The following is a 288358-nucleotide window of genomic DNA, read 5'->3' as shown; positions in this document are numbered from 1 at the left end:
TGACACTGGAGCATAGAACAGATGGTAGATGCAGGGATGAAAGACTGTCATGGGAGCACTGTGACATCAAGAAACAGTATGTGACATTTTGGGACTTTGCTTCACCTATTATGTAATGTTGATGTGTGTTGATATTTTTTCCTTCTAAAAAAGCTCCCTTTTGAACCACTGAAGCCAATACTGGAAGAGGAGCTTGGGCCAGCCTACTCAGCTGTCTGGTGGCAAAATTCCCCAGGCTTCTGGGTGATTGGCCCATAGAAGTCTGACTCCACTAAATAGTAACACAGAATCTTCTGTGCTATAAGAAATTCCTGGCACAAGAGTCCTATTTTTTTGCTGCTATTACAGATATACCTGAAGAGGATAAAACTATTCTCTACCTCACTATGTTATAGTGAATCAACAACAAATTACATACCAATAATTATAGCCCCCCATCCTTGAATTAAGAGAAAGTTTCTAAACACATAACCTGGATTCAAAGAAAACAGAAGCCTCCTTCTCACATGCATCCCTAAACCATAACGCAAGCAGCTTCCCTAGCCAGCAGCTAGCAAACTTTGTCATACCACGAATGGTACAACAAAACTGTTATCCCATGTGATTCTGCATAAATCACAGTACTGTCCCTCCTGAATTTTTACCTGTGTTCCTGCTGCCAATGTAATACTTTGTATGTGCATAAAAGAGTACTTTTCCCAAACAGTTAACGAGCATAACAAGGTAACAGGATGTTGCGTGGGGATTTCACTTGTTGCCGTGGAGTTGACACCCATGAACCAAAGGATGGCAAAGAGGTGTCATGCGTCCCTCTTTCTGAAGAGCACCTTGGACAACTCAGGTCCACACCCCTCTCTCAGGTTTTGCAAGAGGTGACTACAATAGCTTTGCTACCCACTACCTTCAGTCCAGCTCCCAGCTGACACTATATTCATATGGTGGGCTGAGGAGGAATGAGTGATAAGCCTGACATCCTTCCCATTGTAGAAAGTGAAAATACCCACACACACACCCCCCTGCCCGCCTCATCGCAAGCCAAGTGAAAGGTGGTGAATCCAAAGGAACTTCTCAGAGACATAGACAGACTTGCTGGTCAAAGCTCATTGTGGATACTTGAGTTGGAAGGAGAGAGAGAGACTGTGTGTGTGTATATGAGAGAGGGGGGAAAGGAAAGAGAGAGATTCAGATTCAGATTTCGTTGCAGCAGCAACGTAGAGGGAGATTCCCACGGTTGAGATGAATATGGTGGTAGGTTACTTTGAGGGAGCTATTTGGTGTCCATGAAGAGAGGCCATAAAGTGAAGGGACTGCAGCCCCCGGGGCTGTGGGGTCTAGAATCTGAGGTGGGAACGGATCTGGTTTCAGAAGCGTTTGAGCAGGAGGAGTCAAAAGTGACCAAGTCAGGCTGCTCTCCCAGAAGAAAATATAGTGCACTGGAAAGCCCCCCACACCACTCCCACCAACATCGCCCCTGGAAAACTCACATACGTGTCCCAGGAGAGACTCAGCATTTAGCTGGGAGCTACTCAGCAGGCCTCAGAGATAGATGGATCTTGAACTGAGAAAGAATGACAGGCAAGGGAGTTCTGATGTCTGATACTTGCAGTTTTTCTCCACCTTTGATCCCAATTCTTTGGAGGAGAAGGGGTCCCAAAGGAAAGAGAGATGAGGAAGTAAGACAGCTGATCCCATTCCCTTCTCAGTCTAAATTACTTAAATGCAAGCTTCACTAGAATGGGGAGGTTGGGAGCCAATGAGATTTCAAACATATGTGTAAGGTGAAATTTTAAACTGGAATAAGTTGAACTACACTGATATTTTAATAGCTGAATGATCAGAAAGCTATATAGAGTCTGACTTAGCTGTCTTGAAGGGATGGGAGAAGAAAACTCAATGTTCCATAGTTGAAAGCAATAATTGGAGAAAAATGGAATGATTTCATATTTCTATACTGACCTAAGCACTGATTGTTGAAGAAACCAGTTATTTAATACTAATAATAGTAATATTCTACTGACTCTTCTGATGTTTCCAACAACACTGTGGAGAGTAAAGCCGAGGTTTTTTACCACTTTTTAACAGCTGAGAAAATCTGAGGTTGGATAACTTGAACACTTTGATAACAGTCAGATGTCAGGATGTCTGAGTGCTTCTGTTAAGCCAGTGATATTCAGATGCCCTGAAAAATGAAAACTGAAAGTGATAGTCACTCAGTCGTGTCCGATCTTTGTGATCCCATGGACTATAAACCACCCAGCTCCTCCGTCCATGGAATTCTCCAGGCAAGAATACTGGAGTGGGTTGCCATGCCCTCCCTCCAGGGGATCTTCCCATCCCAGAGATCGAACCTGGGTCTCCCACATTGCAGGCAGATTCTTTACTATAGGAGTCACCAGGGGAGCCCCCAACCAGGGTATACATATGACCTGAGAACTTGGATCATTGCTGGGACCCTGGGGTAGAAATGTCTTTACAACACTATGGATGGGGCAACAATGTTAATAGGTGGTAAGAAATTAAAACACTTTTTATATGAAAATGAGCACAAAACTGTATGGATACAAGAAATATTTTGCATGATTTTCAAAGACAGAGCATAACACTTCAAAAAAATTTGCTTTGGAGGACACTTTCAGCCTCCAGGGACTTCCCTGGTAGCTCAATGATAAAGAATCTGCCTGCAATTTGGGAATCAGGTTCAACATATGGGTTGGGATGATCCCCTGGAGAAGGAAATGGCAACCCAATCCAGTGTTCTTGCCTGGAGAATTCCATGGACAGGGGAGCCTTCTGGGCTACGGTCCAGAGGGTCACAGTCAGACACAACTAAGCGACTAACACACTTCCAGCCTCTAACACCCCCGCCCCAGCCCACCAACTCCGTTCATGTCAGCCCTCCTCTCCAGCTGGTTATTTACTAGACCCTTAGAAAAGGCCCTCACTTATATTCTTGAGCTAGATTCATATCTTAAAAGCTATTTGCAATAGTGAAAGGAGGAAATATAAAATGTCTTTTTGTTGTTGTTCAGTTGCTAAGTTGTGTCCAACTCTTTGCAACCCATGGACTGCAGCGTGCCAGGCTTCCCTGTCCTTCATTAATTTCTGGAGCTTGCTCAACTCATATCCACTGAGTCTGTGATGCTATCCAACCACCGCTTTCTGCCATTAGAGTTGTTTTATCTGTATATGTGAGGTTGAATATTATGTCTAAATGGAAGTAATATCATACTGCCACATAGCACTCTATGAGGTTGAAATGTGAAAGTGAAAGCCACTCAGTAGTGTCCAACTCTTTGTGATCCCATGGACTATACAGTCCATGGTATTCTCCAGACCAGAATACTGGAGTAGGTAGCCTTTCCTTTTTTCAGATCTTCCCAACCCAGGGATCGAACCCAGGTCTCCCGCATCACAGGTGGATTTTATACCAGCTTAGCCACAAAGTTAGCCCAAGAATACTGGAGTGGGTAGCCTATCCCTTCTCCAGCGGAAGTTAGAGAAAATTAAAGACTAATTATATATTGAAATCATTATTATTTCAATGTAGTAAATGAAATTCTGAGGATGGTTGACTTTGATATTCTAGTCATGCTAGATTTAAATGATTGGACATTTAGCTGAGAGGTACTCTTAGGACTGCTGAGTGTGATAACATAATGTTAGTGTACTCTGCAAATTTTATCATAAAAATGACTAATGTCCCAGATAAGAGTTGAATACAAGGTAAAAATCAGTGGTTTTCTTGTTTTTTTTTTTTTTAGTTTGTGGCTAAAAACTGCAATGTCAACATTGACTAACTTATCCTAACATTAACCAGAAATATATAATCTTCCAAATATCAGTGAATGTAAATCCCAGTAAGTTAGAAAGCATGTCTATTTTGTTCATTATCCTATTGCTAGTGCTTGGAAGAGTGTCAAGTCAATTTGTAATAGAAGCTCAATAGATTCTTTCTAAATAAATAAAGCCAAATTTATAGCAATCATAGAATTATATCTACACCAGTGATAGTAATGGAGATGTAATTCATCCAAGTGTAGAGTACTAAAGTGAATACATAATTTGGTACAACTCAAGAAATGGAGCCTCGAAATTTTCCTGATCAGATTGCAACAGCCATTCTCCAATACATTAAAAACACTTTGTAATCCACTTGGTCTCAGGAACTTTTAACAGTATGAAAAGAAATAATTTATTGAACTGTGTGTGTGTGTGTGTGTGTGTGTTTGTGCGCACACACATGCCCACTCAGTCATATCAGACTCTTCAACCCCATGGACTATAGCTCACCGGGCTCCTCTGTCCATGGAATTTTCCAGGCAGGAATACTGGAGTGGGTTGCCATTTCCTTCTTCCAGGGGATCTTCCCAACCCAAGGGTCAAGCCCACATCTCTTGTGTCTCCTGCATTTGCAGGCGAATCCTTTACCACAGGGCCACCTGGGAAGCACTTAACTGTAGTACTTTGGGAAAGTCTCCAAGGTTAAGATGACAATAAAGAAATGATTTTGCAAGGATGTCAGAGATGAGAGCAAGTGAATTACCCTTGAAAAGGATAATTATTCTACATGTGTTAAAAGGAGAAAAAAAGAAAAATTGAAGAAAAGGAAAAGGAAAACACATTAAACTAATGTGTTTCATTAGTGTCCTCACTGGCAGTGCCGTAAGAAGTCCGAGAAGGAAAAAGGAATACTCCATCAGGGAGTGAGAAGGATAGTTAAAATAAGAAAAAAGAAATATTTTAAAATCTAAACTTCTGAGAATTCTTCTTTATAGTTTTGTCCACCATCCAGCAGTATTTATTAAGAAACTGGTTTCCGTCATCTCTATTAACCAATACGAACACACCAAAATGATGTCTATCCAGCAGGATGAAGTTAAAAGGACATTTTATAACTCATTTGTTACTGTTTTCTTATTGGAAATGTTAACAGCTTTGATACAGTTCATTCCAAATCTTTAAGTTAACAAGTCATTATATTAGTGGAACAAGTGCCAATAAAAGACAATCTATAAATTAAGTTCCATGGGACAGGATCTTATTTACTTTCTATCTCCAGGGTCTAGAATAGTGGTTGGCACACAATAGGCATTTAATAAATATCTGTTGAATGACCTGACAAAACTAGAATGGATTTTAGCCAGCAGATGGACTCTAAACCTAACATGATATGACATGTTTGACTAATATCCTCCATTATAAAGTAAATTTATCAAAATATTAAACATTTTCTTGGGATATTTACTTCTTCAAAATAAAATGCTATAATACTATTTTGTTATATTTGGCTAGTAGCTAACTTTTGTCAAACTTTTACACTTCATTTTTTTTTTTAATGTAGAAATTAAGTTTTCAAGGGCTTTCTCTTATTCCTTAAGTGGACCAAATTAGAACTGTAAGATTCCCAGGAGTTTCTTCAGATTTCAAATACCCAACTTCACACTGCTATCTATCCTGGAAAATTTACCTCTGAACTTAATCAGGGCAATTATATAAATTTATCATATATCTCTGTTCCATCAAGTTCACTGTTTTTTTTTTTTTTTTTAATTAATGTAAGCTTCTAAGTTTTAGGAAAACTGAGCAGACATTCCAGAGCTTGAATTGGTTTCCATTTAAAAAGTATTAAGTGGTATAACAAATGCATTGCAATGGAACCCAACTATCAGTCCATCCAAATAGTTAATTTACTACTTCTCAGAACAGAGCTGAGGGAGCGCTCATTTTACACACGGGGCCAGGTTTCTTTTCTTCTTGTCCTTTCCCCTGAAAGATTTCTGCCTAGATCAATCAACTTTCTCCCCACCTAGCCTGGTTCTCATGAGTATGGGTGCCTAATGTTATCATTTTGATAAGAAAAGGTGGAACTTCATAGCAGTTCCCTGTATTCATTAACTTTACATCCATTTAAATCAAACAATTTAATCTGATATCCAATAATGAGGCAACTATTCCATGCATTTTTTTTCCCTCTCCTCCCTAAATCAACCATGGTTATATTAAAAGATAGTAACATATCCAGATACGTTATTTATGTTAGTTGAAACTTCACTCATTGGGATATTTTGTTTATAAATCTTTGCCCTAAAACAAAGTCTCATTGTATTAAAATTTTGGAAACAGAACCTATAAATCAGCTTATATTAGTTATTTGAACTTTATCAGCTACAATTTTCTCTTTAAAAATCTCATATGTGAATCAAACACACAAAAAATAGAGTTAATTTAATACATTTCCCCTAATTAAAGAACTTTCTCTTTCAGTGAAGCTCTTTCTTTTTCCTACTTTCTTATGTCAGCAAAATAGAAATCAGTTTAAATCCAGATGATAAATATTCAGCCAGCTTGTATACTTTGTTTCTTCTGTGGCTACATGCTATTATAATATGTAGGAATTCTGAATCTAGCAGATTAAATGCAAGTAATAATGAAGGATGGATGCCAAAGTACTTATGGATCTGTAGTCTGCAGAATAATTACTGCTGAGTTTGATGGAAAATGGAAACACCCAAAATAAGCATCTTTGAAGGACAGAAGATTTTCTATCAAAATATAACACAAGCTTTCCTCAATTATTTTGGCATCTAAGTAATTTTCAAAACATATACTTTTAGTGCACTTACCTTTCTGCTAGAAAACAATCATAAAGATCACCTTGCATTTGTTTTTCATCACCTCCTCCCCTTCTCATGCCCCTAAAAGGTACTGATTTCTTAGACATACAAGCTATGGAACAAAATATGAAATTTCACCAAAGAAAGAAAAAGTTGAGTTCATTTTTTAAAATTACCTGCTTCTATTTTTTTGTTCTTAATGTTATTTTTAAACATTTCAATAAATTTAAAGGAATGAATGATTTGAAAAAGGACCCCTAAAAAAAATGTAAGGATTATTTTTATAAATAGTTATTGAATGCTCTCCAGTGTAATTCTTCAACTTGATGACGTGATACATAAATTATTCAGGAAGAAATGTATCTTAATCACTATCAGCACTCATTTTAAGATTAGATCTCAAGGACATTACAGGTAAAACATAGTTTAAGCACAAATCCTATTATTGAGATTTGCTTTAAGATCTTTGGCATTTTGTGATTGCTAAAAGACTCTTATAACCAACCATATTTTATGCTGTATTTAATGGAAACTTTTAGAATGAATATTTAAGATGCTGTTTAAAGTGATTAACTTAAATCAATAATCACAGAGAGTCAAGCAGCTTCTCTTTCCCTAATATTCCAGCCTGGGAAGTGAAACTCACTTCACACTAAAATTATAAAACTATATTTTGAGGAATTCTTTAATATTACATGTGTTGTATCAGTATGCTTTCAGCTTCAAGAGGTGGAAAACTTGACCCCAACTGGCTTACAGCTTAAGATAATGTTTGTACCTGGTACTCTGGAGGCAGGGAGAGCTTCAGGGTTCATGCAGTCCCTTCTGGTCTGTTGTTTGTGCCCTTTTGTTTTGAGTTATTTCATTCTCAGTCAGGATCACTCAGTGGGAAGAGACTGTAATAACCCAGAATGAGTTCCAGAGAAACAGCATCTGTCAGAGGGGCTTTCTCCTAACACTGAGGACCTTCCTTTTTAAGCAACTGGAGTCCCATTGGCTCACATTGTCCCTCAGGCTCATTTCTGAACAATCCTATGGCCAGGGGAATGTCACAGCTGACTTGCCTAAACCAGACACTGTTGCAAGAGTTTCAGATTCACTTTAAACCAGCCAGGCCTAACCCTGAGGCTGGAGATGAAGTCACATGTCCCCGAAGCACATGAACTGTGCAGAAAGGACAGCAAGATAGGATACAGTTAGGAAAGGAGAAGGGAGGATGGACTAGCATTAACAAAGGTCGTGGGCTTCCCTGGTAGCTTAGAGGTAAAGGATCTGCCTGCCGATGCAGGAGATGTGGTTCGATCCCTCAGTAGGAAGGATCTCCTGGAGAAAGAAATGGCAGCCCACTCCAGTATTCTTGCCTGGGAAACCCCATGCACAGAGGAGCCTTGTGGGCTACGGTCCATGGGGTCATAAAAAAGTTGGATTTAGTGACTAAACAACAATAAAACCAACAAAGTTTAGCAGAATAAAGCTTTTTTTTTCTTAAACAGGTAGTTGCATGTGATGTTGAACTAAATATTCAATAAAAGATAACAAAATAACATAAAGCAGTAATTACCCAAGTGGGGGATATCAGAAGCATCGAAAAATTTTTTTTTTTATCAAAGTTACATTCCCCTCCCTATTCTGATCTATACCTGTATGAGGCTCTTTTACTTGTCACACTGAAAATTAGTTACTATTGGGACCCTTGTTGGATCTGAAGGATGAACACATCAAAATTACTGAGAAACATGGCTGCAGATAAAGCTTTTTAATGTGAGGGGCCAAAAATAAATGTTTGCAAAGGAATAAAATAATGTAGCTGGTTTATTCATATTTCATCCTGACATCAGCCTCTTTTCACTTGCTGTTTTGGTTTCACAAGTCCACAAGTCCTGTGATAAAGGCTATTGTTGTTGTTTTTTAAAAACAGATTTCACCTAGCCTAGTGATAATGAGGAAAGCAGCCTAACTTGTATTGTTTCATTGACCCTGTATCTCATCTAAGACCATGTCTCTTTGGAAGAGGGTCAAGACTAAGCACTGCCATCCTTTTCTCATTTTCTCAAAAAAAAAAAAAAAAAAAAATGCAGACATGATTTCTTAAAAAATCCTGGCCAGCAGCAGTCACCTTTTTACATGGTATCGACTTCACCTTTGAAACATTTGAATAAAAGAATTTTTTTTACATAAGCTAATTTAGTGGTTTCTTCTTCAAATTTTAAATAAAATAAAAATTCAGTGCAGAAAATTAAGATACCTTCATACACTTGGTGGGAATGGAAATTGGTATAGCAATTGCATAAAACATTATGGAGTTTTCTCAAAAAACTAAAAACAGAACTATCATATAATCCAACAATCCTACTTCTGGGTATATATCTGAAAAAAATGAAAACACTAACTTGAAAAGATACAGGTATCACAATGTTTATAGCAGCATTATTTACAATTGCCAAGTGTCCATCAACAGATGGATGGATCAATACATACTGATATAGATATACACACACACACACAATGGATTACTACGCAGTCATAAAAAAGAATACAATTTTACTATTTGCTACAACAAGGATGGACGTGGAGTGTATTAAGCTAAGTGAAATAAGTCAGACAGAGAAAGACAAATACTGTATAGGATCACTTACATGTGGAATCCAAAAAATAAAAACAGTGATTATAACAAAAAAGAAACAGACTCATAGATTCAGAGAACAAACTAGTGGTTACCAGCAGGGAGAAGGAAGAAGGGAGGGGCAAGACAAGGGCAGGGGATTAAGAGTCCAAACTACTATGTGCAAAATAAATAAGCTATGAGGATAGCTTGTATAACATGGGGAACATAGCTGATATTTTATAAAAACTACAAATGGAGTATAACCTTTAAAAACTGTGGATCACTGTTACACACCTAAAACTTGCATAATTTTATCAACTCTTCCTCAATTTTTAAAACTGCAAATAAAAGGTATAGTCCAAAAAAAAAAAAAAAAGAACCTAGAGAAAAGTAAAAATAACAAATTTAAAATCCTCATACTCCCTCTAGATAAATAACCATTAATAACATTACAGCATACTCTTTCAATTACATATTAATAAACTGTAATATATGTATATGTATGTGTGAATATATATATGTATATATAATGCTTTTCAAAGTAGTGCTTTACCAAAAATGCTGTTTTGTAACCTGTTTTATTATACCATAAGCACTTCTTCCATGTATTAATAACTCTTTTGAAACTATCAGAGACTTACATAATAGATTATTAAGCCAATCTCTAGTTAGCAGATAGCTTATTCTTGCAAATAAAACATTTTACAAGTGTTTACAAAGCTCAGATGTCCAACACAAACATAAGCCTAGCCTCCTCTTTGAACTACCTGACTTTTTTTTTTTTTGGCAGAAAAACATCTATATATGCTTTATTTATTTTTTTTATTAGTTGGAGGCTAATTACTTTACAATATTGTAGTGGCTTTTGTCATACATTGACAAGAATCAGCCATGGTTTTACATGTATTCCCCATCCCGATCCCCCGTCCCACCTCCCTCTCCGCCCGATCCCTCTGGGTCTTCCCAGTACCTGACTCTTAAAGTTGGTATTAAACCAGAAATCAAGAAAGGAAGCTGGGAATGAAACTCCAAATTGTAAAACAAAAGTGTGACAGAGGAAACAAGCATAGGAAAGCATTGTGAATCAGATACATACTGGAATTTCCTGGAAGTTTTCAGGTTCAAGTCAAAAATACTTTGTCTACATGTGTAACTGAAAGTGAAGTCGCTCAGTCGTGTCCGACTCTTTGTGACCATGTAGACTGTAGCCTATCAGGCTCCTCCAACCATGGGATTCTCCAGGCAAAAATACTGGAGTGTGTTGCAGTTTCCTTCTCCAGGGGATCTTCCTGACCCAGGGATCGAACCCATGGATTGAACCCAGGTCTCCTGCATTGGAGGCAGATGTTTTAACCTTTGAGCCACCAGATGAGGGCCTTGCCAACATCAAGGTTGGAACTAAAGTAAAAGAGGGAGGATCTAGAGAGTACACCTCTATCCTGGGGATAGAGACTGTTTAGATACTAGATGTGGCAGTTGTCAACATAAAAGAAGGGATGGGCATCTCTGCCCCGCTCTGTCTCTTCTTGGGTGCTGGTGGAGAAGACACATCACTCTGGGAAGAGAACCAGGCCCTTGGCACCAAGGTTGACCACAATACTGGCAGTGGAGGCTCAGGGTGGAGCCAGAAGTGCCATTTTCCTAAGGAGTGTCCCTTGGTGAACAACCCAACGGTCAGTAAGACCGCTTATCTTACACGTTGTTGTTGTTCACTTCCTAAGTTCTGTCTCTTTGTGACTCCATGGACTGTAGCATGCCAGACTTCCCTGTCTTTCACTACCTCCCAGAGCTTGCTCAAACTCATGTCCATTGAGTCAGTGATGCCGTCCAACCATCTCATCCTCTGTCACCCCCTTCTCCTCCTGCCCTCAATCTTTCCCAGCATCAGTCCTTCCAATGAATATTCAGGCTTGACTTCCTTTAGGATTGACTGGTTTGATCTCCTTGCTGTCCAAGGGACTCTCAAGAGTCTTCTCCAGCACCACAGTTCTAAAGCATCAATATTTTGGTGCTTAGCCTTCTTCATGGTTCAACTTTATGGTCCAATTTACATGTTATAGCTGTATTTCTAAGACTTCAAATCTCTTGTAGATCACCTTCCTGATTTTTTTCATATCTTCCTACTATCTGTGCCATCATGAATATTTTATTTGAATTGATTCACTTTTTTAACTTACATACTTTGTGTTAAATAAAACACATATCACAATTTGAGATGGAAAACAGAATCACTTGCCGCCAGTGCAAATGTGGGTGACCTCATGAATTCAAGGAAAACAAATAGGCAAGATGCCTAGGGCTGGATGCTGGTGCTTGCCAAAGGCTCTTGAGCTTGAGCCCTGATTTCTGTTTGTTTAAGAAAAAAAATGTAGGGAGGGGGTACGGAGGAATTAACAAGTATTCAAAAAAAAAAAAAAGGCCAACATACCCAGACTGCCCATGGATTTCTTCAGAAGAACTGCAAGGGAATGGCATCACTTTCATGAAATGATTCAGCCTCCTGGTGGCTCAGACGGTAAAGAATCTGCCTGCAATGCAGGAGACCTGGGTTCAATCCCTGGGTTGGGAAGATCACCTGGAGGAGGGCATGGCAACACTCTCCAGTATTATTGCCTGCAGAATCCATGGACAGAGGAGCCTGGAGGGCTAGAGTTCATGGGGTTGCAAAGAGTCAGACATAACTGAGCGACTAACACTACACACACTAGCTTCCTGCCCGGGGGCGCACACACCTCTCTAGTGAGCACTGTGACAGGGGAAGCCGCCCTCTGTAAAGGGGTGGGGGGAGACCCCCGTGTCACCCTTAGGCCATATTTAGGAGCGATCAGGAATTGAGGAGTTACCATAAAGCCCTATACTCTGTAAGTGAAGAACAACCTTGCTGGGCACCTCTCGTTTCTCATAAACTCTCCTGTTACAAGCTCTATTGTGCACCTCTCCACCCTCAAGCTCACATGTTGAAATCCTAACTCCCAGTAACTCAGAATGTGCCTATATTCGGAAACAGGGCCTTTAAAGAGGCAGTTAAATTACCATGAGGTCATTAGGGTGGCCCCTAATCCACTATAACTGGTGTTTTTATAAGAAGAGGAGATTGGGACACACACAAACAGCATCACGGACTCAATGGACATGAGTTTGAGAAAACTGGGATAGAGCGGAGGACAGAGGCGCCTGGTGTGCTGCAGTCCATGGGGTCTCAAAGAGGCAGACAAGACTTAGTGCCTGGACAATAACACACACACATACATACATACATGGAAAACCGTGGGAAGACGGAGGCATTACAGCCAGCACCAAGCCAGGAACCAGGCCTCAGACGAAACCAACACCTTCGTCTCAGATTTCTAGCCTACAGAACTGTGAGGAAACAAATTTCTGTCATACCTGGTCTAGGGAACTTTGCTATGGCAGCCCTAGAAAATTAATACACCTTCCTAGCAGTACGATATTCACAAGAAATGAATGGTGTACAATTGCTTTGTTTCCTGAAATATCACGAAGGTACTAAGGTCCAGACCTCCTGTGGAAGCTGTTTGGATTTGCTTCCTTGGGTGATAATGGGTATTTTTAAGGTTATTGATAAAACAGACATATAAGCAGACTTCCACTAATATACATATACACACAAGGGACTTGTTCAAGTCACAAGATTAAAAGCAAGCCTGTGTACTGTTATATCATTAGGTGTGTGCCTCAAATGAGGAAACAGTCTTAGGTAACAATGGAGCCATGAGTCTGAATGACAGTATTCTTTGAGGGGCAACCCTTGCCTCAAGATGCAACTGAGATTTATTGAAATGTAAGGTCCCCATAAAATCATGTGTGTGCGCGCACTTGGCTGTGTCCAATACTCTGTGACCCCATGGACTGTAGCCTGCCATGCGTCTGTCAGTGGGATTTTCTAGGCAAGAATCCCGGAGTGTGTCGTCATTTCCTTACTCCAAGGATCTTCCTGACCTGCATCTCTTATGTCTCCTGCATTGGCTTTACCACTAGTGCCATGTGGGAAGCCCATAAAATCATAAAATAAGCCATAAGTGGGATGATAATTGGGTTGTCTCCATTGGGTGAGAGCCATCTGTTCTGGTCAGACATTTTAAAAGTCTGACCCTGTCTACCAGGTGGATCTGAGACCCAGTCTGGCCACTTTGAGGAGTGGCATGGCTCCAGATGCTGGCATCAAGCTTCCAGTATGGAATGTGGATCATCCATCCAGGCATGTAGCTCTCTAGTTTCCCTTATGGTTGGAGGATCAGTCCCACGGATTTTTCAGCGTGCCTGCGTTCTAAGTCACTTCCATTGTGTTTGACTCTCTGCGACCTCATGAACTGTAGCACGCCAGGCTCCTCTGTCCTTGGGATTTTCCAGACAAGAATATTGGAGTGGGTTGCCATGCCCTCCTCCAGGGAATCCTCCCGACCCAGGGATCAAACCCACATCTCCTGCGTCTCCTGCACTGGCAGGCAGATTATTTACCACTGAGTCACCAGAGAAGCCCAGACTTGTCAGTAATACATATCTCAGACTTTTCTGCTATTTAAACTTCCTTCAGAATGAAAACAGTGCAGGACAAGAGAATATCAAACAGATGTTACTGCATAAACTAGATGACCCAGTTACGTCAGGGAGAACTGTCTAACTCCGCAATGTCCTATTCCCAGGAGATGTATGTTTGTGCTACACTGCTTCTCACAACTGTAATTATTTTAGTCATTTGTCTTTTAGATTTTTTTCTTTGTCTCTCCTGCTTAGCTTCATTGAGATCAGGAATTTCCTGGTTGATTACGTTATCCTCATTATATAGTAGGGTGTCTGACACATACTGTACGCCCAAGAAGTATTTTTTTGAAGTGATAAATAAGAGCTAAGGGCATAGGCTTCATACTTGTGAGAGCAACTAGATTTGCATCTTAGGTGTCCCCTTGTGACCTTGGGAAAGTAATTTAACTTTCCTAAGCCTTAATTTCTTCTTTATAAGGTGGTTATAGTAATACCTATGTCATATGTTATTTTAAGTCTTCAGTGAGCTAGCATAAGGGCTTCCAAGGTTGCTCAGTGTAAAGAACCTGCCTGCCAACGCAGGAGAGGCAGGAGACTCGGGTTTGATCCCTGGGTCAGGAAGATCCCCTGGAAGAGAGATGGCAGCCCACTCCAGTATTCTTGCCTGGAAAACCCCATGGACAGAGGAGGAAGGCTACAATTCATAGGATCACAAAGAGTTGGACATGACTAAGCAACTAAGCTTATACAGAGCTATCATAGTACCTGGCATGTAAGTGCCAAGTAAATATTATAGCATTATAATTATTATAAGATAACAGAAAAATGGAATCTGTGTAATTGACAAAGATTGGGTTGTTTAGGCAAAAGTAGATCATGGAAATCATTGATTTCGTTGCTACATTTTTTTCCTGTGTGCCTTGTAAACTTCAATTTAAAAAAATCCTAATCACCAAAACATATGTTTGGAAATACTCATGATATTATACTGTGGTAGTTATAAGAGTTAGAGTCTATTAATTTTATTTTAGAATGTTGGTGTTCAAATCTACTTAACCTATTTTAAGCAAAACTAACTATTAATTTATTATGTAGGGTAATGAAGACATTTGCTAAAAATAGTCTATTACATGATAAAATGCATTAAAATACTTTAAAATTATGTTTTTAATAGAGCATTCCACATCTTTGTTCATTATTAATTGTCTATATAGGATACTGACATTAATGCAAATCATTATGAAAACTCCAGATTATTACTGACTTATCATTTCAGTTCAGTTGCTCAGTCATGTCCAACTGTTTGTGACCCCATGGACTGTATGTAGCATGCCAGGCTTCCCTGTACATCACCAACTCCGGGAGTTTATTCAAGCTCATGTCCATTGAGTTGGTGATGCCATCCAACCATCTCATCCTCTGTCGTCCCCTTCTCCTCCTGCCTTCAATCTTTCCCAGCATCAGGGTCTTTTCCAATAAGTCAGTTCTTCGCATCAGGTGGCCAAAGTATTGGTGTTTCAGCTTCAACATCAGACCTTCCAATGAATATTTAGGACTGATTTCCTTTAGGATGGACTGGTTGGATCTCCCTTCAGTCCAAGGGACTCTCAAGAGTCTTCTCCAACACCACAGTTCAAAAGCATCAATTCTTTAGCGCTCAACTTTCTTTACAGTCCAACTCTCACATCCATACATGACAACTGGAAAAACCATAGCCTTGACTAGACAGACCTTTGTTGGCAAAGTAATGTCTCTGCTTTTCTTTTTTTGACTGATTTATAGAAGCATCTAAATGAAACTCTTCTATTTTCAAAAATACATGTAGTAAGACATCATTTAATCACCTGTTATCTAGAAGCAAGTGTGGGTATGTATTTTAGGAACATAAATGCTCTTTGCTCCTCTGAATATAGAGGGTGTAGTTAAAGAGAAAGGCTAATGAAAGCTGAAGTTCCAGTTTAGCTTTAGAGATACGTCTAATGACAGTCTTTCACGTAAGAACAAATAGCCAGTGGTCAGTTTTCTATTTGATTGCTATTTTTGCATAAAATAAAAGCTTTTAATAATGTATTTTTACCTAGGAATCAAGCTTATAAAATGCTGTGTGCTTCTATCCTTAATTATTTATCATATCTTGGATTAAAATTGATTTTACACCATGGTAGAGAACGCATGCAGACATATACACACACACACAAAATATATAGTAAGGGCCTGTTTTTAGAAGAGATTCACCATAGTCCATGAAAATTATTAAATATGTCTTTTTAAATTATTTTGAGAGACACCCTGTTTTGCAGAATTCTTTGAGTTATTCATATCGTCTTCAAGGCACTATTTTATTATAAATAAATTGTGTCACATAATTGTAGATATGTTTAGCTCGTTTTTCCAAAGTCATGCAAAGCAATCTATTATATAAGCAAATACTCACTGCATATGCTATGAGAGAATACAAGAAAATTATTAGTCTTCAATCTAATTAGGAAATAAGATATTCTCGTAAAACCAATAGAGAACATATGAATAAAACAGGCTTTTACATGAACACAAAAATCACTTTTTCTGATTTTATACAAACATGGGACACTTCTCCCACATATCCTTTCTCTAAAAGACAGTTAGAGGAAGAAGAAACTCGCACTTTTATTTCTCATCTTGTATTACTTATGGCTTGAACGAGATGAATCATCCTATGCTTTTCAAGACTTGCACACCGAGGAAAGAGCTCATGCTTTCCACAGAAAGGGATGAAAGAGAGAACCAGGTTAAATATGATGCTCTCTGTCTCTTTGAGAAGTGTTCTTTTACAGTTAAGAAAGGCTAAGAGATTTTGTTGTAGATCAATTTCTTGATGACCTAGATTATAAGCCTAAATCTCTACTCAACACTTCTATACAGGAAATCCACATATATTGTAATATATCCTGATGGGTTGAAAAACTAACTCCCCCCATCCCAAAAAAATACAGTGGCAACAAAATCCACACGTTACAATTCTGCTGTCTGTTTCTGACCCTTCTCTAGAGACCTCAGAGGATGACATCCATTTATTTTCTAGGCTCAGAGATAAAAAGAAAAGCTTTTATCTGCCAGTAAATCACATTCTTTAGGGACCCTGGAATAAGGCAGAACCTGGAGACTTAGTTGAGTAAATGTCTGAATTTACCATGTTCATCACGAAACAATGTAGAAGCATTAATTTAGGGTAGCTTGCTCTCTGGGGTGACATGGAGTACGTAACTAAAAGCAATTGGGGACGCACGTGGCTCTGATTTTCACAATGGGGGCATGCTTTTATGCCAATTTACTTGCTGAGTTCAGGTTTTTTTCTGCAAGCAATACAATGTGTAGACCTTACATACTATCATTTTAGAGTGCAAAAAAGAATTCATAAGGACCATCCACTAAAAGTGGTGTACATGCATACACAAATTAGTTCTCTGTTCTTTGGTTTGCCTTGATTTTAATTGCTAGTGAATAACTGACTAGCAGAAAGTGACTATTAGAAATTATTTTCTTACAACTGTCATTTGGACTCTCTTTAGACAGTAGAAAAGAAAGTCATTTAAATCATTTATCCTAGCAATATGCATTTTTTCCTTAGAAGAATTTAAGTAATTTTCCTGTACAGTTACAGATAAGATCTAAAATTTAAGGCTTCCAATCCAAAATGTAAGAAAAGCAGCTCCTCTAAAAATTCAGTAAACTCATTTTGCTTAGTTTAATATAGAGTGAGATCTTCAGCCAACCAGAAAAATATTATCTAATAAAAGAAATATGGGCAAAGGACAAAATTAAGACAAATAATCAACAGGCAAATGAAAATATGTTCAACTTCAAATTTAAATAACTATAAGTAGGCATATCATTGAAATATAATTTTTTTACCTATAAGTACTTTTTTAATTTATCAAATGCCCATGGTTGGTAAGTTGGTGAGAAAATGCCAACTCTTTCATGTTGGTAAGAGTTCAGTTCAGTTCAGTCGCTCAGTCGTGTCCAACTCTTTGAGACCCCATGAGCTGCAACACACCAGGCCTCCCTGTCCAACACCAACTCCCAGAGTCCACCCAAACGCATGTCCATCAAGTCGGTGATGCCATCCAACCATCTCATCCTCTGTTGTCCCCTTCTCCTCCTGCCCTCAATCTTTCCCAGCATCAGGGTATTTTCAAATGAGTCAGTTCTTCACATCAAGTGGCCAAAGTATTGGCGTTTCAGCTTCAACATCAGACCTTGCAATGAACACCCAGGACTGATCTCCTTTAGGATGGACTGGTAGGATCTCCTTGCTGTCCAAGGGCTCTCAAGAGCCTTCTTCTACACCATAGTTCAAAAGCATCAATTCTTCTGTGCTCAGCTTTCTTTACCATCCAACTCTCACATCCATACATGACTACTGGAAAAACCATAGCCTTGACTAGATGGACTTTTGTTGGCAAAATAATGTCTCTGCTTTCTAATATGCTGTCTAGGTTGGTCATAACTTTACTTCCAATGAGTGTCTTTTAATTTCATGGCTGCAATCACCATCTGCAGTGATTTTGGAGCCCCTTAAAATAAAGTCTCTTACTGTTTCCACTGTTTCCCCATCTGTTTGCCATGATGTGATGGGACCAGATGCCATGATCTTAGTTTTCTGAACGTTGAGTTTTAAGCCAACTTTTTCACTCTCCTCTTTCACTTTCATCAAGAGGCTCTTTAGTTCTTTTTGCTTTCTGCCATAAGGGTGGTGTCATCTGCATATCTGAGGTTATTGATATTTCTCCTGGCAATCTTGATTCCAGGTTGTGCTTCATCCAGCCCAACATTTCTCATGATGTACTCTGCATATAAGTTAAATAAACAGGAGACAATATACAGCCTTGACGTACTCCTTTTCCTATTTGGAACCAGTCTGTTGTTCCATATCCAGGTCTAAGTGTTGCTTCCTGACCTGCATACAGGTTTCTCAAGAGGCAGGTCAGGTGGTCTGGTATCCCCATCTCTTTCAGAATTTTCCACAGTTTGTTGTGATCCACACAGTCAAAGGCTTTGGCATAGTCAATAAAGCAGAAGTAGATGTTTTTCTGGAACTCTCTTGCTTTTTTGATGATCCAGCAGATGTTGGCAATTTGATTTCTGGTTCCTCTGCCTTTTCTAAAACCATCTTGAACATCTGGAAGTTCACGGTTCATGTATTGCTGAAGCCTGGCTTGGGGAATTTTGAGTATTACATTACTAGTGTGTGAGATGAGTGCAATTGTGCAGTAGTGTGAGCATTCTTTGGCATTTCCTTTCCTTGGGATTGGTAAGAGTTAGGTGGGTACAAATCTTTTGGAGGGAAGTTTGGCCAAATATAGTAACTGCAAAACACTATACAAGTTTAGAGGATTTCCCTGGTGGTTCTGTGGTTAAGAATTCGCAAAAAAAAAAAAAAAAAAAGAATTAGCTTGCTAGTGTAAGGGACATGGGTTCAACACCTAGTCTAGGAAGATTGCACGTGCTGTGGAGCAAGCAAGCCCAGACACAACCACTACTGAAACCCATGCCCCCAGAGCCTGTGGTCAACAAGAGAAGCCATCACAATGAGCAGCCTGCACACAGCTAAACAGTAGCCTCTGCTCGCTGCAACTAGAGAAGGTCTGTGCTCAGGAATGAAGATCTAGCACAGCCAAAATTAATTAATCAATTTAAAAACATACAAACAAGTTTAACCTGATAATTATAGTGCTAATAATTTGTTGGAAGAAGATAATAAATCCTCAAAAATATTTTATAGGTATATAATATTTGCACACAAAAACAAGAGACTAGAATAAGCTAATTGTTAGTCAATGAGAGAGCTATAAAATAAACAATATAACCATGTGATGGAATACTATGTGGCCATCAAAAACAACAATGATTAATTACATTTGTATCTATCCTGGAAAGAAGTACAGAAAATAATACAGATTTTTAAAAATAGATTATTAAGCATAATATATAATGTTATCCTTACTTTATAAGCCTATATGTTGAAAGATACCTGAAAGTATGTTACCCAAAATATTAATAGTGATTATTTCCAGGTGTTGAAATCTGCAGTGGTTTTTATCACATTCTTATTATTTTTCCACATTGTTAAAATTATTATACTGAATACACTTTACTTACAGTTTGAAGAAAAACCAACTGATATTTCCTCAGTTTTAAGGTAAAATCTCCTTTCATCGATGACAATGATACTTTAAAATAAAACTAGAAAACACCTCAGTTTCTTCACACTCTGTAGAGGAACATGCATATTATAATTATGCAGTATTTTTAGTAAATCGGTGTGAGTCTTTTGTGTTTGAAGCTTTGTCTGACTAAGAGTAACCAGTAAAACAGGTGTGCTAGGCGGGGTAGACCATCTGCTTCTCTTTACAGAGATTTTTTTTAAGAGGATGGAAAAGGATTTAAAATCCATCCTCACTGACTGAAATCCTAGGAGAAGAAAATTAATACCTTTCCTACAATGCAGCATTACCTTCTGCTGTTATTTTCAGTGAATGTATATTTAAAACTACCAACAATACTGTTCATGAGGTTTTGGAAATACAAGCTTTGACCAAGGCCAGAATCTCAAAGTTTACTTGCCAAAAGGATGTTAATTAATAGCCGAGCTGAAGATGGAAACAACCATAACACTAAGTTCTTTCCAGAAATTCCCAATTACGATTAAAGCTCTGTGTTGTGAAACAAAGGCTTGGGCGGGGGAGGGGGGGGTGTCTCTTGAGCAGAGAACATTTCTACCTTTCCTTCCTGCTTTATTATTTCCTTCTGCTACCTGAAGACAGAATCACATTTGTGTCCCTAAGAGAGAAGCGGATAAGATTTCACAAAGGTATTATGTTTGTTTTTTAAAGAGGCCACACAATACTCCCCTGTAAAAAAAACCCATTAATGTGGTACAGCCACTTTGGAAGACACTTTGGCAGTTTCATACAAACATACTCTTACTGTGTGGCCCAGCAGCCACAGTTCTTGGTATGTATCCAATAAGTTAAAAACTGAAACTGAATGGTATTTTCCCAAATGAGTTAAAAACTGAGATATGAATGTTTACAGTAGCTTTTTTCAGAACCACCCAAACTTGGAAGCAACTAGATGTTCTCCAGTAGATGAGTGGATAAACTAACCATGATACATCCACACAGTGATGAAAAGACATGAATCTTAAGATACGGAGAACTAGAGAACCTTAAATGCATAACTGAAAAGATGAAGGGAGCTTGAACACTTTTTGCTAAGTGAAAGAAGCCAATCTGAAAAAGTTACCTAGTGTATAATTTCAATTATGGGATATTTTGGAAAAAAGCAAAACTATGGAGACAATAAAAAGTTCAGTGGTTGCCAGGGGTTTGCAGGGGAGGAGGGGAGCCAGAGATGAATAGGCGGAGCACAGGGTATTTTTATGACAGTGAAACCATTCTGTATGATACAATAATGGTATTATAGATATGTCTCATTATACAAAGGTCACAGAATGAGCAAGACAAGGAGTTACACCCGAATGTAAACTATGGACATTTAATAATATATCAATATTGCTTCATTAAATGCACAACAGATTGAATTTGAGCAAACTCCAGGAGGTAGTAAAGGATAGGGGAGCCTGGTGTGCTGCAGTCCCTGGAGTCAACAAAAAGTCGGACGTGACTTAGTGACCGAACAACAAATACGCTGCACTAAATTCAGATATTAATACTGGGGGAAATTATGGGGGTAGGAACAGGGAGAAGAGTACTTGTGAATTCCTGGTACTTTCCACTGAATTTTTCTGCAAAGCTAAACTGCTGTAAAACATAAAATCTATTAATTAAAAACAAACAACCAGGTCATGAATGGCTGCTAGGAGAACACTGGGATCCATCGTAGAGTTCTGAAAGTCACCGGTAGCTTTGCTTTTGGAGGCGCTGCCAGACCTGGCCTGCAGCTTTGGGTCCGGCAGGGCACAGTACACCACATGAATGGGAGAAACATTAAGAATTACACTGAATGCATACATACAAGCTGTTGCATTAATTTTTATCACGTGATGCCTTAGAATATTCTATGCATAATTTGAGGTCATATTTTTAAAACTTTGACACTAAATTCCTTTAAAAATATCTTAGTTGCTATTTGTTGTATTCATGTCAGAGATTTTCAAGTATGAGAAACATGATTTGGAAGATCTGAAGTATGACACCACTGTGTCTTGATACCTATGGAGTTAGAACAGGCAGGCGTGTGTGCATGCGTGCTCAGTTGTGTCTGACTCTTTGCAACCCCATGGACTGTAGCTGTCCAGGCTCCTCTGTCCATGGGATTTTCCAGGCAAGAGTACTGGAGTGGGTTGCCATGGCCTTCTCTGAGCATATACTACCTTCATTATTATGACTTTCATGTTTTTGAAATCACTTGGATGAAAACCCCAGCAGTCACAAAAATGCACCACCCAGGTCTCCTGCTACAGGGGGCTTTGTTGATGGACAGCGATCTGAATTTACCTCAGTGTCTGGGCTGAGGACATACTTTCCCAGTGGCTAAGCAGAGAGTACAGAGAATTGCTAGTGCAGGCCTACTCTGCCAGAAGATGGACTCATCTCCAAGGACTCACCCTGGGAATGAAAAGCTTGCTTAGGTCCCTACAGTCTGAGACCTCTTTCCAAACCTCTTTGCCTTCCCCTCACCTTTCACTACACTGTGAAGACCTACACTGTGGTCTGATGGCTCTCCCTGAAACTCCTACGTCCACACCTTTATCCCTCAGAAGCATCTCCCCTGTAAATTGCTTGCTTGTCTGATCCTACCTTGGCATCTGCTTTGGAGAAGACCTGAACTAATACAAAGACCAATCCCTAACACATGGTCATTTTTATCCTTAGAAACATAATCATGTCAGTGAAACTCTATAAAGCTCACACATCTACTTTTCTGATTTAAACTCTAATAGGGGCTTCCCTGGTAGCTCAGCTGGTAAAGAATCTGCCTGCAGTGCAGGAGACCCCGGTTTGATTCCTGGGTCGGGAAGATGCCCTGGAGAAGGGATAGGCTACCCACTCTAGTATTCACGGGATTCCCTGGTGGCTCAGAGAGTAAAGAATCCATCTGCAACAAGGGAGATCTGGATCTGATCCCTAGTTTGGGAAGATCCTCTGGAGGAGGGCATGGAAACCGACTCAAATATTCTTGTCTGGAGAATCCCCGTGGACAGAGGACCCTGGTAGGCTACAGTCCATGGGGTCACAAAGAGTTGGACACAACAGAGCGACTAAGAACAGCATAGGACAGCCACAAAGCGGGGGCTTCCCTGGTGGTTCAGTGGTAAAGAGTCCCCTCGCCAAGGCAGGAGACGTGGGCTCGATCCCTGGATCAGGAAGGTCCCCTGGAGGAGGAAGTGACAACCCACCCCAGTATTCTTGCCTGGGAAATCTCGTGGACAGAGGAGCCTGGCAGGCTGCAGCCCATGGGGTCGTAAAGAGTTGGAGCGAATGGCCACACAAACTCTTTTTGTTAAGATAATCACATACCCTGTGTAATTCCCAATTTTAAAGAAAACCAATTTCATTGATTATGGCTTGTCATGTAGTTCCCAAGTCGATACCGTACCTTTGGAACTCATGCGTTTCTCTCTCTCTCCACTAGTATGAAGAGCAAAAGTAAGAGAGAGGCTTCGATATAACCCAGGCTGCTTAGTAAGCATCACTGTTTCCTCATGTAAGTGCCACTAGACTATCTTATCTTTTCCATGTAAATACAACTCACAAACTACTCCTCTTATTATCTGTAAATGTGTGACAGAGAAGATGTGGAAACAATGAAATCTGGCCAAGGCACAAAGTCATATCTTCAATGAGATTAAATTACTACAAAGCGATTGTGACACAGAGGTGAAACCCAATCAGCTGAACTGCAATCTGTTGAAAGAAAAGTTATTCACAGAGAAGGAGTGGTTTGTATAGATTCTGGAAGAGGAAATCCTTCAAGGTAGAGAAAAAAAATTTGGCATTATCCAGAAGAGAGCAATGTGACTAATTGATATGAATATTCAACAACCTATAGCCATGCACAAATCAGACTGGATGACTCTAACCACTGAGAACACAAAATTATCTCTTGGATTATTACAGCTGACCTGCATATGAAAGAGAGATGATTTGCCTTTCTTTTCTGGCAAACTTCTGATCTACTTAGAAATGATTTTTTTAAATATAAATGAATAAATCACCACTATGGACAATGTCTCAGGCTCACCTGAGCTGTATCAACTCTCAATTCAGCTCAGTTCAGTCCCTCAGTCGTGTCTGACTCTTTGTGACCCCATGGACATACCAGACCTCCCTGTCCATCACCAACTCCCAGAGTTTACTCAAACTCATGTCCATTGAGTTGGTGATGCCATCCAACCATCTCATCCTCTGTCTTCCCCTTCTCCTACTGCCTTCAATCTTTCCCAGCATCAGGGTCTTTTCAAATGTGTCAGTTATTCCCATGAGGTGGCCAAAGTATTGGCGTTTCAGCTTCAACATCAGTCCTTCCAATGAATATTCAGGACTGATTTCCTAGAGGATGGACTGGTTGGATCTCCTTGCAGTCCAAGGGACTCTCAAGAGTCTTCTCCAACACCACAGTTCAAAAGCATCAATTCTTCAGTGCTCAGCTTTCTTTATAGTCCAACTCTCACATCCATACATGACTCCTGGAAAAACCATAGCCTTGACTAGACAGACCTTTGTTGGCAAAGAAATGTCTCTGCTTTTTAATATGTTGTCTAGGTTGGTCATAACTTTTCTTCCAAGGAGTAAGCGTCTTTTCATTTTGTGGCTGTAGTCACCATCTGCAGTGATTTTGGAACCTCAAAAATTAAAGTCTGTCACTGTTTCTACTGTTTCCCCATCTATTTGCCATGAAGTGATGGAACCAGATGCCATGTTCTTAGTTTTCTGAACGTTGAGTTTTAAGCCAACTTTTTCACTCTCCTCTTTCACTTTCATCAAGAGGCTCTTTAGTTCTTCTTCGCCTTCTGCCATAAGTGTGGTGTCATCTGTATATCTGATGTCATTGATATTTCTCCTGGCAATCTTGATTCCAGGTTGTGCTTCATCCAGGCCAATGTTTCTCATGATGTACTCTGTACATAATTTAAATAAGCAGGGTGACAATATACAGCCTTGATGTACTCTTTTCCCGATTTGGAACCAGTCTGTTGTTCCATGTCTGGTTCTAACTGTTGCTTTCTGACCTGCATACAGATTTCTCAAGAGGCAGGTCAGGTAGTCTAGTATCCCCATCTCTCTAAGAATTTTCACAACAGTTTGTTGTGATCCATACAGTCAAAGGCTTTGGTATAGTCAACTCTAAGAATATCCAGCAATATAGAATTTCTGGATGAACAAGTACTGCTACCCATATGGGCTTATTAGTCAGTCAGACTCTATACACACATTCATCTCTCTATTGTACACATCCTGAAAAATCATTTCAAATACAAAAAGCTTTTTCACTGCTTACCAAGACTCCAAAGAGAAGAGACCAACCACTATGTTTGCAATGTAAGCATTTGTATAAATGTAAGCACTTATTGTCATGACCTATGGAGGTTCTTACTCTACCTGTGAGCTCACAAGTTAGCCGGGCATCATGTCATGGATGCTGATAGAAAACACAAGATCCCCAGAACAGAGCTGAAGAACACAATAGCAACAGCCAAAGTGTCGGCGTATTTGTGCTGGTTACCTTAACCCCACTTCCCACAGGACAACAGGAAGAGGGCCAGGGGACCGCTGTAACTCACAGTTGGTTATGTTAAAGTAAAAGGAACCCTGAATCGAGAGAGCCAGAATCTTTTCTTATGGGCAGTGACCATGTCTGGGCTTTGCTCTGGAGACTGATACTGTCCCTTTCTTTCAAGCCTGCAAGTAAACCTGTCCTTTGCTCCAAAGAGCAACACTTTCTCTATTTTTCAGGTGTCCTCATTATATAGACATCCTTGAGATTGTCCAGAAATGAAGGGCAGTGCCTCGCTTACAATAGGTACAGAAATATGAAAGACCCCTAAAGAATTATCTCCAAATAAGTACATATTGCAAAAATTCTCAGTTCTGAAAACATGAACCGATAGACTAATGGTTTGCTTCTAGAAATCTTGTCTTTCCCAGTCCTCTTAATATAAATTAGAGGTGAAAAGTTATTACCCAGTCTAGTCTAGTTTAAGATAAAAGCAGATTTGCTATAATAAAAATTAAAAATGGCATACAGATATAAAACGCCATATCCTTCCAAAAATGGACCCTTGGGCTTCCCTGGTAGCTCAGGGGCCAATGCAAGAGAAACGGCTTGATCCCTGTTTCAGGAAGATCCCACATCTCATGCAGCAGCTAAACCCGAGGACCACAGCTTCCAAGCCTGTGCTCTGAAGCCCAGGAGCACAACTCCTGAGCCTGCGCACCACAACTGCTGAAGCCCGAGTGCCCTAGAGCCTGTGCTCCCAACAGGAGAAGCTCCCACAACGAGAAGCCTGTGGGCTGCAGCTAGAGAGCAGACACCATTCGCCACAACTAGAGAAAAGCCTGCCCAGCCACGAAGACCCAGCACCGCTAAAAATACGCAAAAATAAAGAAATCGATTTTCAAATACTCTTTTCCCCCTTAATATTTCTATATTTCCAGCACTATGAGTTTTCTTAAAGATTATTTGGTTTCTGTTCTTTTCACCTTCAGAATTTGCTAGAAAATGCTCTGATTTTTATCCTGCAAAACAACTCTAGTTTGGAGTCACTCCTGAGTCTTGGCTATTTTGAAAGTTTAGCAAACTGCTATGTTGTTTCATTATTACTATAGTGGTTACAGTTTTCTTCTCCCTTCTGCTTTCAGAGCTTTTGTTTATGTCAAGCTGCAAAATACTTTTAATCCTTCCTTGATAATTTGTACCAGACATAGTGTCTCCCATCAGAGATCTGAGACTGCAGTAGAAAGGAAAATCTCTATTGTCTGTTTATGCTAACTGAAACACACTGTCTTGCTCTCTTTTTCTCAATGAGAAGTAGAAATGGTAATTTTATATTGTTTAATTTTTTAAAAAAGCATTTAGCATTTTATACAGAATAGAAAAGTGGTTGTCTTTAAAATACAAGTGGGTAATCTTGAAAACACTCCCTGTCATAAATGGTTAAACTCGAAGGGAACATCATTTCTAATTTTGCAATAATTGTCTATGGCAGCTTCATTTGATGTGGATATTAGATTTGTAGGCAATGGAACACTCTCAACTTGGAGTCTGCTTTCCTTTATTATATGCAAGCTGCTCTCTGAAAGAAGAAAAACAGTTTTGGCCTCTTCAATAGCTCGTTATTTGGAGGAGCAGGCTTCAGCTTGGTAGCTGGAATCAGTTCTGGCTCTTGGCCAGCTTTGTCTCCTTTCACACACACACACATGCAGCAGCTGACTAGAATCACAGACCCGTGGAATGATCTGGTTTCATGGATTCTCAACGCTTCCTGTGGTATAAATCCACAAGCTCCAGGGCCCACCATAATAGGAATAACAAAACCCAAAGCCCCAAATGCAAAATTTTCTCGAAAAGTTTTGTCCTTTCTACCGTTATGGTAATATCTTAGAATTGATTCTCAAGACTTAGGCATGTCTTCTATGCATCTATGCTTGTCTTAGTTGAAATCCACTGCTGGTTTCAATGAGGAGACAGGCTTGATTGGCCGAGGTCACAGAGCTGGCTGGTGGCCGAGTCAGAACCAAGGTCTGCATCTCTTTCCTCTCAGACATGTTTTTCAATATCTTGCCTCCTGGGGCACTGGGCAGGTACCTACCTGCCCATTCAGCAACCTAACTCGGTTTCTCTTTATGCTCTGTTCTCTGGGCAGGGCTTCACTTGATGAGTGAGTTAGCCTTGGGCGTAAATCAGGCGGTTTTCATTAAAGCTTAAAGGTCATTAGGGTACCATTAGCAAATGAGAGTTTTAGTTTAACTCAAAGGCACCCTAGTAGCCTGAAAGAATGTTTGTACTCCTGTATATATTAAGCCAGAATTGAGGACCTTTAATTTAGTAATTTAACAAATAATCCAAAACATTGTCTTCTCAAAACTTATTTAAGAATCTACACTTTTCCACTTGATGAAAGTTCTGTATTTCCTTCACTTGTTCATTTTTGTGACTATTAATGAATCATTGATTGGTTGCATATTCATTCACTGGCATCACATATTTTATTGAGTGACAGGAATTTCAGAATAAAGATAAATCTAATGCTCCCTGAACTCAAGTCACTGAAAATCTAGGAAAGAATAAAAAGTATATAAACAAAAGTCATTTGGCTTGAGTAAGAGTGCAGCCATGTTGGAAGACATTTTTTCCTAAAATATACTGTAAAATCCCTGCTTTTGCTACTAATATAGAACCCTATTAAGATAATCAAAGCTATTAAAGAAAAATGGTAAGAAATATAAAATTGTACATTTCAATAACTGCTTATTAAAAGCAAGATTTTCATAGTTTTCTAATAATTCACGTATATATCACCTTATTTAACCTTCCAAAAAACTCTAAGTAGAATATATACTAATAATATGTAATCTATCACTATTTTATAGGTGAGGCACTGAGACTCAAAAGTTTGGTGTCTCGCATGTGGTAACCAACGGGGTTATGGTGGTCTGTCCCTCTTCTGATCTCTGCCCTTACCTAAGGCCCTATGAGCTGGGACTGAAGCTTAAGGTAGCTTTTTAGACCCAGGCAATGTTTTTGGAGGGGGGGGGTGCTGAATTCTTTCCTTTTTGCCTATCATGGGAATCCAGAAAGAAAAGTAAATTCACTTTTGCCTCTGTCTCTCAAGCCTAGAATAAAATTTAAACAGAATGTAGCCCAATGTGTGTTCTTGGGACCCTTGTCAAGGATCAGCTGACCGTATAAGTGTAAGTATATTTCTGGGCTCTCTCTTCTGTTCCATTGGTCTGTATGTCTGTTTTTATGCCTGTACCATACCTTTTTCTAACAGATAAATAAATAAAGATAATGTGATCTGTACACACAATGGGATATGTTTCAGCCTTTAAAAAAAGGGGAGGGGGAGGAAATCTTGCCATTTGTGACAATGTGGATGAACCTGGAGGACATTAAGTGAAATATAAGGCAGTCACAGAAGGACAAATACTGCCCAATTCCACCTACTTCCTACTTTAGATTACATAACTAAAGTAGTCAAACTGATGAAAGAGGAAATTATAATAGTGGCTGTAGGGCTAGGGAAATGAGGAGCCATTATTTAATAGGTATAACGCATCAGTTATACTAGATTAACAAATTCTAGAGATCTGTTGTACAATATAGTTCCTACAGTTAGTAATATGGTACTGTGCAGTTCAAAATTTGTTGAGAGTGGATCTCTTGTTAAGTGTTCTTAACACCCACACACACAAACACAGAAGTGGCCCAGTTAAGGTTTACTTTAAAAAACAAAAGCCTTAACCCCCAGTCTAAACTATCAAAGATGAGAACTTAAAAAAATAAAACACTACATCAAAAAAAAAATTTCTAGCATTTTTAATGATCAAGCAGAACTTTCTCTTATCAGATGCAAATACCATTGTCAAGTTGTGACATATCTACTTTCCAAAGGTAGAATAATCAAATGAGAGAAAAGCTGCCCTTTCTTTTCCCCAGAGTGAGGTATTTTCTACTTTCTTGCTGTCATTCTCTAACTAGCTTACTGCTAGAAAATACTGTTTGCATATTTCTGGGTTTTTTTTTTTGTTGTTGTTATTGGAGTATAGTTGATTTAAAGTGTTATGTTAGTTTCAGGTGTAAAGCAAAGTGAATCAGTTATATAATACATATAGCCACTCTTTTTTAGATTCTTTTCCCATATAGGCCATGACAGAAAATTGAGTAGTTTCCTTTGCTGTGAGTTGACATTTCTGGTGGGTTTTGAAGTTCTTCCCTTTCTTGTCATTTACCAGAACCTTTCACATAGGAAATTCAAGTGATTAAGGTAAAAAATATAGCCAAAAGAATCAGTATGGCTGTATTTAGTTACAAATATATATAACTGCCATGGAATTCTCCAGGCCAGAATACTGGAGTGGGTAGCCGTTTCCTTCTCCAGGGGATTTTCCCAAACCAGGGATTAAACCCAGGTCCAGAATATTGGAGTGGGTAGACGTTTCCTTCTCCAGCAGATCTTCCTGACCCAGGAATTGAACCAGGGTCTCCTGCATTGCAGGTGGATTCTTTACCAGCTGATCTACCAGGGAAGCCTATATATGTGTGTGAGTGTGTGTGTGAGTGTGTGTTGTGTGTGTGTATTTGTAACTAAATATATATGTGTGTGTACACATATATACACACATTCTTTTTAAATATTATTTTGAGAACTTGTTTTTTCTCCATTCTTATTCCATACATCAAGCTACCTCAACTAACCTCTTTATTTTTAATTTTGCTTCACTGATTTGATAGTTATTGAGTATTTAGCTATAGGGCTCAAATTAAGAAATAAACAATTCCAGTGTTTTTACATACTGTTTAGTAACCCTTAAAGAACCATTTATCTTTCAGCCTATTCTTAGAAATCTTCCATCATTATCAATTTATAGTAATGTAAGCGGTCTCTAATTTTGACTTGGGTTTACAAGGGATAGATGATTTTCCTAAAATAAAATAGATCATCACATAGGTAACCTGATTGTTGTTAGACTCAGGGGATGCCTACGATGGGACACTGTAGGAAAGGGATAAAGAATGGGTTCCAGAGTCAAATTGCGTCGGTGAGTCTGATCTGGGGCTCTATCATTGATTCACTGTGTGATCTTCAGCAAATTATTTAATTTCTTGGTGCCTTGGTTTTCTCATGTTAAAAAAAAATGGGGGTAATAATAGATTGATGATTTAGGATGTGTAGACTGCTGAAAAGAAATGCTATCTATGGTCATTCTTACGTGGGAGAACGCTGGTTCATTCCTCTCCCTCTTATTGCAGGAATTCAGCCCTCTATTTAAATTCTCACCAATTTGCTTCTGGGATTTTCCAATTATGATTCTCAGGAATTCACAAAAAATTCACATTCTTCTGCTTTGGTTTACACCACTCAAGGGCATCTTTGGACTTCTCTGCTTCTGGCCCTATAACAAGGCTAATATCCAGCTGTACCGAAGGTGCTGTTTCTAGACGCCTCCAACATCTGTTCCACCTGGAAAGGAAAGGAATACATCTCCTCCCATCTCCTGATGTCAGGATTTAGCCTCGTGTGCCTCAGGAAACTGGCTTCTATGCCTCATGCCTTCTGCCTTTTTCCATGAGCTCCATACTTGAAGTCCTAGCTGGGGGAAACAGTGATGTCTGAGGCTCAAACCCCCTTATCCTCACTACTCCCTTCCTCCTCCTCCATGAGAAATTCTCTTGAAAATGAGTTTGGGAAAGTCCTGCCCAGGAGCTCCTCAGACATGCTTCCTACTGCTGTGCTTACTTACTCAGTTGTGTTTGACTCTCTGCGACCCCATGGACTGTAGCCCGCAGGCTCTTCTGTCCATGAGGATTCTTCAGGCAGGAATACTGTAGTGAGTAGCCATGCCCTCCTCCAGGGGAACTTCCCGACCCAGGAATCAAATTGATGTCTCCTGCATTGCAGGTAGATTCATTACCAGCTAAGCTACCAGGGAAGCCCCAGACGTGCTTTGGTGGGTTCAAATCTGAACCCCAGATTCAATCAGGACTCAGATTCTCCCTATTTGGTTATGCAAAGATGCTAGTAAAATCCTGACATGCTCTTTGAGCAACCAGTGGAGAAAAACTTCTTCCAGTGCTCCCTCTTGGGTAATTACACATTCCTATACTATCTCCAGTAAATATATTTTCTAAACACATTAAAGCTTTCCATATGCTTTTGAGATTTTCGGCATGCCACTGTGCATGTACTATAAAAGCCTGAAATATTTGCTGCTGGTAAGATAGCACCACATCCATCTATTTCCTTACCCATCTTTCCATCAGGAGTACAATATTTCTCCATAATAGCATCTATTAACAAAGTTATCAGTTCAATGTTATATCAGTTGAGGCAAACAACTGATTTAATTTACCTAGAAGGTTTTTTCTTTGAAGTTCAGAATAGCAGACAAAGAAGGAAATTAATATGCATATAGATCTCCAGAAAACATGAAGTTTTCATGAGAGTGGAGAGTCGCAAACTATTATTTTCTGCAGGCTTTTCCTGATGAAAAATGTTTATATGCACAAGTATATTTACCCACTGTTTCTGTAAGCTTAGCAGAGGTACAGTTGGCTGCAATTTGTACACAATAACCTGAAGCCCAACTTAAGCCCCACTCCTCATCTCCCACTAATGTGTCATATATTAGCAATTAGGAATCCCTGGTTCCACGATTAATCCTTTCTATGATGAACAGGGTAGCAGAGGATGAGATCGTTATAGCATCACTGACTCAATGGACATGAACTTTAACAAACTCTGGAAGATGGTGGAGGATCGGGAAGCCTGGTGCGCGGCAGCCCATGAGGCTGAAAAAAGTCAGACACAACTTAGCAACTCAACAACAACACCTATGTAAATATTGCAGTTGCTAATGTATCTTGAGGTATATCTAAAACCTTCAGCTGATGTTCCACACGGTGGAGCTTCCCTTGTAGCTCAGTCGGTAAAGAATCTGCCTGCAATGCAGGAGACCCGGGTTGAATTACTGTTTGGAAAGATCCCCTGGAGAATGAAATGGCAACCCACTCCAGTATTCTTGCCTGGAGAATCCCCATCAACAGAGAAGACTGGCAGGCTACAGTCCACAGGGTTGCAAGAGTTGGACACAATTTAGCGACTAAACTACCACCACCTGGTATGGTGTTTCCAATTTTGTGAATTTTATCTCTGAATCAACTAACAGAAAATGCCAGTGTCTTGAACTACTACTAATAACTTGGTTCTAGAACCCTATTTATCTCTATATTTCAAGAATGTGCCTTTTCACTTGACTCTAGTGAGCTTGGAATGTTAAAAATGCCTTACACAGAGATTCTCTAATATCTGGCAATGGTGCCATTCAAGTGTACCATAAAACAAGGAGCTAGATTAGTCTGCTGTGGAGAAATTGAAGACAAGGCAGCTTCCATGAAACAAAGACTAAGGCAAGAGAGTAAGAGAAGACACAGCTGCTTACCATCAAGACCAAGCTCCACAAGCAGCAGTGGAAGCCTGAAATGAAACACTGATACACATAAGCAGGAAGAACTATTGTTCATGCACAAACTCTTCAAAACCTTGATGCCTGCACCATCATCACTGTCACTAATATCACCTTGCAAGCATTTATTTCTTTAAAATAATCTGCAAAGAAAAATCAAGATGCTTGCTTTAACATCAAAGTAGAGTTTATGATGTAGTAAAGCATATATTCGGAGAAGGCAACGGCACCCCACTCCAGTACTCTTGCCTGGAAAATCCCATGGACGGGGGAGCCTGGTAGGCTGCAGTCCATGGGGTCGCAAAGAGTGGGACAAGACTGAGCGACTTCACTTTCACTTTTCACTTTCCTGCATTGGAGAAGGAAGTGGCAACCCACTCCAGTGTTCTTGCCTGGAGAATCCCAGGGATGGCAGAGCCTGGTGGGCTGCCGTCTATGGGGTCCCAGAGAGTCGGACACGACTGAAGCGACTTAGCAGCAGCAGCAAAGCATACATTATTTACGTTTTAAAAGGAAGGATAAAGCCCATAAAGGAACTACCTCAGTCATTCAGAGAATGCAAATATTCCTGTTTTGGTCACCCATCCTCTCTAATATAGTTCACAGGGACTGTTGAAAGCTTCAACTAGAGTTTCTATCGCTAGGGCATAAACCAACATTCATTCAGCCGCCTGTAAATGACAGAGCTAACAAACAGCTGGAAGTTTCACACTTTTAGAAGAAATGGTCATCACCCTAGAATACCCTTCTGCATCTGAATATAGGCAAAGGATGAAGATATAATCATTTTTCAATCTTGTGCAGCTAGAAAGAGAGATGCTGAACCAGACATGCTAATTTTGTTAAGGTGCCACTAGGCTCTTCACCATGGTTAAAGTCCTGTTGGTGTTTCCATAAAAGAGAGAGAAGGGGAGGGAAGGAAAAGGGAAATTAAAGGAGGACAAAAACTTAACCTTTAAAAGTAGGCTCATTTATCTACACTTATTGCTATCAATGTTTTCATGATTTGACAGGGGCAGTGAAAGGGACGAATGTCCAACTTTGTTCAGCATTTTTTCAACTTATCTTTATCCCTAGACACAAGCTCAGCTGAAAGCACCCAGCAAATCACTCTATAATGTAAGCACCTTAAATCAAATGGGTTATTTTGTATATGAAGATGTCCCACCAAATGAATAATTTATAACTTATGGAGGTTTTTCCCCCCTCTAAAGGAATAATGAATATTCACCTAACCATCTATATATGCTCATTCAGTTCTTGCTGATGACAAAGTCCAACCTTTTACCAGGTGATTACCTAGAGCGTGGAGTACAGTGTATGATCACATGGACAGAGTTTATTCCCCATGGAGTGGGAGGAGACCCATATAGATAGTGAAGGCTTGACCTAGGACTCATAAATACAATGCAACTGCCAACTGAACTCATTGACCAAGGAAAAAGAAAGTATTTCCAGTTAGGGAACAAACCTGGATACCCAGTATTTTCTATTGAATATTTAGGTCATCCTCAGCACTTTTTTTCCAGGTTAAATAATTCTACCACTTTTATTCTTCACTCAAAAAGCTCTCATTTCAGATACCTAACAACCAATCACATCTGTGAAACTTGATTGGATCCTGATTTGAAAAATATATACAAAAGACATTTTGGGATAATTGGAGAATTTTGAAAATGACTATATTAGGGAATTACTATTCATTTTCTTAGGGGCAATGGTGATATTATAGTTTTACATGAAACTATCCTTAGTCTCCTCTTCGTGGATCACAGACCTGTTGGGGCAAAAGGGCTTGCATAATTCAATGAAGTTATGAGCCATACAGTGCAGGCCCACCCAAGATGGAAGGGTCATAGTGGAGAGTTCAGACAAAATGTGGTCCATTGGAGGAGGCAAAGGCAAACTACTCCCTTCCACAAGAACCTCATGAACAGTATGAAAATGCAAAAAGAAATGATCAGAAGATGAACCCCTCAAAAGTTAGAAGGTGTCTAACGTGCTACTGGGGAAGAGCAGGGGGCAATTACTAATAGTTCCAGAAAGAATGAAGTGGCTGGGCGGAAACGGAAATGATGCCCAGTTGTAGATATGTCTGGTGGTGAAAGTAAAGTTGGGTGCTGTAAAACAACAATATTGCATAGGAACCTGGAATTTTAGGTCCATGAATCAAGGTAAATTGCATGTGCCCAAGCAGGAGATGGCAAGAGTGAACATCAACATCTTAGGAATTAGTGAGCTGAAATAGAATGGGAAAGGGCAAGTATAATTCAGATGACCATTATATCTACTACTGTGGGCAAAAATTCCTTAGAAGAAATGGGGTAGCCCTCAGAGTAAACAAAAGAGTCTGAAAAGCAAGAAATACTTGGGAGAAATTTTAAAAATGACAGAATGATCTCGGTTCATTTCAAAGGCAAACCATTCAACATCACAATAAACCAAGTCTTTGCCCCACTGATGCCGAAGAAGCTAAAGTTGACCAGTTCTATGGATACCTATAAGACTTTCTAGAACTAACACCGAAAAAAAGACATCCTTTTCATAATAGGGACTGGAATGCGAAAGTGGGAAGTTAAGAGATATCTGGAGTAACAGGCAAGTTTGACCTTGGAGTACAAACTGAAGCTGGGAAAGGGCAACAGGGTTTTGTCAAGAGAACACACTGGTCATAGCAAACACCCTTTTCCAACAACACCAGAGATGGCTATATACATGGACATCATCAGATGGTCATCACTGAAATCAGATTGATTACATTCTTTGCAGCCAAAGTTGGAGAAGCTCTTATACAGTTAGCTGTATATACAAGCTCTTATACAAGACCTGGAGCTGACTGTGGCTCAGATCATCAACATCTTATTGCAAAATTCAGACTTAAACTGAAGAAAGAAGGGAAAACCACTAGGCCATTCAGATATGACCTAATTCAAACCCCTTATTATTATACAGTGGAGGTGACAAATAGATTCAAGGGATTAAATCTGTAGACAGAGTGTCTGAAGAACTATGGACAGAGGTTTGTAACATTGTAAAGGAGGCAGTGACCAAAGCCATCCCTATGAAAAAGAAATGCAAAAAGGCAAAGTAGTTGTCTAAGGAGGCTTTGCAAATAACTGAGGAAAGAAGAGAAGCAAAAATCAAGAGAGAAAAGGAAAGATTTATCCAACTGAATGCAGAGTTCCAAAAAATTGAAAGGAGAGATAAAAAGGCTTTCTTCAAAGAACAATGCAAAGAAGTAGAGGAAAACAATAAAATGGGAAAGACTAGAAAACTCTTCAAGAAAACTGGAGATGCCAAGGGAACATTTCATGCAAGCATGGGCACAATAAAGGACAGAAAGAGCAAGGAACTAACAGAGGCAGAAGATATTAAGAAGTGGCAAGAATACACAGAAGAACTATACAAATAAAGGTCTTTATGACTGGGATAACCACAACAGTGTGGTCATTCACCCAGAGCCAGACATCCTGGAGTGTGAAGTCAAGTGGGCCTTAGGACTACAAATTAAGCTAGAGGAGTTGGTGGAATTCCAGCTGAGCTATTTAAAATCCTAAAAGATGATGCTCTGAAAGTAGTGCACTCAATATGCCAGCAAATTTGGAAAACACAGCAGTGGCCACAGGACTGGAAAATGTCAGTTTTCATTCCAATCCCAAAGAAGAGCAGTGCCAAAGAATGCTCAAACTACCAGACAATTGTGGTCATCTCTCATGCTGGTAAGGTATGCTCAGAAATTCTTCAAGCTAGGCTTCAGCAGTAATGTGAACTGAGAATTTCTAGATGGTACATGCTGGGTTTAGAAAAGGCAGAGGAGCCAGAGATCAAATTGCCAACGTTCAGTGGATTATAGAGAGAGCAAGGGAATTCCAGAAAAAGCATCTACTTCTGCTTTACTGACTACACAAAAGCCTTTGCGTGGATCACAACAAACTGTGGAAAATTTTTAAAGAAATGGGAATACCAGACCACTTACCTGTCTCCTGAGAAACCTGGATTCAGATCAAGAAGCAACAATTAGAACCCTACATGGAACAACAGACTGGTTCAAAATTGGGAAAGGAATACAGCAAGGTTATATATTGGCACCCTGTTTATTTAATTTCTATGCAGAGGGCATCACATGACATTCCAAGCTGGATGAATCACAAGGTGGAATCAAGATTATCAGGAGAAATATCAACAACCTCAGATATGCAGATGGTATATAATGGCACTATAATGGCAGAAAGTAAAGAGGAACTAAGTAGTCACTTGATGAGGGTGAAAGAGGAGAGTAAGAAAGCTGGCTTAAAACTCAACATTCAAAAAACCAAAATCATGGCAACTTGTCCCATTACATCATGGCAAATAAAGGGGGAAAAATTAGAAGTAGTGACAGATTTTATTTTCTTGGGCTTCAAAATCACTGCAGAGGAAATTAAAAGACATTCGCTCCTCGAAAGGAGAGCTATGACAAACCTAGACAGCATATTATAAAGCAAAGACATCACTCTGCCAATAAAGGTCTGTATAGTCAAAGCTATGGTTTTTCCAATAGTCATGCACGAATGTGAGAGTTGGACCATAAAGAAAGCTGAGCACTGAAGAAATGATGCTTTCAAACTATGGTGCTGGAGAAGACTCTTGAAGAGTCCCTTCGACTGCACAGAGATCAAACCAATCAATCCTAAGGGAAACCAACCGTAGGCATTCATTGGAAGGACTGATGCTGAAGCTGAAGCTCCAATACTTTGGCCACCTGATGCAAAGAGCTGATTCATTGGAAAAGCCCCTGACGCTGGGAAAGATTGAGAGCAGGAGGAGAAGAGGGCAGCAGAAGATGAGATGGTTAGACAGCATCACTGACTCAATGGACTTGAATTTGAGCAAACACCAGGAGATAGTGAAGGATAGGGAAGCCTGCCTTAGTTGGACACAACTTAGCAACTGAACAGTAACAACCACCCTTGTTCTTAGAAGTTGCACCTGAATTACTTTGAGGTGAGGTGTGATGTCTAACTTTAAAGTGATATACACACATATAAGTACAATAGTGCAAATTATTAACAAAATGGTAAGCATTTGGTTATTCACTGTATTATTTCAACTTTTCTATATTTTTGAAAATTATCATAATGAAAATTTGAGAAAATAATTTATCTTTCACAGTTAGGGCAACCTGAAGAAAACAAACACTCCAGGCAGTGTCAAGGTTAAAAATGGTGGGAAGATCCAGTTTTCTACACCCGTGGGAGTCAAGTAAAATATAGTAAGCAAAGATAGATATCTGAGAGGAAAAATCCCATATAATAAACAGAGGTGAGAACTCCTCTCCCAAGTTAGGTTGAACAGGAAAATAAATTTGACTGAATTTGTTTCCTTCATTCATTTATTCCACAAATATTTATTGAATATTTACTTTGTGGACCTAATGTGGGATCAAATAATAGGAAACTCCTCTAGGAATTTGTAATTTGAGAAAAATCAATATTAAATATTGTCAGTTCTTCCTCACCCAACTTTACATCCCTTTTAACAACTCCATTGAACCATCACTTGATACAACGACAGCTCCTTCTCAAGTTCACCATCATTCTATGCTGGATCATTAGAGTTGCTCCAGACTTGATAATGCCATTCCCCTGCTGAAACTCTCCAGTCTGTCCACTGGCCTCAGATCTCTATGATTAATTAGATCTCTGATTATCTCTCCAGGCTTACCTGTCACCACTTTATATCTATCTCAGAAATACCTCAAAATCTGAGCAAAGTAAGTCAGACAGAGAAGGAAAAATATCATATGACATCCTTTATATGTGGAATCTAAAAAGAAATGATACATATGAACTTATTTACAGAACACAAACAGACTTCCAGACTTAGAGAATGAACTTATGGTCGTGATGGGGGGTGGTGATGGGGGAGGGATAGTCAGGGAGTTTGGGATGGACATGTCCACACTGCTACATTTAAAATGGATAACCAACAAGGACCTACTGTATAGCACATGGAACTCTGTTCAGTGTTATGTGGCAGCCTGATGGAAGAGGGGTTTGGGGGAGAACAGATACATGTTCATGTATGGCTGAGTCCCTTCACAGTTCACCTCAAACCATCACAACATTGTTCAGGCTATACCCCATACAAAAGAAAAAGTTAAAAATATACCTCAAAATCTACACTCAATATAGATTAAATTGCCCTCCGTTTTCCAGATTGCCATGTTCCCTCTCACTTTTCCAATCTGCACATGACATTCCCTCTATTTGGATCATGTTCTCCAGCCAGCTCCTCCTCTATCTTTGCTTGTCTACATCTTATGAAGTCTTTAGGTCTCATGGTATATGTCACTGCCTGCAGGAAGCTTTCCTTGTCTTCCAAAGTTGCAACCTATTTGAAAATACCACCATCTACTTTCCCTATCAGTCCATTTACCACAACATATTGTAATTGCCGCTTAATAGCTTAGTCAGTCAGAGAAGGCAACGGCAACCCACTCCAGTACTCTTACCTGGAAAATCCCATGGACAGAGGAGCCTGGTAGGCTACAGGCCATGGGGTCGAGAAGAGTCAGACACGACTGAGCGACTTCACTTTCACTTTTCACTTTCACGCATTAGAGAAGAAAATGGCAACCCACTCCAGTGTTCTTGCCTGGAGAATCCCAGGGACAGGGGAGCCTGGTGGGCTGCCGTCTATGGGGTCACACAGAGTTGGACACTACTGAAGTGACTTAGCAGCTTCAGTTCAGTCCAGTTGCTCAGTCATGTCTGACTCTTTGCGACCCCATGAATCGCAGCACGCCAGGCCTCCCTGTCCATCACAAACTCCCGGAGTTTACTCAAACTCATGCCCATCGAGTCGGTGATGCCATCCAGCCATCTCATCCTCTGTCGTCCCCTTCTCCTCCTGACCCCAATCCCTCCCAGCATCAGGGTCTTTTCCAATGAGTCAACTCTTCGCATGAGGTGGCCAAAGTATTGGAGTTTCAGCTTCAGCATCAGTCCTTCCAATGAACACCCAGGACTGATCTCCTTTAGGATGGACTGGTAGGATCTCCTTGCAGTCCAAGGGACTCTCAAGAGTCTTCTCCAACAACACAGTTCAAAAGCATCAATTTTTTGGTGCTCAGCTTTCTTCACAGTCCAACTCTCACATCCATACATGGCCACTGGGAAAACCATAGCCTTGACCAGATGGACCTTTGTTGGCAAAGAAATGTCTCTGCTTTTTAATATACTATCTAGGTTGGTCATAACTTTCCTTCCAAGGAATAAGCATCTTTTAATTTCATGGCTGCAGTCACAATCTGCAGTGATTTTGGAGCCCCAAAAAATAAAGTCTGACACTGTTTCCACTGTCTCCCCGTCTATTTGAGGTGATGGGACCAGATGCCATGATCTTAGTTTTCTGAATGTTAAGCTTTAAGCCAACTTTTTCACTCTCCTCTTTCACTTTCATCAAGAGGCTCTTTAGTTCTTCTCTTTCTGCCATAAGGGTGGTGTCATCTGCATATCTGAGGTTATTGATATTTCTCCCGGCAATCTTGATTCTACCTTGTGCTTCTTCCAGCCCAGTGTTTCTCATGATGTACTCTGCATATAAGTTAAATAAGCAGGGTAACAATATACAGCCTTGACATACTCCTTTTCCTATTTGCAACCAGTCTGTTGTTCCATGTCCAGTTCTAACTGTTGCTTCCTGACCTGCATACAGGTTTCTCAAGAGGCAGCTTAGTCAGTATTTAAAAATTACAATGGTGCACTTTTCACAATGAACTCTGGCAACATTGATAAGATAACACTGACTGGAAATATTAAATAGCTACTAGAAGATTTTTCGATTTTTTATATACCTGAAACCTGAAAGCCATGTTATTGTTGCACATTGCCATGGGGGAAACTGTCTAGTTAGGATATTCCAACAGAGACTAGCTAGCAATGTATTAGCTCTTTTCTGTGTGGAATTATTATATCCTTTGGAACAGGTAAGAAGTCAAAACTTAATCCTACATGTCTGTTGTCCAGTCACGAATTCATGTCCCACTCTGTGACCCTCATGGACTGCAGCACACCAGGCTTCCCTCTCCTTCACCATCTCCTGGAGCTTGCTCAAACTCCTGTGCATTGAGTCAGTGATGCCATCCAACCATCTCATCCTCTGTCACCCCCTTCTCCCCCTGCCTTCAATCTTTCCCAACATCAGGGTCTTTTCCAATGAGTCGGTTCTTCCCATCAGGTGGCCAAAGTATTGGAGCTTCAGCTTCAGCATCAGTTCTTCCATTGATTTTTCAGTGTTACTTCCTACTATCTCTACCTGGTATGATACCATGGGCCCTTAAAGGCACACACACATATACAACTGAAAGAAGTGAAATCTCATACTCTGATTATATGCTTACCAACCCCACTGATTATTCATTGAACTATTCACGAGACAGCCTTTCCTGCAACCTCTGCCAATGTAACCTATTTTAATTGCAACAGTAGGCTTTACCACATTACTGAGCCCACTTCTTTGCCTTTCTCTTGTGCTTTCTTTCTCTTTACCCTTCTGTCATGGATTATTGATGATGGTTGTCTGTGATTTATTAGCCTTCTTGCACAGGGTTTCTTAAGAGTGTCATTGACATTAGCTAACAGCCAGTGTCATAAACCTGCCATAGGCCCTGTCACACTGTTTCCACTTAAACACCTGCTATTTTGCCCCACCTTCATTCATCACTGATATCCTCCTAGGAAGACCAAATAAGTACAACTTCATTATGCTCTATTCATAGTAGTATCTTAATAGCATATTTAAAGCTTGAAGTTCAGCTCAAAGGCAGTTCAAACATAACATCGTATGTTGCTATGCATATATATTTAAATATTCCCTTTCTCACTTTTAAAAGCAACTAGTTCACATAATAAAGCAGTTGACAAGCTAAAGTGATAATTTACTCTTATTTGAAAAATGAGGAGTCAGCTAGATTTATAGTTTGCATCATGTGTTTATTGTATATGTATCACAAAACATGTCTACCCAACGTTATATCTTCTGATACTTTAAATATCCACAGTAAATGATATCCCTAATGATGAAGAGCTTACAAGATCCCAAATATTACATTATTGTCAGTGTATTTTTAGTGTTTAGTGCATGTAATTTCAAATTCTTTCTGAAATGTAATGCATGTGTTTATAGGTGCTGTAGTCTATATTTTCAACTTTTAAGAGTCATTAGTCTCTTTTTAGAATGTCTGTCCTGCATGCACCAATTATCTGCTCTAGGTATTTTCCCTGTTCTCATCTAAATTTTACTTTTTATTTGAGAACATTAAGTTATTTCGGGATACAGGTAAAAACCTTATGTGTATGTACTGTGTGCTCAGTTGCCCAGTTGTATATGACGACTCTTTGCAACCCCCTGGACTGTAGCTCCCCAGGTTCCTCTGTCCATGGAATTTTCCCAGCAAGAATAGTGGAGTGGGTAGTCATTTCTTCCTCCAGGGGATCTTCCCCACCCAGGGATCAAACCTGCATCTCCTGCATTGGCAGGTGGATCCTTTACCACTGAGCTACCTGGGAAGCCAAAAAACCTTATCGTACACAGTTATAAAAGTTATGATCACCAGAGACTGTCTAATACTGAATTTTCTACCAACTAACCTTTAGTTGTGTCACTTAATGGTAATAAATGTGATCATAGTTTGCAGTGCCTTAAACAAGAATTCCAACTTTCTTCCATGCCCTGGGGGTCAGTTCCAGTCTCTGCCTTCATCCTTTGGAGGAACCGAGGCACAAAGATTTCATGATTCTGTATGAGCAGAGCATGAATCTTGGCCTTGAATCTTTGGGTTTCTTAATTAGTGCTTATTTTACTAGATCGGCCACAAATCTATTCTTAAACCCAAATGCTATTAGGATGTCCAAGATTAAATAAAAATCAACAACTCGAGCTGACTAATTCAGGAAAAGAACATGTAATGTGTCTTACTTTACATTTTAGTGTGCTTTAAAATAACCTTTAAATTTCTGAAGTTGTTGATTAGAATTGTAAGAAAAGATGCAGAGCGAAATGCTTTGACTTTTTTCACTCAGTGAACGTTATGTCTTTCCTAGTAGTGAACGTTTTATCCTCAACAGAAAATTTGGAAAATAGAAAAGAACAAGGGACAAACAAAACATCACTTGCAAATCTGATTTTCAGAAATAACCTCTACTAGTAATAACATTTGGGATTGTCTTTCCCATCTCCTGTTAGATATGCCCATAGCACCAGGTATTCCCTCCTTTATGTTGGTCATGTTTGTTTTTCTCTAAAGACTGCAGCCTTCTGGAAGCAGGACTGTCTCTGCCTTAGGCATGGTCATAACCAGAGTTCCTAGTGCAGAGTGTGACTCATAGCAGGCATTCAACAGATACTGACAATGGAAAGGTAAGTGTGCTCTGTGCATTTTGTAGATATATTTCTTGCTTCCAAAAAAACAGTACTATACAGTGCATATGGCTGGTTCTTGTTGTTGTTTGGCGAAAACCAACAAAATTCTGTAAAGCAATTATCCTTCAATTAAAAAATATTTTTTTAAAAAATCCTTACTATACACAATTTAAAACATGATCTCATTGTGAATGGACCTAGAGTCTGTCATACAGAGTGAAGTAAGTCTGAACCAGTGAACCAGTGAAGTTGCTCAGTCGTGTCCGACTCTTTGCAACCCCATGGACTATAGCCTCCCAGGCTCCTCCATCCATGGAACTTTCCAGGTGAGAGCACTGGAGTGGGTTGCCATTTCCTTCTCCAGGGGATCTTCCCAACCTGGGGACTGAACCCAGGTCTCCCGAGTTGCAGGAAGATGCTTCACTGTCTGAGCCCCCAGGAAGCCAGAGAAAAACAAATATCATATAAGAAGGCATGTATGTGGAACCTAGAAAAATGGTACAATGAACTTAGCTCCAGAGCAGGAATAAAGGTGTCGATGTAGCGAATGGACATGTGGGGGAAGGGGAGGGTAGGTTGAATTGGGAGATTAGGTTTGACATAAAGACACTACCATGTGTGAAATAGCTAGCTAGTGGGAACTTGCTCTCAGTGAGCTCAGCTCAGGGCTCTGTGATGACCTAGATGGGTGATGGGGAGGTGGGTGGAAGGGAGATCTGATAGGAAGGGGATATATGCGTACGTATTGCTGATCCACTTCCTTGTGCAGTAGAAACTAACACAGCCTTGTAAAGCAATTATACTCCAATAAAAAAATATTATCTCAGGTGATAAATGATTTACACTTTGTTTCACTTCTAGTTTGAAATAATGTATATACTTCATAAAAAAATATCATTAGAGTGAAGCATGGGTATCCAGCCAAAGACATGTATCTAAATGTTGATAATGCTGTAGTGGACTTCCCAAATTTATAGTACCCTATATTTTTAATTTGTCACAATTTCTCAAGGAAAACTGCTGAACTGCCATGTTTTCGTAAGAATAACCTGAGCTTGAAAAAGCGGTGGTGGTGACTATGACAGAACAATCACTAGCCTATAAGGATGAATGGAGTCTTTCTAAGGCATTTTAAAACCAATGCATAATGATGATGATGGCAGATGCTTTAACGTGAAAAACATGATAGATGTCTCTTCCAATGCCTTATGGCTGAATAATTCTCAGAAGACCTGAAACAAGGGTAAAATTTAAATACTAAACGCCATGCCTTATATTTACAACTACCTACAAGCATGAAGAACTTATATTTACTAATCCCCATTATGATCATCTCCTTTCAACTTTCTTCTTCACTGACCTCTTTTTATTCTTCACTTTTAATATATGCAAGGCTCTGATCCAGGCACACGCCAATTGTCACCTTTTTTATTTTCAATACTTTGCAGTGGTTTTTCCTCTTCCCTATGTGGCCGTGATTTCCCAGCCATTTAACATAACTGGTTTTCTTTCCATACCCTGTTAATATTGATGACTTTTCATTTTCTTGTGCTATAAGCCCTCCTTTGGGCAATCTTACATACTTTCATAGTTTTAACTATTGCATCTTTCAGAACCATATTTCCTACATCCTGATTGCTTCTCCTCCCATTCTCTGAAATTTTGGCACCTCACTCATCTTCTCCACACCAAGTTAGGCTTTCATTCTGGGTGATTCAATTTCCTGGTGGCTCAATACCTGCCTCACACATTTTTCAAGACCTCTGTCATCCCACTTCAGCCACACACTCCCATGGCTGTTCCTTGGAAGTTATGATCAACTGAATATATTCCACTGTCAGAATGACTAGTTCAGGTATTCTATGCTTCCCAGGTGGCACTAGTGGTAAAGAACTCATCTATCTAATGCAGAAGACAGAAAAGTGAAAGTGAAGTCGCTCAGTCGTGTCCAACTCTTTGTGACCCCATGGACTGTAGCCTACCAGACTCCTCCATCCATGGGATTCTCCAGGCAAGCATACTGGAGTGGGTTGCCATTTCCTTCTCCAGGAGATCTTCCCAACCCAGGGATCAAACCTGGGTCTCCCGCATTGCAGGCAAACGCTTTACCATCTGAGATGCCAATTTGATCCCTGGATCAGGGAAGATCCCCTGGAGGAGGGCATGGCAACCCAGTCCAGCATTCTTGCCTGGAGAATTCCCTTGGACAGAGGAGCCTGGTGGGCTACAGGCCATAGGGTCACAAAGAGTAAGACATGTGACTTAGCACGCATGCACGCATGCTCTGACAAAGCTTCTCTTTTTCCAGTTTCTTCCTGAACTATATTCTCACTACAATTTTTCAAAAGCCTCAGTAGATCTGCAGTTCACTGACCTTTTATCTTTCTCTTGACAATCAAGTTTGCCTTTATTTTTTTCTTATAAACCTTATCTATTTTAATCCAGAACTTCAATAGTTTCTTCCCAACATCCTAAACTCCTTTTCCCAGCTGTTCTTCTATCCCACTTCCTCATCAAGCTCACTTCAGTTCCAACATTCCCCTGGAGAAATATCCTACACTAGGCAGGTTAATGTTGCCACATATTCATGACTCTTAACCTTAATCCTCACACTTCTGAAAAATGTGTTTATGTTATGTAGGCAAGTCTCCAATTCTTCATCATGATTACTCCAAAATGTTTCTAATTACCCTCAAAGCTCTGATACCCTCTCTACCACCTCCAGATTGTTAGTCACTCCCAGATTTTCTCATCTCCTACTTTACTGAGAAGAGCATAACCACAAAAGAGAATTTTCCTCAACTTGTCACATTAAGCTTACCTACAGCTGCATCCACTCTTTCCTTCCTCTGTCTTAGCAAACATTTATTGTCTACTGTGTGTCAGACACTTCACTGGGAATACAAAGAGTAAGACAGATACAGTCTTTTACTCGTGAAGCTCATAGTTTGGTAGAGAAGAGATCCATTAAAGAATTATACCAATAGTTAATTAATTTGTGATCAGTGCTATGATGAAAACAGGATGCTACAAGATCCAAGGACAGTGGGGCCTGACCTATATTTAAAGGAAGAATTAAAGATAAATAGGGGTTGTTCAGGCAAATACATAGGAGTTCCAGTCAAGAACACAGATAAGAGCATGTCACATCCAAGCACATAAGAAATGGCTGATGTGTGAGGAGCTCAGAGAAATCAGTATGAGATGAGAGTGAGGGCAGACAGATTCCTGTTAACCATGCTAAGGATTTCAGCATTTTTCTAACAACAGAGGGACATTTAAGCAGGGCAATATGATTGGGTTTGTTTTTTTTTTTTTTTTTAAATCACCTAAATCTGCCATTAAGAAAAGATTGTTCAGACTTGGGTTGGGGGGTCAGTGGAAGTAGGAAAAGCAGAGGCCTGATAGAACTGTACTGACTGAAAATTTATCTTTCTAATTTGGTTACAAAGGAAAAGCTGGTTACTGCAAGAGGATGTGAAATCATAGGGAGGTTTGCTTTTGTTTGTAACACACTCGAGTACAGACATTAGGGAGAGGACAAGAGTGAAGGTTGCAAAGATCCAGAGAAACCTAAAAAGCAAACTTCTTCAGGGAGCTTTCACTAAAATTAGGCACATGTATGCTTGAAAAGCCTGGAGGAGGACATGGCAACCCACTCCAGGATTCTTGCCTGGAGAATCCCCATGGACAGAGGACCCTGGCAGGCTACAATCCACGGGGTCACAAAGAGTCAGACATGACTAAGCAACCAAGCACAGCATAGCATCTTGAAAAGGGGGCCTCCCTGGTAGCTCAGCGGTTAAGAATCTGCTTGCGATGCAGGAGATCCAGGTTTGATCCCTGGGTTGGGAATCCCCTCGAGGAGGGCATGGCAACCCACTCCAGGATTCTTGCCTGGCGAATCCCCATGGACCGAGGAGCCTGTTGTAAGCTGCAGGCCATAGGGTCACACAGAATCAGACATGACCTAAGCGATTAAGCATGCTTGAAAAGATCCCTCCTTATCCTGGGAAGGACACTGCACAGTGCGGCACGTGTAATAAGTTATACAGTTTAGTGTGAGGGAGCGACTGGGTGGGGAAACTAGCAAAGAGGTGGTACATAAACTGACCCTTGAAAAGCAGATAGACTGAAGATGTCCTGAACTGCGGTGATGGCGAGTTAGATACAAGAGGCGTTTGAAGATAAGAGTTCTATTTCCTTTTGCGATTAGGCCAATGTAGACAGCTAAACCTAAAGGGAACTACAAGTTTGAAACCTAGGCGTGTGTGAGTTGGTGATATTAATTTTTAACATGAAAGAGCTCATGCCCTGCTTCAGTTTCAGAGATAATTTTCTCCCTCCCTCTAATGAAGCAGGGAATGAGGATCAAGAGATGGAGGGAAGAGGTGAGAAGGAGAAGCTGACCAATATCCAGAGGTTGCCAAGCTCAGTCTCTATTTTGTGGCTTATTTCCTCTTAAAATCTCCCCAAATGGCGATCTACACACATTCAAGCATAAGCTCAAGTTATCATCCGTTTTGGTCTGTGAGTTGGCAGAAACAAAGGCGGGTAATAAGGCCTCATAATGATAAGGGTCTGGGCAAGCTCTTTGTTTTGCAGTCAGAGAGGGAACCAGCACAAACTTTGCAGAGTCTGGCAATAAGCAGTGAAATTATCTCTAGAAATTTATCTCAAAGAAAGAATTGCAAAAAGCATAGGTATGAGGATGCTCATGAGAGTTATTTATAGAATGAAAAATTTGGAAACAACCCATGTGCCCATTTTTGAGTAATAACTAAAGTATGGTATATCCGTACAAGGCAATACCATGGAGATGTTTTTTAAAAGAAACAAATCCAGAAATATCTAAATATATCAATAGAAATATGTTCACAAGGCAGGCAAAAAATGTTATTGAGAATATCTGGCAATACAGTTGATCACATTTATGAAAAATTATTTACTTTCAAAAAAATCTTAAAAGATACACAACCAGAGGCAAACATTATTTTGGGAAAATATGCAACTAGGTTTTAAAAGTGATTGAGATTGGGATTATAGTTCCTATCAGGTTCATTTTTGCTTGCTTTTATTCTCTTCTGTTTTCTAATTATTTGGCGATTGATAAAGATGGTTCTTAGAAGCAAAATGTTTTTTTAGCTTAAAATCCAAATATAAATAATTTGGGGTGATACATACTTATCAACATCTCAATCCATCTGTGTGCTTATTGGCCTATCCATAATAAAAGGGAAAGTAAACAAAATTTAAAGCTCGAATAAGTAAAAGCCATTTCATGTTTATGACACCACAGACTTTCTTCTTAATGTGATGCTATACTAAAAGGTTTTCTAGAGACTTTAAAGCATTAAGTCACCTCTCTACTCAACAAAAAGTAAGATGCAGCAAGTAAAAATGGCCTTTCAAAATTGGATGGATGCCCTAGAAAAATCCAATTAGTGGCAGCTTTCTTGAGACTAAGAATCATTTCCATTAGAGTGGTCCTTGGTCAGAGACCATTCTTTAAGAAATTCTAGTCTCTCGACGATGAACACAGCTTAGTTTAGGACTCTTGAGCCCTTAATGTATAATTTACCTGTAGAAGCGCCCTTCACTTAGAAGACTCTCTGAAATGAATCAATTAATAAAAGAATAATTAAATACATAGTTATATGGCCAACAGGACAGAATGTGCATCAGAAATTTTGAGAAGCTGAACATGACAATAATATACATAAAAACATTAGTAATATTAAAAAGTAATAGCTGCTATAAGGGAAGGCAAATTCGTCACTGCTAAAAGTGACACTAATATCAGAAAGTGCTGTCTCAGTCGCTTTCAACAGTCACAAGAAATACCACTGACCAAACAATAAACGTTTATTTTTCACAGTTCTGGAGGCCAACAAGTCTGAAATCAGGGTGCTAGCATGATCAAGTCCTAGGTGAGGGCCCTCGTTTTGGTTAAGTCTTCCCCTGGCCTTTCCTAGGTACATGCATGCAGACAGAGGGAGATGGGGTATTTTTCCTCCTTCTCTAAGGCCATGAGTCACATCATGGGAGCGCCACCCTCATGATCTCATCTAGACCTAATTACTATGTCTCTCAAAGGCCCCACCTCCCAATACCATCACAATGGGAATTAGAACTGCAACATACAGATTTGCAGGGGGTGGGGGGGGACCCAAACATTCCGTCCATGGCAAATGCTAGCATGTCTTACAGAGGCAGAATGTCTCCTTAATCATATTACCCATCAATTGATGCCATTATTTTTATAGGAAAAAAAAAAACCAACAACAATGGAAGTTGGGTGGTCGGCATGACTGCCTAGTAAAAAGGAGAGGCCAGAGAGAAAACTTGACAACACCCACTCAGTGTCTCCAGTGGAGGGTGGATGCTTTAGTTTACAAGCCCTCTACCTAGTTCTCATGGCAGGTGACCCTAGTTTAAAGGCTGATAAATCAGGTCATTACAGGGTGATGTCATTAGGTATTTAAGCATCACAATTGTCCCTGTTCCCCCCGCTCAGCCACTGCCACTCTCTCTGATTCCGCGCTCACTACATAGCTTCTGATTGTAATGTGCTTTCCCACACAGATTTCCTACTAGGAAGGAATGTGCTGCTCTTGCAGACTTGAAAAGTCCATGAGATAGTTACATTTCTCTTCTCAGCTATCTGTCAGTCTCATTTACAAACCATCGTCGATGAGCTCATCTGCTCTATGCTGGAGAGCTTGGGGTTCAGTACAGTTCAGGGAAGCTGATCAACTACGATGGAATCACCTAACCCTTTTACTCATTCACAGAATTTGACCCTTGTTCACAATCTTCCTCTTTATTTCAGACTCTGGCATCCCCATGGGTGATTTCAATGTCTACATGGATGTCCCACCTAACATCCAGGCCTCCAGGTTCTTTCACACACACATATTCTACTAGCTTTTCCTTTGCTCTGCCTCAGGCACCTGCTCCCACGGCCATATCCTAGATCTTGCCAGCATCATCTGAAACTGTTCTACATTTCAAATCATTAACTCATATTTCTTGTTCTCTGACCACAAGTTCTCCTTTCCCAGCTCACAGTTCCCTCCTCTCCTGTCAACTGCTTCCATAAAGGAATCAGAGCAATTCAGAATTTTCTCACAGAATTTTGTAGTCATTTCCCAAAGACTTTTAGCTATCTTTTTTATGTTGTATGGCATAAAATCGACCTTGTTCATCACTTTGAAATGTACGGTTCCCTGGCATTATGTACATCACATTGCTGTGGAACCATCCAAAGCTCCAGAACTTTTTTTATCTTGTAGAACTGCAACTCTGTACCCATAAAACACTAACTCCCTGTTCCTTCCACCTCCAGCCCCTGGCAACCACCATTCTACTTTCTGCCTCTGAATTTCACTTCTCCAGGTACTTCCTGTAAGTAGAACCACACAGTCCTTGTCTTTTTGTGACTGGCTAATTTCACTTAGCATAATGTCCTCAAGGTCCATCTATGTTACAGGATGTGTCAGAATTTCCTTTTCCTTTATAAGGCTGAATAATATCCCATTGTATGTACAGGCCATATCCTGTTTGTCCATTCATCTGCTGCTAGACACTTAGGTTGCTTTCACCCTGTGGCTACAGTGAATGATGCTGCTAGAAATGTGGGTGTATTTATTCACCTTTTTTGTAGCTGTCGGCCTTTGAAAAGCTTTATTAATTACTCCTTTACAAACCAAGCCAGTACTAAAATATTCCTCAGATATTTGCCCTCTATCTTCCATCTTTGCTTTGTCTAAAAATGGTAATGATAACTCAGAAACCCCAGGAGATAGTGAAGGACAGGGTAGCCTGGCGTGTTGCATCCACGGTATTGCAGAGTCAGACACGATTGAGCAACTGAACAACTCAGATTCACCTTTGTGATGGTGCTTTTTGGCTAAGGTATTTAACCTTGTTAAAGGCTATTCATTGACCCTGCTTATCAATGGATATACATACTCCATATTTCTAGCTAGCTAATGAATGTAGATTAAACAGGCAAAGCTATGCAGGGGACTTCCCTAAGAGGGTTCAGACTAACAGTATGGCTTTCAAATATAGTTTTTTGAGGGATTTCTCATTAATTCCATAGCCAGCTCTCCTATCCTTCAGGCACACGGGACAATTTTACTTCCTTGCCGTTAGGAGAGGTTAAGAGACTAGTTCTGGCAAATGGCTGCAAGGTGAATGTGTATCTCATACTGAAGCATTGCAGGTTTACTTCTGGACAAATGCTCTCTCTTCTGCTGCTGCATCAACTAAGGAGACCACTTGTTCCAGATGCTACAGCTTTAGGATGGTGGCACTGTCAACGAATGATCACTGAATGGCCATATGGAAGGCATTTTCCCTGGACGGCTGCCCAGAACCTCAACAGACATTCTGTAAGCAAGAAATAAACCACTGAGATTTGTGGGATTATTTGTTTATGTAACATAACCTGGTCTATCCTGACTAATACAGTAGGGAGCTATGTAATCACATAATGGGTCGTGATATACCCATTAATCACACAGCTATTTTTTTTTTAATGAGGCTAATATATGTTGGTATAGAAAAATCTTCCAAATACATTTACTTTAGAAAGCAATGGGACTTCCCTGGTGGCTCAGTGGCTAAGATTCCACAGTCCTAATACAGGGGGCCTGGGGTCGATCCCTAGTCAGGGCACTAGATCCTACATTCCACACTGAAGAGTTCGCGTGCTGTAACTAAGACCCGGCACAGCCAGACATATAAATAACAAATATATACATTTTTCAATTTAAAAAATAAAATAAAAAACAGGACACAGAATGCAGTATATAGCATGCTATCATTTGTATAAAATACAAATAAGCACTTACATAGACACTGAATACCTGCCCAGGTATTTTTTTGAATACAAAAAAAAAACCTGATAAGAGTGGTTGCCTCTGAGAAGAGGATAGGAGGACAAACAGGTGTGGGAGAGAGAGATTTTTTACTGTTGGAATATTTTTAATGTATTTAGTATTTAATAATATTTTAAAATAATAAATGTGCGTGGATTACCTGGTCACAGTAAATAAGCTTTAAAAGCTATAACAAAAGTCTAAATTGTCTAGTTGTTAGGGGATCAGAAAGAAAAAAATAAGTTTGAGTAATCATGCAGAAAGCAGATTGACAAGATTTGACAGCTTGTAAATATTAAGCATATTGCTTAGTCATCCAACCATGTCCAACTCTTTTGCGACCCAATGGACTGCACCCCACCAGGCTCCTCTGTCCATGGGGTTTTCCAGGCAAGAATACTGGAGTGGGTAGCCGTTCCCTTCTTCAGGGGATCTTCACAAACCAGTGATAAAACCGTGGCCTCCTGCATTGCAGGTGGATTCTTTACAGTCTGAGCCCCCAGAGAAGCCCAAATATTAAGCATAAGGGGAAGGTAGAAGTCAGAGATGGCTGTAACATGAGTTCCTTGAGGACAAGAACTCACATTGGCTTCTTTAATTTCATTGATAGTAGGTATGGGACTGATTAACTATGTATCAATAATGGTTATGTGGAAAAAATAATTTCATCCTTTGCAATTTATATTACATTCTGAAATAGGAAATGTTCTTCATTTTGTACATAATAAAACTTCAGTAAGTGATTCCTTTACTTTTATTTTGGCCTATTTGTTACCTTCAATTCCATATAGCTATTTAAAAAGAATATGTTAACAAAAAGATAAAATCAGACCATGGAAATATGGAGTCAAACATAATGCCTTCACATTGATCAAATATTAAATGGTTGAGATTCAAAGGTCTAGAAGAATTGAAGCTGTTTGAGAATTCAGTCATCATTTTATAGAAAATAACTTGGCTTAAAGTATGATAGCGTTTATATAAATCTACTTCTGTATTTTGTTTAACTTCCAAACAATAGTACTCATTTGTTTCAAGTTTTGCATAACAGATATAATGTTTGGTTTACTTTTCTTCTCTTCTGAGTTGCTGGAATTTTGTATGATACACTATAAATAGCATTGCTCACAAGAACAATTACATTTCTTTTCCTTGAGATTTTTAAAGATATTTTAACTGTATAAAGCATATAGTAGTCTACCATGTGTCATAGAGTGATTTCTAATCTCTCAAACGTGGGGAAGAGGACAACAAGCTGCTTGGTTTTGAAGGAACCCCTTTACATGTAAGGAGACCAGTATTTGCTCCAAATAAAAGTGGAAGGGGTGCAGAGAGTTCTCTCGTAATTGGATGAGGCAGAGCAGATCACCTTTCTTTTTCACAGGTAAAGGTAGCCCAATGACCCAGAAAGAGATATGGGGGGCATTGCCCAGTTGCAGAACTCTGCCTGCCGGCAATGATGCTATGAGTGTAGGTGCAGGCAAAAGCCTATCTGATTCTAGGCATGACTAGGTTCAATAACCAACGATGCAGAAATCAAGAGGTTTTCACATGCTGAGCATCTACCTGTAACTCAGCCTCCTTCCTCTGACCCAGAAGATTTCTGACTGGTGCTCGGTCCTGCAAAGCTTCAGCATGTTCTAGGCTGTTCACATACCACACAGCTGGCACTTCAGTTTTCACCCTGACCCTTCCACTTTTACATTTATTCCTGCTTTCCCAACATCTGACCTTATTCATAACTTTTTCCTTGCTGTTGGCACCCCTACCCCATCATGATTTGCACTCACTCCTTGATGCTGCTGCTTCTGGCTGTTTAGGGAATCACTTCACCTGACCTTTACCTGCTTGCAGGAGCCTGCAGGCAACACCTTGCAGTGTACCCCAATCCTTCCAATAGAACCTAGACAAATAAGCAGGAGACCTTACGAGACTGTACCCAAAAGATTCTATCATTAGTCACCTCCAGTATCACAAGAAACTATGACAGTCAAATTGTCACCGCATTTGTCAGCATCATATGATATTCTGTCCCCAAAAGGAAAATCTCATGTCACTAAATTGCAAGGGGGTATCAAAAGTCTTTTGTAACCCTGAAACTGTGTTGTTTTTAATCAACGCTTTCAAATAATTGTTTCCAACAATTGAATTCCTAGAAATTACAGATTTTTAAAAAAGATTTTTCTGTTTATATATTGACTTATTTTTATAAATATACCACATACTAATTATAGTGATATAAGACAGTTGACATTTTTATTGCCTTTTCATGAGGTGAGAGAAGGGTCCCACCATCTCCAACCTCTTTTTATTTGTGCAGAATCCCCAATTTGCAATATCATCTGTTATAGAAGCCACAGTAGTCAAATGTTTCATCTTCATGTTCCTGGAGGCTTACACTCAGGCATGTGACCAAGAGTATTTATCAGAAATTATTCTTGAGAAATGTGGGGACATCTGAAAGTCATTCACATGACTTTTCTGGGGGGTTTATCTTAAAAGAGGAAGACAATTTTCCTCATGTATCATGTGCAGGAGTGTGTGCTAGGTCATGTCCGACTCTTTGCAATCACATGGACTGTAGCCAGCCAGGTTTGTCTGTCCATGGGATTTCCCAGGCAAGAATACTGGAGTGGGTTGCCATGCCCTCCTCCAGAGGATCTTCTTGACTCAGGGATTGAATCTGGGTCTCTTTCTTCTCCATGTGCTATCCTCCTTTACTCATTTCTCCATACTTGTAAAAAGAGTCAAGTTTTAGAATGCTTTAGAGGGATTATAAGGGTGTACACAGAAGAAAAAGCCCAACACAACAAAAGATTTGCATGACTAGAAAGCATCCCAGCTGTATCCTCCGTGTATCTAAATATCTCTTTACCCTTTTGCAAGGTAGTAACTACATTTATTTTTGATAGATTCAACTCTGCTAAACATCGCTGTGACTTAGGACATCACTGTAACCATCACCAAAAATGTGGTTCTTTTGTGGAAACTAGGAAGAAACACTCCTTCTTCAAGACACTTTACTGACATGTAACAGAAAATTGTTATATTTACTGATGTTATTAGAACAAGAGACTTTAATACATTAAGCCCCGCAAACTAATTTCTATACAAGATTCCATAACGTAAACAGTATACCTTATATGTCATGGACATGACTATAGTCCCATTCTTGGCTTGTTTTCCAGTGGCATGTGCTGTGCTTAGTCGCTCAGTCATGTCCAATTCTTTGCTACCTGCCCAGCTGGGAGGAGCCTGCCCAGCTCCTCCATCCATGGGGATGCTCCAGGCAAGAATACTGAAGTGGGTTGCCATGCCCTTCTCGAGGGGATCTTCCCAACCCAGGGATCGAACCGGGGTCTCCTGCATTGCAGGCAGATTCTTTACCACTGAGCTACCAGGAAAGCCCTTCCAATTTCATGAGAACCCCCAAATGGCTAGATCAAGGTTGTTGCTTCCGATTCAGTGAGACCATAATTGTTTATCTGCTGAAAGAAATCTTTGAGCACTAAGAATGCTAAATCAGCAAAGCCCCAAGAAGGACAAGTAGGTCATTAGGTTTAATAGTGAGAGGCGCCACTCCCAATACCATCCACTGATTCTTGGACCCATATATTATTGCTGTAGTGGAAAAGCACCAAGTATCTGTCTCTGGTTCAGAGTACAAAGGCATCTACAGAATAGCATCCAGAGGAGTTCCCTAAGCTACATAACTGAATATTCAATAGGCATTCTCTTCCTCTATAAGGCAAGCTATCAAGTGATGTCACATAGTGCCCTGTAACCCTAAAGGTATCGGTATATTGCATTATTTCACTAAAAAGTAAACTTATTAAAAGTAACATTTTGTGGATAACCAACTAGGACCTGCTGCAGAGAACAGGGAGCTCTTGCTCAATATTATGTAGCAATCTAAATGGGGAAAGAATTTTAAAAAGAATTAGATACACCTATATGTATAACTGAATCACTTCCCTGTACAGCTCAAACCATCACAACACTGTTACTAAACTATACTGTAATATAGAAGTTTAAAAGGTAACATTTTGAAAGAGAAGTTGCTAACCAACAAAGTGTTCATTAAATCCATAGATTGTGTTGCTTGCAGATGTACAATAGCCAGGAAAGGCAAATCCAGATCCAAAATAAATATCCTTCCAATGAAAACAAAAACTACCCCTTCCTGAAACAGCATACTCTGCCTGACACCAATTGCTTGTCTGGTCCCCTTGGAGCTGGGGACCACATCAGAGGCTCAAATTTAGTTAACACAAAGGTCAAGTTGGACATTCAGTGCTGGGAGTAGGCAGGCCAGCCTTGGTGATGGCAAGTCCATGAAGTTAAGCCCATGCCTAGGTTCTCCTTGTCTCAATGTGACCACTTTATGTGCTCGCCAAGCAAGCACAAAGTGTCTCAGGGCACATCCGATCCTATTGCAAATATTTCATTTATGACAGTAAGTTCATGAGTTGAATCCTAAGGACAGGTGCTCAATCTCTGCTAGGACCTACTAGTTGTTTCTCAAAAGGAGAATTATTAACTCGGCCAAGAGAATGTGCTTATGTGCCAGCACCCTACAGGCCTCTGTTATGATGTATGTATTAAAATTTTCACAGAATTTAGAGAGAATTCCAATCTGCTACAGAAACTTTGAACCCTGTTGGATTCACCAGGTCATAAAGGAGCAGAGCTGCCTGCAGGACAGCTTGAACTGTCTGCCTTCACAGCTTCTGAGCCCCACTCGAATTTGACAGCTTTGAATCAAACCTCTACCTTATGTTGCTTCCAAACTCCAGTGAGGTCTTTCAAGTGTCATGACTCTCTCTTCAGGGGCAAAGTTGTCCTTCATAGTGACAACGATATTCCTCTGTGCTTCAGATAAGTGGGAAGCCAATCTAAGGTCAATGATACCTCTTTGACTGGGTGTTTACAGCATGGGGTAATAATGTATTAGACTAGCATGAGAATGGTGAGACCTTCAGGTTCAAATTGTACAGAGTGCAAGAGCAGTTATAATCCTGAGACAAGGTAAGTATACTACTGCAGGAAAGGAAGATAAATTTCCGAGATTTTCTGTTTATTGAGAATGCATTTGTTAGATCAACAGATGCAAACCAAAAACTGCTTTTATTTGCTCCAGTAAAAAAACTACATCTGGATTGGCCACTCTGTTGTTTAGTTGCTGAGTCATGTCTGACTCTTTGCAACCCCATGGACTATAACCTGTCAGATTCCTCTGTCCATAGTATTTCCCAGGTGAGAATAGTGGAGAGGATTGCCATTTCCTTCTCCAGGAGATCTTCCCAAACTGTGGATCAAACCTGCGTCTCCTACATTGGCAGGTGGATTCTTCACCACTGAGCCATCAGGCCAGCCCCTGAAAAACCGATTCAGTTTACAATAATCAACTAGATGTGAATGTTTATGAAATATTTTGGAGTCCTAGGGTATTTCAGCCTAGGCCAAACAAACTACTTTGGAATCTTTTAAGTCTTTGAAGGTAACATTTAACTTTGTATCTCCACCCCCACCTCTCCCAGCCTTCTCCCACAGATATGATACAGCTCTTGATCTACTTTCTGATGGGGATGGGGAGCTCTAAGAGTTTCTTCTCTGAACCTTCCTACCATAATAGCTAGAGTGACCATATAATTTATCATCAAAACCAGTTTACTTTTGATAGTGAAAAGTGAAGTGAAAGTGCTCAGTTGTGTTCGACTCTTTGTGACACCATGGACTATCCAATCCATGGAATTCTCCAGGCCAGAATACTGGAGAATATTCCCTTCTCCAGGGGATCTTCCCAACCCAGGAATCAACCCAGGGTCTCCTGCATTGCAGGCAAATTCTTTACCAGCTGAGCCATGAGGGAAGCCCCTTGAAAAGAAGTATTATTAATAATTATGCCAGAAAAAGAGATACAGACTGATCTTTAAGGAACCAGGAATCCAGTGTGGGGATTTGGCAATTTGCTGAGGTTATCTGTACTGGTATTACATTTACAAACCAGGAAAACAACTATCAGATAGGTTCAGGAACATACTAGGCCTTGATGAACTGGATTTGGTTCACAATTTTATTCAAAACCTGAATGCTTTCAGTCTCCATTCTAACTAGTGAACCACACTGAGAATCAACTCCATTTCTTGGAATTAGTGTTAGCTCAAAGCAATGTCCAAATATCCCTGAAAGTTCTGGGTAGTTCTATTTTCCCAGTGCACAGTTACTCTGATAAATGAAAATTTTCCTTTGTGGAAAGCTAGAAAGAAAATCATAGAACATACTTATGAAGTATTACAATGTCCCCTTAAATGCATCCTTGTGTTGTTGGTCAGTTGCTAAGTTGTGTCTGACTCTTTGCAACCCCATGGACTGCAGCATGCCAGGCTTCCTTGTCCTTGCCTATCTCCCAGAGTTTGCTCAAACTCATGTCCGTTAAGTCGGTAATGCTATCTAAACATCTCATCCTCTGTTGGCCCCTTCTCCTCCTGCCCTTAACCTTTCCCAGCATCGGGGTCTTTTCCAATGAACCAGATCTTTGCACCAGGTGGCCAAAATATTGGAGCTTCAGCATCAGTCCTTCAATGAATAAATTCAGAACTGATTTCCTTTAGGATAGACTGGTTGGATCTCCTTGCAGTCCAAGGGATTCTCAAGAGTTTTCTTCAACACCAGAATTCAAAAGCATCAATTCTTCAGTGTTCAGCCTTCTTTATAGTCCAACTCTCACATCCATACATGACTACTGGAAAAGACTATGTGGACCTTTATTAGCAAAGTGATGAGCTTTCCTTGTCATAGCTTTCCTTCCAAGGAGCAAGTGTCTTTTAATTTCATGGATGTAGTCACCATCCACAATAGGGAATGGCAAACCACTCCAGTATTCTTGCCTCAAGAACCCCATAAACAATATGATAAGGCAAAAATGCATCCTGCATCACCTCAAAGTTTTAGGGATGGTTCTGTAGGGACTCAGGTCTGAGCATTGAGTGAAGAACTGCGACTCTGTTATGCTAGCTGAACACAGGCCTCTCCCAATTGAGAAAGGTGCTGTGTTGCCACAAAAATCAAATAGGGCCTGGGTGGCTCTTCTCTAGGGATTCTAATTATAGGCCTGGAGACAGTCAAGGTCAGTGGAGGTCAGGCACATGACTAGGATTTTCCTTGTTTGATAACTTCCTCAGGTAAGAACATTACAGAGTCTTCAAGCAAGGCAGTTACAGATTCATCCCCAGAGGGAGAAGATACTACCTTTGAGACATTCTATTCCTTCCAAATATCCCTATTCCTATTCTTACCAATCAACTCTTTTTCAATAACTGCTCTAGGTTGAACATAGGATTTATTGACCGCACCAGGACAGTCTGGAGTGGGAAAGGTGATGATATGCTAATGAAAATTATCCTGAGACTAATAGCCAAGACATGGAAACAACCGAAATGTTCATCAACAGATGGAACAGATAAAGAGAATGCGGTACCTGTATATGATGAAATACTACTCAGCCATAAAAAAGAGCAAAATAATGCCAGGTGCAGCAGCATGAATGGACCTGAAGATTGTCACAGTAAGTGAAAAAGAGTCAGAAAAGTGAAAGACAAAGTTGAAAAGGTAAAGATAAATACTGTGTGGTGTCACTTATGTCTGGAATCTAAATTATGACACAAATGAATTTATCTATGAGACAGAATCACAGACATGGAGGGCAGACTTGTGGTTGCCAAAGGGGACCAGGGGTAGGGGAGGGATGGATTGGGAGTCTGGGATTCAAAGATGAAACTATTACAGATAGAATGCATAAACAACAAGGTTCTACTGTGTAGCACAGGGAATTATAGTTGTTCAGTATTCTGTGATAATCCATAATGGTAAAGAATATGGAAAAATGTGTATATATATACAACTAAATCACTTTGATGTACAGTAGAAATTAACATTATAAATCAACTATACATCAATAAAATAAATTAAAAAAAAAAGAAAACTATGCTGGGACAAGAGACATCAAATATCCAGAAGAAACTAGACGTATAATCACTTCAGCCATGTTCATTAGATTATTTTATGACATTAGCCATGAGGTTGCTCAAAGTCCTTTCTTCAATAGATATTTCATTCTAGATAATAATTTGGTTAAATCTGAATGAATAAGCTGACAGACTACCATGCCTTGATATTAGCTAAATATTGTCTTTATGCCCAAACATGCCAGATAAACAATCCAGATTCATTGCATTCCATCAAAGTTTCCCTAACCCACTCATCTTACCAACTTGTTATCAGTCAGCGTTCTTAGTATCAATTGATTCCTAACAGCGAGTGCTGGGCCATCTGGATTCCCGCTAGGTATCTGTTTATTTCCTAAGATGGCTTATTTTGGAACATCTAGGAGAAAGCAATGGCACCCCACTCCAGTACTCTTGCCTGGAAAATCCCATGGATGGAGGAGCCTGGTAGGCTGCAGTCCATGGGGTCGTGAAGAGTTGGACATAACTGAGCGACTTCACTTTCACTTTTCACTTTCATGCATTGGAGAAGGAAATGGCAACCCACTCCAGTGTCCTCGCCTGGAGAATCCCAGGGACGGGGGAGCCTGGTGGGCTGCCGTCTATGGGGTCGCACAGAGTCAGACACGACTGGAGTGACTTAGCAGCAGCAGCAGCAGCAGATCTGATGGATGCTCAGTAGAATCTGATACCAATGTCAGATCACCACAAAGACAGCATAAAAGCTCTCCCCAGGTACATTTTGGACATCTAATTAATCATGTGTTCTAATGAGCTATAGCCTATACAAAAAATTTACAGTAAGCATTTGATTTCTGCATTAATGAGCACATACTACTTGGTCCTTCAAATGACTATTCTAGTCAAAGCAGAGCACTGTGTATTTTGCAGAGCTAATGTATTTAAGTCTTTCATCACTCAGAATAAATTAGTGATTCCAAGCTGTGGAACAAGAGAATACAAAACAATTCCAACAGAATGGTAAATGTGACCAAAAAGTATCATTTTCATGCTTTGGAGACAGGGATTAGGACCAATCTGGCTCTAGAACAGAATTTGGTCTCATCAATAAATGAAGAGTTGGATTGGGTGAACTATATAGCAGCTTCTAGCTCCAGTAGTCTATGAATTTGTAAAACATTAGCTTGGAAAAACACCTGAATAATTAAATATCCCTCAATGTTAGAGAAGGATAGGTGCTTACCAAGTTTAGGGTGTATGGTTTCTGTTTTTGTTTTTCCTGCTCACAAGAGTGGTGAAGCTGAAGGGAAAAGAACTGCGCAATGCTCGTTCCATGCTTTGGCAGAAAGAAATCAGTGTAGGTATAGTTCAGGAGACCCCCTCGGCCCCCAGTCTGGAAGATCCTGAGAAGATTGACAGGAGTGTGAGCATGCTGAGATTAAGAGAACCACCCACACGGACACTGCAAGTTTTTAGTTTGGGTGTGATGCTGTTGACTTTCTTCTTTTTGCCACAGATTACACCCCTTACACGCCAACATGGATTTCACACCTGCCCCACTGTGGACTCTACCATTTGCAACCAGGTACACATTTCCTACAGGGCTACAAGACGTTTGTGAAAATAAATGTGACTCATGTCCCACACATTGCAGTCCTAAAAATTAAATGATGCTTTGTATTATTATTTTGAAAAATCTTTTAACAGTTATTTATATGACCTATCTTTGTACCTTTGATGCCAAATAATGGTGGCCTTCTTTTGGATGTAAGTTTTATTAGACAGTAAATGTTCTCCAAAAATGTAATTTTAAAAAGAAGCTGAAAGAAAATAAATATTTAGAAGCAAATGTCTTATAACTACAAATGTCTTGTAACTACAAAGCAAATGTCTTGTAATTTAGAGGCACAGTTCATCTTCTACCATGCTTGCTGGTTTTCTGTATGTGACTCAGATTTGATTAATGATGATGAAAAACAACACTGTGAGATCAGGAAGGTGGCGCTAGTGGTAAAAAGAACCCGCCTGCCAATGCAGGAGACATAAAAGATGGAGAGTTTTTAATCCCTGGGTTGGAAAGATCCCCTGGAGGAGAGCATGGCAACCCACTCCAGCGGTCTTGCCTGGAGAATCCCATGGACAGAGAAGCCTGGTGGGTTACAGTCCTTGTGTCACTAAGAGTTGGACAGAACTGAAGCCACTTAACAAGCAGGCAAGGTCAGGAAAGCATAATTTATCCTTTGAAAGCTATTTTTATTGAATCCCTCAAAACTACTGAAATTACACTTAAAGTAAAATTCTGTGATTTGATGTGCCTTTATTTTGAATCCAGTTGAAACTTTGGGCTTTGATCTGTAACTGTGAATTACTCAATGTAGGCCTCAGCATGTTCTGTTTTGTAAGAAATTATTGTGCTCCACTCTGGAATGAATATCCCCAGGGCTGCTTTAATGGTCTCGGCTTTAATGCATGATAGTTTAAAATTTTTCCAATTTGATCAATTCCTTTAAATTTGAATGAAATTCTGCTTCTCCTTGTGTACTCAAATAATGCTATTGACTGGCAATCAGTAGGGCATACACTTTGAGTAGATTTTGGAGCTGTGGAGACTCTCAGTCACTTCTCCTTTGACTAAAGACGCTCCAGACTGGTGATGGTACTGGTTAATCTCTAGCTGTAGAACAGAGTGAAACCCAGAAGTCCACACGGGCCCACTCTCAGCCTGGGGCATCTTGGCACCATCTTCTAACCAGCAGAATTAACTGTCAGCTGACAGTTATTTTCATCTCTGAAGTGTATCCAGGCTTCTGCTGTCTTGTTTTCTCTTTCAATTTCCTTAAGTTGGAATTGTTTTATTTGCTACTACTTCCTAGCTTAGGTTGAATTTCAAGCCAAGGACATTACTGCAAGAGTTGCAAGAAGAGAAAATCAATACCATATGGATTGCCAGTGAAAATGATTGTGAATAACTTCTCATACCTCTTTGTATTTAAGGTTCGTTGTTTTATCTTCTCCATTTATGGGCTTTAGGAGTTTTTATAGTGAAATTGTTGTGATTGAAATCAAGACTTAGAAAGAAAATTGTCATGTCTACACAAGTTTGTAAATTCTTAAATGGTATGCTTTTTTTAAAATATGCTTTTCTTTTTTAATCTTTCATCATGGACATAAAAAGGATGATGTTCCTCCTAGGCTTTTCAATAAGAAAAAATTTGACCATTCTCTTGTTCAAATTTATAATAAAATGGTCATGTTCAGCCTGATGTAAGTTAAAGATATTTGCTGTCCACTAAAATTTTCACTCAATTTCAGCACATTGAAAAATAATTTTTTTGTATAGTATGATGTATTTATTTTAGATCTGATATTTCTTTCAAACTTTGACCATGAAAGAAAAGATTTAGCACACCCATGAGAAATGTTCTAAATTTTAGGAAAATCACAGAGATCCAGGTCAAGCTTTGAGCATTTTGGGGCTTAAGAAAATGTATTTCACTCTCTGACAAAAAGTGGGGTGGAAGAAGGTTGAGATGCAAGAGTCTGCAGGGCTTGGTAGTTTCCTGGAGAAATATGACTCTGAGGCTCTCCAGATTCAGGGACACTGATCCTGACTTTACCTTTGGGAAGGTTGATTCAGAAAAGAGCCAGAATCTTGCTGTCATCTTCAATAAAGAATCACTTATGATACTTTGGTTGTGGGCAATAGAAGTGACTTTATTTACTGAAATGAAAAAAAGTAATTCACTAGAGGGATCACTGGTATTTCCAAGATCCAGGAAATACCAAGACACAGACTTCAGAAAGGACAGGAACCAGAACTGCTTTGGTGATCTGAGTGCTCACTGAAATCCAGACCAAGGAATGAAATAGCACCAGTTATTTTCCTTCTCTTCATTTATTCTTTTGAGATTCAAGTTTGGGTTAGAGAGAGGACAATTTATCTAGCTAGGGTCCTAGATCTGGGTGGGCAAGACTCTTTGATGGACAAACTGCTATGTTTTTATTCATGGGGGATGTGGAGAGATCGGAAAAGGAAACTAGGAGGCTATTACCAAAAGAAAGCAAGGAAAAACCAACAGATAAACCTTACAGGCAGTATTTTTCTCGTAACCATTGTCCCAATACCCTCCTTTCTCCATAACCCCATGCTGTTGACACTGTCTTCAGCCCTCCCCTCCACTTCTTATTCTTGAGAAAGAACTGAAAAACTAGCTCAGCTTTGAGAGCATTAAGTGCATTAAAGAGCTCTTTGTTGGTTAGGCTTGGCCTTGTGGTTTGATTCCAGAATAGGCTCTGCCTTGTTCTTGAGGACTTCTTGTTAATGAGATTCCAGTTCTAGGGACCGGACCTTATCTTATTTCCTGGATCTGGGTTGAACCAGGATCCTGCTATGCTTCTTGTTATGCCCTCATCCCCACAATAGGCTTAGCTGCTTTGCTTCCTTTCCAGTGGATGCCTGGTACCCTGTTCCCTGATACCAGCCTCCTCTGGGGCTCCCTATTTGATTGCTTTTGGATTTCCAAGCACCATACTTCTTCCATCAGAATAATTTTGAAGTTCTTGGTGGGATCCTAATGATGCCAATTGACTGTCTGCCACATTTTCTCTCTTTTTCAATTAAGAATCATCTCTTCATAGAGTTCTGGCTCATCCAGTATTCCCTTTTAATTCTTCCTTTGAAGTTTATTTTAGTAAATATTGAATAGATCCAAAACACTAATGATAATATATGTAAGGTTTTAAAAAATACCAAATAATTTCCAATGTACTCCCCACCCAGTTTAAGAGACAGGATGCAGTGTCATTCTCTCTTAAAGTAAATCTTTGCTCAGCTGTTAGCATGAGTCCATTTCCCCTCTAAAGTCAGGGAAATTGTTAGAAATTCAGCTCTAATAGTGCCTGTGTAACCTTAGACTGGAGCTTTAATTTACCACTCAATAGATAGAAATGTATGTCCTTCATTCAAATGCTCTGAGTATCTAGCACTCCGACCCCCTTCTTAAACCTGCTCCACATAGCTGTAACCAACCTGCATAAGCCCACTTGTCCTGCGGCAGGATGCTCACTGATAGTTTAATCAGAGATCATTAAATCCTTTTCAGTTGAATACAAGATGTGCCTGAGAAGAGGCCAACAGAGACCAGGGCTCTATGACCGTGGGAAAGAAGGCTGCACAGAGGCCACACTATTTGAGAATTCATTACCAATACCCCTAAGTTACAAGATTACATGAGAAACTAAAGGTATCATGAGCTGATGTTGTTTAGTCACTAAGTCATGTCCAACTCTTTGCGACCCCATGGACTGCAGCACACCAGGCTTCCCTGTCCTTCACTATCTCCCAGGGTTTGCTCAAACTCAAGTCCAATAAGTTGATGGTGCCACCCAACCATCTCATCCTTTGTCACCCCCTTCTCCTCTTGCCCTCAATCTTTCCCAGCATCAGGATCTTTTCAAATGAGTCCATTCTTTGCATTAGGTGGCCAAAGTATTGGAGCTTCAGCTTCAGCATCAGTCCTTCCAATGAATATTCAGGGTTGATTTCCTTCAGGATTGACTGATTTGATGCCCTTGCTATCCAAGGGACTCTCAAGAGTCTGAGTGAGTGAAAGTCACTCAGTTGTGTCCAACTTTTTGTGACCCCATGGACTGTATAGTCCCCAGAATTCTTCCCCAGGTCAGAATACTGGAATGGGTAGCCTATCCCTTCTTCAGGGATCTTCCCAACCCAGGAATCAAACCAGGGTCTCTTGCATTGCAGGCAGATTCTCTACCAACTGAGCTATAAGGGAAGCCCAAGAGTCAAGAGTCTCCTCCAATACAATTGGAAAGCATCAATTCTTTAGTGCTCTGCCTTCTTTTTGGTCCAACTCTTACATCTGTATATGACTACTGGAAAAACCATAGCTTTGACTATACAAACCTTTGTCAGCAAAGTGATGTCTGTGCCTTTTAATATGCTTTTTACATTTGTCAAAGGTTTTCTTCCAAAGAGCAAATGTCTTTTAATTTCATAGCTGCAGTCACTGTCTATAGTGATTTTGGAGCCCAAGAAAAGAAAATCTATCACTGTTTCCATTGTTTCTCCATCTATTTGCCATGAAGTGATGGGACCAGATACCATGTCAGTTTTTTGAATGTTGAGTTTTAAGCCAGCTTTTTCACTCATATAGGAAATTATTCTTCCCTAACTTGACCACTTAGACATCCATCCCATTTAAATAGCCCTCCTGTTTAACACCAGTGTTTATTCCAGCCTTCCAAATCATTTCCCCTGTGATTCAGTGTTTCCTTGAGTATATGTCTCAGTTATAGAATTAATTATGCTAGATGGTTATTATTTGTTTAAATGTATCCCTTCACATTAGACAGAGCTCCTCAAATGCAGGGCTCTTCCTTGCTTTTCTTATCTTTTTCTCTCTCTGTATCCAGCACCATGATCACTTAGTAGGTACTTAATAAATGTGTGTTTCATGAAAGTTGTAGAGGCAGAGTTCAGCTTTGCTAGTCTTTCTTAACATAACTCTGATATAAAGATAACATTTAAGTAGTATGCCTGCAAAGAATGTAGGTCTAAGATTGCTGCTCTGATACTTGAAAAGAACCAACAATCAAATTTGCACACACAATTCATGGAAACATACAATGGTGCCAAATTGTCTCTTTATATATAAATTTTAAGGCCCTCAGCCTACATTCCAAACTTCTACTTTACTAATATTCTACCTTAACTACTCAATTCAGATTCTCTGCTTTAGGCTGGCCTTGTCTGTTATTGAGTGGGCAGGGAGAATTTTTTTATATACAGCCTGGAGCAGTGACCAGAACTCTTAATGGGAACACTGACTCTACCCCTCAACTCACACCCCATACTCCCCATCCCTAGGGTGCTAAGTATCACATTAAGAGTGTAGGAAAGCTCTACAAATGTTGACAGACAGAATCACACCCATAACTTAGTTAATTTCAGCTTAAATGGATATGTCCAAGTCAATTGCCACCCACATCTGAAATTCCCTGATTTTTCTAGTACTAGGTGTTTTTTCTTTTCTTAAAAGAAACTCCATTCTGCTGGCCATAGAAATTATTCAAAATTTCAACAATTGTGACATTGTCTTGCAAAGATCATTAGGGATCTTTTAAAATTCATCTTAGGAAAAAGTCTGTAAATATGTAAAATGTTGTATCTGATTAGGGAAAACAACAGAATTTAACAAATCAGATTCTAAGGAGGACATAATAAGCACTTTAACGGTTACTGTGTGTGGGTTGATTCTGCAGTGGCTGAACAACTCAGACTATTGAAAGCGCAGTGTTTCTGTGCGTGGGTAGTGGGCGGGAAGGGATGTCCTATATGCAGGCAGCTAAGCGGCAAACATTTGTGATTGCAACGCAGAGGAAAACATCGGTAAAGCTTATGAGCGTAAAACAAGTACACAGAGACTCTCTTGTCAGCCTGCATGCATTACAGCAAGGGTCAGTAACCTAGAATGCATGGTCTAATTCTGGCTCACTTAAGAGTTTTAAAAATCCTTGGTGGAGCTTTCACCAGCTCAAACCAGATCTGACCGGACATATGTGGGCAGTTTGAATTAATGTAACTTTCCTTTTTCCTAACCAACACTGTACCACTCAATTTCATCCCAGTTTCCTGAATTTAGAATTCAGTTGGGGTTGGCTTTATATGGCTATGAAGTAGCTGACATTTTGATGAATAAATTCCCAAATTTATCATTCTTAAAATGTGAATTTCTAGACTTTCTAAGGCATATTGTTTTTTGTTTTTTTCTTTTTTCTATTATAAGTTCTTGGGAGTTTAAAGGACTTAAGAAAGTGAAACTTTCTTTTTTGGGAGGTGGGAAGGATAAAATCTCATTCAAAAGCAAATTGAAATCTGGGAGTCATTTTTATTTTGAGGGGGAGTAATGCTTAAATGAGAATAATTATAAATTAAGTGTAGCAGACAAAAGAACAATCTGAAAATGTGGTGGCTACCACAAAAGCAATATCAATCAAATAGCAACTTTTAAATATAAAATGGGCCTGAAAATGTATGGTGGGGGTGGGAAAGAAGAGCATTTGCCAGTTGGAATACTCGGGGGAAAAAACAGGGGAAAAAACAATACAGTTGACCCTTGAAAAAAGGGAAGAGGTTGGTTCAGGGCACCAACCCTCAGTGCAGTTATATGCAGTCAAGAATCCACATGTAATTTATAGTCAGCCCTCCACATAGGTGGTTTCCACATCCAAGCCTCCACATCTGTGGATTCAACCAACTTTGGTTCCTACAGGATTTACTGTTGAAAAAAAAATTTCATACAAGTGGACCTGAGCAGTTCAAATTTGTGTTGTTCGAGAATCAACTGTTAGGAAAAGGACTCTCTGGCATGCCATTCAACTCATTCACAGAAGCAACAGGAACCATCACTTTCAGAATCTGAACTCAGGAGTTCTGGAAAGGTTTGTCTGCAACCAGATCCTCACCCACCCTTGGTATTCCCATCCCTTAAAATGCCTTCTAGAGAGATCTTGGGGGCAAGAGTGTTAGACTGTGTCCAAAAAGTTCTCTGATATAAACTACAAATATTCCTGACATGCTAAAGCAGTATATTATTAATGCTGAGTCGTTTCGTCAAAGGAATGGAAATTCCGCAAGAACGAAGAGGAGGGAGACAGTTTTGGAATAGATCCCACTGACCTGTGAATATGAGAGCACAAGACTGGCACTGAAACAATGGGAAGGACTCTGAACTTGGAACGGGGAAATAAGGATGGTGGGAGTTAGAGAAGTGTGAGAAGACATTTAAATTTCATTTTTTCGTAGGATAAGACTATTTTAGTTCTAGCTTTCTAAAGTTAGCGCAAGGATGACTCTTTGTAGTATCTGGTAGTTTCTTTAAACACCTGATAAAATTTAAGGTGCAAAGAACACAAACTTTAGAATTCTAATCTAGGTTTAAACCATTCTCTGCTTCAGGCAAGTTAAACTCTCTGAAGCTCACTGGGGCTAGCGATATGCCTAGTGGACATATGTGGATGACCTTCCTGGCATTCAGTTCTCTTTTCCCTTTTCCTAAGAAAATTCCCCTATTTCCCAGCCAGTGGCAGTTTGGGAAGGATTAAACATAATTCTAACTCTAATAGTTGGCTTTGATGAGGACAAACTAATCATTTCATCAATGTAGGCTAAGGCTGCCGAGACAGACCTTAGGGGGTGGAGATGAGGCTTCTGGGATACATGCTAACTCTTCTCAGACGTCTGCAACAGTAAGAGACTCTCACTACTCTTACATGTGGTGTGATGTGCTGATGTGAGTCGTGGAATGACTGCAGCCATTTTGCTACCACAAAGGAAGCCAGCTGAAATGGATTTGATGCACAAGATAAATATTTTGTTAAATTTTTAAATGCTCAAATAATCCCAAATATATTGTGGGATTGAATATCTCAGGGTAGGTAAACAGTTACTGAATTTTTTTCTCTCAAAGCCAGTAGCTTTCTTCAATATCTGTTAATAAATGTTAATGTCTTTGAAATTGACTTCCAAAATCTCATTGGAATATAATAAAGAGCATGTACAATCAAGCTTACGGCTCAAGTGAAAGATGCTGTTTTCATGTATACTTTCATGTAGACCTTTGATTTCTTTTAAAAATAAAGCTATTTTTCCTTAAAAAAAAAAAAAAAAGAGGGCAAAGCTGAGAGAACTGAAGAGAAATTCAGCCAGAGCAATGTTGAAATTGTACCTGAAGACTCACCTACTACTGGACCTTTCAGTTATACAAGCCAATACTTTCCTTTTATTACTTGAGCTAGATTTCGATTACATGTTCTATTATTTGCCACCAAAAGATAGCTAAACAATACATGGATCTGATAGGATTTTTGTGAGGACTGTGGCCTAGCATAGTGCTTGGTATACAAATATTAGTTAAACTAACACCTCTCTACTAGTTTATCTTTTAAAATTAGCAAATATATGGTGAACATCAGAATGTCATATATTACATGACACAACGTTCTAGGATCACGAAGGTAAATAAGACTGGATCCCTGCTCTTGAGGAGTTTATGAACAACTAAGTGGTGGGCTTCCCTTGTAGCTCAGTCGGTAAAGAATCTGCCTGCAGTGCAGGAGACCCGGGTTCGATCCCTGGGTTGGGAAGATCCCCTGGAGAAGGAAATGGCAACCCACTCCAGTATCCTTGTCTGGAAAATCTCATGGACAGAGGAGCCTGGTAGGCTGCAGTCCATGGGGTTGCAAAGAGTCAGGCACCACTGAGCAACTAACAAGTGGTATATACTAGTCTTTCAATAATATTTGGATATCACTAGAAAAGTGTAAGTAATCAGAAACTGTGTCCTTTCATCTAGGATACAAAGTTAGGTTACCTAGAACTTAATTTGTGAATACAGAAATACTGACCAAAAAGTTGGGTTATCTGAATATATCAACTATAGTAAGGTAATCTAATCATTTCTTTAGAAAGAGATAAATAGCATATAATCAATGTTAACTAGGTTTTAGCTATGTTTTTCACTTCTTTACAAATATCAATAACTCTTAGGGTTCCTTTTGCTATCATTTAAAAATATAAATATTCTTCTGTGACTCAAAAAGTAATCAAGTACAGCAGAATTTCTAGTATGTCTCATTCAAGTATAAATTTGTTATAGTTCAGAAGAACTTGTAGATCTTTCATAAATGCAGAAGCATTTTTTCCCTAGGATTTCCAGCTGGACTTCTGTTGCTCCTGCTGCTAGTATTTTCTGAGTGGGAGAGTGCTATTTTTAGAGCCAGAGTACAGTTGCTATTATAAGCTTTCTTAGGAGTAGTAATACTTACCAGTGACCATTACTTAAAATTTGGTTGGCTTCTGAAGTGATGCAAACTTGCTTCTTGACAGTTTGGGGAACAATACATGGTATATGATTATGATTCTACTCAAAGTTATTCTTACAGTAGCATTACATTGAATTGGGTATTATAATAATTATTTATGCAGTATAACTTTGCAAAGTTGATCATAGTAATTTTCCTTTGTTATATCACTCTTTGCAAAGGGGAGCACCTACTCTAAGTGGGCAGATTATTCTCAAAAATGAGTTAAAATGTACCAATGTTTAAAATTGATTAATGATATAGCAACTGGACTGGTTTCAAAAATAACAAATGTTGGACACAAGCTATGTCTAAAATCATTTTCCCTATTATTTCAAGGCAATCCATTTCAGCCAAAGAATGTACTACTCTCTTTAGCAATCTCAAATATTGGCCTATTTAATTGAAATTTCAATGAGGAGTTTCAATGAGTAGTATCTGATTTCACTTTCACAGGCAGAAGCCAATCAATAAGGAGTGCAAGCACTCAAAATAGTTTCTCTAGGTAGGAAATAAATTCATGTAATGCTCCCTAAGGAAGCAATATATATTTTCTACAAATGATGATTAAAAGAAAAGAAGGAAGATAAGGCAGCAAGTTAAGTAACAAACATGTTATTACCACCTGATGTGTCATTCAATCTATCGCTGATGAATGATAAAGTGTTGTTTGCTTGTCCAGCAGTTTGAGCTAAACTTCCTTTTGAATCTGCTGATTGACTGACTGACAGTACAGTTGCTCTCCAAGTTTCACTGATTTTTCATAATCCATAATTAAATGTTGGATATTTTAAAACTTTGTTTTATATTAAAAGTATGAAGCAGAGAGGTAAATACCAAGAAAAGACAAGCTGGCCAGCACCTATTACAAAGGAAAGACCTGTGTTCCCTGTTTCAACGTTGGTTTGTTTTTGTCTCTTTTCTCATTGGCACTGTAACAGCTTGAAGTCAATTCCAAAGATGAATGGTTCTTTCTCCTCCTCTTCCTCATTGTCATATTAAATCCTTGTTTGCTTATGCAGAATTCAAGTAATTCTTCAGGAATTCAAGGACTTCTGGGACTGAGTCCATCCTTGTGCATCTATGATTAAAAGTGAAGGTCATGTCCAGACAGGATAAGATGGTGTAGACCTGTTTTTCTCACTCCCCACTGCTAAGTACAAATATAGACCCTGGAAATGGGGCATGAGACAACTGAAAGAGAAATGTGAAATGTGTTTAGAAGAAAGCAAGGTGTTTTGTGACCCTAAGATTGTAGGATCAATATAACTGTAGGAACAATAGAATCCCCTACCCAACAAAGGAAGGCCATCCAGACCCAGGATACCTTGATTTTCAACCTAGCAATAGTAGGCAGCTCATTCCTTTCCCAGACTCCCTCTGACAACACCACATGAACCTGACTCCACCAGCAAGTGAGATGTATTGGGAACACTGCTAGGAATAGGTGACCAGAGGAGGTAGCCTCCTCCTTTGTTGGGCTTGAGAGTCACATTTTCCATTGAAAGATATTAAGGCAGGCAGGCAGAGCTAGCAGGAGAGACCCAGGACAGTAGCATGGTCTGGGAAACCTCTTTGTCCTTAGAGGCCTTTGTCCTCTCCTTCCTCCCCTCTGCAGGGGAGCAGGTGGGGGTGGGAAAGGGCAGGAGTGACACTTCTCTTCCAGATAATAGATGAAAGAAGAAAGAAAGACAACAAATTTTGTGAGGGCCATATTATCCTGATGCTAAAACCAGACAAAGGTAGCACCAAAAAGCAAGCAAACAACAAAGGTACTGACCCATTTCTCAGGAACCTAAACCCTCAACAAAAATCAACAAAATATGGGAAACCAACAATCTGTTAAAAAAAATTGTACCATGATCAAGTGGCTCTTATTCCAGGTATGCAAGCCTAGTTAAATATGCAAAGCTCGATCAATGCAATCTACTATTTATCACCAACATTCATAATGGCATTTCAATTAATGCAGAAAAGCATTTGGTTACAAAATCTAATACCCTGCTTATGATTAAAACTCTCAGCAAATTAGGAGTAGAAGATAATTAACACAACCTGATAAAGAGCATCTACAAAAACCCTACAACTCATATCATACTTAATGGTAGAAGACTAAGATCAAGGTTGGGGCTTCCCTGCCGGCACAGTGGTAAAGAATCTCCCTGCTGATGCAAGAGACGTGAGTTCCGTTTCTAGGTGGGGAAGATCCCCTGAAGGAGGAAATGGCAATTCACTCTAGTATTCTTTCCTGGAAAAGTCCCATGGACAGAACAGCCTTGTGGGCTGCAGGCCATGGGGTTGCACAGAGTCAGTACAACTGAGCACAGCACTCTCTAAGATCAAGGTAAGGAGCTTCGCTCTCACCATTTTAATCAACATATTGCTGGAAGTTTGTTTGTTTTTTTTTTTAAGTTATTGCCACTGTGGTAGGCAAAAAAATATAGTATGTAAAAGAAAACAATCTGTAATGTCAGGTGACATGATTGTCTACACAGAAAATACCAAGAAGTCTACAAAATATAACCACACAAATTCCTAGCACTAGAAAAAGAGTTGAACGAAATTGTTCAAGATCAATACATAAAAACCAATCACATTTCTATATACAAAAATGAACATGCAGGAAGTCATAATTTAGAACACAATACCATTTATAATTTCTCCAAAGAAAATACTTAGATGTATACTTAAAGACATATCTAGACTTTATATGCTGAAAATTATAAAACACTGATGCCGGGAGATCAAAGCAAAACCAACTGAAAGGAGGCAAATACCATATTTATAGATTGTAAAACTCAACTGAGTAAAGATGTCAATTCTCCTCAAATTCATCTATAGGCTAAATGCAATTTGTAGCAAAATTCCAGCAAGAATTTTTGTAGTCATAGACAAGCTTATTTAAAAATTCATACGGAAAATCATAGGCCCTAGAATAGCTTAAAATCACTACAAAAAATAATCAAGTGGGAAGAATTACTCGGTAATAAATCTTTTTACATAGTCACAGTAATTAAGAATATGGTATTGGCAGAGGGATACACAATAAGTAATAAGTACTTTTTGAATAAGTAAAGCAAAACAAAAATGCTCAAACTTAATACCTATACAAAAACTAACTCAAAAAGAATCATGGCTTACATGTAAAATGTGACACTGCACAACATCAATCAATTTTTGGCTGTGTCCTGCAGCTTGTGGGACCTTAGTTCCCTGACCAGGGCCTGAACCCTGGGCCACAGCAATGAAATTGTGGAGTCCTAACCACTGGACCTGGTAGCTTAGTTGGCAAAGAGACCGCCTGCTGTGCAGGAGACCCAGGTTTGATCCCTGGGTTGGGAAGATCCTCTGGAGTAGGAAATGGCAACCCACTCCAGTATTCTTGCCTGGAGAATTCCATGGACAGAGGCGCCCAGCAAGCTACAGCCCATGGCATCACAAAGAGTCAGACATTACTGAGCCATTAACAATCACTGGACCACCAAGGAATCTTCTAAATCCCAATCTGCTTATAGAAGAAAACAGCAAAAAAAAAAAAAAAAACACGTTAGGATCTCAAGGCAGGAAAACACTTCTCCGACATGATACCAAAGCATTTTCCATATAAGGAAAACTTGATAAATTGAACTTCATCAAAATTTTAAAATTTTCTCAGAGAAGAAAATGAGAAGACAAGGGAGAGACCGGAGAAAATGTCTGCAAAATGCTTATTTGACAGAAGACTGGTATCTTTAATGTATAAAGAACTCTCAAAATTCAATACTGAGACCTCCCTGGTCGTCCTGTGGCTAAGACTCCATGCTTTCAGTGCTGGGGGCCTGGGTTCAATCCCTGATCAGGGAACTGGATCCCACATGTTGCAACTAAGAGTTCATATGCTCCAACTAAAACATCCTTTATGCCACAGTGAAGATTGAAGATCCTGTATGCAACTAAGACCTAGTGCAGCCACACAAATACTTCTAAAAAACCCTCAATTGTAAAATACTAAACAACCCAGTTAGAAAGTAGACAAAAGACACAAACAGTTATGTGACCAAACAAGTAAATAGATGGTAAGTAGTCACATGAAGAGATATTTAACATCATTAGCCTTGGGGAAAACGCATATTAAAACAATAAAAAGCTACCACTACACACCTCTCAGAAGGGCTAAAATTTAAAAAACTAGTAAGAGTACCAAATGTGGGTGAGAATTAGAGCGTGAATCACTCATACTGATGGAAATGTAAAATATTCCAGCCACTCTGGGAAATAGCTTGGCAGTTTCTTAAAAAAACTAAACATCTAATTATTGATATTATACGATCTTACAATTGTATTCCCGGGCATTTATACCAGAAACACGAAGACTCACAATCATACAAAAACCTGTACTTAATGTTCACAGTAGCTTTATCCATAATAGCTACAAACTGGAATCAAACCAAATGTCCTTCAGTAGATAAGTAAATATTGGTAAATATTATTATATAGTACATAATACTACTTAGCAACAAAAAGAAATGGACTATTCAGTTAAAGTTGAAGAAGTAGTAGTAGAAGGAGTACAAGTAGTGGAAAAACAGGAGACATCTGCGAAGTAGAAGAAAAAGGATGGAAAAAAAGAAAGCATTAACTAAAAACAACTTTCTGAGGAAGAACCACGCAACAGCACAGCAATTGCTGGCCCAGAGAAGAAAAAGGAAATAAAAAAGGGTTAACGATGGCTCCTGGAAGGAGGCATTTTTTCAAAGACCTCATAATCGAATCACCTGGATATATCATGCATAAGATTCAGTCAGAAATATACCAGAGATGCTCTCTAAAATAATCAGTGGGAGGTTGGATGAAACAAAACGATTAATCATCAATAGCATTTCATATCTACTTGTGCCCTGATGTCAACTGTTAATTTTATTATGTCATCATTTCTTAGAATATCTGCCACACAAATAAAAATATTTTCTTTGTATTAAAAAAAAGAAATGGACTATTGACAGATGCAACAACTTGAATGAAACACCAAGAAATTAGGCTGAGCAAAAAAGACCGTCCTGGTGGACCCTTCCCTGCAGTGAGAGGAGGACATGGTGGCTCCCTTTCCTGAGATCTCAAAAGTGACCTGTGATGGAAAAGTCCAGTACTGGTCAGTCCACAGGCCTGTGAAGAGGAAAGAGGGGCCCCGGAACCAGCTGTCCTGACCAGCTAGAGAATAGCAGGCAGCAGCAGGGTGGACTGGACGGGCCTGTTGAAAATAAGCCTCAAGAATGCGAGCGACTGTGCCGCTCAGATACCTTTTCACCCTCCAGAGTATGACACCCTGGGTCTGAAGGGCCAGCAAGTTACCTCAGAAGTCACTCGAGCGTCTCCTTGGAAACCACACGTCTTTAATCCTGTTGTGACGCAAGAGGCAGTTCAGGACCCCAGGCTTTTCCTTGCTGAGAGCCTGGGAGCGAGAGACGTCCTGCTCTGGTCCGCTCAGACTCCTTTCTGTGGACTGCGGCTGCTGGGCGCTCCCACCTGGGGGGACTTTGCAGGGCGTGAACCCCGTGCAGGCCAGAGGGGGCCTGTTAACTGGCGATACTAGAAAGATCTCCGTCCTTCCCTATATAAATCACCTCTTTTCTTCAGGTGAAGACCTTTGAAAGGGGAGGAGAAAAGTGTTAAAGAGAAACATATGCTACTCTATTATCAAATATTCTCGAAGAGACTTCTAGCCTTTAGTTTCAATAAATAATGCCAGGTCCTCTACTTTTCTAGGGGGACAAGTTTCAATCAGAAGTTGGCTTCATAGAACCTGAAGTTCACTCACTCAAGTTCAAATGGCACTTAAAAAAAAATTAGAAATTACAGTGAGTAGCCTTTTCCCAAGCTCACTGACAACTCATACTTGTGGGGTGTATCCCTGCAATGCGTTAAACTACCTTAAATCCTTGGAAGATGGAGGTCATTGTTAATTTCTCATCCAGTGAAAAAACTGAAATATATTATACTTATAGTACTTGGAGAAGGAAATGGCAACCCACTGCAGCGTTCTTGCACGGAGAATCCCATGGACAGAGGAACCTGGAGGGCTACAGTCTACGGGGTCACAAAGTGTCGGACACGATTTAGCAAGTAGATAACATGGTATCTAGAAAAACCCTTATCCTAACCTATGTTCCTTCATCACAGGACAAGATAAGGAGCAAGCCTGGCTCATTTGCTAATCAAAACAGCTGTGAACCTTAGTGATGGCTGTGGCACCTCATCCCCTTTCCACACACATGTGTGCTGGTTGCCCGTCGAAGTAGTCTTGAGTTTCTTTATTGGAGGGGGCTGTAGGGAAGGTCTCTGTGAATTGTTTAGTGGGTAATTCTGCAGTTCTGCTGTTGTTGTTTTTTTAATCACGTATTTGTTTTTGACTCTTTGCCTGCCAGGCTCCTCCTGTCCATGGGATTTCCCAGGCAAGACTACTGGAGTGAATTGCCATTCCCTTCTCCAGGGGAATCTTCCCAACTCAGGAAATGAACCCGCGTCCCCTGCTTAACAGGAGAATTCTTTACCACTGAGTCACCTGAGAAGCCCAATTCTGCTGAGTATTGCTATTTTAGGAAGCAGGCACAAGATTGAGCATTCCCAAAGGGTGTTTTTCTAATCAGTGGCAGTCTCAAGAATTGGGACCTTTGAGCAAAGAGAAGGAGACACCACTCAGTAAGTCAGAAGGTTCCTAGCTCCTTGGTGCTTTCCCAGATATTCATTCCTGGGCCTGCCTTTTCACTTAGCCTCCTGAGTCATCTAGTTGATGAGTGTTTTCTCTCTGGTGGGAATAGTAATATCCTATAAATTCTTGGTGTGAAGTTTTCCATGTCAAACTCATGTTTGCCTTAAAAAAACTTCTGAAATAACACAATTTTAGAAGTAGGGAACAGATTACTGGTTGCCAGGGATTAGAGTGAGGAGGAGAATAGTTTTGAGGAGAAGGTGGGAGAGAAATGAGTATGTTATAAAATGGTACATTTTATTTAAAAAGGGGGGGGGTCCTTGTGCTAGTTGGTATTATAACTGGTCATTATATGAACCCACACAAGTGACAATGTCACATAAAACTTCACACAAACACACACACACACAGAGGCACAGACCACAAATGAGTACAAGTAATACTGGGAAAATTTGAATAGAGTAGGTGGATTTGATTAATGTCAATATCTTTGTTATGATATTAAGCTGTAATTTAGCAAAATGTTATCACTGGAATAAACTGAATGCAATGTACTGGGATTTCTATTATTTCTTATAATTGTGTATGACTCTATCATTATTTGAATAAACACTTCAATTAAAAGAAGTGAAGTCAGATTTATACCTTGAAGCTTAAAGTTGGTAAATGTGGGACAATCAGTAGAAGTTGATTGCAGATTTACAGATTTTGTTGGTCTAATTTTAGATGCTGAAAAACATGAACAGAATAATTTGAGATAGTTTTACATAGATATTCTATCCATAAGGGATTCCATAAGGTAATTAGGGTATTCATCATTACTCCTAAGCTTTGACTTCCCTGGTGGCTCAGAGGGTAAAGCGTCTGCTTGCAATGCAGAAGACCCGGGTTCGACCCCTGGGTTGGGAAGATCCCCTGGAGAAGGAAATGGCAATCCACTCCAGTACTCTTGCCTGGAAAATCCCATGGACAGAGGAGCCTGGTAGGCTACAGTCCATGGGGTTGCAAAGAGCTGGACATGACTGAACGACTTCACTTTTCTTTCCTAAGCTTTAGTGGATTTCATACTCTTCCAAAAATGTTCTTTGATGCCTCTGAAATTTAATGTATTCAATAGTACTTGGAAATTGGTTGATATAATTTTTAATGTCAGTGACTGGCAATTTTTTCAGGTGATTCTGAAGGGAAAATTTCTGTATAAATTTAATTTCCTCCAAATATTTTTCATTTGCAAGGAGTAATCTCTCCTTGTATTCAAGTTTTGTGTTCTTCTCCAGAAAATATAATTTTTAGTTAAAGTATAAATTATAAGGAAAGCATAGCCTATACTCCAGCTATTTTCCATTTTTGTCCTGAACCAAGTCATGATGTAGTCCTCTGAGACATTAAGCTCAATACACTGCCAAATTTATCCTTTTATAATAATTAAGGTCATTGTAAAGAATGTATAATATAAATCACTCCAAGATATACAAAACATCACCTGTTCAAAGCTCTTTTCAGCACATTTTCAAGAGGCTTCCCATAAAGCAACTTTCAAATATGAATTTTTGGAGTGATGCTTTATAAGATACCTTATCTTCCCTTGTCTCCCTTAGTATGGATTTGAAGAAAGCTCAAAGTGGATAAGATTAAAATATCAACTTGTGCTAACATTCTCTTTTTTCTCCAGAAGATGAATACATAGAACTGCTCAGACCACAAACAGATAAACTTATGCCTGATAGGGGGAATCCCAGGTGGCACAGTGGCAAAAATAGTCTGCCTGCCAATGTGGGAGATACAAGAGATGCAGGTTCAATCCCTGGGTTGGGAAGATCCCGTGGAGTAGGAGATGACCACCCACTCCAATATTCTTGCCTGCCAATGTGGTTTTCACCACTATGTGGTAACAATTTTCACTTGGGCTTATTCCTGAGATTTTGGCCCCATTCATCCATCGTGTATAGAAACTTATTTAAGGGTTTGAGTCTAACCTGGGGTAGGTTTGTGGTGGCAATAAGGATCCTAAAACCACCATTACAGCAAGATTAAATTAATGTATAAGAATGCAGTGGAGTTAATTCAGATCTGTGTGTGTGTGTTAATTGCTCAGTCGTAGGCAGACCAGAAATTACACACCTAAGAGTCCTTCAGTTTAGTAATGGTCTGAGTCAGCAAGAATTCCCTGGGCACTCCCACCTCCAAGAGTCAGTGGAAACCAAATCAATTCTCTGAAGCATGTGTGCAACTAGAGGGGTGGGCATGTTGCCAATGCAGTCTCTCCATAGAGATCCTCTTGTTATGACATCAACCATAAGAGAACTGTCAGCCCATGAAAGACAAAGCAAATACAAAGGGATCTTTTAATACATAAAATGCATAGAGCTTGGTTAATGTTTTGAAAATACATATGCATATTAGATACTTTGTAGTTGGTGTTAATTTTATAGATTTTATAATTTCTATTGCTATAGAACTTATAACTTTTAACATAATTCTGTTGGACTTTTAACAGTCCTTGTTTTACCTTTTAATCTTTCAAAAATATACCCCATAGCCTTTAAACTCTTGAGTTAATTAAATTACAATTAAATGGTATACTCAGCAGCAGAGAACATTCATCAGTTAGGAAAGCAAAAGTAGGGCTTTATTTTCAGGGTTTTCATTATAAAAAGGATATCATTAAAGGAAGGATGATTTTGTGATTCCTAATTGATAAAGTGTAAATGGAAAAAAAAACTGATCTTGACCAATATCAATATCCAGAATTATTTTCTATAACCTATATTAACACTAAGGATTACTCTTATTATGGTAATGAGGCAGACTAAAACAGTAGTGTGGTAGACAGTCAATTGTTAAATAATGAAGAATTTTTGTAAGACAGCTGATGTCACATTGATAACTTGGAATTGGCCATGGTGGGACTATTTAAGTTACGAAAATCAGCAAATTCTACAGACCACCAGCTCCCCTTTCCTCCCCAGAGAGCCAGTTGTTAACCACTTACCAGCGTACCACTGGTGTTTACTCATACTGGTAGAGAAAGTGACATTCATTTGTGATTTTGAGGAGGAACTGAAGGAGGTCCTATCCATCTTAAAGTAACTTCTTAACTAGTTTGCCATGATAAGCATTAGACCATTGTTAGATAGAGAATTATATCCAGAGATTCAGTCTGATAGTGAATTACAACCTAGAAAACTATAATAAATGTCTATGTTGTCTTGTACAATTTACAGAGCTCTCAACATAGATGATGTCATTTGATCTTTACAACCATCCTAGTGAGCGGGTTTCATTACTATTCTCATTTTATATGTGTGGTGGCTAAGGCTCAAATTTAGTATCTTTAGTATACTAGATATAGTATACTAAATCTTTAGGATTTAGTATCTTTTTTGAAGGTTACCCACCAGTGATGGAACTGATGAACTATACCTTGTATTCCTAACTTTAGAATACCTTCCACTATGTCCTGTTTTGGGCTTCCCTGGTGCCTCAGTTTAACCCCAGGGTTTTGCTTTCATCTCAAGTGCTGCTTTAGACATATATCTGTCAGTAGCAGTCAGGGAATTAGAAACCACTCTAGGTATTTCAGGGCTTCCCTGGTAGTTCGGATAGTAAAGAATCTGTCTGCAGTATGGGAGACCCAGATTTGATCCTTGAGTTGGGAAGATCCCTTGGAGAAGGGAATGGCAACCCACTCCAGTGTTCTTGTCAGGAGAATTCCATGAACAGAGGAACCTGGCGGGCTACAGTTTGTGGGGTCCCAAAGAGTTGGACATGACGGGGCAACTAACACTTTAACTTTCTAGGTATTTCTAGGTATTTATGAAGGCTTTTTTATTTTTTAATGAAAATGTTATAAGGAAGGTGATAGCTAGAAATCAGTAATTGTAGGAAGTTGCTCTCACTCTCAATCTTGAAGATATTTGGAAAGCTAGCTTTGTTCAAGAATTACCTTAACAACTCATGTTTTTATAGTTAATTAGTGGTTTGTACACTTTAGGGTGGGTCAGGTTGGAGAATGGAAAAGGTACTAAAGAGGTCAGGGAGAAGTTATCCTACCAACTTTGTTCTATTATAGGCAAAAAGATCCACAGTGAGATTGATTAGGACCAAAGAATGATTTTAGAATTAGCTCAAGGTCTAGAAGTGGGATTAAAGTAGAACTAGTTTCAACACATTTAGATCTGATTTATTTTCCAAAGACAAAGGTGCCCTTGCTTCCTGTCTGAGAACACATGATATTCTTCAGGATCGGTTTCCAAGTGATCTGGGAGGTTGGATGCATGAGACAAGTGCTCAGGGCTGGTGCACTGGGAAGACCCAGAGGGATGGGATGGAGAGGGAGGCGAGAGGGGGGATCGGGATGGGGAACACATGTAAATCCATGGCTGATTCATGTCAATGTATGGCAAAAACCACTACAATATTGTAAAGTAATTAGCCTCCAACTAATAAAAATAAATGGAAAAAAAAAGTCAAACTGGAAGTTATGCACTCTTCAAAAAAACAAACAACAACAAAAAAAACCCAAAGTGATCTGGGAGTCTACAGTTTGTATAAAGAGATATAATTAAAGGTGAAAAAGAGCCATTTACTACACCAGGGATCAACAAAACTTGGTCTAGAAGTCTTTTACAGTTCAACGTGGTTGAATTTATTTGCTCACATGAGGCAATGCAGAGTCAATGCCACGGAAGTGTGGATGGATAAGATACAAAGCAAAACTGCTTCACAACAAAACAACTACTTATTTTTCTGTTGTATATCATATGCATAAACATTTACATATTATATGCATGTATATTACATATTATATGCATGCATATTATATGCATGATGTGACATTTGTTGATTATATATTATCCAAAGGCGTATGATATTATACACATACACACACATTTAGAATGTAGATAGCTACAAACTCACAGTGACACCCTTTATGATTGCCCACCCCACCCTCGATCTTGTCCAGGCTCAGCCAATGGCCTGGCGGCAGTCTCATGCCACAATAGAGAATCCATAAAACATATAATCTACTTGCAGACAGTAGAGAGACATATGGGAAACTCACATTAGTGAGACCACAATGCAGAGATCATAAAGGGAGAAATTATGCTTGAGGTAAAAGAGGGTAAGAATTAGCCCTTTGGTGGGACTGGAATATCAACATCATCATGCTAGGTCATCTGAAACTCATTTTGTTTTTCAGGAGCTGAAAATTTGGTAACTCACAATAGATTCATTTTAGTCACATTTCTTAGGTTTGAGACCTGATAAAGATTTAAGTTGATTCTCACATTTTTTTATGTTAGACTTTCCAGGCTGTTAGAATCCTGGTTGCTTCATTTACTTTACATGTGGAAACTCTGTATTAAGTAGAGGACAATTTTAGACAGTTTTAGATCTTCTAAGTTTCTGGCTCCCTAACATCTGTTCCCTCATGTTTCTCAACACAGGGGTTTGATGTCTTTTTAAAGGATAACTGATGTGGCATTCACTAAAAGGAAACATGATGAAGAAGGTGGCAGTGTTCTCCACCTCTCCCCACAACGAAATCATACCCTTTTGTTGGAAGGCAGTCTCTCTGAGTGGTATCAAATCACCAGAAAAAAGCTCTGGCTTTACCCTCAGCATCGGCTGGAAAGACAGGGGGACTTTATTTTCTGATCATTTGACATTTGATAACTTTCATTTAGGGGCTTCCCAAGGGGCACTAACTGGCCTGCTATCAGGAAGATCCCCTGGAGGAGGGCATGGCAGCCCACTTCAGTGTTCTTGGAGAAGAGCCTGGCAGGCTACATCCACAGGGAGCAAAGAGTCGGACATGACTGAAGCAACTTAGCATGCAAGCACAGCCTTCATTTAGTAGTTATCCATTTATTATTTTGGCTGCATTGGGCCTTAGGAGCAGCATGCAGGATCTTTTGTTTTGGCTCACGGGCTTAGTTGCCCCTTGGCATGTTAGATCTTAGTTCCCTGACCAGGGATCCAACCTGTGTCCCCTGCATTGAAAGGGGGACTCTTAACCTCTGGAGCACCAGGGAAGTCATGACAACCTTCATTTAGCCTACTGAAAGCTACTGTCTTTGAGAAAGGAAACTTGTGTGCCATAACATAAACACACCTAAATTATTAAACTATATTCTGAATATCACAGCTCTCAGCACCTTCATTACTTCTCTGCTCCTAGTCATCATGTTGTGTGGGCACTGTTACAATAACTTCCTTAATGGTCACCCTTTTAACCTAATTCCTTCAGAGCAGGCAGAGAGACCTTCTTCAGATGTAAACTGAATTATGCCAAGTGAAAAGTGAAAGTGTTAGCCACTCAGTTGTGTCCAACTTTTTGCCACCCAATGGATACTGGAGTGGGTAGCATCCACTTCTCCAGGGCATCTTCCCAACCTAGGGATTGAGCCCAGGTCTCCTGCATTGGAGACAGATTCATTACTGTCTGAGCCTACAGAGAAGCCTGAATTATGCCAAGCTCCTTGATAAATTCCCCAGTGGCTTTCCTTTACATTTCTCATTTGTAAAAATGGATTTAGCAAAAATGCCTGCTCACTGAGGTTCTGAAAATTAAATAAGTATGTGGTATATAGTAGGTACTCAATAAATGTTCAGTGGTATCATTGCTAATATTATTGTATTTGTTCAATGTGTAATGAGTTGATAGTGATTTGCTACTTAAAACATTTTTTGAATTACTTGTGATGTTTCAGTTGATAATTTTTTGGAAGAATCATTAACCATTGCTAAATAAATTAGTCCTGGCTACTACACACTTTGGAATGCTTTATATACAGAATGCATATGTGAAAACCAGCTTCATATGCAAATGACTGCCTGATCCTGCTTATTTGTTTGGGTTTGTATTTGAAGACGGTGCTTCCCAGGCGGCTCTAGTAGTAGAGAACCTGCCTGCCAATGCAGGAGATGTAAGAGACTTGGGTTTAATCCCTGGGTTGGGAAGATCCCCTGGAGAAGGAAATGGTAACCCATTCCAGTGTTCTTGCCTGGAGAATCCCATGGACAGAGGAGCCTGGCGGGCTACAGTCCACAGGGTCGTAAAGAGTTGGACACAACTGAAGAGACTTATCATGCACACATATTGGAAGATACTATTTTTTCTCTTGTAAAACACTTTAAGAGCGCATTACTCCTCATTTACGGTCATCTGAGTCTAGCTGTACCTCAGTTTCGTCTGCTCCAGAAGATGAATACATTTCTCTTCCAGGTGCCTCTCAGGAACCCCTAGTGTGAAATTCAGGAGAGCCACATTCAGGTCAGAATGACCCACTCTTGCCTGGAGAAGCCTATGGACACAGGATCCTGGTAGGCTACAGTCCAAAGGGTTGCACAGTCAGACACAACTGAAGTGATTGAGCACATGCACACATACACCTCTCACATATACTCTCCAAATTTTGGAAAAAGCGAATAATTTTCATGGAATGTGCAAAATAAATAAACAGGCAGTATCATAATTCTTTTTCACATATTTTCTGTATTCTGTTTCATTATCAAAGGAACCAAGGCAGTTTACAAAAATACTTACAGTATAACAAGACAAAAATAAAAGGGAGATATCATATGATAACATACACGATATAAGATTATTCCAGAGCTGGTTCACCAACATGCTTGTCAAAATGTACATGGACTGCCTAGAAATAGGCTAAAAAGTTGGTTCTAGACTTCCTAGAAATCAGTGCTGGAAGTAAATATAAGAGTTAAATGATTTATGACATCTGTAAGATGAAAACAAATCAGCTCTCTAAAAGAAGTATGGCTCTTCCTGGTATTGTAACATAAAAGGAATTTGTTTCTGGGGTTCTCTTATAAATGAAATCAAATGGTATAGTAAATATCATCCTTAAAATATTCTGATAGTAACTACTCTAATGAGTTTCATAGGGCTGTTTCTTATAATATCCCTCAATATCAAAACAGAAAGAAAGAGTTTGGTAATTAAAACATCTTGAAGGTGTTTTTGAGGGGGCAGTGGAAGAGACACAAAATAGTATAGGCCAGATACATCTGACTAAATCCAGTGATAAATTTGAGAGTATCTGTAGAAATTGAACTGGTATATTTTTTAGAAAAGCCTCCAAAAAGTAATTTTTAAGATGAATTTTTGGTGTCATGCAAACAAGAGGCTTAAAGTTGTACTATCAAATGTATGTCTCTCTTGCTAATTAATGGCAGACATATTAATTAGATGGACATCCTCTTATCAAAGCTAAGGCTAATCAGTATATGTTAGAACAAACACTAATTTCAAACAATGTAACTTCCTATTGAATCCCCAAGGATAAACTACTTGAAAAGAATGCCTGGAATATAGAATTGTTAACAGTTAACAGCTGGAGAATGTTTACTAAAAATAATTATTAATAACTATTTGTGTACTTACATGGCTGAAAAGACCAGCATATATAAGAAAGCCAATTGTACACAAGTAAATAGTAGTTTTGTTGGTTTAAAGATCCTCTCATTCATTGGGACTTGACATTTGGAATAAGAATGGATTAAGAAGTATTTAACTACAGACCATAGTCATTCTCCGACTGGTGCTATGTCTGTGAGTGTTAAAATCCACAAAGTTGTGCTTAGAAATAGTTCTTGATTTTCTCTCAACCCTTTTCTATCCATCCTTCATATGTATAGAGTTAGTCTAGTTCAACTTGATATAAATCACTAATTTAGGATCCCACTTTCCCTACCTGCTTTCTCCCTTCCTCTTTTCTTTCTTCATTCCCTCCTTCTTTCTTTCTTTGCCTAGACAGTTTGAATCTGGAGGAGCAGCAGTAGTGGTAGTAAGTAACCTCTCAGTTGGACAATTTGTGCCAGGATCTCCTTGTCTACTTCTTGTTACATCATGAAAAGCGGCATAAATTCATGGACTTTGGAGTCAGACATGTGTATTGAAATTTTAGCTCTGCCATTCACTAGTTGAGTGATCAGAGCATTGCCTAGACTGTCTTCTCTTCGAGTCTGACTTTTCTCATCTATGAAAAGGAGAAAGTGATACTTACCTACAATAAAAGACATGGTTTCTAGAAAGTGCCTGACTCTTTGTTCAGGCACTCAGTAGGTGTTAGTTCCACTCTCTCCCATTTATTATTATGCTTCCCTTGTTGCTCAGTTGGTAAAGAATCTGCCTACCATACTGGAGACCTGGGTTCAATTCCTTGGCTGGGAAGATCTCCTGGAGAAGGAAATGGCAACCCACTCCAGTATTCTTGCCTTGAGAATCCTATGGACAGAGGAACCTGGCAGGCTATAGTCCATGGGGTTGCAAGAGTTGGACACGACTTAGCGACTAAACTACCAAAGCTTATAGGCAATATTGATAAAATTATACTAAAAGTGACAGTTACAAGTGGATCCTTATCTCAGCAACTGGGGTTAGGCTTTACTTCTGTTAAAAAAAAACTCACATCCTTCTATTTGACTTGGTACCTGTGGCAGGCAGAATAATTGTCCTCCCAAAGATGTCCACATCCTGATCCTTAGAACCAATAAGTGTTTTATCTCACACAGCCAAACAGGCTTCACATTAAGTGAAGGATTTTGAGACAGGGATTATCTTGGATTATCCCAGAGAACTCAGTGCAATCACTGGAGTTCTTACAAGTGAGAGAGGAAGGCAGGAGAGAATCTGAGAAGATGTCAAGATGGAAGTAGAATTTAGTGTTACGTGATGCTGGCTTTAAAGATGGAAAGTGGCCAAGAAACTGGGCATAGAGGAAGCCTCTGGAATCTGGAAAACACAAGGAAAGGAATTTGCCCCTCAACACTCCACAGTCTTGCCAACGATGAGATTTCAGCTCAGTGATAACAATTGTGGACTTCTAACATCCAGACCTGTAAGATAGTAAATTTGTGTTGATTTTACACCACTGAGTTTGTGGTAGTTTGTTATACAGCAGTAGGAAATTAATATTGTGCTGTTTTCTGCTTGGTGTTCTTCCCAAGGCTCTGTTACTTGTAGGGTGTGCAGGACAAAGGTACTCACTGCAACTAAATTGGGCTCATTTGGAGACTTTTCTGTGGATGGAGTTAAGAAATATTTACACAAAATTCCTCTGAGTTCATGCCGATATTTCTCATCTAAATTCAGGATTATTGGCTGTTTAGGTGGTCTCTTTTTTCATCTGTATCAATATCAGAGATGGTAGAATAAGATATCATCATTACTCGTTTTGCTTTATCCCACATTACACATATAACAGTCTCAGAAAAATAGCAAGACTATTACCAACAACATGATTATTGGAAAGTTGAAAAAGAAAAAAGAAACCTTGTTGCATTTTTTTGTCCTTAGGATAAAATTTATGAGGGATGCATAGTCAGATTACTTTATTTTAAAATCACTTGGGATTACAAGCTTTAAAAAAATCAGTTTACATGTATAGAATGAAAATCATCATTCTTTTCCTCTGTTTACCAATCATGACCCCAAAATCTACCAGATAATTATTTTAATTTCTTTGGATAATGTTTTAGTCTACTGAGTTTATTAATAATTAGCCTTTATTAAACAATTGTATATAATTAGGTTTTTCTGATATCCGGAAATGAATTCTAAAGCCAGATTCTATTTTCTTTTTTGAAATCTTGGTCATGACTTTGTCTCCTTTTCAACACCACTAATAGATTTCTAGTGACATGTCAAGGTCTGGTTTAAAAGCATGATGGAGGAAGCAAGCTGAGGACTGTAGCTCTGGTTTGGAGTACAAGCACTCCACAACTAGATTCTCTTTAGTATTCCAAAACTAAGATTAAGTTGACTAGATAGCTTCCAAAAACAAGGGATGAGGCTTCCTAGGTGGCTCAGTGGTAAAATAATCTGCCTATGAATGCTGGAGATGTAGGAGATGCCGGTTCAATCCCTAGGTTGGGAAGATCCCCTGGAGAAGGAAATGACAACCCACTCCAGTATTCTTGCCTAGAAAATTCCATGGACAGAGGAACCTAGCAGGATACCATGGGGTCAACAAAGAGTCGGACATGACCAAGAGACGGAGCATGGGCACACACACACGAAAACCAGGGCTATCCCATCACTAAGGACTCCAATAGCTATAGTAATTTTAGGCTACAAAATCTATTCCATTGTAAAGAGACCACATTAATGTCTCTTTGCTGATATGAGTCCAGAACGGAAGAGTAGAGGTAAAATATGGAAAGGCAATGAGATATAAGATGACTCTGGCTTTCACTGTCATAAGTATACACTGACAAGTACACACTAATATATATCAGACTAACAGGGCTAGAAAGCAGCAAGTGTTGGCATTTGGTTGAAGTTTTTTCTTAGTTAATAGCAAGTCACCCAAGCTGACAGAACACGAAGCATTAAGTCACAGTCCAAAGGGTTAGGTCTGCAACTGGCAGGGTTTCAGCCAGAAGCTTAGGTAGAGCTGCCCGGTGACTGGAGCAGCTGCCCTGAAACAAAGCTCTGGCAGGGTGTGGCCAGTTTTGTCAATTAGGAGAATACAAACCTGAAGCCCAGGGAGCCTCACACCAACAGTGAGATAGTCAGAGATTATATTAGAGCAAAGCCAAGGACGTGAAGCAGGACTGAGCTACAGTTCGGAATTCACGTGTTCTCGTGGGCACAGAGCCAGGCCACACAAGAAAGAATATAAATAGGAGAGACAGTGATGAGCTGAACCAAAAGACAGGAATGAACGCTTAGTAGTCAGGATTCTTCAGTTGCAAACAATGGAAACATTCTGGTAATGCCAGCGAAACAGAATTGAATGAAAAGCATTGCCGGCCAAGTGGGGAGGGGGGTGGGTTGTCGTGGGTGGTAAGGGTGGTCTAACAGAATTAACAGGAAGCGGGAAGCAGGAGGGCCAGGTTTGGGTAGGATCTAAAATGCTCCAAAGGCTGGGAAGTAGGATCATAACCATGGTTCGAGAGCATAGATCACAGCCCTAACCCTAATCCTAACCTTAACTGTATGGCCAGAATGCTGCTTTTGGATGGAGTGTGATTGCAGTTGTTTTTAGAGTCCATGTCTCTCTGCTCAACATTTAAACAGGGCATCTATTGGCATTGTTTGGGCAATGTGTCCTATTACTCTTCCCCCACCTGATAACACACCTATAGGGAGCCAGAGCCCCAGGTTAAAGAATACGGTGAGATGGAGAAAAGTCATCAGAAGGAAATCTGGGTGCCATTGTTGTTGCTGTTGTTCAGTCGCTAAATTGTGTCTGATTCTTTGCACCCCCATGAACTGCAATGCGCCAGGCTTCCCTGTCCTTCACTATGAACAAAAACAGCACCCAAAACAGGAAAGGGTAAACAGATGCTAGACAGCTAATATACCATGAATGTCCAAGCATACATGGTAAAATCAAGAATAATAGGGCCTGCAGCAGATTTAAATAATGATTTGCTCTGGACCACAAATTCAGTTCCATAAGTCTTGTGCTTTAAAGCTATAAAACAACTTGGGGTCTGATATTTTCAACAACTGATTATCATCCATGTTGACCTAGAAAATGCAGTTTCCTAAGGGTCACATGGTGACTAGCAATGACCATGAATTTAGTGCTTTCTGTATGCTAGATAGTGTGGTAAGTTGATATATCATTGCATTTAATCTTCCTCATAGCTTTATGATGCAGATATTACATATTCATTTTACAGGTGAGCGAACTGGGGTTTCTGACAACTTAAATTGTTCAAGGAAGAAAAACAGAAGGAATCTGAAAAGTAGTGTAATTCAAATTGTGGAAGAGGTAGAATGAGAGCTAAAGGAAAGTGAGGTTCTAACTAAGGTATCCTCCCACGTCAGTTTTAACTTTTGTTGACCTTGCGATCGTGTTCAGTCAGATATGGTATCAGCAGCATAATAGGAACAGGTGGGAGGATGAAACTATGTAGAGAATTCAGCAGTACTGCTTGGTGAAGAGAAGGATGAAGCACAGATCAGGGGCAGCCAAACATGACAGAGACTCAAGAAACATAATTAGACACAGATTCTGACCCCAGTCACGGCAGTCCTTTGTTCACTGTCCAAAGGGCACATGAAGTTCAGACATGGCTTAGATGAGCTTCGGAAACAGTGGAGTACAACACAGGAGAAGGATATTGTAATCCAGTAAGCCCAGTCAGGAGGTGATATTTAAAGAAGTTGAGGCATTTGAGCCTCAGAGCAGGACCATAGCCAGTGACCTAGGGTCTAGCTGAACTTGGTTTACTGCACAATTTTCCACACCAAGTTTATACTTTTTCTATATTGGATGGGGCTCTGGGAAAGGCTACGGTTTTCCTATAAAGGGAAACCAAAGGAGAAGTCCAGGACTAGAGACTGGGAACCAGTATAGGGGTAACAGAGAGAGAAGTGGCATAGTTGGAAGGCTACTCTCCGATGCAGAGATCCTCCTCGGCATTCTGCATCTTCAGCTGGAGGACTGCATGATTCCTGTGGGTGAGGCCGATGAGACACCCAGACTAGGTCACATTTGGCCCATGAGCTGGGATAGGCTCTTGAGGAAGATATTGGGGAATATAACATGGAAGGGGGCTTTCCCTCGTGGCTCAGACAGTAATGAATCTGCTTGTCATGCAAGAAACCTGGGTTCAATCGCTGTGTTGGGAAGAACTCCTGGGGAGGGGAATGGCAACTCACTCCAGAGCTCTTGCCTGGAAAATTCCATGGACAGAGGAGCCTGGCAGTCTACAGTTTATGGGGTCACAAAGAGTCAAACATGACTGAAGTGATTATCACTTTCAACAAACATAACCATGGAAAGCAAAAGGAGACCCCGGGGAGGAAAATGGAATGGGGACCAATGATTATGGCCATCTCTAAACTTTGGCTTCATATGTGATCCAGAATTCAAACTGCTATTGAGAATATTACAAAAAAAACCCCAAAACATAGCTTTAGTTTAATTCTTCCATTTATCACAAAACAGCATCCTTTGAACAGCCAAACTTGTTTAAAAGCTGCCAAAATTCAGGTCTGTTAATGGAAAAAACAAAAATTAAATTGCCTGCCTAGGGATTTAACCGCTCTTTTTGGCAAGATACTTTCATCACTTTTCAGGGTGTTTGTAGCTCTTCTCTGTAGAGAAGAGCTCCTCTATTTACTGAAGTTCTTTCTCTTACAAATGCATTCTTTCCTCTGTGAGGTTTTAATATTATGTTGTTTACAAATTGTCTTTTCTTATTTACATTCTGTCTAAACTTTAGTTGCTCTTTCACTTATAGATGATACACTCTATATAGAAAGTATTCCTTTCAGGAGTGCTACGGACTGAATTGTGTCCCCCCTGCCTCCCTGCCCAAATTCATATGATGACACCCTGTGCGTGTTTGCATGCCAAGTTGATTCAGTCACATCCAACTCCTTGTAATCCCACGGACTGGAGCCCACCAGGCTCCTCTGTCCATAGGATTTTCTAGGCAAGCACACTTGGGCTTCCCTGGTGGCTGAAACAGTAAAGAATCTGCCTGCAGTCAAGAGACCTGGGTTCGATCCCTGTGTCAGGAAGATTCCCTGGAGAAGGGAATGTTGACACCCTAACCTCTAACGTGGTAGCATTTCTAGATGAGACCTTTTGTATATAATTAGGTTTATATGAAGTCACGAGGGTGGGTCTCTTGATGGGTTTGGGGCCCCTTTAAAAAGAGGAAGAGTGACAGATTGCATGCGTCGAGAAAAGGTCATATGTGTACATGATGACAAGGCAGCTAGCCATCAGAAAGCCAGGGAGAGAGCCCATGCTAGCACCCTGGTGGCTAGACTTCTAGCTTTCAGAACTGTGAGAAAAATTTCTGTTGTTTAAGCCACTCAGGCGCTGATATTTTTACGTCAGCCTGAGCTAAGACAAGGAGTCTGAAAGATGTGATTATAAAATACAATACTGAAGACTATGACTCCAAAATACAATAAAACCTCTCAGAAAAGCTCTTTGATTCTTATGTGTTCATTTTTGCCAACCACAGAATACTTAAAACAATTTTCTTGGGCTGTGTAAGCCGGTGCCTTGACCCTCTCTGACTTGACTGTGTAACAATCTGAAGGAAAGGTTGCGAAGCGGCTGCTACTGCTGCTGCTAAGTCACTTCAGCCGTGTCCGACTCTGTGCGACCCCATCCCTGGGATTCTCCAGGCAAGAACACTGGAGTGGGTTGCCATTTCCTTCTCCAATGCATAAAAGTGAAAAATGAAAGTGAAGTCGCTCAGTCATGTCTGACTCTTCGTGACCCCATGGCCTGCAGCCTACCAGGCTCCTCCGTCCATGGGATTTTCCAGGCGAGAGTACTGGGCTGGGGTGCCATTGCCTTCTCCGTGCGAAGGCGCAGCTTTCCCCAAACCTGAGCTCGCTGCTGCCTGTGACTGGCTTTCTCCCAGAAGCCTTCCCTTGCTGCCCCTACTTCAGGCTTGACTGGGGAAAGGTTATTTTTCTATTCTGAGTAGAACATGTATCTTTGCTCCCAGGCTCTGGCTATTGCTAGTGTCTCATTCTTCCTGCTTCTACTTCACCATATATTAATGTTTCTTGTCCTCTTATTTTTTTAATTTTTAAGAAAATAAATGTGTTTTGAGGCCACATACCTTAAATTTTTTTCTCCTTCTGGTTTTATGGATATATAATTGATATAGAGCACTGTATAAGATTAAGGAGTACAACACAACAATTTGGCTCACATATGCATCATGAAATAATTACCACACTGTTTAGTGAATATCCATCATCTCATATAGATGCAAAATAAAAAAATCTTAGGATTTACTCTCTTTACAATTTCCATATATAACACACAGAAGTATTACTTGTATTAATTATGCTGTACATTGAGCAGTTATTTATTACATAACTTCCAGTAATAAGACTATTTACTTTTTCATGTTTTAAAATTATATTTATTTATTAATGGCTGCGCTGGGTCTGCGTTGCCATGTGTGGGCTTTCTCTAGCTGTGACGAGCAGGGGCTACTCTCTAGTTGTTATGCGAAGGCTTCTCATTGCAGTGGCTTCTATTGCAGAGAACAGACTCTGGGGCACACCAGTTATAGTAGTTGCAGTTTGTGAGTTTCAGCAGTTGTGGCACATGGACTTAGCTGCCACATGGGCATGGAACTTAGACCAGGGATCAAACCCCTGTCCCCTTCATTGGCAGGTGGATTCTTAACCAATGGACCACCAGGGAAGTTCCATTTATCTTTACTTAATTACATCTGTCCTCCATGAAAATGACTGTTTCCTCTATTTTTATTTTGGAAAGTTCTGGTAAAGATTTTAATTTCATTTTGTAGTTTATATTTAACAGTTTATCACTTGTACATCTTGGGCAAATCAATTTATATTTGAGCCCATCCTTCTTCTTTCCTAGGAGGGAAAAAAATATCTGCTATATTACTTCATAAGCTGTTGTCAGAATCAACAGAAAGAATCATATACATCAGAGTTTGTGCAAATGCTGCTTGTTACATTGTTAGTTGGAAAATATGTGTCTGCATTTAGCTCAGCCAGGTTGGTCACATAGTTGATGAGTGAGTGAGTGAGTGAAAGTCGCTCAGTTGTGTCCGACTCTTCAGCCTCATGGATATACAGACCATGGTATTCTCCAGGTCTGAATACTGGAGTAGATAGCTTTTCCCTTCTCCAGGGGATATTCCCAACCCAGGGATTTAACCCAGGTCTCCGGCATTGCAGGGGGATTATTTACCGTCTGAGCTATCAGGAAAGCCCTACACAGCTGATACACAACACCAAAGTAGAGTGTAGATTAATTAGTCTTTGGTGCTTATTTATATTTTTAGGGTATTTCTTGACCAATATGTGCAAAACAAGTTTGGCTTGGGAGAGAATTTTAATAGTATGTATGAGAGGCAGAGGAGAAAATGATTATAACATAGATCTATATGTCAGTGCTTATAATCTCTAATGATATCCTGGAAACTTGTATTTATCAAATTTCTCTTTTGACAAATGCTTTTTTTTTTTTTTATCATGTCCTACAAGTTTTTTGCTTGAGAGAAAGAATAGTAGGTAATTTTGTGGAAAGTAAAGCTGGCCATTTTTTCTTTTTTTGGCATGCAGTAAGATTTCAACTGAGACAAAAAAGGAAATGGAATAGCTTTCCTGCTTTTAAAACTCTAATTGAAGGCCTTATTCCTAAACTCTCTCCATTCTGGTTGTATGTGTGTCTGTGTGTGTAAATTGGCATGGTTAGGTAACACAGTGAGTGTGAAAAGAGGTGAGAAGAGATACAGTAACAGAAATAAAGAATCAAAAGATGTAAGGGAGATATTGGACTATTTATACTATTAAAGGCACCCAGAAATTTTGCTTTTTCTTCCCTTCTCAAATTCCCACTTGATAAATTGTTTTTTCCTAAGGAATTCATGATAGTCTTAGACCGAAGCCATTTTGAAGTAACTTCCCTCCTAGCTCTAAATGTGTGGTAAATCTGCTTTTATCCTGTTTTTCATAATAATAACAGTTGTTGCATGCCCAAATGATGGAATGGATATTTGCTTATATCTATAGAGACATAAGGGCTCAGTAGTAAAGAGTCTACTTACAATGCAAGAGACTGCCTACAATGCAGGAGATGTAGGTTTGATCCCTGGGTCAGGAAGATCCCCTGGAAAAGGAAATGGCAACCCACTCCACTATTCTTGCCTGGGAATTCCCGTGGACAGAGGAGCCTGGCAGGCGACATTCCATGTGGTCACAAGAGTCAAATCACCACCACCATAGAGATATAAATTCAACAAAATAAAGTTCTGGGTGATAAAAAGTGTGACACTGCTTTGGGAAATATGAAAAATATTATTAATAATATAAACACCTAAAGAGTAGCAAATGCTAGGAAACAGGTGGTGAAATTAACTATAAATAATATAGCAGATAAAAATGATGATCTGTCTGCTCATGCTAAGACATCATGCTACAGAACAAAGAGTTTTGGTTAAGATGCCTGTAATTTGATTATTCTCTCTTTAACATAAGTTATTTTGTATTGCCAATTTTTTCTTAGAAGTTAATAGAACTGTAAGAAAACATTACTGACTTCTTACTTAGGTTACCAGCCAATTTTAATCTATAGGAGCTTCTAGGTCAAATTTTAACAAAATCAGTCTTTACTGAAGTGTTTAAAAACATAAATATTTATTCCAATCCAGATATAATTTTAAAATGTGACTTGATCTAATTGAACACTTGTATTTCTTAAACATTTACCAGACTTTGATGTAGAGGTGTTCTTGATCTAAACTGAGGTTTTTGAGGTGCAGAGTATAAAATGGTGTGTTGATCGCTGATGACAATATTTACAGTTCCTAAAATGCAGACATTTCTTCAACATTTAGTGAGATATGCTTAATTCTATTTCTTGTCCAGTATCTGGTCCTGGAATATATCAGAACTGTGGAGATGTGTTATTTTAGGGATATCATCCCCAAGCCTGAGCATGCACAAACTGTAGTTGCTTTTTGAGTCTCTAAAAAAACGATGGTAGTGTGGTAAACACAGAGGCAGTCCTTACTACCACCGTTCCTCTATGACACGCGATACCAGTCACTTCATAGCCTCCAGTCTGGGAAAGCATGAGATTAGAGAGGGAAAAAAGAGGTACTGTTGTACTACAAAAACAAAAATGGCATCTTTCCATACTAACTACCCCTCTGAACATTACACATTGACTCTATCACAGCCTGCTAAAGTAGAAAGGGAAAATGAGAGAAATCCTCAGTCATTTTAAAGTGCATTTGTTTCATTGAAGCCTTTCAAGTTTTTTGTGTGGTGTGTGTGTGAAAGAGACTGACTCAGGTCTTCCTTGATGTAGCAAGTACACTGAAAATATAAAAAGAAGTTTGATAAGTTCGATTTTTCTTCATGCACACCTTTGTGTCTGACTTTTGAAAGGACTTTAGACACAGTTTCCAAGAAATGATAGTTTCTGAGTCCTCTACAATGCCTTCATGGTGGATTGATTTCCACAGAGGTCTCCTATATAACCAACCGTTAAGAGAGAGAATGTAATCTGCCTTCCCTGTTTGGGCAGAGTGAACTGGATGGAGAACAGAGTTAGAATCGGTTTCAGTTTGATGAGTTGATGAGTTGAGTGATGTTTGGTTTCCAGGAACTTCAGGAGATTGGCTAGATAGACAATATTACATAACAGTAATTATAATAGTTACCACACTATCTAGTTGAGAGGATTACTTGAACTCACAAATGACTTCTCTATAGACAGCAAATGGAATGCAAACGTGAGCCACAATTTAAGCGTCTGAATGCTAGATACAGCACTGGAGTTACAAAAAAGTGGGGGAAAAAGTCAATCTAGTGATGTCATTCTCTGAGCCCAGGCTTTCAAATTCTTTGGCACCTGGAGGGGTGTGTTCCTCACACTCGGCAAAGCCTCGGCAACCTGACTTGGCACAATGGCGCCCTTAGGCTCTCTGCTCATTCAAGCAGCGGGGGACTTTTCATTCCTCCTCTAAACCATGGGCGATTTTCTCCCAGTTCTTGCCAGAGACCTAATCAAGCCTCTTCTCCCAAGGCCTCACCCAGGGAAACAGACGTATTACCACAATTACTCCACGATCTCTACACGCACCACGGGTGCGGAGGTGGGGAGGGAGGCGTGGCTTGACTTTTATAGGCCTTTCCAGCCAATGAACAAGCTGCTTTTCTTCCGGTCGGCAAGCCGACCAATCTGAGCAAGTCGGTGTAACCTTCGGCTGTACTCGGCTCTTTTCGCTGATGCGGGCAGCTCAAGGGGCGGCCGCCGCTGGAGAGACGCTTCCCTTTTTTATTTATTTTTTTTTCCCCAAGCGTTCACTTCCGGGTCCGGCGCCGATCCGGATGCCCGAGGCAGAAGGATGTTTGACCTCCGGATAAGCGAGGAGGCGCCGCTGTGCATTCATTGCCGGCTGCATCGGTGGCGACAGCAGCGGCCCGGGCGGCGACTCTCCGGCCAGAGGCGGCGGTAGGACGCACCGGCAGCAGTGAGGGGACCGAGTCCGAGCCGAGCTGCGTTACCTCCCTCGCTCGTTCCTTCCCCCTCTACCTCGCTCGCTCCCTCCCTGCGTGGCTCGCTTTCCTCCTCCGGCCGCCGGCGGGAGCAATGTGCCGCCGCTGCCCCCGCCGCCACTGACTGACGGACCGGGGGGCGCCGCCCGCGCCCGGGCCCGACCCACCGCTGGCGGCCGCGCCTCTGAGGTAAAGCCCCCTCTGCGTTGGCGCCTAGCTGGGCGGCCCCGGCCCGCCGGCATCTTCGGCGCGGCCGCGGCGCCCTCCTGCCCGGGTGGGGCTGGGCGGGCTGGGGTCCCGGGCTGGGTGGGGTGGGGTGGGGTGCGGCGGGGGCGGCGCCGCCAGCGGGGGCCTCGGGAAGGGGTGGGCGAGGAGGACCCGGGCGGGGGCGCGGAGGCGCGGGGCTGGAGGGGGCCGCGGCCGGGGGGCGAGGGCGCCGCGGGCTCGCTGGGCAGGAGGGGGGCCGCGGGCGGCGGGCCGGGCTGGCCGCAGAAGTTGCCCGAGTTGGGCGGCGCGAGTGGGGACCGCGGGGAGGTGGGCGAGGTGGGCAAACGCAGGGGCTTTTGGGGGGAGGGTTGGGAGGTCGGGAGTGCAGCCCCCCAGCGCTCCTCGGTTTTGTCCAGACAGTTCCCTTCGGAGTAGGGATTTTAGGCAAGAGGGTGGGAGCTATCGGTCGGCTGGAGGGAGGGGTCGGGCTAGCATTCATTTCGGGGAGAAACTTCCCGATGGGGTATTTGTTTCCAGGTTGCGGGGGGAGGGGGCAGGGATTTACCTATTTGTTAGAGCTTTTGACTTAGCTCAAAACTTACCCAAGGCATTAGTCGGGCAAACAAAATTACTCTGATGGTTACTGTTAGGCTGCTGGTTTGTTTGTTTATTCTACTTGCTAGGGGAAGTGACACACAGAAGCGTCGGCTCTCTTGGTCCACAGCCCCCACGTTTCTTTTCTGCGGGGTGGTGATGGAGATGTGTGTGTGCTTCTGGGGTGGGGGTAGTTAGGCCTTGTTAGGATGGTTCCAGTTCTCCCAGGGAAGGAGGAAAAGTTAATGGGTGGGAGAGAGTGTGTGTGGGAGATGGCTACTGTTGCTGCCATTGTGCGAATTAGTTTTAACTCTGTTGTAATGAGTGCCTAGGCTGGTCAGCAAGTGACCCTTTTTTAACCTTTGGTTTTAGAACATCGACTTTAATTGGACAATTAACAACCTACTGATTTTTAGTAAGTTAAGAAAAAGTCAGTACTTAATATCTTTTACGTTTGCAGTTACTTCTTGTGATAGGAATGACATTGGCCCACACAGAGAGTAAAAGAGGTTACTTAGAATACTTTTTAAAATTAAAAATATCTAGCTAGTAAAGCCATGTGTATGTTTTTGAAGAATATTTGCTTTCCTTATAAATAAGCATATTGTGAAAGAAAAGTATCACAAAACTTGCAAGATGTGAGGCCAGTGTCAGAAAACACCTCCCACCAAAAATCAGATCTGGTTTGTGACATTCTTAGTAACTTTTTGGGGGGAGGGAAGTGGAGAGATGTACTTAGTGTATTTTATAATTATTCCCAAACTTTTGCTTTAACTGTATTCTGAGCTAAGATAAATTATCTTCATATTTTATATACATTAACCATATAGTTTGTACAAAACATGAAAATCATATTTATGGGAATTGGAAGAAAGGTGTAATAAAATATACGGCATAGCTTTGGTATAGATTCAGAGCAGAGTGTATAGACACTTTGGTATTCAGGGAGCTTCCTTTTCTGGATATGCCTCAGGTGTAAGTAGTTCTTAGAATGGGGAACAGAAAGTTTAACTTTAATGTTGATGTGTATGAGACTTTTGGTGGAATCTTGGAAAATGATTTTTTTTTTTACTGATGATTTAGTGTGCTCATTGACCAAGAGGTCGTTAACTGAAAAATTAATGAATTATATAATTATTGACATTTTCATTGTTAGATTTGTAAGCATTAACTAATAACAAAATCTTCAGCACATGAAATGCATTTATTACTTCAAATAAAAGAACTAGGATTCAAACAAAGGAATGGTTTAGTTCAAACTGAAACTTTACTTTGTGCAAGGGACTTTTACTGTGTGTTGAGGATGAAAGAGTGGGTAGACACATGAAGAGGGATCAGATCCTGTTAGTTACCTTTAAGGGAGAAGCAGACAGGCACAGAAATAATTGCAACACAGGACTCCTGTGGGGCTTATTAGAGATGTACGGAAGTGTGGGGGTGGTGGTGATGGTGTGTGTGTGAGAGAGAGAGAGACTAATTTTTGACTGGGAATTACAAACGAGTTTAAAGCTGGTAATACTCCATTTAGGCCTTAAAATATTTTAATGGTCAAAATGGTTCTGTATGTGTAGAGGTGGTATTTTTGTAGGTGAAGGGAGCAGTTGAGCAGGGACATGTTTTGGTATGGTGGGGCATGTTGAACTGGAGGTAAGGCTGCTGTGCCAGGAGGTTTTTATGGGAAGTGAAGCTATAAAATTAGGTGGTGATCAGTCCATGGACATCAAGAATGCCTTGTATTTACAAATGAGTCAGTTCACCATATGAAGATCTAAGTGTATAGATTCTAAGGTGATAGGGAGTACCTATGAAAATAAGGCTAGTAAGTTTAAAGGAAACAAAGTATAACAGAATAGTCAATTTGTTATCATTCATGCTTATAGAGGAGATCCAGAAGAGTATATGAAACAGTTTATACATGGCTTTGTCATATTTCTTTACTTGCTTTTGGATATGAGTGTGTGGTAATCTGGCAGTTGGTTATATGAAATAGATCTAGATTTTTAAACATGTGACTTGGAAGAAAGTGGGAATCTTTGCATTTCTTCTCTGGGTCCCCTCTGTAATCGCCTTCATGCTGGTAATAGACCATTATTCTGGCATGGTTTTTTGGTTCATATTTTTTTCAGAATGGAACAAGTGGTGGTTTAGTTTCCAAGAGCTTTCTAAAAGAATATATCAGACTAAATAGAGGGAGTGCGAAAATAATAAACAATAAAATACAGATCTTTGGATAGTTATATTATTGTTAATACATTTTAAGGTGAGATTTGCTATGGATGAAGTGAAATGTGAGGAATCTACATAGGATGAGAATTGACTATAATAGTAAGATGACAACATGAGAAAATTCCACAGTTCCGGATAAATATGTGCAAGGTTTTTAGTCATCTTAAGTAGCAACAACTCTAAAAAAAATTTAACCCCCAATTTAATCATTATCAAAGGAGTGCTTAAAAAATATCACCCTTATGACACCAGTGTTTAATCATCTAGTCATGTTGCAGGGGAGACTGACAGTTCTTACTAACTGTTCCCTTCTTAGTGTTCACCAAGGACTTACTTTATAACTGAATTTGTATCTCAAATCTCCCAATAATAACAGTACCTATTACAATTTATTTAATGCCCACTTTGTCTGTGGACCTTAAATGATACTGTTATAAGACAGCTCTATGAGTTAGGTGGTATAACACTTGCTTTTGACAGTAGGAAACAGTCTTCTAGAATTTAAGCATCCTGTTCAAGATATATCTTGGGAGTAACAGAGGGGATATTTAAATCTTTTTTTTTTCTTCTGGTTTTGCAGTGTTAGACCAGTGATATCTTCCCTAATCTTCCTTTTTGACTTCTCTTTCACATTTGGCACTTAGCGGTATTGATTAGTGTTTTTAGTATGTGTTTGGGTGTTGTTTTTCTAAGATGTAATTTCTTTGGAAATGGTGGTTTGGGGATATCTGTAGTTTTCTAATCGTAGAGTCTCTTGGAGCAGAAGATATGGTTCTAGTAACTTAAGCTACCGCAGAGTTTCATTTTTGTGACGATCTATAGGAAAGAACCATGCATGGGGTTATTAATATGTAGAAATCAGGTGTGTATTGTCTATTAATGTAAAGTGACTTTGGAGAGCCTCTGAACTAGTCAGGAAACATGGAATGAGACAGAAACGTGGAGATTGGTAAGTTTTAGAGACAGTGGAGACTGCTGTTAGCCATAATCTTTCCAGCTCCCTTCTCAAAGTTGAGATTTAGAAACTGTGAATATTTGGGTTTCTTTCTATTATGGGATGTAAGGAAGATGCATAGTGATTTGTTCTTTAACCATGTTAAGTGACTGGTTATATTCTCCCCTTCTTATCCCTGACAATCATCTTAGTTCTGAACATGAAGTATTTATGTATGTGGTAGTAAGACACATTTTGATAATTTTTTTACTAATGACTTATCACATAGTTATAATTTAATTTGATGAAAATCTGTAACTGTTATATCCAATGACTATACCATATCCACATTTTTTTTTTACAGCTTTTACTGTAATTAGGTAAAAATCTCATGATGGATGCCCTCTTTCTTAAACACAAATTTCTAATGTTTCTTTTCTTCAGTGAGTTGTCAGACTTTTAACTGTATTCAAATTTATTACATATATTTAGCTGATTAGGTGCTGAACTACTTTCATTAGCTGAAAAGAGTGGAGATAGAGAGTTTCTCTGCCATTATATTTTTCATCAGGATTGAGAAAACTCGTATGAAGTGCCAGGATGTGATGCCTGGCACATAGTGCAGGCAAGACTGCAAGAGAAGACTGTGCAAGTCTTCTCTTAAATGTAGAAGTTGCTGATGTATATGAGTTGTCAGAAGGTTGATTGGTGCGTAGAATCAGCAAAGACTCTTAGGGATAGCCTATTACAGGAGAATCTGTGAACTCGCCTCTCTTTAACCCACTGAGAAGATTGTTGTACTCTCCATTCATTTACTGTTTGATGTCCATGTTACATTAAAAGGCAGTAGACTACCCTCTAGTTTCTTGATTATACCAAACTACTGTATACCAAGGTATACAGTAACTGATGGGAATAAAAGGTAATGGCAGTTGTACATCTTGTTGTAATTACATAGTTTAATGAAACATTATTCAGTGAACTATGAAGACAAAAAGGTGTTTATCTTGAGACCCAGTGACTGCTTTGAAAAGCAGTTGAGTCATTGAGTAGTTGAAGTCAATTATAGTTAAAATAGTTTTAGGTGAAATAACTTAAATGATTGGGAGGAAAACCTTAAAGATCTTAGATTTCACAATAAGATTCTTCAGTAAAATTGCTTTTAAGAGTTGTGAGATGTCTTTCCATGTTTAAGAGACAGAAGCTGGAAATCGCAGGTGATGTACTATGGGTGTGGTTTTTGCAAGAAAAATAAAGTAGGACTACAATCTGTAGACTTATGCTTGAAAGAAAGGCCTTGGCAACCTGCATTAAAAGACGTCTTGTGGTTGTTTTAGTGTTGGTGGCATTAAACTGTTTAAAGTATGTAGATTTTTTATGATTCCCCTTGTTAAAGTCATTTATGAACTGTTGGTTAACAATAATATATAAAGAGGTATCTACTTCTGAAATAATACCTCTTTTATACTCACAGAGATTTATTTAACAATATCCCCTTTTAAAAAAGAGAGAAATACTGGTCTTCCTGAACATAGTCATTCATATTTTAGGATGAATTGTTCAATTATCAAGTCACATGCTATCCACCTGTTTCCTAATACAGTCCCTTATCTGATTTTTGGGTTCCCTTTCAGATGTTACACAGTGTCAGGGTTGGATAGACCATTTGTAATTCCACCATCTCCTCAACCTGAGTGGGACTGCAGGAGTGAGTTGGGAGAGGAAGTTGTTCTCTGGAAGAGGAAATGCCATCCCCTTGATATACCAGGAGCTGTTGAGCTTGGTGCAAAGCGTGCTGGTCTAACAGCTTATGGTAACTACTCGCCTTTCCTGTCTAGTTCAGCCCAAGTGGAAAGGAAAGCCTGCAGGTATAGGAGAAGGTGGTCCAAGTTAGAGAAGGAAAGGTAGATGTAGTATACTCTTTCTCTTGGTGTCACACATCACAACACCAGAAATGCAGTCGCTTCTGAAATGGAACACTGAAGTATGAAGGCAGGGCTGGTTTTTCAGTGTTGGTTAGCTCCTGTGTAATTTACTTGGCTCTGCTTTCCTCTGTGTATGGGGTTCTTCCTCCTGCTGGTAGGTAGCAGGATCCTGATGCATTGACCAGGACATCTTTTGCACAAGCCTACCTGCATACTTTCCCCTTCATGTTTTTTTTCCCCCTTAAATTTTTGTTTCTTTTGGTTGTGTTGGGTCTTTGCTACTCTGCATGGGCTTTCTCTAGTTGAGGTGAGCAGGGGCTGCTCTTCGTTGCGGTGCATGGGCTTCTCATTGCGGTGGCTTCTCTTGTTGCGGAGCACCGGGTCTAAGTGCATGGGCTTCCATAGTTGCAGCTTCCAGGCTCTCGAGCACAGGTTCAGTAGTTGTGGCGCACCGGCTGTCGGCTGTGTGGGTTGCTCCTCGGGATGTGGGATATTCGTGGACTGTGGATAGAACCGGTGTCCCCTGCATTGGCAGGCAGATTCTTATCCACTATACCACCAGGGAAGTCCCTCTTCATGTTTTATTGACCGGGATTAGATCGCATACACTTCTAAACCAGCTATGACATGGGGAACAGGGTTACTGTAGTGAGTTTCTACTAATCAGGATATAGGCCCTGCAATTGGGGACGGGGTCACATTTTCCTGAGTTACATGGTGGAGGGAGGATGTTGTAAAAAACTGTGGGATGGAAGAATATGGGGGAAGTGGATGTTATAGAGGCAATCAATAGTGACCACCACATCTATTTGTTTAAAGGATGAAAATAAATAATGCATACAGATGCACTTTGAACTTTAAAGTGTTGTGCAGATGTAACAGATGAAAGATTAGAAAGCTGTTTCTATGTGACTGTCTTAAATATGCTCAGGTATGAATATTTTAGGAGCTGAAAACACTGCTTAGTTTCTTATTGACTAACTTTCGAGTCAATAAAATCGGTTATTACTTTTTTCATGGAAAAAAGCTCTTTTAACTTTCATACGGCTATTTTAACTTTAAATTAAAAATTTGAACCTCTAAACTTGTTTAAATTTTTTTGTGTGTTGTCGCCCGCCTTCCTGGACAAAACTTGCCCAACATCATTGATCTCATCAGATTTCTTTGTGACACCTGGAGGAGAGTAAGATGTCTTGAGGAAATGGGAATTTATCAGTCAGAAATCGTTGGTTTATTTTGAGTCAACGAATATCATTGAGGTAGGAGGGAAAGATGGGTGTTATATTATCTTGACTACAGCCACCTCCCGCTCCCCGCCCCGCCCCCGGCCCCAGAAAATTATAGGGCCAGAGGAGAACCACAGTCGACTTTTAGAACTGAAGTGAATTGTGGAAGGTTGAAATGCTTGTCATGTACCTGGTTAATAGAACCCTCCTATCCTCATTGATCGGTTGATGCTCTTTCTGACCAAAAGGGGAGAGGCCATGAAAAAATTTGTGTATTTTGCAATTTTGCTTAGGACCATGGGCTAGTTATGTGAAGCAGTCAGCCAAGTACCTTTAAAGTTCTCAGGGTTTGGAAAATTGTAGCCAGAGTTGAAGTGTGTGTGTGTATGTGTGTTTGTGTGCATATGTGTTTAAATAAAACAAGCAAACAGACAAATCTTTTAATCTTCCCTCTTGCAGTCCACAAAAACAGCACACTTGCATTCCCACCCGCCTCCACACACAAAATAACCGCCCCCCGCCACCACACAAAGTAACCTCAAACTTGGTCTGCTGAAATGAAAAGGCAGAAGCAGAGTGAGTGAGTGCTTGGAACAGTTCTTGTATTTTTAGTTTCAAGAAAGTTATCTTAAAGATTTCTTTATTGTATGTGTAAAAGAAAGAAATTGTGTGTGTGTGTTTATGGGGACATATAGGGAGATACATGTATGTATAAATACATAATTAGTATACATGATTAATTATTGTAATTCTAATCGCTGCGGTGTTGTTGTAAATATACAGAGTAAATCCATCCATCCCGTGGAAGGATATTTATGTTAATGACATATTTATAAATAGATTTGGGATGATTTTTACTTTTACACTTTTTATATTTCTCTGTATTGTTTGGATTTTCAGCTATGATTGTGCATTATTTGACCATCAGAAAAAAATACTGAGTTTTTTTATTTGAGGGAAGAAAATAAAATTTGGGGATGGGATGTTTTCTCCAACCTAGAATTTACCATAGTCCACTTTCATTGTAAATTACCTTGAATAGAATATGCTCTGAATGCACTGTTACTTTGTAATAGCCTTTGTTTAAAAAACTGGGCTTGTTAAAATTATGTTTCTTAAAATTTTAAGTTGAAATTAGCTGTATGATACCATATGATACAAGAAGATTTTATAAAAGTAGACTTATGAATTTTTGTAATTATTAATTGTGTTATTTATTTTAAACTTGTTTGGTTTTGACTTCAGGTGGTATACTTGGCAGGGTATCAGAGTATGATATATTGGAGTCAAAGTTACAGTAAGAATTTCCTTTAATAAAAAGGGAAGTGAAAATTCATTTTTTCCCTTACACCCAGTCTGTCTTGTTTATTTTCTATTTCTGTGAAATACTTATTGCAATGAATACTTTCAGGTGAACATAGTAGGTAATGTTACAAGGAGAGAAAATTCCTGATATTCTGCTATATGGATGGCTATAAAGCCTTTTCATAAAATCCTAGTTTGGCATGTAAAAATAACCTAGCATTGTTTTGGAGGTGAAACTAGTAGATATCAATTGTTGGTGAGACATTTGAAAAAGAAACATATTTGTAGATGCATATTTTTATAAAGCATTATTTTATATTCTTTTGTTCCAGGAATCTGAAAACAATATTAACACCCCCCCCCCACCTCCCAAAATGTAAACCTTAAAGATGTGGAATCATGTAATGCCAGTTTTTATTTTAAACAAATGGTAGACTATTTACTGAATTCTTTTTCTGCCATATGAATGTATGAATGTCAGGGCATATTATTGCTAGTGTTTCTTAATATATTTAAGATTCTGAAAATATTAGAGTAGTTAAAATATCAATGTAATCAGCCCTTGAAACTTAATTTTTTTGAGTATTTTCTTATAGTTGAAAGTTGATTACTGAAATATGTGTTGAATGTTTATATACTGTTAATCTAATCTGCTAATGAAAGTTGTTTTTTGAAGGCTGACTGAACAATAAAATTTTGAGCACTGGGAATGAGAACATCAAATAAAATAAATTTTACTATATCCCCTTTTTAAAAAAAATCTTCCAACTGAAAATTAATAAATTTTTTTTTCTGTGGCAGAATAAAGAAGAGAACAAAATTGGGCAATTTTAAAGATAGTGCTTTCAGTCCTTGCTGTAGGGCTAGGAGTGCTAATACTTACTAGTAGGTGAGAGAAAGAGCTTGTGGAGAAGGCAGCTTGTTCAGTGGTTCTCAGCCCTGACTTCACATTAACATTTTCTGTGGAGTTTCAAAAAATGACAGATACCTATGCTGTTGAATCTGGGGATGGGGCCAGGGCATTGGTCTATTTTAGGATTTCTACAGGTGATTCCAATGTGCTTCAGGGTTAAAAATGACTAATTTCCTTTTTTATGAACATCTCTTAGCTCTTTTTGAAAAAATGACTTCCTTTTACTTTTAGATTGTCTTTTTAATTGGGGAGGGAGGTGTAAAGATAAGAAAGAAATGCATAGAAAATATATGCAAGAGGAACAGGTTAATGAAGTGAGTTCTCTTCAGGGTTTCACACTCAGAATCTCTCGTGAGGCTACTGTATTGCTTATTCAATAGCATCTTTTGAATAGTATAGCACCACAATTAGTGGAGTTTTGACATTTGGAAAATTTGTTAAAGGGAAATTTATCAGATTAAATTAAGGCACCAATTCAGATTTTGCTAGAAATTTTTTTTTTTTAAACTTTTTATTTTATACTGGGGTATAGCTGATTAACAATGTTGTGATAGTTTCAGGTGGACAGCAAAGGGACTCGGCCATACATTTACATCTATCCTTTCTCCCCCAAACCCCCCTCCCATCTAGGCAGCCATGTAACATTGAGCAGAGTTCCATGTTCTATACAGTACGTGGGACTTTGTTGGTTATCCATTTTAAATATAGCAGTGTATACATGTCCATCCCAAACTCCCTAACTATCCCTTCCTCTCATCCTCCCCACTGGCAACCCATAAGCTCCTTCTCTTAAGTTGGTGTTTCTGTTTTGTAAGTAAGTTCATTTGTTTCATTTCTTTTTAGATTCCACATACAAGGGCTGTCATAGGATACCTCTCCTCTTCTGTCTTAACTGCACTCACTGTGGCACTCCATGGGACCAGCCACGTTGCTGCAAATGGCGTCATTTCATTCTTTTAATGGCTGAGTAGTATTCCGTCGTATATGCATACACATCCTTATCCAGTCCTCTGTCAGTGGACATTAAGGTTGCCTCCGTGTCTTAGCTATTGTACACAGTGCTGCAGTGAACATTGCAGTGCATGTATCTTTTCGAATCGTGTTTTTCTCTGGATGTATGCCCATGAGTGGAATTGCAGGGTCATACGATAGCTCTATTTTTAGTTTTTTGAGGAACCTCCTTTCTGTTCTCCACAGTGGCTGTACTGATTTACATTCCCACCACAGTGAAGGAGGGTTCCCTTCCCTCTCCACACCCTCTCCAGTGATTATTGTTGGTTGGTTTTTTGATGATAGCCATTCTGACTGATGTGAGGTGATATGTCATTGTAGTTTTGATTTGCATTTCTCTAATAATTAGCGTTGTTGGACATCTTTTCATGTGCCTGATGGCCATCTGTATGTCTTCTTTGTAGAAATGTTTGCATAAGTCTTGTGCCCATTTTTTTGAGTGGGTTGTTGGTTTCGATGCTGTTAGGTGTCATGAGATGTTTGTGAATTTTGGAGACTAATCCCTTATCAGTCATATAGTTGCTCATGGTAGTCTCTTAGGATCTTTGGTATTTCTGTAGAATCAGTTTAACTTATCTGTTTTCATTTCTAATTTTATTGATTTGAGTCCTCTCCCTTTTTTCTTGATGAGTCTAGCTAAAGGTTAATCAACTTTGTTTATGATTTCAGAGAACCAGCTTTTAGTTTCATTATCTTTGCAGTTTTCTTTGTCTCTGTTTCATTTATTTCTGCTCTGATTGTTTTGATTTCTTTCCTTCTACTATAGGTTTTGTTTTTTCTTCTTTAGTTTTTTTAGGTGTAAGTTTAGGTTGTTTATTTGAGATTTCCCTTGTTTCTTGAAGTAACATTGTATTGCTGTATAACTTCCCTTTTAGAACAACTTTTGCTGCATCCCATAGGTTTTGGACCATTGTACTTTAATTTTCATTTGTCTCTAGGTTTTTTTTTTTTTAATTTCCTTTTTGATTTCTTCAGTGACCCATTGGTTGTTTAGTAGCATGTTGTTCAGCCACTACATGTTTGTGTTTTTTAGTTTTTTTTTTTTAGTTTATTTCTAATCTCATAGCATTGTGATCAGAAATGATGCTTGATATGATTTCAGTTTTCTTAAATATACCAAGGCTCACCTTGTGGCATAGCATGTGGTCAGTCTTGGAGGATGTTCCATGTGTATTTGGGAAGAATGTGTAGTCTGCTGCTTTTGGATGAAATGCTCTTTAAATACCAGTTAAGTCCAACTCTTCTAAAGTGTCATGTAATTGTGTTTCCTTACTAACTTTTTGTCTGGATGGTCTGTCCATTGATGAAAGTGGGGTATTAAAGTCCCCCACTGTTATTGTGTTACTGTCGATCTCTCCCCCTTTATTGTTGTCAGTATTTGCCTTGCATATTGAGCTGCTCCTTTGGTGGGTGCGTGTGTGTGCATGCTCAGTCGCGTCAGTCGTGTCCAGCTCTTTGCTACCCTGCTGACTGTAGCCCGCCAGGCTCCTCTGCCCATGGGATCATCCGGCAAGAATACAGGAGTAAGTTGCCATGCCCTCCGTCAGGAATCTTCCTGGCCAGGGATCAAACCCCAATCTCCTGCGTCTCCTGCACTGACAGGCGGGTTCTTTACTCTCTAAGCCATGTGGGAAGCCTCTGTTGGGTGCATATGTATTTATAATTGTTATATCTTCTTTTTGGATTGAACCCTTGGTCATTACGTGTAGTGTCCTTATTCCTCTCGAAATCTTTAGAAACCTCAGTGATGAAAGCAATTCCTGTCTTTAAAGTTAGTGTAAGAATGTTACTCATCAAAATTTGATTAGTTTTGGGTTATATTTATCATATTTGCAATATTGTTGAGTTGTATTTTTCATTGAACCTAAGGATGGAAGGAGCCTTAATGGTTTTTTGGTGTAATTGTCCTTCTGCTTTATTCTTTTTTACCATTGTTGATGAGGTATTGTTTCTGTTTTTCCCTTTGGTGGAGATAGTTTAGTGCTTCAGTTATAGTATATTGTGCATGTAGTATATCATTTATATCAGATGTAGTCAGTAAATGTATACATGTAAGTACACTATGATAATAGGGTTTTATGGTTATTGTATCTTGTCATTTATGGCAAATCAGGTTCCAAGATGACTCATTTACTGCTCCTCCCTAGGTCAGGAACACTCTTACTGGTTATAGCATTTTTCTCATGACAAAATGAGAGCAAGCCATTTATGAGTTCAATACATTAGATTCCATTCAATGAACATTTTTTTCATAGTGGCAAATTTGGATGTGGCATTTCTTCTATCAGTGTCAAGGGTTAGATATTCATAAACTGTGCTGATAGGAGAATTTGTGGTAGAGAAATTTAAGAGTGGGTACAGTGTAGGGGGCTTCCCTGGTAGCTCAGCTGGTAAAGAATCTGCCTGCAGTGCAGGAGACCTCAGTTGGATCCCTGAGTGGGGAAGATCCCCTGGAGGAGGGCATGGCAACCCACTGCAGTGTTCCTGCCTGGGGAGTCCCCATGACTGAAGAGCCTGGTGGGCTGTGGTCCATGGGGCTGCAAAGAGTCGGACACGACTGCCTGACTCAGCACAGCGCAGCAGAGTGTAGAGGAGATGTTACGTGTGAACTGTTGGGAGGCTTTTCGAATTATTTTGAGTTCTTCAATTTACTGCAGTAAAAGCCATGATAAAGAGGTTACCAGTTACATCTTGCACATATAATTAGTAATGGATTAATGAGTACTCTTCTCAGTTCAGTCGCTCAGTCGTGTCTGACTCTTTGTGACCCCATGAATTGCAGCACGCCAGGCCTCCCTGTCCATCACAAACTCCCAGAGTTTACTCAAACTCATGCCCATCGAGTTGGTGATGCCATCCAGCCATCTCATCCTCTGTCGTCCCCTTCTCCTCCTGCCCCCAATCCCTCCCAGCATCAGGGTCTTTTCCAATGAGTCAACTCTTCGCATGGGGAGGCCAAAGTATTGGAGTTTCAGCTTCAGCATCAGTCCTTCCAATGAACACCCAGGACTGATCTCCTTTAGGATGAACTGGTTGGATCTCCTTGCAGTCCAAGGGACTCTCAAAAGTCTTCTCCAACACCACAGTTCAAAAGCATCAATTTTTTGGTGCTCAGCTTTCTTCACAGTCCAACTCTCACATCCATACATGATCACTGGAAAAACCAGTGGAAAAACCAGAAGAGTACTCTTCTACAGGACCACAATTTCTTATCAATAGTTTTGACATCCCAAGTGCCCTGAAAACCAGAAAAAAAATTTTTTTTTTTGTATATCTGACACAAATTGATTTTCTTCCCCAGATTTGTTAACTGTCTTTATTTTACATGAATGTGGGTTTCACTGTAGAAATAGTAAATGTTTAATCACAGTGCTGTCTCAGACATCTCTGTGCCATTCCAGCTTTCTCTACGGGTATTTCAAAGTACATAGTGTTTACACACTGTATCACCTGTCAAAAATGCCCTGAAATTCTGAGTTCCAGGATGATTAACTGCAAGAACTTTGGAAAAAGAACAGTGAAATGGCGTTGATTTGCTTCTATCATTTGTTTTGGACAGAAACTACTCAGTATCTTACTCCTCTGAGATGGAGTTTGAGTAAGATCCTGGTAAACTTCTCTTGCTTTTTACAGTTGTAAGTATGTGGATACCAAGAGGCACTTTATTTTAATCTGGGTTTATTTCTTTAGCAGTTGTTGAAAGCTCTTCTGGTTTTTTGACAACTGAGTCTTGTGGGGCTCATTGTGGTCCCAGAAGCATTGTGTAATTAGGATGCTTGAGATGGAAAATGTTTCGGGTAACTTCAGCATAGCTGAGTATTCATCACACTCTTTAGTCCTTGGCGTTATGTAAGTTTACCTCTATAATTCATGGTAACTTCATGCCACAACACCTGCAAGTACCCCTCTTTTTTTTCCATATCTTGGCTTCCTTTTTCATAACAGAAAGTAGAAGGGGTGTGGTTGCAGTGCCTCTGTTTTAGTTTCCTTAAACTTCCTTAATTTGTTTTTAAGAGTTCACTGCAAAAATCTTTATACCTACTCTGGCTTCTCTCCACCTCCCCCCCCCCCCCCCATCCTGTTTCTTTTTTTTCTTGATTACTTCCCTGCCCCCTTCCCTTTCAAATAATATTCCTCAGCCAGAGAAGTTCATACTTAGGTATTCTGTATCAGAAAAATACAGAAATTTGTTTGCTGAAAAGGTGACAGAAGTGAATGTGCACATTCTGTTTCCCCAAGGAGGACCTTTCTGTAGGAGAGTGATGATTGTACTGCTTGTGCACGGATAGTGTTCTGTGTATATAATCTTTGCTTTCTTTCCTTCCTTAGATACTGAAGGATAATGGTGTGGTGAGCGCTGTGGTACATGTATTTTTGTGTTTACCAGGATACTAGACACCTTACAGTGTAGATCCTAATGGGAAATTTAGACCTCTTCCATGGTGGCTCCGTGGTAAAGAATCTGCCTGCAGTGCAGGAGATGCAGGTGGGTCGGGAAGCTCCCCTGGAGAAGGAAATGCAACCCACTCTAGTATTCTTGCCTGGGCAATCCCATCCCATGGACGGAGGAGCCTGGCAGGCTACAGTCCATGGGGTTGCAAAGAGTCAGACACGACCAAGGGACTCAGCACACAGAGCGTGCTTAGTTATGGTGCACTGGCTGTATCCTCTGACAGCACTGTAATTCTCCTGGAGGACAGATTTAACCTTGTGTTGCGGTTTGTTTAAGCTATGTGATGTCAGGGATTGTGGTGGCTTTATTTGCCATTTGTATTTCCTGTGTTTGGTATGTAATTGGCCTCTAATGATTACTTCTTTGTTGAATAGATTAACCATTTCATCTTTTATTAGGGAGATTTTTTTTTTTTTTTAGGGAGAATTTTAACATGGAAGAACCTTCATTAATTAGATCCCTCCTGAGGCACCATACTCATCCCAGACCAGTTTAGTTTGCATCATCACAGTTGTATAAGACAAACTTCAAACAAGTTAATTGGGCCTAGTTTAAATAAGTAATAAACACAACTCTCTGACTGACTTGATACTCAGGCTTAAAAGTAGAGAGATACATTATAGAAAGATTTTTGAAATGAAAAGCATTCATGGGCTAGCTAGAAAATTTAAAGGAACTATTCTATTTTGTTTTTTTTGAGCATTTCAGTTAATTATGATTTTAAGATTTTTTTATATTAAAGTTTTTCTCTCTCTTAAGTTCACACAGCACACTTCACCCCCATCACAATCAAATTAGAAAACTGTTTCATCACCCTGGAATATTCTCTTATGCTGCCCCTTTGTAGTCAAGCCCTCCTCGCACTCGAGCCCCAGCAACCACTGCTCTCTTCCTGTACTTTTGCCAAATACCATATAAATGGAATCATGTGGTGTGTAGCCTTTTGAATCTTTCTTCTTCCACAGTGCAGGATGCATTTGAGTTTCATCCATGTTGTAGTGTGTATCACTAGTTTGTATTTGCTGCCAAGCAGTAGTCCCATCATATGGATATACTTCAGCCTATTTATCCATTCGCCAGTTGAAGTACTTGTTTCTAGTGTTTGTGATCATGGATACAGCTGCCACAAAACTTTGTACGCGGTTTTGTTTTTGTGAGTGTTTATTTCTCTTGGGTAGGTTTCTTGGGGAATTGTTAGGTCATATGCCAAGTACGGCTTTCCTGGTGGCTCAGATGGTAGAGAGTCTGCCTGCAGTGTGGGAGACCCGGGTTCAGTCCCTGGGTTGGGAAGATCCCCTGGAGAAGGAAGTGGCAATCCACTCCAGTATTCTTGCCTGGAGAATCCCATGGACCGAGGAGCCTGGTGAGCTACAGTCCATGTGGTCTCAGAGTCGGACACGACTGAGCTACTAACACACACAAATGGCGAGTGTATGTTTAACTTTATAGCAAACTGTCAAACTATTTTCTAAAGCATTTTGTATTCCCACCCGTAATGTAGGAGAGTTCCACTAATAATCAGTTCCCAAAATTTAAATTGGCTATATTGAGTTACTCTAGTAATTTGTTGGTTTGATTATATACCAGAATATGTCGACAATAAGATTAATTCTGAACATGATATTTTTATAGCTGCAGATCTGTTAGACAGAGATAATGATTTGGGGGAGTCTCACTTTTCAGTGAATGCAGTCTTCCGTATGGTTTGGAACTATCTTTTCTTGCTAAGATTATGCAACCCTGATCTTTGTGAGAAAAAAAAAAAAAGCAAACGTCTAGGCCTTAACCCTGGTGTTCATATTGGGGATTAAGGTGCCTTTGGATCAATTCTGTCTCTGTCTTCAGGTTTACAACACTACTTTTGTGGACGGATTCTTTTGGTGTGAACCAGGGAGAAGAAAATCCTTCCCATGTAGAAGTGGTTGTACCTTCAGCTAGTTTCTGTCGCCTGTTCCATGTTTCATTCCACAGTTTTGTAGACGTCAACTTACTTATGATTTACTGTCAATTATACTAGTTAGGGGCTTCCCTTGTAGCTCAGACAGTAAAGAATCTGCCTACAGTGCAGGAGACCTGGATTTGATTACTGGATTGGGAAGGTCCCCTGGAGAAGGAAGTGGTTTCCCATTTCAGTATTCTTCCTTGGAGAATTCCGTGGACAGAGGATCCTGGCAGTCTACAGTCCATGGGCTTGCAAGAAGTTGGACATGAGTAAGCAGCTAACACTACGTATACTAATAAGTCCTTTCTGTGATGAGGGTTGACAATATTAACTTCATAATTGGAATTTCCAAATGCAAATACCATTGAATGACTGTCTTAAATCTGAGGCCTTTGTCTACACTAAACTGTTGTTTTTAATAACATTTTTATAAATTAGGAAGCAAGCGCTGTAGTTAAGAAAGAATATAACTTTGTTATGGGAACCATGCATGACATAGCTGCTGACTTTCCTGAAGTGTTTTCTCATTTATCTGGTGTTATTCAGGAACAACCTGTTAGATAAATTAGAAGTTTGTATTTATAGTTAAATGTTAGTAAAATTGTTTTAAATAGTAAACTTTATACAGTAGTACTGTTTTCTCAGCATATTCAGATCCTGCTTATGCCCGGTTCTCATTCTGAACATCGATTACAAACTATGCTGTTACACGTAGATGCCAGAATTTATGGAAGTTGTATAACGTTGCCTTCTTCCTGTTCTATGTCATGTTTTTATAAGTTACCTCAAATTTTCCATTTTAAGTTAGATTTCTAGTGTAAATGTGTCAGAATTATTTTAAAATTAAAATAGAGTTTAGGGGCTCTTATTAAGTGAACAGAATATGCATTTTGTGACCTCCTTTAGTGAATTTTTTTTTTCTTCTGACTCATTGCTATGTCTTGGAAAGCTGAAATTATGGTATCTATGACCTTTGACTTGTGAGGTGTTATTCCACTTGCTTGTAGTATCTCTCAGAGCCATAGATGGCCTGCCTGCCCTCTGATACCTTTTTCTTTCCTCCTTTATTTGGAAAAGAGATGATCATATAATTTATGAGTAGCCTGGTGGGCTGCAGTTTATGGGATCTCGAAGAGTTGGACACAACTTAGCGACTAAGCAACAGCAACAGCACAACAGGGTAAATACTCAATAAGTATTTGTTGGGTGAAAATAAGTGCCCCCAAATGGAACATGAGTTTTCCATTGATGGCTTGGAGTTTAACATCATTCCTGTGATTGAGTTTTGTAGTCAAGTGTATGCTTAGAGGTAGTGAGATGACCTGCTCTTAGTATAAATTTAATATGATGTCTACTTGATTTTTGATTTCCTTCATGCAGGAGATGAGAGTGATTGGATGTATTTATAAGTGCTTAAGGGGCTGGACATTTTCAAATTAAACATTCCCTCTTTCAAATAGCAATGACAAAGGATGTTACCAATGGGACTATAAGTTCACCTGTGAAATTCAAGAGGAGGCCCATGTCCTCAAAAGACATTTTGAGGACCTATGGAACAGTCATATCCTACTTAACTAGAGAACAATCAGATGTAGATAATTAGAAAATTTACTTCATTAGACTTTCAGTAATATTTATATATTTTACGAAAGTTGAGGTTTTAATACAATTTCCCATAAAATTGACTCAGTTATAACTGAATATAGTATGTTTTGCTACTCCTTGGCTATTAATGTATTATGCAGTAGCTTTCAAATTTAGAAATATTTTTGACTACAGCACATAGAAAAATATTTACCACTTAGAGAAACATATTTTGCATTGTAACCTAGTGATATGTATATATTCGTATAAGGAACCAAAACAAATTCTCATTAAACAACACTATTCTTACTACATTTGTGCACTCTATTTTCTTTCTTTTTTTGATACTATTTTACTTAAAAAACTGTTGCTTAAGACCCATTTGTTTAAACACCCAGTAATGGGTCATTATCCACAGTTTGGAGAACCCTGTTGTCTAATAGAACTGATGATAAATTTCAAAGGCTAGAATTTTCTGGGTCTTAACAGAAATATACAAGGGACATCACTGAAATCAGGTTTTGAAAATTTAAAGTGTTGTAGATGATAGTTACTAAACATTTCTGAGATAAAATAACTTTCTGTGGTATGTAATTAGAGAAATTGATTTCCATTTTTGTCATTACAGTTAATGATTTAGCTTTCAAAAATAAGTGTTTAGTCTTTTCTTAGATAACCACAGTTGAGCTCATGCCAGAAACCAGTAACTGGGACACTTGCTGCTAACAGAAGCATGTGATGTAACGGCTAGCCATCACATCACAAATATCCTTACTCATTTAAATTTTGGAGAAGCTTGGAGACTTGTAGTAGTGTCATTTTTATAGAGACTGCATTAGGCATTTAAAACACGGAATGGCTCATTTTGTGTATGGATTTTTAAATTTAAGATAAAGCAGGGAGAAATCAGTGCTATGACAAGTAACTTGTGAAAAAAATTAAAAATTTCTATTCCATGTGACTTTTTTGTTTGCAAAGAATATTGAATAACACTCTGAATGTGAAAGATACCTGTAGATACTTTTAATATTTAATATTACAAGTACATGAAAATCCTATATTGATTACAACATACTTTGGAAGATAGTTTCAGTTTCAGTTCAGTCGCTCAGTTGTGTCAGACTCTTTGCGACCCCATGAACCGCAGCACACCAGCCTCCCTGTCCATCACCAACTCCTGGAGTTCACCCAAAGTCATGTCCATTGAGTCGGTGATGCCATCCAACCATCCCACCCTCTGTCGTCCCTTTCTCCTCCTGCCCTCAATCTTTCCCAGCATCAGGGTCTTTTCCAATGAGTCTGCTTTTCGCATCAGGTGGCCAAGGTATTGGAGTCTCAGCTTCAGCATCAGTCCTTCCAATGAACACCTAGGACTGACCTCCTTTAGGATGGACTGGTTGGATCTCCTTGCAGTCCAAGGGAAGATAGGTAGAGTACTAATAATTATTTTAAACAATTTAGACCTGATCATTAATGTTTACTGGAAAGCTTTAGCTAGCTGTATGACTTTTTATGAAGTAGAACATACTATACTAATATGTTCTCAGATTACTTTGATTTATCTATTTGCAACTTAGAGGAGGTCAGTTGGCTCTGTAATGTCCTAAATTATTAGGCCATGCAGATTAGAGAATCTGATTTTCTGTTTTCTGTTTTGAAGATTCATCAGTGATCATCAAATTAGAAGTATGCCTGTGACCTACATTTTCATTCATATAATCAGATTATATCTAATGTTTTCTGTATTTAGCAGCTCATTTTTTTATCTTTATTAGTGAGTGATACTCCATCAAAATTGTAATTGTTTGAGAGAAAAGCAATTATTCTTGTGTTCTCAAGGATAATTTGAAAATGCATCCCTTAGATAAATTCTGTCTTTTTAATATGGATATTTAAGTAAGTTAGTATCTGAGAATTATGATAGAATCAGACACAATTTAAAATATTTTGTTACCATTTGTGTACATCATGTTAACTTACGCACATAAAATGCATGGTTTTTCTTTCTGGTTGTATAATGTTCAAGGTTTCAGTTAAAAGAAGTAGTATGTCTTATAGAAATTAAAATATCCTTAAGCCATGTTGAGTCACTACTTTGTGTTATGAGAACTTGTAAACCAGGGATATTTCTATGAAACTGTCTTCTCTCAATAGTTTTTATTTCTATGGTTGCCCAATTTTAAAGTCTTGAAGCTGTATTTTCCTATTCCTTTCCTTGTAATTTTTGAATTTAAAGCATCTCAGAGAACCTTTGTGGGCTTTTTATCAACTGGTGTAATTTTAATGGACACTCTAAATCTTATCTACTCATATTTCTGGTTTTGCTTGTTTTCCCAAAAGCAGAAAAATTAAGTATGGGTATTGAACTGCGTATTATCCATTTCATGTGTTAGTATTACATTGCAGTTCAGTCGCTAAGTCATGTCCAACTCTTTGTGACCCCATGGATTGCAGCACGCCAGGCCCCCCCCCCGACCCCGTCCGTCACCAGCTCCTGGAGTTCACCCAGACTCATGTCCTTTTGAGTCAGTGATGCCATCCAACCATCCCATCCTCTGTCGTCCCCTTTCTCCTGCCTTCAATCTTTCCCAGCATCAGGGTCTTTTCAAATGAATCAGTTTTTTGCATCAGGTGGCCAAAGTATTGGAGTTTCAGCTTCAGCATCAGTCCTTCCAATGAATATTCAGGACTGATTTCCTTTAGGATGGACTGGTTGGATCTCCTTTCAGTCCAAGGGACTCTCAAGAGTCTTCTCCAGTGCCACAGTTCAAAAACGTTAGTTCTTTGGCATTCAGCTATCTTTATAGTCCAACTCTCACATCTGTACATAACCACTGGAAAAACCATAGCCTTGACTAGACAGACCTTTGTTGGAAAAGTAATGTCTTTGCTTTTTAATATGCTCTCTAGGTTGCTCATAACTTTTCTTCCATAGAAGGAGTAAGTGTCTTTTAATTTCATGGCTGCAATCACCATCTGCAGTGATTTAGGAGCTCCCCAAAATAAAGTCTGTCACTGTTTCCCCATCTATTTCCCATAAAGTGATGGGACCAGATGACATGATCTTAGTTTTCTGAATGTTGACTTTTAAGCCAACTTTTTCACTCTCCTCTTTGACTTTCATCAAGAGGCTCTTTAGTTCTTTGCTTTCTGCCATAAGTGTGGTGTCATCTGTCTGAGGTTACTAATATTTCTCCTGGCAGTCTTGATTCCAGCTTGTGCTTCATTCAGTCCAGCATTTCTCATGATGTACTCTGCATATAAGCTAAATAAGCAGGGTGACAATATACAGCCTTGATGTACTCCTTTCCTGTCTGTTGTTTCATGTCCAGTTCTAACTGTTGCTTCTTGACCTGCATACAGATTTCTCAGGAGGCAGGTCAGATGATCTAGTATTCCCATCTCTTTCAGAAATTTCCAGAATTTATTGTGATCCAGACAGTCAAAGGCTTTGGCATAGTAGTAAAGCCAGAAGTGGATGTTTTTCTGGAACTCTCGTATTTTTTGATGATCCAGTTGATGTTGGCAATTTGAGCTCTGGTTCGTCCTTTTCTGCATCCAGCTTGAACATATGGAAGTTCACCATTCATGTACTGTTGAAGCCTGGTTTGGAGAATTTTGAGCATTACTTTGCTAACCTGTGAGATGAGTGCAATTGTGCAGTAGTTTGAGCATTCTTTGGCATTGCCTTTCTTTGGGATTGGAATGAAAACTGACCTTTTCCAGTCCTGTGGCGACTGTGTAACTAGTAGTACATAGTTTTACTTATAATATTATTTTACTTCCCTCCTGACTTCCATACTTAAAACTATTCTCAGTCTTTTGGTAGTATTTGTGTATTGTAAACTGCCCTAAAAAGCTTTTTATAACAAGGTTGGCTTTTAAATTAAGTACAAATGTTATTTAATTTTAGGATAAATTGTTTCTAAGAATATATATATAAAATAATTCAGTGAGAAAATAACTCTACTTTTCAATAGTTCTTAACTTTTTTTAGGGTCATCCACTCTAGAATTCTTTTTTAAGGAAATGATTTGGAGGTTCCCTGGATTTCAGGTTAAGAACTCAGTGACTGTCTTTACTATTGGTGGACTCTGTTATCATGCAGGGCAAACCAAATCAAAACAGAAACTATATAGAAGCTCTTAATACTCTACTACTCAATTATTTGAAATATTCTTAGCAAGTTTTGACAGTAGTTTTTAGTTATTTACTTTAGGATGAAAGTTACCTGTTTGTCTATAGTAGAGCTAATATTTTTATTAAGTTGCTGCATATATATGCAAGAATATTAAAATAATACAAAAAGATATATAAATAATAGTTTCTTGCTTCATGTCTGAATTTTCAAAATTTTTCAATAGACAAAGCCATTTTTTTTTCTTATTAAAAGCCTATCATTATGTCATAAAAGGAGAAAAGAATACAACTTTTAAGACCATTTAATCAGGATCCTAGATAGAAGAAAATTTGATATTTAAAGTATGAGTCATTTTGATATGTTTCAGAGTACTCAGAAGTATTAAAAGGAATTTATTATTCTCACAAACTTTAATGTTTAAGTATGTAGATTATAAATGCTCCCGTGTCTAGTTCTAGGTTCCTTCCTTTCTCCTAAACCATATCTAAACTCTCTCTGAGACTGAGCATATTTGAAATCACTTTTAAATGCTTAAATCACTTTTAAATCACTTAAATCACTTAAATCACTTTTAAATACTCACATAACTTAAAATGATGCTCATACAATTTTTTTCTTTGGTTCTTCAAATTTTGCATTCTTTTTAAAACTATTTATTTTTCAATTTTTATATATTTATAAAATTTATAAAATAATATTTATATATTCAGTTTATTTTTCCACCTTTATTGAGGCAAATAAAATTGTCTATATTTAGTGTACATGTCACGTGGTTGCCTTTTTTTTTCACTCATCTTTAGAAGAGTTAAGATCTACCCTGTTAGGAAATTAAAAGTATTAGATTATTATTATTATTATTAGATTACTAGAACATTGGATCTTCAGAACTTAATTATTTTTGTAACTGAATATTTGTATCCTTTGACCAACAGCTCCCATTTCTCCCAGCCCCTGGCAACCACCATTTTACTGTTTTTATGGGTTTGACTTTTTTTTTAGGTTCCACAAACAAGTGGTTTCATACAGTATTTGTCTTTCTCTGTTTGGCTTATTTCACTTAGCATAATGCCTTCCAGGTTCACCCATGTTGTTACAGTGGCAGAACTTTCTTCGATTTTATGACTGAATAATGTTATTCCATTGAATAGACTCTTTTTTTCTTTATCTATGCACCCTTTTTCATCCTTACTGTTTGGGGTCTTTTGTGGTTCTGTTTGAATTTTAGGATTTTTTTTTCTATTTCTGTGGGGAAAAAAAACCAACTATTGGAGTTTTAAGAATTTCATTGAATCTGTTGATCACTTTTGATGGTATAGACATTTTAACAATATTAATTCTTCCAATCCAAGAACATGGGATATCTTTTGATGTATTTATGCCTTTTTCAGTTTCTTTCATTAAATGTCTTATAGTTTTCAGTGTAAAGGTATTTCACCTCTTTGATTAAATTTAAGTATTTTATTCTTTTTGATATTATTGTAAATGTGCTTGTTTTCATAATTTCTCTTTTCAGAGAATTCATTGTTGGTGTATGGAAGTGCAACTGAATTTAGTATGTTGATTTGTGTAACCTCCAACTTTACTGAATTTGTTACAACTAATAAGTTTCTTTAATAGAATCTTTGGAAACATATCATACCAAAACTAATGAGATGCAGCAAAAGCAGTTCCGGGAGGGACATTTATAGCAATACATGACTTCCCTGGTGGCTCAGACGGTAAAGCGTCTGTCTACAATGTGGGAGACCTGGGTTTGATCCCTGGGTCGGGAAGATCTCCTGGAGAAGGAAATGGCAACCCACTCCGGTACTCTCGCCTGGAAAATCCCATGGACGGAGGAGCCTGGTAGGCTGCAGTCCATGGGGTCGCAAAGAGTGGGACGTGACTGAGCAACTTCACTTTCACTCTCATGCTTACAGTAATTAAAAAAAAGCCAAAGATCTCAAATAAACAAACCTAACTTTACACCTTAAGGAACAAGAACAAAAGTTAGATGAAGAAAGAAAATAAAGATCAGTGCAGAAATGAATGAAATAGAGAAATGAAATAGAGAGATGACATGAAATTTCATGAAATAGAGAAATAGAAAAACAATGGAAAAGATGAATGAAACTGAGATTTTTTTTTTAAGATAAAATTGACAAACTCTTAGCTATACTAAGAAAAAAGAGGAGACTCAAATAAAATCAGAAGCAAAAGAGGAGGTGTTGCACCTGATACCACAGAAACACAGTGGATGTCAAGAGACTGCTATGAATAGTTAGATGCCAACATTGGATAATCTGGAAGAAATAATGTCCTAGAAACAAACAACCTACCAAGAGTGAATCAGGAAGAAACTGAAAATTTGAACAGACTTGTAACTACTAAAGAGATTGAAAGAATAATAACAAAAAATCTTGCATCTAGCAAAAGCCTGGGACCAGACGGCCTTACTGGTAAATTCCACCAAACGTTTAAAGAGATAACATCAGTTTTACTCTAACTCTTCCAAAAAATTGAAGAGGAGGGAATACTTTCAGACTTGTTTCTTGAGTCCAGCATTATTATCCTGATACCGTAGCCAGGTAAGGGCATTACAAGAAGAGGTCACAGGCCAATATCTCTGGTGAATATAGATGCAGAAGTTCTCAATATTAAGGATAAACTCAGTGAACTTAACAGAACACCTGTAAAACTATATTAATATACCATGATCAAGTGGGATCTATCCCTGGATGCAAGGATGATTCAGCATACACAAATCAATACATGTGATACATGACATTAACATAGGGGTATAAACAGCATCTGAAAAAACTCAAGTTCCTGTGTGATTAAACTCTCAACAAATTAGATAGGGAATGTATCTCAATAAAGGTCACATGTGACAAGCCTACAGCTAACATCTTACTTAATGGTACAAGAATGAAAGCTTTCCCTTTAAGATCAGGATGCCCACTTTCATGTTTCTATTCAGCATAATTCAGGGAGTCCTAGCCAGTGCAATTTGGCAAGAAAAAGAAATGTACCCAAGTTGGAAAAGAAAAAGTAAAATTGTATTGTTTGCAAATGCATTATCTTTTATCTACTGAGTGATGAAATTTTAGCTCACATACTTCCTCATCCCCTTTTGTCTTTAAATCTTTGGGTAGTTAATTATATTTACTTCCATCTTTTGCTCCCCTTTGACACTTCCCTTCTTACGTTTCTGTCTTTTTGTCCTAGCAAATTTTACGTTATCCGTATAATCTGTGCTCACTAAGCTGCAGGTGTTCGTATCCCTGTCCAGGACTCTACCTCTTCCACTCCGCCTGGACAGCTGAGCGCCTGTCAATTGCAGTGTTATTTTAACACTGGAAAAATGTACATTTTCATCAGTAATATCTTATTTGGGGGGGATAAAATTGATTCTAAAAGCTGAAAATCAGTTAACCTTGCTTACACTTTTAGAACTTACAGTGGAATGCTTGTATTTGTTTTTCTTTTTTTGCCGAATCTGCAGCATGTGGGATTGTCTTCCCCAAACAGCCACTGAACCTGTGTCTGCTGCAGTGGAAGCATGGATTCCTAACCACTGGACCGCCAGGGAATTCCCTAGTTTTCTTCCTTGATCAGCCCTCCAGGGCCCTTTTTGCTGTAGCTTAGGAAAAATTTCTTTTTCTTAATTTCCTCTGTCTTTAATGCTAATTTATCTTATTAGTTGGAAGTCAGAGGTATTGAATTGCTTCTGTCTCTGTTCCTTTATTTTTTGTTTCTTTATATTTTTCTTTCACATAATAGGATTGTTTTCCTACTTTGGTTATTCCATATAATTTGGCATTATTTTCTTACTCAGTGTTTATTACTGTCCTTCTCAAAAGTCACTGAGGATCTTTTTTTTTTTTTTTTTTGTAAGTTTTCTTCCCTTTTCTGAATGGTGTACCTCCCTGTATTTTTAAAAATTCGCTTTTTGGGGGGCATTTTTCTTTCTTATTGTTAACTTTTCTTCATGAATCTAGTGATTCAGTCAGTTCGTATTTGTGAAGGAGTGATTAGGTTACTATTTCTGTGCAGATGGCTAGGGTTTTCTTTGCCATTCTGTTTGCTTTGCTGTCTTTTTCTGTATCAGCCTCTTGCATCTGTCTGCACAGGTGGGGCTTATTGACCAGCATGTTTCACATAGGGGAGGCGCTCAGGGAACTACAACCAGTATCATACTTCAGTGGTAAAACAATGAACTCTTAATCAAGACTAGGAAAACCACAAGGAAGTTTGTTCTCAGATCTCCCATTCAACATTGTACTGAAGAACTAGTCTTTTGGCAGGGGGTTCTTTAAAATGCCACCTTGGCTCAAATTAGGATCTGACAACATTGAGGTACTGTAGAGACAGTATAGGCTGGCAGGAAGGGACAGACTGTACCTGCTGATCCAGATAGAAAGGCAGACACAGTTTAGACTTTGAGAGGTCAGAGAATTAGTGGAAACACCATCAGAGTTTAAGTGGGTAAGAATGTGAACTCAGGAATCTGACTCCTTGTGATCATATTCTCACTATACCATTTATTAACTTGACGATGCTGGTAAAGTTGTATAATTGCTCTATGTTTTAGTTTCCTTATTGGTAAAAACAGGGATTGAAAATAGTATCTTATAATTGTGGGAACTGATGAGCCGATCTATTTAAAATGCTTAGCAAGTTAAGTGCTTATTAGCAAATGGCAACTGGAGAGATTTTACGTAAAATCCAGGTTTCTGGATTTTTCTTGAAAAATTTGGGCGTCTGATAGTCCTGAATGGTAGCAGTTGTTTACAGCTGAGTGGTAGCCACCTCTTTTAATTGGAGTATTTGCTTTCCAGATTGCCGTAGCCCCCCGTACTCCTTACTGTCTCACACTCTGTTTGAGTCACTCTCTTTATGGTACCTGTTTGGGCGTTTGGACTTGTGACTTCTGATGTACCAGTTATTAACTGTAGCTGCAAGGATATCTGCAATTTTCAAAACTGATTTTTCTTTGGCGTTAGAATGAATCAGTACCAAAGGCACAAGCATAGACTATGTTAGAAGAGTAATTCAGGCAAGGGAATGCTATCACATAACAGGAAATTCTTGGCAGTGCTTGTAGTATACTGGTTGGTGAGTTTCAGTGAGTGCATCAGGTGAATGAAGAAACTGATGTTGGGGGGTGTGGTGATATGTACTGGGAATGCTCTAGGTAGGAGTCACACCACTAAAACCTGAAAATGTTTAGAGATAGAAAAAAACTCATTTCTTAATCTATAGTAGCTGTTGGCTGTCCTAGGTGCCTGACAGTATGCTAGGTTCAGAGATATGCTAGGTTACATATAATGAGTCCTTGTCATCAAATATAGCAGACAATTATAATAATGTGTATAATGTAAGAATAGCCTCAGAAGTCTCTTAGTCTAATCCTCCTATTTTATAATTATTAAAATAAACTTAGACAGATTAGGCCTTGCCTAAGGCTTTACAACTACTTGAGACTCTTAAGGCAGCTTCTTTTTTTTTTTTTAATACAATGCTGTTTCTAGTACATAGCCAGGCAGGCAACATCAAAGAGGTTTGGAAGCAGCTAGCAGGGGTTCCAAGACCTGGGAGAAGTGATGTATTGGAGCCTGGTACAGAGATTGGAACTTGGGTGTGAAAGAAGGCTATGTTGCCTTATTTAAGACTTATTCTTCAAAGATTGGAGCTAGAGATTCTTCTTAGGGGTGTGAAGAAGTGGCCATTTTGGAGAAGTCTGTGTGGCAAGGAACTGTTGGTAGCTCATGGGAACTGTTGACACCATGTAGGACCCAAGGGTGGCCTCTGTCTGAGAGCCAGCAAGAAGCTGACACCATCAGTTATACACTGCAAGGGCGTGAGTTCTGCCCACAATCTGAAGGAACTTGGAAGAAGATTTGTTCCCATTTTCGCCTCCAGATAAGAGTGTCGTCTAGCTGATCTTTGATGAAGTCTGTGAAACCCTGAGCAAATGCCTCAGCTCAGCCGTGCCCAGACTTCTGATCCACAGAAACAGTGGACTAATAAAGGTATTGCTATAAGCTGCTAAGTTTTTGGTAGTTTGTTCCACAGTAATAGAAAACTAATACTTTTGGTCATGTCCAAGTATATTATGTTCTTTAATGTCATTACATAATAAACACAGCACTTTGCCATCTGATTTGAAATACATAATCCTCACTATGCCTTAGAAGCATGAAAATCACTGCAGTTTGTGGTATTCTGGCACCACTGTGAAATGATAAGAGTGCCCCACATGGTCTCACAACTATTGTCTTGTAGCATGAAATAGCTTTAACAATGCATAAATGACTTAGCATGGGTTCATTCTTACCATTTGAATTTCATATAATTTTCATGGGTCACAAAACACTATTTTCCCTCCAAACATGTAAATATGTAAAGACCATTCTTAGTGTGTAGACTGTGTATAGTGGACAAGAGACTGGATTTAGCCTGCAGGCTGGAGTTTGCTGACCATGACTATAGACAGACTTGTCTATACTAATACTGTTTGATAGGTGCAACAATAGGGAAAGTCCTAGCACTCTTTGGGATCCTTAATAAAAAAATATTCAATGAAAAATTCTACTTGTTAACTATATTAAAAGACTAAAAAAATCTAGTAAGGCTTGTGAGCAGTTTCTTGAATGTGGTGAAAAGGATGGAGTAAAATAGGAAACAGCCTCATTTTTCACTAACCACTAAATTGTATACTTTGATTCTTCTTCTTTCCCCACTCATAAATGATATAAGTGGCCGGTTTCCATTGATTCTTACCATATATTAATAGGAATAAGTTCAGTTTTGGCAAGACTTATTTTGGGGTGTTAATACTTGTTCCATTTTCAAGTACAGTTTCAAGCTGTTTGGTCACTGCTTCCTGTCTCTTGAAATTTCTTCTGGGGAAGGAATTTGGGGCTGTCTCTTGACTTTTCATCCTGCCTCCTCAGCCATTCATTAAGCTGCCCCTTGATCCTCCAGGGTCCCTCTGAGTGGAGAGTTATGAAAGAGAAAAGACAAAAGTTTTTCAGTGGATGATATGCTTTCAAATGCTGTTTCTTTCGTGAGGAAGTTTTAGTTCGTCAGAGGCTTACACTGACCTATTCTGTAAAACAAACAAACAGACCTGCTAGTATTGCTATACATAAATATAGGCATGCACAGGCATTACAAAAAAGAGTTGGCTTGTATAAAACAAACAAAGTAATGTTTACATCCGAGGAGAGCAAGTGGGATGAAGGACAAGACGTATGGGCATCCCAAGGGTATTTTTACTTTGTATTTGAATTCTTAGAACATGTAGAATGTATTTTGGACATTTGGTAAACAAAAAGGTATATATTGAAAATAGCATGAAAAATTGCAAATGGGAAGGAAATTACTTTCTTCTAAATAGGAAAAATTGTAGAAGGGCCTTTTTTTTTGTTGTTGTTGGTTGCACCTTGTGGCATGTGGGATCTTAGTTCCCCAACTAAGTATTGAACCCACACCCTTCTGTGTTGAAATGGTGAGTCTTTTAACCACTGGACTGCTAGGGAAGTCCCCTGAAAGGGCTCTTTAAAAAAAAAACCTTCTAAAATACTTACATGTTCATTAACCTTAAAAAGCTGTAGTGTTTTCACATGAGTTTTGGGATAAAGTTATAGTAGAGAAAACATACGAACTTTGAGATGTAGCATTATTTTTGGAGTGAGTTATTTCTAAAAATCATGTTTTGAAGTATTATCTACTGATAATACAACACATAGATTTTTAGTTTGATGACTTTATATAAATGTATATACTTGTATAATCCCCTCCCAAGCACAATAGAGAATATTCCTTTCTCCTGTAAAATTCCCTTATGCTACTTTCCATATTAAAAAGCAGAGACATTACTTTGCCAACAAAGGTCCGTCTAGTCAAGGCTGTGGTTTTTCCAGTGGTCATGTATGGATGTGAGAGTTGGACTGTGAAGAAAGCTGAGTGCCAAAGAATTAATGCTTTTGAACTGTGACGTTGGAGAAGACTCTTGAGAGTCCCTTGGACTGAAGGAGATCCAACCAGTCCATCCTCAAGGAAATCAGTCCTGAATCTCCATTGGAAGGACTGATGCTGAAGCTGAAACTCCAGTACTTTGGCCACTTCATGCGAAGAGTTGACTCATTGGAAAAGACCCTGATGCTGGGAGTGATTGGGGGCAGGAGGAGAAGGGGATGACAGAGGATGAGATGGCTGGATGGCATTACTGACTTGGACATGAGTTTGAGTAAACTCCGGGATGGACAGGGAGGCTTGGCGTTCTGCAGTTCATGGGGTCGCAAAGAGTTGGACACGACTGAATGACTGAACTGAACTGATGCCACTTTCCAAGCTTTCAACCACTCTTGGCAACAACTGATCTGATTCCTATCACCACAACTTATTTTTGCTGATTCTAGAAGTTCATTTGACGAGAATTGTATAATATGTTCTCATTTGTGCCTGACTTGTCTCAATCTCATATCTGAGAGATTCATCCATATTGTTACATGTATCAACAGTTCTTTGCTTTTTATTCACTGAGTAATATTCCACTGAATGAATATCTCTGTTTGTATATCTGTTCTCCTGTTAATAGACATTAGGATTGTTTTCAATTTTGGCTGTTATTGATTTAGGCTGCTCTAAATACAGGTGTACAAATCTTTCTCTAAATTATGTTTTCATTTCTCTTGAGTAACTACCTAAGAGTGGTATTGTTAAGTCATCACATAGGTGTATATTTTACTTAGAATAAACTATCAAACTTTCTTAGAATCAAAGTTGTACTATTTTATATTCCCATTAGGAATTGAGAGTTCTAATTGTCCCTCATTCTTGCTTGGACTTTTCTTTCTTGGGAGGTTTTTGATTACTGATTGCATATCTTTACTATTGTTCTGTTGAGGTTTTTCTTTTTTCCCCTAATGATTCCCACAGTGACCAGAGTGCAAGACCAGGGTGGGCCTCCCAGGAAGCGTCGTGCCAGACTGGGGCAGCTGGAGGTCCGCCTTGGACTTCCGTGAAGCATCCTGCCCGACTGGAGAAGCTGGGGGTCCACCTGGGACTCTCACTTTCCTGCTGGGGAAACCATCGGCTTGAGGGCCCTGTGGGTGTGATGCTGTGCAGCCTTGGGGGAGGGCCAGAGCGCAGCCGTTCCTCTTGCCCTTCTCTGCCTCTCTGCTTCAGGAGGGTGCCGTGGCCTCAGCCCTGGGTTCTGGGAATTTGTTTCAGTGATGTCTTGTCTGTGGGTAGTTGCTGGTTGGTCTTGTGAGGGGGCTGAAGTTGGGAATGACCTATGTTGCTCTCTTGATGATGTCTCCCTATAAGGTTTTCTGCACACACAGTTATAATGTCTGTGAACAACAGTAGTTTAGCCTTTTCCTCTTCGCTTTTTATGCCTTTTGCATCTTTTCTTAACTTATTGTACCGGCTAGTTCTTCTGTACAATGTGTTGAATGGAAGACTTGAGAGCAAACATTCTTTTGTTTTCTCCTAGTCTTGATTATTCAGTGTTTTACCGTATAATAAGTAAGATGTTGGCTATTTTTTTTTTTTTTTTTAGGAAAAACCCTTTTATTAGGTTGACATTTGATTCTCTTTCTGGTTTACTGAGAAGTTTTAAACATTAATGGGTTGAATTTTTTCAAATGCATTTTATTGTCTGTTGAGATACTTTCTTCTTTTCCTGTTAATTTGCTGAATTTATTTCAAATATTGAATCTTAACATTTCTAATATTAGAAATGCTAGATTAGAGAGTGTACTTTAATGTTTTAGTTATTTGAGACTTAAATAATGATAGCATATGATCTTTCTTGATGAACATTTTTTGAAAGGAAATATTATTTATCAGTATTTGGGATACTGTATCTTATAAATGTCAGTTCAGGGTAGTTGATGATATTTAGGTCTACTGTTTCAGTATACATACTGTTATTTTTGTCTTCTACTTTATCAAACAACAGTGAAACACCAGTGTTAACATTTCAACTATGATTGTCTTTTTCAAACAGTTATTTCAAACTAATCCTTGTTTTTAAAGTCTTTCCTTCATTTTGCTCATTTATATGTCATTTTTATGATTTTTCACATTGTTCTGTTGAGTTGATATTTCTGTTATTATGAAATAGACCTCTGTAACTTTGGAGAGTCTCCCTTGTTTTGGTGTTCACTTTGTATGATAATGTTATAGCCTCTCAAGCTTAATATACTTGATGATTACATTGTTGTTGTTGTTCAGTTGCTTAGTCACGTGCACCTGTTTGTGACCCCATGGGCTGCAGCACACCAGGCTTCCCTATCCTAGCTCAGACTAGTCCATTGAGTTGGTAATGCCATCCAATCATCTCGTGCTCCGTCATCCCCTTCTCCTCCTGCCTTCAATCTTTCCCAGCATCAAGGTCTGTTCTAATGAGTCAGCTCTTTGCCTCAGGTAGCCAAAAGTATTGGCGCTTCAGCATCAGCCCTTCCAATGAATGTTCAGGATTGATTTCCTTTAGGATTGACTGGTTTGATCTCTTTGCAGACCAAGGGACTCTCAAGAGTCTTCTCCATCACCACAGTTCAAAAGCATCAATTCTTCAGCACTCGGCCTTCTTTATGGTCCAACGCACACATTCATACACAACTACTGGAAAAACTACAACTTTGGCTATATGGACCTTAGTTGGCAAAGTAACATCTCTGCTTTTTAATATTTCTGTCTAGGTTGGTCATAGCTTTTCTTCCAAGGAGCAAGTGTCTTTTAATTTCATGGCTGCAGTCACCATCTGCATTGATTTTGAGTCCAAGAAAGTAAAGTCTGTCACTGTATCCACTGTTTTCCCATCTATTTGCCATGAAGTAATGAGACAGGATGCCGTGATCTTAGTTTTTTGAATGTTGAGTTTTGAGCTAGCTTTTTCACTCTTCTCTTTCACCTTCATCAAGAGATTCTTTAGTTCTTGTTCACTTTCTGCCATCAGGGTGGTGTCATCTGCAAATGAGGATGTTTGCCGTAGTGTATCTATTATTTCACTTTTAGTTTGTCTGTGTCTTTGTATGTAAAGTTGTTTCTTAGAGACAGTGTATAGTTGGATCTTGATTTTTTTTCTTTTTTAAAGTCTTTTTTGCTTTTTATGGAGAGAATATGGTCCATTTCCATTATAAATATGTTTTAAAGTCTGTTCTCTTGGTGTTTTCCTTTTTGTGTCATATCTCTTAATTCTCTTGTTTTAATCAAATGTTTATCATCCTACTTTATTTCTTGTATTAACTTTTTAGCTGTTTCTACTGCAGTTAATTTTTAGTGTTTGGTCTGGGTATTACAATATGCATTTTTAATTTGTCATGGGCTGCTTAAAATTAATATTGAACCACTCATTCTTAACAAATATAAGAATCTTAAAAAATAATGTAGTTCCATTTACTGTCTACCCTGCCATTTAAAATTAATATTTAACTACTTTATTCTTAACAAATATAAGAATCTTAATATCATTCCATTTGCTTGCTGCCCCTGCCATTTCTGTTATCATATATTTATTCTACTTCCCCATATCTTATAAATGACACTAAGAAATTATTTGTGCTGTAACAAGTAATTTTATCTTTTGAGGAAATGAATACCTATGCATTTCCCATTTCTAGTGTTCCTCATTTCTTCTTAAAGTTTCACATTTCTATCTGGTATCATGTGATTTAATTAAGCTTAATGGATTATTTGAAAAGTATTTCTTGTGTGCTGGTGTCTATTTTTAGCTTCTTTCATTTTCAGTTTTAAAGACTAATTTTATTGGGTGTCTTGTTCTTGGTTGAGAGTTCTTTTCCTCCTTCCATTGCTTTGAACATATTCTCCCGTTTTCTTTTTGGTCTCCATTATTTCTGATAGGTTTTGAAGTTCACCTGTGTGTTGTGTAGTTTTTCTTCTGTCTGCTTTCAGGACTTTACCTTAATTTTGGGGTTTTTGCACTTTGATGTAGCTAGGTTTAATTTTCTTTGTATTGATTCTTTATGGAGTTGCTGAGTTTCCCCATTTTTGTGGCTGAGTGTTTTTCAGTGAATTTTGGAAATTTTCAACCATTATTTCTTCAGATATTTTTCTGTTCCGTTCTCCTCCTTTAATGTAGTAGAACTTTAATAGCTACTTAGTAGTTTTGAAGTCCTGTCTTCTCATTTCAGTATCAGGGTCATCTTGGAGTTTGTTTCCTTTGATAGCTTTATTTCTGACTGCATGTCACATTTACTGATTATTTTCATGCCTGGTAATTTTTTTAACTGTATGCCAGACATTATGAATTCAACGTTGTTGAAAGTCTGTTTTTGTTTTTTTTCCCTCTGTCTTTTTAATTATGTCAGGTTTCATTCTGGAATGCAGTTAGTGTAGTTGGAGATACTCTTAATCCTCTCTCTCGGCTTGGTTTCAGGCTTTAGGTGGCCCTTCTAAGGTTCTTACTCTACAGTATGTTCCTTACTGTTAAGACTTGGTCTTTCTGGTATCTCAGCTGAATTCTGGGATGTTAATGAGGTTCCTCCACCATGACTAGGTAGGAACTTTAAGATATCCTGACACTCTACAGCCTTTGGTATCTCCATTCTTTATTTAACCCCATTCTTTATTTAACAGGCCTTGTTTCGGCCCTGTCACCTCCTACCCCTAAAACTGTACCTCTCACCTTCAGTACTGTTCTGCAAATTCCACCAGCTTCAACACCCCAGACTCTGCTCTGTGATCTTTGGGCACTGCCTGGGTCTCCACTTCCTGTGCTGTAGTCAGAAAACTGTCCCTCGCTGGAGATCTTGAGTGAAGGTGGAATTCACCTTCTGTGTTTCTATTTACTCACAGATCACAGTTTGCTCTAGCTATTATTCAATTCCTGAAAATATTTGTCCATTTTCATAATTATTTACAGCAAGGGGGGAAGTTCAGTATTAGTTACTCTATTGTAGAAAGGAAACAGTATATGTAAAACTCATTAAATTTTACTTAAACCAAATGGATGCTTACATTTCATCTGCAATATTAAGAGCATGGAAGATATAATAAGAAACTTTATAAATAGATTGGGTGTTAGAAATAATTGCATATTTGGTGGGTTGCTAAAATTAATCAGAAAGGTACTGTTTATTTCAAACCTTGTTGTGATTGCTCCATTCCCATGTGTAGTTACAAGTAATAAATATTTGAATAAATGAAGATCAAATAAGAATGTATATTTGAAAAGCCCTTGAAAATTATTAAATGTATGAACATGTGAAAAATATTAAACTCTTTTACTAATTTGCAAAATGTATTCTCTTTTCTTGCTTTTAAATTGATATTCCTGTATTGACTTACTGGAATTATTTGAATTTTTTTTTTTTTTTTTAATTCGAATGATTCTAAGCTGGAAGGTCTAGGCTGGTGAATATATATTGGCTTATGAAATAATACATTTTTGTTATTTTTATTTATTTTTTTAAAAGTAAGCAATTCACTGATTTTGTTTGGTTTTGTTTTTGTGATCTCTTTGGTATTAAAGTATAGGAATGTAGGGTAATGATTAAGAGTCTGCTGAGGTTTGATTTCAGTGGGCATTAAGTCCATTGCCTGAACTTTTTATTACTTTATTAATTTCCGAAACATGGTTTTTAATTCTAAGTTGACTAATTTTCTTTTCTTAATTTTCTAGCTCTCTATCAATATCAGCTCACATCATTGAAAAAATAATTCTGAAGACATGTTTTGCTGAAAAGACAGCTGAGAAAAATTTTACGAATGGGATGAACACGCGCCAGTTCATTGACTACCTACTGCAATTTGAATGTTAACATCACCCACCTGGTACAGTTACCTAGTGATGTACCAGTTCTCACGATACCCTATTTCAGTGTGCTTGTCTTGATTAAAGAATTCAAAGTGGAGTACCGCAAACTTGATATGGAAAATAAAAAGAAAGACAAGGACAAATCAGATGATAGAATGGCACGACCTAGTGGTCGGTTGGGACATAACACTCGAGGAACTGGTTCTTCTTCCTCTGGAGTTTTAATGGTTGGACCTAACTTTAGAGTTGGAAAAAAAATTGGATGTGGGAATTTTGGAGAACTACGATTAGGTAAGACTATTTTGTTTATTCCATAATAATGGGAGCATTTCTTTTTTTAAATGAAGGGTACTTTTTAATGAAATGATTTACTTACTTGTTTAGTTGTTTCATTGTTGTGGTAATTTTAAAGAATACACATACTAAGAATTTTTTATGTACTTGTATTTTCATTTGTGGGTCATTACTTAGTACAGTGTCTGTTTTCTTGACTTTAGCCATCCAGATTAAGAGAAAAAAGATAGTAAATGAAAAAGCCCTAGCAGGCTGAAAGAGAAACCAGGGGAGTCTTCGCAGTGTACTCTTTAGGAATGATTTTTAGGCTTACCTTTTCTGATTGGAAAACATTTAGTAACTGGTTACTTTAGGAAGATACATATAGCTTAAAGTTAAGGTAATATCCTTAAACTGTGTCAAAAATCAGTGCAGTTTGCAGTGTTGTAATTTATTCCCCTCTTCTCCCATGTATGTCCAGAGTGGTTTAGAAATCTATATTCTTACCAAGGGACACAAAGGACTGATTCAGTTTATTCTTAAGATCAGTTAAGTTTGGGAAACATTGGTCTACTTTAACCTCCTAACTCTACGTTTAAGACATTTGAAACTCAGGGAAGGTTTCTTGACAAATGTCACACATCAATTTAATGATGGACTCACTATCCAAATCTATCTTTTTAACTCCTAGTGCAATGAAGATGTGGCTATCTTCATTGAAGAGAAACAAGGAGGAGGACAGCACCGTTTTATGGGAGTCAGTATTGAGGTTCCTTGAGGGCTGTCTGGTTAATGCACCAGCACAAGTGTAAACTTCTTTAAATAAAAAGAAAAAACTTAGCTTTGCAGTTTTCATTAGATTCAACCTTGGTGTTATAAAAATATGTACAATTGTATGTTCATCTATTCAACTACTTCTCTTTATCATCTTGTAAAACACTCTGAAAGAAAGTGAAGTGTTAGTTTCAAAGAGTCTGATACTCTGTGAGTATCAGTCCCCCATGGACTGTAGCCCACCAGGCTCCTCTGCCCATGGAGTTCTCCAGGCAAGAATACTGGAGTGGGTTGCCATTCACTTCTCCATGGAATCTTTATAATCCAGGGATCGAATCCAGGTCTCTTGCATTGCAGGCAGATTCTTTACCATCTGGGCCAAAAACACTCTAATTTTTAGTTACTCCTTCATTTTATTACTGTTTTATGTAGTTAATGTACATTAAATCTTTGAATGAAGCAATCCAATAAAAGGTAATGACATTTTATACATGTGATGTGTCTGATAGACTTTTCTGCATTTTAGTAGGGACTCAGATATTTGAAAGGGGGAATGTTATATAAATTATATTTTATTTTTTAAAAGATATTGTAATGATACTTTGAAATTCTTAAACTGTTTCTGATTTTGGCATTAAAAAAAGAGCAGATTATTTACTTGTCTGACCTTGAATTACACCCATCCATCCATTAAAAAGTTATCACATGTCTACAGTATTATGTATGAAACATGATTAGATACTGATGATACATTGGAAAAATATAAAAATTATCTCTGCCATTATGGAACGCATAAGTCATTTAACCACATGGGGCTTCAGATTTGTCCACTTTAAAATGGAATTATTTCAGCTTCCTGAATTACTGTGAAGATTAAATTTAGATAACAGTATAAAAGAACCAACATTATCCTTGCCTGTTTTAGGAAAGCAGTGATTGTTCTCCTCCTTTAAAGGATATCAAGATATTTGTTCTTAATTAAGATTGTAGCGTGTTGTATGTATATTTAAATTTTTTAATATAAATTAGTTTTCTAGCTATATATTATGACACATTTGTACTTTGTCACTCTTTGTGTATATGGCTATAGTTCTATAGTACTTTGGCATTTATTATCCAGAATGATTTCATATAATTTATTTCAGAATAACTATATATATATATATACACATCTGTGTGTGTGTGTGTATGTATGTGTGTGTGTGGGTATATGTGTGTATACACAGAAGAATCTAGTGGAACATTTTAGCCAGGGCATATGAGAAAACTGTATTACTCCTATATACTGAAACTAACATGCTGTATACTGAAAAAAACAGCAAAATACCCCCATTTGTTTGCAGTCTGTGAATAAGCAGGAATAGGGATAAGATGATTTATTAGTCTATCCATCCATCTGTCCATCATCATCTTTCTATTTATCTATCTATATCTAATCTACCTGTGGGTTTTTATTGTATATTTTAGTAGATTTTATTTAAATGTTTTATCTATACATGTTACTATTTCAATACTTATGATTCATTTAACATGTCCACTTGCATAATTATTTTAATCATTTTTCTTTCTTGGTAGACTACTAAATAAAGGGAGGTTTTATTCCCTTTTAAAAAGGTTCCAGGTGATTTCTCTGTACAGAAAGAGTTGTTATAAGTATCATTTTTTCTATGATAAATGTGAATAAACATGTTTATTTAATCTGAATAAACATGTTTATTTAATCTGAATAAACATGCTAATATTAAAATCTGGTTTGAATTCTTAAAGTGCTTTCTTTAAAACCATGTTAATAGACATTGATTTCTGGCACTAAGTTTTTTGTGATTAGTATTGAGTAAGAAAGAATATAGAGTATATATGTTATAGTTAAGTGATTGTCAAAAAAGGTGCTATTAGGATCTTGGGCTGGATAGTCTTTTGTTTTTGTTTGTTTGTTTGGTAGAAGACTGTCCCATACATCGTGTGGTATTTAGGACTTCAGACATCTTGGACACTAAACAGGAGTTGCATCTCCACATGCAGCCCCAGATTCCTTCCTTGCAGCCCCCACTGCCATTTCCAGAAGCCCCAAGAAGAGACAGTATTACGCTCTGTTGAAAGTACTTTTATAGAGGATCACTAAAGAAAGAAGGAAATGGCAACCCACCTCCAGTGTTCTTGCCTGGAGAATTCCATGGACAGAGGAGCCTGGCAAACTATAGTCCATTGGGTCGCAAAGAGTTGAACACGACTGAACGCTAACACACACACACACTGTCTCTCTCTCTCTCTCTCTCTCTCTCTCTCAAGAAAGAAAGCCGAACATAAAAAAATTTGCCTTGAGATTAAAAATAGTTAAATTAAAAAAAAAATCTAAAGTTTAAGTAAATGTGTTTACTATCATTTTTATCTGTATTTTTAATTGTAAAATGATGAATTGACTATTTTTGGTTTTATTTTATCCTTGTATTGGTGGTAACGCTTCCATCCAGCATGTTGAATATATTCCTAGCTTAGACAATTAACCAAAATGCCTTGGAAATGTTTTTAACAGGTACAGAATGAGACAGAACAAAGCTAGCTAAAATGTGGGGTTATATTGTATACATTTTGTATTTTCCTGTGTATTATGAGGCTTTAACATCTGAAGAAAAACCTTTCTGGTCAACCATATAGACGTCTAACTGCAGATGTATTCTAGAATGTATGGAATACAAACCAGCTAATAAAACATTGCTTTAATAATAAAAAGAAACCAAAAAACCTCAAATCCTTTCACTCTATGGAAAGAGTGCTCCTCTACAGGATAGCTAGTTCTTCAAGATAAAAAAAATTGGGAGCATGCCTTTGTTCTGCCAACTAACCAATCTAGAGCCATACCTCCTCTCTCTGACCCGTGCATTCTAGGAGGCAATCTTCCTGAAGGCATCACATGGCAAAGAACAAGACAGCTAGAGAAACTGCCCACCGAAGGTTAACAGAGTTATTCAAACTAGTCACTCCTAAGCTCTTTACCCTTCTCTATCTTGTTTTTCCTGCAGAAATACCAAGATCTTGGCCAAAGCTCTTCCCTTGCTCCTGTGTTTTACCACCTGACCAAAACATGATGTTGCTTCTGTGACCCCTTCTTTAGCACCAGGAAAACTTTGTTTTCCTGAGCTTCTTCTGTGTCTCCTCTTGTAGCTATGCCTGACTGACCATCACGTGAAAGAACAGAACAAGGGTGTTATATATTGTTTTTTGAATTACCATATCTGAAGTAAGATATTGTACATTTTGATATAATTAAGTAGACACAGAAGTTTTTATAACTTTCTATTTTTGCTTAAGAACTGTTTTGTTGAAAATTCTTCAGGTCTTACTGTATATATCAAGTAAATATACAGATTTGCGTGGATTCATCTTTTTTATGTTTATTGATTTTTCTACATTTACTAGCTGAAGCTTAAAATTTTTCTGAAAAATGTAACAAGGAGTAGGCTATGATGCTTTAAGAAAGAGATCCTAGCATACAGCGGTGTTTGGCAAAGTAGTTTCTTTCTTTCTCACGTAACACAGGCCAGAAGAACAGCACCAAGGGCTGTCAGGGTGTCTGCACCCTCGGAATGTGGCTTCAGTCTCCATGTGTGAGTTGTTCACTCCCCTTGTTGCTGTCTCCCAGACACCCAGCCAGCAGCAACAAAAGGGCCAGAAGATAACACGTTCATTCTTGCAAGTGGGCAGTGACATACCTTATGTTGACTCATATCTAGAACTTAAAATCACATGTTGAAAGGGGCTAGAAATGTAGTCTAGCTGGATAACCATTTTAGGCCGTTCTTTTACTAAGGAAGGTGGACAGGGGTATTTTAGTTGATTAGTCGTCCCTGATACAACCATACATGGAGTTTCTGTAGAAATCAGTTTTATAATAATGACCATTCAAATATCCCGATATTGGTAAACGATCTTTTCAAATTCAGTATGGCACAAAGCACCATTGGAAACATCGTTTGAAATTGGATTAAAACTTAAGTGAATTGGAGCCAGTTTACTTGGAGCCTTCTCTTAATTGGTTTTCCTCTATACACACACTCCTCTCTCTTGCTTGTATTGTACCCACAAGCATATACTTTGTGTATTGAACATACATTGTTAGTTTATTCATATATATACCAAATGTGGATTTAAAAGCCGATTATTTAAGGGCATGACAATACAAAGTGAATCATTGAAAAAGCAAGACAGTGCCAGAAAAATGTCTACTTCTGCTTTATTGACTACGCCAAAGCCTTTGTGTGGATCACAACAAACTGGAAAATTCTGAAAGAGATGGGAATACTAGACCACCAGACTTGCCTCCTGAGAAATCTGTATGCAGGTCAAGAAGCAACAGTTAGAACTGGACATGGAACATGAGACTGGTTCCAAATCAGAAAAGGAGTACTGATGTATCAAGGCTGTATATTGTCACCCTGCTTGTTAATCTATGCAGAGTACACCATGAGAAATGCTGGACTGGATGAAGCACAAGCTGGAATCAAGATTGATGGGAGAAATATCAATAATCTCAGGTATGCAGATGACACATTGTTTATGGCAGAAAGCAAAGAAGAACTAAAGAGCTTCTTGATGAAAATGAAAGAGGAGAGTGAAAAAGTTGGCTTAAAGCTCAACATTCAGAAAACTAAGATCGTGGCATCTGGTCCCATCACTTCATGGCAAATAGATGGGGAAACAATGGAAACAGTGACAGACTTCATTTTGGGGGGCTCCAAAATCACTGCAGACAGTGATTGCAGCCATGAAATTAAAAGACTCTTGCTCCTTGGAAGAAAAGTAATAACCAACCTAGGCAGCATATTAAAAAGCAGAGAGATTACTTTGCCAACAAAGGTCCATCTAGTCAAACCTATGGTTTTCCAGAAATGTATGGATGTGAGAGTTGGACTATAAAGAAAGCTGAGCACTGAAGAATTGATGCTTTTGAACTGTGGTGTTGGAGAAGACTCTTGAGTCCCTTGGACTGCAAGGAGATCCAACCAGTCCATCCTAAAGGAAATCAGTCCTGAATCTTCATTGGAAGGATTGATGCTGAAGCTGAAACTCCAGTACTTTGGCCTCCTGATGCGAAGAACTGACTCATTTGAAAAGACCCTAATGCTGGGGAAGATTGAAAGCGGGAGGAGAAGGGGATGACAGAGGATGAGATGTGGATGGCATCACTAACTCAATGGACATGAGTGTGAGTAAACTCCGGGAGTTGGTGGTAGACAGGGGGGCCTGGCGTGCTGCAGTCCATGGGGTTGCAAAGAGTTGGACACGACTGAGTAACTGAACTGAACTGTGCAAAATGACAAAAATGCATTGGTAGTATTCAATCATGGCTCATTTTTATAACCTTCAAAGTTCAGTGAAATTGCTAATATTTCAAAAAAAGAAAATGCTTTTAAGATTTAGTGCTTTCTTCTGTGACTTCACTTTCACTTCACTTTCTGTGACTTAAAAGTAAACATTTGACCATGTAAATGACAAGAACAATATTTTAAGAAGTATTTTGTTTATTTTCATTGTATGGAATCTGTGTTTAACTTTTTGTCCTATAAATATTTTTTCTCTGTGGTTATGAGTAAATATCATTTACAATGCAAAATAATTCTGAGAAGATGGTAATGTCTTGGTGAAATATAAATTCCATTTTTAAACTAAAATTTTTCCTTTGTTAGACACTCAGGATTTAAGTGTTCCTCAAGATTTAAAATTTTCTTTGTATCAATTTATTCACTAAGCCAATTTTATACATTGTGTATTCTTAAAATATATATGGTCACATCTAAATGCTGAACTAATTGGCTGAAAAATAGTATGTTTTCTTAAATATTTTTTAATTTATGGGCTCAGTGAGTACTTTGACTACAGCGTAGCTTACACCACTTAGGCATTCCTATTAATCTCCATCTTTGTGATCAGTGTAATAGGTTTGTGAGACTTATGCTACTTAGCATTAGAATGAACATTTTTTTCCCACTCATTTTTATAAAACAACAAAACTCAGAAGCGCATTATAATATTTATATGAACAAACACTACAGTGTTGGCAGTGGTTCTCAGTATTTTTGTCATGACATTCTTTGTCACAAGTAGTCGTGCTGTTTGGTCATACAACTCATTGACCATAAGGCAGTTTTGCCCTAAAGGGTAAGATAACTGGTTGACAATTTGGTTTCATTTCTCCACGGATGCAGTGCTTTCATTTTTTTTTTTTTTTTCATTTTATATTGGATTATAGTTTGTGTGTTGTGTTAGTTTTAGGCGTACAGCAAAGTGATTTAGTTATTTTTACAGTCCCATCACCTCATGGTAAGTAGAAGGGAAATAGTGTGAAGCAGTGACAGGTTTTCTTTTCTTGAGCTCCAAAATCACTGTGGACAGTGCTGCAGCCATGAAATTAAAAGATGCTTGTTCCTTGAAAGGAAAGCTGTGAGAAACCTAGACCATATATTTAAAAGCAGAGATATCACTTTGCCAACAAAAGTCCATATGATCAAAGCATGTAAATGAGAGTTGGACGATAAAGAAGGCTGAGTGCTGAAGAATTTATGCTTTCAAATTGTGGTGCTGGAGAAGACTCTTGAGAGTCCCTTGGACTGCAAGGAAATCAAAGTAGTCAAACCTAAAGGAAATCAACCCTGAATGTTCATTGGAAGGACGGATGTTGAAACCAAAACTCCAATACTTTGGCCACCTGATGTGAAGAGCTGACTCATTGGAAAAGATCCTGATGCTGGGAAAGATTGAGGGCAAGAGGAGAAGAGGGCGACTGAGGATGAGATGGTTAGATAGCATCACTGACTCAGTGGACATGAATTTCAGCAAACTCTGGGAGATAGTGAAGGACACGGAAGCCTGATGTGCTGCAGTCCATGGGGTTGCTAAAAGTCAGACAGGACTTAGTGACTGAACAACAATAACAACTTTGGCTAATTTAGATACAGTTGCTTGTTCTCTGATGCCGTCTTTACCAGGTTTATCATGCAATTAGAAATTGGAGGCTAAAGAAGAATCAAGCTCATTGTGTCCCCGACAAAAGAAATGGTTACACGATTCCTGATGAGTGTAAGTTTCTTGAAAATGGTCGAATTTTTTGCTGTTTGATAGTGGAGAACATGATGGAGACAGAGTTTTTGTATTTGGTTCAGCATCTAGCTTAGTTGATTTGGTGAAATATAAGGAGTGGGCATGTGTTGGAACATTTAAATGTAGTGCAGTGATTTATTATCAGTTATATAGGTTACATCCTGACGAGGAAATGGCAACCTACTCCATTACTCTTGCCTGGAAAATCCCATGGATGGAGAAGCCTGGTAGGCTACAGTCCATGGGGTTGCAAAGAATCGGAGACAAATGGGGTTGCAAAGAATCGGAGACAACTGAGCGACTTCACTTTCTTTCTTTATATAGGTTACATGTATTGATAATCAGTAGGAGTGTCCCTCGATTATTCATTTTATTTCCAGGGAAATCTGGAGAGACTTAGTGCAAATTTTTTTTTATATCATAGAGAATTTAGATCCAGTATGAGATCCTGAATCCCTAATGATTGTCTTTGACAAAAGGTGACAAAGTATCACCTTTTCTCAGATATACCATAATACAACTATTACCATGAATCTTCACAAATTTTGAATTTTTTATATTTTCATTTTTCACAATAAAGTCTTTAAAAGATTTTTTTTACTAGTTTTTCATGTGTCATTGTGTCCTTTTTAATGTTTATTTAAAATTTTATTTTCCTTGTTTTTTATGGCAAAATTGCCTTATGGGCCGTTAGCTGGGCTGTGAAATTGCTTGTGGCAAAGAGTGTTATGTGAAAATACTGCTCACTGTGGCAACATATCCAAGACTGAAACTTTGTCTAGAAGTTTCACTGCCATTCATCAGCTGCTGAATAAAATGAAGTTAGGAGTATTATGTTGGAAAAAATTGCATGTGTGAAAGTTGATGATTACCTATTTTATTCAGTAGTCAGTATAACCAGGGCCATTTACTATCACAGTTAAACACAACAACTATCATTGTTCTCCTTTTCTTCAGAAATTCAGAAATCTAATATTGTTCTCTTTTTTATCCTTTTAGCTATACTTATAAAGAAGCTATACTTATGTATCAGATTATCTTTATACACTTAATTCTCCATAGTGTTTTACTTGAACTACAGATACTGACCCTGTGGAATTTTCTACATTATTTTCAAATTGCTGGTGCCAATGATTAGTGTAATTTACTTGGATTCTTTACATATTAATTATGTTAAATCTTTTTCTGATTGTCTTCTACCTGTTCTTTGTGTAGGTTTTTTGACTTAAAAAGGTTTCAAATGTTTTAAGCTGTCAAATCTGTATAAAATCTTCTGATCTCTTAATCTTTTTCCTTTTTTAATGCTCGAAAGGCTTCTATATACTGGGCTGATAAATATTTTTCCTTATTTTATGGCTTATATTTAACTCTTAAAATAACTGGAATTTAATTTGGTTTTAAGGTGAGTTGCTAATAACACTTCTTCTCCTCAGAGTAAATAACTAGTTTGTCAAAGGCAGTTATTGAATAGTATTTCTAAAATTTTATTTTATTTTAAATGTATTCCAGATTTTTCTGTATATTTACTAGATTATGTAAGAGCTCTATTAAGATCACATCTGATAATGACAAAGGATTTAAAATGAGGTGGTGATTGAAAAAGGAATTGTGTAGTCTTGTTTCTATATGCCATTCTGGTTTTGAAACTTTTTGCCTATTGATTACTTCTGAAGTGGTACACAGTATTCTAACAAAATAAGAGTTTTTCTTTTTTTTTTTTTTAATAAATAGGCTAAAATATTTCTTAGTTAGTTTTACTTCTTTCTCTGAATCCAGGTGAAATACTAAATATTACTGAGTTGATCATAAATTTAAATATATCCCTGTTAATGAGGTTTCTGCTAAATAGTTGGAAGCAAAAATCTATATTTTATTTAAATGTATTCTGTGCTTTTCCTCCTATCCCCCCCAGAGCAGTTTTACATAATATATCTTTAAAAATTCACTTCCGGGAGAATCTGACATTTTTCTTTCTTTTTCAAGGGAAAAATTTGTATACAAATGAATATGTGGCCATTAAATTGGTAAGTTCATGTTTCTTATTTTTCTTCAATTATTTTCTTGTTATTTCTCTAATGATTAAGTTGTATTTTCACTTGTTTTTTCCCTATCATTTGTAACTTGAGTGTTTATTTGTAAAGTGCGAGGCATAACTGACCTTTTGTTATTAAGGTTCTAGCGTCATCGTGCCCCTCAAGTGTATGGTAATGTATATGTAAGATATCTGTGTCTTTCTGTGTTACAATAGCTTAATTCTTTTACTTTGGCAGCATTATCGAATTGAATTCTTAAAATGTGGCACTGCTTCAAATTTGAGGAAGCTGATGTACTGGCGTTTTTAATATGATAGAAGTTAGAATGCAAGGTTTTTCTTCCTGATTCAAGCATTTGGACAAAAGTGTCTTTAGTATTTAGGATTACATTATTTGAAAATGTATTTCCAGGTAGCTTCCAAAATCTTCTTTTCTGTTTGTGTTTTATGTTTGGTAAAACTGGGTCTTTCTTGACCTTCAGGGATTCAGAAATTCTTGATGTGGGTGGAGGTTAGCCAGGAAAGCAAACTCCCAAGGGACTGATTTGAAGTCCTAAAGAAGCCTGCTGTGACAGCTGTAAGGCAGCTTTTTTTTTTTGTATAGTTGGGATCTGGGGATTTTTATGACACATAACTTTGTTCTGGTGAAACTTTACTATTTGGTTTGTCAGCCAGATTTCCCTGAGGTTGAGCATGGATTGCTTGGTTTTCCCAGCCTGCCTGCCAGTCTTGATCTTGTTTCTGCCAATATAACCTCTGTTATTAGGGCAATGTGACTACAGAAGAGACTATTCAAGCAAGAGGCAAGTTGGAGAAGTTGAAAAACAAAACTTTGGGGATAAGATAGAAAATTGTGTTTTAAGTTAAAAAGTACAGTTTAAGTATCTTTCTGAGTGTAAACCAAGTTTCACTGGAACAAATGCTGCCTGTTTTTACTGGAAAATAAAAATGTGCAGTAGGAGTTGTGGTGCTTCTGAGATGGGCTCACTGACATGTGAGTGGGACTGGCATTTACCTGGCATGAGTTCACCTAGGTTTAAGTTCTGGTCCTTGATTTTTATGACAGAAAATCTGGTTAGGTTGTTTCATTAAAACTGTCACTGTTAGTCAGAACTAGATTCACAGTATTCATCAATTCACTTAGTCAATCAAGCTCTCAGGTGTAAGTATTTCAGAAGAGTTAATTTCTAACTTAAAGTGAAGGTATTTTACTATTATGGGTCCAAAATGTGCACAACAGTATATAAATCATGTTTTCTTTCTATAGGCTGATCTACATAGAATATTAAGCTAAAACTACAAAAAGAAATTTACAAGCTTCCCTCATGAGTGTGTAGTCATGACAAGGGGAGCAAGGAATGGGCACTGCTGGCTTTTCTTTGCCCATGGTCTAGGCCAGTGGTCTAAGATACAGACATTGAATGGTGTTGGGAGTGGGCATGGCACACTAGGATGGCAGTACCTGTATTCTCTGTTATTGATGGCTTCTAGTGAGTAGTTCCATTCACGGGAGCATGTGAGTGATACTTAGGTTAGGGCAAATACATCTTTGTCAAAATAGGAGCCACGCTAGGCTCACCTTGACTTGTCAATTTCAGTCATTAACTGGTGACCCTTAGCTCCAGTTATTTTCAGATTTGAAACTTGTTTACCCTGTTGACATCTTTGATACCTTACTAAACATGTACTATGTCATCTGTTAGCCTTCTTATTTATACACATATGTCACTTATTTTAGTTTGCCTTCATGCTGAATCACTGTTAACATATTTTTTTTTAATGTCAAGGTTTTTTTCGATTCTGGAACCTAAATTTATTTACTAATTTATTTTTGGCTAAACGGAGTCTTTGTTGCTGTGTGAAGGCATTCTCTAGTCGCTGTGAGCAGGGCTGCTCTCTGTTGTGCTGCGTGGGCTTCTCATTGCGGTAGCTTCTCTCGTTGCAGAGCGTGAACTCCAGACGCGCAGGCTTAAGTAGCTGTGGTGTGTGAGCTCAGTAGTTGTGGTTCTCAGGCTCTAGGCCACAGACTCAGTAGTTGTGCTTGGGTTTAGTTGCTCCACAGAATGTGGGATCTTCCCAGACAGGGGATTGAACCCACGTCCCCTGCATTGGCAGGTGGATTCTTTACCACTGAGCCAATGGGGAAGTCCCCTTATTTTTTTTTTCTTCTTTTGTTTTTTGACATTATTTTTCTGCCTTGATTTGTCCCTTATTAGCACAGTGATCAGATCTACATATAATAATGTTGTTGTTCAATATTCTTTGGGAAACTGGGAGTATTTTTATATCTACATGTGGCATTTTGAGGTTGAAGTATGGTACAGAGTTATGCTTGCCTCAGATTCATCCAAAAATGTATTGGCAGGACAGATAATTTTTCATATAAACTTTAAAACATGGTTGGTACTTAGCTTCCCAAATATTTGCGTGTGTGTGTGTGTGTGTGTGTGTATTTATATGTGTATTATATGTATATACATATATATATATATAAAATGTCCTTATATATTTTTTCTCTCTTATATGTCTGTCTGTATCTATTGTCTCTGTTTATAGACAACCACATAATTTTGTTCAGAACCTGCCTTAAAAGTAACCACTTGAAAATGTTGTATCTGTATACCTTCAGTACTATCTTATTTTTGTACCTTGGTACAAAGGCCTTATTTGATGACAGTGGTGTTCATTCAGAGAGCAAACTTTAGTGACTAATTTCAGTTTTGTTATATATCCCATATAAAAGTTTACACACTTATTTAATGTTACCCTAGTTCATATTGATAGTTTGCTTCAGGTTAATTTGTTAACTTGATCTCAGCCACCAGTCTCATATCTTGTTTGTTCAGTTCAGTTTAGTCTCTTAGTCATGACTCTTTGTGACTCTTTGCGACTCCATGGACTGTAGCACGCCAGGCTTCCCTGTCCATCACCAACTCCTGAAGCTTGCTCAAACTCATGTCCATTGAGTTGGTGATGCCATCCAACCATCTCATCCTCTGTCACCCCCTTCTCCTCCTGCCTCTTGCCATACAACAAATGACAGGTTATTATGTATCTTGTTTATAGTTACATAATAACCTGTCATTCATGGATAATGAAAAATTCATCCAATGGTGAGGTGACTTTTCTTGTATGGTGGCACAATAAAATTTTAGTGCTAGTAAAGTATTGGAATCAAGCTGAACTGACTCTACTAAATTAGATCTGGGTTTCTGTTTTTACCTAGGGAATATTAGTTATTGAGTGAATATGTATTTTATTTGTGACTGTCTACTTGGGTATCTTTTTATGATATCTTATGGTTATACACTTTAATATAGTTAACTAAAGAATTCCACTGTATGAAAGGGGCTGTTTTAAGTCATATATATGTGTATAGAAATAAAATGAGAAAATATTTTATCTGTTTTTTGTAAAGGAGGGAACTGAAAAGTACAAAAAGATTAAATAAATCTAGCAAATAGTGAATTTATGATTCACACCCAGCACAATTTAATTTCAATGCCTCTGCCTTTACCCTACCATCCTGCCTCTTAAGAACTAAGTTGATTGTTTTCTCTTATAATAATTGTTATGATTATAATTGTTCCATTGGGATTTTACAGCTTCCTTATTTGAAGTCTTTGTCATTGGTTCTTTCATTACGATATGTCCAAGTATAAATTTCTTTCTAGTTACTCTGTTTGGGATTCACATTCCTCTTGACTCTCTGGTTTGTTATCTTTCATCAGTTCTCTCATTTATTTTTTCAGTTACTGCCTCTGCTCACTTTTCTTTCTCTTTTCCTTATCAAATGCATATTAGTGCTCTTTATATTGTCTAGCTCTTTAATCTTTTTTTCTGTGTTTTCTATTTTTCTTCCTGAATAATGCGTTTTGTATAATTTATGTAGATGCATTCTACAAAATTTTCTTATTCTTTAGATATTTTTCTGTCTCTCAGTTTCCAAATTCTCTTTGCTGTTGTGTTAGTGTGTTGACAGATAGGTTTTAAATTTTGGTTATTTTGGGTTTTTTGTACTTTTTGAAGTTTTGTTGATTTTGTTTAAATTTTGTTAGCTTGTTATATACTTTCCTGTTGGATCTTGTTCAATTTTCTTGTGTTATTACTCTGTTATAGTTTTGTTTCCTACAAATATTTTCACACATTTATATCTTAAATCTGCTTTGCTTCTGTTTATGTTCTATGAGTGTGTGTGTGTTTGTCTGTGTAGGTATAAATCTCAAAAACATGATGTTGAATGAAAAGTCAGACACATACATATAAAACATATATCGTACAATCTTATTTGCATGAAATCCAACAACAGACAGAACAAATCAAAAGATGATAGAAGTCTGAGAGAAGGGTGATAGAAAAGCGCTAAAGGCTTTTTGAGCTAGTGGTTGGAATTTACAAAGCTCATGGGCCTAATATTTAGAAATTGTGTGTTTTACTGTAAGCTGTACTCCACCTATAATTTTTTAAACTGTATTGTTGCTACTGTCAAAATTTTCCCATCTCCATCGTTGTTCTTTTTTACTTTTCTGTAATGTCACTTTAACCCAGAACCTTTCCATCAGAAATATATAGTGTAGAGGGCACAGTAGTTCCTGGGAACAGGAGAAATAGAATCAGGGCCATCATTGCCTTAGTCAAGAATGTTCACAGAATACTTTTCTTCAGGGTCAAAGAGTCAAACATAGTTTTCCCTAATGCTTATCTAATAGCCACTTAACCTTGTATATGTTTATGGCATTAATTTCTTTTACATTGTACTTAAAGTTGATTATTATCTGGATTTAACCTTAGGGAGACAAGGATACCTAATAGAGTGTTACACTGTGTAAGAGTTGACATCAAGATTTGTAGCATTCATAATAATTGGAGCCTAGTGACACTTTAATAACTTAAATATTTTTTATTGTTGCTTTTTTTTTCTAAATAGGAGCCCATGAAATCCAGAGCACCACAGCTCCATTTGGAATACAGATTCTACAAGCAGTTAGGATCTGGAGGTAAAGTCTTGCATTAACTTTTAAATTTGTAGTAAAATGAACAGTCATGACAGTAACCCTGGTCTCAAGGAGCGCTGCGTTACATTCAGTTACCGGTGGCGCTTCTTAAGGCTGTGCTGAGTAGGCTAGTTTCTTACTCACCAGAGTCTTCTCTTTTTATTTTAAATATGCCATTTTGGGAGCTTTTTGTGTTGGTATTAATAGAAATAGAGAACATTGTGAAAAAATTTAATTGGGGAATATAAAGTTCATGTAGTTTCTAGACTTTTAGCCTTTTTGGTGGTATTTTAGTTACTGAAATGACTTATGACATAGTAGTAGGCTGAAAAATGGCCCCTTAAAAGATATCCATATCACAGTCCGTAGAATCTATAAATGTGACCTTATAGCAAAGACTTTGCAGGTGTGAATAAGTTAAGGATCTTGAGATTAAAGATTATTTTGGGTTATCTCAGTTCAGTTCAGTTGTTCAGTCGTGTCTGACTCTTTGCGAGCCCATGGACTACAGCACATGGGTTATCTGGGTGGCCCCAAATGCACAGTGAAAGAGAGTCAGAGGAACGATTTATGTAACAGAAGAGAAGGCCAAGTAGCTATGGAGGCCAAGATTGGAGTGATATGGCCAATAAGCCAAGGAATCCTGAAATCCTGGTGTTGGATTGTCCCTTAGAACCTCTTTGATTCAGCCTGTTGAAACTGATTTAAAATTTTTAGCCTCCAGAACTGTGAGAAAATAAATTTCTGTTATTTTAAGCCACAAATGTGTAGTAATTACAGTGGTTGTAGGAAATTAATACCAGTATAGTTTTACATAAACTCTAAATCTAAGTGAGAATGGATATTTTGTTCCATTGGAAAAAAACTAATGAGAAAATTCCCTATTTTGTGTTGTATTAACTTTATGTTAACGTTTTTCTCAGCTCCACTTTTCATTTCTGTTCTACTAACTGTAATGATTTTTATATGTACAGTGTCTTACCAGGTAAGGATATTTTGTTTTCCGAGATTTAATAGAATGGAATTTTTTCATATGTCTTTGCATAAGCTCATGTTTACCTTCTGCTTGGTAGAGCTGTACATTTCTTAATACATTATCAATTTTGCATTCTTTTCTTTTTCCTTAGAGCATGCTTTCCAAATGAGTCATCATTGTGGGGACACTAAGTTGACATTTTGTAATAATGATTTTATCATTATAAACTTTCTATAGTGTATGTTTGAGTCTGATACAGACAGTCCTCCAGGACTTATAAAAATTATCACTGACAATTGAGATTTAAATGGTAAGGGGATACAACTAGTTATATGTGAAACTATACATATTAGTTAGGACTAGTAAGTGACAGAAAGCCCTAAGAAGCTAAGTGGGGGGAAAAAAGGAATTTATTGACCACATACTGTAAATTTGGGGAAAAGACTTGTTTATAAGACTTTGCAGTACTGTCACCAGAGACATTCTTTAATTTGTCTCTGCTTGTGTGTGTGTCTGTGTGTGTGTGTAACCAAATGTGTAAGCTTTGTTCTCTGATTGGCCCTTCTTACGAAATGACAGAGAAGCTTACCAACAGCCTAGCTTAGCACTTATAAAGGTATCTCTTAACTAAAAATTTCAGCAAAAGTTCTAGAACTGTGAATTGTAATGGTTGCCTGAAGTGGGGAGGGAGGGGTAGTTAGGGATTTTAGGAAGGTCGTGTGCATACTGCTGTATTTAAAGTGGATAACCAACAGAGACCTACTGTATAGCACATGGAACTCTGCTCGGTGTTATGTGCCAGCCTGGATGGATGGGGGTTTGGGAGAGAATGGATGCATATATACTTATGGCTGAGCCCCTCACTGTTCACCTGAAATTACCACAGCCTTGTTAATTGGGTAAAAGTTTAAACTTTGGGGAAAAAAATTATAGCACCAAAAAAATAAAAGTCCTAGAACTGAATCGTACTTGTTTTGTATCTAGTGATTTAATCACTGTGAATTTGATTGCCCAGACTTGCGTCTTGTGCTCATCTCAGGCACTACCTGAAATCCAGGGGCCAAGAATAGGGAGAGGTGGTTGTCTCGTGGGAAACTGAGGTGTCACCAGAAGAAGGAAGATTGGATTGGCTGGGGACCATGTGTTGAGAACTGCTGAGCTGGGAGTATAGGCATTGGTGCTAAAAGTTAAGAATGCCTGAAAGTAAAGAATTTCCTTGGAAAAGAACATAACCTGTGTCATAATTCTATAGTTAGTTTTTCTAATCAGATTTCAGTTTTTCTTGATCAGATCTGTAGAGTTTAAATTTCCTGATAAGAATGTTAATATTGATGTGCGTGCATTCTAAGTTGCTTCAGTCGTGCAACCCTGTGGACTGTAGCCCTCCAGGCTCCTCTGTCTTTGGGGATTCTCCAGGCAAGAACACTGGAGTGGTTGCCATGCCCTCCTCCAGGCGATCTTCCCGACTCGGGGATCGAACCCGTGTCTCTTACGTCTCCTGCATTGGCAGATGGGTTCTTTACTAGTACTTCGGTTCTAATCCTTCCTACATGAACAGTAGTGGACCTGAAAATGGAAAGAAACGTCATGACAATCATTCTTTTAATAACTTGCTTAGCTGTTGCCCACCTATAAGCAACTGAAGTACCAAGCAGTATTAAGAGTGTAGCATCTCCATATGTTATTTTGTGACTTAATTGATGGTGTTTTATCACATAAGTGAAGTGCTGAAATATAAAATGAAGTGTTAAATTTATTTTGGGAGAGAGATGGTGCAATTTTACTTTCACGTTGTGTGTGAATTTTGTATTCTTACCAATTCTGGAGTGTTTCTTGGGAAAAAAATACTTGTCTTCAGTGTTGGGGATGCTAATAAGCATCACTGAAAATTAGTGATGTTAGAAGTTATCAGAGTAACTTTTGTCAGCCCACAATCAAGGACTTTTTGTAGTAGTCTCAAAATGCTTTTAGAACAATTGAAATTGGGTGGACTCTAAGTTTATAGTTGAAAGTTCACTGGATATAAAAACAAATACAAAAGCTTGCTTTTGCCCATTCAGTTGGATTGTGTTCATGCTTTTCAGTAGCCAAAAAACTTTGATCAAGAGACACAGCTAGTAACTTAAAACCTCATTACTCTTTGTTCTCAACCATCTCTCCAGAGCCTCTCTTTTTTTCTTGCCCTCTTGTCCCTCACCTGTCCCTTCTGGTCTTACATATCATATTTATATTGCTGTGGTTGTGTTGTTTTATTTGGTGCTTGTTTAGCACCCTTGTTTATTAGTTGCAGCTTTTCCTAATTCATAGCAGTTTGATTTGTTTGCTCATTGTTAGAAAACTGCCCAGCCATGTCCTGGGAAATGGAGTTTTAGTTTGGTTTTTACAGTGCTTGCTTTTTGCTTTGTACTCTTGACTTTAAAAAGATATGTAACTCTGATCCTGTATTCAATGACAGAATTTGTGTTGAAATACATTATCCATTATATTAGTAGTTATGTAAGAAGTTTTTACATTCATTGACTCATGAAGCAATATGTATTTCAAAGAGTTATTTAGAGTTATATCATTTTTTTTTTTTCACCAAAGATCTTTGCTGAATCATTTTAAGGTAAAATTATGTTGAATGATAAAGCTGAGGTATTTTTATTCAGATTGGAGACTAAATATTTAATTTACCCAGTGAAATGTAATGCTCTTTATGGAATTTAGCCATCTTGGATAAGGTAGAGATAAATATTTTTGAGACACTTTGAAACCATTAAAAAAAGGAAGTTTTGAGGAAAATGGAAGCTGTTCTCATTTGTTCCTTTGTTGATCTCTTTCTCAATATTATTTTAGAAAGCCAGAGATATATTATGTGTATACCTTGCTTGAATGTACATGTACAACTGCCAACAATGAGTTGGCTTGTATGAATTCACTTACGCATACGTCTTTTCAGTTCAGAAATTCTATGTGAATAGTTATGAATTTTGAGTTATGCTTAATAGATGCCTTTGAAGAGAGGAAAGTTAAAGGTTGGGAAGCAAGAAAGTTGGTGATTTGGATGGCAGAACTAGGGTAGAAAACTTGAAATGCACCCTTAGAAGAAAATAGCAAAGCAGAGTAAATCTGGGCCTTAGAATGGGAGGTATGGTGGGGAGGGAGAGGAAGGCAAAATTACATTATATGGTGGCAGAGTCTGAACACTACACAGCTGACCCTTGAACAGTGGGGTCCACTTACACATGAGTTTTTTTCAGTAGGAAGTAATACTTCCCCTGACGGCTCCCCTGGTGCTCAGATAGTGAAGAATCTGCCTGCAATGCAAGAGACGCAGGTTCCATCCCTGGGTCTGGAAGATCCCCTGGAGAAAGGAATGGCTCCCCACTCCAGTATTACTGCCTGGAGAATCCCATGGGTAGAGGAGCCTGACAGGCTATAGCCCGTGGGGTCACCAAGAGTCAGACAAGCCTGAATGACTAACACTTTGACTACAATACTCTATGATATAAGGTTGGTTGAATGTGAGGATGTGGAATCTCAGACACAGAGGATCCAAAACATGTATATGGGGGGGCTGACTGTGAGTTACATGTGGATTTTTGTGCAGTGGAATCAACGCCCCTAACTGCTGTGTTTTCCAAGGGTCACTTCTACTTTGCTTAATTCCAAGGAGCTCCAAAATGAAGTTCATGATTAATAAGAAAAGAAGTAAGGCTATATAACTTTGAATATTAGGGAGAGTATTTGAGAAATACTTACTCATTTACAGTTAATACTTGGATTAAATAAATGTGGCCTAAATCTTTTTCCAATTCGTTTTTCTTTGTTGTCCCTGAAGAGTTTTTTTTTTTAAGTTATTAAAAGTTTCAGGTGTGCAGCATTATAATTTGACATCTGTACAGGCATTCCTTCTTTGTTGGGCTTTACCAGTATTTTTTTTTTTTTTTTAGTTACAAATTGGACGTTTATGGCATCCCTACAGAGAGCAAGTCTTTGATGCCCTTTTTCTAACAGCATCTGCTCACTTCATGTCTTTGTGTCACATTTGGACAGTTTTCACAGTATTTCTGACTTTTCTGAATGGGAGCTTCCCTTGGAGCTCAGTTGGTAAAGAATCTGCCTGTAATGCAGGAGACCTGGGTTCGATTCCTGTGTCCGGAAGATCCCCTGGAGAAGGAAATAGCAGCCCACTCAGTATTCTTTCCTGGAGAATCCCATGGACAGAGGAGCTTGGCAGGCTACAGTCCATGGGGGTCTCAAGAGTCAGACCTGACTGACCAATTAAACCACCACCATCAGACTTTCCCATTATTACTATGTTTGTTCTGGTGAACTATGTTCAGTGATCTTTGATGTTACTATCAAAACTTGCTGAAGGGTCAGATGATGGTTAGCATTTTTTAGCCATAAAGGGTTTTTAAGTTAAGGTATGTACATTGTATTTTTAGACATAATGCTACAGCATACTTAATAGGCTTCAGTATAGTGTAAACATAACTTCTGTATGCACCAGGAAACCAAAAAGTTCTGTTTAAATTTATTTTGACATTCCCGTTATTGCAGTGGTCTGGAACTGAACCCAAAATATGTCCTAAGTATGCCTGTACACACTACAAAGTGATCATCACCACATTTCTATTTCATCCATCACTGTACAGCTGACTCCCCTTACCCATTTCACTCATCCCCCCCAACTCCCTTTCCCTCTGGTAACCACTAATTTGATTTCTACATCTGTGAGTTTGCTTTCGATTTATTTTGTGTATTCATTCATTTTGCTTTTTTTCGATCCCACACATGAGTAAAATTTTGTGGTATTTGTCTTGTTTGCTTATTTCACTTAGCATAGGACGCTCATTGTCCGTCCATGTTGTCACAAATGGCAGGACTAAATTCTTTTTTGTGGTAAAGTTCCTTCATGTATAGCACCACATCTTCTCTATCCATTCATGCATCCATGAACACTTAGCTTATTTCTGTTTCTTGGCCATTGTAAATAATGCTGCAGTATTCAGGGGTTCATGTGTCTTTTCACATTGTGTTGTGTTCTTTGGATAATACCTACAAGTGGAAATAGCTGGGTCAGATGGTAGTTCTATTCTAATTTTTTTGAGGAATCTCAATGCTGTTTCCCATATGACTGCACTAATTTTCAGTCCCACCAACAGTGTACAACGGTTCCCTTTATCCACATCTTTTCCAATAGTTGTTATTTTTTATCTTATTTGATAATAGCCATTCTAACAGGTGTGAGGTGATCTTTCATTGTGGTTTTGATTTGCATTTCCCTCATAATTAGTGATGTTGAACATCTTTTCATGTGCCTTTTGATGTGTCTTTAGAAAAATACCTATTCAGATCCTCTGCCCACTTTTTTTTAATCATAAATGAATTTTTCAAATTGTCATAAATTGAGTTTTTTCAAATGCTTTTTCTGAGTCTGTTGAGATAATCATGTGATTTTTATCCTTCATTTTGTTAATATAGTATATCATGTTGATTGACTTTCAGATGTTAAACATTCTTGCATCCCTGGAATTAATCCCACTTGATCATGATGTATGATTCTTTTAATGTATTGCTGGATTTGGTTTGCTGATATTTTGTTGAGGATTTTTGCAGCTTTGTTCATCAAGGACGTGTGTGCTCAGTCCCTGAGTTTTGTCCAGCTCTTTGTGACCCCATGAACTGTAGTTCGTCAGGCTCCTCTGTCCATCGAATTTCTCAGGCAAGAATGCTGGAGTGGGTTGCCATTTCCTACTCCAGAGGGTCTTCCTGACCCGGGGATCAAACCCGAGTCTCCTGTGGCTCCTGCATTGGCAGGTTCATTCTTTACCACTGTGCCACCTGGGGAACCCTCATCAAGGATATTGGCCTGTAATTTTTTTTAATGGGGGTCATTGTTTGGTTTTGGTATCAGGGTAATGCTGTCTTCATGAGATGTGTTTGGAAGGTTTTCTTCCTCTTCAGTTTTTGGGAATTGAGTTTGAGAAGAGTTGGTATTAAATCTTTCTGATTGTTTTGAATAATTTACCGATGAAAGCCATCTGATCCTAGACTTGAATTTGTTGGGAGCTTTTTGATTACTCTTTCAGTCTCCTTACTAATAGTTATTCTATTAAAATTTTCTATTTCTTCATAATTCAGTCTTGGGAGCTTGTTTCTAGGAATTTTCCACTCTTTTCTAAGTTGTCTAATTTATTGATATATAACTTCATAGTGGTTTCATAATTTTTTGTATTTCTGTTGTATCATTTGTAATTTCTCCTCTTGCAGTTTGATTTTGTTTGAGTCCTCTTTTTTTTTTTTTTAAGGTTAGTCTAGCTAAAGATTTCTCAATTTTATCTCTTCAAAGAACTAGCTCTTGTTTCATGCATCTTTTCTATTGTGTTTTAAATGGCTTTCATTTATTTCCCCTTATATCTTTATTATTCCTTCCTTCTAATTTTGGACTTCATTTATTCTTTTTGTTTCCTTTAGGTATAAAGTTACATTATTTATTTTGGATTTTTCTTGCTTTTTGAGGTAGGCCTGTATTGCTATGGACTTTCTTCTTTGAACTGGTTTTGCTGCATCCCATGGATTTTGGTATGTTGTTACTCTGCTTTCACTTGTCTCTAGGTATTTTTTAATTTCTTCGTTGACCTATTGGTTTTTTGGTACATGTTGTTTATTAATTTCTATGATTTTGTGCTTTGTGGTTGATATTTAGTTTCATAGAATTGTGGTTGGAGAACATGCTTGAATTGATGTCAGCCTTTCTGAATTTATTCTGAGACTTTGTGACAATATATGATCTGTCTTGGAGAATGTTTCATGTGCACTTGAAAAGAATGTATATTTTGGTGCTTTTGGATGGAATATTCTGTATATTAAGTCCATGTAATCCAATACATGGTTGAAATTTGTTTTCTTTCTGATTATTTTTTTCTGGGTGATCTATCCATTGATGTAAGTAGGGTGTTAAAGACTTTTACTGTTATTGTTTGCTTTCAATTTCTCCTTTAGGTTTGTTAATATTTGAGTTGTATATCTTAGTCCTCCTCTCCTAGATGCATGTACATTTGTAAATGTGTTACCTTTTTCCTGGATTGACACCTTTATCATTATGTTTGCTCTTCTTTGTCTTTTATAGTCTTTGTTTTAAAATCTTCTTTCTCTGATATGAGTATAGCTAGTCCAACTTTCTTTTTGTTTATATTTGCATTAAAATGTTTTTCAATTTTTTCACTTTCAGACTGTGTGTATCCTTTCTCCTGAAGTGAGTCTTGTGTAGACAGCATGTAGATAGGGGTTTTTTTTTTCCCCCTTTAAATTCAAACAGTCCCTCAGTGTCCTTTATTATTTTTTTTTTTTTTGGAAAAGGTCTTAGTTTATTCTTTCATGAAAAATCTGCACAAGCACCACAGATACAGTCACTGCAGAATCTTTACTCCTTCTTTTTGCCAGCACCAACATTGGCCTTTGCAGTCCCCCTGACTTTCTTCATTCTGTTCTTGCTTTTCGCTGTTTTCTTGAGGTCTTTTTCTTCTCATACAGGTCGTGTCTTGCAAGCCTATGTTTGGGCTCATTCTTCTTCGTGTAATCCAAGGAATCGTAAATTATGCCGAAGCCAGTTGTCTTGCCACCACCAAAATGGGTTCTGAAGCCAAATACAAAGATGACATCTGGTGTGGTCTTGTACATTTTGGCCAGTTTTTCCCGAATTTCTGTTTTAGGTACTGTTGCCTTTCCAGGGTGAAGAACATCAATGACCATTTGTTTCCGCTGAAGCAGCCGGTTGGTCATGAACTTCCTAGTCCGGATAGGTACTGTGTCGTTCATGATGGCGGCTGATCTTCAAGCAGCCAGGGAGGAAAAGAGCCCTCGGTGTCCTTTAATTGGCTGTTCTAGTCCATATACATTTGAAGTAGTTCTTGATAAATACATACTCATTGTCATTTTGTTAATTTTTTCCTGGTAGTTTTGTAGTTCCTCTCTGTTCCGTTCTTCTCTTTTCCTCTTTCTTTGTGTTTTGGTAGTTTTCTTTAGTGATATATTTACATTTCTTTCCATTTTCTTTTGTGTATTTACTACACGTTTTTTTCCCAGTGGTTATTACAAGATTCACATCGAACTGTCTATATAAGTAGTAGCCTGTTTTAAACTGGTAGCACCTTAAATGCCAAAGCTTTCTCTAACAAAAGTTTTTCTCAGTGTTTTATGCTTTTGATGACATATATTGTCTCTTAATTTAAAGCATCCATTGTTATTGGAATTTAATTTAAATTTACTGCTTTTTGTCTTTAAACCATCATGTTTGCTTTATAAGTGATTGATCCACTACCTTTATTATATATTTACCTTTTCCAGTAATATTTTTTACTTGTGTATGTTTTCTTACTATTAATTAGTTCTTTTTCTTTTCAGCTTAAGAAATCTCTTCAGTATTTCTTATAGGGCCAGTTTAGTTGTGATAAACCTCTTTAAACTTGTGTTTATCTGGGAAACTCTTCATCCTTTCTTCAGTTCTGAATGATAAACTTGCTAGACGGAGAATTCTTGGTTGAAAGTTTTCTCCTTTGTCGCACTCTGAATACATTATGCCATTTACTCTTGGCCTGTAAAGCTTCTGCTGAAAAATCTGCTGATTATCTTATGGGATTTACTTTGTAGGTAATAAGTTGGTTTTCTCTTGTTTTTAGAATTCTCTCTTTATCCTTAACTTACATACCATTTTAATTATGACGTGTCTTGGTGTATGTTTATTAGAGTTAATCTTTATTGGAACTCTCTGGAATTCCTGGACCTGGATGTCTTGTTTCCTTCCACAGATTAGAGAAATATTTGGCCACATTTCTTCAGATGATTTTTCTGGCCCCTTTTCTCTCTCTCCTTATTCTGGGATCTATGTAATGCAAACGTTATTTTGCTTTATGCTGTTTCAGTGGTTTCTTAAGTTAATTCCACTTTTTAAGATTCATTTTGCTTCTCTGTCTGGATAAGCTCAGTTGTTTTGTCTTGCACCTAACTGATTCAGTCTTTTACCTCATCCAGTCTACCATTGAACTCCTCCAGTATATATATATTTTTAATTCAGTTATAACTTATTTGGTACTTTCCTGTATTTCTGTCTCTATGTTAATCCATTCTCCTCCTGCGTTCAGTGAGCATCTTTATGGCTAGAAGCAACAGGAAATGGGTTATTAGAGATTGCTAGATTAAGAACATAAAAATACTTTTCAGTGGCACAGAGGCAGGGGAAAAACATCGTAGAAATATTTTTTAAAACTTAGTAACTAAGAGCTATTGATAAATCTTAATTGTATCATTAGGCTCTTAATGTATATAGCATAGTAAAAGCAGTATGTCAGAGTTAGAATAAACATTAATGAGTCTCTTATCCACTATTTCTGAGCCTTTTGTCTTTTTTACACATCATATGGGTAGATATAACTGAAATATGGTATGAGTGGCTCTAGTAAGAATTCATGCTAAGGTGGTGGTTTAGTTGTCTGACTCTTGTTGACCCCATGGACTGTAGCCTGCCAGGCTCCTCTCTCCATGGGATTCTCCAGGAAAGAATACTGGAGTGGGTTGCCATTTCCTTCTCCAGGGGATCTTCTCGACTTAGGAATCAAACCTGGGTCTCCTGCATTACAGGCAGATTCTTTACCAACTGAGCTCCAAGGGAAGCTCCCATTCAGAAAAGTCAGAAATACTGTGAAAACTGTCCAAATGTGACACAAAGACATGAAGTGAGCGGATGCTGTTAGAAAAAGGGCACCAAGAACTTGCTCTCTGTAGGGATGCCGCAAACGTCCAATTTGTAATTAAAAAAAAAATGGTGAAATGCAACAAAACAAGGAATGCCTGTACAGATGTCAAATTATAATGCTGCACACCTGAAACTTTTAATGACAACAACCAAAAAAATGATTCAGGGACGACCTGAATTGGAAAAAGATTTAGGCCACATTTATTTAATCCAAGTATTAACTGTAACTGAGTAAAGTATTTCTCAAACACTCTCCCTAATATTCAAAGTTATATAGCCTTCTTTTCTTATTAACCATGAACTTCATTTTGGAGCTCTTTGGAATTAAGCAATGTTGAACTGACCCTTGAAAAACACAGGAGTTAGGGACACTGACCCTCTGTAGAGTCAAAAATCCACATGTAACTCATAGTCGGCCCTCCATATACATGTTTTGGATCCTCTGTGTCTGTGGTTTCACATCCTCCTATTCAACCAACCTTAACTCATGCTATAATGATTCTTTTGGCAGGGGAAAATGTGTGTGTTTGTCTGGTGTGTGGTGCAGGGTGATGATATATACACATGGGAGTGTATGTATATATATGCGAGTGTATCTTTATACACATGGGAGTGTATGAGAGTCTCTGTTTTTGAGGAGGGGACCTCGTATGCAGTTTGACTGTGTCTCCTTCCTCTGTGCTTATCATGACTATATTATGTTACATTCCTATCTTCAGCTGTCCTAACGCCTCCCTTACGTTCACATTTCAGGAAAAATTGGTCTTTTCTAAACTATTGATATTATAGATAAACTGAAGTCTACTTGAGAGATTGAATAGTTAGTATTAAGACAGACTAAGAACCTAATTATCTTGGCTTCCAGTCCAATGTTTTATTTTGCCCATGTAGTACTTACTATGCAAAATGATAGAATAAACAGTAAGAGTGAAATTGCATTCCTCATACTCTTTATTTTTAAAAGAATGGGGGGAAGTTTTAGTATATTTTAGAAAGTTTTTTCTCTTACAAAATCATTACACAAAACAAAAAACACTTGTAAGTAAAACTGAGGCATTTTAGATGGAAGTTGTTCATTTCCTCAAAACAAATAGATAGATGCAGTATTAAAATAAAATGATCACCTATTATATGTTAAGTTGTTGGGAGTCTTAGTTCTAAAAATGAAATATATGAGAGAGGTTCAGGAGGAAAGGGACATAATGTATATCTGTATCTGATTCATGTTGATGTATGGCAGAAACCAATACAATATTGTAAAGCAATTATCTTCCAGTTAAAAACAAATAAAAAAATACACAAAAAAGTAAAAGTAAAGTACATTTGATTTCTGTGCATTTAGACTTTATCTTTGGAGTTTGTATTATTTTGTGTTCTTGCATAATGAATTATTTAGTAATTAGTGATATATAATAAGAGACTTTATTGTCTTCTCCCAGTTTCTATGGAGTCTAGGCATAGCATAGTTTAGCTTTGTCCTTTTTTGAGGGTCTTTTTCTAGGTTTAGATGAAGGTGTAAGCCTGGACTGCAGTCTTTTCCGAGGCTCTGAGTCCTCTTCCAGGTTCATTCGTATTTTCAAAATTGACTTTTTCAGGGCCATGGGACGAAGCTCTCCGTTCCTAGAGCCTGCCCACCGTTCTCTGGCATGTCGCCATCTTGTGCAACATGATTGTTGGTTTTTAACGTCAGCAGAACTGCTCTGCTGCTTTTGAATATTTCTGACTTCTAGCATGGCTTTTTAAGTGTCTTACCTGATTAGGTCAGGCACATCAGAATACTCTCCCTTTTGATTAAACTCCAGTGACATGGGCCTTAGCCATGTTACCTTTGCCATATAATACAACCTGATGATTAGAGGAAGTCTGGGAATCTCGCCCACAGTTGGAGGAGGAGGATTATACACCAGAGGGGCGTGTACACCAGCGGATGGGAGTCTTGGGGTGATCTTAACGCTACGCCTACCACAAGGTTATCAAAGAGTGCAGTGGCTCCTGTTTTCAGTACAAATAAGATCTTTCCTGTGTGCCAGACATTTCTGTAGGCCATGGAAATAATAAGGCTCAAATGCACAGTTCCTTTCTGTGGTGAAGTGGTGGAGACCAACAGTGAAGCAGTGTTTATAATGTAGTTAGCAATGCAGGTGGAGCAGAGGTGTAACCTGAATCCCTGTGCTTCACCAGGGAGGAGGCTGTTTCAAGAAAAGTTTGTACAGAAAAAGTGAAAATCCTGCTGCAGTTCTTAAAGCTACAGAATGTTTTAAAAATTGTGTATTGATTTTCTAGGAAGCAGAGTTTGATGTTTAAGATGAGGAAGTTATTAAAGCCCTTCTTCTTTCCCCCAGATGGTATACCTCAAGTTTACTATTTTGGCCCTTGTGGTAAATACAACGCTATGGTGCTGGAACTACTGGGACCTAGTTTGGAAGATTTGTTTGATTTGTGTGACAGAACATTTTCTCTTAAAACGGTTCTCATGATAGCTATCCAACTGGTAAGTAAAGCAGGATGTTTTGAAGCTGCTCGAACAGTTGTATGGTTCCATTTGGTGACTGAGTTACTTTAAAAGTTAAAAGTTGTGCAACATTGTCGTTCACAGCATTCAACCTAATAAAAATATGTCTACTTTTCATATCATTGTCTTGTCAGGATGAATGTAGCTTAAAATAACTGATGCAGATTTTTTTTTTTTGTATGAAAAAATTGGTATATTATTGCTTTAAGATCAGAATGCTCAGTTGGAGAATTAAGTTGTTTCCAGCACTCTTTTCATGTCAAAAATGAATACTTAGGTTCAAAAGGGAAGAGATATAGGTATACCTATGGCTGATTCATGTTGAGGTTTGACAGAAAACAACAAAATTCTGTAAAGCAGTTATCCTTCAATAAAAAAATAAGTTAAAAAAGAATGAAAATAGCAAACGTAGGTGATGATATGGAGAAAAGAGAATCCTTGAACACTGATGGTAGTGATGTAAATTGGTACAGCCACTGTGGAAAACAGTATGGAGATTTCTCAATAAAACTAAAAAAAAGATCTACCATACACGGAAAAAAAAATGAAAGAGAACCGTCAGAAACACAGGTTTTTAATCTCAGTAAATTAATGTAAAATGGCCTAGGAAAAGAAGAAACAAACTAGTGAGGGAGTCTTAGACATTTAAATTTCAGGGAGCTTATGGGGAAATAACTTAGAGGATAATTTTTAAGGATGCTTCTAAACAAATGTTAATATGTTGCAGAAGTCTTAAAATTGTTTTTAATCTGTTGATTTTTTTCACTTCTGCAGATTTGCCCTATAAAAGTATTCAGGTGTACTTAAAAGCTTTTTGTCCAGAGATGTCTATAATAAAGTGGGAAACAACCCAAATGCACAGAAATGTTAGTGAATAAATTATTAATAACAATAAGATAATATGTATTCATTAAAAATTGTTTATTAAAAGAATATTTCATGACCTGAAAAATGCTCATAACACCTTGTTAATGAAAAGTATAGGTCATAGAATGTTATGTATATATATGACCCCAAATTTGTTAACAAACTAAAATGGTTTGAGTGACTGTGTTCACTTACGTTGTATTGTGAACCATGATTATTACTAAATGAAGCATTTTTATTTACTTACTTGTAATGTTTTATTTTGTGACAATTTATACAATGAATATTGAGTAATTGTAAAGCAAGGAATAAAAATGTGTTATATTATTATTAGAGTTGTGTTCCAAAGTTTTCTAGTTTCAATATCTTTTTAAATGTTTAATATGTAAGAAAAGTAAGCAAATTATGAAAAAGAAAAATATGACTGAAGGGTGCTCTGTTAACTGTTTTTAACAGTTTAGACTCTCTAAGTTTCTTTAGTGTAATAATTGTAAAAGTTTTTCCATTGTTGAACTGAAAAGGAAAAATAAATTGCAATTTTCTGAATATATCTGTTTATACTTTTAAGATTTTTTATTGGTAAATCTATTTGATTGTATAAGGTGGCATCATCTGAAAGTTTTGATTAAGTCAGTCTTCCTGATTTGAAAGGAATTCATGAAATTCAAGCACTTCCATTTATAAGTGACCAAAATAGAAAAAGATATTTTTCATCATAGTTGAACATGTTTTTGAGAAACTATGGAGTGATAGTATGTTGCTTTTAAGGGGATAAAACAGTTTCTGTTTGTTTTTATTTTTTTCTTCTTTACACTGTTTTCATTGTGAAAATTGTCTTGCCGCTCTCATCCTATTTTATGCTAGTCAAGCCTAAAATAAAATTTATCTTTTTTTTTTTTTCTTTTTTGCATCAAGATTTCTCGCATGGAATATGTCCATTCAAAGAACTTGATATACAGAGATGTAAAACCTGAGAACTTCTTAATAGGCCGGCCGGGAAACAAAACCCAGCAAGTTATTCATATTATAGATTTTGGTTTGGCAAAGGAATATATTGATCCAGAGACAAAGAAACACATACCATACAGAGAACACAAGAGCCTTACAGGAACAGCTAGATATATGAGCATAAACACACATTTAGGGAAAGGTATGTGTACCTTTTGTAAGTATGGATGTTTGAACTCAGTATGCTGACAGTGTGAGTTTTTATTTGTTATTATGTTTCAGTTTTTGCAGGTTACAGTTGCTTCTGTTGTAATTTTTATTTATCTCATCTAGAGTGTACTTTCATTTGTATTTGATAAGTCTTTTAAAGTAACTTGTTTGAAATAAATGGATGACAGATATCCTTATAGTCACTATATCTTTTTTTTTGTAACTTGAAATATTTAACTTTGATACACTTAGGGTGATCCATTTGATTATTTCTGTTAAAAGAATGTCAGAGAATACTTAATTTTAACTGAATTTAATGTGTGTAAAGATTTCGGATTGAGACTTTAGCTCTGATACAGCTAGCCAGGGAGATAGCAACCTGCCTAATACATTGAATACTGAGACTGCATATCTTAGAGGTACTGTTTACTTTGTAGTATTATTTAACCTTTTAAAGAAGGTCTCTTATTTGTATAAAGGATAAAATAATATCAACTGCACAGAATTTCTTATAGCTTTTTCTCCCCTTGGTTCAAGTTCCAGTTCAGGATCGCATATTTCATCTTTTTGTCATATCTCTTTAGTGTCTTTTCATCTGGGACAGTTCCCTGCCTTTCTTTATGGTTCATGACATTGATATTTTTTGAAGTGCAGGCTGTTTGGTAAAATGTCCTGTGTTTGAGGCCATCTCATATTTCTTCATGATTATACTTGGGTATGCAGTCTAAGCACAGATATCGTAGAAGTGATATGATTTCAGTGCATCACATCAGAAAGGGACATGATGTCGCCTTGGTTTCAAGTAGCTTTGATCACTTGCCTAGGGTAGTGACTGCTAAGTTTCTCCACTTAACGGTTTCTTATTTTCCCTTTGTATTTAGAAAATGTTTTCTAAGGTGAGTTTTGAGATTTTGTAAATAGGTTTGTTTTTCATCAAATTTATACCCATTAGATTATTTTCTGACTTCATCATTACTTATGTATTCTAATTTACATTCTAATGTAGGCAAAAGCTGTCCCTTCTTCCCTAATTTGTTAATTTATATAAGCATGGACTCATGGATTCTTATATAATTGGATGTATTATAGTCCATTGCTGTCATTATTTATGTTGTGATTTATTTTGAAATGCAGATTGTCCCAAATTTGGCTGCTGGTTGCTCTGTCATGCTGGCTCTGCTGTTCCTTTGGCATGTTCTCATGACTCTTGGAAAACTTATTTCCTTTTTTATGCAGCATGTTGTTCCAGGCTCATCTTATAGCTTTTCTACTCTAGCCCAGATACAACATTTTCTAAGCAGCCCTGGGTCCTTTTATTAAATAATAAACACACACACATAATAAAACCAGGAAATGTGTGTAGGTGTGTCTATTTTGGTTTCTACCAGCAGCAAACGGGAGTTCTGTTTGTTTTACATTCTTGACAACATTTGGTATTGTCTATGTTTTTCATCCTAGTCATTCTAGTGAATATCTGTAGTGCTATTTTATTTTACTGTGACTAATGTTTGTGAGCACCTTTCATGTGCTTATTGACCATTCTGCATATCTTCTTTTGTGGTGTGCACATTGTTTCATTGTTTGCTTTTAGGAGTTCTTTATATATTCCGGATGTGAGTCTTTTGGCAAATACATGCCCTGTGAACATTTTCTTCTACTCTGTGGCTTGTCTATTCATTTTCCTAGTGTTGACAATTGATGAGCAAATTTTTTCTTTTATGATTACTACTTTTTAAATCCTAAGGAATCTTTGCCTGTTATAATGAGAACATTTTGTGTTTTCTTCTGCCACCTAGAATTCATTTTTTTGTGTGGTTTGAGATAGGATTAAGATATTCTTTCCCATTGGATTACTTTTGTGTGTTTCTGAATAAAATTGGTTTTAGGTTGTGTTTCCAATAGTTTATTCTTAAGTCTTAAGCCTTGGTCAGGTTTCATATCATAGGAACTCTAACTTAAGTTTCTGCTTTTAGATTCTATATCTACCATGTTACTCACAGAGAGAAGAGACAGGAACGTAAATTGATTAGTTTTTATCCACTATCACTGCTCAGTGTACCTTAAAATACAATCACAATTTGTCCAGAGCCTTAGAAGTCATCTAATCCAACCTCTTAACTCCTGGTCTTAGCTGCTGATTTAACCATTCTCTCCAGACCTGTCTGCTATCCACTGTTGTTCCCTGCTTCTGTCTCTCAGCTTAAATAGCACATGGCATCTTCCCTGACAGCTTACCTGATAGTAGACTCCTGATATTTTTTCAGGTTTTTGAAATACCTGAAAATGTAAGTTTGCCTTTTTATTTTTTTTAAGTCAGTAGTATTTATATTTCAGGTGATATTTGTGTGAGTGCCTTTCAGTAACAGACTTTCCTGATAGATTTTAAAACATGTTTGGGTAGATACACAGCTTTCAGGATTGTGTCTTCTGTTAAAACCAGGCACATCTATGTTTATATGAACAGTGTCTGAGAAGTTTTCATTTCATGGTGGTAGTTAAGATTATTTTATAACAACTAACAAAGGTTCGCCACCATTTTATTATGAGACATGAAGTCATGACTTCCTTCTGGCCTGGTGTTCTGTATCTGAACAATGGTAAATGTAACAGGATTCTATTTGTAGAAATGGCAAAGTAGTCTGATACGTTTGTCTTTGTTAGAAAAGCCCTCAGAGCTTGGGAAGTGGCATTTAACTATTGTAATATCTCTTTTTTACTCTTCTTTCAGGAAGCAAACACAAAATTATTTCTTTGGCAAGTTCTGCAAAGAACAAAAGCTTTAAACCTTACTTTCTCTCATTTGTAAAAGCTCCCATTCTCAGTTTAGATGTAGAATTTGGGAATGGATGCTAAAAATAGAAAATTTATTTGATAGATTATATGCGTTCCTTCTTTTTAAAGTAAGAATGAGCTAATGTAGAGTGAGTTTGAGTGCTGGAGTTAAAGCATTCTATAAGTTTGAAGAGGCTGTGAACATCCAATAGTGGTGTTTTGAGTTTAGAGCACTTGGCTTTGTGAGGAATCAGGAAGAGATTAAGAACAGTGAAAAAGTGACTTTTCAGTGCTGATTTTAATTTATGTATATATGATTTCTTCCTTTCCTACTTTACTGGGACTTTGGTTGTTACTTTTAAAGCCTTCCTATTCATTCATTCACTTTTGGGCAAACAAGGACTTCTTACATACGTGAACTTTTCAAAATAGAGAATTTGGTCAGAAGAACATTTGTTCAGGTTTATATGTATTTTTCTTTTGTGGAGATGGACACTGTAATCAGATTCAAAAAGGAAAAACTTGTCCCTTAATATAATATGGAGGAATAGTGTTAAGATCACATTATAGACTTTAGTATCTTTATTTCTATGGTATATGTCTATTGATCTTAATTAGAAGATTTATGTCTAGAAGGAAGATACAGTGATTCATTTATATAATATTTTTCTTGTACTTGCTGAAGTCACTGATCAAGATGAAATCTCATTTAAGCTGCATGTGACAAATGTTGATTTCCTTTGTTTGCTTTAATGGAAGCATTCTTTAGTACTATCAGCTTGAATTATTTTTAATTACATCTCATTAAGTATTTTCTTTCTAATAATTTTTAAAGATTTTTTTTCTCAAGTGCTTTGAGCCTCATTTTATAATCTTCCTTTTGGAAGGATTTGGAAAGATTTGGATTATCTTTTGTTCTTTTTTGTCTTATTGCAGTCATTTGAAACTAAGTAAATACTGTGTATTTCTCTTTAGTACGTGTCTTGAAATAAACTTGTCTTTTATTTTTAAATATTATTGAGTATTCATGAGTTAAAAGACTAGGATTTGAGGAATAAGTTGCCAGTTGCTTTGTAATTGTTAAGAACAATCTGTGTTCCAAAGAAGAATGATATTTTAATTCCCTCACTGGAAAGTGCTCAGAATGTGAGAGACATAATCACAGAATTATGGTGTTACAAAAATCATAATTTTTTCATTCTATGATGTGATGTATATAATTTCTAGCTAATTGCCCCAAATCCTGAGACCTACTCCTGAAGCCTCCCCAAACAGCTTTTTAACAGTTTAAAAGCTCGTGTTTTCATTTTTCAGTTACATTTTAACAGTTTAAAAATATACTGCACAATTCCTTGCTTTTTGAAACAAAGTGTAATAAACCTAATTGGTGTTTTCTTGATATTTCAGTGTCATAATTTTTGTATGATTGTTGTTCTAAAGTGATACCCTCAAGGTCACTTGGAGAGTGTTAGGATGTATATTTAAGTAAGCTTAGAAAAAGTATATTTATTTATTTATTTATTTATTTATTTTTTCAGACTTTAAGGTGACTTTTGCCTTTGGGCAGGGCTTTTTTTATTTTAAAGTGCATTTAAATAGTTTTGTATTTTTAAAAAATAACATTAATTTTTAGAGCAGTTTTAAATTCACAGCAAAATTAGGCAGAAAGTACAGAGGTTTCCTTTTTACCCTATCTCCACATGTGCTCACTGTAATAAGATCACACCAAAGTGGTACATTTTTGATAATTGATGAATCCACACTGATGCATCATTAGTTTACTTTGGGGTTCACTCTTGTTGTTATATATTTTGTGGGTTTGGACAAATTTATAATGACATGTATCTACCTGTAGTATCCTACAGGTTAGTTTCACTTTCTAAGCATCCTCTATGCTCCACTTAATCCCTTCCTCTCTCCAACCACTGACAACCACTGGTCTTTTACCTGTCTCCATAGTTCCGCTTTTTCTAGATTCTGTAGAGTTGGAATCATACAGTATGTAACTTTTTCATATTGGCTTCTTTCACTTAGTAATATGTAGTTAAATTTCCTTCATGTTTTTTCATGGCTTGATAACTCATTTCATTTAGTGTTGAATAATTTTCCATTGTCTGGAGATAACACAGATTATTTATCCATTTGTCTACTGAAGGACCTCTTCATTGCTCTCAAGTTTTAGCAATTATGACTAAAACTGATATGAACATCCTTGTGTAGTTTTTGTATGACATAAGGTTTTCAACTCCTTTGTGTAAATATAAAAAAGCTCAGTTGCTTCAAACATGTGGTATGAGTATGTTTAGTTTTGTAAGAAACCCCCAAATTGCCTTCCAAATTGACTACCATTTTGTATTCCAACTACCAATGAATGAGAATTCTTACTGCTCTGCATTCTCACTAGCATTTGATATTGTTAGTGTTCTGGATTTATACCAGTCTAATAGGTCTGTAGTGTTGTCTTGTTTTAATTTGCATTTCCTGATGACGTGTGATGTGGAGCATCTTTTGATATGCTTATTTGTCATCTGTGTATCTTCTTTGGTGAGGTGCCTGTTAATGTCTTTGGCCCATTTTCATCAATTTGGTTATATTCTTATTGCTGAATTTTAAGGGTGGTTTGTCTCTCTTGGATAACAGTTTTTTATGAGATGTGTCTTTTTTTTTTTTTTTGAGATGTGTCTTTTGCAAATATTTTCTCCCAGTCTGTGGCTTATCTTTTTTTTTTTATTCTCTTGATGGTAGTTTTTGTAGAGCAGAAGTTTTAATTTTAATCAAGTCAAGTTTATCAGTTATTTCTTTCATATATTGTGCTTATTAGTATTACATCTTAAAAGTTATCACCAAACCCAAGATCATCTAGATTTTCTCCTGTGTCATCTTCTAAGAACTTTGTAATTTTGTGTTTCATGTTTAGGTCTCTTATCTATTTTAGTTAATTTGAATAGTGAACAGTGTAAGTTCTGTGTCTCAATTCATTTTTCTACATATGAATGTTCAGCTGTCTTAGCACCATTTGTTAAAAAGACTTATCTTTGCTCCATTGTACTGCCTTTGCTCCTTTGTCAAAGGTCAGTTGACTGTGTTAATGAGAGTCTATTTCTGGGCTCTCTATTCTGTTCATTGATCTATTTGTCTATTCCTTAGTCACTACCATACAGTGTAGGTCTTGAAGCAGTGTTTTTAAACAGGTTTTTAGCCCATCAACTATATTTTTAATTACTTTTTGTTATTATATGTAGTACACCTACTGCTCGCAGCACTTTCTCATCTTTTGTTTTGCTTCTTGTAACCTGGTAGCCAAACTTATGGGATTATATCTAAATTACGATGACTAGATTTTTAAGAGGACTTTTTGAGGAATCATGTATGCATATTTTGAGTTCCATTGCTCAGAAAATGTATTTTTTCTTTCTGAGTTTTTGCTATTGCTAGATAAGGCATTTGGATTAGTGGGTTGTTGCGGAGAATTGTCTTGCATAATTATGCTTGTCTTTTTTCTTTTGAGTTTGTGTTTTCATTTCTAAGAAACTCAGTTATGTGATTTTGAAAAATGTGAATAAGCTCAGTGAATCTTGTGAAAGAGTTTTTTTTTTTTTTTCTTTTATGAGATGCCAAGGAAAAATAACTTTAAACCTTTTAGAAGGAAATATAAAGTGAAACTTTATTTGCTTGTAGTGATTTTTGTTTTTATATTTTGGTTTTATTTTACATATAAAGAATAAACTTTCTGTGGTGAGATTTTTTGTTGTTCAGCTTTCTTGTCATGCTTGTATTTAACAGACATGTTTTTAGCCTCATTTTTTATTTTTTCAGGGAAATGCAGTAATAAATTTATTTTTGGAAATACATGTACATATATTAGAGAGTTTCCTACCTTTTAGTGGGGCTTTTGATATCTTGGGGTGGTATTTTTCTGTTGAAAATTGAATAGAAATTCAGTTGCAATGGAAACAATGCTAGGTAATTAGTCAGTTTTAAAAAGAGGAAAATAATGTTGAGTTGCAAGAGTAGAATTTTTAAATAGAAAAGCATTATAGAGATTTCTAATAAGCATTTGATTAATTGGTTGACTCTACCTTGTTTTCTGAAATGAAAAAAAGTACAGGCACATGATCTGAAATTCTGCATAGTTCTGAGCTAGTCACAATCATTCTGAGCCTTAATTTCTTTTTTTGGGGATTACTGACACTTTGAGTATATCTATAATTTTAAAAGATCATCTATATGAAGCACTGACACACACTAGGCTTGTAATGTGTTGGTTGTGTTACTTTATGTGATGCATATATTCCCGAAGAGCAGAATTTTAATTTGATTCTTTACATAACTTTTAAATTTATTGGAGAACCTATTTAACACATTATTGACTGGGAGAGTTTTGCAGAAACTAACAGCTGTGGCCAGTGATTTGTTAGTTAAGTGAATATTGAATAATGTTCAGGTTACAGAAGATGTATTAATATTAATAATGTCTCTGGCCAATAGGTTGTTAAAATAACATAAGTTGTTAATGGTACCTATTGTAAAGAAAATTGTCACTTTTTAATGTTTTAGTTGCTCAAAGCAAGAGTTCCTATAATAAAGATTCTGCCTTTGACAGAAACATCCATTTTCAAATAATCCTTTGTAGTTAAAACTGATTTAAAGATTGTGAACAAGATTTAATAAGGGCCAGATTACCTTTGGGAGATTTTTTTTCATCTAACTCAACTGTTAAAGACCAGAGGAGGTATTCTTCAGTTACTGTGTTTCAAAGAGAAAGCCCTCTTCATGACTTCTGTTACTGCACAGTGAAATTTATTTTCACATTTGTCAGTTGGTGATAAAACAGAAAGAAAGGAATTATCAGAGTAAGGAATATTTCAGACCAAGTTTTGGTAATAGGTTTATTTTAATAGCTCCTATTTATGGTTTGAATTTTTAAATACTCTATAGGTTATGAGACTGTTCTGTGAGACAAGCATGTAGGCAAGATCACCTTATGATCTTGACTTATTGTCACTGTGATAACTAAACCTCCTCTTGGTTTGGATTCAATGGAGAATTGCCTTTATGACCAGTTCCTCTCCTTAGTAAAAATCCTACTGTAGGGCTCAGTATACTTGTCCCTTGGTATCCACAAATTGGTTCCAGGACCCTGAGGATGCCAAAACCCAAGGATGCTCAAGCCCTTAATATGAAATTGCATAGTATTTGCAGATAACCTACACACATTCTCCCATATACTTTATTTTTTTTTTCAAACTTGAATACCTGAAAGTGTTTTATTCTGCTCCCTTACTTAATTGACAAGTTAAAGCAATTCCTTCAAAATTCTGAGGGTAGATGGTTTTCAAACTGCAATTATAAATGCTGCCAACTTGTCAATCCCATATACTTTAAATCATCTCTTGATTATTTATAATAACTAATACAATGTAAATGCTTTGTAAATAGTTGCCAACCCTTGGCAAGTTCAAGTTTTGCTTTTTGGAACTTTCTGGAATTATTTTTTACAGATATTTCAGTCCATGGTTGGTTGAATCCACAGAGGCAAAACCCATAGATACGCTGGGCCCACTGTTTTTATATATCACTTAGCATTTAGTCTTTAGAACCATATACTATAATTAATACAAGCAATACTACAAAGTATTGCTTGTGTTTTGATAAATTTATCCCCACGTTTCATGTTTTCTGATGCTATTGGAAATTTTATTACTGTTCACATTCATTTTCTGATTGTTCATTTCTAGTATAAGAATACAATTAATTTTTATATACTGACCTTGTATCATATATCCTTGCTAAAACTCATTACTAGTCCTACCACCTTTTTTTGTGTGTGGGTTACTTAGGATTTTCTACATATGTGGTCATATGTAGAAAGAAAAAGAAAAATAGTTTCACTTCTTCAGTTACAATCTGGATATCTTTTAATTTTTTCTCTTTCTTTTTTTGTACTGACAGGAACTTCTAGTACAATATTGAATAGAAAATGTGAGTGAACATCCTTGCTTTGTTCTGGATCTTAAGGATGCCTTTTCCTCATATAGGAATTTGTTTTTTTCATAGAGGTCCTTTTTTAATATGAAGAAGTTTCCTTTTTTTATTTGAGAATTTTTTAATCATAAATGCATGTTAGCTTTTCTCAAATACTTTTTCTATATTTTTTGAGATGTTCTTATGATTCATATCTTCTTTTAATGTTGGATAATTATATCAATTGGTTTTTGAAAGTTAAACCAACCTTCAAGTCATAGGATGACCCCTACTTCGTCATGGTTTACTTTCTTTTTAAGGATTTTGCATCTGTGTTAATGAGAGAGATTTCCTGTAGTTTTCTTTGCTTGTTTATGCATTTGTCTGGCTTTGGTAACAGGGTAGTGAATTAAGTTGGGAGGGGTTTCCTTCTCTTCTATTTTCTGAAAGAGTTTGTGTAGAAATGGTATTGTTCCTTAAATGTTTCTAGTAAATTCTATTGAATTTACTAGTGATAATTTCTGGGCCCATAGTTATATTTGGAGATTATAAATTATAAATTAAATTTTGTTTAATATAAAGCTGTCTTCTTCTTGAGGTAATTTTGGTAATTTATAGCTTTCAAAATACTTGTCCATTTCATTTAAGTTGTTGGATGTATTGGCTTAATGTTAGTTTGTAACATTCCTTTATCATCCTTTTACTGTCTGTAGGATCTGTCCTGATGCCCCCAGATAATAGTAATTTGTGTTCTTTCCTTTATCCTAATGAGAGGATTAATTTTACCCAACTTTTCAAATAACCAGCTTTTGATTTCAGTGTTTTTCTCTACTGGTTGTCCATTTTCTCATTATTGGTTTTCTAATTTATCATTATTTTTTCTTTTCTTTTACTTATTTTGGGTGGTGTTGGTACAGACATAGGTAATTGAATCATAATACAGTTCTGAAATAGACCCATACATGGATGCTTAATTGATTTTTGAGGATAGTGCAAAAGTTACCCCAGGGGAAAAAGGCAGCCTTCTCAAGAAACTTTGTGAGAATAACTAGGCATCGGTATTGAAAAAAATGAATCTAAACCCTTACAACAAAAGCAAACAGGAGAAAAATACTTCAAATGATTCACAGATTTAAATGTTAGAACCAAAACTATAGGATTTCTTGAAGGAAAAATAGAAAATCTTTGTGACCTTAGGATAGTCAAAGATGTTCTAGTTAAGACATAAAAAAGCATAAGCAATAAAACAACAACAAAGACGTCTAATAAATTGGGTTTCATCTAAATATAAACTGCTGTTCTTTGAAGGATACTGTTAAGCAAATGAAAAAAACATGCTACAGTGTGGGAGAAAGTATTTGCAAAGCTTGTATCTGAAAATGACTTACATCCAAAATACACAAACAACTCTAAGATTTATTATAAGACAAATAATATAATTTTTTAAACATGGGTACAGTATCTCAACATGTCACAAAAAGATATGTGAATGACCAGTAACAACATGAAACAATGTTCAAAATGTTGTCACCAGTGAAACTCAAATCGCAGTAAGGTAGTACTTCATGGCCATTAGCGTGACTAAATATGAAAGATTGACCATACTGAGTGATAGGTTCTGGAGCAGCTTGAAGTCTCATGTATTGCTTGTGGAAATATAAAATGGGACAAACCCTTTGGAAAATAGTGCATAAGTTTCTTATAAGGTCAAACCTACACTTTGAGTGTAGGAATGGGAGTGGGAATCCACTCCTGGATATGTGAGAGAAATGGAAACATATGTCCACACAAAGACTTGTGCAAGAATGATCCTAACAGCCTTATTTACAATAACTCAAAACTGGAAGTTCCTCAAAGGTACATCAGTAGCCGAATAGATAAATGATTTTGGCAATAAAAAGTAATGAGGTACTAATTAAAGATTACAGCAACAGGAGTAAAGCGAAACAATCTGGACACAGTGGTCCATACTGTATGATCCTATGCATGTGAAACTCTATAAAAAGTTAAATCTTCTGTAGTGTAACAGAAAACACGTGCGTGGTTGAGGCCAGGGGAGGGGGAGCATAGCAGGTAAGGCGTAAAAGGGAATCTTTTGGAGGGTTGGAAATACTTACTGATTGTGGTAGTACTTATATGTATGTGTTGCCAATATTTATCAAACTGTACCCTTTAATAAGTATATTTTATTATATGTAAAATTAGACATAAGTAAAAGAAGTTTGTTTTTATTGCTTATCAAATCTGGTTATACTTCAGAATCATCTGCTAAACTTTAAGTGTACATTCTTCTACTCTATGTCATACCCAGAGAATCAACATCCAGCCTTAGCTATACTCATCTGACATTCTTAAGAGCTTCAGAGGTGATTCTGATTCTCAGTGGGACTTCAGAAATAGTATTTTTTTTCTTTCCATGACTTCTCATTCTTTAAGACTCCTCGGGTCTAGTAAAGTGAAATTTTAGTTATAAAAGTCATTACTGGACTTTTTTCATGTTATTCATATCCTGCTTTCATTAATGGGTTTTAGAAGAATTTTAAGTCTATATTACTTATTTTGAAAGTTTGCTTTTTAAAAAATAAAATACGCTTACATTGTTAAAATATGAAATATAAGGAAAAATTCCCATTATATCACATTTTTTAGCATATGAAGTAAGCTATTGAAATACCCTTTCTAGTCCCCCAGTTTCATATCCCTAATTACTAATGATTTGATTTCTATTCTTCTAGATATTTCCCTATAGTTACAGAAAAGAGACATAATCTAGATTTAATAGGGACAAATCTAGTATATTTTTATATAGTCACTTATATATTTAAGTAGTATGCCTTGATTGCCTGTTTTGTGGCAGCCATTACAATAGGCCCTGAGGCTATTGAGCCAGAGACCTCTGTTCTCCTGTGACGTTGTAAGGTGAGAGGATAGATGTTGATTAAATAAAAACACAAGCATATTTATTAAAACTGTAACAAGTGTTTCAGAAGACAATTACAGAATATTCTAAGGTTGCATAGTAAAAATTAAAACATTATTCACCCTTTCACTCTAGTTCAGATCCGTCCTTTGAAAGGTTTGCTTTTCCTAAAGCATTTAGTGCTGCTTGGATAGTCTTAGTGTTCATTTGGATGAAACATCTTGCACATGAACATCCTCTTATTAAACTATTATCTCCTCTTACTGTTAACAGTTTTGTATTATTTTAAAATACTAAGAAAAATTAAGCATTTAGCTCAAGTGACAAAAACATTGAAAAAAAAAAAAAAACGTTCACTCAGCAAATATTTGTAAGTACCTCCCTGAGTCTTGGTCTGTTATTATATCATTCAGTTATATGCTCTACAACATTTTGTTGCTAGAACAATAGAAACTTGAAAATGGCAATTTGTTCTGGTAGCATATTTTTGGTGCTGCCAGAGGAGTTACTACCATTGGAATGCGTCAAACGCTAGTGCTTTTAAAAATATATTGTGCAATATATTAATGGTATTTAATACTAATGGAGAGTATGGTATGTGGGATGGAATTTTTGTGCTCATTTCAGTTTAGGAAATGGACTAAAGAAAGTTAAACATTGTTAGTTCTAGGTATTTTCATATTCTAAATCTTGTAAAATGGAGCTGTAGTACACAGTGACTCTGTTTTTCATCATGGAACCCTTTCCTCCTTACTGTATTTGTAGGAATAGATATTAATATTTAAGGAAAGAAATAAATCTCCAGTAGCATCTAAAAAAATCATAGTGGCATGTTTTTTAAATGCATGATAATTTTACTGTAAACCCATTGTTGTTTAGACATGATTAGATTTGTATTTTATATGCTGAACTTTGAGAAATTATCAGGAATTAATTTACATGTAAGGAAAAAAATCATTTTTCCATTCTTGCATCCTTTACTGGGAAAGGAAAATTAAATTTATATTTCTTTTATATTTCAGAACAAAGTAGAAGAGATGACTTAGAAGCTTTAGGTCACATGTTCATGTATTTTCTGAGAGGGAGTCTTCCTTGGCAAGGTTTAAAGGTAATTGTTTTTGTGTTTCTTTATTGAATTTAATGAGTTATTAATCTATTAAGATACTTTCTTCCAAGTATTTAATTTTAAAATTACTTATCAAGAGTTTTTTCTCTCTGTTTTAGGCTGACACATTAAAAGAGAGGTATCAGAAAATTGGAGATACAAAACGAGCCACACCAATAGAAGTGTTATGTGAAAATTTTCCAGGTAATGAATAATGCTGTACTGATACATGTGCTTATTATACACAGAAAACTGTAAGTGTTAATCGTCATTACTTAAGTTTATAAGTACTTTTTTCATGATTAAAAAATATGACTTAAAAGATGTCAGCAATTGATACACAGACCACAGGGGCAATTTATGTATTTGCTTTGTAAGATGATATTAATGGAAAAAAATCCTTCTAATAGTGTTGACCAGTACCAGCTAAAGTAATATTTTCTTCAATAGCATACTTTGAATAAGTTGAAATATTTGCTCAGAAATACCAACTGTAAAGTTTTGGTGTCCAGTATTAGTCATTTGAGTCTCAGTATCAATCTTAAAGGAGGTATGTGGTATATGATGTAGTCTAGTTTTCCAACAGCAAAATCTACTAACCTTACTACTTTTAGGCTAATTTTTGATTTTATGAAGATAGTTTTGCTCTCATGTAGCTTTTTGGAAACTCACATGAAATCAACAAAAATTTACTTAAGATTTCTAAATTAATTAATGGATAAGAGTAATGTGTCCGTAATGTGTTAAAATACCTGTTATGATATGTTGTTGTTGTTCAGTCCCTAAGTCATCTCCGACTCTTTGCGACCCATGGGACTGTAGCATACCAAGCTCCTCTGTTTCCCACTGTATCCTGGAGTTTGTTCACATTCACGTCCATTGTGTCAGTGATGCATTTCAACCATCTCATCCTCTGCCACCCCCTTCTCTCTTTGCCTTCAAAGTTTCCCAGCATCCCGGTCTTTTCTAGTGAGTCTGCTCTTTGCGTCTGTTGGCCAGATATAGAGCTTTAGCTCCAGTGCATAAACAGGGTTGCTTTCGTTTAGGATTGATTGTTTTGGTCTCCTTGCAATCCACAGGACTCTCAAGAGTCTTCACCACTGCCACAGTTACAAAGTATCAGTTCTTTGACACTAAGCCTTCTTTATGGTCCAACTCTCACATCCGTACATAACTACTGGAAAAACCATAGCTTTGACTGTATGGACCTTTGTCAGCAAAGTGATGTCTCTTCTTTTTAATAAGCTGCTAGGTTTGTTACAGCTTTCCTTCCAAGGAGCAAATGTCTTTTAATTTCATGGCTGCAGTCACTGTCCACAGTGATTCTGGAGCCCAAGAAAATAAAATCTGTCACTGCTTCTACTTTTTCCCCTTTTATTTGACGTGAAGTGATGCGACTGGATGCCATGACGTTAGTTTTTTGCATGTTGCATTTTAAGATAGCTTTTTCACTCTGATCTCACACCTTTGTCACAGGCTCTTTAGTTCTTCTGCACTTTGTGCTGTTTAGACTGGTATCATCTGCACAGCTGAGGTTGTAGATACTTCTCCTGGCAGTCTTGATTCCAGCCTGTGATTCATCCAGCCTGGCATTTGCATGATGTGCTCTGCATGGAATTTAAATAAGCAGGGTGACAGTGTTCAGCCTTGTCATCCTCCTTTCTCAATTTTGAACCAGTCCAGTGTTTCCTGTCCAGTTCTAACTGTTGCTTCTTGACCTACATATGGTTTTCTCAGGGGACAGGTTAAGGTGGTCTGGTATTCCCATCTCTTTAACAGTTTTCCACAGTTTGTTGTGATCTGCACAGGCAAAGGCTAAAGCAGAAGTAGATACTTTTCTGGGAGTCCCTTGCTTTCTCTATGATCCAGCAGGTGTTGGCAATTTGATTTCTGGTTCCTCTGCCTTTTCTAAACCCAGCTTGTACTTCTGGAAGTTCTTGGTTCACATACTTCTGAAGCCTTGCTTGAAAGATTTTGAGCATAGCCTTGCTAGCATTCAGTTGGGTATATCTTCCCCTTTATCCCTTGCCTTTTACTTCTCTGCTTTCCTTAGCTTCCTAAGCCTCCTCAGACAACCACTTTGTTTCCTTGCATTTATTTTTCTTTGGGATGGTTTCAGTCACTGTCTCCTGTACGGTGTTATAAGCCTCAATCCATAGTTCTTCAGGTACTCTGTCTAGTAAATCTAATCCCTTGAATCTATGCTTCATCTCCATTGTATAATCATAAGGAATTTGCTTTAGGTCTAGTGGTTTCCCCTACTTTCTTCAATTTAAGCCTGAATTTTGCAATAAGAAGCTCATGATCTGAGCCAGTCAGCTCCAGGTCTTGTTTTTGCTACTTGTATAGAGCTTCTCTGTCTTCAGCTGCAGAGAATATAATCAGTCTGATTTTGGTGTTGATCATTTGGTGATGTCCATATATAGAGTTGTCTCTTGTGTTGGAAAAGGTGTTTGCTATGACTAAATGTGTTCCCTTGATAAAATTCTTTTAACCTATGCCCTGCTTCATTTTGTATTCCAAGGCCAAAATTGCCTATTATTGTGGGTAACGCTTGACTTTCTTCTTTTGCATTCCAGTCCCTGAGGTTATGAAGGGCTTTCCAAGTGGCACTAGTGGTAAAGAATACGCCTGCCAATGTAGGAGACTCGAGAGACATGGGTTTGATCCCTGGCTTGTGAAGATCCCCTGGAGAAGGAAATAGCAACCCGCTCCAGTATTCTTGCCTGAGAAATCCCATGAACAGAGGAGCCTGGCAGGCTACAGTCCTTGGGGTAGACTTGCAAAGAGTCAGACATGACTGAGCACACATACACACAGCCTAATTATGAAAAGGACTCTGTTTTTGGTGTTAGTTCTAGAAGGTGTTGTTGATCTTCATAGAACCAGTCAGCTTCAACTTCTTCAGTATCAGTGGTTGGAGTATAGACTTAATTATTGAGATGTTGAATGGTTTGCCTTGGAAATAAACCAAGATCATTCTGTCATTTTTGAGATTGCGCCCAGATACTGCATTTCGGACTCTTTTGTTGGCTGTGAGGACTACTTCATTTCTTCTAAGGCATTCTTGCCCACAGTAGTTGATACAATGGCCATCTGAATTAAATTCACCCAATTATTGTCTATTTTAGTTCACTACTTCCTAAAATGTTGATATTCACTCTTGATCTCCTACTTGACCATGTCCAGTTTACCTTGATTCATGGACCTAACATTCCAGGTTCCTATGCAGCATTGCTCTTTTTTTTTTTTTTAATTTATTTAACTGGAGGCTAATTACTTTACAATATTGTGGTGGTTTTTGCCATACATTGACATGAATCAGTCATGGGTGTACTTGTGTTCCCATCCTGAATCCCCTGCCCCACCTCCCCCTGCACCCCATCTCCCTGGGTTGTCCCAGAGCACCAGCTTTGAGTGCCTTGCTTTATGCATTGAACTTGAACTGGTCATTTGTTTTTCATATGGTAATACACACGTTTCAATGCTATTCTCTCAAATTTTCCCACTCTCGCCTTCTCCCACAGAGTCCAAAAGTTTTTTCTTTACATCTGTGTCTCTTTTGCTGTCTTGCATATGGGGTCGTCATTGCCATCTTTCTAAATTTCATATATATGCATTAACATAATGTATTGGTGTTTCTCTTTCTGACTTACTTTGCTCTATATAATAGGCTCCAGTTTCATCCACATCATTAGGATTGACTCACATATGTCCTTTTTTTATAGCTGATAATATTCCATTGTGTATACGTACCACAGCTTCCTTATCCGTTTGTCTGCTGATGGACATCTAGGTTGCTTCAGTGTCCTAGCTACAGTATTGTTCTTTACAGCATCTACTTTACTTTCACCAGCAGACACAACCGTAACTGAGCATCATTTCCACTTTGGCCCAGCTGCTTCATTCTTTCTGGAGCTATTAGTAATTGCCCTCTGCTCTTCCCTGGTAGCATATTGGGCACCTTCAAACTTGGAGGGCTCATCTTCTGGCATCATATATCTTTCCCTTTTCATACAGTTCATGGGATTCTCCAGGCAAGAATACTGGAGTGGGTTGTCATTTCCTTTTCCATTGGACCACGTTTTGTGAGAACTCGTCACTATGACCCATCCGTCTTGGGTGGCCCGGCATGGCATGGTTCATAGCTTCTTTGAGTTATGCAAGCCCCTCTGCCGTGACAAGGCTATGATCCATGACGGAGATTGTGATTTATGCAATAACAGTAAATGAGAACCAAACTTGAAGGTAGAAGATGGAGCTTATGTTAGGTTGCTGCAAAAGTAATTGTGGTTTCAGACCATGAATTTTAAATCATTATAACTAGGCTCTGACACATCTTTTTTAATCAAAATAGGAATCATTACAGACAACACAATTTTTCCCACGAGAGAGAATTTTATTTCTATAGCATAAAAATCCATGCTTCCAGATTTGATGAAGTCTTGGAAAGCATTTTCTGCCTCCTGCTGATTGTGGAAGCATTTTCCCTGCAAAAAAATCATCTAGATGCTTAAAGAAGTGGTTGTCAACTGGCAAGAGGTCAGGTGAATGTAGCAGATGAGGCAGAACTTCTTAGCCCAGTTCTTTGAACCTTTGAAGCATTTTGTACAACGTGCAGTCAGGCATTGTTACGGAGAAGAATTGAGCCATTTTTGTTGACCAGTGCTGGCTGTAGGCATTTCAGTTTTCAGTACATCCATTTGCTGAGCATACTTCTCAGATGTAATGGTTTTGCCAGGGTTCAGAAGGCTATAGTGTAACAGACCAGCCAGCATCAGACCACCAACCAGTGACTGAGCTTTTTTTGGTGCAAGTTTGGCTTTGAGAAGTGCTTTGAAGCTTCTTCTCTGTCCAGCCACTGAGCTGGTTGTCATATAAAATCCACTTTTCGTCACATGTTATAATTTGATCAAGAAATGGTTTGTTGTTGTAGAATAAGAGAAGACAGCACTTCAAAATGGCGATTTTTTTGACTTGCGGTTAGCTCATGAGACATCCACTTATTGAGCTTTTTCAGCTTTCCAATTTGCTTCAAGTGCTGAATGACCGTAGAATGGTCGACCTTGAGGTTTTTGGCCACTTGTCATGTAAGTTGTAAGAGGATCAGCTTCAATGATGCTCTCAATTGTTTGTTGTCAACTTCTGATGGCCGGCCACTGGGCTCCTCGTCTTCAAGGTGCTCATCTCCTTTGCAAAACTTCTTGAACCACCACCACAGTGTATGTTTTTGTTAGTATTTCCAACACCAAATGTGTTGTTGATGTTGCGAGTTGTCTCCACTGCCTGTGACCCATTTTGAACTTAAATAAGAAAATCACTTGAATTGGCTTTTTGTCTAACATAATTTCTGTAGTCTAAAATATGTATACAATAAAAAGCAAGTAATTAGTGATTAGCAAAAAAAAAAAAATAAAGTGAGAAATGTGCATTAAAATGATGTATAACCATACTTATTTAAGAATGTATTCCAGTATCAAATGGCAGTGTTCAACCATGCAGAACCGCAGTTACTTTTTCATCAACCTAATATCTCACTTCAGTATTTGCAGGTTCTCTTGTATAGTGCTGGCATTATTACTATGAAAGTAGCAGCAGCATAATCTCAGGTAGCCCTTTTTAAAGTTTGCTTTTTTTATTCATTGGTAGCAAACTTTAATTATATGTCTTGTTTTCTTGCTATCACATCTAGAACTGAAAGATTAAAAAAAAAAATCACTTGATAATATAGTACCAAACAGTTTAGTGGTAGGCAGATTGGCTCTGCATTAAGAAGCTTGTACAAATTTCTGCAGGAGAAATTGGAGTGCCAAAGTAAATTAGATGATTAGCTAGAAAGTAGAATATTGGGAGAGTCACCATGTAATTGGGTTGGTGCTACTTTCATGCCTCTTTAGGCTGTGGGTTACCCTGTTCTTATCAGCTGCCATGAATAAATTGGATCAGCTAGGTATAACCTACCATCTCTTATTACAGTGCTCACATGGTAAAACTCTGTTTTACTGATCCCCATTTTGCTTGTTGATTTTTATGACTTTTTCTTTCTTTTGCTTCTGGAAACGATGACCTTTTATAACATATATATCTCTAATGTGTTTGGGAATTATAATACCATTCAAAGGTTTATGTATTACCAAATGATTATAACTTTTATGACCAGAAATTAAGAGAATAATTAAACTGTTCTCTTGAATCTGTTTTAGCTCGATGTTGCTAGATCTGTTGGGTAGAATACCAACAGACCTAGGTTAAGTATTTGAATCCTCTTTTGGTCAGTTAGTGTGTGTCACAGATTCTAAAGGAAATCCAGCAAACTAGTGCAAATACTTTCATGTATAAATCGGCTCCCATCAGTATTAACAGTATGAGCTGAGTATGGTGTTTTGTCATTAAATAATTATGCATTGTTGAAATTTCTGTTTCAACCTTCAGTACTATCCAAGGTTTCTATTAAAAATATTACTTTAAAAAATTTTCAGCCTTTTCTACTGAAGCAAAAATAATACTTGTTAAATCTCAGGTTTTTCTTTTGTCTGTTTCCTTTCCTCCTTTTCACCCTTTTAATTTCATTGTTATGAAGTTCATAATATTTTCACTGATAGTAGAATCTTGCTACTTTTTCATGTGTTCTTATAACACTTGTCCTTTTAGATATTTATAATTTTATTATTAAAATGTATATAGAAAAGTTTAATCAGAGTAATTTTTATTTTCTTTCTAGAAGAAATGGCAACGTATCTTCGTTATGTAAGAAGGCTAGATTTTTTTGAAAAACCAGATTATGACTACCTAAGAAAACTTTTTACTGACTTGTTTGATCGAAAAGGATATATGTTTGATTATGAATATGACTGGATTGGTAAACAGTTGGTGAGTACTCCAGGCTGTATAAGAAAAACAAAAGATAATTTGTAGTACTTAGCTTCATTTTCATAGTACAGATCCTTTGTTTGAAAAGAGTTGAGAACAAATAATTTATTATTTTGAAGTATAGTTGATTTACAGTATAAGTTTTAGGTGAACACCATAGTGATTTAATATTTTTATAGATTATGCTCCATTTTAAGTTATTACAGAATAATATCTATATTTTTCTGTGCTGCACAGTATATCCTTTTTGCTAATTTATTTCATAGATGGCAGTTTGTGTCTCTCAATCCCCTACTCTTGTCTTGCCCCTCCTTTGTTTTTTCTCCTCACTGGTAACCACAAGATTGTTCTCTATATTTTTAAGTCTGTTCCTTTTTTGTTATATTCATTTGTTTGTTCTATTTTTTAGGCTCCACATATTAATGATAACAAGAGTATATTTCTCCTAAGCATAATACTCTATAGTTCCAGTCACATTGTTGCAAATGGAAGAATTCCGTTCTTTTTTATGGCTGAGTAATATTTTATCATATAGTCTAGTTCAGTCGCTTAGTCGTGTCCGACTCTTTGCGACCCCATGGACTGCAGCTCGCCAGGCTTCCCTGTCCATCACCAGCTTTCGGAGTTTACTCAGACTTACGTCCGTTGAGTTGGTGATGCCATCCAACCATCTCAGCCTCTTGTCATCCCCTTCTCCTACCTTCAATCTTTGCCAGCCTCAGGGTCTTTTCAAATGAGTCAGTTCTTTGCATCAGGTGGCCAGAGTACTGGAGTTCAGCTTCAACATCAGTCCTTCCAATGAATATTCAGGACTGATTTCCTTTAGGATGGACTGGTTGGATCTCCTTGCAGTCCAAGGGACTCTCAAGAGTCTTCTCTAACACCACAGTTCAGAAGCATCAGTTCTTTGGTGCTCAGCTTTCTTTATAGTCCAACTCTCACATCCATACATGACTACTGGAAAAACCATAGCTTTGTCTAAACGAACCTTTGTTGGCAAAGTAATGTCTCTGCTTTTTAGTATGCTGTCCAAGTTGGTCATAACTTTTCTTCCAAGGAGTGAGCAGCTTTTAGTTTCATGGCTGCAGTCACCATCTGCAGTGATTTTGGAGCCCAAAAAAGGAAAGTGTCTCGCTATTTCCACTGTTGCCCATCTGTTTGCCATGAAATGATGGGACCAGATGCCATGATCTTAGTTTTCTGAATGTTGAGTTTTAAACCAACTTTTCCACTCTCCTCTTTCACTTTCATCAAGAGGCTCTTTAGTTCTTCTTTGCTTTCTGCCATAAGGGTGGTGTCATCTGCATATCTGAGGTTATTGGTATTTCTCCCAGCAATCTTGATTCCAGCTTGTGCTTCATCCAGCCCAGCGTTTCTCATGATGTACTCTGCATATGAGTTAAATAAGTAGGGTGACAGTATACAGCCTGATATACTCCTTTCCTGATTTGGAACCAGTATCCTTTTCCATGTCCAGTTTTAACTGTTGCTTCCTGACCTGCATACAGGTTTTCCAAGAGGCAGGTCAGGTGGTCTTGTATTCCCATCTCAGAATTTTCCAGTTTGTTGTGATCCACACAATCAAAGGCTTTGGCATAGTCAATAAAGCAGAAGTAGATGTTTTTCTGGAACTCTCTTGCTTTTTCCATGAACCAGTGGATTTTGGCAATTTGATCTCTGGTTCCTCTGCCTTTTCTAGAACCACTTGAACATCTGGAAGTTCATGGTTCACACACTGTTGAAGCCTGGCTTGGAGAATTTTGAGCGTTACTTTGCTAGCATGTGAGATGAGTGCAATTGTGCCATAGTTTAAGCATTCTTAGGCATTGCCATTTTTTGGGGTTGGAATGAAAGCTGACCTTTTCCAGTCCTGTAGCCACTGCTGAGTTTTCCGAATTTGCTGGCATATTGCGTGCAGCACTTTCACAGCTTCATCTTTTAGGACTTGAAATAACTCAACTGGAATTCCATCACCTCCGGTAGCTTTGTTCAGGGTGATGCTTCCTAAGGCCCCTTTGACTTCGCATTCCAGGATGTCTAGGTCTAGGTGAATGAGCATACCATCGTGATTATCTGGGTCAACAAGATCTTTCTTGTATAGTTCTTCTATTGCTTTGCATTGATCACTGAGGAAGGCTTTCTTATCTCTCCTTGCTATTCTTTGGAACTCTGCATTCAAATGAGTATATCTTTCCTTTTCTTCTTTGCTTTTCTCTTCTCTTCTTTTCACAACTGTTCATAAGGCCTCCTCAGCCAACCATTTTACATTTTGTATTTCTTTTTCTTGGGGATAGTCTTGATCCCTGCCTCCTGCACAGTGTCACGAACCTCCGTTCATAATTCTTCCATAACGTTCCTTTTTAAAATGTTTATTTCTTTATCTTTTTACCTTGGGCTGTTTTGGGTCTTCATTGCTGCACAGGCTTTTCTCTATTTGCAGAGAGCAAGGGCTATCTCTGTTGCAGTGTGTGGGCTTCTCATTGCAGTGGTTTTTCTTGTGGAGCATGGCCCCAGGGCTTTGGGCTTCAGTCGTTGAGGCACCTGGGCTCTAGAGCACAGGCTCAGTAGTTGTAGCACTCAGGTTTAGTTGCCTCAAGGCATGTGGGATCTTCAGGATCAGGGATTGAACCCATGTCTCCTGCATTAGCAGGCGGACTCTTTACCACTGAGTGACCAGGGAAGCTCCCCTCCATACTTCTTTGTCCATTCATCTGCCGATGGGCACTTAGGTTTCTTCTGTATCTTGGCTATTGTATATAATGCTGTTTTGAACATTGAGGTGCATAAACCTTTTGAATTACTTTTTCATTTTCTTTGGATATATACCCAGCAGTGTAATGCTGGATCATAAGGTAGTTATACTTCTAGTCTTTTGAGGACTCTTCATGTTTACCACAGTGGCTGCACTAATTTAAATTTCCACCAGTAGTGCACAAGGGTTCCACTTTATCCATATCCTCACCAACAGTTGTTATTTTGTGTCTTTTTAATAAGGGCTGTTCTGAGAAGTGTGAAATGATGTCTCATTATGGTTTTGATTTTAATTTCTCTGATGATTAGTAATGTTGAACATTTTTTCATGTATCTGTTAGCCATCTATATGTTTTCTTTGGAAAACTATTCACATCTTCTGCTTCTTTGTTGTTTTTTTTTGGTACTGTATGAGTGATTCGTAAATTTTGAATATTAACCTCTTGTCAGTCATATCATTTGCAAATATATTCAGTAGGTTGTCTTTTCATTTTGTTGATGATTTTCTTTGCTGTGCCAAAGCTTTAAAGTTTAATTTGTTTATTTTTGCTTTTGTTTCTTCTACCTTAAGAGACAGATCCAAAAAAATATTGCTGCAATTTAAGTCAGAATGTTCACTTGTGCTTTCTTCCGAGAATTTTATGGTTTCATACATAAAGGTCTTCAATCCATTTTGAGTGCGTTTTTGTGTATGGTATTAGGATATGTTCTGATCTCATTCTTTTACACACAGCTGTCCAGTTTTTCAGCACCACTTATTGAAGAGACTGTCTTTTCTTGTTTGTATATTCTTGCTTCCTCTGTCATAGATTAATTAGGTTGATTGATTGTACATATGTGGGTTTATTTCTGAGCTCTCTTTTCTGTCGACGTATGTGTCTGTTGTTAACGCCAGTACTGTGCTGATTTGATTACTGTAACTTTGTAGTATAGTCTGAAGTCAGGGAGTGTTATACCCCCAGATTTGTTCTTTTTTCTCAAGATTGCTGGGCAGGATCTTTTTGGTTCCATATACATTTTAGGATTGAGAATAAATAATTTTTAAAGGATTCATTCTTTGAGTTTTGTAAAAGTGGAGAATTTGGAATCTGCTTTTTAGAGTAATGGGTTATTTTGAATATTTTACTTCTGATTTAGTTCTTAATATCAAACATACTTTTTAAAAATACAGTATTCTAGTGATTAATTTAAAAGATGAGCTAGTTTTTTCTTTAGTCATTGCTCAAGATATTTGTAATTTTAGAATATACTTTAATTATTCTAGCAGTTTTAGGTTATTTTGCAATAGATTGATACGTATATATCAGAGCAAGTTTAGGTTTTTTTAACTATAAAAACTGCCCCCAAAATTTGTCTGGATCATGACTGTGGGATGAGTGTCATTACTTAAATGAACACAACATTAAGTTCTTTCTTTGAAGAGATGACTTAAAAAAAATCAAATATTTATTCTCACTAGTCTTCTTTTTAAATAAATAAGAATGCCTTACAAAATTTACTTTCAGTTCACTGATACCAATTTTTGTCCATATTTGGAACTACCAAGCTCTCAGATTCAAGTACTTTTGAACAGTTGGCTTACTTAAATGTTTAATCTATATTTTTCTTAGCTCCAAAGTGATCTGAATATATATTGTATCTAAAATGCAAACCTGAATATACTTTGATTAATGCATTTATTATGAAATTTTGAATTATATTTGAAAGTAAATTTTATAAAAGTCTCTTCTGAGTTAAAATATTGACAGTAACCAATTTTATTAGCTTATTTAAAAAATTATTCCCTTAATTTTCATAAAATAACTTTTTCTGTTTATATATTGGCTTTGGAAATGAGAGACATAAGCAAATATATTGTGTTTTTTTAATAAGAATTAATCTAAAAAGTAATGGTAACATTAAAAGGTCTTTTGTTGATACAAAAATAAATACTTGATAAAGTGTTTAAATATTTTGAAGCTACTTTAAATAGTAGCTATAATTTCTTTGCTTTAATCTGGTATATTTAGCAACATATTTTAGGGAAGATACCTTTTCTTAATCAAGGCTTTATGTAATAGTATCTTTTATTATTTTTTTATTATTTTAAGGTGCTAAATAATTTTAAATAAGACTTCTGAAATAGAATGCATTGATGCTAATTGTTATTGTGTCACAGCCTACTCCAGTGGGTGCAGTTCAGCAAGATCCTGCTCTGTCATCAAACAGAGAAGCACATCCACACAGAGATAAGATACAATCCAAAAATCAGGTTTGCTGTCCTTTTAGATATGAGCTGTCTTAATTTATTTCTTTATTACCTTCTCACTGTTTATAAATGTATTTGGTGTTTTATCATGCCCAGATGACAACTTTATATGTGCATGCATTTGTGCATGTGTTTGCACATGTGTGTATACATACTTATATATACATATTGAATGATTGAAATACATATCCTTTTCTTCTATAAAACAGACCGTATACAGACATATTAAGGATGAAAATGCACATATTTTCAATGCATAGGCTATTTCCCCTAATATTCACATTAAAATTGTTTAACCTCAAATCCTGATTAGCAGTGTTAATATAAACTTTAAGAATATTGTTCTGTTGGAATGGAAGTATTTGGATACCCCTGTTGGAATGAATTATAATAGTAGTTGTTTTTTCTAACTGTAGTCCAGTTTAGTGTAATAAATTATTTACTGGGTTCTGTTACTTGAAAGCTACTGCCCTCCACGTTGCAGAAATGCAGAAGTAAGGAAAAACACAACCTGTGAGCAATGACTTTGTAATGAGCGAGCGGCTAAGAGCTCACTGAACCTCTGGAATCAATCAGATCTGGATATGACAGGTTACTCATTCACTCAAAGCCTCAGTTCTCATCTATAAAATAGAAATATGCATGTTAATTCCTAGCATATAGTAAGCATTCATTAAGTCTCAACTCTTGTGGCTGGTGTTTCTGTTATCATTATTACAGTAAATTCACAAATAACTACGTAACAATGCAGAATAAGCTGTACCATGGGAGATACATTAATAAAGTGCCATAGAGGATCATTGGAATATGTAGGATCTATATGCAAAGGTGGTTTTTGAGATGAGCATGAATAATAAATGGAATTTTTTAAAGACAGGCTAAGGAATAAGAATTTTGGAGAGAGTGAGCATTAAGAAAATATAAGGCAAAAGTTTAAAAATGTGGAATATGTTTGAGGAGAAATAAGCAGTTGGTTTGGAGCAGAGAGCAGGTTCAAGACAAGATATAGAAGATTCATTGAAGAGTTTGTATTTTCTGGGTAAGATAAATTGGAAGCTGTTGAATTTTTGAGCAACATTTTCACTCGTCTTTTTTATATAAAGAAACCTTACTGAATCCATTTTTGACACAGAATTTTTGCTGTTACCTTGAATTAAGCAAGTGTCTTCAGAATTTTCGGTTATAACCCTTTTTGGAGAGGGGTAGTGTGCTGTCTATTTTGTATTCCATCAGGGTTGAGGAGAGGGTTAAAAAAATGACATCAAAGAAGAAACACAACTTACTAAAAATCATAGTCAAATAAAATGCTACATTTAGGAAGTATTTACAATTTTATGCTTTAAAGTATAGACAATTTAAAAAAGATTAGTTTTATAATTTTGCCTTAGAAAAACTGGGCAGTAAAGGGTCTTATATATAAATTACTTCCGGTATAAATTAAAAGACATTGGTAGCTTGAGTACTCTGATAAGATGCTGTATATAGAAAGAAATGGGAGAAGTGAAGACTTGGAGTATGTGTTTTATAAATCAGTTAATTTCTCAAATGTATGTGGAACAAGACCAGTAATTCATATTCTGTGAGGATCTCCACTTGAGCTATTAGGTATTGTAATAAATGAAACTCCTCTTTTATTGTTGAATTAAATTATTCTTGAAATAAATTTAAATATTTAAAAATTTTAACTTTCTGCCTGTTTCAGATATGTCTTGCTAGCCTGATTGCTAGCTCACTGAGGGTGGGAACCATATTTTGTTGATATAGTCCTTCTTGCAATAAATGTAGGGAGTCAATTTTTTTTTTTTTCTTCAGGAAATCCTTTAGCATAGCTTATATATTGAATTTGCAACCTAGATATATAGATTCTTATCGTGATAGAACATTGTATATCTAGAAAAAAATTTCTTAACTATCTGTTCTGCAGTAAACAGCTTAAGTTGTGTGATAAACCCACAGTTCATAATCCCAAAAGAAGAAAGGTTAATTCTTTAAATGTCTGAAACCTTTGTAATATCCCCAAATAAACAGTTTTAACTTAGAGTCAGTCGCTGAAGTTCAGGGGATCCTGAAATTTTACAGGAAATCTTGGGTGGATGTGAATGTTTATTTTGAGGAGAGGTTGCATAGCTTTCGATGTCTTCTTAAAAGGTCCATGATTCCCAAATGTTGCCTGCTGTCTCATGGTCTCATCTAATTTATTTCACTTTAACCTACAAGTCAGCTGAATTCTGGTGATAAATTTGGAGGATTTAATGAAGGGACATTAGAATTGTCGTAATTGTTTTGATGACATTATGCTAGAGTATGTAGTTTTGTATGGTACAATTTAATTTAGGAAGCTTAGTGCCAAAACATTTATTCTTTGTGTCTACTTGATTTTAACATCTTTTCTCCTAAAGGGTTACTTTGGCCACTGATATTCTTAGTCTGCATATAGCCCAGTGTACTTGACACTTTGTGGCAAGATTTTCCTTACTTTAGTTGAAAAAGAAAGAAAGAGCCCTGAAGTCTTCAGAGCATAATGTAATTGTGGTAATGAGCTAGGTACTAATATTGGGAAAATAGTAGGCTCTCAGTTTGAATACCAGGTGTACTATTTGCTACTTCAGTGATGTGAGAGAAGTATTTAATAGTCTTCGTGTCTTCATCAGTAAGATGAGGATAATACTTTCTGTCTCAAAAATGAGACAACACATATAAAGCAGCTAATGCAAAACCAAACATATGATAGAAACTTAAATATTGTATTCCTTCCCCGATATTAGTACTGTCCACATTTTCCTGAAACATAGAAATTGCTCCCTATTAAGCCGTTACTCAGTTCTTTTAGTAGATTATTATTTAGTTTGTGGTTATTGCCATTCAGGCTTGCCAGGTCATCTAAAAATCTTCAAGAATTATCAGCCTGTTTCATGAAAATAGGTCTCTTAATTTGAACCAGATGAAAAAAATAGATGAAGGAAGCAAAGGGATTCATATATGAAAGATTGTCACTTAAAAAATTTGTCATATACTCTTGGTATTCTGTATAGTAGTTCTTATTTTTCAAGGAACTTTTCTGTTTGTTGTATTATCCTCACAGTCGGAAACAGGGTACTACTAAGCAAGAAGAGAAATTTTTTTAAGTTTTCTGAGACCTTAAGTGTGGCTGTTTAAGTAATGTCTTTTTTAAAAAACGTTGATGGAAGTAGTTTCTTGTCAGAAAACCAGTGGGGACCTCTACTGTAAGAAAATATAGTGGGATGGCTTTTTAGAACATTTCACGTTTATGGAGTGCTTTCTTGACCACGTCATTTTTATCTCTCTAGTTTTGGTTAGCTTCATTTATAAAATTAGAGAGTGGAGTCTGTGATATCTTAAGTCCTTTCACTTCTAAAATTCTGTGGTGCTATTTTATTTTTGTGGTTGATCATTACATAATTGTAGCATTTTCATTGAAATCTCTCCACATTCACTATGCAAAGATGACTGCATCTGTGACTCAGAATAGTAAGGGTTTTTAAAATTTCCTTTTATACATTTGTTTTCTATATTATAAGGATGCGATGTTTAACATTTTGGGTTTCTCTTCTTCCATGCATGCCACATGCATTAAATAAATGGCAGTCGGCAGACCACAGGGCCGCCTGGGACTCCCAGCAGGCAAATCCCCATCATTTGAGGGCTCACCTTGCAGCAGACAGACATGGTGGCTCGGTACAGGTATTTCTGACTTTTGCATGAGTGATTATTTCCCAGATTTATACAACTAACCCTTTTTGGAACTCATGGCATGATTTCTTATCCTAATGAAAGACTTGTTGCTGAACTCTCCATAATTCTATTCCTTTGAATTTAACCAAAAAAGAAAAATTAACATGGTCTAGCAAGACCACCTAAGGGATACTAAGATTTTGCCTTTGTTCATTTTTGCAATCACATGCAACAGTATTTAAGTAAGTTGTACTCAGAACAGGATAGAAAAACAAAATGTATTACTTGAACTATCTGTTAAACTTGATTGTCCAGTAATAAACTCAGTCTTTTTTAATGCTTTAAGTAATAGAACATTTTTATATCTTATCCTTTCATTATTTTGCTTCCTTTAAACTTAGTTAAGCAGTTACCTAACATTTTCATTCTCAGTCCTTAGAATGTATTTTCTGATTAATTGGTCAAGTAAATATGACCCCAGTTTTACAATGACATATTTTGTTTTATTTGAATAAAGTACAACATGGAGAAAATAATTTCAAGGACAGATATTTTATAAAACATTTCCCTCTATTTTCTGGATATTTACAAAAATTTAAAGTTGTCTTTTATTTTTTTGATGTGTTCCTTTTCCCCCCTTTTCTGTACATTTAGAGATAGCTACTATATTCTTCCCTTAAATGCCCCCATAAATTTTAATCTTTTATACATATTATAAAAATAGGAAAAGATTACTGAGTGTCTTATTTCTTTTAAAAATGTCAGTTTAAGATAATCTGAATGCTGGCTTAAAGTAATTGAGATGAGAAATGTTCTCTCAATGCATTTCAGTCTAGAACCTGTTTTTGATTTTTTTCCTCCACATACTTTGACTTGAACAATTTTCTGTTATAGTTTACAAAATTTATATTTTTCTTCCTATATATTAATCTGAATCTATGCTTGGATTTTCTTCTGTCTTGATTTGAACTCTTAAAAAAGCCAATTCTTAATTAAATCTTATGAGTTACCATGTTTTTCCCACCTTTAGATTTTAGAGGAAGTTTAAATTGTGAAACCAAATTTTATAGAATTTTGTAGTCTGTGGAACTTTCAGTCATGTATTAACAGAAGAATTCGAATAGTGCTGTCAGAGTTTAGAGTGAGGGATTCAGAGGCAAGGGAGCCCGAGAGGTAAAACTTTTCTGTGATCGAAATTCATATCTTTGGAAAAGTTAATTGAGGAAATTATGTTTAATTTGTGTAAACACAAGCTGGATTGTATGTGTATCTGTATACATTTACATGTTTCTAAGTGTTCTGTGTTTTTATAGTGAGTGTCTTGCTCAGGGTTTAGGGAAATCTATAACAATTAAGACACTGTTAGAAAGCTTTCCTACCACTTCTGTACTAATGCCACAAATTTATAAATAGTTTTTTTTTCCCCCCACTTTGTGAAATTCCCAAAGATGGCTCATGGGATATCTTTGGACTGTCAAAGAGTGAATGAGTTTCATTGTTGGCTCATCATTCTAGTATTTTATTCTATTTTTTCACGTATTCTCAAAGATATATTTTAAATCTGCTTGTTTCTCATCTCTTTAAAACTTTTCTGCCTTGTAGAGATTGCGTCTGACTTCATTCTAATATTTAGTAAGTGATCACTTCACTATTTTGGTAAATACATAAGTGAGTCAAAATTTTTACACTATTTTTCAGTTACTTCCTGAATTAACTTGATGGGATGAACATTAAGGTAGTTTTACTGTCATGAAAAATTTGATAGCAGTGTAGTAAGATCATGTGTGAATCTTGCTCTATCCCAAAATGTTGAATTTATGTATAATTTAAAATTTGAAAAGTTATGACACTGGCATAATTGGACTAATGAAGTGGTAGTTTAAAAATTAATAATAGAGGAAGTAAAGGTACCTTAATCTGAGCTAATATAATTATTCCAATAATTGAATACTCTATTTTACTTTGAATGAAGGAAGAAGGGAAAGCAGTGTGTTTTTTTCATTCTCATTATTTGATAAAGGGAAGATATAAAGAGAAAGATCTTTTTACTAATACACAAGTATGAGAAGAATTTGCCTTGAGGTTCTTTGTTCATGGTTGTTAAACCACCTGTTGGACAAAGTTTCAGTTACTGGCTTTGCAAGGTGTGGGAGACCTGGGTTTGATCCCTGGGTTGAGAGGATCGCTGGAGAAGGGAACAGCTACCCACTCCAGTATTCTGGCCTGGAGAATTCCATGGACTGTCCATGGGGTCACAAAGAGTCAGACGTGACTGAGAGACAAAGATCTTACATGGCAATTAAAAAGTTTTCCTCAACAAATACTAAGGGCATATCATCAAATAGTTTTCAGGGAATACATTTACAAAAATAAATAGATTGCTATCTGGTAATAAAATGCATACAAACACCTCTTGCCTTTTCGACTATAGAAAAATCCTCACTCGCTATTTCACATATGCCCCTTGGAGTCTATATTTGATCTCCTTATCTTTTCAGAATTATTATATATATATTATAGGTCAGATATATAGGTTACCAAGAAGTTGATTTAATTGTGGTTAGCAGCATAATTTCAAATTTTGTGCCTTATATTATTCATCAGTAACATGGGGATATTAATACTAGCTTTATTCATGGTTTGTGAGAACTTTTAAAAAAAGTATTTAGCATAGAGTCTGGGGCTAAAGAAGTACTAAATAGTAGGATCATCTATTGCTTTGGCAAATTAAGAAGCTTGACTAGTATTTTTATCCATCTCTGAAAAGTGAAGTATAGAGATGTAGCCAAAAGAATGCATTGTGAAATGGGATTTATCTAATTTTATTCTGTCTCTTCAGTTAATTTACTAATCAGAAGGATAATGTCATCAATTTGATAAACTTTCCCCACTTAAGAGATTAAGAATAATGTTAAGATATCTTGAAGTCTGTGTTTTCAATCTGTTCTTGGCTTGTATGTGATTTGGAAAATTTCCTAGGGGTACAAGTGTTTCCTCTCCTGCTCCTCTGAGAATCACTGGTAATAAATATGGTTGAGAAGCCTAGACCTACCACTTTCAGTTTCTTGGCTATTCATTATTCAGCAAATGTATATAAATGTCTACCAGGTGTTTGGCACTGTGCTAGTAGGTTCTTTGAATAAAGGAGAGAATAACAGATATGGTGTCTGGCCCCATGGGGCTTTCAGTTCTTGGAAAGAGCTAATAAACAGGCGGTATGATAAGTGGAGAAAGTACAGGGTGCTATGAGAATATGTAGGTAAAGCACCTAACTTGGATTTAGCAAGTTAAAGTTTTCTGAAAAAAACATTATTTGTACTCTATTTTTTCACATGTTTTCAAAGTGAAGAATGAGTAGAACTTAGCATTTGAAGAAGGTAGGAAAGTAGAAGGGGTTAAGAGAGGAGTGTACCAGGCAGAGAAACCTGTGTGTAAGACTGTGGAGGAGAGGGTGACAGATTGAGGAATTAAATGCAGTTCTGTCAAGCTGTTGTGTATAGAGAAATGAGACTGACAGGCAGACAGGAGGGGAATTGTGAAGGAGCTGAAAGTTTGTTGTTTAATTTGGGTTTTGGTCTAAGGGTATTGGGTAGGCATAAAGATAACTAGAAGTAACTTGATTAGATTAGCACTTACAGAGAATTTTGCTCGAGACCAGATGGAAGGGAGACAAGTCTAAGGCAGGGCCACAACTCTCAAAAGTCGGCAGTTGAGGAGAGATGATGGGTAGTGAAGATGAAGAGAAACAAAAGGACTTGAAAGACAGAAGATACAGTTCAACTGGATATGAGGGTTGAGAGAAGGGGAGGGGTCAGTTATCCCTTTTTGGTAGGTTTCCACCTGGCACATCAGGATTTGCTGAAGGAGGTTTTAAAATGTGCCACGGGCAGCAGGTAGTACTAGTCTCTGATTGTACTGTGTTGAACTTTTCACTGTAACACAGTTCATGGAGCTCTATGCTAACTAAACATCTGATCTGTAAAAGCTGAGAGGTCATGGCAAGCAGAGGGAAGAAGACAGCGGTTCAGGGCACTACTCAAAGAACCCTTTTACCTGGTGTGGCATGCCTTCTGGTTGTTGGAAAGCTCCTCTGCTTGTCCAGCCTTTCTTTTTCATGTAAGGAGCCGTGTGACACTGGGGAGAAAGGGCAGAATCACAAGTGGTGCAGATGTGTTTTGCAGCCAGCACTGTTGATGAAATGAGAGGATAATATTAATTGTTACAATAAGCAGTCTGATATTTTAGTTACTATCACTTCAGAAATGCAGATACAGGTGATGATAACAGAAAAAGAATCAGACAAACATATCTTGAAATGATAAGAAAACATATGTGGTTAAAAGTCAGAGGAGTAATAGATGTCACATCTGAGTCAGTTCTCCATTATGCTAATTGTTAATGCAGGCCTTTTCAAAACATTTCAGATAACCAGTTTTAGTTTTCTTTGTCAAATCTTTAAAAATACTGAAGTCCTAACAAGGAAAAAAAAAATTGAGTGACTACGACAGTCGTCTCTTTTTATTTTCGGGGGGGGGGGTACTAAAGTCTGGAAAAGAGGTTTGTGGAATGAGAGTAGTTAAGTGCCTTTATTACATAAATAATTTACAGTTCCTCTTTTTTTTTTTAATTTTAGTTTTGGAAATCCCTTGTTCAGTTACAATTAGGATAAATCAGCATTACACATTTGTTTTGATACTCTTTTTTCTTTTCTAGCAGTAAAGAAAGATTTTAATAGCTACTATAGTAGGTAAGAGAATATAGTGTAAACTGAGCTTGCTCTACCCAAAACAAGAGGCAGGAGACTTTTTGAATGGTTGGGGTTTTGTTGACTAAAAAATGTATTCACAATCTAAAAGTTGAGAGTTATGTTTTATTCAGTGAGAATTTTCAGGACTTCAAGCCTGGAGGCAATATCTTAAGTAACTCTTAAGAACTGCTTCGAGGAAGGGGAGGGGAGAGCTAGGATATATAGGAGTTTTGCAGCAAAGTGCTGGTAGTCTGAACATTGAAAGTGAAGTCACTCAGTCATGTCTGACTCTTTGAGACGCCTTTGACTATAGCCTGCCAATCTCCTCTGTCCATGGAATTCTCCAGCAAGAATACTGAAGTGGGCTGCCATTCCCCTCTCCAGGGGGTCTTCCTGACCCTGGGATTGATCCCGGGTCTCCTGCATTGCAGGCAGATTCTTTATTGTCTGAGCCACCAGGAAGCCCAAATATTATTGTTAAAGAAAGAAAAACAGATATCTCATGTTAAGGAATTTAACACTTTTCCAGTATCATTTCCAGTAACATCTTGAAAGATTGGAATACTCAAAGAATAGAGTGCTGTTAAGTCTAAGTGAACATTAGATCACTTAGAGATCTAATAGAGAATCTATTTTGGTTTCTCTTTGTTGAAAGTCACTGAGAATGTCACTGGGCCTTTGGGTCATCAGTTGGAATATTAACTATATTTCTATAGCTTTTAGAGTATGTTAGAAAGCTGGTTTCAGTCATGTTGAACCCTAGAACAGGTCTTGTAAACTCTTTGAAAATTACTCTTTTAACTGTATCTCATTTACTAGTGTGCTTTCTTATAGATGCCTCTAGAAAAAGCTGAGTGTCTTAAGTAAAATATATGATGTTTTAAATATTTCTAATATATTTTTTGGCTAGATGAATATTTAGTTCATTAATGTATTATGCCTCTACTGAGCATTTGATAACATGCTCACAAAACTTCAAATAGAATTTAGGAAGATAGTAGTATAATGAATTTGAATTCATTCTACTCAGAAACTAAATTAATTGGCCTTTTAACATCCTTGAGTACAAAGACATGTTGTCTTTGTACTCGTCTATGTAATGATTTCTTTTGGAATTAGATGGGGCAGGCAGGCATTAAATGAACCATTATTTTTTGCCCTTGCTTAGCTACAGGCTGTTTGTCCATTGCCTCCCCTTTAACTCTGATATTGTGAGAGTAAAACTGTAGCCTAGTTACCTTTTTTTAAACCTCTTAAAATGAGAATTACACCAAGTTTCTTATCAAGTGGGAATAACAATGAACATTTCTTTAAGAACAAGAACAGCAAAACAGAAATCCTATAAAATAGCTGAATTTCCTTTTGAAATGTCAAACCTCAAAGCACGTGTGATTTTTAGATTTGCCGTTGTTTAGTCGCTCTGTCATGTCTGACTCTTGGCGACCCCATGGACTGCAGCACTCCAGGCTCCTCTGTGCTCCACTGGAGTTTGCTCAAACTCACGTGCACTGAGTTGGTGATGCCATCCAACCGTCTCATCCTCTGAAGAAACTAGCCTGATAAACACGAATATTGCAGATATCTTATGTTCTAGTTTGAATTATCATTCTAGAAATGTCACCTAAGTGGAAATCATTCCTCAAAATTTGGCTTACAAAAATAATTTTTGTTTGTTTGATCAATTGCCTTTGGTTTCCAAGGAGATATTGACACATTGTTTATAATATTATGTCTTTGTTTCTTCTTGTAAAATCTGTTTAGAAAAGACCACTCCTTTTCTTAAGTGGAAACAATTTTAATGCCTGATTCACATTAGGTCATTGCTGTTAAGTGGGTCAGCTTAGCAGAATTCTGTTACCACATTGATTGTATTCTGACCCTGGGCTATTGGCTTTTACTCAGAGAGTTAGGGAATCTGGGGAGCCCAGGAAAAATTACATTAGAATTTTTATAAAGTCAGATGTTAACTTTTTAATCTGGTTATGATCAGCCACGTAGAATGATATTTGAAACATTTCACTAAATTTAAGTAAAATTTATTGAAGTCTGATATAACTTTGTTATGAAATTATATGAAATGAAGTAAATCAGATTATATAATTACAGTGCATGTATAGATACTGTTGCTGGAAATTTAGAGTACTGGAGTTTCAAATTTTTATTTATGCTGCTTAAAAAAGGGACAATGCATCAGAGGAACTGCCAATAAGTTTATGGGATAAGGAATGTCCTTCCAACTATGTAGGGCCATTGAACAAAAGGGTGGGGGGAGAAACCTGTTGACTATCATGTTAAGGGAATAAAAATGGAAATAGTTCATTGAACTGTTATCTACTACATGCAAGGCATTCTGCTTGTTAAAAGTGATGGAGAATACATAAGTATGGGATAAGAATTCTGCTTTTTAGCTTCTTTCCAGTTCAAGGTAGAGGCTCTGACATTTTAAAAATAAAGAACCCAATTATATTCAGTAATTAGAACAAATAAATATCTTCTCACATTTTCAGAAAGAGAGAAAATTGGCACAGAACCACAGAGTTCAACAGAATGACAGAAAGGAGGAAGCCCGTGCCCCAGAAGCTGAGAGGGTGACTTAGGAATTCCTCCCATTGAATTGCCTCTAAAGAGGATCAAGGCAGCTTTGTGTTTTCAGCTGAAGGAACAAATGCAGTGCTCATTTCTTAAGTACTTGTTCCATATAGGCTATAGGAAATGGAACTTGTATAAATCATGACCTAGTCTAAATACATTGATTGATTTCTGATTATCCTCCTTGAGTTGGGGGAGAGGGCCTATTTCTCTACACTGACTATTAAGTGTACAAGGACAGGGATGTTTTTCTGTATTGTTTACTCTGGTATTCCAAGCTCCTAGAACAGTGCTTGGCCTGTTGTTGCCTTTTGGAACTTAAACTTTTTATATAATTTTACCTAATATTTTTGGCTGTGCTGGGTCTTCATTGGTACCAGGCTTTCATCTAGTTGCAGTGTGCAGTGGCTGCTCTCTAGCTGTGGTGCGAGGGAGGTGGCTTCTCTTGCTGCTCAGTGTGGGCTCCCGGGTGCCTGAGCTTCAGTGGTTGCAGCACACGGGCTCCGCAGTTGCAGCTCCCAGGCTCTAGAGCACAGACTCAGTAGCTGTGGTGCATGGCATTAGGTGCTCAGCAGCATGTGGGATTTTCCTGGGATCAAGGACTGGACCCATAGCTCCTGCTTTGGCAGGTGGATTCTTTACCACTGAGCCACCATGGAAGCCTGGAATTTAAGTTTTAGAAATATACAGGCCTCAGTAAATGGAAGTGTCAAGCCTACTAGTCACCTGTCAACTCTGATACTTAGACTTTTGTTACATCATAAAGAGATCACGTAGAGAAAGTATCAAAAATGATTCTGAGGTTTTGAGCCTGGAGGTCTGGGAAGTGGGTAGGGCTTTAGTAAATGTAGGGATTGTAGGAAATGTAACAGATTTAAGAAGGAATATGATAAATTTGGTTTTAGAAATAACGAGATGCCAAACTTGATCTAGCTAACTAACCATGTAGGTGAGCAGTTAGGCTTGGGGAATCCTTTTCATAAAAGTAATAGTTGAAGCCGTTCTTTAGGTTAGACTGATGGTAATAACGATGGCCACCATTTGCTGAACTCTTACTATATGCCAGTCACTGTATTTTATATATTAATTTTATTTCCTATTCATGTAAACCTTATTAAACAGAAAATTTCTGTTTCCAATTTCATAGTTGAGAATACTGAGGTATAGCAAGGTAAGATGTCTTCCCAGAGTCGCATAAGTGGTTAAGTGGTAGAACTAGGTTTTGAATATAGCTCTGTCTCACTTCAAAGTCATTAGCTGGTGCCAAGTGATAGAGATGTACAGGCAAATGAAGACTGAGCAAAGACTACTAACATACTTTTTAGGAACTACTGGAAACCCTCAAAAAAAAACCTCAATGCGAGTTCTGATATAGGGTCAGAGTATAGATTGGGGGGAGTTAAGGAATAAATGGGGAATTTTATAAAAATTTAAGTGGTAAATTAAGATGATTGTTTTTTATTACATTTAGAGGAAAACAAGAGATAGGACAGTAGAGAGACTTTGTTGGACCAAGAGAATTTGGGAGTGTTATGATTTTTATCTTTCTTCAAGCTCTCTTATATGCATGCATATATTCATTTATTCCAATAAATATTTATTGAGTGCCTATTCTGTGCCACATAGAAGTAAGGAGATCTCTCCGGAAATAACAGAAGGCTCTTGCTGTTATGGAGCTTAGTTTTAATGGAGTTTGGGGTGGGTATTAAGAAACTGATCAGTCAGTCAGAAAAACATCAATATTGATAAATGCTATACAAAGAATTATAAATGAAGTATAACATATAAGAGTGTTCTGCACATAAGTTCTAGATTATATGTTGAAAAAAATTCTACTCTCTGAGAATCTGAAAGACAAGAAAACAGCCAGTAAGCAAGAAGAGAATTCCAGGGAGTGAGAAAAGATAATGCCAAGGTCTTAGCTGGAAATAAGCTTGCTGTTGGGTGGAAGCTAATGAACAAAGGGAAGGTGCTATGAGATCAAAGGGGTAGATAGGATTGAGATCTTGTGGGACTTTGTAAATTGGAGTAAAGGATATGGATCTTTATTTCAAATGAAACCATAAAGTTGACATCATAAGAGTTTTAAGCAGAGTTATACGTTGCCTGATTTACATCTTAAAGGAACATCTTGGTTGTCATGTGGACAATCCATTAATGGGAGGTAGATATAAATAAAAGCTGACCAGTTGATCGGTTTTTGCTCTTCTTCAATTCAAGAGACAGTGGTGCTTTGGATTACGGTTCTAGTAGTCTTATGAATGGGGAGAACCAGTTAAGTTTGGGGTTTGTATCAGGGAGGATTTAACATAATCTGCTGATGGTTTATGTCAAAGAGAGGAATCACAGTGATGCCTAGATTTGGGGTTTGAAAAACTGGGTGAATGAATGGACAAAAATGAGGGTGAGACCTGAGCATGATTACCGACTGAAACGGAGGATCTGTTGGAAGAACAATATTAAAGTTTCCAAAGGAGATAATTCATGATGTAGCGAAGTGCCAAAGGAGATGAGTACCCAAAAGGGAACTGACTGCATTAGCCTTAAAAACCAGAGGACAGCAGACAGGACAGAAATTTCGAGATGATCAGGAAGTAAGTTGAAAAGCAAGTGTTGAATGACTTCATCTTTAATGTAGACCTGTTAGTATATTTAGTTATGAACAACTACATACTAATTATTTTGTGTTCTTCATATTAACTTTCTAATTTAAATACTTTAATTATGTTTATCATTGTATAGCTTATTACTTTTTGTGTGTGTGTGTGTGTGTGTGTATATATATTTTTTTCTTTTTCTTTTTTGCAGGTTGTAAGTTCTACAAATGGAGAATTAAACACAGATGACCCTACTGCAGGACGTTCAAATGCACCCATCACAGCCCCTACAGAAGTAGAGGTGATGGATGAAACCAAGTATGTATTGGTTTTGCTTGATTTAGTCACTTTTTTTCCTTAAACTGTGCATGTTTGAGACTTACAGTCATGTGCAGTTATTTAAGGAAATTTTTTTCAAGGAATAGGTGCATGCAAAACAAGTTGGTATACTTAATTGTTTTAACCACTAAGTTTTAAATAGTGCTATTTCAGTAAATGTTTTAATAATACAAAAATAGTCATTTAAGAACTGTGCTCAAATTCTTATTTAGAGTTAATAGCATGTTTTTAGCTTATTAGTTTTAGGAATTTCAGTGCATGAAAATTACTGCTATACTTTAGAGGCATATGTTTTTCTGTCAACATAAAAATATTAATTTTGTGGTATGCTGCATGTATTAATACTAGTTTTAAATTAGTTGTTTTTTTGTTAAAATTATAATAATTCTGCTTGGAAAAAAATTAAGCATGAAAACAATGTTATAATTTCAGTGTGGGCAGTTTCTGATGATATCTCTCTCTCTCTTTTTCCTTCTATTTTTTTTGTGTTTAGCTGCCAGAAAGTGTTGAACATGTGGTGAGTTCTCAAGTGTAGGCAGGCAGAAATAGCTCCGTTGACTATAATCTCTAAGATTTAGCCCCAGTTTGTGTCTTTAAAAACAAACTTTTCAACATAGAAATTATAATTGGTGAAAGTCATACAAAAGTCTTTAATATCATTTACATTAACTCTGAAAAGCAAGAAATAATCGAGGAGCTCTTTTGCCTGCTGCAGCTTTTTTGTTTCAAGTGACATAGATTTGGGGGCACTTTTTATTGAGTAGATGATACTCCAGTCTTGCTTGTGCTTGTGCATTTGTTTTGTAACACAGTGCATTATTTGCTTTTCAAAGAGGCAAGTTTTTGAGTTACACTTTTTTTCCTATTTGTAATTGTTAAATACACATAGCAATAATATCACTAAACCAGTACTTCACTTGCTAATTATATTGCCATTAAATACACATGCTATGCATTATTAAATTTCATGATAAGCTATAGTAAGTGAGTATTATGAAAAATCCTCATCTAAATAGTAACTGCTAAATACAGATATTATGAAAAATAATATTCTTATCTGTTGCAGTAATACTGAATTTAAACTATTTATTGACACTTGCCTTTAGTTATAATGCTGTGTTTAAAATGCTTCTCCCAATTATAGGACAAATTTTGAGTTAGCCTTGGGGTAAATAATGAAAGTTGTTTAGATTTAGTAAAGTGTGTAACATTCTACTCATGTCTAAAAGGAGCCTTATGTAATTTTTAAGACACAGCTTATTTATTGACAGCAAGATGAGGAAACTTTCGTGGATATTTCTGTTTGAGAGTAATGAGCAAGTGTCCCTTTTAACCAGTTTGACTGTGGAATTTATTCATAGTCAGTGTGACTTAGTTTTGGTGGATTTCAGGATATAATCAGTCAGCTACATACTTGTGTATTTTCATGTCAAAAGTAAAAAACAGTTAAACGTGCTCGTGCAATCCCAAGCACAGTTATAAAAGGGGGTGGCATATGGCAGATAGTAATGCACATGGCCTTTGCAAATAAACATAAGTTGTAGAAACCTACTTCTGCCACTGTTTGTTTCCTTCTTCAAACTTGTTTCTTTTCCTGTAAAATGAGGCTAATAATATCTATCTTGTGGGCTGTTGAAAAAATTAAATGTACAAAAGCACTGGTATTTTGTCTGGCACATGGCATGGCAGGTACTCACTTGCCATTATCACCCCTTCTGTTTCTCTACTTCTCGCTGCCCGTGACCTCGTTCATCTTCCCAGGCTTGTGCTGCTTCCATCAACATTCTCTGTTTTTACTTCCACACCCAGATTCTTCACCGAAACTGGCCATTCTCTGTTCTCATCCTCCTAGAGATCTACTTTTTGCCAAATCTATTGCATTTTTTTCCATGTATTCATTCAGCATTTATACTGCTTGGATTTCAGAAATACTGATACTACCCTTGCTTTTATGAAGATCACTCTTCAGCAGGGATAATTGCAGTTATATTAGCATTTATCAGTGTATGATAAATACTGTGAAAAAGGTCCCATTAGAGTTGTTTGACAGGATGATCAGAGAATGCTTTGTGGAGGGTGCTTTGAAGAATGGGTAGTAATTTATTTAGTTGAGATGAGTGTGAGTGTGTATGTTTACGGTTTGGGTTTCTGTCTGTAGGATTTGGAAGATAAGACAAAAGGAAGTGGCAGGGGGAAGACTCTTTCTGAAGGGAGGTTCTCTTTTGCGTAGAGCAGTAAGTCCAGATCACTTGGCATGGCACCAGGCCCTTTGTGATCGCTCTTGTCTGTCTTTCCCAGCCTCATTTTTCATTCTGAATTCTGTGTTCCATCAGTTTCTTAAGTCTGTCATTGATCCATTATTCTCTTTATCTCCCACCTTTGATTTTTATTTATTTATTTTTCATTTATTTTTATTAGTTGGAGGCTAATTACTTTACAATATTGTAGTGGTTTTTGTCATACATTGACATGAATCAGCCATGGATTTACATGTATTCCCCATCCCGACCCCCCCTCCCACCTCCCCCTCCACCCGATTTCTCTGGGTCTTCCCAGTGCAGCAGGCCCGAGCACTTGTCTCATGCATCCAGCCTGGGCTGGTGATCTGTTTCACCCTAGATAATATACATGTTTCAATGCCATTCTCTCGAAACATCCCACCCTCACCTTCTCCCACCTTTTAAAACTTCTTGAAGTGAAAGTGAAAGTTGCTAAGTCGTATCCGACTCTTTGCAAGCCCATGTACTATACAGTCCTTGGAGTTCTCCAGGCCAGAATACTGGAGTGGGCAGCCTTTGCCTTCTCCAGGGGATCTTCCCAACTCAGGGATCAAACCCAGGTCTGCCACATTGCAGGCTCTTCACCAACTGAGCCACAAGGGAAGCCCAAGAATACTGGAATGAGTAGCCTGTCCCTTCTCCAGGGGATCTTCCCGACCCAGGAATCGAACAACTGGGGTCTCCTGCATTGCAGGTGGATTCTTTAGCAACTGAGCTATCAGGATTTCTTAAAAACAAGGCCTTTTTTATTGTAAGATCCCCAAAGCCTCAATAAACTATTACTAAATAATTGACTACATGATATAGTATATCCATGCAATGTACTATAAGTTGACAATATAAAAAAATAAAATTGAAAACATGATGCAATTTGACATAAACCAGACATAAAAGGCTACACATTATAAGGTCCATTTATGTAAAATGTCTAGAATAAGCAAATATACAGAAAAGTGATTGCCTGGGACAGAGAAGAGGAATTAGGGGAGTGACTGATGATAGGTTATGTGGTTTCTTTATGGAGTGAAGAAAGCGTTCTGAAGTTAGATAGCGGTAAGAGCTGAAAAACCCTTTGCCTCTATTAAAGAAACATTGCATTGTATGCTTTAAAAAGGTAATTTAATGGTATTGAATTATATCTGAATACAGCAGTTCTTTAGAAAATAGATAGCAATCCATGATTTCAGTGAAGCTTTATTTCAGATGGGTTACAGAAATTCTCAGAACTTCCCAAACTGTTCATTAGTTGGAAATTCTTTTTAAACATACAGTATTTTGTCTTGTCTTTGATTAAGGTTATTCTAATGTTCCTATAGCCTTATACCCTCTTAGTCTGTGATTAAGAAATGTGAGCATAATTTCTTTTCCAAAGTTGAGTCTAATGCTTCTCTTCCCTCTTCCACAATTTTCTGGGTGGCTAGGGACCGGCCCAGAATTCTTTTTCAGGATCTATTTACTACTTCCTTCTTTTCTTCTTATCTGTGATTGGCAGAGGTCTTTCTTACCCCATCTCAGAAACCGAAATGTATTCTACAGCAAATATTTTAGAGTCTTAAGTTTACGTAAATGTATGATTTCCAGATGATGTGAAATAATCTCTTCCCCCAAGACAAAGTGGCTCCTTCAATAGTAATGAGATTTTGCCTGCCTTTTTTTTTTTTAATACTGTAGCAGAGAATTTTTTTAAACAGGTGATACAAATGACAGCACCCTTATCATTTCTTCCAGGAATTTAGGAGACTAAGGCTTCAAGTTTAGTTACTAAGTTTTGAAGTGTTGTGAATTCATCTTTTTTCCTGTTTCTCTGCACCACCACCCCACCACCCCATTTTCTGTCATTTTCTGAATAGTATTGTGTGTATGGTGATAACGATGATTATGAAGATAAGTCAGGACCCTCTTGTTCCACTAGAGAAAGTAGTGTACACCAAAGACTTTTATGTAGAGTGGTTCTCAAACCTGGCTTGATATCACAGTCATCCGGGCAGTTTTAAAAATATGCCAGTACTTAGGCTGCGCATTCTCAGTGGTGGTGGGATCTGGTTACCAGTATTTTTAAGATGCTTTTAAGCTGATTCTAAGGAATAACCAGGATTGAGAATCACCAATCTAAAACAAGGTTATAGGGTTAACACTATGGAGTTCAGAGACTGGGTATACATTTCTAGCTGAAGATCATAGAGGTCTTTGTGGGTAAGGATGCATTTGCAGTAGTTCAAAGGTGAATATGATTTGACAAGGGGAATGGGGGTCAGAGAGAAGAGATTGTGCAACAACGTGAAGCAAGGAAAGAATGGATAAGTTTGAGTAGTGACCCATGCAAGTAGAGTGTGATTATATTAATGGGAACTGAGACAGGCTGAGTACCTCATATCAAAAGGCTTTAGTAACAAGGTTAAACATTATCTTTCTTAGCACACTGTGGATTTTAAGCTAAGAAATGGTATAATCAGATTGAACATTAAGAAAATTATTTTGGTGGCAGTTTTGAGGCTTATGTCACTTCCAGGGCTTCAGGAAATCTCCCTTCCCTCCTTCCTGCCCTCTTTTCCTTCCTTCCTTCTAAGGTACAGGCTGTCTGGAAAGGAAGCCTAATGTAAGATGAGACTGAGAGGAGAGGAGAAATACATTGGAACCAGATTTTTAAAACTGATGCCTTAGGACAGTGGAGAACCATTGCTGAGATTTAAGAGGAAAGGGCATGGCCATATTTATGATGAGGGAAGTTTGGATGGCAGATTGGAGAGAGGTGAGTCTCACATGAAAGTCAGTTAAAAGGCTCTTAGCAGTGATGGAGGCAGGAAGGTATAAACTAAACCAGCATGAGAGGGTGGGCAAATTTTGAAAGTCATTTCTTGTTTGAGACACTTACTGCATGGGGATGGAAAGGAAGAAACTGAAGGTGCAGTTTCTTTGTTAGAGTGGTTACATGCATGGTCTTGCTCTCTGATCTAAACCATACTTGTCTAACCAGATAGTTTCTCGTTTTTATCATTGAGAAACCTAGAGAAATGAAATTACATTTCAAGTATAAGTTTTAAGGGGGAAAAAAATCCTTTTGACAGTGAATTAAAATTTAGATGTCATGAAAGATACTTCCTATATCCTCTTCAACCAGAGGAGGAGAGGCTAGGTTCTGGGGTCCTAAGTGCAGAGGGTTTGGCAGGTACCAGCAGTCCCTCAACTGGATACCAATGAGCCAGTGAGTTATTACAGGGGCAGATAAGAACTTCAGATTCAGACAGAGGAACATGCTTCAGTTTCTGGGTAGACTTTTGAGAAGAAAGTTTGAGAAGAAAGAAAGAAGAAAGACAGGCCATATTTTATAGGAAGAAAAAGGCAGTCAGTAATGGGGAAATGGTTGTGTGACGTCAGTAGCAAAATCTTGGTTGTTCCCATCTATGTTTTCTACAGAGTTTAGGACTTTGGCCCATTATCATTTCTTTTCTTCCATTATCATTACTTATTTCCTGTGTAAACAGTATTTGAGGCAACAGTGTTAATCAGAAATAGAACTTAATGTCTATTCCCAAAGGATTTACGAGTAGAGATTTTGCCTCAAAGATTCTAGGCTAGCCTCTATATGATCTGGTCAGAAGCGTGACTCAGACTTGTGAGAGCATTTTTGCTCACTGGAACCACACAAGGGATAATCAACAAAGAGCCGAGAAAAATAGAATCATTGACAGGAACGTGATATGTCTGCTCAGCCTCAATCTTTTCCCAGGGTAGTTGTTGGTCTAGATCTGAGGAGACTCCATATGAGCTATGAACAAATGAGCAAGAAAATGTAGTCACTGAATAACAGGAGAGAAAATGTCTTTAAAATTTTTAAAGTACAAGTTATTTTCTAAGACAAATAATTGGACTTATTGGTAGAATAACTTGCTCACAGCATTTGTGAAAATTTCTAATGTGCTAATTCCTGGAATCTTTGCTATTATTACAATTATTGTTTCCAATAACTACCCTCTATACCCGCCCCCCTTCAGCTGTAGCAAGTTAAAATGATATGGTTTCATTTTATGCCTTTGCCTGCTCTCATGTAATTGATGACATAGTGCCCATTCAGTGTCTCTCTTGCTCAGCTCATTGCGTCCAGGACAAGTCCTCATTGGACCTGGAAAGCAGTGCTTCTTGTGATTCAGATTCCTTTATTCATTTAACTCCTTTATTGATCATTTATTTCCAGAAAGGTTTCCATGGGCACTAAGATCTATATTTTGTAACATTTCACTAGAGTTTGTGGCCCAAGGCTAAGAGCTTTGGCTTTAAAACATGATTTAGGATTTTGACCAGGTTCTTACTTTAGAAGTTAGTTGCATTTATGAGGCAAAAATTTTCATTTATTCAGTAGATACTAAATTAAAAGTACCAACTTTGTGCCCGTTTGTGGAATGTATCATGATCAGGACCTTAGGAAATTTAAGGTTTTTGTTGTTTAGTCACTAAGTCATCTCCAACTCTTTGAGACCCCATTGACTGCAGCACACCAGGCTCTTCTGTTCTTCACTATCTCCTGGAGTTAACTTAAATTCATGTCCATTGAGTTGGGGATACTATCTAACCATCTCATCCTCTGCCACCCTCTTTTCCTTTTGCCTTCAGTCTTTCCCAGCATCAGGTTCTTTTCCAGTGAGTCGGCTTTTCGCATCAGGTGGCCAAAGTACTGGAGCGTTAGCATCCATCATTCCAATGAATATTCAGGTTGATTTCCTTTAAGATTGACTGGTTTGGTCTCCTTGCTGTCCAAGGGACTCTTAGGCATCTTTTGTAGCACCACAATTCGAAAGCATCAGTTCTTCAGTACTCAGCCTTCTTTATGGTCCAACTCTTATATCCTTACATGACTACTGAAAAAACCATATGCAGTCTAGGTTTGTCATAGCTTTCCTTCCAAGGAGCAAGCATCTTTTAATTTCGTGGTTGCAGTCACCATCTGCAGTGATTTTGGCACCCAAGAAAATAAAATCTGTCGCTGTTTCCACTTTTCCCCCATCAATTTGCCTTGAAGTGATGGGACCAGATGCCATGATCTTAACTTTTTTAATGTTGAGTTTTAAGGCAGATTTTTCACTCTCCTCTTTCACCCTCATCAAGAGGCTTCTTTAGTTTCTCTTCATTGTCTGCCTTTAGAGTGGTGTCATCTATATATCTGAGGTTGTTGACATTTCTCCTGGCAGTCTTGATTCCTGCTTGTGATTCATCCATTCCGGCATTTCCCAAGATATACTCTGCATATAAGTTGAATAAGCAAGGTGACAGTGTACAGTCTTGAGGTACTCCTATCCCAATTATGAACCAGTCCATTGTTCATGTCCATTTCTAATTGTTGCTTCTTGACCCTTAATCAGGTTTCTCAGGAGACAGGTAAGGTGGTCTGGCGTTCTCATCTCTTTAAGAATTTTCCACAATTTGTGTGATCTTCACAGTTAAGGGCTTTAGTGTAGCGGAAGTAGAGGTTTTTTTTAGAAATCACTTGCTTTTTCTGTGATCCAACGAATGTTGACAATTTGATCTCTAATTCCTCTGCCTTTTCTAAACCCAGCTTGTGTATCTCAGAGTTCTCTGTTCACATACTGCTGAAGCCTAGCTTGAAGGATTTTGAGCATTATCTTACTGGCACGTGAAATTAGCACAATTGTATGGTAGTTTGAACACTCTTTGGCATTGCCCTTCTTTGGGATTGGAATGACAAGTGACCTTTTCCAGTCCTATGGCCACTGCTGAGTTTTCCAAATTTGCAGGCATAGTGAATGCAGTGCTTTCACAGCATCATCTTTTAGGATTTCAAATAGCTCAGCTGGAATTCCATCACCTCCACTAGCTTGGTTCGTAATAATGATTCCTAAGGTCCAGTTGACTTCACACTCCAGGATGTATGGTTCTAGGTGAGTGATCACACCATTGTGGTTATCTGATCATTAAGACCTTTTTTTGTATAATTCTTCTGTGTCTTCTTGCCTCCTCTTTTTAATCTTTTCTGCTTCTGTTAGGTCCTTGCTGTTTCTGTCCTTTATTGTGCCCATCCTTGGCATGAAGTGTTTCCTTTATATCTCCAATTTTCTTAATGAGATTGCTAGTTTTTCCCATTCTATTGTTTTTCTCTGTTTCTTTGCCTTGTTCATTTCAGGAGGCCTTTTTACCTCTCCTTGTTATTTTCTGGAATTCTCCATTCATTTGGGTATCTTTCCCTTTCTTTCCCTTACTTTTTGCTTCTCTTCTTTCCTCAGACATTTGTAAAGCCTCCTCAGACAATCTCTTTGCCTTCTTGCATTTCTTTGGGGTGGTTTTGGTCACTGCCTCCTATACTGTGTTACAAACTTCCATCCATAGTTGTTCAGGCACTCTGTCTACCAGATCTAATTCCTTGAATTTATTTGTCACTTCCACTGTATAATCATAAGAGATTTGATTTAGGTCGTATCTGAATGACCTAGTAGTTTTCCCTACTTTCTTCAATTTAAGCCTGAATTTTGCAATAAGGATCTCATGATCTGAGCTTTGCTGACAGTATAGAGCTTTTCTATCTTCAGATGCAAAGGATAGTCAGTCTGATTTTGATATTGACAATTTGGTGATGTCAATGTGTAGAGTTGTCTCTTGCGTTACTGGAAGAGGGTGTTTGTTATGACCAGTGTGTTCTCTTGACAAAACTCTGTTAGCCTTTACCCTGTTACATTTTGTACTCCAGGGCCAAACTTGCCTGTTACTCCAGGTATCTCTTGAATTCCTACTTGAATTCCAATCCCCGGTGGTGACTTTGGTGTTAGTACTAGAAGGTCTTGGAGGTCTTCATAGAACCGTTCAACTTCTGCTTCTTCGGCATTGGTGATTGAGGCATAGACTTGGATTACTTGTTGAATGGTTTGCCTTGGAAATGAACCAAAATCATTCTGTTGCTTCTGAGATTGCATCCAAGTACTGCATTTTGGACTCTTTTGTTAACTGTGTGGGCTACTCCATTTCTTCTAAGGGATTCTTGCCCACAGTAGTAGATATAGTGGTCATCTGAATTAAATTTGCCCATTCCCATACATTTTAGTTCACAAATTCCTAAGATGTTGATGTTTACTCTTGCCATCTCCTGCTTTAACACGTCCAATTTTCCTTGATTCATGGACCTAATATGTCACGCTCCTATGCAGTGTTCTTTACAGCATTGGACTTCACTGTCACCAGCAGACACATTGACTGCTGAGCGTCCTTTCCGCTTTGGCCCAGGCACTTCATTGTTCTGGGAGGTGTTAGTAATTGTCCACCACTCTTCCTCAGTAGTGTGTTGGACGCTTCCAGACCTGGGGGGCTCATCTTCCAGGGTCATTTGTGTTTGCCTTTTCAAACTGTTCATGGTGTTGTCGCGGCAAGAATATTGGTTGCTGCTGCTGCTGCTATGTCGCGGCAGTTGTGTCTGACTCTGTGCGACCCCACAGACGGCAGGCCACCAGGCTCCTCTGTCCCTGGGATTCTCCAGGCAAGAACACTGGAGTGGGTTGCCATTTCCTTCTCCAGTGCTTGCATGCATGCATGCTAAGTTGCTTCAGTCATGTCCGATTCCGTGCAGCCCCATAGGTGGCAGCCCACCAGGCTCCTCTGTCCCTGGGATTCTCCAGGCAAGAACACTGGAGTGGGTTGCCATTTCCTTCTCCAGTGCATGCATGCATGCATGCATGCATGCTAAGTCGCTTCAGTCATGTCCGATTCCGTGCAGCCCCATAGATGGCAGCCCGCCAGGCTCCCCCGTCCCTGGGATTCTCCAGGCAAGAACACTGGAGTGGGTTGCCATTTCCTTTTCCAGTAGACCACAGACCATGTACGTTTCATCAGAAGTTTTCACAAGCGCTTTCACCATGATAAGGCTATGATCCATGAAGGGGTATGTGGAGGTAGATAGTAAGCAAATAAATAAAATAAATTAAGGTTAGTACTACATATTGAGAGGAAAATTAAACAATCGTGTCAGAGTGGTCCTATGCTAAAAAGTGTTTTAGACTGAGTGCTGAGGATAATTGAGATGAGTCCTGGTTTATTAATCACTAAGACTATAAATCAGCTGTTTTGGTAATGGCTTTTAAGAAATCAGCCACAAACTTAATATCAATTTCCTTCTTCTGTAAGTATGTCATATTTTGAGAACATCTATGTTCTCTGTATGTGGATGCATTCATGTTGGATAAAGCAATGCTGTCCTCTCGTGGTCGTCGGTTTAATAGCATTGCCAGCTCTACTTGGGCAAATCTATTTCAAGGATGTACTCTGTTGGGATTTACTTTTTAAAAATGGATGTCTTTTTTTAGATTGCTTTGTTTTAAAAAGGTCTCTACAATTACTATGCATTTGAAGATTTTATTTAATCTTAAATAATGCTTACAATAGTTTTCTGTATTCAACAATACTTATACAATAGAAAGAAAGATTACCTAGGAAATAGGAAGAAGTCAACTCTCAGAACTGAAAGCAGGTTAATAATGGTAAAAAATAAATAAATCAGACAAGGCGAATTGCTAATACAAGTGTGGAAAATCTGAGCCTTGAACTTGTTTATCAAAACATCTATGAAAGCCCCTTTTCCAAAAGTCTTATTATGTAAACCTTTCAACACTTTTTTAGTAGAAAACTTTATTAGAAGGACATACTTTGGAATTTGAAAAGACAACATTATTAAAAATAGTGAACATTGTTAATAAAACTTCATATTAAACAAATTTCCATTGACATATATTCTTAAATTTAATCTTCTAAATATTTGGCCTATTTCTTTTAAATACTGATTTTTTAACATTTGCTGTTTATAATGTAGACATTTTCTAACTCTTTTCTAAGTCTTTAATTGAAGAGTTTTTTTTAGAATAATGATTTTTATCTCCTAGTAGTTTTCTTATGATTAAATTTATTTATTTTTAATTGAAGGATACTTGCTTTACAGTATTGTGTTGGTTTCTGCCAAACATCAACATGAATCAACCATAACATAGGCATTCCTAGTCGTTTTTTGTTTTGATTTCTTATTTTAGAAAATACATGTAACGTGTTTGAGAAAGTATTAGGTAGCTGACAGAAAAATTTGACTTTTCTCAATCTAGGAAATATGTATTGTGCCTGAAGTCTTCTTTTGCCATAGTGTCTCTTTTTAAGACCCTTGATTGAGTAATTTATTTCCATTCTGTCTGATAGTTATCTCAATAAGAATAAAACTCATACAGACTGATAACACTGCATATTTCTAGTTGAATCTTTATCAGTGATATATACAGTTTTAAATTAGTTACATTCCCTGGTCTAGTCCTTGTGTGCTATTTGAATGCAGTTTAAAAAATTGGTTTTGAATGCTCCATAGTGTTTTCATAATCATGGCATAAATCACAATAAATGTTGAATTTCTAAACATAATGTGAGCTGAGAGAGTGTGTAATTTAACTGGACAGTGTGGGGCTTTGTTTACATTTATTTCACAAAAATATATAAAGATATCTAGCCATTATTTCATCTGCAATGATCTTTTGCTGGCTAGGACTCCTGAAGCTACCTGGTCTCTTTTATGCTTAGCTTGAAAATGTTTGAGTTAATATCCTTTGCGGAAGGTGGGCTGGTAAGAATTCAATGAGTATCTTTGTAAGGACTTAAGAGGGGCAAAGAAAAGAGCCTCTGTGTATGTGGCACCTGTCATCTTGGTATTTTGATAGATTGACTTCAATATGGAAGGGAGATAAAGCCAGACCTTTATTTGAAGGAATGATAGACTTTTAGAATACATGTGTGTATTTGTTTTGTTAGTTGGTAACCAGTGATTCTCGTTTGACTCTCATTTCATACTAGCCTCAGCATATCTCTGCATGTGATGCCTCTTCTCATAATTAGGAGAATTCACTGTGAGAAAAACCAGTACCTTCAGGGATCATATCTAGATTTTTTTCATCTAGGCATAAAAACCAGATATTTCTTTAATAGAATTCAAAAACTAAATCAGTTTTCAATTATGAAACTGAATCACCTTGATTATGTTGTTTTAAATGTTAAGCATAATTTTTACCTTAATTAAAATAACATGATAAGCTTGACCTTCTTTAACCCCTAAAGAATTAAAAATGCCAATCTTAGGATTTTTATTCTAGTTAATGTATGTTTTTCTCTCTTCCACTTTGTAAATATGATGGAGAATGTTTGTTGAAGAGTATTTTGGGGATTTCTCTCTTCATTTTTGAAATCTAATTCTTAGTGAAAATAAAATCCTCAATGTTAGGCTCATTATTGCTGTTCTAACATTGGCTTCCACCAATCATATTCCACAATCAGGAAAAAAGAGAAAGACTGCATAAGATCAACTTTATATACAGCATACAATTGGCAGAAATTAGTATCTAAAATAGGATGTGGTGGGTCAGTTGGGGTTCAGAGCTTTATGGCTTTTTAATTAGTCTTGGTGCAGAGCCTTTTCAGTTTAGTGGCTCCTTTTAATATTGCATAGAATGTCTTGCTATTCTAAAAAAGCACATTGATGAAATGATATTAATAATTGCCATCATTTCACTAATATATATGCTTCATTGATACGCTCACTGTTTGTTGCACCAGCCTATGGCTTTTATGATCACTTACATTAATGCAATTGAGTTCAACCTTATTTTGCAATACCCTAGTATTTTTATAATAAAAGAAGTATTTCTCTCCCATCTGCAGGTGCTGCTGTTTTTTCAAACGAAGGAAAAGGAAAACCATACAGCGCCACAAATGACTCTGGACACAGACAGATCATGGGGAGTTACTTATGTGTTCATCTGCTGTCTTGTGATTGAAATCATCTCTGTAGTGACCACATATATTTTCAAGGACTCACTCTTAGAAACAAAAATGTCATACTTTCATACTTCCTTTTGTGGTTGTCTTACAGTCATTTTTTTGTTTTCCTAATTTAACTTTTATGGAAGCTTTAAAGTTTTGTCAAAACATGAGTGCTTTGCCCATCAGTGAATGGAATGGACCAATGAGGTGGTATTGATGACTTACACAGTTCTATAGAACATTTTTCAGAAGCTCTCCTCCAGTTGTAGAAAGCAGTACAGTATCTGAAATGGCAACCAGTTATATACCTAACCTGTTTTTTTTAAATAACTTCTGTAAGAGCATAATCAAACAGGAATTTTCTCCCCAGCGGATAAAGCAACAGAGAAAACAGTTGCCCAAATATTTAAAAGAAGTTATCCCTTGAGAAGTTCATTATCTGTGTGACATCTGCATTGATTTCACTGTTACTGATGGTACTGCTATTCATGAATCACATTAACATTCTCTCCGTGAAATCAAGGTACACTCACTGCCCAGAGGTACTGAGGAAAAAGCTCTATGGGTTCAGCCGATGGTAGTTGGTAAAATGAATCACAAAATAGCGTGCTAAAGATGAGCTCTGCTTTTGTTGCACCACTATGTGAAGTACAGTGTTGCCGAAGTGGCAAAAGCGCTTATTTTTTAAAAATGCGAAATATTTGTGTAATGTAACTTTATGCTTCCAGATAATGATGTATGTTAGACAGCAAGAAGTGAATACTTTGAGAAATGAGATATGTTGGAGTTTGTGGAGAAATACACTAGAAGGAATGAATGTGAATCTCGCCGCATCGTATGAGGTTGAAGTCCAAGGAAGTCCCACTGAAGCCTGCTGCTGAACGACTGCCTTCTCCTTGAGCAGAAAGCTTTGGATGTGCCACGCCATGGTGTCTGTTTATTAATTAGTTGCTCTTTGATTAAAAAGGGCCCCCCAGCAATAAAAACGGGGTCCCCCTATTGCCATCTGCGCACACTAGTTTCTTGTATTCAACTTTGTTGGTTCTCTGGAATTTTCCTGCTTTTAGTATAGTTTTGATGATTGAAAACTATTTTGGAAAGGATGGGTCAGGTGCTTTGTCCCCATAGTCTTTTGAAGTGCCTGCATATGAACAAAGAAACGGTTCTGTTTTAAAAAAATAGGAAACCCATTCCATTTTTCAAGAATGTTTTGTTTTAAGCCATACAGACACAAGTTATACTTTTGTCACATTTTCCTAGCCAGAATTTTCAAGGAGAGTTAACATAAAAAGACTGGCTAGAAAGAAAGCTGTATTGTTCAGATCTCATATTCACCTTTTGTTTATGAAATTGTTACTTAACTCCTTCAATGCAGCCCCCTTTTTTTTTTTGTCTCTTCAAGTGCATGCCTCTGGGCAAGCTTATTTATTTTTATTGTTTCAAGGTAACATTTAAAATGTGTAATTAAAGTAAATAAATCTACATTTTTGACTTCATTATTGTATTTCCAGAAATTTGCTTGTACTTTGTAATTTATTTTCTTATTAGCCAAAAGTTCAGCGTGTTGTTTTTGATGAATTAGGCACCCATATGAATAGCACAGATCAGGATGTTGTTTCTCATCGTTGCTTGGAATCCTATAAATGATCTTTATAATAAGTTCTTGATTTTAAAGAGCTACACTCAGCCTAGAAAACATATACTGTATAATTTGGTCAACAGTTTCCATTTTATCTATTTGTATACTGTCGTGATGTCTTAAACTACAGGAGTTACATACTGAGTTTTTATTTTTGTTTGCTTTGAGCAAGGTAGATGGATGTTTTAGCCATTATAATGTGAAACCACTTCTTTCTTTACAGTATTTGACCAAATTTGTGTGTCTCTGATATTTGTAAATACATGCAATATCTGTATTTCTTATCATAAGCCTGTTTAGTTTTATTCTCAGTAGGGTTTTTGGACTGTACAGTGTTTATATGATCTGAACTCCTTATACATAAGAAGGTGTGTATATTAATCCAATTATGGACTTAAAATATTTTAAAAGTATAAATACCCTTATTTGCTGCAAAGACCAGTGTGTAGACATTTGCTTTTTAGCAATATTTTTAAGTGCTCCATTTTAATGCCAAGGAATAAGTCTTCTGGCAACACAAACTGGTCAATAATAGGTAATGCAGGTATGTTCAGGTTAAGCCAACAATGTTTTGCATTTTTATGCTTCTTTTCTGTCAACACTAATGAAGTCAACATTGCCTGAATGTCTGAATAATGAAACACATCCCTGTTTAAAAGTATGTAACTGAAAAAGAAATAAAAAATAAAGGTAGTTTTTTTAAACTTGCTCTTTCCCCTTTCCTCTGATCATGGGTAAAATAATGCCACTCACTAACTGAAGATAGAAATTTTTAAAGTTCAGTTTATGTGAATAAATTTAGTATATGTGAAAAGCAGACCTGAAGGAACATTCTTTTGTGTTTTTGTTTTTTGTTTTGCTTTGTTGGAACTCTATTGTAAGGAGTACGTACATAGCTGGGTGTATCCAAGCTTTCTTTAATGAAAGTTTAAAACCATTTTTTTATTTCTCTGAACTCTTTCATAGAGCAATTAATTAGAACTAATGCCATTAATAAACAAAGAAAATAAACTATCATTTCATTCCTTTTAAAAAATGAAGTCATACTATTATGTTTCCAGAAATGAAGTATTATTGCTCTAGTTTGAAGTGAATGACTTTTAAGATCATTGCAGATGCAGAGCAGATATCTGTGGCAGTATCTCACAGTTCATCATTGTGCTCTTCGCAATAGGGGGTTTTACAAGGTGCTGCCGTGCTTACTGAAAGATGGCAAAGGTAAGGTAAGTCAAAGCAGCAATGTTAAGTCCGTACGTGTCCACTAAACACCACCATTCAGAAATCGTAAGAAGATCTGGAGATCAAACATAGCATAGATTAAGCATGGGTTAAAAGGCCTATCTAGAAATAAATGACCTAAGATTAGAGTTTGGCCTGAATGATTATATAGTTGCTTTAGTCAGAGCGCCCTTGGCTTTGCAAGTGCTAGAAACCTAACGTGACTTCAGCAGTAGGCATGCACATTATTGCATTTGAGAAGTCCATTCATAGGAGTGGCTTCAGACATGCTCAATCCTGGTGTAAGGTTCAGGAATCTGTATTTCTCTCTGTTTTGCTTCCTACCCTTCTGTTGTTGTTGTCAGGGGGATTTTTCACACGTGATGGTAAAATGACCACGTAACAACTTTAGACTACTGCCTTCTTCATAACCTCAGCCAAAACAAAGGAGAGTTTCTCTCAACAGTTTCAACAGAATCCTGACATTTATTCCTTCATTGGTTCACATGCCCACCCCAGAGCCAATTACTGTGGCCCAGGAAATGTTCTCCCATCTTCACAGGACACACTGGACTCAAAAATGAGGTAGAAGGGGTGTTCCCAAAAGAAAATGAGGGTTGTGTTATCAGAAGGAAAGTGAATGGATTCTGTGCAGGCAAAATCTAGATATTTGCTGTCATGGTGAGAAAAATGAGTGTAAAGGGAAAAAATAATTGCTTTAAATTAGAAAATGTTTCTATTATTGAGACATATTAGTCAATATATTACTGAAAATCACATACACATTTGAAAAATGTTTTGGACTTAGGTAAAAATGGACATCATAAGTACCATATTTGATGTGTTTTTGTTTAGTTTTTAAAGGTGTCTGTGATTACCATTGGATTAGTGGAGTGAAAAGCTAATCTTTCTACTAGAGAAGAAGTAAATGGAATTGTAAAGTTTTGCTGATGTTTGGGATGATGAGTTTCTTCTCTGCCCATCTCTAATATGGACCCACATATTATTTTCTTAGGAAATTTACCTCATAGGTATACATGGATCATAACCAAAGAAAGGACTACATATACAAGTATTATCAGGTAATACTGCTGGGATATGAAAATGGTTTTAGAAGGAACAGTTGTTCACAGGAATGTTTACCATACTGTGATTTTGCTTAATATGAAAAACAGTCTTGCACTGCTCCAGAGTGGGGTTGGCAAACTTTGGTTTTATGGGACCAAAGGCAAAATTGAAGTTTTTATATACTTGCATAATGAGAAAACAAATTTCCAATAGTTTTGTATTGATGAAGTTCAAAATACATGTGAACACTTGAGTACAATTTTTTTTGTAATACAAGTCTACTGATAAGAATTGAGGTATTTTGAGAAGATAATATTTCACTTAGGAGTTTGAAATTGATTGCAAATGATCATCTGTTATGCTGATCTGTAATGTGATTTTATGTATTTCATCTTTGAAAATGTCTTCAGTTAGATATTACCAAATACTGTATCAGTCCATACGTATATGATTTTGTTAGAGCATATTCACCATTAGGAAGGTGTTTTCTTTTTTTTTTCCATTTATTTTTATTAGTTGGAGGCTAATTACTTTACATCATTGCAGTAGTTTTTATCATACATTGAAATGAATTAGCCATGGATTTACATGTATTCCCCATCCCGGTCCCCCCTCCCACCTCCCTTCTCCACCCCATCCCTCTGGGTCTTCCCAGTGCACCAGGCCTGAGCACTTGTCTCATGCATCCAACCTGGGCTGGTGATCTGTTTCACCCTAGATAATATACATGTTTCAATGCTGTTCTCTTGAAACATCCCACCCTTGCCTTCTCCCAGAGTCCACAAGTCTGTTCTATACGTCTGAGTCTCTTTTTCTGTTTTGCATATAGGGTTATCGTTACCATCTTTCTAAAGTCCATATATATGTGTTAGTATACTGTAATGGTCTTTATCTTTCTGGCTTACTTCGCTCTGTATAATGGGCTCCAGTTTCATCCATCTCATTAGAACTGATTCAAATGAATTCTTTTTAATGGCTGAGTAATTAGTACAGCCACTTTCTAAATTCCATATATATGTGTTAGTATACTGTAATGGTCTTTATCTTTCTGGCTTACTTCGCTCTGTATAATGGGCTCCAGTTTCATCCATCTCATTAGAACTGATTCAAATGAATTCTTTTTAATGGCTGAGTAATTAGTACAGCCACTATGGAAAACAGTGTGGAGATTTCTTAAAAAATTGGAAATGGAACTGCCATATGACCCAGCAATCCCACTTCTGGGCATACACACCAAGGAAACCAGATCTGAAAGAGACACCTGCACCCCAATGTTCATCGCAGCACTGTTTATAATAGCCAGGACATGGAAGCAACCTAGATGCCCATCAGCAGACGAATGGATGAGGAAGCTCTGGTACATATACACCATGGAATATTACTCAGCCATTAAAAAGAATTCATTTGAATCAGTTCTAAGGAAGGTGTTTTATAGAATTTTCTTAGATTCTGCCCTTGATATTTGCCATTGACATATCATTACACTGCAGATTAGTTACTTCCTGTTGAAGATTAGATGGATGCTCCTCATTTGTACAGTTAAGTGGATCCAAAAATGTAGCTGAAACAGCAGTTGAGTGTGAAAAACATATCCACCGCAAATTGTGTAGGAATGGATACCTTGCTGCTTGTTTTAACTTGACAGCATAGGAAGTGGATAAAGTGGCTTGACATTACTTGTGATGTAAACAGCATTAGTTTTGTCATAATGATTTTGTTGCAGTATAAATGTCACATATAAGTGCTGTTTTGCCTTAAAGTTTTTAAGCTGATTTACTAAGAAATGTAATCAAATCTGCTGCAAAACCTAATTTTCAAATCTATTTAGTATTCATTAATAATAGGTGAAGATAATACCTATTCAGAAAAAATTCAGTGTTGGTTCTGAGCTCAAAAAAACTTGCAATAAAACTTTCCTACTAATATCAAACTGCTGTGTAGTTGGGCAAGTCAAGATATTCAGTTTCTATTCCTAGCAAAAACTTATTAGAAGTAATGATAGTTAAAACTGCAAGACTGAATGAAATTCACCACTGACTTAACTAGTTCAATAACATGACAGATTCATATAGTTCCCCCAGAATACCTGCTGATGAATCATGTAATGCATAAAGATTGATTTTAAACATTTTACACTTTCACAAGCTTTGAAAATTTGCCCAGTAAACCATTTTCTACTCCATATGCTTGTACTACCATTAAGTTACAGCACATCTTCACAGACACTACTTCAGTTAGCACTGATGCTTTCTCAAGTTCTTTAAAAATCTTTTCTCTTAAAAAAAAAAAAATCTCTATTGGAGTTGTTCCATGGAGTCTATTCACAGAGGCCAATTCCTGAGTTACTTTAAGCTCCATCTCTTGTAATCAACAACTGGGCAATATTGGTAACATGTATTGACTCATGAAAAGCCAAATCATTTGCCGTGTTTTTTAGTTGACAATTAGTGTCTTAAAGCAACTGTCCTTGCTCAAAAGCTAGTCGTCTTCAATGTGTTTTATCTTCCCTGGACACCCTTTGTAGCTGCTGCAGTCAAACACAATTTAATTAACTTAACTCACGTCAGTGAAGAACTGTTTGCTTGGCTAACAGATGAGCCACTTGGAAAGTAACTTTTGTTGCACCTTCATTCTCATTTTTTGTGTGTTTGAATAAATTGTATGATATTCTGCTCCAAAGTTTTAATTGTTCTTACTGTTGCTTTCCTGTGAGTTGGGAATATTGTGATGAGTGCTTGGTCTGGTAATGTGGAAATAAATTGTATTCCTTTAACACAGCTGAAGTGTCACTGCATAATAAACATGATGCTTTGCTATTATAATTTTATAACACAATAATCCACATTCCACCATGCCTTAAAAAGCACAACTCTCAAAATTCACTTTACTTTTTGAAATATGATTAACCTGCGTTAGTAATAAAAGTAATAAAATGTTTGCATGACCCTATGTGTAGCACTTGAAATGCTGTCGAATGACCACTGTGTCCCTGAGATTTGTAGTGTGTTGAGCAGCAGTGTAAAGTAGTGAGCACCACATATGGTCTCTTTCACAACTATTCAGCTTTGCCTTTGTAGCGTGAAAGCAGTGGTAGACAAGATGTCAATGAATGAGCAAGGGTGTGTTCCAATAAAGTTTTATTTATGGGTACTGAAATTTGAATTTTATATAGTTTTTATGTATCATGAAGTATTCTTTGGATATTTTTCAACCATTTAAAAAATGCAAATACCATTCCTTAGTTCATGGGCAAAATGAAAGCAGGAGTTGGACTGGATCTGGCTTGCAGACCATGGCTTGCCAACTTCTGTTCTGGACCACATTGGAAAGATTTGAATGTTTGAAGTTAAATTTTTTTTTTTTAACCTAATTGAGTGACACAACTTAAAAGATAACCTTTCTTCACTTTATAAAAGTAGGGGTCATTTTGAAATAACCTGAAGGATTATGATAAAGAAAATGCTCTGTAGTACATTTGGGAGTTATAAATGAGATAATTCAGTGTCTCATTTGAGCTTAGGTGTTGAAGCAGTGCATGGTCTTAGAAAGAGCATGAATTTGGGGACCAAACAAATTTAATTTGATTTGCAATTTTTTCACTTGCCTTGTGAGAACTGTGGCAAGTTACTTGACTTCTTAGCATCAGTTTCCTCACCTCAGATTGGAGTAATGCTTTCTTTGCAGCACGTCTCTGAAGTTTAGCAGTTATAAGAGCTCTCAATGCAGTCTGCCATTTACTGTTACTCTCATGATAAACCATATTTGAAAACTGAGCAGCACCTTTATTCCTCAAGCAGAGTGTGTGCTTCTTCTTTTTGAGACAAGACTTTGGTCTGGTATTGATTAAACTGTGTCTTAGATTTAAGCTGTTGTTCTCTGTTTAAAAATAATTGTACCCTGATTTTATCACATTGCACAATTGGCTATTTTGACTCATAACAGCATTGATAAGTTAAAAATTATTAATTCTGTACCTTTAATGATAAAAAAACAACAGAGGCAAGGACAAAGCCCTATGCCATGTCACTGTATTCCTGCTTGCTTTAAGCTCAGTATCAGTCCAGTAAACCTAAGACACGATGCCTAAGTGGGCTGTCTAATGTATGACAATCCTCTGCCATTTTGCTACCATGAGCTATTTATGTTTTTCTGAAATCTAGGTGAACTGAACAATTTAGTCCATTTCTTTGCCCTCCCATTCTCATTATTCCATCTGAAAAAGGAACTGAATTTAGTTTGTAATGTCTTTCCCTAATGAATCCGTGTTTACTTTAGAGATCACCATTTCTAATACTATAAACTGCCTTTTAACTAACTCAGTCTAATCTTATTTGGAATCCACATTATTGACCAATCCGTAGCTGTATAGTCTACTCTTTTTTTTTTTTTTTTTCTTTTAATAGAAATTTCATTTCCAGTCTAGTCTTTTTGCCTTGTTCCATTTACCATCTGCAAAGTCTTTCAGGATGAATTTTGCCGGGTCTGGAGACTTGTTTGTATCTATGATGGACCTCATTTCATACTTACTTTTCCCGCTTATCACCCACTTTCTAGGCTGAAGATTATTCTTGATTTAAAAAATAATAAAAAATTTTAAAGACGCTGAGTCTTACATTATCCTCGTAACCATTTCCTTACATTTGTCTCTGCACATAGTTTATAAAACCCTTTTTATTGACTTGAGCTTTGTTTTTTCTTTTAAGAAATTGTCAGCTAATTGGGAGAGGAAGGTTAAAGATTCTACCATTTCTTATATTCATTAGCTATGCATACTTGACTTCCATTCTTTTAAGAGTTTAGTTTGTCAGAAGAGACATTTTTTTGCAAGCTTGCTCCTTCCCCCTCCCCTTTTAGAGTCATTTTTGATTGTAGAACTGGAATCAACAGTCTTGAGTTCTCTTTACTAGGTATCACCAGCCTTGAAATGATCACATTCTCTCAAGGTTCCCAAACCTTCCACTTTATCAATTAGTTCCTTCCTGTTGGCCATTTTGGCAGTCCAGATTGTAGTTTTAAGTACTTGCCATTTCCTCTATTTCCTGGAAGATTCCCAGATGGCTCAGAGGGTGAAGAATCTGTTTGCAATGCAGGAGACACAGAAGATATGGGTTCAATCCCTGGATTGGGAAGATCCCCTCGAGTAGAAAACCGCAACTTATTCCAATATTCTTGCCTGGAGAATTCTATGGACGGAAGAGTCTGGCAGGCTACAGCCCATGGAGTCTCAGTCTGATAGGACTAAGCATGAATACCTGATTTCCTGGGAGACTAGTTTTTTTTGGCATATAAAGAGTCATCAGATGCTCTGGTTTGGGTAAAATAAGAGATTTTTAGACAATTGAAGCTATCGTGACCATATGTTTCCCAAATCTGAGCTTTTAATGTTCATGTATTTGACAACTTTTTTTTGTTTGTTTATAGCACCTTGTTTCAGTCAATGGTTGCGTGTTTAACTCTGATTTTCTGGCCTGGCATTCTGTAGTGTATTTTCATAAGTGTATCCCAGGTTTTTCCTCTCGTCTTTCCGCAGTATTTCCTACAGTGCATTTTATGTTTGGTGTCCATGTACCAGCGCTGTCAGTCCGGGATACTTCCCCGCCTTCTCTTCTCATTTGTGTGTATTCCAGCCAGGAGTCTTACCATACCCAGGATCGGTAACTCCTGTGTCTCATCTCCCATGGCTTCTTGTTGCCTAAGCCTCGTTTATCGCTTGTGTCTGTATGTTAGTGTGAAGACCACTGGGTGTTGTTTCACACTTCCGAGGTTCTCTTCTAGAGTGAATCACTTGACCATTTCCAACCTGACAGTGTATATAACAGTCAGTTTCTTGTTTCTTATCTGAGTTTTTTCACCCTTATCCTCATTGCTGGGAGGGATTGGGGGCAGGAGGAGAAGGGGACGACAGAGGATGAGATGGTTGGATGGCATCACCAACTCAATGGACATGGGTTTGAGTAAACTCCGGGAGTTGGTGATGGACAGAGAGGCCTGGCATGCTGCGATTCATGGGGTCGCAAAGAGTCGGACATGACTGAGCGACTAAACTGAACTGAACTGAATCTAATCCAGTTAAAAAGTCTCTTTAATGAGTCAAATATGTTCATCCCAATATCTCGTGAGATAACATTCTACCCATTTTAAATTGTGCCTTGGAAGTTCAAATCATTTAAAAATAATCATATGGGCAAAAAAAAATCACTTCTTTCTTATACCTTGTATTTTATACTGAATTCCATATTAACTTTGTCAGGATGTTCTAAATAGTCTAGTCAACTTTTTTTTTTTAATTTAATATGATAAATTGTGTGTGTGTGTGTGTGTGTGTGTATACATAGATAAATGTATATAATGAATTATAAAGATTTGGCAATTAGAGCTATTTTTTCTCCACAGTAATTGGTGCTTAAGTTGCTTAAATGGCAACACCAGCTGAAAATCGTACCTTGAAAAATTACCATCTGGATACTTTCTTATGGTCTCCTCTACAGGTTTGGGTGATAGAAGACCAAAAGAGAGCACTGAGAATTGAAAGTGCTTATTTTTCATATTCAAGAAAGGTAAAGGCTGTTCTTCAGTCAAAGTCCCAAGTTGCGAACAAGTAACCACTGGTAATCAAGATAACTTCCAGTTAATTCTCAAGCTCTGAAAATGAATCAGTGGCATCACACCAGTAACTCTGGTTCCGAAAATGAGCAAATCAACAGCAGCCTCACCGCAGTCTTGTGAAACTGGGCAAATCGATGACAACCTTAACGTTTGTGGACAACAGCTGGTCAAAAGTGCCTTGCTCCAGTGACCACACTGCAGGTATTTTATCAGCCCTTTTTGTTTCCTTAAATCCTGCTGCACCATTGTAAATAGTTATGTATTACATTCTCTGTTACTCTCTTTGTGTTATCTCTCTCCTCTGTAAAGCTCTCCATCTCCCTGCGCCATTGAGGACACAGTGAGAAGGCAGCTATTTTCAAGCCAGAAAGAGACCTCTCAGCAGAAACTGAATTTGTTGGTACCTTGATCTTGGACATCTCAGCTTCTAAAACTGTGAGAAATAAATGTTTATTGTTTAAGCCACCCTGTTCATGGTATTTTGTTATAGCAGCCTGAACTGACTAATACAGGAATTGTTCAAGAAAACTAACTCCCAAGTTTTCATGAAAGTGATTCTGTTAGCCTTCAACATCTTTACAAGGACATGATGGTCAAATGAAATAATGGATTTGGATGGCATTGTGATCTCTAAAGTAGAGGTTTCTGTACTTTGCTGAGTGTAACAGTCACTTATAGATAGTACTTTTTTTTGAAAGAAAACACTTGGGCTCTCTACTCCTAGCGCTTCTGATGGAGGAAAAGAGTTAATTAGAGGAGTTAAGAAGTTCTTTAAGGAGTTCTTAAAGAATTCCTCTAATAATTCTCATGTATCTCCAATTTTGGGATGCATTACTCTGAAACAACAGCTCTAAATTGTCCTTGAAGGTGGTGACTTTTAAAAAAAATATTTATTTCACTACATTGGGTCTTAGTTGTAGCACTCAGAATCTTTGATCTTCATTGTGGCATGCAGGGTCTTTTTAGTCGTGGCATGTGGGATTCAGTCCCTTGACCAGGGATTGAACTGCAGTCCCCTGCACTGGGAGCATGGTGTCTTAGCCACTGGACCACCAGGGAAGTCCTGAAGGTGTTGGCTTATATTAGGTAAACTTCTGAGAGTTGGTTCCTGAGATGTCCCTTTAAAATATTCTCTTCCGGGGCATGGTACCTTAGTACAGTTCCTCAGGTGTTTCTGGTTCTCCCCTCATCCAGACACATGATACTACTGTACTTCCTGCTCACTTGTGTTGGGTGAGGCCATGTCACTCACCACCTGGACCATTGTCCTCTGACTCCTCTCAGTTTTTCAGTTCCTGACTGGCCTGCCTCTGCAGACCTGGGCCAGTACTCATCCAGTCTCCTGTTACATTCTTGACTCAGTGAGCAAACACAGTCAAGGGGGTTTTGACACAGACAAACCCCCCTTCATTGATTGTGCTCCCTCATCCAGTTATTCTTCTGTTTTTTCCCTTTCTCTTGGTGAGACATCTCAACATTTTCCCCATTTCTCTTGGCGAGAAAGAAGAGTTAGAATATTATCCCATAGTATTCCAGTGGCTGAATCACTGTGTAACATGATCACTGCGTGACCCTTACAGGTCTTGCCTCTATATATTTTGCTTTGAGGTCCGGGACTGTGATGGTAAAAACTATATAGTATTTACTGCATTTGAAAGACAATGTTTGTTTAATCTTGTTTTGTGAGCATCCATGGATAAGTATGTTCAGATGTAATGAAAAGTAAAAAACTGTTAGAAGTCAGGTGGTATGATATTTAGGGGAATTATGGGCTGAAATCCTTCTCTTAACCAAGTCCCAAGTTAGTTAATAGGTTCTTGTCATAAGACAGGGAGTGAAAAGTTCAGAATACCAAGGGACAGATTCAGTCAGAAATGCCCTTTTACTTTGCACTTAATAATATGGTTATTAGATACTATCCCCACTAGATTCTCAGTTCTCTGCTGATGTAGTTTCTTGCCTTGAATTATTCAAAAAGCTTAAAGAGTGAAAACAGCAGAACAAGAGAAATATCTGTGTTTAACTCCATGATGTAATCTGGTCACTGCTTCATTTTTCATACACCAAATAACATCAACAAAATGATGATATTCAAGCTCAATTTTACCTTTCACAGGACATTGAGAAGTAGATTTTTTCTCTTCTCTAACAGAAATATTCAAAAGTTCTCATGCCACAGAGAAAGACAAAATGATTAAAAATGATTGCTTGTGGTTATTTCCTCCCCTGGTTATAGGCTATATAAATTACTCCTGGAGACAAAAGAGCATGTTTTATGCTGCACTGCTATCTAGGAGATGGCTCATTTTTATCCCAGAGGAAGGAAGGATGGCCATTTGGCCAAAGGCCAAGAAAACCTTGGCCGAATTTTCTAGGAGCCTCCTGACAAAGATAGGCCTGGACAACAAAGGGAGACTTTTGTTTATTAAATAACTTTTCTTTAAAAGTGATCAGATTGTGGATGAATTTTGTTTTAGATTTTTTGCAATATTTTGCAAATGAAAATTTAAAATCAATGAAATGAGTGAAAAGATGAAAAAACAGAAACTTTGGAAACAGTCTCCTCTCTCATGAAGCCTGGCTGAGAGGAAAAAAAAAAGAGAAGTAAGTGAATGTTTTGCTTGTGTTTTTACGATTGGAGCAGCTCTAATGGGTTTGTTTGCTGAGGGAATACTCTCAGTGAAGATGAGGTCAAAGATACTGGAGAGAATGAAGTGGATGAAAGGAAATCCCTGGGGGAAATGAGCTAGGATTCCAAAGAGAAGGGAAAGTGGAAAGGAGAAAGGGCTAATTGGCCTTTGTAGAGTTGATACAGGCTTCCCTGGTGGCTCAGATGGCAAAGAATCTGCCTGCAATGTGGGAGACCTGGGTTCAGTACCTGGGTTGGGAAGATCCCTTGGAAAAGGGAATGGCTACCCATTTCAGTGTTCTTGCCTGGTGAATCCTATGGACAGAGCAGCCTGGTGGGCTGTAGTCCATGGGGTTTCAAGAGGTGATATGTGTGAGGGAGGTGAGAAAATAATTCAAGTGATTGGCTGTAGCGTGTATGTTGAATTGAGATAGAAGTGAACCTGGAAGGAGGCTGCCTGTGGGTTGCTTTTTATCTGGAAGAAAATGGAGCCATCTAGAGACTGGGGGTGGTCCTGAAGAAGAGTTCAGTTCAGTCGCTCGGTGGTGTCTGACTCTCTGCGACTCCATAGACTGCAGCACGCCAGGCCTCCCTGTCCATCGCCAACTCCCGGAGTTTACCCAAACTCATGTCCATTGAGTTGGTGACGCCATCCAGCCATCTCATCCTCTGTCATCCCCTTCTCCTCCCACCTTCAATCTTACCCAGCGCCAGGGTCTTTTCAAATGAGTCAGTTCTTTGCATCAGATGGGCAAAGTATTGGAGTTTCAGCTTCAGCATCAGTCCTTCCAATGAACACCCAGGACTGATCTCCTTTAGGATGAACTGGTTGGATCTTCTTGCAACAAGGGACTCTCAAGATTCTTCTTCAACACCACAGTTCAAAAGCATCAATTCTTCAGCGCTCAGCTTTCTTTACAGTCCAACTCTCACATCCATACATGACTACTGGAAGAACCATAGCCTTAACTAGATGGACCTTTGTTGGCAAAATAATGGCTCTGCTTTTTAATATGCTGTCTAGGTTGGTCATAACTTTTCTTCTAAGAAGTAACCATCTTTTAATTTCATGGCTGCAGTCACCATCTGCAGTGATTTTGGAGCCCCCCAAAGTAAAGTCTCCCACTGTTTCCACTGTTTCTCCATCTATTTGCCATGGAGTGATGGGACCAGATGCCATGATCTTAGTTTTCTAAGTTTTTCCAACCCAGGTTTCAACAATATGTGAACCATGAACTTCCATATGTTGAGCTGGTTTTAGAAAAGGCAGAGGAACCAGTGATCAAATTGCCAACATCTGTTGGATCATCAAAAAAGCAGGAGAGTTCCAGAAAAACATCGATTTCTGAAGAAAAGAGCAAGCACAATTACTTCAAACTTAATTTTGTTATATGATCTTCAATTTTTCTTTAAGCAGTGTATAGTTAATAACATAAAAATTATTGAATAGTAATATGGTAGTTAAAAATGAAAGAAATCTTTCACCTGCTGTTACAATAAAGACCTTTTAAAAAGACCTTTTTATAATAAGAAGTGTTTCATAAGCTAGTTGCTCTTTTAAAGAGCCCTTGGTAATATAAGTTATTATGCACTTAGCTGACATTTTATGAATGCTTCATGTTAATCATACTACATTTTTATTGGTATAGATATGGAAATCTGGTTAGCTCAAGATCTAAAAATTTCAGTATTAATGCAACTCTAAATTTTACTTTCAGATACATGTAGACTGTAAATTATAATCTTTATATATTTATATAGAGTGTTATATACAAAGGACGAAGTTTTCCCAAGTCAGATTGCTTAAAAATATAAAATCTAAATTTTATTTCAGAGGAAAGCAAAGTTTTAACCAGCAAAGATTAAAAACAAAGTTTTAATCATCTTTATGATGATTTCAGCACAAATTAATTCAGTTCAGTCACTCAGTCGTGTCCGACTCTTTGTGACCCCATGAACCGCAGCATGCCAGGCCTCCCTGTCCATCACCAACTCCCAGAGTCCACCGAAACCCATGTCCATTGAGTCGGTGATGCCATCCAACCATCCAATCCTGTCGTCCCCTTCTCCTCCTGCCTTCAGTCTTTCCCAGCATCAGGGTCTTTTCAAATGAGTCGGCTCTTCTCATCAGGTGGCCAAAGTATTGGAGTTGCAGCTTCAAAATCAGTCCTACCAATGAACACCGAGGACGGATCTCCTTTAGGATAGACTGGTTGGATCTCAACACAAATAGGCAAGTTCTATTTGCACATAGGTCTAGATATCAGTACACCTAGGAAATTTATTTCTCTAGTGGCAAAAATTAGATTTTATTTATTTCTTTTCATCTTTTGTGCTTTCACAGTATACCTACAGTAAATAAATTGTGTGTAATACTAACTACAGTTTAGAGGCCAAAATGAATATGAATGTAAATCAGCAGCATTCTCAATTGCTAGTCTACAAGTGTTCTTCCTAGTAGGCATTTCATCGTTGAAGAGATATTAGTCTCTAATTTTAAAAGAAACCTCAAAATAAGCAAATTCTGTGGGTTTGCATTATGTGTAAGCACAGTTGTCTGTCTGTCCTCTATCTAACACTGAGATCAAATTCCCATAAAAATTCATTATTTTCACTATGTACAATTCAATGGCATTAATTACATCATGCAAATAATATCACTGCCTAATTCTAGAATATTTTCATCACTCCCCAAAGAAATCCTGTCCCATTAAACAGTCATTTACCTTCCCCCCTCAAGACTCCAGCCTCTGGCAACCCCTAATCTACTTTCAGTCTCTACTGATTTGCCTATAATGAACGTTTCATCTAAATGCAATTACATATGTAAACCTATGGCTGATTCATGTTGATGTGTGGCAAAAAGCCACACAATATTGTAAAGTGATTATCTTTCAATTACAAATAAATTTTAAAAATAATTGCAATTACATAATATGTGGCTTCTCTCTTTTAGCTTAATGTTTTCAAAGTTTATCCTAGTTGTATCATGTAAGAGTTCAGTTCAGTTCAGTCGCTCAGTCGTGTCCGATTCTTTGTGACCCTATGAATCGCAGCACGCCAGGCCTCCCTGTCTATCACCAACTCCTGGAGTTTACTCAAACTCATGCCCATTGAGTCGGTGATGCCATCCAGGCATCTCATCCTCTGTCGTCCCCTTCTCCTCCTGCCCCCCATCCCTCCCAGCATCAGGGTCTTTCCATATAAGAGTACTTTTTCCTTTTTTTGGCTGAATAATACTGTTACATGTATGTACCATTTTTGTTTATCCATTAAGGAACTTTGGGTTGTTTCTGCCTTTTGTCTGTTATGAATAACAATGCTATTAACATTGGTGTACACACTTTTGTGTAGTTGGCTCTCAAATTTCTCAGATAGAATTTCAGGATTCCATAGTAACTATGTTTAACATTTTGTGGAACTGCCAATCAAACTTTTCCACAGCAGTCATACTTTTTTCATTCCCACCAACAGAAACATATGAAGATTCCATATTTTCCATATCCTTGTCAACACTTGTTACTTTTCATTTTTCTGAATAGTTTTTAAGTATAGCCATCCTAGTGGGTATGAAGTGGTATTTCACTGTGGTTTTGGTTTGAATTTCTCTAATGACTAATGGTGTTGAGCATCTTTTCATGTGTTTATTGACCATTTGTATATATATATTAGAGACATGTATGTTTGAGTTATTTGCTTATTTTTAAATCATTTCTCTTTCTATTTTTGAGTTGTAGGAAATTTTTTTGTATTCTGGATACTAGACCCTTATCAGTTTTATATTTGTGATATTTTCTCCCATTCTGGGTTGTATTTTATTTTGTTTATAATGTGCTTAATGCACAAAAATTTTAAATGTTTTGATGTTAAATTAATTTTTTTCTTTTGTTGCCTGTGCTTTTGCAATGGTTTAATTGCCTAACTCAAGACGAAGAAGATTTTCACCTGTCTTTCTTTCTAAAAGTTTTACAGTAGTATCTCTTGCATTTAGGTCTTTTATCCATTTTGATTTCATTTTCATATGTGGTGTGAAGGTCCAAATTAATCTTACATGTGGATCTCTAATTGTTGAAATCTATTTGTGTCTTGTTGCTGTTGAGCCATCTTACGGTGGCCAGGCAGGAAGCCATTTTTCCTTAGGTGTTAACCTAAAACAAATAAACTACTAGGTATTTTTCCAGCAAAAATGAAATTATTTAGAATCAGCAGAGAATTACAGTTTGGGTTCTATTGTCATTGTGAACCACCTGCAAGTTCCCACTCAGCAAGGGAAACAGAGCAGTTGTATACAGGGGAGAATGATGGTGGCTGGCTGCAAAAAACAAAGAAGAGTCCAGTGCTTTTCATTGGCTGAATCCTTGCCAGGAAAGGAGTCTGTCTTCTTCTTGTTGGACTCTGCTGTTGTTGCAGGGCATGAGAGCTTTCCCTGCTGGTGTCTTGACTCTTATTTGAATGAGATTTCTGTTTATTAATTTCTTTACATTTTTCCCTTTTGATGAAGGCCTCAACCTGAAAGCATCATGAGTAAGAGTCAGGTTTTCCAGTGTTAGAGCCTTTTTGTCATTCAGTGCCGGGACGGACCTTTCTGTCCAGAGTGTCTTCTATGGAAGAGTGAGTGGTCATATTGGGAAACTAATAAGGCCACATTTAAGTAATAATGAGTAAGAGTGAAAGCTCTCAGACTCTTTTATCTGAAGTTCATATGTTATCAACGTCATAGACATTGGAGATCATTTGATGTGTTATGTCATCATCATCATCAGCCCCATCTGGATATGTTGAGAAAGTCTTCTCATCTGTTACTGTCGGCTTTGATTCCAGGAAATCTTTACTTTCAGGTTACCAGATGATGTGTAGGTCCAGTCGATTTTGGTGCTTACTTTAGGTATATCACATGAATCCAAGAGTCTATTCCCTGGAAATTGGTAGTACCAGGTTTGGTTTAGTTCAGTTGCTCAGTCGCCTCTGACATTTTGTGACCCCATGGTCTGCAGCACACCAGGCTTCTCTGTCCATCACCAACTCCTGGAGCTTGCTCAACATGTCTTTTCTAGTCAGTGATGCCATCCAGCCATCTCATCCTCTGTTGTCCCCTTCTCCTCCTGCTTTCAATCTTTCCTAGCATCAGGGTCTTCTCCAGTGAGTCAGTTCTTCACATCAGGTGGCCAAAGAATTGGAGTTTCAGCTTCAGCATCAGTCATTCCAATGAATATTCAGGACTGATTTCCTTTAGGATTAGGATCCTAATCCTGGATCCCCTTGCACTCCAGGGGAATCTCAAGAGTCCTCTTCAACACCACAGTTCAAAGCATCAATTTTTCAGTGCTCAGCCATCTTTGTGGTCCAACTCTCACATCCGTATGTCACTACTGGAAAAACCATAGCCTTGACTAGATGGACCTTTGTCGACACAGTGATGTCTTTGCTTTTTAAAATGCTGTCTAGGTGGGTCATAGCTTTTCTTCCAAGGAGCAAGCATCTTTTAATTTCATGGCTGCATCACCATATGCAGTGATTTTGGAGCCCCAGAAAATAGTTTCTCACTGTTTCCATTTTTTCCTCATCTATTTGCCATTAAGTGATGGGACTGAATGCCATGATCTTTGTTTTTTGAATGCTGAGTTTTAAGCCAGCTTTTTCACTCTCCTTTTTCACTTTTATCGAGAGGCTCTTTAATTCTTCTTCTCCTTCTGCCATAAGGGTGGTGTCATCTGCCTATCTGAGGTTATTGGTATTTCTCCCGACAATCTTGATTCCAGCTTATGCTTCATTCAGCCCAGCATTTCACATGATGTACTCTGCATATAAGTTTAGTAAGCAGGGTGACAATATACAGCCTTGACATACTCCTTTCCCAATTTGGAACCATCCATTGTTCCATATCCAGTTCTAACTGTTGCTTCTTGACCTGCATACAGATATCTCAGGAGGCAGGTCAGGTGGTCCAGTATTCCCATCTCTAAGAATTTTCTAGTTTGTTGTGAACTGTGGCTTTAGCATAGTCAATGAAGCAGAAGTAAATGTTTTTCTGGGTCTCTTGCTATTTCTATGATCCAACAGATGTTGGCATTTGATCTCTTGTTCCTCAGCCTTTTCTGAATCCATCTTGAAAATCTGGAAGTTCTTGGTTCATGTACTGTTGAAGCCTTGCTTGGAGAATTTTGAGCATTACTTTGCTAACATGTGAAATGATTGCAATTGTGCAGTTAGTTTGAGCATTCTTCAGCATTGCCTTTCTTTAGAATTGGAATGACAGCTAACCTTTCCAGTCCTGTGGTCACTGCTGAGTTTTCCAAATTTGCTGACCTATTAAGTACAGCACTTTCACAGCATCATCTTTTAGGATTTGAAATAGCTTAACTGGAATTCCATCACTTCCACTAGCTTTGTTCATAGTGATGCTTTCTAAGGCCCATTTGACTTTGCATTCCAGGATGTCTGGCTCTAGGTGAGTGATCACACCATTGTAGTTATCTGGGTCATTAAGATCTTTTTTGTATAGTTTTTCTGTGTATTTTTGCCACCTCTTCTTAATATCCTCTGCTTCTGTTATGTCCATACCGTTTCTGTCCTGTATTGTACCCATATTTGCATGAAATGTTCCCTTGGTATCTCTAATTTTCAAAGAGATCTCCAGTCTTTCCCATCCTATTATTTTCTTCTATTTCTCTGCATTGATCATTGAGGAAAGCTTTCTTATCTCTTGCTGTTCTTTGTAACTGTGCATTCAGATGGATATATCTTAACCAGTGTTGGTTAGCAGTACCTGATAAGGGATTTTCCAATAAGGTTGAAGAGAGTCTCTCTGGCTATGTCATTTGCAGTAGAGAAAACCTCTAGGTTGCAAGGTATGATGCTTAAGTCTCCTAGGAGTGCACTGTGAAAGATTGCTCTACTAATCTTGTTTCTTTGTTTTTTGCCATGCTGTGTGGCGTGGGGGATCTTAGTTTCCCAACCAGGGTTCAAACCTGAGCCCCTGCAGTAGAATCATGGAGCTGTAACCATTGGACTACCAGAGAAGTACCAAGACATGGTTAGTTTTAATGTTAATAGAAACAGTTAGATCTTTACAATATTATCCAAATTATCCAAATTGGATATCCAAATTATCCAAATTGGATAATGTCTCCTTTTGTCAGTTGCGGGTCAAAAGAGGCAAGAGGCAAGTGCATTGGCATCCTGTGACTGTCTCAAAGGGTTAAGAGTATGAGTTACAGAAAGGCTGGATCTAAGATTTAGAAGGAGCAATGGCAATATTTTTGGTCAAGGCATTTAGAAATCAGCTGCAGTCCCTGTGGTGAGGGAAGGGGGAAGTTAAAGTGAAAGAGAAGCCGCTCAGTCCTGTCAGACTCTTTGCTACCCCATGATGTGTAACCTGCCAGGCTCCTCCATCCATGGGATTTTCTAGGCAAGAATATTGGAGTGGGTTGCCATTTCCTTCTCCAGGGGATCTTCCCCACCCAGGGATCAAACCCAGCTTTCCCACATTGCAGGCAGACTTTTTACCGTCTGAGCTATCAGAGAATCTTGGTGGCGGGGGGCACCCTCAAATTTTAGATAACTGAAATCTCATTTCTGAGAGATTTTTCTCCAGAGTAAAAGTATAATTTTTAAGCAGTTAACCTTACAGCTCAAAGACCTTAAACAGTTCAAACAACTCAACTTGCAGGCTTAATACGAGCCATTTTGAAGGGAACATTTTGGTCCCAGAGAAGCCAGACTAGAGCCTCCTCAGTCAGTTTCCATAGAATAGACCGTATTCCAAAGAAACAGGGTAAAGGCTGAAAAATGGTGAAATTTCACTGAAACACCTCTGTTGCTGAAGGAATGGACTGAATGCTTCTTGGCCAGTTTCAGTTGAAATAATCTGATCTCAAACTCAGACTTGAGTGTCACGTGAACACGTGCGTACAGAGCAAGGCCTTAACCAGAAATGACCAAACCTTAAAGTAGATCCCAAATAAAGCCTGAAGAGCTTCAGATGCCTAGTGGGCACAAGTTCGGATCCAGGAGAAAGGTGTGCCTTTGAACTCCAGGGTTGACAAGGCAAGCCTTTTAGGTGAGGTGACAGTGTGGATGTCATACCTGTTCACTAGCCCTGGAGCCACTGGGAGTCTTTTCCGGTCCCCATAAAGCCATGAACATGTTGACCTAAAACAAACAAATTGCCAGTTCTTTGAGATGAGCAGAAAATTGCTATTTGGGGTTGGTTACAGGTGGCTCAGTAGTAAAGAATCCACCTCCCAGTGGAGATGCAGGAGGTTTGGGTTCAATCCCTGGGTCAGGAAGATCCCCTGGTGAAGGAAGTGGCAACCCACTCATGTATTCTTCTCTGGACAATTCCATGGACAGAGAGTTGGACATGACTGAGCTATAGAGCTAAGACTAGCGATCCACCTGCAAGTCCTAGCAGGGCAAGGGAAAGAGAGTGCTGTTACTGAGAGGAAGAGGACGTTGAGAGAACTGTAGTAAACAGAGTCCATGGTTTTTATTGGCGGAGCTCCAGCTAGGAAGTTCAGTTCAGTCTCACAGTTGTGTCTGACTCTGCAACCCCATGGACTGCAGCACACCAGGCTTCCCTGTCCTTCACCAACTCCTGGAGCTTACTCAAATTCATGTCCATTGAGTCAGTGATGCCATCCAACCTTCTCACCCTCTGTCGTCCCCTTCTCCTCCTGCCCTCAATCTTTCCCAGCATCAGGGTCTTTTCCAATGAGTCAGCTCTTCGCATCAGGTGGCCAAAGTATTAGAGTTTCAGCTTCAACGTCAGTCCTTCCAATGAGTATTCAGGACTGATTTCCTTTAGGATGGACTGGTTGGATCTCCTTGCAGTCCAAGGGACTCTCAAGAGTCTTTTTCAACACCACAGTTCAAAAGCATCAGTTCTTCGGTGCTCAGCTTTCTTTATAGTCCAACTCTCACATCCATACATGACTACTGGAAAAACCATAGCCTTAACTAGGCGGACCTTTGTTGGCAAAGTAATGTCTCTGCTTTTTAATATGCTGTCTAGGTTGGTCATAACTTATCTTTCAAGTAGTAAGCATCTTTTACTGCAGTCTTCAGTCTCCATCTGCAGTGATTTTGGAGCCCCCCAAAATAAAATCTGCCACTCTTTCCACTGTTTGCCCATCTATTTGCCATGAAGCAATGGGACCGGATGACGTGATCTTTGTTTTCTGAATGTTGAGCTTTAAGCCAACTTTTTCACTCTCCTCTTTCACTTTCATCAAGAGGCTCTTCAGTTCTTCACTTTCTGCCATAAGGGTGGTGTCATCTGCATATCTGAGGTGATTGCTATTTCTCCCAGCAATCTTGATTCCAGCTTGTGCTTCCTCCAGCCCAGTGTTTCTCATGATGTACTCTGCATATAAGTTAAATAAGCAGGGTGACAATATACAACCTTGACTAATTCCTTTCCCTATTTGGAACCAGTCTGTTGTTCCATGTCCACTTCTAACTGTTGCTTCCTGACCTGCATACAGATTTCTCAGGAGGCAGGTCAGGTGGTCTGGTATTCCCATCTCTTTCAGAATTTTCCAGAGTTTTTTGTGATCCACATGGTCAAAGGCTTTGGCATTGTCAGCAAAGCAGAAGTAGATGTTTTCTGGAACTCTCTTGCTTTTTCAATGATCCAGCAGATGTTGGCAATTTGATATCTGGTTCCTCTGCCTTTTCTAAAACCAGCTTGAACATCTGGAAGTTCACAGTTCACATATTACTGAAGCCTGGCTTGGAGAATTTTGAGCATTACTTTACTAGTGTGTGAGATGGGTGCAATTGTGTGGTAGTTTAAGCATTCTTTGGTATGCCTTTCTTAGGGATTGGAATGAAAACTGACCTTTTCCAGGCCTGTGGCCTCTACTGAGTTTTCCAAATTTGCTGGCATATTGAGTGCAAGCAATTTCACAGCATCTTCTTTTAGGATTGCAAATAGCTCAACTGGAATTCCATCACCCCACTGTCTTTGTTCATAGTGATGCTTTCTAAGGCCCACTTGACTTTGCATTCCAGGATGTCTGGCTCTAGGTGAGTGATCACGCCATCATGATTGGGTTGTGAATATCCTTTTTGTACAGTTTTCTGTGTATTCTTGCTGCCTCTTAATATCTTCTGCTTCTGTTAGGTCCATACTATTTCTGTCCTTTATTGTGCCTATCTTTGCATGAAATGTTCCCTTGGTATCTTTAATTTTCTTGACAAAATGTGGTCCGCTGGAGAAGGGAGTTGCAAACCACTTCAGTATTCTTGCCTTGAGAACCCCATGAACAGTGTGAAAAGGCAAAAAGATAGGACACTGAAAGATGAACTCCCCAGGGTTGGTATGTGCCCAGTGCTACTGGAGATCAGTGAGAAACAACTCCAGAAAGAGTGAAGAGATGGAGCCAAAGCAAAAGCAATACCCAGTCGTGGATGGGACTGGTGATGGAAGCAAGGTCCGATGCTGTAAAGAGCAACATTGCATAGGAACCTGGAATGTTAGGTCCATGATTCAAAGCAAATTGGAAGTGGTCAACAGGAGATGGCAAGAGTGAACATTGGCATTTTAGGAATCAGCGAACTAAAATGAGCTGGGATGGGTGAATTTAACTCAGATGACCTTGATATCTACTACTGTGGGCGAGAATCCCTTAGAAGAAATGAAGTAGCCATCATAGTCAGCAAGAGAGTCCAAAATGCAGTACTTGGATGCAATCTCAAAAGCAACAGAATGATCTCTTTGTTTCCAAGGCAAACCATTCAATATCATGGTAATTCAAGTCTATGGTCTGACCAGTAATGCTGAAGAAGCTGAAGTTGAACGGTTCTGTGAAGACCTACAAGACCACCTTTTAGAACACCTAAAAATGTCCTTTTCATTATAGGGAACTGGAATGCAAAAGTAGGAAGTAAAGAAACGCCTGGAGTAACAGGCAAATTTGGCCTTGGAGTATGGAATGAAGCAGGGCAAAGGCTAATAGAGTTTTGCCAAGAGAATTCGCTGGTCATAGCAAACACCCTCTTCCAACAATGCAAGAGAAGACTCTACACATGGACATCACCAGATGGCCAACAGCAAAATCAGATTGATTATATTCTTTGCAGCCAAAGATGGAGAAGCTCTATACAGTCAGCAAAAACAAGACCAGGAGGTGACTGCATCTCAGATCATGAACTTCTTACTGCCAAATCCAGACTTAAAATGAAGAAAGTAGGGTAAACCACTTTCAAGTATGATCTAAATGATCTAAATTAGGTGTGGTCTAAAATTCAGGTATGATATCATTCAGGTATGATCTAAATCAAGTCCCTAACGATTATACAGTGGAAGTGAAAAATAGATTTAATGGACTAGATCTGATAGAGCGCCTGATGAACTATAGACGGAGGTTTCTGACATTGTTCAGGAGACAGGGAGCAAGACCATCCCTGGGAAGAAATGTAAAAAAGCAAAATGGCTGTCTGAGGAGGCCTTACAAATAGCTGTGAAAAGAAGAGAAGCAAAAAGCAAAGGAGAAAAGGAAAGATATACCCATTTGAATGCAGAGTTCCAAAGAATAGCAAGGAGAGATAAGAAAGCCTTCCTTAGTAATCAGTGCAAAGAAATAGAAGAAATCAATAAAATGGGAAAGACTAGAAATCTCTTGCTAGGAAAAGCGTCTTTTTTTCTTCCAATAGGGCTCTGGCTACTGTTGCAGGGCCCGAGAGCTCCCTCTTCTGGTCTCCTGAGTCTATTAATTGAGGCTTCTGTTTATTTGTGGTGTTTGTTTTATGTAAGAAATTCTTTCTTACTGGTGTGCGAATGTCTTCTAAGATTGTTTAATATCTATTTAAAGTATTTCATCTCTCCCATTTAAGGGTACTTGCCTAGTTCCTAATGGTCTATGTTTGATGGTGAGAGAGGGGATTTTTCTTCGTTACATTAGCTTATAAAACATCTTCCTCTTTTTAATTCACGTCTCATTCATGATTCCTCTTTTCCTGGTGTCTCCTCAGTCTCTTAAGGATTTTGAAGAATAAAACGGTTCTCTTATTGTTTACACCTCTCTGGTTACTTAAGGCTGAGGACCACTCTGTGAAATCTAATTTGTTGTTCTTGGCTGTCCTACCTGTCCATGTGTATGTTTTAATTCCAGCTCTACCAGGTGAGTGAATCTGATAGGTGCTTAAGTGCTCAGATGACTAGAATCCTCTCAACAGGACTGAGAGAGATTTTCCCTAGTATCCTTTCATTAGGAGACTTGAGGCTATTTTTAAAGATGTTAGTGTTTTACAGAGCCTACTATAGGGTTTTACAAATAAATACTACTCAAGAAATAGCTGTTTTTTTATTTGGTTTTATTGTTGAAGCCTAATGAAAAAGGCTTCTCCCTAATCTATGTAGGGAGAAGATAAAGTGGGACTTCCTCAGGGAAAGTGGGGGGCAAGAAGAGTGTTGATTGACAGAAGTCTGTTAAACAGAAAGTATCAGAAAGTATATTTTTTGCATCAACAGGAAGGTTTAGATGACTTAACAAAACATCAGCTGGTTATTAGACTCCAATAATTACCCTAATCTGTTCCTCTTACAATTATAATGTACTTGTGTTCTCTATTATATAACTAAAAATACAGTATACATATTAATGTTTTAAGTAAAGTTATATAGTAGACCTAGCACTATTTAGTCAAATGCTTTTTAATTTCGGTTGATTTTATAGCATTTAACCCTAGAATCTCTATACTAAATGCTTTTCTGAGGCTATTGACTCTTCTCCCCATTTTACAAGGATAGTAAATTAAACTGAAAGTCCAGTTAGGAAATGACAGGTCGTTTACTTGTGAGAGGTTTTCCAGGAACATTCTTGATAGAGTGAAGTGACGTGAAGTGAAAGTCGCTCAGTCATTTCCAACTCTTTTGCGATCCCATGGACTGTACAGTCCATGGAATTCTCCAGGCCAGAATACAAGAGTGGGTAGCCTTTCCCTTCTGCAGGGGATCTTCCCAACCCAGGGATCGAACCCAGGTCCCCTGCATTGCAGGTAGATTCTTTACCAGCTGAGCCACAGGAACTACATCTAAATTGCAATGGCCCCCTTAGCTGCTTTATTCACCCTTCACAGGTCAAATGTACCATCACTGTATACCTTAAAAATGTACTCTACAACTGCAAAATATTTCAGAACAAAAAAGCATGAGTGAGTGAATATGTCGTTCTCATGTGAGCTATACTGTGAACCTTAATTTCTTTATGGCCCAAATAAAGTTCATATGAAATTACAGGTATAAGTACACTTCTGGAGTGCTGAAACTTAAGGAATTATTAAAAAGATGTCAAAGCTCTGCCTTCTTACTGAGATCTTTTTCCATGCAGCAAATGTAAATTTGTTAGGAAAATAAATTTTTACATCAAACTGGCTCAGAAAAGAATTATTCTGACTTTTGTTTCTGTGGTCCTCAAACATCACCAGATAGTTTCCACAGTTTATTCTAACTATGCCTTGAAATCAGAGCCTTTGCCCTCAAATAAAGGAGACCAGATATAATATTGAAGTACTTTAAAAATTTATTAAACTCTATTTTGTTTTTCTGGAACATATGTAATGAATATAACTTTTCTATCTTTACAGCCTGGTATAAAGATACTAGATCATTGATTCTAGAATTAACTCTTTGAATAAATGATATACTATAGCAGTGTGATATTATTCTGACTCTATGCATCTTTTATAACTAATCAAGCACTTTATAACTTGTGGCAACATTACCTATAGCTTGAGCAATAGGTCTATTACTACTGAGATGCCTGGGCCCTGGGAAGCACAGTTCTATGCACAGCTTCTCTGACTTCTCTGCTACCTGGAGCTTTAAAGTGTCTTTTTATTCATCCAAAGAGTAATATATGCCAATGATAGAAATCCAAATAATATAGAATGGTTATGCAAGGAAAGGAAAGTCTCCTTCTGTTGCCAGATAAGCAATTCATCAATCCCTCCTCCTCAGAAGCAGCTGTTAAATTTATTGAAAATATTGTCTAGAAATGTTCTATGCATGTATAAACTAATAAATAATATAAATATATATATATAAATGTTAAATTTATATATCTAAAGTATGTATATGTACATATATACACAAATATATGTCATACAATATAATTCTGTGTAAGTATAAACACACTGGGCACACTGTTTTGTCCCTTGCTTCTCTATTTAAAAATAGATCTTAGATAATTATTCTGTATTAGCACAAGTATTACTTATTAAGGGCTTCCCTGGTGGCTCCAAAGGTAAAAAATCTGCCGGCAATACAGGAGACCCTGGTTCGATCCCTGGGTCAGGAAGATCCCCTGGAGGACAAAATGCCACCCACTCCAGTATTCTTACCTGGAGAATCCCATGGACAGAGGAGCCTGGTGCGCTACCGTCCATGGGTTCACAAATAGTCAACACAACTGACTAACACTTTGACTTTTACATTTTAATTACTTATTGGCAAATATATAAATTGGACATATCCCTTGAATTGGAATTGCTTGATCAAAAACAATATGTATTTACAACTTTTAAAAACTTTTGATCTGCTTGGAATTTATTTTAATAGGAGTAAGGTGGGAATCTCCTTTTTACATTTCAAGATTGCTGCTAGTTTTCCCAAATTCTCTTTGTTGATTAATAAATCTGTCTCCACTACTCCAAAATATATAGTTGTTATCATATACTAAATCCCATATATATGTGGAATTCCATATGTATATAGTCCATATATATATTTAGACTTTATTCTGTCAATAAGGTAACCTATTCATCTTTTTAAATTACCATAGCTTTTATTTTAAGATCAGAGGTTGGTCAACTATATTTTCATGTTTACTTTTTGGCCTAATCCTTAAAATTTATTATTTTTTTTTTAGCTTAAAAAGAAATCCTGTAATAGTCCCCCTCCACATTCCAGGCCCTCAATTTATGGATTGGTTTATGGAGATTTAAAGTCATTATTTCCCTTATGTAATAACAAGGTACGCATATTACTTTATTTACATGGTTGTGTTATTTTTGTATATCTTTATGTGTTTTCATTTATATTCTAAAATAAGACTATCTCCATTGCTTGATTTATCAGCTTTAAACAATACCCAGTGATGATCTGCCTTAGAAAATTAGAAAATCAGTGTGCTTACATTTCCTTTATTCTTCTACTCAATATTTATTAATTAGATTGTTTTTCAACATATTTATTATTTACAATATTTATATTCTATTCTTTCATCCAATCCTAGTTTTTCATAATTTCCATGGCTCTAATATTTGAGTGGAATCAGCTATTATTTTTCTGATTCTTCTTACATTTCCTCAAATTTGAGATGTTATTTTTCTTTATTTGTGGAAAATATCTGGCTAGAAATAAAATTCCTACATCATCCTTTTGCCTCTGGAGCCCTCTAGACTTGCGTCACTGATACTTGGCAATGAAAGTTTCTCATGGAAGGTGAACTCCGTTTATTATGCACCCCATCCCTAATGACTTGGTTGATTTTTTGGCTTGGGTGCTCATAGTATCTTCTAAGTCCATCTTTGAAATCTCGTGGTTAACTGTTCAATATAACTTTTGGAGGGGGAAGTTTACCTTTTCAATCTTTTATTTCAGGAAAGCTTTTTCCTGTAATATCTTTTAGCAAACTTCTGTCTCATTTGTTTCATGTCCTTTTAAAGCAACATCAATTACACCTATTTTGGAGCTTTAATCTGTCATATTCTTAACTTTTTCCCTACTATTTTTGAGGTATTTTCTCTTTTCCATTTTATGTTGCTCGGTTTTATCAATGTTGTTCTGCATATTCACAACCTTGTTTTCAGTAGTTTCGGTGTCCCCGTTTTTGATGCTTCTAATGTTTCATTCATTTAAATCATTTTGGAATCGGGTGGAGAGGGAGGTGGGAGGGGGGATCGGGACGGGGAATACATGTAACTCCATGGCTGATTCATGTCAATGTATGACAAAACCCACTGCAATGTTGTGAAGTAATTAGCCTCCAACTAATAAAAATAAATGGAAAAAAAAAACCCCAAAGACCTCACCCATTTCCCTCAAAATGCTTATAGATATGAAAGATCGGGATATTGAAGCAAAATTGTTGCAGTGGAAAGGAAAAAAAGAGGAATGCACTCTTTTTTTATTTCCTGAGAACAAAGCAGATAAAGGAGAGTGAACAGTCCTGATCATAGTTTTTACTTTAATTGTTCCTAGTCTGTTCAGTTCAGTTCAGTTGCTCAGTCTGCAGTCTGTAACTAAGTTTGCTTTTCTGCCCCCAACTCTTTGTGAGCTACATTCTGCAGTTATTATCCTTTAATTCTATGCTAATTACATCCTGTATCTGGTGCTCACCTTTACAGCACTCTCATTGAAGATTACTGCTTGTAGTTTTTCTCTTTCTGCAGAAAGAAGGCTCCAATACAATACACAAAAGACAATGGACTCAACTACCAGGCTACTGGACTGCCAGTCCCGATTATTGGACTATCTGATGCCAGCCTATGATTGATTTTGAAGCAATGAAAGAGGAAGAATATGAGATCCTTAAACCTTTGTTCCTCACTGAGTACCCCTAACTTCAAGTCCTCAACTATATGATCCCTCAGATTCGTCATGAGTTGTACATTGTATATGATTCATGACTAAAGTTTTAAAATAAAAATGGGAGATATCTGTCCCTCAAAAAAAAAATCATTTTATTTTTCTGTTTATTTCATTAGTTTTATGTAAAAGCTCCTTATGGCCTTCATCTGCTTTCTTTATATGTTTTGTGGTACAGTTTTTCTGATGTAGTTTTTGGTTATCTTAATTTTTTTCTTCAAGTATTTCTTTATATATTTTGGTTCTTTTTGTTCCCTTGGGGTATATTCTTACATATTTTATGCTGGTTCATTTCTATTTATTATTTGTTTTAGAATTAGGACTTAAAAAAGGGGGGGATGGAAAGCTGAGTCATTTGTCAAAATAACAAGATATGGCTCTTTGAAATAAGAGCATTGAAAAGAGATGAAAAAGTACATAGGAAAAATGAAACAAATGAATAGTGAACTGGTAGAACTCAAAAACAAATGGGAGAGAAAAACAAAATCCTAATAGAAATGAAGACATTAGATGCTAAACAGGATAGAATGAACAGTATGAAAATAGAGTCAGTGATGAGAAGAATAGACTTGGAAAGCCTTATTTTAGTGGACCAGCTTTTAAAATTTTTTTAGATAGTATAGTGTAAGTGCTTTAAGAGTGAATGGATTAATTGTCTTTGTAGGCTTTATAAATTAAGGAAAAACCTCATCTGTGGGTTGGATTCTGCTGATATCCTGTAGAACTTCATATTGGGTCATGTTGAAAATTCCTATGTTTCAGGATTTTTTTATGTACTGATTTAGTGTTGAGTTCTTACCTTGCCAAGAGTTCCATCTCTCTTCTCATTTCTCACCCAACAGGTGAATTTTTTTTTTTGTTTTCTGTATGTCAGTTTTCTGTTATGTGGTTCCATCTCCTTTGCCACAGTTGGTGATCAGCTAGCAGTAGGGACTTGGAAGAGCTCTGCCATGTACCCAGGTCTTGCCTTTGCGAGTTAGGACTTGTTGCTTTCACTGCTCATCTGGTGCTCTTCCTGTCACTTGGAGATGTGAATAATCCACTCTCTGCTTTCTCTCTCAGTGAGATCTGATACTCATTGTACTTGGCAAGCGTCTTCAAGTATGGTTCCGCATTGTGGCTACATACACATTTGTATTTTGTATTTCCGTTTATATTTCACATTTCCCATTTTTATTCACCTTGTCATTTTGCCTCTGTATCAAAGAAGAGAGCCTAGGCTTTGCCACGTTAACTAGACATCTTGACAACAGTCATATGAGAAAGCCATTCCTCTGGACTAAGCATTGCTCTCTCACTGTCAGTCACCTTCTAGAAGGAAGATACTGAGTTAATGACATGGTGACACTTGCAGTTAGAAACACCAGAGCCCAAATTTATTTTCATCGTGTTTTGAAGGACATAGAAAAGTGCCAGAGAAGTGTGAGCGGCAGCTGCCTGAAGGGTGAAGAAATTGAAGAGGGAAGAAGTGTTGCCTTGTTTCTCTAAGCACTGACTTTCCCAGTGATAGCCACTGGCATTCTCCTAATAATCTGTACTTCCTTGGTTCCTGAGACAATCCTGAACAAGGTAAGATGTTAATAGCCCCAGATCCATTGGTTGGTAAGACCTGGAATTAGCAGTGCTGTCCACAGATCAAGGATAAACCCAAGGTGTTCAGGTGCTGACAAATTGCAAAAGTAACTTCCTACTACCCAGCTTATACTTTGATTGGACCACACCCATCAGATCCTGGCCCTACACACAACAGCTGCTGAATGAATGAACGCTTTGATTCCCTTCTAGGACAAGGGCCAGGCCAGGCTTCAAACCTGGCCATTCATCTGGGGCCCTGTTGTTATTCCTCTATATTCACATGGCCTTCTACTCTCTGCCTCTCCTTTTCTGTCCATAACAAGGACACTGTCATTGGATTTAGAGCCCATGTGGTTAATCAGGATGATCTCATCTTGTGGTCCTTAAATACATCTTTGAAGACATCCCCCTTTCATTAAATAAAGCCATATTCAAAGGTTCTACATGGATATATATTTTGGAGGCTATCATTCAACCCACTACATTTACAAAGCATGTATTGGAGAATATTCTCGTGCGTGACAGACATACATGTCCATCAGTAATAAATCAATATATAGAAAAATTGTAAACTGTGATGTATGTGAGATTCTCAAAGAGTTAGCTACAATCCCACCTCCTTCCTGCCCACTCACCTCTAACATACTGAATTATTGCAGTCATGGTTGAAAATCAGTGAATGGTTATAAGGCCACTTAAATGCCTATCTTTGAATATCGCCAGGATTTTACTTTTTGCTGTGCCTGGCCCACAAGGCTGAACTGCCCTAACATTGGTGCTCACCCCCAGCTTCATTTAAACGTGCTCTATTCTTTCTGTGTTTTACTTTGTTGACCCATGTGGGCCTATACTTTGACACATTGCCTGGTCGTTGCTTTGACCATCAGTTTCACACACTGACTCAGCGGTATTGTGGGGGTCCTGGGATGATGTCAGTACACACTGCATTTTCAATGAAGAAAATACTTGCAAATTCTGCTATTGTACTAGACTCATTTTGCGGCCGTTCCGTAAACATGTAGTGATAATAGAACAGTGGCCCCCAATTTGTTGAATGCAGAGCAGAGGAAGTTAGGGAACTGACCTATGTTTGGTAGAACAAAGGTTCACATCCAGATCGTTCTAACTCCAAAACCCAACATTTAGCCACTATGCTGTAAGGCTCCCTTGGAAAGCAGTCACTTGAACTAGGGATGGGATTATGTCATTTCTGTGTGCAGGATTAATAAAACCCTATAATAGTCAATCTCTGTGACATCATCTGACTCTTCAAAATAGTATAGAGAATTAAATAAATTACTTTATCCAGAGGATTAATAACTTGATTAAAGAATTTTGCAGAAGCACCTAATGGATATAATTCTTCTTGCTTTCTGGTAACAAAGGCAGGCTGCTTTTAAGTTAAATTTCCAATGCTGTGCATGTTACACAATTCCGATAGGTGGTATAATGTTAGAAATAACCTCACTCAGTTAAAAAGGCATGAAAGGGCAGGGATAACAGTGGTGATCACAGTAAAATGAGGAACAGTCGAAGGCTCTACCATAAACAGCAAGAAAGTGTGTTGAAATTATACTACACAGCCTAGAGACACAAAACATTTCATTTCCCTTTGAATGAAACTGGTCTGACCTTCACCATCCTGAAATAACAGGAAATATTGTTTCTCTGGTAACTGTATTGCATTTTAGGCAAGTAGTTAAGCAGAATGCTCAGCATGAATAAATACAGTTAGAAACTGTTCAGGCAGATTTCTATGAAGAGTGCATGTTAAGCAGTAATATAAATGTAAGAGCTTACAGCAAAATGAAATTTGTATTGTAAAGGTCAAACTTGCCTAAGAGAGATATTTAGGTAAACTATTGGGTGGAAAAACTGATTCCCATTTTGTTTTAATCGTTAGTAACGTACGGTGGCTGAGGTGATGGGTTTCAGCTGAGTGAATCTTACAGTATTATCTTGTGTTTGATTCAGCAGAATGTGGATGATTTTTGCAGGACTATGAAAAATGGCTGAATTCCCTCTTCCTGAGTCTGAAATTAATGACTGGAAACATTATCAACAAGGTCGGTTGTCAAAAGAATGGTGTAAGTACTTTATCTAGAAATGGTGTATTTTCCCTTAGATAAACATGGAGGATTTTATGGGATAGTTTAGGAGGGCAAATCTATGTAATTTTGTACTCAGCCACAATATTGGCTAAAAACAACTGAAGATAAGAATTAGATACATAAATATATGATATATGTGTGTGTGCGTGTTCTTCCTCAGTGGCTCAGTGGTAAAGAATCTGCTTGCAGTGCAGGAGATGCAGGAGATGTAGGTTCAATCCCTGGGTCGGGAAGATTCCCTGGAGGAGGGTATGGCTACCCACTCTAGTATTCTTTCTTGGAGAATCCCATGGACAAAGGAGCATGGCGGGCTACAGTCCATAGAGTCACAAAGAGTTGGACACGAGTGAAGTGACTTAGCACACACACACACACACACACACACATGTATATGTATATACATACTGAACTTCAAGGAGATCAAACCAGGAAATCCTAAAGGAAATCAATCCCGAATAGGCATTGGAAGAATGGATGCTGAAGCCGAAGCTCCAGTGCTTTGGCCACCTGATGTTAAGAACTGACTCATTAGAAAAGACCCTGATGCTGGAAAAAACTGAAGGCAGGAGGAGAAGGGGACGACAGAGGATGAGATGGTTGGATGGCATCACTGACTCGATAGACATGAGTTAGAGCAAGCTCCTAGAGATGGTGAAGGACAGGAAAGGCTGGTGTGCTGCAGTCCATGGGGTCACAAAGAGTTGGACATGACTGAACAGCAACAACAGTATGGATAAATCTTTGCCTGATTTCTGGATTTGAAGTATACTGTCTAGGCTCATTCCCCAGTAAGAAGACTGGCTGGGGCCATAAGAACTTGTAGTAGGACCAGAAGATCCCTAATATCACACCTGGACTGATGGATGAGCCCTCAAAGATCACCTCTGTGCTTGGGCAATTTTATACTTACTTACCTAGTCTTTAAATTTATCAGGCATTTATTGAACCCCACTATGTCGCTGTTCTAGAGATGTGGAGATCAGTGAAGCATAGTTACTGCCTTCAACGCTGTTTTGGGACGGTAGGCGTGGTGATCAAGCACATAGGCTAGTTACATTTTAGAGCGTTAAGGGAACCCTGAAGTCGTGAGGGAGCCTAGCTGATTCCACTCCATCTAATTAGAGGGAGGGGAGGAATGAGGGAAATCTCCAAGGAGTCGCGGTTTGTCAAAAGAGTTTGCGGTTGTAGTTGCGGGACTACAGAAGTTATTTAATCTTTGGGCCTGTTTCTTCTTCTATAAAACATTGAGAAGTGGGCCTACCTATCTTTTTGGGTTGTCTGTCTTTCTGGGTTGTCTTGAAGATTACATGAGATCATGTGTGAGAAGTCTGGCATTTGTTAAGTATGGTTAAGTTTTCATTATGATCACTTTTGGTCACTTTCCATAGGATTTAAAAACAGAAGCCTCTTAACTCCTTCCTGAGGGCAGGGAGGTTTTGAAATCTCTGTGAAATTTGACTAGCCTTACCATTTTTGTCTGATACCTGTATGAAGTTAAGGTATAAGTAATTTCTCAAGTAGGTGATTCTGCTAAGAGAGTCAATGGCTTAAAAGTGAATTGTTGGCTCCATGCACATCTAGACTATAAAGAAAAACTGTTAATCTAGTGTTGAGCTTTTTGTCCTTTCCTGTCTCTTCCTATTCAGTCATGTCTGACTCTTTGTGACCTCATGGACTGTAACCCACTAGGCTCCTCTGTTCACGGGATTTTCCAGGCGAGAATACTGGAGTGGGTAGCCATTCCCTTCTCCAGGGGAATCTTCCTGATCCAGGGTTCGAACCTGGGTCTTCTGCACTGCAGGCAGATTCTTTACCGCCTGAGCCCGCAGGGAAGTCTGTCTCGCTCTCTGCCTTACCCTCTCTGCGGCCCCTTTTCCCTGTAGAACACCGCAAATGTCCGCTGTTCCTGAGACAGCCATTGGTGTCGTTTCCAGCTAGTCTCACACATGAAAACACCCAAGGGAAGCATTTTTAAAGTTTCTTTAGATATGGTCAATCAGCTCAGGACCCTCGTGTGAATACTGGATGACGATTTTATTAGAAGAACCTGAGAAAGTAGTTTTCTTAGGGATCGATCCTTGTTTCATTGGCTGGAGCACTCATCCCAAACCTTTTGATCCAGTTTAGTGAAATGGTTAAGTGAACCCACTTTCAAATGGTATAGCTTAACTAGATATAATTTTAAGAGCTCATGATCAGGTGTCTGTAACTTTAATATCTGTTTATTTATTTAAGTCAACTGAGATCTTTGGGCATTTACAGTGCATATTGGTATTTCGTATTTTCTGCCTGGGATTTATTTCTTCACTTGTACGTCCAGTCCTGTGATAATCATGGTCTCTTCTGAACCTGCTGCCTCCCTGTGAAAATCTTCCTTGCTTGCATCCTAGTAGCTTCCTGTTCTGGCTGTAAGTTATGGCATAGATTGTCATCTCTACTCATCAGCTCCTCAGTTGGTGGAGAGTGAAATAGCTGTCTCTGTCCTCTTAGTGTCAGGAACAGCTAATATTAACAGTTTCTCTGAATATTATAGTTCTTCTAAGCTGCTTAGAAAAAGATTGGGGTATCATTTCCTAGAGGACTCTGACATAGCTTTCCAGGGCTGTTAAACCATTTTAGTTCATTGGGAAGACGCATCAGAAGCATATTGTGAAAGTTATTCATACATGAAAGAAAGAATATCGAACTTGATGGGTTACATCATCTTTTAGATAAACTTCATTTTTCTCTGCTCTCTTTTGGCCCATGTACCAGTGAAATGAAAGATTGTTATAAAACCACAATTACAGGAAAAAGGGGAAGCACTGTTTTTGTAAAAGCAACTCTAAAACAAAGCTATTGAAAGAAGTTGTCTTTAAAAAATTTAGAATAGACCCATCTAAATTCTCAGTTTAAAAAGACTTACTAATACAAATACCTAAAAGGTTTTAAATAATTGTCGATGCTATTGAATAAATGTTGGATGAGACAGCAAGGTATCTTGAAATTGGGTTATGATTTATTGTAATTATTTGTGGGATTTTGGTTTCTCATTTTAGATAGTGTACCTCCTGCAGGCAGGAATGGGCTTCATTGCCCTCATCATAGTTGAGAGAAGACTAGAAGCTCCTGTCTTTACAGGGAAACGTGGGCTGGCTCAGCCTTTACCGGCAGTTTCAGATCTGTTTGCCTATTGGTTTATTTTTACCTAATCTTTTTCAAGACTTTCAGAATCACTCTGTTATATAGCAGATGATTTTGTCTTTTTAATCTAATCTGAGGGCTTTCGATATAGAAGTATGGAGGGTTTTTTTTCTCCTTTGCATTTTGTGTTTTGACAACAGTTTTTGTTTTAAACCTGTTGCTTTTTATGATATTCTTTTAGTTTTTAATCATTTTTATTTACTAAATGATCTGAGATGTTTATCTTTTTCCTTGTGTTTATATATTAGTCATGATTTAATGTTATCTCTATAAGATTGAAGAATCTTACTTGACGTCTAGGCGATGTAGATAGGAGTATGCTTTCTCTTTATTCTACTTCCTCTCCTTCTCATATCACCAGTGGAAGATTATATTATTATCTTTTAAATTGTTATGGTTTGTAACATTTATATTCTGGTCCACTTATTCGCACAGGTGTATAGTGTCTTTATAGTGATTTCTCTGCTTAATTCTAAGTTTATGGGATATCATACTACAGTAGTTGTTTTAAAGAAGGGCTCAAAGAAACTATGCTCCTGAGTTTTTGCGTGTTTCATATTATCTGTCAATGACCTTTATACTTGATAACTTGTTCAGATTGAACATTCTTGGTTTATATTTTCCTTTCCCAAGAACTTGGTAAATATTGCTTTATTGCCTCCTACAGTAATTTTTTTTTTAAGTCCGAGGTCAGTCATTTTTTTTAAATAGGGGAATTGATTCTTGTCCTCACCACCCCCACCCCCTAGCCCCCCCCCCCCCCAACACACACACACACACAGAAAGCTCTGTCATTAAACTCCAGAGGGTTTCTCAGGTTAAGTGCTGATCATTCTAAAGCAACTTTTCCTGGTACACAATGTACTCATTTTTACCTATATGCTTGATTTTTGCTTTACTTCAAAGAAATGTTCTTTTGTTTTATATTTGGATATTTATTGTTACATTTCTTCTTAGGAAAGTCAACTATATCCATGTTGCATCTCCTTTAGCTCCGCAACAGTACTGTTCTTTCAGATACTTAAATGTCATTGTTCTATATTTTTGTGCTTTTGGAAATGGTTTGTTTTTTCCTTCTGAGAGCTTTAATGTGAACTTCATTGTTGTAGAGTTTTATTTTTCTCTCTTCTTTTTTCGGACTTTGACTCAGCACTTTGCATTTATTTTCTGATCTTTTCTCTTGAGGCCTACTATTGTCGTATCTGGATTCTTGTTTCAGAGGGGTTGTGATTTTTGAAATGATTTTTATTTAAAGAATACTATATTTTTCATAATTTTTGGCCTGATTTGTGTTATAGTCTTAAGAAATCTTCATCTGCCTTCTGCTTGTCATATTCTTTTCCTTAGTCTTTTAGTACTATTTTTATATATGTCCCAGCTGATTTTTTTTTCTACTTTTCACCTCTAATACGTATCTGAATCAGCTGTTTGATGTTCGATAGTATAGAGGAGACTCAGTTAGACTGCAGCAGGAAGTTTGGATTTTAGACCAAGGATTTTGAACATATTTCCATGAGCATTCTACCCTAAGTATGTAGTAAACCAATTCTGTGTAAACTAGCAGTCTTTCTGGCACCTAATGAAGCCATAAGCTCATTCTTTCTTTCTTTCTTTTCTCCCCTCCTTCCTTCTTTTCCCTCCCCTCCCGTCCCCTTCCTTTCCCCTCCCCCTTTTTTTCACTCTAGCTTTCTCTCTCTCTCATCTTTTCTCTCTCTCCCTTCTCTCCCCTTCCTTTCTTCCTTTTCCTCCTAATTCTCTGCAGGGCTACTTCCACTGATAATTTCTCTACAACCATGTTTCACCCACAGCAGCTCTTGTGGAAAGATGACATGTCTGAATGCTTTCATATTCAGCTTGGCAATATCTGCCACAGTATAAAGTAAGGTCTACCGAGAGCTGCACAGCTCCTGCGTGAAACCCCGGTGGCTGTCCCAGTGAAGAAGGCCTCTCCGTCTTGGCACATCCCGCCTACGGTGGTGAATGCTTCGCTGTGCTCAGGCCTGAAGTGGCTTCTGTCTCGAGCTCTCCGCTGTCTTTGTGTTGTTTTACTGTGCTTGGCAGCCACTGTGGTCTAGCTCTGAGGTTGCTTCTTTGTTTGCTGTGGTTTATGGTTGTGGTGGTTTCTAAGTGTATTAGTTATCTTTCGTTATGGAACGAAGCACCTCAAAACTTGGTAACTCAAATCAACTGCAATGTGTTACTTCTCCCAGCTCTGTTGCTTGACAGTTCTGCAGATCTCGCCTGGGTTTATTTACATGGCTTCAGTCAGCTGGTGACTCATTTGCAATGGCTGAGACAGCTGGGATATTGTGGTCTCTCTTTCCATGTAGTTTCATCCTGGCTATCTTCATGGCATGGTTATCTCAGGGTTCCAGAAGGCAGGAAGCTTCAAGACCTCTCATGGCAGAGGCTAGAAAGTCTCATAGCAACTTTGCTGCATTCCATTACTCGAAGCAAGTCAAAAGACCAATCCAGTTTCAAGAGGTGGCAAAGTCGTATTGTAACTGGCATATAGTTATAGAGTTATAGAAGGAATGATTAATATTTTTCCTCTATTTGGGCAAACATTGTGGTTCATTTTTTGATTTATGTTTCTTCACCCTGTTTTCATTTGATTTAATGGTTAAGAAAGGAACAGTTTTACACTGTTGCCTTTATAAGAAGTCAGCTGTTATTAGTTTTAATAGTGATTAATATTAATATACCTTATTTATAATAATATAGCACCTTTTAATTTTTACTTACTAAAGACCATAAGGTTTAACATAAGAAATGACTCTTCTGTTTGTTGTTAATAGCTACCAATCATAGTACAAGGATTCTGAGACTTGAAATGGGAAAGCTTTTTCCAGTTTATATAGTATAGGATAATGAATTTTAGGCTGGAGACCAGGAAGGCAGTCTTCTGTTTCAGATTCTAATCCTAGCTGTGTGATCTTAAGAAAATGAGTTAATTTTGTTTCTCATTTACTAAAGTGAAGAGGTTCTTAAACTTTAAGGTCATAGAATTTACCTATGAGATTTCTTAAAAATTCAAATTCAGTCTCTCCCTTGAAATTCTTACTTGATAGGTCCAAGATAAAATCTAAGAATCTGATTTTTAAAATAAGCATTTTATATGATCCTGTTGTGGGTCATCTGTTGACCATATTCTGAGGAATACTTTACATCTTAGTTTTCACAGAACTTTGAAAACCTCATCAGCTTCCATTTGCAAAATTCTATTGATTATTAAATGTATATTTAAAATCTGTTATTTGAGCAATGATAAGCTGTTTAATTATCTGCCTCACTTAAAATGTGAGAATAAACATCCTAACTTGGGCCCAGTGTTTTCACAGCTACCATTATGGAAATGAAAGAAAAATTAGCTTCTCATGCACATCATTAATATCTGTTGATTAAAAAAACTGTACATTAAAAAAAATTCTCATCTTTGTACTATACTTTTATTCTCTGCTATGCAAAATGGAAATCAGTTGACATTATACAACCCACTCCGGTATTCCTGCCTGGGAAATCCCATGGACAGAGGAACCTGGCAGACTACAGTCCATGGGGTCGCGAAGAGTCAGATACAACTTAGAGACTAAACAACAGCAAATAATTACTCCTACAGATCTGGGGGCCGGTCTTTAATAAGTTAAAAATTTGTACTTTCCACAGCCTAATATGTGAAAGTTTCATTCTCTGTGCTAGGGAAGCTATTTCTCATGACTCAGATGTATCTACTTCAAAGTTAATTTTAAGCAATGGACAGTGGAAATCATTAATTAAAACAAAGCTTGCACATTTAAGGTGCTAAGATTTTTAGATAAAACATTTTTAAATATGAGAAAATGGAGTTCAGTGACTTTTAACATTAAATAGTTCAAGTTCAGTGTCACCAGCATATCATCATAGATGGACTTTGGGTTAAGGATATATGATTTAGTAATAATGTATCCAGAACTAAAGAATATTCACTTACAGGGGGTATTGTAATTTTTTTTTTCCTCAGATTTTTGCAGGCCACAGTTTTAGCTTGTGGGCCATACAGAAACAGACCATGGGTCACTTTTGGCCCTCAGGTAGTAGTTTTAAGGTCCTTCTTTATTATAAAGGGCTTCCCTTGTGGATCAGCCGGTAAAGAATCCGCCCGCAATGCAGGATACCTGGGTTTGATCCCTGGGTCGGGAAGATTCCCCTGGAGAAGGGAAAGGTTACCCATTCCAATAGTCTGGCCTGAAGAATTCCATGGACTGTATAGTCCATGGGATCGCGAAGAGTCGGACACGACTGAGTGACCTTCACTTTCACTACTTTCACTTTTATTATAAAACCCCTCTTTATGATAAAAATGCTTGTCAACCTCGAAATAAGATTGGGTCCAGGTTTTAAACATTGTGTTAGTAAATTTTAGTGTTAGTTCAGTCGCTCAGTCATGTCCGACTCTTTGCGACCCCATGAATCACAGCACGCCAGGCCTCCCTGTCCATCGCCAGCTTCCGGAGTTTACTCAAACTCATGTCCATCGAGTCGGTGTTGCCATCCAGCCATCTCATCCTCTGTCGTCCCCTTCTCCTCCTGCCCCAAGCCCTTCCCAGCATCAGGGTCTTTTCCAATGCTAACTTTATTTTTGTTAGAGCAACTCTCTATTTGGCCACTTGATGGCAGCATTTACTACGTGTTAACATTGAACTTTTTTTTTTTTTTCCCCTTCCCTAGGTTGTTCAGCCTCGTTTAACATTGGTAGTGGAAAAGATTGATAGCAATGCAAATGTATTTATAACCAAGAGAGATAGTCACCTTCCACCCCAATTAGCCTTTGCATTGATTTACTGAAGAAAAACATCTATTACTGAAAAAAGTCTTACAGATTAGTGTTGCATTATTTTGTTACAGTTGAAATACATAGGGAAAATGATCTTGAAGAGGATACACCTTAGTCTAACCAAAAATGTATTTTCCCAATAGTTAAAAAAAAGATACATCATTGAGGATGCAGCTCTGGTTCAGAATACCATACCGCAGTTTTTTCCCCCTTAAAGCTATCTGCTTAGTTATTTGAATATTTTCTAATAATGAGCTTGTGTCACATTTTAGATCTTTAAAAAGAGATTTATTCATGAACTGTTGCTTGGATAAAGCCATTGATCTACCAAAAAAGAAAAATCCCATTTCTCAATTTCTTTGTGAGAATATAATTATGGTTAGAACTAAAGTCTTTTTTTTTTTTTTCTTTTTAGTGAAAATGCTTACTGCCTCCTGAAATACATTTTTGTACCCTCTAAAGAGTGGAACTGCAACCGTGACTTTTTACTGCAAAGAAAAAATACCAGTAATGACTGGATAAACATCCTGGTAACTACTTTCTAGGGAAGGTTTTCTAAGAGAATTCCCGTTTGAGATTTACATGGAGCACAAATTGATAGAGATTTACAAGGCAGTTACGATTTAGCACTTTTGGCTTGAAAGAAGAAAATAGTATTTTTGTTTTGTTTTAACCATTGCCTGTTTTCTCTTGGTTCCTTGTTTCTCTTAAAAAATCATGGCGTTTGGACAAGTTTGATAGGCATTTTGTTTTTCAAGCTTTTACCAGAGAAGATTCCCCATGTTATAATTCCTTGCCATCTGGATTTATCTGTCAGAGTTAGGATAGGGTACTCAGTATTGTAAAGAGACTCTGCTGAGCCATCAGGACTGCAAAAATGACAAAAAAGTAACTTGGGAAGTTGTGGACGGATGGCGAGTTTATATAAATATCTTTGTGGGTGCATATAAATATTCTGGGGAGACAATTGCAGCTCTGCTATTTTCACAAGCTCAACTCTATTTTCTGAGCTCTATGTATGTTTACTTACAATTGTACATTTCCTTCTGTTTATATACGCTTGGATATTCTGAGTCTATAAAAGGAGACTTAGGTTTCTCATACATTCTTCCTGTAGCTCATCTCATGCTAGTTTAAAATTAAAAGAAGATTCTATAGTAAAAGTAATGTAAAATTACTGAAAAAGCTTATAAAATACAGATATATAAAAAGTAAATAAAAACCTATATCTTACCATGCCTTTATTATTATAGTCATATATATGTAAATATATCACAAATAAATATAAAAATATTATAGAAATTAGGTCATACATTAGTCTTGTACAGGTTTTCACAACCTAGTCAGACACAGTTTCTACTGCTCCACAATTCACTTATATGCCTTTTCTTTTTAACATAAGCGTATAATCCTCATTTTCAGATTTATCATTATGAGATATGCTACCTGGTTTGGACCCCTGGAAAAAGGACATTTAAATGATACCGCTGTAGTCCCCCACTGGGTCTGATTGCATACATAGGGGAATTCGTAAAGAGGACCCATCTCCAGACGGCCTCACGTTAACAGGGACATTTTCAAAATTGTGTAGGAAGTTAAGGTCTAGAGCTGACAGGCATAATTGCTGTGATGTTCAGTCTCGGATAAAATCAGTGTGGAAAAGAGAAAGAAAACAATAGCCCTGACAGCTTTCCCAGTCTGCAAGCTTTGCTGTATGTAAAGTGCTGTTCAGTTCTAGCCAGAAGTTGAGAAAGGAAGGAAGCGCTTAAGTGGCTGCGCTAGAGAGGGGCTGGTTGCCTTTCAGGAGAGCCTTGTTTTTCCTTTGTGCTCTGAGACCCTGAAAGCCCAGCACAGTGCTGTCTCCCTCACTGGTGCCAGCAGGTGCTGAGAACTGACTGCCCAGAAATGCCAACTGGAAGTCAGAACAATCTCAACTGCAGCCCTCTTACCAATTACTTGATGAGCACACGTGCACGCATGCGTGTGGGTGTTCTTGCATGGATGAATGCGTGTTCACACATGTTCCATGCATGCTGAGTTTTCTGGTTAATGTAGTTCCATCAAAACCTGGCCATAGGAACTTGGGTCAATGTTTTAGGCATGACCCATCTCAGACAGTGTGTGGTCTCTGAATACAGGTACCCAGCCTGATTACAGTGAAGGCAGCTCCGTTATATTCAGCAGTGTCTCAGTTAAAGCAGAATAGAAGGGTTTCAGCAAAGAGAAGGAATCAGGTTGTGCTGCTGGTTTAGTCTGACTGTGAGTAGATAATGGTGAAGCAATTGAGCGCTCTTACCTGCTGTAACATTGTGGGAATCTCCCCAAACTATGAAGCAAACTTCTGGCAAGTTTGCTTAATGGTTTTGGTAAGCCCTGTAGCCAGATACCATTTCTGAGTTTAGAATAGTTGAATTCCATGTCAAATTTGTTTTTTGTTGTTTTGCTGTTTGCAAATGTCCAGCCCCCATGAAATCTTTGCATATTCAATAAAAAATTACCCAGAGAGTTAAAATTGGCATTGATTTTTAATTTATATAGAACTTATTACAAATATATATCAGTGTCAATTAAAACAGTTTCATTGCCTACAACATATAGGAAATCAAATTTCATAATTGCATTTACCATGTGGGCAGTAACACTGGTTTCAGAGTTTAAAGGTCATTGATAATTAGGCTCTGAGTTTAAATTGCAGTATTTTTTTTTCCTCTCCCTACTAGATTGCAAATGTGACAAAGAAACACTGGCACAACTTAGCATTTTCTAATAAAAGAAACATTGATGCTTGCTTTCTGTTTGCCTTCCTTCTTGCACCACGTCCTTCATAACTGCCAAGATAACTTGCAGGTAAATATTCAGTCAATGTTTGAACAATTAGAACAGCAGTACCAATTTGAGTAACAAAATACAAATGGGACTTTTGGCTTTGATTTACAGAGGTGACATGAATAAAAGAGTCAATTCTCATTTATTATCAAGTGGGAACTTAGTGTTCTCAAATTTGTCTGTCCTTGTTAAAATTTCTCTTTAATTTTAGTAGGACTCTTCCCTAAGAGTTTTCCCTTTTGCACTTCCTATTTTCCATCCTCCTTTCATCATTCTCAAGTTTGTCATTCCTGGAAATTTTCTTCTTTCCTGGTAAGTTGTAGGAAGGGAAAACAATTCATTTCGTTTTCAGGTTGTAGTCACTGATCTGATTGAGTTCTAGTTTTCGCGTGTCATCTGGTATTAATACGTGTCAATTCTCCAGGCCATGACTTCTTCACCTGCAGAATGAGGGTGATGAATGGTTTGACTTCTGTGGTCACTTTTAATTTTCAAGTCCTGTGCTTCTTAGTTTCATTTCCCTGGAAAAATTCAGAAAGAATTCACCTTGCTTTCTACCTTTTTTAAACAAAATGTAGGTACAGGGCCTTCTCCCACAGCATACATTTTTATCAATGTAAGTGGATATGACGTGTTGTTTTTAATTTGCTTAGGAAGCATGATTTATATTATGGAAAATGCTGTTTGTCGTGATGTGCTAACTGCTGGAATAAAGCTGTTGCCTGAGCAACTCAGGTGCTTTGAGTGTTCCAGAGTGTTTGGTTTGTTCATCGTGGCAATGGGTGATACAGGTGATCACATTCTGGTGATTACTGCAAGAAGGCTAGACAAGTGAAAACACTGGTTGTAATAGGAAAGAAATCATTGGTTTTGAGCACTGTCTAAATGTAAATAAATTTTTGATTCGCTTTATGATATTTTGAATTTATTGGAGAAGGAAATGGCAACCCACTCCAATATTCATGTCTGGAGAATCCCATGGACCAGAGGAGCCTGGAGGGCTACAGGCTGTGGGGTCACAAAGAGTTGGACATGAGTGAAGCGACTTAACATGTAGCATTTTGAATTTATAGCTATAGAAAGTATCTTTATAACCAATATGTCTGGAAGACATTAACTTTATTATTTTGTTTTTAAATTTATTAAATAGAGAACAAAATCAAAAGCTGGTATAAAAGCTTTATGACAGACAAACCTCTACCAACACTGATAGAGTCTAGATGAGAGAGAAGACAAAATACAGAAAAAAACTTCCATGTCACTACTGGTAGCAAAGGGTTTAAAAATCAGTAAAAATATTAGGAAAGAAAATATGCAAATGATTTAAAGCATAGATGAAATGGATGAATTCTGAAAATGCAAAAATTTGTATGAGGAAAAGGAAGAACATGAGTGGACCAATAAATTACTGACAAAAAAACAGAAAAAGACACAGCAGTGGTGATCAAAGACCTCATACCAGTAAAGTCTCAGACCCAGAATATTTTATAGGAGAATTTTACCAAAAATTTAAGTAGTAGAATCTCTCTATATTATACAGATTGTTCTAGAAATTAGAAAAATATTAGATCCACCCAACTTATTTAGAAGCTGCTATCACCTTGGTTACAAAGTATAAGAAATAAAATTATAAGCCTATTTCATGTGTGAGCCTAAATAATAGAATCTAAGTAAAATATTAAGAAAGTTCAATAATAATAAAATAGCTGACATTATTATGTATATCTAAGTAGAATTAAAACCTTCATACAACAAAATATCCCAAAATGTAGAAGTATAATAAATCAAAAAAGTATAATAAATCACCTCAGGTGCACAACTCAACTTTATAGAAGTGAAGGAAATCAGTAATGATCCAAAATGGAGGGTGGTAGGGCTATTGAATGCCAAAGAAATAAATCTGAGTTGATATTGTGTCTGTCTTAGAGACTAGATACTCATTTCACTGACCAAGGGACTTGGTAGTCAAAGCAGGCTATCAGCAGTGGGAAATTTGAACTCAGAGATGCTGATATTAAACCTTCAAGGGACTATATGCTGTGTGAAAAATGGAGCAGAAAAATTTTGGCATTTTCCCAGTCTTTTGTTGTTTCACCAGCATAGAAGGAAAATTCTTTTCATAGTAGAAAAAATTCTTCTCACATAATTCTTAATTTGTGAGTATACCCTAATGCGTCTATACATTTTTAATTGACATAAAAAAGTCTTAAGATAATGCTATCCCTCGAGTGCTTCAGAAGAAAATGTAAAATCACATAAACTGCACACACAAGGTTATGTTGAGTTCCTGCTAATAATGTGTCACTAAAGAGATTGTAACCTCCAGAATATAAAACACACATGGAAATAATCAAGCATGTGTAAGAATCAGTGGTCAGTAAAATTTAACCCTCAAAAGGTTCAGATATAATTCATATGAAATTTATGCTATGAAAGTAGCATATTTTAGATTCTTAAGGACTTAACTGTCAAAAGAAATGAGAAGAAAACATGAGATTAAAAAATATAACATGAGAAGTTCTAACAGCTGAGTTCAGCAATGTCGCAGGATACAAGATAAAAATATAAAAATCAATTATATGTTTATATACTAGCAATGAACCCATGGACACTGAACTTGAACGATCACTTATAATCACCTAAAAATAATGAAATACTTCATTGTAGATCTAACAAAACTTGTGCAAGACTTGTATGTTGAAAAGTATACAATGCCGATGAAAGGAAGAATATCTACAGGAATAGAAATATCTATTCATACATTATTGGAGAAGGAAATGGCAACCTACTACAGGACTCTTGCCTGGAGAATCCCATGGACAGAGGAGCCTGGTTGGCTGCCGTCAGTGGGTCCCACAGGGACAGGCATGACTGAAGTGACTTAGCAGCAGCAGCAGCATTCATACATTATAAGCCTCAGAATAATAAAATATCAAACCTCACAAATTGATGAAAGGTTTAGTATATATCCAAGCAATATCTTTTATAGATACAGACAATATTATCCAAAATTTACATGGAAAGAAAAAAGAACTAGATTAGCTAGATCTATTTTGAAACAAGAAGACTAAAGTGCAAGGGAGTCTATCTTTCCAATTTGAAGAGTTATTTATAACTAAAATAAATATTCCTACCTTGAGAACCCCATGAACAGTATGAAAGGGCGAAAAGATCGGACACTGAAAGAGGAACTCCTCAGGTCAGTAGTTGCCCAGTATGGTACCAGAGATCAGTGGAGAAATAACTCCAGAAAGAATGAAGAGACAGAGCCAAAGCAAAAACAACACCCAGTTGTGGATGTGACTGGTGACGCAAGCAAGGTCCGATGCTGTAAAGAGCAATATTGCATAGGAACCTGGAATGTTAGGTCCAGGAATCAAGGCAAATTGGAAGTGGTCAAACAGGAGATGGTAAGAGTGAACGTCAATATTTTAGGAATCAGCAAACTAAAATGGACTGGAATGGGTGAATTTAACTCATGACCATTATATCTACTACTGTGGACAAGAATCCCTTAGAATAAATGGAGTAGCCATCGTAGTTAACAAGAGAGTCCAAAATGCAGTACTTGGATGCAATCTCAAAAACGACAGAATGATCTCTGTTCGTTTCCAAGGCAAACCATTCAGTATCACAGTAATCCAAGTCTATGCCCCGACCAGTAATGCTGAACAAGCTGAATGGTTCTATGAAGACCTACAAGACCATCTAGAACTAACACCCCCAAAAGATGTCCTTTTCATTATAGGGCACTGGAATGCAAAAGTAGGAAGTCAAGAAACACCTGGAGTAACAGGCAAATTTGGCCTTGGAGTACGTAATGAAGCAGGGCAAAGGCTAATAGAGTTCTGCTAAGAGAATACACTGGTCATAGTGAACACCCTTTTCCAACAACACAAGAGAAGACTCTACACATGGACATCACCAGATGGTCAACACCGAAATCAGGTTATTTATATTCTTTGCAGCCAAAGATGAAGAAGCTCTATATAGTCAACAAAAACAAGACCAGGAGCTGACTGTGCCTCTGATCATTAACTCCTTATTGCCAAATTCAGACTTAAATTGAAGAAAGCTGGGAAGTCCACTAGACCATTCAGGTATGACCTAAATCAAATCCCTAACAATTATACAGTGGAAGTGAGAAATAGATTTAAGGGACTAGATCTGATAGATAGAGTGCCTGATGAACTATGGATGGAGGTTCACGACATTGTACAGGAAACAGGAAGCAAGACTGTCCCCAAGAAGAAGAAATGCAAAAAAGCAAAATGGCTGTCTGAGGAGCCTTTACAATTAGCTGTGAAAAGAAGAGGACCAAAAAACAAAGGAGAAAAGAAGAGATATACCCATTTGAATGCAGAGTTCCAAAGAATAGCAAGGAGAGATGAAAAAGCCTTCCTCAGTGATCAGTGCAAAGAAATAGAGGAAAACAACAGAATGGGAAAGATTAGAGAGTTCTTCAAGAAAATTAGAGATACCAGAGAATATTTCATGCAAAGATGGGCTCAATAAAGGACAGAAATGGTATGGACCTTACAGAAGCAGAAAATATTAAGAAGAGGTGGCAAGAATACACAGAAGAACTGTACAAAAAAGATCTTCACAATCCAGACAATCATGATGGTGTGATCACTCACCTAGAGCCAGACATCCTGGAATGTGAAGTCAAGTCGGTCTTAGGAAGCATCACTATGAACAAAGCTAGTGGAGGTGATGGAATTCCAGTTGAGCTATTTCAAATCCTGAAAGATGACGCTGTGAAAGTGCTGCACTCAATATGCCAGCAAATTTGGAAAGCTCAGCAGTGGCCACAGGCCTGGAAAAGGTCAGTTTTCATTCCAATCCCAAAGAAAGGCAATGCCAAAGAATGCTCAAACTATCACACAATTGCACTTATCTCACATGCTAGTAAAGTAATGCTGAAAATTCTCCAAGCCAGGCTTCAACAGTACATGAACTGTGAACTTCCAGATGCTCAAGCTGGTTTTAGAAAAGGCAGAGGAACCAGAGATCAAATTGCCAACATCTGCTGGATCATCAAAAAAGCAAGAGAGTTCCAGAAAAACATCTACTTCTGCTTTACTGACTATGCCAAAGCCTTTGACTGTGTGGATCACAATAAACTGTGGAAACTTCTGAAAGAGATGGGAATACCAGACCACCTGACCTGCCTCTTGAGAAACTTGTATGCAGGTCAGGAAGCAACAGTTAGAACTGGACATGGAACAACAGACTGGTTCCAAATAGGAAAAGGAGTATGTCAAGGTTGTATATTGTCACCCTGCTTTTTTGACTTATTTGCAGAGTACATCATGAGAAATGCTGGACTAGATGAAGCACAAGCTGGAATCAAGATTGCCGGGAGAAATATCAATATCCTCTGATATGTAGATGACAGAACCCTTATGGCAGAAAGCAAAGAAGAATTAAAGAGCCTCTTAATGAAAGTGAAAGAGGAGAGGGAAAAAGTTGGCTTAAAGCTCAACAATCAGAAAACAAAGGTCATATCATCTGGTCCCATTGCTTCATGGCAAATAGATGGAGAAACAGTGGAAACAGTGGCAGACTTTATTTTTGGGGGCTCCAAAATCACTGCAGATGGTGACTGCAGCCATGAAATTAAAAGACTTCTTGGAAGAGAAGTTATGACTAACCTAGACAGCATATTAAAAAGCAGAGACATTACTTTGCCAACAAAAGCCTGTCTAGTCAAGACTACAGTTTTTCCAGTAGTCACGTATGGATGTGAGAGTTGGACTATAAAGAAAGCTGAGCACCGAAGAATTGATGCTTTGAGCTGTGGTGTTGGAGGAGACTATTGAGAGTCCCTTGGATGCAAGGAGATCCAACCAGTTCATCCTAAAGGAAATCAACCCTGAACATTCATTGGCAGGACTGATGTTGAAGCTGAAACTCCAATCCTTTGGCCACCTGATGTGAAGAGCTGACATATTTGAAAAGACCCTGATGCTGGGAACGATTGAAGGTGAGAGGAGAAGGGTACAACAGAGGATGAGATGGTTGGATGGCATTACCAACTCAATGGAGATGAGTTTGAGTAAACTCTGGGAGTTGGTGATGGACAGGGAGGCCTGGTGTGCTGCCGTCCATGGGGTTGCAAAGAGTCAGACACGACTCAGTGACTGAACTGAACTGACTGATAACTAAAATAATAATAACTGTGTGGTAATGGTGGTGGGGTAGACATAGACATTGTAACAGAATAGAGAACATAGAAATACATACAAACGTGCCTTAGTTTTGACAAATCTGCAAAAGCAACTTAATAAAATTAAGATAGAATTTTCATCAAATAGTGCTGGGACAATTGGACATCCATAGGTTAAAAAAATAAACCTTCAACCTAAACCCATACTTTCTAAAAGTTAAAATGAATCACAAGCTTAAGCATAAGACATAAAACTATAAACTTTTAGAAGAAAACATAGAAAAATTTTAGGACCTGATACTATGCAAATGTTCGTAGGTTTGACACCAAAGAGCAATCTACAAAAGGGAAAATTGCTGTATTGGACTTAATCAAAATTTAGGGAACTCCCCTGGTGGCCCAGAGGCTAGGACTCTGTGCTCCTAATTCAGGGGGCCCGGGTTCAATCCCTGGTCAAGGAACTGGATCCCACATGCTGCAACTAAGACCTGGTGTAGCCAAATAAATAAATAGTTTTTAAAAATGTTTAAAAAAAAAAGAATATAAAAAGACATTTTCCAGAATGGGAAAAAACACATGTTTCTGACAAAGGAGTAGCCACGCATTAGACAAAAGACTAGTATCTAGGATATATAAAGAACTCTCAGAATTCAACTGTAAAAAATACAGTACAAGGGCAAAAGGCGTAGACATTTCATTGAAGATAAACAAATGTCAAGTTAAACACTTGAAAAGATGTTCAACATCAGTAGACAACTGAGGAATTCAAACTAAAACCACATGATAATATCAGTATATGCCTATCAGAATGGATAACATAAAAAATTGTGACAGCGGCAAATTCTGAGGAGAATACAGAGAAACTATCAATCATACATTGCTGATGGAAATGTAAGATGGTACAACCACTCTGGAAAATAGTTTTGGCAGTTTCTTTAAAAAAAACTAAATATGCAACTACCATGTGTTATAGCAGTTATACACCTAGACCCTTAAACCAGATAAATGACTTAGGTTCACATAAAAAATATGTACACAAATGTTTATAGTAGTTTTATTTGTAATAGCCCCAAACTGGAAACAATAGGTTGAGCAAATTGTGGAATGTCCATACCAAGCAATACTACTCTTCAGTAAAAAGGTAAGAACCACTAATATACTACAACCTGGATGCATTTCCTGTGTCTGCCTACAATGCAGGGGACCAGAGTTCGATCCCTGGCTCAGGAAGTTCCCCTGGAGAAGGAAATGGCAACCACTCCAGTATTCTTATGTGGAGAATTCCATGGACAGAGGAGCCTGACGGGCTACAGTTTATGGGACTGCAAAGAGTTGGACGTGACTGAGCCACTAACATTTTTAGTTTCACTTTTCATGCTGGGCTAAAAACGCCCGTCTCAATAGGTTGCATACAGTATGCTTCCACTTATATAACACTCTTAAAATGATGAAATTATGGAAATGAAGACTAGATTAGCAATTTCCAGGCATTGGGACAGCAAGGAAGTAGATATGATTATTAAAGTCAACATGAGGGATCCTTGTGATGATAACACTGTTCTGTGTCTTGACTGTATCAGTGTCAGTATCCTTGTTGCTATATTGCTCTAGTTTTGCAAAGTGTTACCACTGGGGAAAACTGGATGTTTCTATATTATTTCTTACAACTGCATGTTAATCCAAAATTCGGCCAGACCAGAATAATGGAGTGGGTAGCCTTTCCCTTCTCCAGGCGATCTTCCCAACCCAGGGATTGAACCCAGGTCTCCCCCATTACAGGCAGATTCTTTACCAGTTGAGCCACAAGGGAAGCCCAAGAATACTGGAGTGGGAAGCCTATCCCTTCTCCAGTGGATCTTCCTGACTCAGGAATTGAACTGGGGTCTCCTGCATTGCAGGCAGATTCTTTACCAATGGAGCTATAAGGGAAAAGCCCTAAAATTACATTAAAAAAGTTTAATTAAAAAACATAAAACAGAGCGAAGTAAGCCAGAAAGATAAAGACCATTACAGTATACTAACACATATATATGGAATTTAGAAAGATGGTAACGGTAACCCTATATGCAAAACAGAAAAAGAGACTCAGATGTATAGAACAGACTTGTGGACTCTGGGAGAAGGCGAGGGTGGGATGTTTCAAGAGAACAGCATCGAAACTTGTATATTATCTAGGGTGAAACAGATCACCAGCCCAGGTTGGGTGCATGAGACAAGTGCTCAGGCCTGGTGCACTGGGAAGACCCAGAGGGATCGGGTGGAGAGGGAGGTGGGAGGAGGGACCCGGATGGGGGAATACATGTAAATCCATGGCTAATTCATTTCAATGTATGACAAAAACCACTGCAATGATGTAAAGTAATTAGCCTCCAACTAATAAAAATAAATGGAAAAAAAAAACCATAACAATGCAGAGGGAGCCAAATAAGAAAAATTATCCTGGGTTGAATTGTAGATATGGATGCCCAGTGGATCAGAGTCGGTAGTGGCAGGAATACCTTTTAGTGTATACCTTTCTCTTGACATAGGAAAATTTACAAGTCATAAATTTATATCTTGATGATTTATCACAAAATGGACCCACCTACATAGCTACCACTCAGATTAAGAGCTTAGATATGACCTGACACCAGAAATTCCCTTTGTGCCCCTTCCTTTCACTACTCCCTGTCGCGCTTCCAGAGGTAATGACTAAGTTTAAGTATCATAGTTTAGTTTTGCCTGTTTCGAATTTTATAAAAACAGAATCATACAGAAATCATTCTTTTGTGTCAGGCTATTGTAAATCAACATTACATTTTTGAGATTCATCCATGATGGTGCATGTAACAGTAGTTTGCTCAGTTCTGTTGCTATGTAATATACTATCATGTTGTTCATTTGATCAGTTGTGTCTGACTCTTTGCCACCCCATGAACTGCAGCACACCCAGCTTTCCTGTCCTTCACTATCTCCCAGAGTTTGCTCAGACTCATGTCCATTGAGTTGATGCCATCCAACCATCTTATCCTCTGTCACCCTCTTTTCCTCCTGCCCTCAATCTTTCCCAGCATCAGGGTCTTTTCCGATGAGTTGACTCTTTGCATCAGGTGGCCAGAGTATTGGAGCTTCAGCATCAGTCCTTCCAATGAATATCCAGGACTGATTTCCTTTAGAATTGACTAGTTTGATCTCCTCACAGTTCAGGGACTCTCAAGAGGCTTCTCCAACACCACAGTTCAAAAGCATCTCAATCTTCTTTATGGTCCAACTCTCACATCTGTACATGACTACTGGAAAAACCATAGCTTTGACTATGTAATATCTCTGATTTTTAATACACTGTCAAAGTAATATCTCTGATTTTTAATACACTGTCGAAGTTTGTCATAGCTTTTCTTCCAAGGAGCAAGCATCTTTTCATTTCATGGCTGTAGTCACTGTCTGCAGTGATTTTGGAGCCAAATAAAATAAAGTCACTGTTTCCATTTTCCCCCCATCTATTTGCCGTGAAGTGATGGGACTGGATATCATGATCTTAGTTTTTTGAATATTGAGTTTTAAGCCAGCTTTTTCACTCTCCTCTTTAACCCTCACCAGTATACTATCATATAAACTATAATTTACCCATCCTACTCTTTATGAACTTTTTACTTTTTCCTCAAATTTTATGAATAATGTCATGAAAATTATTTTTTCCCTATGTGATTTTCTTTTTACTGTGTATAGGTACAAATTTACCTTAAATGAATAAATGAAAATGACATTGCATTACTTGTAAGACGAGCCCAGTGATGATGAATTCCCTCAGCTTTGTTTATTCTCCCTTTGGAAAGCACAGTTTTGCTGGATGTAGTATTCTTGTTTGGCAGTTTTTTTTTTTTTTTCTCTCTCTCAGGTCTCAGTAAGACTCTTGGGGCACATGCTCCTCTCTCCTTCCCCTGAGGCAGAGGTGTGGAGCTGAATCAGCCTCTCTCTGTCTGCTGTTTTGCAGGTACTTTGGAGCAGCAATGTGCTGCCCAGCTCTCTTGTATTGTTCAGCAAATCTGAGGCATCTAGAGATCTAGAGTATATCATGTCCCATCAGTGCTCTGAGGCAGGAGAGAGATACCAGTCCTCAGGCAGCCCGCAGAAGAGATGGAATGCTGGATATATGTTCCCCTGCATGATGCACTGCGCTGGGGAATGGTCTATGGGGAGTGAGTGCCTCAAAACCGTGCCTTTGTTCTCAGTGACTTCCAATCCGGTCCTCTTTCTTAACAGTGCTTAGATTAAGGCAAGACAGAAAGCAGTCTTTCAGGAAGCCCCCTCGCCCACAGTCTGACTGTTAGACATAGGTTTCTGTCCTCTCTTTCTCTCATCAGGAAGAAGCTGAGCTCTGGAAATCTTCTGATTGTGCCATGTTGAGCAGGGGGAGGAATTATGGTGAGTGTCATGAGTTTTCCTTCCCTCTTTGGGCTTTCCTGCTGTATAGAAGTCTATTAGTTGGCTTCTGGGTCTCTCACAAAGGGAATTGGTTCCTGTATTGTTGTTGGGTCTGTGTCTCCATGAGGGGAAAGGGGGTATCGGACTTGCTGCTTTACTCTTGATTCTCTCATTGTTTTGGCTTTGTCTGTCTTTGCACCGATACATGACTGTCTTAATTAGAGTAACATATCCAGTAGTGTAAGTTTTCCAATTTTTTTTTTAATGAAGTCAGGGTTATTATTAATCTTTTAAATTTCCATATAGTATTTAAGTTAGCTAGTTTTCATGTGTACACATAGGTACACACACACACACACCAGCTGGAATTTTGTTTGGAATTTCCTTGAATCTTTAGATAAAGCATGAAAACTAACATCCTTACAATTTGAACTCACAATATGTGAACATACCTCATCTCACTGTTTATTTAGCTCTTTATTTAATTTCTTTTAGTAATATTTCATGGTTTTTACATAGTTCTCATTAGATATTTTCCAAGCCATCAGGTATTTTTAAAGATCTTATTATAAATATTTTTTGAATTTAAAATTTTAAATTTAAATTCTATTTGTTATTCATATTTAGACACAAAATAGATTTTAAATGTTGTGATTGTTTGAAATTTGTTTATTAGTTCTAATAGTTTATCTGTAGAATTTTTTGGACTTTTAACATACTTATTATACTACCTGGAAAATAACAGTTTTTTTTTTTCTTCCAATCTTTTTCTTACTTTTTCTTGCCTTACTTTATTGAAATAGCTAGTACAGTGTTATTAGAATCGGTGACAGCAGATATTCATATCTTGTCCTTATTCTTGGATTAAAGTTTTCATTACTTTACCATTTAGTATAATTTTTTCAGTAAGTTTCATAGATACCTTTTTACACAATAAGCTGTTCCTATTTATTTCTAGTATAGTAGCAATTTTTATCATGAATAGATGCTTAATTTTATAAAATCATTTTCCTGCATCTACTGAGATGATCATATAATTTTTCAAATTTAATCTTTTGATGCAGTTAATTACATTGATTTTCAGATGTTAACTCAGCCTTCTATTAGTAGAACAAACCAGATTTGATCTTGACATATTATCCTTTTCAAATATCTTTGTACTTTGCTAGCATTTTTTATAGTATTTTTACATCTTGAATCCCTATCTTAGGGTCTGCTTCTGGGAAGCCTCATATCAGACTGAGAATGTATAATATAGGATAAAAAAAGTTTCAAATCACAAAAAATCTCAGCCCTGATTAAAGAAAGAGTGGCTTACTTTTGTCACACAATAAAAATCACAGTGCTTAAATCTGATAGAATTAATCCAAGTGCTTTGTGATGCCATCTAGAACCTAGCTTTTTTCTAACTTTTTTCTTTTTTCCTATCTTTAGTGTGCCTTTTTAACTACATGGAAGTTATCTCATGCTATAACTTAGAGCAAGGAAAGGAAGAGGAGTGGGCAAGGCTTTCCCTAAGTGAAGCTATCTATGTATGAGGAAGGGAAATTCTGAAGCATGTATCCTATTTTGTTTCTTTGTCCAGAACTGTGTCATGTCTGATGTCTAAGGAAATCACTGGTAGAGGAAGTGCAGTTCCTATGACTGGATTGAATCAGTCATTCACCTTCTAGGGCTAGAGAGAGAGTCTGAATTTTCCTTGAAATCAGAGATCTATGTGTGCCACGATGTTTGTGTTCTTTTAGCTGGGAAAAAATAGGGGAATCATATCTGCTACAAATAGTTCAAGAAAGAATAATTTTTGGAAATTTGACTAAATAAAAACTTGTAAATTTCTATTCAATGAAGGGAGCCATCACTAAAGTCAACTGACAGAGGTAAGGCTGAGAGAAGTTAATCTGAGAACTCAAAAACTAAGAAGGGATAATATCTAGAATATTTAGTAAATGTTTATTGAAAAAAGAAGAAACTAACAGAACAATGGTTAAAGCAGAGACTATAGATTCCAACAACTCCTCTGGAAAATAGTCTGGAGATACTTAGTTTAATTTCATATTTGTAGATACCAGGACCCATCCACTCCACTCCTGTGAAACTTTTAGTTTCTAAGGAGGCATATATAAGCTTGATTACTTGCAAATGATTTGTAGAATGGGGCATTGTGTAAAACATAGGTATCTATCTCTAGGGGAGCAGATGGGAGAAATGCTGTGGATATTCACAGGGGTAACAAATTAAAGACAGAGTTATGTGAAGAAATCTTTCAAACATGGTGTTGAGAGGAAAATGTAAGATAACAAAAGACCTGTAACATGATATAGCTGGCAAATTTAAAACAAACACACAACAAAACAGTACCACTTTTCAAATATGCCTGCATGTTTAGGAAAGGTGCTAAATGTATTAGAGTAATGTCTTACAGGTGGAGGAGTTGATTAGAAATGGAGATTGAAGATTAGAGGAAAAACAAAGCAAAACGGGGACCTTGCATGGACAGTTGAATGGCTGTGTCATGAATTTGGAGTCCAGCCGATTCAGTTCTTTGCATTCTAGTTTATGTGTTTACTTTCTAAGTCCTATTAAGATTCTGCATGCTAGCTCTTAGTTAAGCATACCCACTATTTTAAATATTGGTTGTAAAGAAAGACTACATAGAAACTTTTGAGTAATTATTTAATTTGTAGAAGCAGTGTATATCAATATAAGTCCTCACTGTAAACAAATGAGTATCTTCTTCCAAAATCACACTTTTAAATTATCAATGGGGATATGTTGTCTTTTCCATTTGGTCTCAAAGGCTTTAGTTTGTAAAACACCACAGTCAACTTCATGTGTCATTTTACTCAATATAATTTTGACTTTGCTGTCTACTTTCTTATTCCCCTTTAAAAATCAATAACAAATGTTTTGTTATTGAATAACAAAACTATTCTGGAATAGTGATCAGGTTTTCACTATTTTTTCCATTTTTCATGAGAATGAAGTTCATGAAGAAATTTGGAAGAATTATACCTTGATCTGAACACATATTATAGCTGAAGATTTGGCTGGTGAATTTAAGCTATGGTTCAAAGCTGACCACACATAAGTTCACCTGATAGAAAATTCTGAAATTCATTCTGCAGTTTGGGAATGAGAAGATTTTTGATGTAAGTGTTCTTTAGGTAAATTTCCCTGTGCCTTATATAAATCTAATTTATTATCTTTCTGATGAAATTATGATTTGAGTTTTTAGAATTGATTGCTTACTCTTTGCCAAGACATACATGTTATTTTATTAACCATGGATATGTTTGCCTGACCCATGAAGCTCACCAAGATTCTAGTGATGGCAAGACCAATTAGTTGATGCTGACTAGGAAATTGCTACTCCAAATGTGATTTCAGTCAATAGAATTACCTGGGAGATTTTCAGACATACCAAAACTCAGGCTCAGTGACATACCTAGTGAATGAAAGTTGTATTATAACACGACACCCAGGTGATTATTAAGTACCTAAAGTTTGAGACCTTCTGGCAATCTTTCCTTGGCATCTAGACAGTGGTGTCAGGTTGAAGAATAGCTGTTTTAAAATTTAACCTATTTTTACATAGTCATCATTGCTTTTCTGATTATTTCTGTCATTCATCCATTCAATAAGCATTTAGTCAATATTCCTGTATTTCAGGCTCTAGATCAAATTGCCAACATCAGCTGGATCATCGAAAAAGCAAGAGAGTTCCAAAAAAACATCTATTTCTGCTTTATTGACTATGCCAAAGCCTTTGACTGTGTGGATCACAATAAACTGTGGAAACTTCTGAAAGAGATGGGAATACCAGACCACCTGACCTGCCTCTTGAGAAACCTTTATGCAGGTCAGGAAGCAACAGTTAGAACTGGACATGAAACAACAGACTAGTTCCAAATAGGGAAAGGAGTACATCAAAGCTATATATTGTCACCCTGCTTATTTAACTTATACGCAGAGTATATCATGAGAAATGCTGGGCTGGAAGAAGCACAAGCTGGAATCAAGATTACCGGGAGAAATATCAATAACCTCAGATATGCAGATGACACCACCCTTATGGCAGACAGTGAAGAGGAACTAAAGAGCCTCTTGATGAAAGTGAAAGAGGAGAGTGAAAAAGTTGGCTTAAAGCTCAACATTCAGAAAACTAAGATCATGGCATCTGGCCTCATCACCTCATGGCAAATAGATGGGGAAACAGTGAGAGACTTTATTTTTTTGGGCTCCAAAATCAGTGCAGATGGTGATTGCAGCCATGAAATTAAAAGACGCTTATTCCTTGGAAGGAAAGTTATGACCAATCTAGATAGCATATTAAAAGCAGAGACATTACTTTGCCAACAAATGTCCGTCTGGTCAAGGCTATGGTTTTTCCAGTGGTCATGTATGGATGTGAGAGTTGGACTATAAAGAAAGCTTAGTGCCAAAGAATTGATGCTTTTGACCTGTGGTGTTGGAGAAGACTCTTGAGAGTCCCTTGGACTGCAAGGAGATCCAACCAGTCCACCCTAAAGAAAATCAGTCCTGGGTGTTCATTGGAAGGACTGATGTTGAAGCTGAAACTCCAATCCTTTGGCCACCTGATGCAAAGAGCTGACTCATTGGAAAAGACCCTGATGCTGGGAAAGATTGAGGGCAGGAGGAGAAGGGGATGACAGAGGATATGTTTGGATGGCATCACCAACTCAATGGACATGAGTTTGAGTGGGCTCCGGGAGTTGGTGATGGACAGGGAGGCCTGGCATGCTGAGCTCATGGGATCACAAAGAGTCGGACATGACTGAGTGACTGAGCTGAACTAAACTTATTGGGAGTATACAAAAGCAAGTAAGACATGCTAAGGAATTCCTGTGGGTTTTTTTTGAATGCAGAAATAATGTAGAAGTTGGAGTGAAATATACTTTTGGTTGTCTGGGAAAAAGTTCCTAGCTCATCAGTCTGACAGTTGCCACAGAAGTTATGGAGACAACAATCTAGAACCTGTTCGTTGGCAAGTCTTGCCATAGAAACTCTCAGCAAGGCAGTCAACCTGAAATTAGGCACTGCTTGGCTGGGGGGAGCTTGGTTTCTGGGCTCCCAGTTGAGCCTGGGCCAATCTAACTCTCTGACTCATAGGTGATGGCTGGCACCCAGTCCTACCTTCTCAGCTTCAGGGATGGCTTGTTGGTCAAAGAGTCAGAGAATGAAATTTCCATGACAGGGCTGGGCAGGGTTTATCCAGCATGGGGTATCTTCTATAAACCTGTGTGATCTGATTTAAGTGCTGTGAGCAAAGGTTTTCAGAACTGTGAAGGAATAGAAATGATCGAGTGGATTCTAAGGGAGAACATTGAAAAACAATGAATCCAGGCCTAGTCCCAAGAGGTAGTAGGAAAATTAAGTTCTTTTATATTAAGCTTTATGGCACACCCAGTTCACATCATGTTAGAATTTTTAAAATAATGTGTATATTGATTACATAATTCTTGCTTCAGGACTGAGTGTTGAAGAATATCTGATAGCTACTCCTTTTCATGTGAATTAGCCACATAATGAGCTAGTCTAGGAAGCAGATATGAGAAATGTCTAATTTATAGAAACTGCCACCTCATCCAGGTTCACACGCATGGAGTTTTTTCTTTTTTTCCTGTTCAATGTCTGTGGCCACAAAGTTGGAAATACTGTTAAGAAAAAGGCAAGGGAAGCAAACTCTAGTCATGGAAAGAAAAATCAGCTCTGCTGAGATGAATTTTCTTCTTTCCTTCCCACGCATAATGCAGACAGCAATCTTTAGTATCTCTGTGTGGTATCAGACTGCCAAATGGATGAGGAAGGAAGAAATCACTTGAAGTAGCTGATTATTCATTGGTGGTAATTTGTGAAATGCTACTTGGCTTTAGATATGGCTTTACCATATTTGTGAGATTTAGTCTGCTTCACCTGTAAAGTGAAGATACTTAGACTTCACCAGTATTAAATGAAATATGTTTGTTTTGTTTAACTAGGACAGGATTTTAAAAATTGAAATATAGTTGATTTACAATGTATTAATTTCTGCTGTATAGCAAAGTGATTCAGTTATAATATATGTATATTCTTTTTAAATATTATTTCCCATTATGGTTTATCATAGAATATTGAATATAATTCTCTGTGGTATACAGTAGGACCTTGTTGCTTCTTCATTCTATGTATAAAAGCTTCACTTGCTAACCCCAACCTCCCACTCCATTCCTCTCCCAACCCCTCGCCCTTGACAACCACCAGTCTGTTCTCTATTTCTGCCAGTCTATTTCTGTTTCATAGATAGGTTCATTTGTGTCCTATTTTAGACTCCACATATAAGTGATATCGTAAGGTATTTGTCTTTCTCCTTCTGACTCCGCTCACTTAGTATGATAATCCTTAGGTCCAAGCGTGTTGCTGAAGATGACATTGTTTCATTGTTTTATATGGCTGAGAAATATTCCATTGTCTATGGGCTACATCTTCTTTATCCATGCTTATGTCAGCGGACGTTTAGGTTATTTCCATGCCTTGACTGTTAGATTAGATCTGATACACAGAGTGCCTGAAGAGCTATGGACGGAGGTTCGTGACATTGTACAGGACGTAGTTATTAAGACCATCCCCAAGGAAAAGATATGCAAAAAGGCAAAACGGCCTTTGGAGGAGGCCTTACAAATAGCTGCGAATAGAAGAGAAGTGAAAGGCAAAGGAGAAAAAGAAAGATATACCCATTTGAATGCAGAGTTCCAAAGAGTAGCAAGGAAAGATAAGAAAGCTTTTCAGTGATCAGTACAAAAAATAGAGGAAAACAACAGAATGGGAAAGACTAGAGATCGCTTCAAGAAAATTAGAGATACCAAGGGAACACTTCATGCAAAGATGGGCACAATAAAGGACAGAAATGGTATGGACTAAACAAAAGCAGAAGATAGTAAGAAGAGGTGGCAAGAATACACAGAAAAACTATACAAAAAATTTCTTCATGACCCAGATAATCATGATCGTGTGATCACCAACCTAGAGCCAGACATCTTGGAATGTGAAGTCAAGTGGGCCTTAGGAAGCATCACTATGAACAAAGCTAGTGGAGGTGATGGAATTCCAGTTGAGCTATTTGCAATCCTGAAAGATGATGCTGTGAAAGTGCTGCAACTCAATATGCCAGCAAATTTGGAAAACTCAACAGTGGCCACAGGACTGGAAAATGTGAGTTTTCATTCCAATCCCTAAGAAAGGCAATGCCAAAGAGTGCTAAAACTACTGAACAATTGCATTCATCTCACACACCAATAAAGTAATGCGGAAAATTCTCCAAGCCAGGCTTCAATAGTACATGAATTGTGAACTTCCAGATGTTCAAGCAGGTTTTAGAAAAGGCAGAGGAACCAGAGATCAAATTGCCAACATCTGTTGGGTCATCGAAAAAGCAAGAGTTCCAGAAAAACATCTATTTCTGCTTTATTGACTATGCCAAAGCCTTTGACCATGTGGACCACAACCAACTCTGGAAAATTCTGAAAGAGATGGGAATACCAGACCACCTCTGACCTGCCTCTTGAGAAACCTGCATGCAAGTCAGGAAGCAACAGTCAGAAGTGGACATGTAACAACAGACTGGTTCCAAATAGGAAAAGGAGTACATCAAGGCTGTATATTGTCATCCTGCTTATTTAACTTATTTGCAGAGTACATCATGAGAAATGCTGGGCTGGGTGAAGCACAAGTTGGAATCAAGATTGCTGGGAGAAATATCAATAACCTCAGATATGCAGATGACACCGCCCTTATGGCAGAAAGCGAAGAACTAAAGAACCTCCTGATTAAAGTGAAAGAGGAGAGGGAAAACGTTGGCTTAAAACTCAGCATTCAAAAAACGAAGATCATGGCATCTGGTCCCATCATTTCATGACAAATAGATGGGGAAACAATGGAAATGGTGAGAGACTTTATTGTCTTGGGCTCTAAAATCATTGCTGATGGTGACTACAGCCATGAAATTAAAAACGCTTGCTCCTTGGAAGAAAAGTTATGACCAACCTAGACAGCATATTAAAAAGCAGAGACATTACTTTACCAATAAAGGTCCATCTGGTCAAGGCTATGGTTTTTCCAGTGGTCATGTATGGATGTGAGAGTTGGACTATAAAGAAAGCGGAGCACCGAAGAATTGATGCTTTTGAACTGTGGTGTTGGAGAAGACTCTTGGGAGTCCCTTGGACTGCAAGGAGATCCAACCAGTCCATCCTAAAGGAGATCAGTCCTGAATATTCATTGGAAGGATTAATGCTAAAGCTGAAACTCCAATACTTTGGCCACCTGATGTGAAGAACCGACTCATTTGAAAAGACCCTGATACTGGGAAAGACTGAAGGCAGGAGGAGAAGGGAATGAGAGGATGAGATGGTTGGATGTCATCACCAACTCAATGGACATGAGTCTGAGTAAACTCCGGGAGTTGGTGATGGACAGGGAGGCCTGGAGTGCTGCAGTCCCCAGGGTCGCAAAGAGTGGGACACAACTGAGTGACTGAACTGAACTGATGCCTTGAGTGTTGTGAATAGTGCTACTATGAACATAGGAGTGCATGTATCTTTTTGAATTATAGTTTTGTTAATTACAGGCAGTTTTGTGTATATGGAAAGCATTCAGTAAATTCTAGCTATTACAGTAGGGTCAAAGGGTCAAATTTTATACCTAGGAACTAGAGCAAGATAATGGCATGGGAAAACCCTGAGCTCACCTCTGGGCGTGGATTAACAAACTAAAGCTACATATGAAACAATATCCTCTGATAAGAACCTGAAAACTAGCTCCACAACAAAGGATAAAAGATACACACTGAAGTGGATAGAAGGGGCAGGGACAGGCTATTACCAAAAATTCCTCCCCTGGCACAGTGACTGACAACTGGCAAGAGGACAGGGTCTTTTAATAACAAAAGACCTGCTCCCTGAGGACCAAGGGGTTTGTACTCCACACTGGGTCTAGTTACCATATCACAATATAAATTTAATGCAGTATTGTATATAGCTCTCCTCGTCTGTCAGAAATGAGTCCACAGGTTCTTTTTCTTTCGGGTCTGTCAGAAATGAGTCCACCAGTGTTTTTTTTCTTTCTATACATAATTCACATTATGTATAAATCACTTAGTTTTCTAGCACTTAGGAAAAGCATCGTTTTTTCCCCCTTGAAACTCCAACCCTGTAATAGATTTATCCCCAGCACCATCTCTCTTTGCGGAGAAGGCAATGGCACCCCACTCCAGTCCTCTTGCCTGGAAAATCCCATGGATGGAGGAGCCTGGTGGGCTGCAGTCCATGGGGTCGTGAAGAGTCGGACACGACTGAGCGACTTCACTTTCACTTTTCACTCTCATGCATTGGAGAAGGAAATGGCAACCCACTCCAGTGTTCTTGCCTGGAGAGTCCCAGGGACGGGGGAGCCTGGTGGGCTGCCGTCTATGGGGTTGCACAGAGTCGGACACGACTGGAGCGACTTAGGAGCAGCAGCAGCAGCAGCAGCAGTCTCTCTTTGAGGAGGAGAGATCTTATTTGGTTTGCTTCACAAAGTGGCTGACTTCCCTTTGCATCTTGGTGAGCAGAGGTGAATATTCTATAACTGAATTATCCAACCTCCTGAAATGCAGCCATTGTGCTTTCTTAGACCTATTTGATCCTACTCATCTCTGTTCCCATATGATTTTCTTACATTTAGTGTATTCATTATCGCAGCCTGGGAAAGGGAGCTGGGTCATGAAAGAAGAACCAAAGACTATGCAGAACAGAGTTGAAATTATTAATACGTTTGTTCTAAAAAATGTGGGAGCACCTTTTTAGAAATATAATATATTTTTTTCATTGGGCAGTTCTTCCATCCTAGGCTGAGGCCCACTCTCTATGTAAATGGATACCCTTCAGTGTCTGCTTTCCTACAACAAAGAGGTGCTTTGTCTGTGCCAGAAGTTAGGGCTCCAAAAATGATAAATACAAAAACTTTTTTGGTGTTTTGTTAGGGACATAGTATGGTACCAAAGAGACGGAAATAACAAAACACATTTGTCAAAGTTCAGATTTATCAGTCCCAAGAACTTGCATATCTTAAGGACACAGAAGATGCCTGATGCTTTCTTGCCTGTTACAGGATTTAGCAACCTGGTTCTATTGTCTTGATTTATCATGTGGGTTATTTTAATGTGTGGAAATCACCTAGAGGAAACAGTTCTACCATACAGAGGTAGATTTTAGAAAATGCATTTTAGAAAATGCTCTGATTTTCTAAAGAAAGTGAAAGTGAAGTTGCTCAGTTGTGTCCGACTCTTTGCGACCCCAGGTTCCTTCGTGCATGGGAGTTTCCAGGCAAGAATACTGGAGTGGGTTGCCATTTCCTTCTGCAGGAGATCTTCCCAACTCAGGGATCGAGTCTGGGCTCCCACTTTGTAGGCAGACGCTTTACTGTCTGAGCCACCTTTTCTAATTGCTTACTAATTACGTGTTCTGGAAATCCTGGGAGTGGATAACAGGTTTTGTTTTTTTGCCGGGGTTTTGTTTTGCTCCCTTTTGCTTACTTGTGATGTTGCTTTTCTGATGCTTAAATTTTATGTTAGGTCTCTTTAGCGTGTTTGACATCAATACCATGAAATTTGAAGCCAAACTTGGCTAAGTAAAAGCAAGTGAAGAATTGGAGTTATGATCTTGACAATTTAAACAAAGGAAAATTTGCTTTAACCTTTGAAAGGAAACGTTGGTTTCAAGGACGTGGTTATGTCTGCCTAGTTGTGTGTATTGCTCTTTGTCCCTTTTGTTTAAATCTCCATTTTAATGGCCGACCTGCACTCATTCTGGCTTTCTGGCATTGTATTCATGTCTAACGAACTCTTAATGGAATAAAATTGTGAGGCATAGAGTGAAATAAAAGATGGTGTGTTAGACTAGCAGTCTGGGTAATACGTAATCAGAATTTCGAGTATCTGTTAATCACCAAATAAGAATAGATCTGTTTAGCATACAATGAAATTTAGTTTACAGTACCTTGATGGATTTAGTGTTATCTGGACAAGAAATTTTTACTTGGAGCCTTGTTTTTTTCTACTGAAATACTGACATGCTCTGGGCTGCTATTCAAGTATTTTAGGATTAGTCCTTCAGTGGTATTTTACTTATTTAACATTCACATATGACATTACATCTGAAAGCTAGATATAAATAACCAAGAGTTTGATAAATAACCAAATTGAGTAGTAGTACCTTGAATTTTTTATTATTATATAATTTATAGGGTGTACAATATAATGATATATAATTTTTAAAAGTTCTGCTTCATTTATATTACTATAGATTATTGGCTGTATTCCTTGTGTTGTCCAAAATATCCTTATAGCTTATTTTATACCTTGTAGTTTGTACCTCTTAATCCCTTACCCATATATTGTTCCTCCCCTCTTCCCTCTTTCTATTGGTAACCACTAGTGTTCTCTATATTGGGCTTCCCTGGTGGCTCAGAGATTAAAGCGTCTGCCTTCAATGTGGGAGACCTGGTTTCGATCCCTGGGTTGGAAGATCCCCTGGAGAAGGAAATGGCAACCCACTCCAGTATTCTTGCCTGGAGAATCCCATGGACGGAGGAGTCTGGTAGGCTACAGTCGCAAAGGAGTCTGGTGGGGTCGCAAAGAGTCAGACACGACTGAGCAACTTAACTTAGTGTTCTTTATGTTTCTAAATATATATATTTATATATATAAATTTCTGCTTTTTGTTACATTCACTAATTGGTTGTGTTTTTAGATTGCACAAAAAAGTGATGTTGTGCAACATTAGTCTTTCTCTGTCTTACTTTGTGTGGATCACGATAAACTATGGAAAATTATTAGAGAGATGGGAATACCAGACCACCTGACCTGACTCCTGAGATATCTGTATGCAGGTCAAGAAGCAACAGTTAGAAGTGGACATGGAACAACAGACTGGTTCCAAATAGGAAAAGGAGTACGTCAAGGCTGTATATTGTCACCCTCCTTATTTAACTTCTATGCACAGTACATTATGTGAAATGCTGGGCTGGATGAAGCACAAGCTGGAATCAAGATTGACAGGAGAAATATCAGTAACCTCAGATATGCAGATGATAGAACCCTTATGGCAGAAAGTGAAGAAGAATTAAAGAGCCTCTTGATGAAAGTGAAAGAGGAGAGGGAAAACGTTGGCTTAAAACTCAGCATTCAAAAAACTAAGATCATGGCATCTGGTCCCATCACTTCACGGCATGTAGATGGGGAAACAATGGAGACAGTGAGAGACTTTGATTTCTTGGGCTCCAAAATCACTGCAGATGGTGACTGCAGCCATGAAATTAAAAGATGCTTGCTCCTTGGAAGGAAAGTTATGACCAACCTAGACAGCATATTAAAAAGCAGAGACATTACTTTACCAACAAAGGTCCATCTGGTCAAGGCTATGGTTTTTCCAGTAGTCATGTATGGATATGAGAGTTGGACTGTAAAGAAAGCTGAGCACTGAAGTACTGATGCTTTTGAACTGTGGTGTTGGAGAAGACTCTTGGGAGTCCCTTGGACTTCAAGGAGATCCAACCAGTCCATCCTAAAGGAAATCAGTCCTGAATCTTCATTGGAAGGATTGATGCTAAAGCTGAAACTCCAATACTTTGGCCACCTGATGCGAAGAACCGACTCATTTGAAAAGACCCTGATGCTGGCAAAGACAGAAGGCAGGAGGAGAAGGGGATGACAGAGTATGGGATGGTTGAATGGCATCATCGACTCAATGGACATGAGTTTGAGTGGACTCCAGGAGTTGATGGAGAGGGAGGCCTGGCATGCTGCAGTCCATGTGATTGCAAAGAGTCATACACAGTTGAGAGACTGAACTGAACTGAACTGTCTTACTTATTTCACTTAGCATTATGCTCTCCAAATCCATCCATTTTGATGCAGTTGGTAACATCTTTCTTTTTTATGACTGAATAGTATTCCATTGTATCTTGTATCATAGGAATGTCTTTCAGATTTTCCTGTGAGGCCTCTACACTATCACTTAAAATAAGGAGGCTTCTGTTTTCTAAGATGTGATCAATTAGAAAGGTCCAGATTTCTGGTTGATAAGAGAATTCTTGCAGTTGAATACATTGACTCCAAGGAGTTTCATAACAAAAGAAACCTGCAGTGTGAGAGCTGTATGGAAGTAAAGTAACAGGAATAAGATAGAAAGTAAATGTGAACTCAAAAACACATGTGACTGGAGTGAGTACAGAAACTGATATTCATCATGATTATCCTGAATTTACCAAAAGAAATCCAATTATGATTGCTGTATTTTGATTAAGAAAATGAAATCCATTTTGGAAAATTTGTCAATCAAATAAATAAGTAAATAATTAAAAACCTTTTTATATGCAAAACTTTTGACATAATCTCCTTTATCAGCAAAACTTAGCTTCCTGAGCAGTTTTTTCTTCTTAAGAAGGAGAGTGGAAACTACAACTCATGGGCTGTATTTGATCTACAGATGTGTAGATTCACTGGAATGGAAGCTTTGAGTTTGTCACTCAATCCAGCTATAGCCCAGGCCTGTGCCAGTGGGTAAGAAGACTGCTTTAGGATCACACCCGAAAAGAGGAATACAAGTCTTCTATATATTCTCAAACAAATAGCTAAATAAAAACCCATACCACCCCAATTCCTTTCCTCATTCAGTTAGTTAGAATTTCATTTTCTGTAAAAGCTAAGAAAAATTGTTGGGTTTTTCTTTCAGTTTTATTTTCTCAAAACTAAAGTATGTATACCTTCAAGTGTATAAAATGAGTAGTGGAAAATAACTAAAACAGTTGCAAGAATGTAGATTTGAAAAGATCCAAAGATTTTTTTTTTTTTAAGGATTGCTTTTAATAATCCAGGAGGATTAGAGGCATGGAAAATTTCAGAATTAAAAATATTCCAGGTCCTCAATTCAGCTAGTGTGAAAGAAGCGTAGCGCTCAGGAGTTCTTCACCAAAGAACCTCTTCCTTCTTCTGGGGGTTGTTCTCTTTGACTTTGTGGGGAGAATGTGAGAGATGAGAGTGGGCGATGGCTGGTCCTACTAGCCTGCTGTACAGATCCCCCCATGCAGACAGTGTCTGGAATAAGAAAGTGGGCTAGTTGTTAAATATTTCATTTAAAAACAAAATTTGTGAGAGCTGAAGAATATTCCAGCTTTATTAAGTATGTGCAGTGACTTCTTTCTGAATAAATGGCTTCGTATCCCTTAGAGGGATGTTTGCTATCCAAGCTTCTGACTTCTGGCCCTCCCCTCTGCCTTCCATATTGATCTGTTGCCCCCCTGAGTTAACTGCTGCCTTCGTGCTCTTGTTCCACTTTCTGTAATTAAATGTGTTCTCAGGAAGGGCCCTGGAAGTTATTTATGCTAAAAGCTAAAACTAAAGGAATGATTAGGAATTCAGTCATGAGTCATGAAATAGAGGAAGGACATGGGGCTTTCTAACCAGCTTGTTTTTGATTTATATGATACAGATTCATATAGACCATTTGTTTCCAAAGTGAGAAAGCTGGGTGAGCATTCTAGGAGGTGTTCAAGATAATCTACATTAGAGCATGTGTACACATGCACACAAATGCACACTCAGACTCATGTTTTAAACATACATTTCTGTGTATGGTTTTATAATATATATAATAATATGCTAGCACGTAAGGGGCTAGCACAAATGGGGCTTCCTCAGTGGCTCAGTGGTAAAGAATCTGCTTATGAATGCAGGAGATACAGGACACACAAGTTCGATCCCTGGGTTGGGAAGATCCCCTGGAGAACGAAATGGCGACCCACTCCAGTATTCTTGCCTGGAAAATTCCATGAACAGAGGAGCCTGGTGGGCCACAGTCCATAGAGTTACAAAGAGTTGGACATAACTGAGCATGCACACAATATATAAATGAGCATATATAGTGATTTGTGATGGATGTATGTATCAACTTGACTGGGATAAGGGATGCCCAGATAGTTGGCAAACATTATTTTTGGATGTGTCTGTGATGGTGGTCCCATAGGTTAACATTTGAGTTGTTAGATTGAGTAAGAAGATGCTCTTACCCGTGTGGGTGGGCATCATCAAGCCTTTTAGGGCCCGAATAGAACATGGAGGCAGGAAAAGTATTGGTTTGCTCTCTGCTGGAGCTGGGACATCTATCCTACCCTGACCTTGGGCATTGATACTCCTGGTTCTTGAGTCTGCAGACTTAGACCAGGACTGGACACCATTGGCCTCCCAGTTCTCAGGCTTCAGGGGTTGGGTTGGAGTTACACTACCAGCTTTCCTGGGCCTCCAGCTTGTAGATGGCAGATTATATCACATGTCAGCCTCCATAGTTGCATAAGCCAAGCCCTCCTAACCAAACTCTTTCTGTGTTCTGTATATTACATATTCTACTTGTTCTGTTTGCTTGGAGAACCCCGACAGACACAGGCGTCATGATCAACAATTTTTTTTTTCCTGATTAAACTTACGTGAAATGTTTTGGAGATTACTTATTTAGATGATCATCTGTACCTCTGACCCCTGTATGTGCATGCTCAGTCATGTCTGACTCATTGCAACCCTATGGACTGTCAGGCTCCTCTGTCCATGGAATTCTCCAGGCAAGAATACTAGAGTGGGTTGCCGTTTCCTTCTCCAGGGGATCTTCCCAACCCAGGGATTGAACCCATGTCTCTAGTAGTTCTTGCATTGGCAGATGGATTCCTTAACCTCTGAGTCACCTAGGAAGCCCTGATCATCTGAATGCTTGGCCATAAAGCTGCACTTATTGCTCGGGGCTGGTGCACTGGGAAGACCCAGAGGAATCAGGTGGAGAGGGAGGTGGGAGGGGGGATTGGGATGGGGAATACATGTAAATCCATGGCTGATTCATGTCAGTGTATGGCAAAAACCACTACAATATTGTAAAGTAATTAGCCTCCAACTAATAAAAATAAATGGGAAAAAAAAGCTGCACTTGTTTTTCAAATATTTGATATAATACTTATATAATGAAATTATTTGTCTTTATAATTCCTCTTTTGCTGTCTCTCTTCTCACACTTTATCATGGTCCACTGTGTTCTGCTGTGTCAGACGGGGGGGTTGGCAAGTGGTTTTTAGTTCAAGTCTGGAGTTTTGGCCTCTGGGGACTTCCCTTACTCTTTTCACATGTCAACTAACTCTGTAAAAGAATGTTAGTTAGATTTAATCCAGCATTTCCAGGAGGTTTAAAAAAAAAGTGTCATGTATACCATAATTCTCAAAATGGAGCATATTGCATTTCAGTCAGGGAAAATGCTTTCTTATTATCCTCCTATTTTGTTTTAATATGCAGCTGAATAAATTCCTCCTTATTACTCTTTTTTTTTCTTAATTCTGAACTATTACTGTCTGTTCATTCTTCCAAGGAAATTTAGTATTAATTTTGCCAAGTTTGAAAGTGCCATCGAATATGTGTGGATTAGTGCTAGGATTGCTACACACTTTAAGGAGATGTCTTCCAGTCATCTCCCCTTCTCATAGCCAGAGAGCTACTCTGTCTCACATAAATAAAAATTTCAAAGTCATCATTTCCTCCATGACTGGCATATGTATTTATAACATGGAAATACTTACGTTTCTAACATTTACAGAAAAGTTAAAAAATATTTGAGGATGAGCATTGTTCTACCTCAAACATTCTATTTGCTTTATCATGTATCTTATCAATCCTCTGTCAATTCATATCTTATTTTTTGCATTTTAGTGTAAATTCCAGATATCAGGAAAGTTCCTTATGAAAACTTCAGCATGCATCTCATTAATCAGAATTCAATATTTGTTCTTATAGTTAAAATTTAGATACAATTAAATGCAAAAACAAAAGTGTGTATCTACTGAGTTTTGAAGAATGCTTGCTTGAATCTCTATCAAGATGCTGAATATTATCACTCCTATCAAGATGTTAAATATTACTACCACCCTAGAAATTTTCCCCGAAAGTGAGAGGAGGCTCTTTTTATTTGTCTAGTTTGCAAAGTCATAGTACACAAAGCAACTCTATAGACCTAATGCTTTTGGCCACAAATAACAAAACCTGACACACAGTGGCTATCAAGTAGAGTTAAACTGTCAGTAACAAGTCTGGAGGCAGGCAGCTGTTGATGTTAATAATATCAAGGGTTGTGTCCCTGGAATTCTCCTGATTTTTACCTTTAAGTTTCAAGTAGCTGCTGTAACTCCTGGCATCATTCAACAATATTTATTTATTCAACAAATATTTTTGTATATTACAGGCACTGTCTTTTGTTTGTTTTAATTTATTTACTTTTATTTTTTATTGAAGTATGGTTGATTCACAATGTTGTGTTAATTTTTGCTCTACGTCAAAGTGACTCAATTTTATATATATATGTGTGTGTGTGTGTGTATATATATACTCATATATATGTTC

The 288358-nt window shown here is 37.9% G+C and overlaps 1 protein-coding gene, 1 long non-coding RNA gene and 1 pseudogene across 8 annotated transcripts; 2 read left to right on the top strand and 1 right to left on the bottom strand.

Annotated features, from left to right (window-relative positions):
* The first annotated feature begins 97509 nt into the window (after positions 1-97509).
* On the top strand, positions 97510-218518 carry CSNK1G3 (casein kinase 1 gamma 3). 7 transcript variants are annotated; one of them, XM_020888776.2, is made up of 14 exons: positions 97510-97940; positions 133852-134277; positions 144112-144152; positions 149088-149157; positions 162215-162363; positions 164167-164401; positions 177088-177173; positions 177290-177374; positions 183892-184040; positions 188950-189042; positions 192646-192735; positions 202877-202983; positions 203498-203521; positions 215961-218518. In XM_020888776.2, the coding sequence occupies exons 2-14, from the start codon at positions 134100-134102 to the stop codon at positions 216013-216015; spliced, it is 1362 nt and encodes a 453-aa protein (XP_020744435.1). In that variant the 5' UTR covers positions 97510-97940; positions 133852-134099; the 3' UTR covers positions 216016-218518. The 7 variants fall into 7 exon arrangements, with proteins under 7 accessions (XP_020744435.1, XP_020744432.1, XP_020744436.1 ...); XM_020888773.2 differs by having other exon boundaries at positions 192646-192741; XM_020888775.2 differs by having other exon boundaries at positions 97511-97940; positions 183895-184040; positions 192646-192741.
* Positions 157453-157978, bottom strand: LOC110123428 (small ribosomal subunit protein eS24 pseudogene; annotated as a pseudogene).
* A 2179-nt stretch (positions 218519-220697) lies between the features above and the next one.
* On the top strand, positions 220698-227058 carry LOC139034353 (uncharacterized). The gene is made up of 2 exons (XR_011486797.1): positions 220698-226794; positions 226903-227058. It is a non-coding gene; the product is annotated as an uncharacterized lncRNA (long non-coding RNA).
* The last annotated feature ends 61300 nt before the right edge of the window (positions 227059-288358 follow it).

The sequence above is a fragment of the Odocoileus virginianus genome, chromosome 3, assembly GCF_023699985.2.
Source record: "Odocoileus virginianus isolate 20LAN1187 ecotype Illinois chromosome 3, Ovbor_1.2, whole genome shotgun sequence".
Taxonomy (NCBI): domain Eukaryota; kingdom Metazoa; phylum Chordata; class Mammalia; order Artiodactyla; family Cervidae; genus Odocoileus; species Odocoileus virginianus.
This window is presented reverse-complemented; position numbering and strand designations above follow the sequence as displayed.

Coding starts and splice junctions, on each gene's coding strand:
- CSNK1G3 (XM_020888773.2), top strand. CDS start 134,100: ATGGAAAATAAAAAGAAAGACAAGGACAAATCAGATGATAGAATGGCA. Junction 164,402..177,087: donor AAACACACATTTAGGGAAAG/GTATGTGTACCT, acceptor TTTATATTTCAG/AACAAAGTAGAAGAGATGAC. Junction 202,984..203,497: donor GAGGTGATGGATGAAACCAA/GTATGTATTGGT, acceptor TTTTGTGTTTAG/CTGCCAGAAAGTGTTGAACA.